Raw genomic sequence first — 288358 nt, forward strand, 5'->3', positions numbered from 1 at the left:
TCAACATCTCTGGGGTTGCGATAATGCACCTCCCCATCTGCCATATCCTCTCTATCATGTTGCCTTTTCCTATGCTTAGTAATGAGAGGTCTGGCACACTTTTCCTTTCCCATTGGATGATCATCATCAGAAACATCAAATTCTATCTCCTCATCCTCATTATCATTGGAGGAGACATCCTCACAATCCCAGTTTTGGGATGTGACAATGGCATGCACCCTGGCTTTACTAACATGTTTACGTCCCTTTCTTTTCCTTAAGGCATTCATTGATTTGGTCATGAGGGCTGCACACCGCTCTTGCAAATCATCAGCCCTACTAGCAGTTGAACGCACACACTCTGAAGCAACTGCTAGCTGATCTTTCAATACCTTAACTTCTGCCTCTGCCTTCTCCCTTCTCTGTTATTCTGTATAGAGAGCATGTAGAAAATACCAACCCACTGTGGACACTGTCCTCTTCTCTGCTTTACTTAAATCCAACCCCTTAAGGCTAAAATCTACAAAATGATCTGAGACTGTATCACCCCAAGTCTTATTCAAGGGAGAAGCATACTTTGCAAATTCTTTAGCAAGAGACTCCCACTCATTGTCTCTGGCCCAGATAGGTAAGCTGCACACTCCCTTCTGGACACAGGAAACCTCTGCAGCCTTGCTTTTCCTAAACAGCTTACGCAGCATTTTTTTTTTACCTAGCACAAGCTACACAACACACCACAGAAAACAGGTCTGTTTCAGTTGAATTTATAGCGCAATACCGGCATGAGCTCCCAACTGTTTTGGACGTGCACACAATTGGTATGGATGAGCCCCCAATTATCTCGGACGAGCCCCCAACTGTTTTGCTTGCGTCTAGCAAGGTTACTTTGCGGTATAAACAAGGAAACTTAGACCTTTGTGGTGTATATAAATGTGCTTTTACTATGCAAAAGCAATCTGTACATACAAAACTATTACAATAATACAAGACTGGCAGATACAGATAAAGATAGATATATATCAAGAATACTTAACTAAAAGAAGTTTGCAGCCATGGAGTCCCATTTGCTATCACGCAACATGGCTCAAGGAAAATCAGCATCCAGTTCTTGCTTCATGGATGTTTCTTGTGAGACTGCTTCATGAAGCTTTTCGCAGAAGTATTTAGACTTGTGTATAAGGAATATACCATCCCCCAAACCAACACCCATTGTCAGGAGGAGAAAAGGGCTTGCTTATCCATTGTTTGGACAGTGACTTTAAAGGGGGGGGGGGGGGAGGTTAGGCTTGGCCAAACTGCATTCATAAAGACAAGCCTTAAGGAAAAGAAAGGTATGACCTTATATGGCTTCTCGTGAGCCACTGTATTAAATGAGAGAAATATGTAATATGCAATTTCCATAACAATAGGTTCCGAGACTACCTATACTACTGTCCATCCTTTGCAGTATATACTGACAATAACCCCCTAACCTATGTCCTCACTACAGCTAAACTAAACGCAACAGGTCATCGATGGGTTGCAGAATTAGCTGACTTCAATTTCACCATCAAGTATCGTCCAGGAAAAAGGAATGTGGACGCAGATGTACTTTTCCATATGCCATTAAGACCTGAACAATACATGCAACAGTGTTCGTAAGAAGTGGACCCCAAAATCGTCGGATGCATAACCCAAGCACTATAAGTACGTCAGAGGGAAGAAATGCCTTGTCTGTGTCCAGTAACCATCGCCCATATGACATCAGCAATAGATGGTACCCAAAAGAAGGTAGCTCAAATACCCAAAGGGGCCATTAGGACAGCCCAAAAAGAAGACTCCGTGATTGGCCCAGTGTGGAAGTACAAGAGCCAAAACTGGTTCCCATCAAAACAGAAATGACCAGGTGGACCACTTGATCTCTTCATACTAATGAAACAGTGGACCAAGCTATACCTCTATGAAGATGGAATTTTGAGACGGAAAACATCATCAGGTTCTCAATTAGTGTTGCCCAAGTTGTATCATCAATTGGTGTTGAAAGAATTACATGAAGATATGGGACACTTAGGAGTCGAAAGGACTGTAAACCTGATAAGAGAAAGATTATTTTAGCCACATATGCAGAGAGACGTTGAGCAATACATCAGCCACCAGTGCACTTGTCTGAAAGACAAACGCCCACATAAGCCTACTAGAGCTCCATTGAACAATATTGCCACCACTTATCCTTTTGAGCTGGTCTCCATTGACTTTCTCCATCTCGACACTTGTAAAGGAGGTTATGAGTACATATTAGGGGTAATCAACCATTTCACCAGGTTTTCTCAAGTCTACGCAACCAAAAACAAGTCAGCAAAGACTGTTGCCGTCAAGATATTCAGTGACTTTGTCTTGAAGTTTGGATTTCCTACCAGAATTCACCATGACATGGGTAAAGAATTTGAAAATCAATTGTTCTTGGCATTAGGGAAACACTGCCATATTCAGAACTCTCACACAACTCCATATCATCCAGAAGGCAATGGACAATGTGAAAGATTTAATCGTACCCTGTTGTCTATGCTTCGGACCCTGTCACCAGATTCCAAGAAAGACTGGAAAAGTTCCCTTGCATAGGTCGTACATGCATACAATTGCACCAAGAGTGAAGCTAAAAGGTATTCTGCATTCTTTCTACTGTTCAGAAGGTGTCCAAGATTACCCATAGATAGCATGTTTGACACTCCAGTAACAGAAAAATACAAGACTCACTGTGAGTATGTGAAAACGTGGACAGATAGGATGACTGAGGCCTACCAAGTTGCTTCAAAGGTAGCTACTCAAGCTGCACAAAGAGGAAAAGAACACTACGACAAGAAGACTCATGGAGTTGAGCTTGCACCTGGCAGCAGAGTTTTTGTAAGAAATCTTACTGAAAGAGGAGGACCAGGAAAATTGAGATTGTTCTGGGAAGATGCCGTACATGTTGTCCTTAGAAAAAAAGGGTGAAGATAGTCCAGTGTACGAGGTCAAGCCAGAAATTGGAAAAGGCAGAACAAGGATTCTACACCGCAATTTGTTATTGCCATGCGATTACCTACCCGTCAACAGAGGTCAGAAGATACCTGACAGACCCAGTGCCAGGAAACAAGGCAAAGTTCCAAAGACTACTGAACTGCCTACACAGATATCTGAGGAAGTATCAGAAGATGAATTTGACCGTGAACAAGAACAATGGAGATGTTTCATTCCTGTAACTCAGAGAGACCACACAAGGGAAGACACAGAGTTGAATCCAGAAGCAGCAGAGTTCTACCCTTGTCAGTTTGAAATGAGTGAGGAAGTTCTAGAGAAAAGTACAGAGGGAAGTACAGCGGAAGTTACAGAGGAAAGTACAGAGGAAGCTACAGCAGAAGTTACAGAGGAAACTACAGAGGACAAGCCTGTGGGTCAACCTGAACAAACTGCATGTTCACCAGGGGATATGGAAGAAGAAAATCTTTCACCAGGAAAGCCAACAAAGACAGTTGACTGTGAAAAAGGCGAGTATGAGGATACTTCGGGTGCCCTTCCTCTACATAGGATTCAGCCCAGCAGGAACAGGAGACAACCAAAAGTTCTGATTTATGACACTTTGGGTCAACCCAGTAGTACTGCCAGAAATGCAGCTGTACAGGCCATAGACTGTATTCATACACTACCCGTTTGCCCTAGCTGGTATTTAAGTCCAGAATGTTTTGCTGAGGACTCTAAAAACTGGTAAAAACAGTTATATATATTATGATACAGTCTATTAATTATCACTATGTTACAGTTGTTTACTTATGTCGCAGATGTTAGGTGGTATTTTCTGTAGTTAACAAAAGGACTTTTCTTGCACTCTCACTGCAGATTTTACAGGTCAAGCAAAAATAGCTTCACGTGATGGGACTAGGTAGTTAAGGTAAAGTTGGCCGACAACAAAAAGGTAGAGAGTATTAGGTGGTTATGCTGTATTGTATTGATAACGTACCATGGGTATTCCACCTTAAATAATGGACTGAAGTAATAAGATGTTCCCTAGTTCTCCATCAAACCTCATCTTCTCAATAACCTACACAAACCTGTGTTGTAGAGGTTTAGTAATTGGCAGTGGCGGCTGGTGAAGTTTTAAGATGGGGGGGGCGCAAGATCCCGCCCTTCTATTTTGACCCCTCCCATTTCTAAGAAGCCCCACCCCTTATAGACTCCACCCATTTTGTCCCCTGTATTTTGCTTGCGTCAACAAATTCTCCCAATATATCACATATTAAGGGGTCCATCAGTACTAGTATATCCCATAATAGGGAGCAGGGGCCCCATTATGGGATATACTGTGAGAGACACCCTATTATGGGATACACTGACTGAGAGTGGCACAAACCCCACATTACAGACCCCCTAGCACAAACCCCACAGTACAGACCCCCTAGCACAAACCCCACAGTACAGGCCCCCTAGTACAACCCCCAAAGTACAGGCCCCCTAGCACAAACCCCACAGTACAGGCCCCCTAGCACAAACCCCACAGTACAGGCCCCCTAGCACAAACTCCACAGTACAAACCCCCTAGCACAAACCCCACAGTACAGCCCCCCTAGCACTAATCCCACAGTACAGCCCCCCTAGCACAAACCCCACAGTACAGACCCCCTAGCACAAACCCCACAGTACAGGCCCCCTAGCACAAACCCCACAGTACAGGCCCCCTAGCACTAATCCCACAATACAGACCCCTTAGCACTAATCCCACAATACAGACCCCCTAGCACAAACCCCACAGTACAGACCCCCTAGCACAAACCCCACAGTACAGACCCCGCCTAGCACTAATCCCACAGTACAGACCCCCTAGCACAAACCCCACAGTACAGACCCCCTAGCACAAACCCCACAGTACAGACCCCCTAGCACTAATCCCACAGTACAGACCCCCTAGCACAAACCCCACAGTACAGGCCCCTAGCACAAACCCTACAGTACAGGCCCCTAGCACAAACCCCACAGTACAGGCCCCGTTTTTTCGGCTTGTTAGTATGATGCTTCCGACAGCGCACTTTTGGCCAAACAGAATCGTGCAAGCATTACAATTTTTGTATGCCGACACCAGAACGGCCGATTGTTCGCCAGTCAGTACAGAATTCGGCCGACAGACAGCAGATTTGCAAGACTGGGCATGCTCAGAAAAGAAAAAACACAGGGAAAGTTAACCATCACATGACATCACTTCTGCAGTCGCATCCCGGACATCGAAAAAGTGGGGAGTGTCGGGGCGCATTGCTCTGCCCCCCGATGACTCCCAGAAGAGCACCAAAAACCCCACCCCCCATACCCAGCACTAAGTCCGGCGCCCCTAGTGGGTGAAGAATAGACACATTTTTTTTTTAATCTTCTTCTTCCTTCTTTTTTTTGGGGGGGCGGCGCCCCTGCGCCCCCTATCGGCCGGCCGCCACTGCTAATTGGTTGCCTATATGCAACAATATCTCACCAGGTACATGAGCGCTCTGGACCTGGTGGGAAACTGTGACATAACTGGGAGTAGATGTCGCAGGGAGGAGGGTTCCTCCAGTAATTGGATTACTACTTAACCTTGGCTCCCAACGGCTATTGTGAGATGGGGAATGGAATGGTTCTAATACTAATACTAAATCTGCATATGTCGGGGACGACATAACATTTTGTGGGGGAGAGTGTAAGGGATGTCAGGTACCCCATAAAAAAAAAAAAAACACTTTTCCGTTTCATGTCATTTCTATGAAATCACCATTAGATGGCAGCACAAAGTTCAACTGCAAGGAAATCATAGGAGGAACTAAAAGTTAGACCTTTTGTTCCTGGGGGAACAGAATAGCAGTTGCTGTATTGTGTCCACCAGACTAAAAGGTCATCATACCTCATGTCCTTGTCATTGCAGGTAAGAAGGAGTATATTTAGGGCTATAAACAGGGCGAAATTGATTTAATTTACATCCCTGTGATCAGTAAAGGCTGCTGTCATTACGGTGTGATTAAATAACACTGCACAAATGTTAGTGGGTCACACTGTCGCATCACATGACTACAGTGTACCAGGAATCTGGTTATTATAGTGTTATGTTGTTATGCCTTATATTATATTGTATTATGAGACCACTGTGGTGCAGAAGGAGTAACAACATTTCAGCACATGTTTAATTGGTTATTATTTTCTATGAGGATGTTAATCCTGTATATCAAAATGTTGATATTATTATATATATAGATGTGTAATAGTATGTATGAACAGAATAGCAGTTGCTGTATTGTGTCCACTAGACTAAAAGGTTATCATACCTCATGTCCTTGTCATTGCAGAAACTTCTCAATAAAAATAATTCTGGTTTCACCCGGTCCGATCCCTTCGCACATTGGAATTATTGACCATACTTTTAGCATATGTGCAACATCTGCTCTACCAGGGGCCGCAAGATAGTGCAGAGGAAGGCCTCCTTTACGTATCTATGGGGCTCATCAGTCAGGTACGTGAGAAGTTGATACCTACCCTTTTGAAGGCCAGGAAATCGACTTCCAGTAAGATCTATCATCGTACATGGAAATCGTACATTTCATGGTGTGAATCGCTGCAGCTGCACCCTCGCTTGTTTTCTATAGCTAGGGTTTTGGCCTTTTTACAAAAAGGGGTTGAGCAGCACCTGGTGTTTGGCACTATCAAGGATCAGGTGTCAGCCTTGGCTATTTACTTCCAACGTCCGTTGGCTACTAATAGCTTGATTCACATTTTTATTCAGGGGGTGCGTCATCTGGCTCCTCTGAGGAGATCTCCGTTACCCCTGTGGGATCTAAATCTGGTTTTGTCTGTTCTTCAAAAGCCTCCTTTTGAGAATTTTAGGGAAATTTCTCTGCTTTCTTTGTAGCAGAAGGTTGCCTTCCTGGTGGCTATTGCTTCGGCTCGAAGAGTATCTGAGTTGTCCTGTCATTCGCCTTATTAGGTGGTCCACAGGGATAAAGTGGTTCTCCGACCTAATCCGTCCTTCCTCCCTTAGGTGGTGTCGGACTTTCATCTCAATGAAGACAATGTGTTGCCTTTCTTATGTCCTAACCATCCCAAGGAATTTGCCTCGCACTCTTTGGATGTGGTTCGGGCGATAAAGGTTTATCTGACAGTTACTGAGTCTTTTAGGAGATCGGACTCTTGCTTTGTCCTTACGGACGGACCTTAAAAAAGTTTGGCTGCGTCTGCTGTGACCATATCAAGATGGATCAGGCAGACGGTTGTTCAGGCTTATTCACTCAAGGGTCTGGTTCTTCCTTTCCCTGTGAAGGCCCATTCCACTAGAGCGCTGAGTGCCTCTTGGGCTTTTCGCCATCAGGCCTCTGTTGTGCAAGCTGGTAAGGCTGTCATCAGCCTGATACTTGGTCATCTGGCCACACCTTCACAAAATTCTACAAGGTGGATTTGTTGGCATCATCGGATGCCTCTTTTTGCCTCAAGGTTTTGCAGCCCGCTGTTTCATAAGATAATGTTTTTTGTTTCTCTTAGGGGTCTTTAACCTGGGTGAGCTCCTGTTTGGTTGAGCTCCATGTTACCCAGTGGGCTAAGTTTAGCCTTGGAGTTTACGTTACTTTCTGGTTTCTTTCTTCCCACCCCTCATGCCTACATTGCTTTAGGACTTCCCAGTCAGCTAATGAAGATGGAGACTGCGTCTGTCAATGGACGATAGAGAAAACAAGATTTTTGTAAGATCTTACCGTAAAATCTTTTTCTCTGAAGCCCGTTGACAGACGCAGCACCCGCCCCACTGATATGGTATCTTCATTGCTTACAACTAAACTGGTTTGCTGAGCAGAGGGTGTGTGGGTTATGCATGTGGGGATGGCCCTGTGGGCATGTACATTTAAAATTTTTCTGCCTAGACTACTCCTGCAGGGGGAAGCATAACCATTCAGCTAATGAAGATGGAGGCTGCATCTGTCAATAGACTTCAGAGAAAAAGATTTTATGGTAAGATCTTACAAAAATCTTGTTTTAATCCCAGACCCTATATCATTTATAAAGGTAATAAAAAGTATGGGTCCCAACACTGAACCTTGGGTTATACCACTGATAACCTTAGACCATTCAGAGTAAGAATCATTAACCACTACTCTCTGAATTCTATCTTTTAGACAATTTTCTATCCATTTACAAACTGATCTTTCCAAGCCTGTAGACTTTTCCTTACACATTAGCCGTGTGTGGGTAACTGTGTCAAATGCTTTTGCAAAATCCAAGTATACTATGTCCACAGCTACCCCTCTGTCCAAGGTTTTCTCCAACAAGAACTCATCTATGTGGTCTTTTATTAAACTCTCCAGTATCTTACAGACTATAGAAGTTAAACAGGTCTATAGTTACTTGGCAAAGACTTTAATCCCCTTTTAAATATAGGCACTACATTGGCCCTACGTCAATCCAGTGGTACTATTCCAGTCCTTAACGAGTCCCTAAAAATTAGAAACAAAGGCTTTGACATGACAGCGCTCAATTCTTTTAGGATGCGTGGGTGGAAGATGTCTGGTCCAGGCACTTTATCCACCCTTATTCTGTCAAAATATTTCTGGATCACATCACTTTTGAGCCATTCTGGATCATTTGGAGCTGTGTCAATACCATCCTCATTATGGTCATGAGCTCCCCCATGCTTCTTTGTATACACAGAGCTGAATAAAGTATTTAATAAATTTGACTTCTCTTTGTCCCCAGTCACCCACTCCTGATTATTTTGTAAAGGGCCTACATGCTCAGACCTAACCTTTTTACTATTAATATATTTGAATCATTTTTTGGGGTTTGTCCTACTATATTTTGCAATCTGTCGTTCATTTTGAATTTTGAATTTTTGTTATGCAAACTCAGTGAGTTTGCATAAAGTTCTGTGCTCATCGAAACCAATATTCCCTTCAGTCTAAATTCTGGAGGGAAGCCCTCTTCCTTGGACAATTTGCTCTCTTAAAGTTAAGTGTTTTTGTTTTTCCTGTATGCTTTTTTGCTTACAGCTAACATTAAATGAAATCATATTATGGTCACTACTACCCAGATATTATTTTATCTGAACATTAATAAGCTCTGCATGGTTTGAGATTACCAGGTCCAACAGAGCATCATTTCTAGTGGGGGCCTCAATAAGCTGTACCATAAAATTATCTTGTAATAGGTTTATAACTTTTTGCCCTTTAACTGTTCCAGCAGTGCCATTACTCCAGTCAATGTCTGGGTAGTTAAAATCCCCCATTATTATCACTGTCCCAGCCCTTGCTATCTGTACCAGGAGCTGAGTCTCCACCTCCTCATTAATACTGGGAGGTCTATAACAAACTCCAATAATAATCTTTGTATTATGCACACCCATGTACATTTCCACCCATACTGCTTCAGACTTTTTACACTCTTCATCAACTAGGTCCTCTTTCACACTCACTTTGAGATCACTTCTTACATAGAGACTGACACCACCACCCCTCCGTTTTTACCCTGTCTTTTCGAAAGAGATCATAGCCAGGAATATTAATAGCCTAGTCATGTGAAGAATGAAGCCATACCAATGAAGTCATAGTTCTCCTCGTGCACCAGAGCTTCCAACTCACCTATTTTGCTTGGCAGACTTTTGGCATTGGTGAACAAACACTTTAATTAATTGTTACATTTTGCACACTGATTTTACATATTTTTAATTTTGGTACAAATAGTACCATTTCCAATGGTTGTTTGTAACATGGGAACCTTCTTATACTCTGCCATAACTATCCCCCCATCTTTCTCCATTCCACCCACCAATAGGGGCTGACCCCTGTCTGACCTGTCTGCCCCATTATAATCCAATTCACCCTCCCCCCTCAATCCTAGTTTAAAATCTCCTCCAGCCTTCCCATAAACCTCTCCCCTAGCACAAAAGACCCCCTTCCATTTAGGTGAAAACCATCTTTAGCACATAGGTTGCACCCCAATGAAAAGTGAGCCCAGTGCTCTAAAAACCCAAATCCCTCCTTCTTACACCAGGTCCTTAGCCATGCATACAGCTGCCCCTGTCTGTCCTGAGTTGCGCATGGCACAGGCAATATTTCAGAGAATATCACCTTGGAGGTCCTTCCCTTCAACTTGCAGCCTAGTTCATTAAATTGTTGCAATGTGGACCAAGACAGCTGGGTCATGCCCAGCCCTTCCCAGTAATTTATCAACCCGGTCCACCACATGCCGAACCCTAGCACCAGGGGGACCGCAAACCATTCAGTTGAGGTGATCCTGGCGACAAGTTATTCTATCAGTCCTTCTGATTAGGGATGATCGAACGGTTCGGGTCCACCATCGGTTCGGCCCGAACATTGGGTGTTCGAGGTTCGGCCGAATTTAGAACTTTTTGCCCAAAAAGTTCGGAATTCGGCAACCAGAACCGCCCAAAATGCAATGCTTCAGGAAATGGGCTTTAAAAGCCCGTGATTGGACCAGAACCATTAGCAAAAGCCAATTGAGGGGGCAGAAGAATGCTAGGAATGTGATTGGAGTGACTAGGGGGTCCCTAGACCAATCATTAGTGAATACGCCCCCCAGTATATAAGATCGCCCCCGCCATATTCCCAGCATTGTTATACTGGACATGGAAGAGAGTGGAAGCAGTTCTGTTAATTTTACTTTAAAAGTGTCATTTAGCTATTTTTAGTGTGAGGAAAGGGATATCTAGTGTAGTTAGAGTGCTCCTTTACACTTAAGTTAGCTTCAAAAATTTAGTTTCTGTAGGGAAAGTGTTAAGTGTCAGGGGACCGTAGTGTAGTGTAGGGTTAACTGGCAGTGACTGCTATGGCAGGGTGACAAAACCCTTCCATAGCAGGGTGACCGCTATAGAGAAATGATCATTTCTCTGCTTCGGGACAGGAATGTGGCTTCTCACCAGCAAGCATTTTTTAATGCTGCAGGGGCTGCCACTGCCAGTGCTTTTTTGAGGACATGTTTGATGTCAGACATGACATCTGAATATGTGTATAGGGGGTATATATAGACATATATGTCTGAATATATACCCCTAGACATATATAGGTGTGATAGTAGCAGAAATAAATGCTTGCGCTAATGAAATCATTTACAGTAATATATTTCTGCTACTATCACACCTATATATGTCTAGGGGTATATATTCAGACATATATGCCTATATATACCCCCTATACACATGTTCAGATGTTTTGCCTGCCTCAAAAGAACCCCAAAAAATGCCAAAAAAACGCTAGTGTCAAAAAAAAAAATGCCCAGGTGTGTTTTTGCTGGCATTTTTTGGGGGGTTTTGGAGGCAGGCAAAACATCAGAACTTGTGCACAGTACCACTATACACAAGTTCAGATGTTTTGCCTGCCTCAAAAGAACCCCAAAAAATGCCAAAAAAAACGCTAGCGTCAAAAAAAAAAATGCCCAGGTGTGTTTTTGCTGGCATTTTTTGGGGGGTTTTGGAGGCAGGCAAAACATCAGAACTTGTGCACAGTACCACTATACACAAGTTCAGATGTTTTTCCTGACTGCAAAGAACCCAAAAAAATGCCTGCTATTAAACCGGCAAGGTGTTACAGCAGAGAAGCCATATTCCTGTGCTTAAAGTTTTCTAATACAAACGATCTTTTTTTTATGGTTCTGGACATGCTACAGAGCTGAAACTTCACAGGTACACCTTTTAGACCCCCCAGACACAAAATCACACAAAAAAAGTTCTTAAAAATTGTCATTTTTGATAAAAAAGCCAATTATTGAAAAATTTAAAAAAAAAAAAAAAAAAAAAAAAAAGAGATTTTTTGATTTTTACTTTGGATTTAGTATCTGGGGGGTCTAAAAAGTGTACATGTGAAGTTTCAGCTCTGTAGCATGTCCAGAACCCCCCAAAAATTAGCATTTTCTTATAATTTTTATTAGAACAGGAATACGGCTTCTCTACGGCGCTTTTTCTTGCATTTATCGGGCATTTTTGGAGGCAGGCATGACTTTTTTTGGATTTAGTGTCTGGGGGGTCTAAAAAGTGTACCTGTGAAGTTTCAGCTCTGTAGCATGTCCAGAACCAGAAAAAAAGATAATTTTTCAGTAGAGCAGGGATGGTGGGACCCCTCTTTTACACTTATATGATCTTTTTTTGGGGTTCTGGACATGCTACAGAGCTGAAACTTCACAGGTACACCTTTTAGACCCCCCAGACACAAAATCACACAAAAAAGTTCTTAAAAATTGTCATTTTTGATAAAAAAGCCAATTATTGAAAAATTTAAAAAAAAAAAAAAAAAGAGATTTTTTGATTTTTACTTTGGATTTAGTATCTGGGGGGTCTAAAAAGTGTACATGTGAAGTTTCAGCTCTGTAGCATGTCCAGAACCCCCCAAAAATTAGCATTTTCTTATAATTTTTATTAGAACAGGAATACGGCTTCTCTACGGCGCTTTTTCTTGCATTTATCGGGCATTTTTGGAGGCAGGCATGACTTTTTTTGGATTTAGTGTCTGGGGGGTCTAAAAAGTGTACCTGTGAAGTTTCAGCTCTGTAGCATGTCCAGAACCAGAAAAAAAGATAATTTTTCAGTAGAGCAGGGATGGTGGGACCCCTCTTTTACACTTATATGATCTTTTTTTGGGGTTCTGGACATGCTACAGAGCTGAAACTTCACAGGTACACCTTTTAGACCCCCCAGACACAAAATCACACAAAAAAAGTTCTTAAAAATTGTCATTTTTGATAAAAAAGCCAATTATTGAAAAATTAAAAAAAAAAAAAAAAAAAAAAAAAAAGAGATTTTTTGATTTTTACTTTGGATTTAGTATCTGGGGGGTCTAAAAAGTGTACATGTGAAGTTTCAGCTCTGTAGCATGTCCAGAACCCCCCAAAAATTAGCATTTTCTTATAATTTTTATTAGAACAGGAATACGGCTTCTCTACGGCGCTTTTTCTTGCATTTATCGGGCATTTTTGGAGGCAGGCATGACTTTTTTTGGATTTAGTGTCTGGGGGGTCTAAAAAGTGTACCTGTGAAGTTTCAGCTCTGTAGCATGTCCAGAACCAGAAAAAAAGATAATTTTTCAGTAGAGCAGGGATGGTGGGACCCCTCTTTTACACTTATATGATCTTTTTTTGGGGTTCTGGACATGCTACAGAGCTGAAACTTCACAGGTACACCTTTTAGACCCCCCAGACACAAAATCACACAAAAAAAGTTCTTAAAAATTGTCATTTTTGATAAAAAAGCCAATTATTGAAAAATTAAAAAAAAAAAAAAAAAAAAAAAAAAGAGATTTTCTGATTTTTACTTTGGATTTAGTATCTGGGGGGTCTAAAAGGTGTGCATGTGAAGTTTCAGGTCTGTAGCATGTCCAGAACCAGAAAAAAAAAGATCGTTTGTATTAGAAAACTTTAAGCACAGGAATATGGCTTCTCTGCTGTAACACCTTGCCGGTTTAATAGCAGGCATTTTTTTGGGTTCTTTGCAGTCAGGAAAAACATCTGAACTTGTGTATAGTGGTACTGTGCACAAGTTCTGATGTTTTGCCTGCCTCCAAAATCCCCAAAAAATGCCAGCAAAAACACACCTGGGCATTTTTTTTTTTGACGCTAGCGTTTTTTTTGGCATTTTTTGGGGTTCTTTTGAGGCAGGCAAAACATCTGAACATGTGTATAGGGTGTATATATAGGCATATATGTCTGAATATATACCCCTAGACATATATAGGTGTGATAGTAGCAGAAATATATTACTGTAAATGATTTCATTAGCGCAAGCATTTATTTCTGCTACTATCACACCTATATATGTCTAGGGGTATATATTCAGACATATATGTCTATATATCCCCCCTATACACATGTTCAGATGTTTTGCCTGCCTCAAAAGAACCCCAAAAAATGCCAAAAAAAAACGCTAGCGTCAAAAAAAAAAATGCCCAGGTGTGTTTTTGCTGGCATTTTTTGGGGAATTTTGGAGGCAGGCAAAACATCAGAACTTGTGCACAGTACTACTATACACAAGTTCAGATGTTTTTCCTGACTGCAAAGAACCCAAAAAAATGCCTGCTATTAAACCGGCAAGGTGTTACAGCAGAGAAGCCATATTCCTGTGCTTAAAGTTTTCTAATACAAACGATCTTTTTTTTTCTGGTTCTGGACATGCTACAGAGCTGAAACTTCACATGCACACTTTTTAGACCCCCCAGATACTAAATCCAAAGTAAAAATCAAAAAATCTCTTTTTTTTTTTTTTTTTTTTTTTAATTTTTCAATAATTGGCTTTTTTATCAAAAATGACAATTTTTAAGAACTTTTTTTGTGTGATTTTGTGTCTGGGGGGTCTAAAAGGTGTACCTGTGAAGTTTCAGCTCTGTAGCATGTCCAGAACCAGAAAAAAAGATCATATAGGTGTTAAAGTTAAAGGAGGCTCCCGAACCACATCCCTGTTCTACTGAAAAATTATCTTTTTTTTTTTCATGGTTCTGGACATGCTACAGAGCTGAAACTTCACATGCACACCTTTTAGACCCCCCAGATACTAAATCCAAAGTAAAAATAAAAAAAATCTCTTTTTTATTTTTTTTTTATTTTTCAATAATTGGCTTTTTTATCAAAAATGACAATTTTTAAGAATTTTTTTTGTGTGATTTTGTGTCTGGGGGGTCTAAAAGGTGTACCTGTGAAGTTTCAGCTCTGTAGCATGTCCAGAACCAGAAAAAAAGATCATATAGGTGTTAAAGTTAAAGGAGGCTCCCGAACCACATCCCTGTTCTACTGAAAAATTATCTTTTTTTTTTTCATGGTTCTGGACATGCTACAGAGCTGAAACTTCACATGCACACCTTTTAGACCCCCCAGATACTAAATCCAAAGTAAAAATCAAAAAAAATCTCTTTTTTTTTTTTAATTTTTCAATAATTGGCTTTTTTATCAAAAATGACAATTTTTAAGAACTTTTTTTGTGTGATTTTGTGTCTGGGGGGTCTAAAAGGTGTACCTGTGAAGTTTCAGCTCTGTAGCATGTCCAGAACCAGAAAAAAAGATCATATAGGTGTTAAAGTTAAAGGAGGCTCCCGAACCACATCCCTGTTCTACTGAAAAATTATCTTTTTTTTTTTCATGGTTCTGGACATGCTACAGAGCTGAAACTTCACATGCACACCTTTTAGACCCCCCAGATACTAAATCCAAAGTAAAAATCAAAAAAATCTCTTTTTTTAATTTTTCAATAATTGGCTTTTTTATCAAAAATGACAATTTTTAAGAACTTTTTTTTGTGTGATTAATAGTTAATGGGGCATGACCCAGAACCCTAGGCACTTTTTAGGGGCATTTATTGGGTTTTAGGGCTTAAAAATGGTGTTTTTTGATTACAGAAGTTCGGGTCCCATTGATTTCAATGGGGTTCTGAAATCCGGGCCGAACTTTCGTGAAGTTCGGGTGTTCTGGTCGAACCGAACTTTTCAAAAGTTCGATCATCCCTACTTCTGATTATAGAATCCCCAATTACCACCAACTGTCTAGGCGTACCTACAGTCCCTTCACCACCTCTACTGGACGGACTGCTCTCCCAGCCGTTAGGGATAGCAGTGACATCTAGGGCTGCCACTTCTGAGCTTGCCACCCCCACATCTTCACCCAACATGGAAAATCTGTTAGGGTGCTCAAACTCAGGGCTTGCCTTCCTTTTCTGTGAGCCCCTACCACTCCCTCTGACTGTATTAACCCATATTCCTACCTGATAAACCTGACTTATCCCTCCACCCTCCCCATTAACCTTACTAGCCACCTGCTCAGTGAGCAGAGGACCCTTTTCAAGGTTGTCAGTTCTGCACAGTGTTGCAATTTGCTTCTAAAGATCTCTTATGTGAGCTTCCAGAAGGGCAACCCACTCACATCTGTTGCAGTGGTATCAATCCTGGAGCAGTTGTTCCGTTATTGTATACATGCGGCACACTGTGTACTACACAAAACCTTCAATCTTGCTAGCACACATTTTTCTGGTTAGAACAATAATACAACTAATAGAAAATGAAAGATGGTACTTACTGGTCAGAAGACTCCAGTTATAAACTCTGGTTTTTGACTCACCACTTAGTCAAGGTCCACTTGGACAGAGATCCAGCAAGCAAAAAGGTGGCAAGCTCAAGAAAGAGCAAGCTCAGAAAGGAGTCCTGCAGAAATGTAAATAGCACCTGAAGCACCTGTGACCAATTAACCACTCCCCTTAATTAGTAGTCTGAAGAAAGGAAATGAAAAAAAAAGCTATTTAAAAGTGACAGGAAAAAAAAGAGTAAAAAAAAACTCCCCAAAAAAACTGCAAGGAAAGAGCCCCTAAAAATGCAAACAAAAAGTCACCAGCAGTCAAAAGCAAAACTGTTTATCACTCTCCACTTAAATTTCCCACTCTTCAGCCTCCAAACAGCAAATCTGGCAGGCAAACACGCTCTTAAACCTTGTGGACAGCCTTCCCAGAAGAGTTGAAGCTGTAATAGCTGCAAAGGGTTGACCAACTCAATACTGAACCCTACGAACTAAAACTGGGATGCCATTAAAGTTCATGGGCGTGTAAGGGCAGGCGTCCCAATACTTTTGGTAATATTGTGTGTGTATTTATTTATATAATATATATCTTTTTTAATTTCTAAATAATAAAGTATATGTGTAACATATAGTGTATTCCTATTTAAATATATTTCAAAGTGTTAGTTAACCACTTGCTTACTGGGCACTTATACCCCCTTCCTGACAAGGCCAATTTTCAGCTTTCAGTGCTGTCACAGTTTGAATGACAATTGCGCAGTTATGCAAAAACTGTACCCATAAGAAATTTTCATCTTTTTTTTTACACAAATTGAGCTTTCTTTTGCTGGTATTTATTCACCACTGTTTTTTTTTTTTTTTTTTTTATAAACAAACAAAAAAAGATCGAACATTTAAAAAAAAAGAAATAAAAAAACTTTTTTTAGTTTGTTATAAAATTTTGCAAATGGGTAATTTTTCTCCTTCACTGATGTGCGCTGATGAGGCTGCACTGCTGGGCACTGATAAGTTGCGCTGATGAGGCGGCACTGATAGGTGGCACTGATGGGCACTAATGAGGCTGCAATGATAGGTGGCACTGACGTGCAATGATGGGAACTGATAGGTGGCACTGATATATTTAAAGAATACTATAAGTCCATGAGAAAAATCATCAAAGAGGAATCAGCCAGTATTACAGAATAGTAAAGAGCTTTACTGAAAAATCTAAAAACTACACCTCCACCATTGCAGGGATTAAAAAATGACAACGTTGTCACCACAGACAGGCAGCTGCAACAAACAAGCATCCATCCCAATTTACACAGCTATATCTCAATATAAGATAAACCGCAAGGCAGTTCCACCATTAGGGTAGGAAGTATTCCCAGACCCTGGTATAAAGTTGTGGTATAGAAATATGAGTCAAAACATTTTTGGGAAAAACCCAGTCCTAAATATGTAAACAATGAAGAAAACGAGGGGAAGAAAAAAAAAAAAGAAAGGGAAAGATGTATTCCCATTCCCCCCATCTCCCCTCGTAAAATGGGCCTTTAAACGGTAACTCCCAAATGGTATATATAGAACCAATACACATATATTGATTAAAAAGTACAAACAGGGGGGGCGTGGCCTGCGGCGCTGTAAGATGGACGCTTAGACCAGCAGCTCCGCTCGGCCATCCGGGACTTCAGCCCACTACAGCCCACACAGCGGGTGAACTTACCTCTCCGACGCTTCTTTAGCCCCCGGGAAGGATGAAGGGGAAGAAGGGCTCATCGCAGGCAAATCGGCTGGACGGTTTTCTCATCTCCTCCGCCGTGGGTCTCCGCCAGCATGGCGCGGGTAGGCCGCAACACCAAGCATCCCACCACTCCAGCGTGAGGGAGCATCACGGCCAGCCTGTGCGGCAGGTAGCGAACCCGGACAGTGGAAACTCGTCCGGATCCTCCACTCCTCCCTCACCCTCGGCTAGGAGCCCGGCAAAACAAAAGCCCAGATGGAATTCTCCGCCGCCGGACCCTGATCAGGCATGTGGGATGGATCTCACGGCGGCTTCTCCACGGCCTGGGGAAGCCCCTGTACAGACGCCAAAGGATCCCTTTGCTGCTTTTCCCTCCGGAGACCAGCCAGTGTATGCCTCTCTTTTAAAAGACATGATGCATTCCCTGTGGTCCTCCCTACACTCAGATCTTTACCAAGACCTCACTCAGACCAAGAAGGAGGTGAGGCATCTGGAGTCCAGGGTAGAGAGTGTTGAATCATCTATGAAAAAGTGCTCCCTCTCTCTCAACACCATGGTGGCTGCTCACAATGGCCATGCAGAGGACATTGCGTGGCTGAGAGATAAAGTGGCGGACCTCGAAGACCGATCCCGTCGGAACAATCTGAAGCTGAGAGGGATCCCGGAGACGGTTCAGCCCCAACACCTCAGGCAAGTGGCCACTGATCTTTTCTCTGCCTTGATCCCTTCACTTTCAGCCTCTGACTTAGAGATAGATCGAATCCACAGGATCCCTAAGCCGGGATTCATAGCCCCTGAACTGCCCAGGGATGTCCTCCTTCGGGTGCACTTCTTTCAGGTGAAAGACAGGATCCTCCAAGCCGCCCGCCAACTTCAAGTTATGCCTGGCGATCACCCCAACGTTCTTGTCCTACCGGACCTATCCAGGCACACGCTGCAAAAGCGTAGAAACCTGGCCACTGTCACCAAGGCCCTGCGCAACCATCGCATTCCCCACAAGTGGAAGCATCCTGCCCTGCTCACCATCACTTATCAGAATTCCACGGTGACCATCTCCTCCTTGGAAGAGGGTATGTCTCTACTGACCAAATGGGGAATTCTTGTAGACCGCAGTGCTCCTCCTGAGACTCCCCTGTCCGCCTCAGGACCTTCTGGAGACTGGCAAGTTTTCTCACGCAAGAGAGCCAATTCTAGGAGCTTTCCCCCTGGGGCTGGGAAAGACGCCCCGCTACTTCCACCTGTGTCCCTGGCCTAGTTAGAGTCCTTGACCTACATGGCCCCTGTGTTACTGTTGCAGGCATCGCCTGCCCTTGGACTATTTCTTATGTTTTGCCCTGCGCTTGGCGCACCCTGTACCTTGACTCCCTCCCTGCTCCGCTGTTCCAGGACTCACCCTTTGTTCCGGCTTGTGTTTGCTACTGATCTCCTGCTCGATACACCATTGTCTACTGACATCAGACTCCTGCAGCCTCTGGACTTCTTTAGATATCCACCATGACCATCAAGTTCCTATCCTTGAATGTAAACGGCCTCAACCACCCGGCCAAGAGGTTCTCCCTGTGGACTGAACTGTGTAATAGCAAAGCGGATGTGGTCTCCATCCAAGAGACCCACTTTAAATCTGGTAACCATCCGAACTTCTCCCACAGGAACTTTCCTGCTTTATTTTTCGCTAATGCTCCTGAAAAGAAGAAGGGGGTGATGATCGCCATAAGAGACACTGTGGCGTTCCGGCTCCACTCGCATTTCCCAGACCCTGAAGGGCGGTTTCTTATTCTTCAAGGGGACTTTAACTCAACTCCCCTGACTCTTGTGGCGGTGTACGCTCCTAATAGCCATCAAAAGCGCTTTCTCCACAGGCTTCTGAGAAGGGTCGCCTCTGATTTGTATGGTAATTTGGTTGTGTGTGGGGATTTGAACATGGTTGTCGACCCTGGGCTTGACGCTTCGGCGCCCGCCCGCGGCCGTCAACTCTCCCTCAACTCCCTTCTGTTGGGGGAACAGTTATATGATGTTTGGCGGTGCCTCCATGGCTCCGAAAGGGATTATTCCTTCTACTCTCATAGACATGGTTCGTACTCGCGAATTGACATGTTCTTGACGGATCTCCCTTTGCTGGGTAAGGTCTCCTCCTCTACCATTCGGAACATCACCTGGTCTGATCACGCGGCGGTTGAAATGGTGTTGGGGGAGTCTGGACCCAGGGAACGGACATCGATATGGAGATGTGATGTTAGGGTTTTGCAGGATCCCTCCTCGGGTAAATTCATCAGGGATCAATTATCCTCCTACTTTGACATTAATACCCCTTCTGTTTCGGATCCTTGGATTCTGTGGGGTGCACACAAAGCGTTTATTCGCGGTGTCTGCATCCAGCAGTCTGCACGGATGAGGAAAGCTTATAACAAAACGCTGACTACCCTTCTCGCTGACATCAAGGTCCTGGAGGCCAAGCACAAGACCTCTCCCACCCAGACTGTATTCCTGCAACTGATGCAGAAGCGGGAATCCCTGAAGTCCCATCTAATGTCCCAGTATGACCGTCACCTCAAAACTCTTAAGCTCAAGTTCTATGCTCACGCAAATAGAGCTGGTAAGGTCCTGGCCCTTCGCATTAAGCAACGTAGAGTTAACTCCCGCATCTCTTACCTCACCCACAAGTCTACTGGCGCCAGACTATCACGCCCTAGAGATATTGCTAACGAGTTTGCAGATTTCTACGGCTCCCTTTACAACCTAGCCCAAGACCCCAGCACACTGCACCCCACACCGGAGCTTGTTCGAGCATTCTTGGACAAGCTGCGTTTGCCGGTTCTGTTCCGAGTCCCAAGTGTCTTCCCTAGCCTCCCCCTTTACGTCAGAGGACATCTCCAAGGCCATTAGAACGCTCCCCTCCGGGAAGTCCCCTGGGCCTGATGGTCTATGTAACGATTATTATAAACTTTTTGCCTCCCTTCTTAGCCCTACCCTTGCGGACGTTTTTAGTAAGGCAGCGTCGACGGCACGGTTCCCCCCTGACATGTTATCAGCGTACATAACCACCATCCCTAAACCGGGTAAGGACCCTAGTTTGCCCGCCAACTATCGGCCCATATCCCTCCTTAATAGTGATGTTAAAATTTATGCTAGGATTTTAGCGGCCCGCCTTCAACCTATTCTCCCCCACCTTATTAACCAGGACCAGATGGGCTTCATGCCTGGTCGCCAGACAGCTGACGCCACCAGGAGAATTATTAACCTTGTCCACCTGGCCGAGACCTCGCGAACGCCTTCTCTGCTCCTCACCCTGGATGCGGAGAAGGCGTTCGATAGAGTTAATTGGTTATTCATGAGGCTGACGCTAGAGAGGTTTGGCTTCTCTGGCCAGTCTCTTTCATCGATCCTCGCATTGTACTCCTGTCCCTCTGCTCAGGTTCTCACTTCGGGCACGACCTCCGTTCCATTCACTATCTCGAATGGTACCCGCCAGGGGTGTCCCCTCTCCCCCTCAATCTTCAATTTGATGATTGAACCCCTGGCGGAGGCCATTAGGTCGCATAGTGGGGTGTCGGGCTACCAAGTTGGTGACGTGACCCACACGGTGAGTCTCTTTGCAGACGACATTGTAGTTATCCTCACCAACCCTTTACAATCCCTCCCAGCAGTACACCACATCTTAGTTGACTATGGGGCGGTCTCCTACCACAAAGTAAACACGACCAAGTCCCTGGCGCTTAACCTAGGTATAGACGTCCGTACGCTCGCCCACCTCCGGTCCTCTTTCCCATATCCCTGGACGGACGCATACGTTCCATATTTGGGCATCAACATTACCCCCCGCATAGCGTCACTCCTTTCGGCAAATGTTGATGCTCTCCTTAAGAAGACTGCCAAAGAGATGGCCTCCATTGCCAAGGTTGAACTGTCTTGGAGTGGCAGAATGGCAGCGTACAAAATGTCAATACTCCCCCAAATCCTGTACATCTTCAGAGCGGTCCCCCTGATTTTTCCCAAAACGTGCTTAGATGCTTTAACTAGAGCTATGCGCCAATTTATCTGGTGCGGCAAGAGTGCTCGGGTAGCCGCTTCTGTCCTGACGCAACCTAAGTGTCTGGGTGGAGCGAAACTGCCCGACATCTCTCTCTATTACTGGTCGACTAGACTTGACCAGCTCAGGCCCTGGTTTCATGGTGCCACTGACTTCCCATGGACGCAGATTGAGAGACATTTGTCCCCGACTCGGGACCTCCGCCTCCTTCTTCTGGGCGACCTCTGGATTCCCTGGAGCTTGCCTGGACTCTCCCCTCCTATGCGGGCCTCCCTTCTGGCTTGGCGTAGGCTGGGAGCGTCTCAGGAGGACGGGGCGGAACTGGTTCCCTGTGCATCGACTTCCCTGCCGTTGGACATCTTGAGGGCCCATCTACCCTCCCTCGACTTGACTCAATTGAGATTGAAGGGAATGACAACTTTATCTCATTTTTTCCACTCGGATTCCCTCCACTCCCCGACTTTCTTGATGAGGACCCGCCAGCTTCCCGACACCTGCTCATTCACTATTCTCAGGATACATAGTTTCCTGTCCAAGCACCCTATGACGACGAAACTACTTCCCCAAAGGGCATGGGACTACCTGCTCAATGTAGTCAAGCGGGGAAAGGGTATCTCACTGTTCTACGAATGCCTTTTGGGGGGGCTCCGTCCCCCCAAGACGTCTTCTATGCTTCGCTGGGAGAAAGACCTGGCCTGCACGTTCACCCACGAGCAGTGGTCACGGGCCCTCCTGGCACCATACAGATACTCTCGCTGTACTTCGCACTGGGAACAGACACTTAAGATTGCTAATAGGTGGTACTACACCCCTGTTAGACTCTCAAAGATCTTTCCAGGGGTCTCTGACCAGTGCTGGCGAGAGTGCGGTAGTGGGGGCACGTTGGCTCACGTACTTTGGGAGTGCCCCTCACTTAAGAGCTACTGGTCTAGAATATTTGGCTGCATAGCGGAGTGTACGGGCATCCTTAACCCTCCCAGGAAAGCTATGGCCCTGCTAAATATTGGTATCGAGGACTATCCTAAGTGTTTTCGTGGCATGGTAACGCAAATCTTGCTGGCTTCCAGGACACTTCTACTCAGAAATTGGAGATCCCTGGTTATCCCGGGCTTCACTGACCTAATTAAACTTGTTAACGAGAACTACCTATGTGAACGAGCGTTGGCAGTCAACGCTCTTACCCTCTCTAAGTTTGACGATGCCTGGAAACACTGGAAATATACTCCTAGTCAGGTTTAAGAAGGTCCTTTTCTCTTTTTCTTCTTTACTGAATACACGGGTGTTCGGATGTGGGATGGTGCTCCTCCCTGTGGCGATTATGTTCCCATTGGGTGTCACGTTAGGGAGTGGTACCGTCCCCTTCCGCCTCCCGTCTCTCTCTCTTCTGCATAATGCCAAATGTACCTCTGGCTCTCGGTGGTATTTACCCACTTCACTGTTTATTTTTGTATTCACTGATGAGTAAGGTGGTCAGTAGTCTAGTTTGTTGATCTTGATTTACTGTTGATTCAGTTGCTGTATGATGAGTGTACATTATCCTTGTTGTGGAACAGCTCCCTCCCCCTCCCCACCCTTCCCTCCCTCCCCTCTCCTTCTACTTATCTTGTTTAGGCATTATTGTATGCTAACTTTTTGCAACTCGCTTTGTTGTTCTCCAATGTTGTGCATTATTACCCGTGTACTTTGTTGAATTTTCAATAAAAAATATTATTAAAAAAAAAAAGTACAAACATATATTTTTAATGAACATATAAAAACATATACACCTGACCTAATCCAAAGCAGGATCAGTGGTAAGTGGATCCCTGTAGCATTGATACATATAATGACATCAAAAAGAGATAATTCAACAGATAAACAAAGCCAACATGTTTCGCAGTAGGGCCATTCCGCTTCCTCAGGGCTCTACTGCCGCATGCATTTCACCAATGTCTTAATGTATACATACAAAACAAAAATTTACAACAAAAAAAAAGGAGAAATATAAACAAAACATAGAAAGAATACACATATATATGAACAAACATGGAGAAAATACAATGTGCCTATAAATCCAAAGAAAAAAAAAACACCTAAAATAAGCAGGACAAGAGATAGGCAGGTACCTACCATAAGCATGGGGGAAAACTAAGAACAAACATCGAAAAACAAATTAACAGACAGCTAAGGGCAGACCATAAAAAGTGTGCATCCGGTGCCTTAGGTTCCCAAAACGTGCTGCCAAGCCGGGAGAATCTAAAACAAACTCCCAGTTACAAGGCAGAAAGTCTGTTAGCTCAAACTGTTGATATACAAGAAATAGGCAAAAATAGAGAGTCTAAAGGAATAGAAAGAAAGAGAAGGGGGTGGGATAAGAGCAGAGGCAAAAAGAAAAAAGAAAAAAACAGAAGAAAGAACAATGCCATGATAAAAAATATGTTTTCAAAACTATAAATAAAACTAGTCCACCTAGTAGGGGTATACAACAGACAAACTTAAACATAAGTCATTTTCCCATATCACCTCTCTCACCCTTCTGCTTCTTATAATCTCTGGAGATATTTCCCCAAATCCTGGACCCCCATCATTTACCTTTGGTCAACATCATCAGCACCCCCTATCCTCTGACACCAGCCGAAATCCAAACAATCTGGTTTCTATTCCTCTTCTGCCTAGAGCCAGCCTCCCCTTCTCCTACACCCTCTGAAATGCCCACTCTGTTTGTAACAAACTCACCTCTGTCCGTAACTAGAGTTGAGCGGACACCTGGATGTCCGTGTTCATCGGGTTCGGCCGAACTTGAAAAAAATTCCGGGTCCGTGTTTCGGACTTTTTCCGAACTTTACCCGGACACCGAACCCCATTGAAGTCAATGGGGACCTGAATTTTCAGGCACTAAAATGGCTATAAAACACCAATGGAAAGGTCTAGAGTGCTGCAAATGGCAGCAAAACATAGTTAAGAGCATGACACGTGCTCTGCAAACAAATGTGGATAGGGAAATAACTTAAAACAACAAAAAAAACAGAAAAATAAAAAAAATGTCTTCATCTGTGAAGGACGAGGCCCATATGGAGTAGGAGAGAGGTTGAGGTGGTTGTGGATGTGGTGGTATAGGTGGAAGCGGCGGTGGAGGAGGACGAGGTAGCCAACACTGCTTTTTTTCAGTCATTTTAAATGAGGGTACACCCCAAAAGAGTGAGAAAGATCAAAAATAGAACAATGGCTGGGTAAGGTCGGTATCCATCTCTATTCTGCACAAGGTACGGAAAAGTCCTGTGGTATCCATGTCTGGTTCATTTTAATGAACGTGAGCTTGTCCACATTGTCTCTGGACAGGTGGCTGCGCTTGTCTGTGATAACCCCCCCAGCCGTGTTAAATACACGTTCAGATAATACACTGGCTGCAGGGCACGCCAGCACCTCCAAGGCGTAAAGGGCAAGCTCAGGCCATGTGCCCAATTTGGAGACCCAGAAGTTGAAGGGGGCAGACCCGTCATTCACTACATGTAGGCATGTGCACACATACTGCTCCACCATGTTGGTGAAATGCTGCCTCCTGCTAAGATGTCCCATATGAGCTGCTGGTGCTGCTGTTTGTTGTGGCGTGCTGACAATGCTTTTCCACATTTCGGCCATGCTAACCCTGCCTTCTGAGGTGCTGGCGGTGCCCTGGTTGCATTGGCGACCTCTTCCTCCTCCTCCTCTGCCTTTGCCTTGTGCTTCCACTGTGGCCCCGCTGTCAGGTGGGAATGCCAGCAGCATCGCGTCTACCAGCGTGCGCTTGTACTCGCGCATCTTGCGATCGCGCTCCAGTGAGTGAATTAAGGATGGTACGTTGTCCTTGTAACGGGGATCCAGCAGCGTGGCCACCCAGTAATCAGCACAAGTTAGAATGTGGGCAACTCGGCAGTCGTTGTGGAGACACTGCAGCATGTAATCGCTCATGTGTGCCAGGCTGCCCAGAGGCAACAAAAGGCTGTCCTCGTTGGGAGGTGTATCGTCTGTGTCCTCTGTATCCCCCCAGCCACGCACCAGTGATGGCCATGAGCTGGCCTGGGTGCCACCCTGCTGTGAACATGGTTCCATCTCCTCCTCCATCTCCTCCTCCTCATCCTCCAGAACTGTGCCCCTGCTGGACAATTGTGTCCCTGGCGTTTGTGGGTGCAGGAACCCACCCTCAGAGCCACTTGCGAATGACTGCCCTGAAAGCCTTGGAAATGTTACCTTTTCATCCTCCTCCTCCTCATCCTGTGCCACATCCTCTTCCATCATATCCCGAATCGTTTTTTGAAGGAGGCATAGAAGTGGGATAGTTAAGTTGACAACATAGTTACATAGTTACATAGTTAGTGAGGTTGAAAAAAGACATGAGTCCATCCAGTTCAACCTATGATGTGTGTGTGTGTTTGCTTTTAACCGTACATTGTATACCCCTGTATGTTGTGGTCTTTAAGGTGTCCATCCAATAGTTTTTTGAAACTATCAATGCTCCCCGCTGATACGACTGCTTGTGGAAGAGAATTCCACATCCTTACCGCTCTTACAGTGAAGAACCCCTTACGCACTTTAAGGTTAAACCGCCTTTCCTCAAGTTTTAGTGAGTGGCCACATGTCTTATTGTATCTCCTTTCTCTGAATAGTTTGTTCCTTATGCTAGGGTCGCCAGTACAGTATTTGTACATTGATATCATATCCCCCCTCAATCGTCTCTTCTCCAGAGAGAATAGGTTCAGTGCTTGTAGTCTTTCCTCATAGCTGATGTCCTCCATTCCCCTAATTATTTTTGTTGCCCTTCTCTGGACTTTCTCCAGTTCCAGCACATCCTTCCTGAGGACCGGTGCCCAGAACTGGACAGCATACTCCAGATGTGGCCGGACCAGAGTCTTGTAGAGCGGGAGAATAATCTCTTTATTTCTGGAGTGAATCCCCTTTTTTATACATCCCAGTAATCTGTTGGCGTCATCGGCACTGGTCATGTTGGTGGAGTACTCAAAACAGCGCAACAAGGCACACAGGTCTCGCATGGAGGCCTAGTTATTGGTGGTGTAGTGGTGCTGTTCCGCAGAGCGACTCACGTGCGTGCTGCAGCTGAAACTCCACTATGGCCTGCTGCTGCTCGCACAGTCTTTCCAGCATGTGCAAGGTGGAGTTCCACCTTGTGGGCACGTCACATATGAGGTGGTGAGCGGGAAGGCCGAAGTTACGCTGCAGCGCTGACAGGCGAGCAGCAGCAGGGTGAGAATGCCGAAAGTGCGCACAGACAGCCCGCACTTTTTGCAGCAGCTCTGACATATCGGGGTAATTTTTAAGGAACCTCTGCACCATCAAATTTAGCACATGCGCCAGGCAAGGGCTAGGCCCAGAGCTGCTATGAGATTTCGCCCGTTATCGCACACCACCAGGCCGGGCTTGAGGCTCGCTGGCAGCAACCACTCATTTGTCTGCTGTTCCATGCTCCTCCACAACTCCTGCGCGGTGTGTGGTTTTTCCCCCAAACAGGCAAGTTTTAAAACTGCCTGCTGTCATTTACCCCTGGCCGTGCTGAAGTTAGTGGTGAAGGTGTTACGCTGACCAGATGAGGAGGCGGTAGATGATGAGGAAGCGGAGTAGGAGGAGTTAGGAACAGGAGGCAAACTGAAGCGCCCTGCAATCCTCGGTGGTGGAAGGACATGCGCCAAATTGCTATCCGCCTCAGGCCCATCCGCCACTGCATTTACCCAGTGTGCAGTTAGGGAGATATAACACCCCTGACCGTGCCTACTGGTCCACGTATCGGTAGTTAGGTGGACCTTGGCACAGATGGCGTTGCGCAGTGCACACCTGATTTTTTCCCCCACTTGGTTGTGCAGGGAAGGGATGGCTTGCCTGGAAAAGTAGTGGCGGCTGGGCACGACGTACTGTGGGACAGCCACCGACATAAGGCTTTTAAAACTGTGCGTCTCCGCCAGACGGAATGACAGCATTTCAAAGGCCAAGAATTTTGAAATGCTGGCATTCAGGGCCAGGGATCGCGGGTGGGTAGGGGGGTACTTCCTCTTCCTCTGAAGTGTTTGGGAGATGGAAAGCTGAATGCTTCCACGGGACATTGTGGAGATGGTTGGTGACCCAGGTGGTGGTTTGCTGACAGATCGTCTGTTTGCGGGGTGGCAGGTGCCAGTATCACTACAGAGGTGGATGGAGAGGCCGAGACTGCAGCAGAAGAGGAAGCAGGAGGAGCCAGAGACCTTTCTTAGATGCCTGATCATGCAGGTTGTGCTCAGGTTGAGAAGGTTTATGCCTCGCTTCAGGCTCTGATTGCACAGGGTGCAAACCACTCGTGTCCTGTCATCAGCACATTTTCTGAAGAACTTCCACGCTAGAGAACTCCTTTGAGCTGCCTTTGGTGCGTTCGGTCCCTTGCTGCGTTGGGCAGTAGCAGGCGTAGTGTCTAGGGCACGGCCGCTCCGCTTCTGCACCCTGCTCCCTCTTCTGCTGTGCTGGTGGCTCTGTGCGACCACCGCCTCTTCCTCCAAACTACTCAGGTCACCTGCATGACCTTCATTCCATGTGGGGTCGAGGACCTCATCGTCCTCCACATCATCTTCCACCCAGTCTTCACCCCTGCCCTCCTTGTCGGTCTCCACAATTCTGAGTGCCGCAGCAGTTGGCACCTGCGTTTCGTCATCATCGGAGACGTGCTGCGATGGTCCTTCCATGTACTCATCTTGAGAAATAAGTGGTTGGGCATCGCTGCACTCAATCTCTTCCACTTCTGGGGCAGGGCTAGGTGGATGGCCCTGGGAAACCCTGCTGACAGAGTCATCAAAAAGAAGAAGAGACTGCTGCATGACTTGGGGCTCAGACTGCTTGCCTGATTTGCAAGGGGGTGAGGTGAAAGACGGTTGGACATTGGCTACAGGTGCCAACTCTGACCTTTCTGCAGTAGACTGGGTGGGAGACAATGTGAAGGAACTGGAGGCACTGTCAGCAGCAAACCAATCTACTATCGCCTGTACTTCTTCTGGCCTCATCACTTCTAGAGGCGCATGATGCCCTACCAAAATACTGCTGCAGGTTCTATCGCCTACTCACACTTGAGGAAGGTGTTTCACTTGTGCGTGTAGCTGGCACAGATCGACCACGTCCTCTCCTTGCAACAGGAGCTCTACCAGCAGCACCACGACCCAGGCCACGGCCCCTATTTGATGGTCTCCTCATATTTCTGTAATTTATGATCTTGCCCTAGAAAGGTGTTTATTGAATAGCGGAACAAAACAACAACAGTATCGCACGGGTGTATCTCACAGTCAAATATGCAAACTATGCCGCAATTTAATTTTTTTTACCCCAAAAGGGTGTTTATTAAATAGCGGAATAGAAAAACAGTATACAAATGCAACGGGTGTATCTCACAGTCAAATATGCAAAGTATGACGCAAATTTAATTTTTTTCACCCCAAAAGTGTGTATATTGAATAGCGGAATAGAAAAAAGGATATAAAACGGTGTATCTCACACGTACAAACACAGACTAGGCCCCGATTACAATTTTTTGTACCCTAAAGGGAGGATGAGGAAGAGGAGTAGGAGGAGTTCAGAACAGGAGGCAAACTGAAGCGCCCTGCAATCCTTGGCGGTGGAAGGAGATGCGCCAAACAAATTTAAAAGGTGTATCTCACACGTACCGATACAGACTATGCCGTAATTTAATTTTTTACACTCCAAAAGGGTGTATATTGAATAGCGGAATAGGAATTTTTTTTAAAACGGTGTATCTCACACGTACAAACACAGACTAGGCCCCGATTACAATTTTTTGTACCCTAAAGGCAGGATGAGGATGAGAAGTAGGAGGAGTTCGGAACAGGAGGCAAACTGAAGCACCCTGCAATCCTCGGCGGTGGAAGATGCGCCCCAAAAGATTGGAAGGTGTATCTCACACGTACCGATACAGACTATGCCGCAATTTAATTATTTTTACCCCAAAGGGTGTAGATTGAATAGCGGAATAGAAAAAAATTTTATAAAACGGTGTATCTCACACGTACAAACACAGACTAGGCCCCGATTACAATTTTTTGTACCCTAAAGGCAGGATGAGGATGAGGAGTAGGAGGAGTTCGGAACAGGAGGCAAACTGAAGCACCCTGCAATCCTCGGCGGTGTAAGATGCTCCCCAAAAATTGGAAAGGTGTATCTCACACGTACCGATACAGACTATGCCGCAATTTAATTATTTTTACCCCAAAGGGTGTAGATTGAATAGCGGAATAGAAAAAATTTTATAAAACGGTGTATGTCACACGTACAAACACAGACTAGGCCCCGATTACAATTTTTTGTACCCTAAAGGCAGGATGAGAATGAGGAGTAGGAGGAGTTCGGAACAGGAGGCAAACTGAAGCACCCTGCAATCCTCGGCGGTGGAAGATGCGCCCCAAAAGATTGGAAGGTGTATCTCACACGTACCGATACAGACTATGCCGCAATTTAATTCTTTTTACCCCAAAGGGTGTAGATTGAATAGCGGAATAGAAAATTTTTTATAAAACGGTGTATCTCACACGTACAAACACAGACTAGGCCCCGATTACAATTTTTTGTACCCTAAAGGCAGGATGAGGATGAGAAGTAGGAGGAGTTCGGAACAGGAGGCAAACTGAAGCACCCTGCAATCCTCGGCGGTGGAAGATGCGCCCCAAAAGATTGGAAGGTGTATCTCACACGTACCGATACAGACTATGCCGCAATTTAATTATTTTTACCCCAAAGGGTGTAGATTGAATAGCGGAATAGAAAAATTTTTTATAAAACGGTGTATCTCACACGTACAAACACAGACTAGGCCCCGATTACAATTTTTTGTACCCTAAAGGCAGGATGAGGATGAGGAGTAGGAGGAGTTCGGAACAGGAGGCAAACTGAAGCACCCTGCAATCCTCGGCGGTGTAAGATGCTCCCCAAAAATTGGAAAGGTGTATCTCACACGTACCGATACAGACTATGCCGCAATTTAATTATTTTTACCCCAAAGGGTGTAGATTGAATAGCGGAATAGAAAAAATTTTATAAAACGGTGTATGTCACACGTACAAACACAGACTAGGCCCCGATTACAATTTTTTGTACCCTAAAGGCAGGATGAGAATGAGGAGTAGGAGGAGTTCGGAACAGGAGGCAAACTGAAGCACCCTGCAATCCTCGGCGGTGGAAGATGCGCCCCAAAAGATTGGAAGGTGTATCTCACACGTACCGATACAGACTATGCCGCAATTTAATTCTTTTTACCCCAAAGGGTGTAGATTGAATAGCGGAATAGAAAATTTTTTATAAAACGGTGTATCTCACACGTACAAACACAGACTAGGCCCCCATTACAATTTTTTGTACCCTAAAGGCAGGATGAGGATGAGGAGTAGGAGGAGTTCGGAACCGGAGGCTAACTGAAGCACCCTGCAATCCTCGGCGGTGGAAGATGCGCCCCAAAAGATTGGAAGGTGTATCTCACACGTACCGATACAGACTATGCCGCAATTTAATTCTTTTTACCCCAAAGGGTGTAGATTGAATAGCGGAATAGAAAAAATTTTATAAAACGGTGTATCTCACACGTACAAACACAGACTAGGCCCCGATTACAATTTTTTGTACCCTAAAGGCAGGATGAGGATGAGGAGTAGGAGGAGTTTGGAACAGGAGGCAAACTGAAGCACCCTGCAATCCTCGGCGGTGGAAGATGCACCCCAAAAGATTGGAAGGTGTATCTCACACGTACCGATACAGACTATGCCGCAATTTAATTCTTTTTACCCCAAAGGGTGTAGATTAAATAGCGGAATAGAAAATATGATATCAAAAGGTGTATCTATCTCACACGTACAGACACAGACTAGGCCCCGATTACTATTTTTTGTACCCCAAAGGCAGGATGAGGAGTAGGAGGAGTTCGGAACAGGCAGGAGGCAAACTGAAGCACCCTGCAATCCTCGGAGGTGTAAGATGCGCCCCAAAAATTGGGAAGGTGTATCTCACACGTACCGATACAGATTATGCCGCAATTTAATTATTTTTACCCCAAGGGTGTAGATTGAATAGCGGAATAGAACATATGATATCAAAAGGTGTATCTATCTCACACGTACAGACCCAGACTAGGCCCCGATTACTATTTTTTGTACCCCAAAGGCAGGATGAGGAGTAGGAGGAGTTCGGAACAGGCAGGAGGCAAACTGAAGCACCCTGCAATCCTCGGCGGTGTAAGATGCTCCCCAAAAATTGGAAAGGTGTATCTCACACGTACCGATACAGACTATGCCGTAATTTAATTTTTTACACTCCAAAAGGGTGTATATTGAATAGCGGAATAGGAATTTTTTTTAAAACGGTGTATCTCACACGTACAAACACAGACTAGGCCCCGATTACAATTTTTTGTACCCTAAAGGCAGGATGAGGATGAGAAGTAGGAGGAGTTCGGAACAGGAGGCAAACTGAAGCACCCTGCAATCCTCGGCGGTGGAAGATGCGCCCCAAAAGATTGGAAGGTGTATCTCACACGTACCGATACAGACTATGCCGCAATTTAATTATTTTTACCCCAAAGGGTGTAGATTGAATAGCGGAATAGAAAAAAATTTTATAAAACGGTGTATCTCACACGTACAAACACAGACTAGGCCCCGATTACAATTTTTTGTACCCTAAAGGCAGGATGAGGATGAGGAGTAGGAGGAGTTCGGAACAGGAGGCAAACTGAAGCACCCTGCAATCCTCGGCGGTGTAAGATGCTCCCCAAAAATTGGAAAGGTGTATCTCACACGTACCGATACAGACTATGCCGCAATTTAATTATTTTTACCCCAAAGGGTGTAGATTGAATAGCGGAATAGAAAAAATTTTATAAAACGGTGTATGTCACACGTACAAACACAGACTAGGCCCCGATTACAATTTTTTGTACCCTAAAGGCAGGATGAGAATGAGGAGTAGGAGGAGTTCGGAACAGGAGGCAAACTGAAGCACCCTGCAATCCTCGGCGGTGGAAGATGCACCCCAAAAGATTGGAAGGTGTATCTCACACGTACCGATACAGACTATGCCGCAATTTAATTATTTTTACCCCAAAGGGTGTAGATTGAATAGCGGAATAGAAAAAATTTTATAAAACGGTGTATCTCACACGTACAAACACAGACTAGGCCCCGATTACAATTTTTTGTACCCTAAAGGCAGGATGAGGATGAGGAGTAGGAGGAGTTCGGAACCGGAGGCTAACTGAAGCACCCTGCAATCCTCGGCGGTGGAAGATGCGCCCCAAAAGATTGGAAGGTGTATCTCACACGTACCGATACAGACTATGCCGCAATTTAATTCTTTTTACCCCAAAGGGTGTAGATTGAATAGCGGAATAGAAAAATTTTTATAAAACGGTGTATCTCACACGTACAAACACAGACTAGGCCCCGATTACAATTTTTTGTACCCTAAAGGCAGGATGAGGATGAGGAGTAGGAGGAGTTCGGAACAGGAGGCAAACTGAAGCACCCTGCAATCCTCGGCGGTGGAAGATGCACCCCAAAAGATTGGAAGGTGTATCTCACACGTACCGATACAGACTATGCCGCAATTTAATTCTTTTTACCCCAAAGGGTGTAGATTAAATAGCGGAATAGAAAATATGATATCAAAAGGTGTATCTATCTCACACGTACAGACACAGACTAGGCCCCGATTACTATTTTTTGTACCCCAAAGGCAGGATGAGGAGTAGGAGGAGTTCGGAACAGGCAGGAGGCAAACTGAAGCACCCTGCAATCCTCGGAGGTGTAAGATGCGCCCCAAAAATTGGGAAGGTGTATCTCACACGTACCGATACAGATTATGCCGCAATTTAATTATTTTTACCCCAAGGGTGTAGATTGAATAGCGGAATAGAACATATGATATCAAAAGGTGTATCTATCTCACACGTACAGACCCAGACTAGGCCCCGATTACTATTTTTTGTACCCCAAAGGCAGGATGAGGAGTAGGAGGAGTTCGGAACAGGCAGGAGGCAAACTGAAGCACCCTGCAATCCTCGGCGGTGTAAGATGCTCCCCAAAAATTGGAAAGGTGTATCTCACACGTACCGATACAGACTATGCCGCAATTTAATTCTTTTTACCCCAAGGGTGTAGATTGAATAGTGGAATAGAAAATATGATATCAAAAGGTGTATCTATCTCACACGTACAGTCCCAGACTAGGCCCTGATTACTATTTTTTGTACCCCAAAGGCAGGATGAGGAGTAGGAGGAGTTCGGAACAGGCAGGAGGCAAACTGAAACACCCTGCAATCCTCGGCGGTTTAAGATGCGCCCCAAAAATTGGAAAGGTGTATCTCACACGTACCGATACAGACTATCCCGCAATTTAATTCTCTTTACCCCAAGGGTGTTGATTGAATAGCGGAATAGAAAATATGATATAAAATTGGTGATTTTTCAATAGCACATGTGAACACAGCAGTGTCTTATGTCAGTCAGCTCTGCTGCAGGCTATGAAGGGAAAAAAAAAGAAAATTCCCCTTTAAGTATTGTAATTTTTAAATAGATTAGTACAGACTATGCCACAATTTAATTTTTTTAACCCAAAAGGGTGTATATTGAATAGTGGAATAGAAAAAAGTGTATAAAATTGAAAATCACTCAATAGCACTAGTGAACACAGCAGTGTCTTATGTCAGTCAGCTCTGCTGCAGGATATGAAGGGAAAAAAAAAGTAAATGCCCCTTTAAGTTTGTAATTTTTAAATAGATTAGTACAGACTATGCCACAATTTAATTTTTTTTAACCCAAAAGGGTGTATATTGAATAGTGGAATAGAAAAAAGTGTATAAAATCGAAAATCACCCAATCGCACTAGTGAACACAGCAGTGTCTTATGTCAGTCAGCTCTGCCGCATGCTATGAAGGGAAAAAAAAGAAAATTCCCCTTTAAGTATTGTAATTTTTAAATAGATTAGTACAGACTATGCCACAATTTATTTTTTTTAATCCAAAAGGGTGTATATTGAATAGTGGAATAGAAAAAAGTGTATAAAATTGAAAATCACTCAATAGCACATGTGAACACAGCAGTGTCTTATGTCAGTCAGCTCTGCTGCAGGCTATGAAGGGAAAAAAAAAAAGAAAATTCCCCTTTAAGTATGTAATTTTTAAATAGATTAGTACAGACTATGCCACAATTTAATTTTTTTAACCCAAAAGGGTGTATATTGAATAGTGGAATAGAAAAAAAGTGTATAAAATTGAAAATCACTCAATAGCACATGTGAACACAGCAGTGTCTTATCACAGTCAGCACTGAAGCAAAAACGCTGCACACAACTGACTGATAAAAATAGATTTTATTCTCCCTCCTCCTCAGCAGGCTTAACTGAGGGAAAAAGATTGTGTTCACTGCACCACCCCACACACAGCAAAATCGATGTAGAACACTGACCCTGCCTATTCTCCAGCCTGTCCCTAATATACTCGATAAGATTGTTCACTGGCAATGCACAACCCCCCACACAGCAAAATCGATGTAGAACACTGACCCTGCCTATTCTCCAGCCTCACCCTAAAATGCTCTAATAACTCTCCCTGCCTGCACTCCGACCTGACCCTGCATTCTTTTCGGCCAAAATTTTTCACAGAATCACTGTCTTTCCCTAATGAGCAGCAAGCACGTATGATGTGTGCTCTGTCCCTAAACTACAGCAGAATGACGCAGCGCGCTGGGGCTCTCGAACTTATAAAAACATGGTCACATGCTTCAGATGGCCAATCACAGCTACTAATACATTAGTAGGCATGGCTGGGATGGCTTAAGGCACACCAGTTAAACGCTTGTTGATTGGCTGTTGAAAGCCCGCCATTAACCACTTAAGCCCCGGAAGATTTTACCCCCATTCCGACCAGGGGGTATTTTGCGATTCGGCACTGCGTGAATTTAACGCACAATTGCGCGGTCGTGCGACGCTGTACCTAAACGAATTTGACGTCCTTTTTTTCCCACAAACAGAGCTTTCTTTTGGTGGTATTTGATCACCTGTGCGATTTTTTGATCACGCGCTATAAACAAAAAAAGAGCGTCAATTTTGCAAAAATAGCAATATTTTTCACATTTTTTTATATGAAATTCCCCCAAAAAAAAATGTAAAAATCAAAATTTTTAAAAATTTTCGGCCAATTTATTTTATGCTACCTATGTTTGGTAAAAAAAATCGCAAAAAGCGTATTTTGATTGGTTTGCGCAAAAGTTATCGCGTTTACTAACAAAGGGAAAGATTTTTGTCATTTTTGTTGTTTTTTTTTTTAACGCGTAATGGCGGCGATCTGCGATTTTTTTTGCGGTACTGCGACATTGCGGCGGACAGATCGGACCCTTGACTGACATTTTTGACACTTTTGGGGTTACCAGTGACATTTCTACAGTAATCAGTGCTATACATATGCACTGTTACTGTAAAAATACACTGGTAGTGAAGGGGTTAACTTTATTTGGAAGGGAGGGGCTGTGTGTGTCCCTAGGGGCGTGGTTTCTACTGTGATTGGCTGTGGCTCTAGCTGTAAGGACACTGATCAACGGATCTACATACCAGATCCGTTTTATCAGTGTCTTTGCAGCGAGGAGAATGACAGGCAGTTTGTTTACACAAGCTGCCTGACATTCTCCCTCTCCCCCGCCGATCGCCGAGTGACCGGCGGACATCGGGTCCGCTGGTCACACGCGCGGGGGGGTCCGTGACCACGCGGGAGCGGGAGCGCGCCCCGGGGGGCGCGCGCTCGCTCCCTAGACCCTCACAAGCAAACAACGTAGCCCTACGTTAGTTTGCCTGTGAGGGGCTGACCGCCGACGTAGATAGTCGTGCGGCGGTCGGCAAGTGGTTAAAAGCGTGCCATTACATACAAAACAGGAAATAAAATGACCGAACACGGATTTTAAACCCGAACATACAGTAAAGTTTTCGGGTCCGTGTTCGGGTAACAAAAATCCAATTATTCGGTACGAACACGAATAATACAGTCCGTGTTCGCTCAACACTATCCGTGACCCATTTATCACAAACTCCTTCAACCTACTTGCAATTACTGAGACCTGGCTTTAAGAATCTGACTCTCCTTCTCCTGCTGCCTTCTCCCATGGTGGCCTCCTGTGGACTCACTCCCCCAGGCCTAGTGGATGAAAAGGAGACGGGGTTGGAATTCTCCTTTCCCCTCAAAGCACTTTTCAGGTTCTTCATCCACCCCCCTCTCTGTCCCTCTCCTCATTTGAAGCTCACTGTATTCGTCTATTTTCTCCAGTTTCATTGAGAATTGCTGTGATCTATCGGCCTCTTGGACTGATATCAGGCTTTCTTGATGACTTCTCTGCCTGGTTACCCTACTTTCTCTCTTCTGAAATTCCAACAATCATTCTTGGTGACTTCAACATCCCTGTTAATCTTAACACTCCTTGTACTTCTAAACTTCTGAGCCTAACCTCCTCTTTTGACCAAAAACAATGGACACACGTTTCTACTCACTCTAATGGCAACTGCCTTGACCTCATGTTCTCCTACCTATGCACTCCTCACAACCTCTCCAACATTCCATTCCCTCCATCTCCCCTCTGATCACCACCTCCTTCATTTCACTCTCTCCTGGTCCTTCTCCTTATCGTCTCATCCCTGTCCTGCCCCAACCTGGCCACTTCTGTCTACAACAGTTAACTGTCATCTACCCTACTTTCTCTCCTCTGAAATACCCACTATCATTCTTGGTGACTTCAACATCCCTGTCAATGTTAACAGCCCAGCTACAACTCAACTCCTCAACTTAACCTCCTCTTTTGACCTAACCCAATGGACACACACTTCCACTCACTCCAATGGTAATACCCTAAACCTTATATTCTCCCATCTCTGCTCTGCCGGCAACCTCACCAACACCCCATTTCCTCTCTCTGATCACAATCTCATTAGTTTTATTGTATCCTTGCCTCAAATCACCCATCCCTCCAAGCAGCAAACAATTACATGTAGGAACCTTCGTTACTTTAACCCTTCTCTCCTCTATTCTGCTACTGACCACCTACATGACTTAATCTCTCCCCTGTCCTGTGCTGACCTGGCCACCTCTCTTTACAACAGTTCACTCTCATCATCACTGTAAGATCCTGGCACTCTCAGTGCCTTTCTATCTCCTCACTTCCGGGTTGCGTTCCACCACTCAGGTAGGTGGAACGCATATTGGTGTGTATTCCTTTAACAGTGCTGACGTCATCATCAGGCGCCGCACTGAGCGGCTATTTCAACTGACAGTCTGCACTCACACAGTGTTCGTGCAACCGCTCCTGATACCTGCCTAACCTGACGCTGCCGAATCTTCCATCTACATACCCTATACCTGGATTGACCGGAGCCTCGCTACCTTGTCCTGCACTCCCTCACTACTGGCTATTGATAAGTACCCCACAGGGGACCCCCTCTTATCAACAACACTTGCTAACTAATACCTGCATTACAGAACTGTTGCTAGCTCTAGGATACATGCTCTCTAGTATCTATCACCTGCATTACTAAACTAGATTGCTAGCTCTTGTGCCTACTGCTTACTAAACCCTGCATTCCTGAACTAGATTGCTAGCTCTTGTGTCTACTGCTATCTGTTACCCTGCAACTCTGTTTGTGCATGCCTCTGAACACCACATCGGTTACCAGCCTATCCGATTCTCACATCGGTTACCAGCCTATCCGATTCTCACATCGGTTACCAGCCTATCCGATTCTCACATCGGTTACCAGCCTATCCGATTCTCACATCGGTTACCAGCCTATCCGATTCCCACATCGGTTACCAGCCTATCCGATTCTCACATCGGTTACCAGCCCTATCCGATTCTCACATCGGTTACCAGCCCTATCCGATTCTCACATCGGTTACCAGCCTAGCTGATTCTCACATCAGTTACCAGCCCTATCCGTTTCTCACATCGGTTACCAGCTATATCTGATTCTCGCATCAGTTACCAACCTACCTCCACACACCTACAAAGAGACTAACATACCTGTGTTATCCATTGTAACTATTACTTCTACCTATCATCATCTACTATCACTCCTGCAACATCACTATCTGAGTGCTTATCATCATCTACTGTCACTCTTCAAAGCCTATACCTTCAGTGTATCATTTCACTGCTACTTGCATAATTACCTATCACTCCTGCAACATCATTAACTGAGTGTTTGTGTATGTGCATACTGAATCAGGCTGAACCACTGTGATGAGTCAAGAGTGTTGGATCAGGTGATTTAACATATCTCTACAAGACTACTGAGTGGAATTCTGCAGCTGTAGATCCAGCCCCATTGAACTAAGAACCCAGAGCGTTACAGATTGCACGAACCCGAAAAAAATGGATCCAGCAGATATGGCCACTCAAGTCAAGCATTTAACCCAAAAAGTGGAGGCACTTGTACACACAGTCTCTAAAGTACAAAAAGAGAACCACACCCTAACACAGCAATTAGCTTGTGTATCACAGCTTACTGCTGCCCAACCCCCAGAACCCTATGTCCTGTTACCTGATAGATTTGATGGTTCCCGTTCCGCATTTTCAACTTTCCGGATGGATTGTGAGCTCCTGTTTGTTCTTAAGCCCAGGACCTACTACAATGATTTCATCAAGGATCATTCTGCTATTAATTTGCTTTCCGGAAAGATGAAAACATGGGCATACAAAAACCTGCAGGAGAAAAGTCCTATCTTGGACAATTGGGAGTCATTTTTAGCTGCTATGGACTCTCAATGTTTTTCCTCCCAGAAAGTTACTGCCAAGCCTGCTCCAGGTTCCCGCAGACCCCGGGTACCTAGAGAAAAAAGAAAACCATATGAATATAATGGCTCTGCCTAGTCACGGTACAAGCCTGCCTTTAACAGTCAGCCTTGTCACCCTGACACACCTCCAGTAAGTCCTGATCCTTCAGAGAAGGAAGAAGAGCCTATGGAGATCGGTGCTGTGCATACCAGGCTGTCTTTAGAAAAAAAAGACCATAGGAGAAACTGCGGCCTTTGTTTCTATTGTGGAGAGGGGGGACATTTTATTACATTTTGCCCAACTCGTCCATCTAGGCCTAAGGCTCTCCCAGTGGGGACCATGCGTATCCGTCCTGTTTTCCTAGTAAAACAGCCTGGAACCTGCCAAGGTTGTTGTCAGCCCTGTCCTCATTCTGTGTCTAAAAAGGGCACCCAGACTTTGGCAATTGTTGAACCCAATAACCTTGGGGAAGCCCCTCCTCCAGCTCCAGTAAAGTCTGTACCTCTTACTAAAGAAATTCCTGTTATAGCAAGCACCCTTATTGCTTCTAACCAAGATAATGAAGTTCTTCCACCTGATTGCACACAGGCTTCTAATGGCACAGTGGTGCGTAAGGAGGATCTGAAAATGTTCGAAGAAGCATTGAAAGCTGTGTGTGCCTCTAATGTTCATGCGTCCGGACTTACTCGGGGGTTTCAAAACAGACACCCTGAGAGACCAAGTTTGTAGGCCTTCTGGAGCCGGCCTTACGGGGGGGGGGGTACTGTAAGATCCTGGCACTCTCAGTGCCTTTCTATCTCCTCACTTCCGGGTTGTGTTCCACCACTCAGGTAGGTGGAACGCATATAGGTGTGTATTCCTTTAACAGTGCTGACGTCATCATCAGGCGCCGCACTGAGCGGCTATTTCAACTGACAGTCTGAACTCACACAGTGTTCGTGCAACCGCTCCTGATACCTGCCTAACCTGACGCTGCCGAATCTTCCAGCTACATACCCTATACCTGGATTGACCGGAGCCTCGCTACCTTGTCCTGCACTCCCTCACTACTGGCTATTGATAAGTACCCCACAGGGGACCCCCTCTTATCAACAACACTTGCTAACTAATACCTGCATTACAGAACTGTTGCTAGCTCTAGGATACATGCTCTCTAGTATCTATCACCTGCATTACTAAACTAGATTGCTAGCTCTTGTGCCTACTGCTTACTAAACCCTGCATTCCTGAACTAGATTGCTAGCTCTTGTGTCTACTGCTATCTGTTACCCTGCAACTCTGTTTGTGCATACCTCTGAACACCACATCGGTTACCAGCCTATCCGATTCTCACATCGGTTACCAGCCTATCCGATTCTCACATCGGTTACCAGCCTATCCGATCCTCACATCGGTTACCAGCCTATCCGATTCTCACATCGGTTACCAGCCTATCCGATTCCCACATCGGTTACCAGCCTATCCGATTCTCACATCGGTTACCAGCCCTATCCGATTCTCACATCGGTTACCAGCCCTATCCGATTCTCACATCGGTTACCAGCGTAGCTGATTCTCACATCAGTTACCATCCCTATCCGATTCTCACATCGGTTACCAGCTATATCCGATTCTCGCATCAGTTACCAACCTACCTCCACACACCTACAAAGAGACTAACATACCTGTGTTATCCATTGTAACTATTACTTCTACCTATCATCATCTACTATCACTCCTGCAACATCACTATCTGAGTGCTTATTATCATCTACTGTCACTCTTCAAAGCCTATACCTTCAGTGTATCATTTCACTGCTACTTGCATAATTACCTATCACTCCTGCAACATCATTAACTGAGTGTTTGTGTATGTGCATACTGAATCAGGCTGAACCACTGTGATGAGTCAAGAGTGTTGGATCAGGTGATTTAACATATCTCTACAAGACTACTGAGTGGAATTCTGCAGCTGTAGATCCAGCCCCATTGAACTAAGAACCCAGAGCGTTACAATTACTTGATGCACTTGCTCCTCTAACTACACGCAGAATCAGGCCCCGACCATTGCAACCCTGGCAAACTGACAACAGTAGAAGTCTCAAGAGACATTGCCGTGCTCTTGAACGACGGTGGCGTAAAACCAAATGCCTGCAGGACTTCACCCTATATAAATCTGTTCTCTAAACATACAATTCATGCCTCCATGCTGCCAAACAAGCCTACTTTGTCTCTCTTATTACTACCCTGTCATCCAGTCCCCGTCGGCTCTTCTCAACTTTTAACTCTCTGCTTCATCCCCCACCCCCTCTACTCACTAAGTCACTCACTGCCAAAGAGATTGCCAATCACCTCAAAGACAAGGTTGATGCAATACGTGAGGACACCTCCACTGCGTGCACATCTTCCCCACTCAACATACCCTGCCCAACAGCACAGTCAACACTCTCCTCCTTTGAACTGGCTACTACTGAAGAGGTTAAAAAAAAAATCTCAGATGCCCGCCTAACTACCTGTTCCCTGGATCCTGTTCCCTCACAACTACTACGGACACCCTCTTATTCTATCCTATGCTCCATTTCTCACATCTTTAATCTCTCCCTTTCTAGTGGCACCTTCCCCTCCTCTCTAAAACATGCGCAGATCACTCCCATACTAAAAAGCCCTCACTGGACCCCACCAACCTCAACAACCTAAGACCCATTTCACTGCTCCCATTCACTTCCAAACTTCTAGAACGCTTAGTCTACAACCGTCTCAGCTCCTACCTCAGTGAAAATAACCTTCTTGATCCCTTACAGTCTGTCTTTCGCTCACAGCACTCCACAGAAACTGCCTTACTAAAACTCACCAACGATTTACTAACTGCTAAAACCAATGGCCATACTCCCACTACTTGACCTCTCTGCGGCCTTTGATAATGTTGACCACCCGCTCCTTCTTAATAAACTCAGTTCCCTTGGCCTCCAAGATTCTGCTCTCTCTTGGTTCTCCTCCTACCTATCACAGCTTTCCTTCAGTGTTACCCACAACTCTACCTCCTCCTCCTCATTGCCCCTTTCTGTAGGGGTTCTCCAAGGCTCTGTTCTTGGACCCCTCCTCTTCTCTATCTACACTTCCTCCTTTGGTCACTTGATAGCCACCCACGGCTTCCAATACCATCTATACGCTGAAGACACTCAAATCTATCTATCTACTCCTCACCTCACTCCTTCAGTCTCCTCTCACATTGCTAACTTACTTACTGACATATCAACATGAATGTCGCACCACTTCCTCAAACAAAATCTCTCTAAAACTGAGCTGATAATATTCCCCCCTACCCATGCCCCCCTCCATGACTTTTCCATCAAAATTAGTTATGCAACCATCAATCCCTCCTCTCAAGCCAGGGTACTAGGTGTAATCCTAGCCTCCGACCTGTCCTTTCAGCCCCAAATCCAATCATTGTCAAAAACTTGTAGACTTCACCTCCGTAACATCTGTAAAATTCGCCCCTTTTTAACAACTGAAACCACTAAGCTACTAATTCACTCCCTTGTTATTTCTCGCCTCAACTATTGCAACTCCCTTCTCATAGGCCTAACACTCCATAGGCTATCCCCTCTTCAGTCTGTCATGAATGCTGCTGCCAGGCTTGTTCACCTTACCAACCACTCAGTGTCTGCCTCCACTCTCTGCCAATTCCTACACTGGCTCCCAATTGCCCAGCGATTGAAATTCAAAATACTAACCACAACATACAAAGCCATTCACAACTCTGCCCCGAGGTACATTACCAATCTTGTCTCCAAATATCACCAAAACCGTCCTCTCCGGTCCTCTCAAGACCTCCTACTCTCAAGCTTCCTTGTCTCCTCCTCCCATGCTCGTCTCCAGGATTTCTCCAGGGCCTCTCCCATCCTCTGGAATGCTCTACCTCAACCTGTACGGCTATCTCCTACTCTAGCTGCTTTCAGGTGATCCCTGAAAACTCATCTCTTCAGGGAAGCCTATCACTAATCTTCCATCAGCTCATTCCCCACTGTTACAACCTCTTGTAACACCTGCCCCACCCCATTAGATTGTAAGCTCTTCTGAGCAGGGCCCTCTTAATCCTCTTGTTTTTTTATTGTATTGTAACTGTACTGTCTCTCTTTTATATTGTAAAGCACTGTGTAAACTGCTGGCGCTATAAAAATCCGGAATAATATTAATAATAATAATCTACCTTGGTTACCTTGCCCCCCCCCCCCCCCCCCCTCACTACACACAGAATCAGGCCCAGACCGCTAAAATCCTGGTGGACAGACAATACCAGAAGCCTCAAAAAACATAACCACGCTCTTGAGCGTCTGTGGCGTAAGATTAAGACACAGCAAGATTTCAGCCAATATAAATCTGCCCTCATAAAATACAATTCCTGCCTTCACACTGCCAAACAGACCTATTTTATCACTCTCATTAACACCCTCTCACACAGTCCCTGTCAACTCTTTTCTACCTTCAACGCTCTACTTTGTCCACCATTACCTCCACCCACTAACTTACTCAAAGAGATTGCCTATCACTTCAAAATAAGATTGATACAATTAGTGAAGAGATCTTTCCTTTATAGATATCTTGAAGCTTAATAACTTCATGGAGTCCCCCACATATAAAAAGGAAAATGGCAAACTAAAATAAAATTTGGAAAGATATAATCAACAAATCATAGTTAGTAAGGACAATAAATTTATGAAGGATTTAATACCATTTCAAACGGGGCATGCATATACAGTAAATGGCACAACACACGTAGAAATAGGATGTTCATACAGAGGGGGGAAGATCAGTCTGATAGCGAATTTTCTGACCACTGGTCTGCCTCCTGGGCTCTCTCTGCTCGGGGGACACCTCACCCTAGAGGTGGGATACCTAGGTAGGGGACATGGTGGCAAGTCACATTACGATCACAACCGGACACTAGAGATGTACCGAACTGTTCGCCGGCGGACAGTTCCCGGAAAACTTTGCATGTTCGCGTTCGCCTCGGCAGGCGAACATATGCGATGTTCGGTCCGCCTCCTATACATCATCATTGAGGCAAACTTTGACCCTGAACCTCACAGTCAGCAGACACATTCCAGGCCAATCAGCATACCTCCCTCCCAGACCCTCCCACCTCCTATAAATAAGCAAGGGCAGCATCCACCTTAGATAACTTCTGAAGCAGTGTGTTAGTGAGAGCAGGGAGAGTGCTGCTGCTGTTAATAGCTAGGGACAGTTGTTAGTCAGTGTTCCCGGTCTTGTTAGTCAGTGTTCTTGGTACACTCCTGCTGTAAGGACAGCACCCCAAAAAGCCCTTCCTAGGGCTGGTATTTGAGTATTTTATATATATATATATATATATATATATATATATATATATATATATATATATATATAATATCTATTGTGCACTGCAGTTGCCTGCCCGCTGTGTGTGAGAGGCCACAGACCCACCACAGACTGTATTGTGTGCACACCACACTCATTTCGGGTGGCACAGGCACAGTACCTTGCATTTTAAAAAATATTTTTTTTTCCTCTGTCATAATTGCAGTGAGTGCTGTGTCAGGTCCACAGAGTGTACTGTACCCACTGCAGTGCCCACCACTGATATATATACGGTGGCACAGCAGCTTGCAAATTAAAAATATATATATTTTTTTATAATTGCAGTTGCCTGGGTGCCAGTGACTGTCAGGTCCACAGAGTGTACTGTGCCCACTGCAGTGCCACTGCTCACCCACCACTGATATATATGGTGGCAGGCATGACTTTTTTTGGATTAGTGTCGGGGGGGGGGGGGGGGGTTCTAAAAAGCGTACCTGTGAAGTTTCAGCTCTGTAGCATGTCCAGAACCAGAAAAAAAAGCTCATATAGGTGTAAAAGGGGTTCCCACCATCCCTGCTCTACTGAAAAATTATCTTTTTTTCTGGTTCTGGACATGCTACAGAGCTGAAACTTCACAGGTACACTTTTTAGACCCCCTAGACACTAAATCACACAAAAAAAGTTCTTAAAAATTGTCATTTTTGATAGAGAGACAATTATTGGAAAAATTAAAAAAAAAAAAAATCTTTGGATTTAGTGTCTGGGGGGTCTAAAAAGTGTACCTGTGAAGTTTCAGCTCTGTAGCATGCCCAGAACCAGAAAAAAAGATCATATAGTTATAAAAAGGAGGGTTCCCACCATCCCTGCTCTACTGAAAAATGATCTTTTTTTTCTGGTTCTGGACATGCTACAGAGCTGAAACTTCACAGGTACACTTTTTAGACCCCCCAGACACTAAATCACACACAAAAAAAAAAAGTTCTTAAAAATTGTCATTTTTGATAGAGAGCCAATTATTGAAAAAAAAAAAAAAATTATTGTCTGGGGGGTCTAAAAAGTGTACCTGTGAAGTTTCAGCTCTGTAACATGTCCAGAACCAGAAAAAAATGTAGAATTAGGGTTAGGGCTAGGGTTAGGGTTAGGGTCAGGGCTAAGGTTAGGGTTATTTTTAGTGCTTAGGGTTAGAGGGTTAGGGTTAGAGGGGTAGGGTTACTAACTCTAACCCTAAGTATCTCACCATAACCCTAACCCTATCCCCTAACACTAAACCTAACCCTCTAACCCTAACCCTCTAACCTTAACCCTAACCCTCTAAGCCTAGCCATAAAAATAACCCTAACCCTAGCCCTAACCCTAACCCTAGCCCTAACCCTAATTCGTATTTTTTTCTGGTTCCGGACATGCTAGAGAGCTGAAACTTCACAGGTACACTTTTTAGACCCCCCCAGACGCTAAATCCAAAGACATTTTTTATTTTTATTTTTTTTTTAATTTTTCCAATAATTGGCTCTCTATCAAAAAGGACAATTTTTAAGAACTTTTTTTGTGCGATTTAGTGTCTGGGGGGTCTAAGGTGTACCTGTGAAGTTTCAGCTCTGTAGCATGTCCAGAACCAGAAAAAAAAATTAGAATTAGGGCTAGGGTTAGGGTTAGGGTTAGGGTTAGGGCTAGGGTTAGGGTCAGGGTCAGGGCTAAGGTTAGGGTTATTTTTAGTGCTTAGGGTTAGAGGGTTAGGGTTAGAGGGGTAGGGGTAGGGCTACTAACTCTAACCCTAAGTATCTCACCGTAACCCTCACCCTATCCCCTAACACTAAACCTAACCCTAACCCTCTAACCATAACCCTAACCCTCTAACCTTAACCCTAACCCTCTAAGCCTAGCCATAAAAATAACCCTAACCCTAGCCCTAACCCTAACCCTAGCCCTAACCCTAACCTTAGCCCTAACCCTAGCCCTAACCCTAATTCGTAATTTTTTTCTGGTTTCGGACATGCTACAGAGCTGAAATTCACAGGTACACTTTTTAGACCCCCCAGACGCTAAATCCAAAGAAATGTTTTATTTTTTTTTATTTTTATTTTTTTTTAATTTTTCCAATAATTGGCTCTCTATCAAAAAATTACAATTTTTAAGAACTTTTTTTGTGTGATTCAGTGTCTGGGGGTCTAAAAAGTGTACATGTGAAGTTTCAGCTCTGTAGCATGTCCAGAACCAGAAAAAAAATTAGAATTTAATAAATAGGGTTAGGGCTAGGGTTAGGGCTAGGGTTAGGGTTATTTTTAGTGCTTAGGGTTAGACTGTTAGGGTTAGAGGCGTAGGGGTAGGGTTACTAACTCTAACCCTAAGTATCTCACCGTAACCCTAACCCCTAACACTAAACCTAACCCTAACCCTTAAAGCCCAGTTCCTGTCCCATTTTGGTCGGTTCTGGTCTGTTTGCGGTTGTTTGCGGTGCGTTAAACGGGGAGTTTGGTCTGTCACTGTGAAGCGGGCGTAACCCTTACACTACCTGATCGATACAACATCATACCCGATCGTATACACACACTGGATGTTTTAAAGCACGTTATTCCAAACAATTTAGGAATGTTAGGTGATTTATTCCCTTTATGGATTAAAACCCAACTTTGCGTCAACTACGTAATTTTCCATGGGAGTTTTGCCATGGATCCCCCTCCGGCATGCCACAGTCGGGTGTTAGTCCCCTTGAAACAACTTTTCCATCACTATTGTGGCCAGAAAGAGTCCCTGTAGGTTTTAAAATTCGCCTGCCTATTGAAGTCTATGGCGGTTCGCGAACATTTGCCGATGTTCACGTTCGCCGTTCGCAAACATTACATTTTATGTTCGCGACATCACTACCGGACACCAGTTTTGACGAAACTAGGGATCCCCCGTCAGGTGATGGGACCATAGATAGATCCCATAAACATATGGGCAGAGGGAATGGCGATGGCTCTGTGAGAAGAAAGGAGACACTAGGGGCTCCTCTCTTCTCCAATCTACCCATACAATTGGTGATGGTTTTTTAGAACAACCCCCACCGAGAGGATCTCTCGGATCAGTCTAATCCAAGAGAAGATGGACACTTTTGTGATCCCTCCAGATCATTGAAAGACACAAATTTTGAGGTCATTAATCTCTCTCAATGTGTCTTTACTAAGGAGAAATTGGACATACTGATGTTGGGACAGACATGGATCTTTTTGAAGTTGTGAAGGATCTTAACCTCTTTGGATGGAAGTTGAATTTCAAACATCAATTAATTAATTGATCAATTAATTAATGAAAACATCAATTTACTAATGAGAGGGAAGGGGGTGCAAGACATTAGGGGCAACAAGAATTAACTCGCTCTAAATGCCACGCACTAAAGTCACCAAGAGAGCTAGCAGAGGAGAGTGGCGATGTGAATTTTGAAGCCCTAATGAGGGATGAGGACCCAGATGAAATAACTGTGCTGGATAGTGCATCCCCAGCCTGGCCAATCAATTACAAAAATAAGTCTAAGAAATTCCCAACTCAAACCAATCTAAGGGTGAATCTTCTTCTCCAGTTGGTAAAGGAAGATCTGGGCAAACTCAATTCTGAGAGGACATTTCGATCGAGGGCAGAAAGAGAGGAAAGAAAGAGAGGCTTTAAACAAACTTCAAGAACATCATAACATTAGTATTAAACCCTCCGAAAAGGGCGGGGAACATTGGTATTCTCACTGTAGACTCATACATTTGGATGTGTAGGGACATCCTCTCAAAACCTGGCTTGGTACAAAAGGATCTCCCCTTTGACTCTTGCCCAGTTCCAGGCTGAATTTGGTAGATTGGTGGGTAGATCCTTCGCACAGGGCATTATCACCAAAAATATTAGGGATTTTATTATTATTGAACATCCTGCTGTCCCTAATTTCTATGCATTACCCAAGATGCACAAAAACTTTAAAAAAAAAAACCCAGGTCACCCCATCGTTTCTGGGATTAGCAGTGTGACCTCCAAAGCGAGCATTATTGTGGATGACTACCTCTGCCCGCATGTGGAAAGCCTAACTACCAGAGATGTATAGTAACGAAGTAGAACTACTTAAGTACTGTACTTAAGTACCGAAATGCGGTATCTGTACTTTCCTAGAGTAGAATTTTTTTCTCCTACTTCTACTTTTACTTCACTACATTTTTCGATGATTTCGATACTTCTACTCCGATATTTTTTTTTTTTGTGCTGCATCGTTACTCGTTACTTTTAAAAAAATTACCACTGCCAGAACAGTAGATGGCAGGTTGCATAAAGCTCAAAAAATGTGTATAATGTCATTTGTAAATCAGCGCATACGAAAATAAAGGCTGTGTATAATAAAAGCTGCTATACCAAATCTTTCCAATAAAAAGAAAATATGAAACAAACAAATAAATGGTGCTACAGCGCTTAAAGTGCATCAAGAAACTACTAACAAACACAGGTTAATCATTTGAATAAATCATTTGAAATAATAAAAAATAATATGATGTTCAAACTTTTGACTTCTTTCTTTAATAACTACATAACACAGTACTTGTACTTCTACTTTCAGTACTTGAGTAGAATTTTTTTTTCAAAACTACTGGTACTTTTTACTTTTAGTACTTAAGTAGCAAATTTTTTGAAAAAACTACTTGCAATACTTAAGTAAAAAAAATGTTGAATACTTTAGTACTTCTACTTAAGTAACTTTTTATGCGAGCACTTCCACTTCTACTCAAGTCACTTTTTGATCGAGCACTTGTACTTTTACTCAAGTAGAAATTTCGAGTACTTTATACAAGTCTGCTAACTACCTATCTAAAAGATGCTATCCACCTACTAAACATCCTTGACGGCCTACATTTGGATACTAATACGTTATTGGTGTGCATCAATCTGGAGGCTCTCTACTCTAGTATTCCCCACTCCTTGGGCATAGCAATGCTAAAACAATTCCTTGATGAGAGGAGCAACATCCATCAAGAATACAATGGATTATTGGGGGGGGGGGGGAGATGATGGTAACCGCTCAGCTTGTCCCTCATGTATGAAAAGCTGCAGGAACCCCCACCGCAGCCAGGACACAGGAAGCCCCCCCCCCCCCCCCCCATCCTGACACTGGTATAGAACAATGGATGAGAAGTCGGGCAGGACTGATAACAGACGGTGACCCCCGCACGCTACTTCCGGGAAGACTTGTTTAGTATTTTAGCAGAAGCTGCTGATAGGATTTCCTCAGGCCGGCGGGCAAGAGTTAAATGACTTGGCATAAAATTGAGGATGTTATAAATAGGCATGGGCTCAGGCATGTTTGGGATCATAGTCCCAACCCACCTGAGCAATCCTGCCAGGAAGCCATCAAATCGCCAGTGAGGCATTTCCCGACCCGCAGCTACACATACACACGCTACCTATGATCGGCGGTGTGCAGTGAGGGCTTCTTGGTGGGATCGCTCAGGTGGGTTGGGACTAGGATCTGAACATGTCTGAGCCCATTTCTAGTTATAAATGCTCTATGTGCCCTCCACCTGCTGCACAGATAACATCAAGACGATAGCTGAATTCATCCCCAATGCATCTGAGCGTGTCTTCTTCCACAGAGGTTACTGCAGCCGTGACAAAACATTGTGAACATTGTGACAAAAAACTGTACAACTTAGTTTCTTCATCACTAAAAATCAACCGCGGTATGAATCTGTCGTCCTCCATGTCACCCAAGATAGAAATATAAAGGTTTTCTTCTGTCACTTACAAGAAGAGCTTGCACCAGTTTCAATCAGCATGGAATCAGAAGCAAGCATCTCCTTAACACACGCCAAACTGTCGTATGAGGGATCACAAGTTCTCGGCTAGCACAACGAGCAGACTTTGCTCAAAAGCCTCTTGAATTTGTTGTACATTTTCCTCTGAAGTGAGTGGTCGCTCTGGACTCTTCCCCTTACATAAACACCCTGATTCTTCAAATTGGTCATTCCAACAATGTATGTTCTTTGCCACTGGTGGATCAATCCCAAAATGCACCCTGCAACATTATTGTGGACTCGGTCTTGCTAAATTTGACAACATAAAATGCGTTTTGTTGCATAGACGCTATCTTGTTAAAGACTGGGGTTAGTGTCGATTTGGGCGATAGTACTGGTATATAGTGTCATTTGAAATTCTAGGTCAAGGCCGTTCAAGTAGTACAGGTTTCATTCATTGGCGGTGTTTGGTTGCACAGATATAAGGCTTTAAAGTTGGGTCATTCTTTTTAAAAAGAATAGGGGGTAGATTTACTAAAACTGGAGCACACAGAATCTGGTGCAGCTGTGCATAGTAACCAATCAGCTTCTGGGTTGCATTGTCAAAGCTTAAGGCTCCTTCCACACTATCCGTCCGTTGGACGGATTCCGTTTTTCTCAGCGGGGGATCGAGCCGCCGATCCCCTGCTGAGTAGGAGGATGACAGCTGTGTCTCCGCGCTGTGTGAGGAGACACAGCTGTCAGTTCCCCATGCATCTCTATGGGGGAAATCGTGTGGGAACGGACCGTCGGTCCGTTCTCATCTGATCCCATCCGATCCGATCTGCTGGACGGATGGAAAATAGGGTTTCCATCCATCCAGATTTGACAGATCGGATGTCAGCGGACATGTCTCCGCTGACATCCGATCCCCCATAGAGATGCATGGGGGGACCGTTCAGATCCGCCAAAAAAACGGACAGGCGGATCTGAGCGGTCCGCCTGTGTGAAAGGGGCCTAACTGACCAAGCTAAAATTAGAAGCTGATAGGTTACTATGCACAGTAGGGCTGCAAATAACGATTATTTTTTCGGTCGAGTAATCTAGCGATTATTTTTCCTATTAGTCGACTAATCTAACGATTATTTTTATTTAATTTTTTTTGCTTAATCGAATGTACTTTTTTTGATTAGCTAATTAATCCTTTGAATAGCTTTACAAAAAATAATATGTACAACTTCTAATATAATATTTCAACTTTTTTTAATTTTTTCCAAAAAATACTTCAATGTGGTGGAAGTTTTTACAGTATACAAAAATGAAGTGGCAAAAATAAAATGTAAAAAGGGAACAATTTCTGGCCCCCCATTATACAGGATTTATTATTCATATCCCACCAGACTAGTCTGCATTTTACAGTGTGGGAGAGGGGGTAACCTTCCATTCCTCAGGGGGTGTTAGATGTTGGTAACCGCTCGACTTTTTCTTTATGGGGGGGGGGGGGGGAGATGGTAGCTGCTGGACTTTTCCATTATTCCATTAGGGGGGTGATGATGGAAACTGCTGGACTTTTTATTTATGGGGTGGGGGGGTGATGGTAGTAACTTCTGGACTTTTCCGTTATGGGGGTGATGGTAACTGCTGGACTATTCCGTTATGGGGGGTGATGGTAGCTGCTGGACTTTTCCGTTATGGGGGGTGATGGTAACTGCTGGACTTTTCTGTTATAGGGGGGGGGGGGATGATGGTAACCGCTCAGCTTGTCCCTCATGTATAGAAAGCTGCAGGAACATGCAAGCCCCACCGCAGCTAGGGCACAGGAAGCCCCCCCCCCCCCATCCTGACACTGGTATAGAACAATGGATGAGGAGCCGGTGTTCCGTGCAAAAAACATACCCATAAAAATTCCACACCATCGTCACTTTCGGTGCACCTATGTCAGCACCTACGTCCGCGAACAGCTGAGGAGCTTACTAGTGCGCATGCTCGCAGGGTATCTAATGTATGGAATGTGTGTTGTAACGTTACACCACGTCTGCTGTTGGGGCGGTTACATTAAAACATCTCCGCTGCAACATGATTCATCTCCGCTCCTACCCCTGTCACTTCCCTGATCTTGGCTACAAAATGTAAAAGCGGATCACGGAGCCGAGATCTCCGTGATTTACATTTCATACACCCGCCGCCGCTTTTACATTTACTAGCCGAGATCAGGGAAGTGACAGGGGTAGGAGCGGGGATGAATCATGTTGCAGCAGAGCTGTTTTAATGTAAGAGCTGAGGCGGTGTAACATTACACACACACACACACTACAGTGCAAATTCCATACCCTCCGAGCATGTGCACTGCTAAGCTATATGCTTATTGTGATTTTTACCAAAAATATGTAGCAGAAAACAAATTGGCCTAAAATGTTAAAAAATTTAGATTTTTAAATTTATTTTGGGAATGTTATATAGCAGAAAGTGAAACATATATATATTTTTTTTTTTTTTCAGAATTGTTGCTCTTTTTTTGTTTGTATTGAAAAAAAAATCGCAGAGGTGATCAAATACCACCAAAAGAAACCTCTATTTGTGGGAAAAAAGGACATCAATTTTATGAGAGCACAGCATCACACGACCACGCAATTGTCCATTAAAGTAATGCAGTGCAGAATCGCAAAATATGGCCTGGTCATTAAGGGGGGAAATCTTCCGATCCAGAAGTGGTTAATATAAAAGAGGGACTGACAGGAATACCAGGGATTTCACACAAAGGAAGCATACTAAAAGAACAGGATCCTCATCATTCAAGTACAGTACATGCTACAGCAGGCGCATATCAGGAACGTGAAATTTTAGGATAACAAAAGCTTTAAGTACTTACAAATGCAAGAATTATTTTTAAGAGGGGGGGGGGGGGGAGTAGGCAGGTCAACACAACATGCCCATTTGCTTTAAAAAATGTTTTCTATGTGCCTAAGGGGTGACCTGCATTTATCCACTGTTAAAAGAACACAGGTCACCACAAATAGCACAAACAAGCTCGTAGTATAAGGTTGTTTGACATTGTTCATAAGCATGGGGCATACCGTATTTAAAAAAGCACTGAATATGATAATCAATCATTCATTGTAGGCAAATCTCCTTGTTGCATATGTTTTAAATTACAGATTTAATCACGTATAGTGGATGTGTGGTGAAGGTCACATTCACCGCTTTATAAATAGGGCTGTGTGTACTAGTATTTACTTGGAAAAGTAAAAGTGATGGTGACATAATGCAGAACTGTTTTTAGTTGTCTAAGGACAGAGAATGGAAGTGACAGCTGGCAGGATACATCATCATAAGGAGCATGGATAATTCCAGCTAATCCTGAATAAAAATAGGCACCTATAAGGAAAGGAGAAAAGCACTGAAGAAGACAGATACTTTTCAGAGCAGTTTTATCTGAGGCTCAGGGTTCAGTGGATAGGCAAACAGACTCCTCAGAATTTCGTATTTGGTAAATTATAGGGAAATACAGCCATTGGAATGGAAGCTGATCTAAATCACATCAAAACAATAAAACAAGATGCTGTAGATCAAAATATGGATGAGGAATTGGTTGTGACAGAAGTGACAGCAGCAACAGAGGAAAATAAACAGGAAGGAACATATGATTTGTATTCAATGGAAAAGGTAAATAAGTATGAGAATGAAGTAGCAAGATCAGGTGCACAAAAGACTGACCAGGAAGGAAATATTCATTCTGAAGAAAATCTGATTTCACCAGCAAATAAAATCAAAGTCACAGAGGAGATTTCTATCCCAAACATTGAAAAACATGAAGAGACTGCATGCACTGAGCCAGCAGTAGCTGCTATAGAGGGTGATGCTAAAAAGGAGCAAGAAAGTAGAAAAGGCACAACTGATTTTGGACTTCCAGATCCTGGAGCTCAAGCAGATGGGTAAAACGAGTTCTTGTTTAATAATTTGTTTCCTTTCCTTACATATATTCCTTAAAGAACCAGTAGTTTTCTTTAAAATGAAGTGTTTATCTAAACCCAAATATTATTAAGTAACATAATCTCGGAGGTAGGAGTCCAGGACAACCTGGGCTCTAGCGATCACAGGATGATCACATTTAGTGTAAATAACAACATAACAAGACAAGTGGGGAACATAAGAACCCTAAACTTCAGAAGGGCAAACTTTCCAAAATTGTACTCAATGATGGAAAAGGTAAACTGGGACCAAACCCTGGGATCCCTGACCACAGAAGAAAAATGGGAATGCTTTAGGAACATATTAGGCAAAGGCATCTTGCAGTGCATTCCTATGGGAAATAAATTTAGAAGAGACAAAGCCAAACCTGGCTGGCTAAACTGTAGCGTCATTAAACTTATTAGGGGGAAAAAATTGGCCTTCAAGAAGTATAAATCAGAGGGCACAGTATCGGCTTTCGAGCAATACAAGGAGGCAAATAAGAAAAGTAAACAAGAAATCAAGATGGCTAAAATCAACTTTGAGAGACAAATAGCGGAGGATAGTAAAAAAAACCCAAAGAAATTCTTTAAATATATCAACAGCAAAAAAACTAAGGCAGAGCATATTGCACACATAATTAACGATGATGGGAGAATGGTTACAGAGGACACTGAAAAAGCAACCGTGCTAGATGCTTTTTTCTCGTCAGTCTTTACACAGGAAAAGGAGGGGTACACTGACCATGACTGTATGGTTAGTAGTAATAAACAGGACTTGCCACCATGGCTAACAGAGGGGGAAATCAGGGAAAGGCTGGATAAACTTAACACAAACAAATCACCAGGACCGGATGGCATACATCCGAGAGTACTCAAGGAACTCAGTAAAGTTATATCGAGACCACTGTTCCTGATCTTTGCTGACAGTATTAGGACAGGAGATGTACCAGGGGATTGGAAGAAAGCTAACGTGATTCCAATATTCAAAAAGGGCCAGAGGCATATCCCGGGAAATTATAGGCCTGTCAGTTTGACATCAGTAGTATGTAAACTTCTGGAGGGGATGATAAGGGACTATATTGTAGAGTTTGCTAAGGACAACAACATCATCAGCAGTAATCAGCACGGGTTTACAAATGGGCGTTCTTGTCAAACCAATCTCCTTACATTCTACGAGGAGGTGAGCTGTGAGCTAGATAGGGGGAGACCAGTGGATGTGGTGTACTTGGATTTCGCTAAGGCGTTTGATACAGTTCCCCACAAGCGCTTAATTTATAAAATAAGGTCTGCAGGTATCGATAGCAGGGTTTGCTCTTGGATACGGAACTGGCTAAAAAGGCGGGTCCAAAGGGTAGTAATAAACAGCGCATACTCAGACTGGTCTGAGGTGGTAAGCGGGGTCCCCCAAGGCTCAGTCCTGGGACCAACCTTGTTCAATTTATTCATAAACAACATTGAGGTCGGGATCAGTAGTTCGATATCAGTTTTTGCAGATGACACAAAATTGGGCAGGGCAATAACTTCACAACATGAAGCAGATATCCTGCAGAATGACCTGGACAAAATAACAGAGTGGGCAACGACATGGCAAATGAGGTTTAATGTGGAGAAGTGTAAGGTTTTGCACTTGGGGACTAAAAACATAAAATCACAATACACGTTAGGAGGGGAGCCCTTGGGGGAATCAAAAATGGAGAAGGATCTGGGAGTATTGGTTGATGATAGATTAGGAAACAGCATGCAATGTCAAGCGGCAGCTTCCAAAGCCAACAGAATATTAGCATGCATAAAGAAAGGGATGCATTCCAGAGATAAGACTATAATCCTTCCACTTTATAAAACTCTGGTCCGACCGCATCTGGAGTATTCCGTCCAGTTCTGGTCGCCAGTCCTCAGGAGGGATGTGTTGGAGCTGGAGAGAGTCCAGAGAAGGGCAACTAAACTAATTAGGGGATTGGAGGACCTTGACTATGAAGAGCGTCTACAATCGCTCGATTTATTCTCCCTGGAGAAGAGACGTCTGAGGGGGGACATGATAGCAATTTATAAATATCTTAATGGGGATCCCAGCTTAGAAAAAAAGCTGTTCATTCGAAGGGATTGCATGAGGACTCGAGGGCATACAATGCGATTAGAGGAGAAGCGTTTTAACCTCAGGCAACGCGGGGGGTTCTTTACTGTTAGGGCAACAAGATTGTGGAATTCTCTACCACAAGAGGTGGTTTCTGCGGGTAGTATGGTGGCTTTCAAAAGACTCTTAGACTTACATCTCAAGGATCAGAACATTCAGGGGTATGGGAGATGATTACAGCCACACATGCCTACACAGGTTGAACTGGATGGACTATTGTCTTTATTCAACCTCACCTACTATGTAACTATGTAACTATGTAATATTATTGCTATTAATATATTGCAGTTTACCAGTCCTTAGATGTAGTGTGTGCATACAATTTCTTTTTTTCTTACTTTGACAAGTCTTACTCACTGCACTATATCTATTAAGCTGTTCTGATTTTGACTACAACCTTCTCTCAAATGTACCAACTGTCTCTCAAATTTTGTCTCAAAGTCCTGTGATTGCTTGTGTCACTTGCAGTGTCTTGGGATCACAGCATAAGGCTTGCAGAGAAGTTTAGGTCAAACATTCACCCGCCATGCTGCTCACTTCACTCTGCAGTAACTGTGAGACAGCTACACAGGGACTGCTTGTGGGTAATGAGGAGGCTCATTTATTGTAGCAAAATGTCTGCAGAAATTATCCTGTTTCACTAAATGGACCTTCCTGGATTCCACGTGACAGTCCCGAAATTGAAACATATTCCTGTCATCCCATGGATCACACATGGGCACCCAGCCACTGCAGGCCCAGTATAGTGACGGTGTACTAGAGCCACTCTATGGAACAGAAGTCGGAATTCCTCCCATTGCAAACACAATAAGTAGGAATCATGTTATTTCCCTTTTATTTAAATATAAATGGTCTTATAGAAGACCAAATACAGCGCTTGCTATAACCAGTGGATACCATTATATATAAAATACAAAGAGGGTGCAGCGCTACAATAAATAAGAATATGAATATATACACTCAAGGATATGGATATAAAGGAGTCCTTAAAACAATCCAATCACAGTCAATAAATAGACATAAATGCAAGGTAGAGTCCTTAAATGTCACAGAGCCAAGCTTGAGAAATAAAGGAGACCCGTGCTGTAAAGGATGAAATATTGCACCTCTTCATTTGTGATTCCATCACCATATGTGCTAGCCTCTCACTTCAATTACCCGACCTCTAGGGTCATTGCGCAGTGTATTGCCAAATACCGGATGGGCTCCCAATCTCCAAAGCAATGCCTCCAATCTCAGAGCGTTTAACAGTATTGCATTCCACCAAAAAGAAGGAACAAAAGACATCTAGTGCTCTCCGTTTGGTCAATATTTAATGCATATTAAAATCAGTGTACTTACAAACACAGCACTTTCCAAGTGCATAACGATCAGCTAATACAGAGATACACAACAGGCTGTGTGCTCGATGTGAGATCCCTTCGGAGCGTCGCAGGTGACGTCACAGCTCCTTCCCCGTACACGTTGCGTCAGTGGGTGTGACTTCTTCAGCGGGGTACGTAGAGGGCGGCACCCGCACGCTATTTATCGATGCTGCTTGGAAACCAGATGCTAAATCCCGGGGCGGAACAGGAAACACTCAGGTTTCCATTTTGAAATTGGGAAACCCGCCCTATTTCCGGGAGGCTCTGGAGCCAGCAAAGCCAATATATTATAAACCGGAAACTGGGAATAAAAACACGGATCAGAAACACCCAGACCCGATCAGTATAATATTGGGCAGACATGCATGATATTGCACTTATTCCATAATGGATGCATAAACCTACTGTAATAGGAAAAAAACACAACCATACAAAGTGCATGCAATGTTTTTAAATATAATGTTTTTTAAAAAATAATTTAAAATTTTCTTAAAGGTAATGACTACCTAAAATTGGGGATAGTGAATAAAATTCTAAAATCACCTCATAAAAAGCTATAAAAGACGTGTACCGCGAGGCTCCGTATGGATCTTAATCATCTACATAGCACCATAATTTACAAGCATATAAATAAATTACAAGCATATAAATAAACACATAAGAACACATAAGGACACATAAACCACATAAAAAACCAGCACATCCTATCTATTGGAGATAAAGCAATTCAAGTCGAATTCCACATTTAAACCCCCCGGAACTAAAACTTTGGTCTGGTAAATCCAGAATGATTCCCTTTGACTTAATTGCCTGCCAAAATTTCCTCCCCTCCAATGTCGAGTGGTTTTCTCAATACCCCAAAACTTTAATCCGGTGGGGTCACAATGGTGGTACCTTTTAAAGTGTTTGGGGACATTATGCTTATCCTTACCCTGTCTAATTTTGTTCATGTGCTCTCCAACTCGTACATGCAACGCCCTCGTGGTTCTACCCACATATTGGTATCCGCATTTGCATTCGAGCATGTATACTACACCCTTGGTTTCACATGTAATAAAATCTTTCAAAACATGTACTTCTTGTGTAGCTGTAGCCAGGAACTCCTTTCTTCTTTTAATATTGCCTTTGGAGGTTTTGCATGCAGCACACCTTCCACAGGCATAAAAGCCTTTCAGGGATGGAAAAAGCCTATTGTCAGATTTGTTAGGAGGATCTATAACCCCTGGTGCCAACCGATCTCTAAGAGTTGGTGCCCTTCTGTAAACAAACTTGGGTTTTTCCGGAAGGGCGGGGCCTAATATCCTGTCATGTTGTAAAATAGGCCAATACTTGGTCACAATATTTTCAAACTTCCTGTACTGGACATTATAGTCCAACACAAAGGTAAATTCGTTACTAGGGGCTGTTTTTGTAGAAGGCATGAGAGTGGTTTCTCGTTCGATGGTACTAACTTTAGACAATTCCTTCTCAATATGCCCAGGGTCGTAACCTTTTTCTAAAAACCTGGAGGCCAATATTTTAGACTGAGAATGAAAGTCCTCTTCCAAGGAACAATTCCGTTTCATCCTCAGAAACTGCCCCCTAGGAATGTTGCACAACCATAGATTATGATGGCAACTTCCTGTTGGTATATACGAGTTACGATCCGTGGGTTTGAAGTAGGTTCGAGTTTTCAAACACCCTTCATTCTTAAAAATCTCCGAATACAGGAATATAATGCTCTCTGTGTTCACATTCCATGTCAATTCAATGTTCCTGTTGTTAGAATCGAGATGGTTCATGAATTGCTGCAAACTGGTCATATCTCCTCTCCAAACCAGGAGGAGGTCGTCGATAAAACGACGGTAACAACTCAGTTGGGGAGGACGGTTTGAGAAGATCACCTCTTCCTCCCAGTGTGACATAAATACATTTGCCACACTGGGAGCAAACCGTCCTCCCATCGCAACTCCCTTCACTTGTAAAAAATATTCCTGGTTATACCAAAAAAAGTTTTTTAGTAAGCAAAAATCCAGACATTCCACAAGAAATTTCTGATGTTTGGATGGTAAGTCTGACTTACTCAAAGCCCACTTAACAGATTTCAGAGCATCTTCGTGGTTAATTATGGTGTTTACAAATATTGCGACCCTACGTCAGCAGTCCCTACGTCAGCAGTCCCTACGTCAGCAGTCACCAGTATGCTATCTGAAATCTCTGTTAAGTCACCAAGTGATTGTATGACATGTTTCGTGTCCTTAAAGCGGAGTTCCACCCTGGTTATACATTTTTTTACAAAAATACCCCCGGGACAGTCAGGGCTAGCACATTCCACAATGGCTAGCCTCTGATCTGTCCCGGGTTGCACTTACCTTTCAGGAGATATACTTACCTTGAAATTGTCTTCTCCAGCGCTGCCATCTCAGGTGTGGGCAGCTTGAAGCCAGCACGATCCTCTTCCGCGTCCTCTTCGGTCCTCTTCCTCCTTCTTCGGTCCCACGATGCACTGCACCGGCCCCGACGTCACTTCCGGGTCGCGCGCGTCATCCCTCCACAGCTTCTGGGCATGCCCAGAAGCTGTTTAGAAGGGGATGACGCGCGCGCCCCGGAACTGACGTCGGGGCCGGTGCAGGCGCAATGATTCCTGGGAGCTATGACGTTCAGCTCCCAGGAATCATTGCAAAAGCCAGGAAGTGACGAATCGCCGTGGCCGCCGAGGGGAGGAAGAAGGAAGTAAGGTGAGTATATTTTCTCTAAAAGGTAAGTGAAAAAAAAAAAAAAAATTGCGATTATCCATTTGTTTTTCAGGTGACCGGGAGCGAGAAGATGGAGGTAAGTATAAATTTCGGGTGGAACTCCGCTTTAAGGTATGCGGAAGTACCACATACCAAAGGTTGTAAATAATGGTCAATATATTGACCTAACCTGGCCGTTACGGAGTCTATACCGTTTACAATCGGACGGCCTGGTGGACACGTCTGATGCTTGTGAATTTTTGGGAGAAAATAAATGATAGGGGTTCTACAAAATAGGGGATTCAGGTACTGAGCTTCCTTGGAGCTCAACATTCCTGATTGCTCTCCCTTATTTATCAAAACTCCCAGTTCTTTTTTGAACCTGATCATAGGGTTACCTGAGAGGAGGGAGTAAGTGTCCCTGTCACTTAGGAGCCTTTGCATCTCTTGGCGGTAATAAGTCCCACTCATTACTACCAAGGCTTCTCCCTTATCAGCAGGGCGAATTACGAGGTCTTTTCTGCCTTCAAGCAATCTAATACCCTTTCTGATTCGTTGTGGATCACTCGCTTTCCTGATCCTGAGTGAGTCGAGATCCCGGCTTACCATGTTTTTAAACACTTCAATATTTTTTGTGTCTACATTAGGGGGATTGAACACCGATTTATTTTGTAATTTAGAATGGTGTGAGACAGTTGCCTCTCCTTTGCCCTGTTGCTGGTTCGATAAGAAATGTTTTTTAATACTTAGTAATCTAGTGAACTTCTGGAGATTAATATAGGTATCGAACTTATTCATGTTCTTAGTCGGCACGAATTTTAATCCTTTGTCTAAAACTCTAATCTCGTCATCTGTGAGAGTAACGCCGCTAAGATTGAATATTCCAGTTCCTATCAGGATTTTGGCTTTTTGTACCCTTTTACCTCCTCTGCATCCTCTTTTTTTCTTTTCTTTTGATTTTCCTTCCCTTTTGTAAACGGATACGGGGGCTGCTGAGGAGGATAATAGGGTCTGGTTCCCAATGGGGTTGATGGGCCCGGTTGAGGGTCCCTCCAAGGGGTCCTCTGTGCCCCTAAAAAATGGGGATCCTCTCCTTGATTCTGTAATGGTTGAAACCTATTCTCTGTTGGGATGGGACGATTCCCTGATGGGAAAGTGCCTCTCTGTCCTCTACGGCCTCTCGGTCCTCCTCGATAACCCCTATTTTGATAGTTTTTGATAGTTTTTGACAGTTTGGCACTCGGAGTTAGATTGGTAATAATCATTACCACTCCAATTCTCCCTGGATGAGGATTGGTAATAAGACTTCTGGCCTCTCCCTCTTCCTCTGCCTCTCCCTCTTTTATTTCCAAGACCTCTTCCTCTTGGTGGAGGGCCCCCTAACGGGGGGAACCTCGATTGAGGAGTCCCACAATCTAAAGTAGGTACTTCCTCACTCACTGAGGAACTGGGAATTACTTCAGGGATGGTTGAGGGTGAAAGGGAGACTTGCCACCTATACACCATTTTGCTGCCAAAATCTCCTATATCTCTTAAAAAAATTTTCTTTTTCTTTTCCTGAGCTTCCTTGTCCCATTTAATGAGTTTATTTTTGAGCTCTTCTGATAATTTTATAAACTCTGGCTTATCCTTCTCTTTCTCTATAGAAGTTTTTATAGCCTCTATTTGGGTCTCGAGAGCCTTCATCCTTCTCTGTTTCCTTGTTAACAGAAAGGCAAGGAGCTCAAGACCCTTTTTGGTGAAGAAATCACTCCATTCTGTATATGATTCCTCATCTAATAGCCCATCATTAGGTGGGATATCCCAGCACAAGCGACGCGGGATAATTTTAGAGGAGATATACTGTTGGAATGATACAACATCCCACCATGCTTTAATTTTCTTTTCAAACAAGTGGCCTAACTTTTTGAAATGATGGGAAAGGTCACTCGGTTCTTTAGACATGGCAGTGCGTGCAAACACATCATCTAAAATGATTTCACGCACCTCAATATATTGAAAAACATTCATTCTTAAAGATTAGCAGCCAAATGTATATAGACTTGCTGACAATAAATGATATAGGACTCATTCAGCGCTATAATCAATAAAATGGAATAAAAGCTGCTGGACACCAGTAAAGGTCAAATCTATCAAGTCCCAGTAGGCATAAAATACAAAGAGGATGCAGCGCTACAATAAATAAGAATATGAATATATACACTCAAGGATATGGATATAAAGGAGTCCTTAAAACAATCCAATCACAGTCAATAAATAGACATAAATGCAAGGTAGAGTCCTTAAATGTCACAGAGCCAAGCTTGAGAAATAAAGGAGACCCGTGCTGTAAAGGATGAAATATTGCACCTCTTCATTTGTGATTCCATCACCATATGTGCTAGCCTCTCACCTCAATTACCCGACCTCTAGGGTCATTGCGCAGTGTATTGCCAAATACCGGATGGGCTCCCAATCTCCAAAGCAATGCCTCCAATCTCAGAGCGTTTAACAGTATTGCATTCCACCAAAAAGAAGAAACAAAAGACATCTAGTGCTCTCCATTTGGTCAATATTTAATGCATATTAAAATCAGTGTACTTACAAACACAGCACTTTCCAAGTGCATAACAATCAGCTAATACAGAGATACACAACATCGCTCCGAAGGGATCTCACATCGAGAACACAGCCTGTTGTGTATCTCTGTATTAGCTGATCGTTATGCACTTGGAAAGTGCTGTGTTTGTAAGTATACTGATTTTAATATGCATTAAATATTGACCAAACGGAGAGCACTAGATGTCTTTTGTTCCTTCTTTTTGGTGGAATGCAATACTGTTAAACGCTCTGAGATTGGAGGCATTGCTTTGGAGATTGGGAGCCCATGCGGTATTTGGCAATACACTGCGCAATGACCCTAGAGGTCGGGTAATTGAGGTGAGAGGCTAGCACATATGGTGATGGAATCACAAATGAAGAGGTGCAATATTTCATCCTTTACAGCACGGGTCTCCTTTATTTCTCAAGCTTGGCTCTGTGACATTTAAGGACTCTACCTTGCATTTATGTCTATTTATTGACTGTGATTGGATTGTTTTAAGGACTCCTTTATATCCATATCCTTGAGTGTATATATTCATATTCTTATTTATTGTAGCGCTGCACCCTCTTTGTATTTTATGCCTACTGGGACTTGATAGATTTGACCTTTACTGGTGTCCAGTAGCTTTTATTCCATTTTATTGATTATAGCGCTGAATGAGTCCTATATCATTGATACCAGTATATATAGTATGTGCAATTCCAGTGTAAACTTAACATCTACTAAAAAGATTCAACATATATTCATTTATAACAAAAACTCCCTCTAGTGGATACTTGTGCAAATTAGTGCATGGTGAATAAATAAATATATAAATATATAAAAAAATCAAATTATGAATGAAACAATAATTAAAATGTTTTTAAAATATTAAGAATAAAGTCCAAAGTAGATCAAGTGACTTCAGTGCTCAAAAGTGGTGGTGAATGTCCTTAATAACAAATAAATCTTCAAATCCAAAAGTGCAAGTGCTCTGGCGTGGTTTGCCGTGACATCAATTCCTTGGTAAATAGGTAAAATGGGTCACTTACCAGATTGAGTGGGCTCTATATGCCATATGGCACTAGAACCTTTCTCGCTTGAAAAAGCCCCTTGGGCTTAGTGGGTTTCCCCTTTAATTGGTCCTGTGAGCTGCTGGTGGCTCCTCTAGGCTCCACGGAACTCGGTCAGTAGTAATATGTAGGAGAAGAAAAGAGGGCTCCAAATGGTGTAATATAGTTTAGGAAAATCCTTTATTCCCATACAGCGGGCAAAAACAGTTTAAAAAGTTGATCACTGGTGGTCTAGCGGTGCGGGCTGCTCCTCCTTCTCACAAAGCGACGGGCTTCCTTCCGGCTTGCGCTCCACCTCAACGTGACGTAATGATGCTATGTGGTTCAAACTGACGCGTTTCGTCACTTCCGGTGACGTCCTCAGAGTTTATGCATGTTTACCTTACTGCAGGGGTTGGCAACCCATCAATCGTGGTCTACCTCTCGACAGTGAGCAGGTGACAGGTAGTCCACAAACAGGTCTGCTCTGCTGACCCCCGCCTTTTACTGCTAGCTTCTCTCTCTGCACCCAGCCTCCTCCGCCACGCCTTTGGTCCTTCTCCCTCCACCCCCCTGCCCCCCCCCCCCCAGGTAGTACTGCCTCTCACTCTCCGCTGTGTGCACAAGTAGGATGCAATGGAGCACTGCCATGAGAGGGAAGGGAAAAAACATGCATGTAAGTGCTGAAGTCCATCCACATAATATAATAAATAATATGGAATGTCCATAAACAGTCCCAAAATGAGAAAATCCAATGGGTGTGAGGTATCCAGCTGCACCAAGCAGCTTTTCTCAGAAGTGAGGAATAAAACTCTGGAACAGATACAAAAAGAGCAGAAAAGTGCTCTAAGTACAGACTGCTTTATTAAGGATGTATAAAACAAAATGCAGCAACTCACAGGAAGCCAGAATGTAGAAAGGCTGTTGTGACATGAATAATACAAGACTTCTCCAGGTGGTACCGTCTCTCCACATGTAAAACAGAACCAAAGAAAGCCGTCAGTCACAGAAGGAGAGGTGCCGGCTATCTCCTATGGCTGACCGGGTCCACAAAGGAGCTGTGATGCGGGAGTAGGGTGGAATAACTTCGGCAGTGTCAACCTTTTATATGAGAGGGAAGGGGTCCAGAGGTCACTGCTATAGGGGGAAAAGAGGACACAACTGTGTGTGGGGCAGGGATGGGGATGTGAAGGGGCAGTGGACACTCCCATAGCAATGTCTTCTATCACCCTTCACATGATCCCCCCCCCCACGAACCCTGCATGCTGAGCGTAATGCACTCCTTAACCCTCCATCCTGAGCGTAACACACTCCTTAACCCTGCATTCTGAGCATAACACATTTCTGATCAATGCATTCTAAGTGTAACGCACACCTGATCCCTGCACTCTGAGCATAAGGCACTCCTTAACCCTGCATTCTGAGCGTAACGCACTCCTTAACCCTGCATTCTGAGCATAATGCACTCCTGATCCTTGCATTCTGAGCGCAATGCACTCCTGATCTCTGCATGCTGAGTGCAATGCACTCTCGATCCTTGCATTCTGAGAGCAACGCACTCCCGATCCCTGCATTCTGAGCGCAATGCACTTTTGAACCCTGCACTCTCTTGCAATACTTATTTTATTATTGTGTCCACACACCCACTGTGTTTGCAATCTATATTTGGGGTTAACAATGTATCATCACCTGCAGTAGATCACAAAGGCAGTGCATTTCGAACATGGTGCAATAAACACACATGGAACATGTCTGTCTGGCACTGCATTATGGTGTGGACTGGCCCTAACAACAGGACACTAGTGATGAGCCGAAAACCCACTTGTTCAGTTCGCACCAGAACATCTCAAACAGGGGAAATGTTCTAGCGAACATGCGAACTCTATTAAAGTCTATGGGACACGAAACATGAAAAATCAAAAGTCCTAATTTTAAAAGCTTAAATTCAAGTTATTGGCCCAAAAAAGTGTATGGGGACCTGGGTACTGCCCTGGGGGACATGAATCAATGCAAAACATTTTTTTTAAAACAATAGTTTTTACAGGTGCAGTGATTTTAATAATGCTTAAAGTGAAACAATAAAAATGAAAAATTCCTTTAAATATCGTGCCTGGGGGCCCCCTTAATGTGCATGTAAAGTAGCGCATTTCTGCAATGTTTGTAGCCTGCTGCAGCAATACTGACATTTCTAAAGAAAAAATGTCATTTAAACTTGCTTGTGGCTGTAATGTATTGTCGGCTCCCGCCAATACAGGTAAAAGAATGAAAACAAAACGGCGTGGGGTCCCCCCCCCGGTCCGTACCAGACCCTTATCCGAGCACACAGCCTGACTGGCCAGGATGGGGGTGGGGGAGAGCGAGCGCCTTCCCCCTCCTGAACCATACCAGGCCACATGCCCTCAACATGGCCCCATGTTGATGGGGACAGGGGTCTCTTCTCGTCAACCGTGGGCTGTAGTTGTGGGGGTCTGCGAGGAGGAGGCTTATCTGATCCCACCTCCCCATGTGAATGGATATCCGGTACATCGTACCCCTACCCATTCACCAAAAAAGTGTACAAAAAAAATGAAGACAAAAGCCAGTTTCGGAAAAGTCCTTTATTAAAAAATAAAAAAATTCAGTCGCCCGTCCGCCCAAAAAATAGAAAAAAAAAAAAAGAAGAAGCTCCTGCTTCTCCAGACGCTTCCAGCGCTCTGAGCTACTTTGATTTTGACAGCTCTTTTATAGTGACCGGACGTCACAAGCCGTCCCACAATGCACTGCTCAGGTGCAGTAAATAAATTACTGACGTCAGTAGATGGTAGAATACCAGGTTTGCAGTGAGAATGCTGTGGGGTTCAATTCCCCCGGCCAGCAGGTGATTTATTGAAATCATAGGTCAGAGTCCATAATAATGCAGGAAACTCGAAATTCCCACGAAGAAGCCCATTTATTCGTCATTCGACGAATGAGCAAACAGCCAATGTACTCGAAGCTCATCCCTACGGGACACTGTGCCCGGTAAACTTTGACTTCATCAGTGTTGTTCAAGTAGATCTCCATCTCTCTAAGGTTGCCTACCCTTGCCTTATTGTATTTATTGCAACGTGTTTCCATTTCATATGTAGTCTATTTTTTATATTATCGAAAAATGTTCATGCAAAAATAAACGGCTGATTATCCAAGGGTCAAAGATTACCGCTCTGCTCTCATCCAAATAAAATGAATGAATCCAAAATAATATGTATTTATTCATTATGTTTATTAAGCTTCTTTATTGGGGAGGAGACGCCTGAGAGGGGACATGATAGCGATTTACAAATACCTCAATGGCGATCCCAGCATAGGTAAAAAACGATTAAGTCTCAAGGAGTGCAAGAGGACACGTGGCCACACAATGAGATTAAAAGAGAGGCAGTTTAACCTTAAGCTGCGTAAGGGCGGTGAGAATGTGGAATTCTCTTCCACAATTGGTGGTAGCTGCGGGGAGTATGGCTATTTTAAAAGACTCTTGAGTACGCATCTCACAGATCACAACATTCAGTGTTATGGGAAATGATCAGGCCACTGACACATACACACACCTGTACAGGTTGAACTGGATGGACTGATGTCTTTATTCAACCTCAACTACTTTGTAACTGGGGGGTGTGGCCAAGAGCGGCATGTGAGTGGACGTGCCTCACAGAGCTCCCGACGGTATCCTTGCATTGATCCTGTTTCCAGTCCCGCAGCCATGTCATTCTGCCACCACTGACGCCCGACCACCTCGTGACCACCCGGAGCCCCTGCCTGTCCATCTCCCGGGTGATGCAGCGCCGCAAACCGCGGGAAGAAGCCGGGATGCCGGGAATCCAAGATTCACCACAGTGAGTCTGCCTCAGAGGCCTACCAAAGGTGCTGAAAAGCCTATGAGCTCCAGCAAAGCCAGCAAGCCGCCCAAATCCACCCCTAAGGAGGCGCAGCGCACCAGGCGCTTCTATACACAGAAATCCCCCACTCCAGCAGGGAAGGAGGTGAGTGCGGGGGAGGCGCACGGCCCGGGCCTACCGGAGTCCTCAGTGCAGGGAGGGAGTGAGCCCATGGACACAACCACAGACCCTGAAGCATTGGGTGCGCAGGATGGGGACCCTGGGGACACAGAGCAGCCCACCCTAGCTGATATATTCTGGGTAGAGTTGAGCGAACACCTGGATGTCTGGGTTCGGCGGGTCCGGCCGAACTTGAAAAGAAAGTCTGGGTTCTTGACCCGGACTTAACCCGAACTTTACCCCAATCCCGAACCCCATTGAAGTCAATGGAGACCCAAACTTTTTAGCACTAAAATGGCTCTAAAACAAACATGGAAATGGCTAGAGGGCTGCAAATGGCAGCAAAACCATCTTAAGAGCATGGCAAGTTCTCTGCAAACCAATGTGGATAGGGAAATAACTTAAAATAACATAAAAAACAGAAAAATAAAAAATAATCATCTTGAATGATGTAGGAGGACGAGGCCCACATGGAGTAGGAGGTTGAGGTGGCGGTGGATATGGCAGTGTAGGTGGAAGCAGCGGCGGCGGCAGTGGAGGAGGACGAGGTAGCCAACACTGGTTTTTGTTTTTAATTACATTTTTTTTTAAATTAGGGTACACCCCCAAAAGAGTAAGAAAGATCAAATCCAACAATGGCTGGGTAAGGCCGGTATGTATGTCTATTCTGCACAAGGTACGGACAAGTCCTGTGGGATCCATGCCTGGTTCATTTTAATGAACGTGAGCTTGTCCACATTGGCTCTGGACAGGTGGCTGCACTTGTCTGTGATAACGCCCCCAGCCGCGCTAAATACCTGTTCTGATAATACACTGGCTGCAGGGCAGGCCAGCACCTCCAAGGCGTTAAGGGCATGCTCAGGCCATGTGCCAAACTTGGAGACCCAGAAGTTGAAGGGGGCAGACCTGTCATTCATTTTGTCTAGGCGTGTGCACATATATTGCTCCATCATGTTAGTGAAATGCTGCCTCCTGCTAAGACGTTCCATATCAGCTGGTGGGGCTGCTGCTTGTTATGGCGTGCTGACAAAGCTTTTCCACATTTCAACCATGCTAACCCTGCCCTCTGAGGTGCTGGCGGTGCCCTGGCTGCGTTGGTGACCTCTTCCTCCTCCTTCCCTGCTTTGGCCTTGTGCTTCCACTGTGCCCCCACTGTCAGGTGGGAATGCCACCAGCAGCACGTCTACCAGCGTGCGCTTGTACTCGCGCATCTTCCGATCACGCTCAAGTGAGGGAATTATGGACGGTACGTTGTCCTTGTAAAGGGGATTCAGCATGGTTGCCACCTAGTAATCAGCACAAGTTACTATGTGGGAAACTCGGTGGTCATTGCGGAGACACTGCAGCATGTAATCGCTCATGTATGCCAGGGGCAACGAAAAACTGTCCTTTGTGGGAGGTGTATCCACTGTGTCCTCCGTATCCCCCCAGCCACGCACCAGTGATGGCCATGAGCTGGCCTGGGTGCCACCCTGCTGTGAACATGGTTCCATATCCTCCTCCTCCTCATCCTCGTCATCCTCCAGAACTGTGCCCCTGCTGGACAATAGGGATGATCGAACTTTTGAAAAGTTTGGTTCGACCAGAACACCCGAACCTCCCAAAAGTTCGGCCCGGATTTCAGAACCCCATTGAAATCAATGAGATCCGAACTTTGGTAATCAAAAAACACAATTTTGAAGCCCTAAAACCCAATAAATGCCCCTAAAAAGTGCCTAGGGTTCTGGGTCATACCCCAGGGACTATTAATCACACAAAAAAAAGTGTTCGACCCGAACATTGGCTGTTCGAGGTTCGGCCGAATTTAGAACTTTTTGCCCAAAAAGTTTGGAATTCGGCAACCAGAACCGACCAAAATGCAATGGGACAGGAAATGGGCTTTAAAAGCCCATGATTGGACCAGAACCATTAGCAAAAGCCAACTGAGGGGGCAGGAGAATGCTAGGAATGTGATTGGAGTGACTAGGGGGTCCATAGGCCAATCATTAGTGAATACGCCCCCCAGTATATAAGATAGCCCCAGCCAAATTCCTAGCATTGTTATACAGGGACATGGAAGAGAGTGGAAGCAGTTCGTGGACTTCTGCTACAAAGTGTCATTTAGCATTTATTAGTGTGAGGAAAGGGATATCTAGTGTAGTTAGGGTGCTCTTTTACACTTTAGTTAGCTTTAATTATTCCATTTCTGTAGGGAAAGTGTTAAGTGCCAGGGTGACCGTAGTGTAGTGTAGTGTAGGGTTAACTGACAGTGACTGCTATGGCAGGGTGACCAAACCCTTCCATATCAGGGTGACCGCTATAGAGAAAAGCTAGTTTCTCTGAAGTCACTTTCGCTGCAGTAATATGGCTTCGCCCCTGTCAGCTTGCTTTTTAGCTGCAGGCGTCTATAGGGATTTTTTGAGCACATGTTTGGAGTCACGCATGACATCTGAACATGTGTATTTGGGGTATATATACACACCCATGTATGTATATATACACCTGCACATATATAGGTGTGAAAGGAGCAGAAAACACTACTTGCGCTAATGAAATAATTAACACCAATATAGTTACGCTCCTATCACACCTATATATGTCTAAGTGTAAAATACATATAAGTATGTGTGTATATATACCACTGTACACAAGTTCAGATGTTTTGCCTGCCTCCAAAGAACCCAAAGAAATGCCCAAAAAAACGCTAGCGCCAAAAAAAAAAAAAAGCGCCCAGGTGTGTTGTTGCAGGCATTTTTTTGGGGGTTTTGGAGGCAGGCAAAACATCTGAACTTGTGTATAGTGGTATATATACACACATACTTATATGTATATATACACCTAGACATATATAGGTGTGATAGGAGCGTAACTATATGCAGTTGGCACCTTTGTTTCGTCATCATCCGAGACGTGCTGCGATGGTCCTCCCATGTACTCATCTGGAGACATAAGTGGTTGGGCATCGGTGCACTCAATCTCTTCCACTTCTGGGGCAGGGCTAGGTGGATGGCCCTGGGAAACCATGCTAACAGAGTCATCAAAAAGAAGAAGAGACTGCTGCATGACTTGGGACTCAAACTGCTTAGCTGATTTGCAAGGGGGTGAGGTGAAAGATTGATGGACATCGGCTGCAGGTGCCAACTCTGACCTTTCAGCAGAAGACTGGGTGGGAGACAATGTGAAGGAACTGGAGGCACTGTCAGCAACCCAATCTACCATCGCCTGTACTTGTCCTGGCCTCAACATTTGTAAAGGCGCATTAGGCCCTGCCAAATACTGCTGCAGGTTCTGTCGCCTACTCGCAGCTGAAAAAGGTGTTTCACCTGTGCGTGTAGCTGGCACAGACAGAGCCGGTGCTAGACTATTTTACGCCCTAGGCAAGACCAGCTACACGCCCCCCCCCCAAAAAAAAAAAACAATAAAATATAATAAAAAGGGATGGGTTTAAAAACTCCTCTATGTCATATTCAGTGACCCTGATCTGATGGTTCCTCCATGTAATGCTTTCATACCCAGTGACCCCCATATTCCTCCTGGGGACCCTGATGTCCCCTTATGTCACACCCAGGGACCCTAATGTTTTCCCATGTCACATCCTGAGACCCCAATATTCCTCCATGTCCTGCTGTCATACCCAGTGACCCCAATGTTCCTCTATGTCACACCAGGTGCCCCTGATGCTCCTCCATGTCATACTCGGAGACCCTGATGTTTTTCCATGTCACACATGGGGACCCTGATGTTGCTCCGTGTCACACCTGGGGACCATGATGTTCCTCCATGTCACACCTGGGGACCTAAATCCCCCATGACATACCAAGGGATCACAATTCCTAATTGCACACCTGGTGACCCCAAACTCCTGTTACACTCGTGACCCCTATCCCCCATGTCATACCTTTATGACTCTGATTCCCCATGGCACACCTGGTGACCCCAATTCTCTTTCACACCAGGGATCCTCCATGTCACACCCAGGGACCCTGATCCCCTGTTCTGGGGACACTCACTGGGCAGTATGAAGAAAGTGGCCCACACTCTGCCCTCTTTCACTGTGATTCTGCTAAATTCCTTCTCCCAGGACGCTCCTCTCCTGGACCACAGTGCTCACCACAGCTCCAACTGGCTCCTGGTGGAGGGAGAAGCAGCAGTCAGAGAGCTCTGCACATCCTTCATCACCAACCTCCTCCGACCATTCCGGTACCTCATCGCTTCCGCTCCAGTAAAGGTGCCGCCCTCCAGTGCCGAGCTCCGGCGCAGGTTCAGCTCTCCTCTGCTCCCTGCTTAACACTGACCCAGGGAAATGAACAGCTGCCCACCAGCTCAGTGTAGAGAGTCACGTCCTGCCCAAGGTTTAGGCCGCTCAGTTCCAGATGAAGAGGATCATTATGAAGGCAGCACTCCGGTGGGCTCTCTGCCTCTTGGGCCCCCCCCAACAATGGTGGAAATCCAGGGCCTGGTAGTTCCGCCATTGCCCCAGACATCTGGCATCTTCCTCTGTCCCTTTTTCCTCCCCCACTGCTGCACCTCCCCTCAGCTCACAAGGATCATTCATGATGGAGAGAGAATGCTGACTCGTGGCTGCGCCCCTAGGTGGCAATGCGCCCTAGGCGGCTGCCTAGTTTGCCTAGTGGAAGCACCGGCCCTGGGCACAGATCAACCATGTCCTCTCCTTGCAACAGGAGCTCCACAAGCAACACCACGACCCAGGCCACGTCCCTTATTTAACCTTCTCCTCATATTTATCGAATTTTGGATCTTCCCCTAAATGGGTTTTTATTGATAAGCGGAATACAACAGTATGCAAAGGGTGTATCTCACTGTAACAAATGCAGACTAGGCCGCAATTAATTTTTTTCCCCTAAATGGGTTTTTATTGCAATTGCCAATACAACAGTATGCAAAGGGTGTATCTTACTGTAACATATGCAGACTAGGCCGCAATTAACTTTTTTAACCCTAAATGGGTTTTTATTGCAATGCGCAATACAACAGTATGCAATGGGTGTATCTCACTGTAACATATGCAGACTAGGCCGCAATTAACTTTTTTTTCCCCTAAATGGGTTTTTATTGCAATCCGCAATATAACAGTATGCAATGGTTGTATTTCACTGTACCATATGCAGACTAGGCCGCAATTAACTTTTTTTCCCCTAAATGGGTTTTTATTGCAAACCGGAATACAACAACAGTATGCAATGGATATATCTCACTGTAACGTATGAATGAAAATCTGAAAAATAATTATCCCCTTAATTGGTGCTTGTTGAATAGCAGATTTGAAATGCAGTGTCTAAACGCTGTAAGTCACAGTAAAATATGAAGGAAAAAAGTTTTTTTCTTTTTTAAATGCAGATTAAGCAGACACATTGTCATGGTCTTACCTTCTTGCTGTTCTCCTTCGTTTGACATGTGCTGGCGGCCATCTTGGTTTCTGGGTTTCTTGTAGCCTCCCACCCTGCGGCTCCTCCTTCCCACTGGGAGGAGCTGGATGCCTAGCTCATATATATAGGAGGTCTGTGGCTTCAGTTCCTTGCTTGGTCCTCCTGTGTTCACATGCTTCTAAGACTGCTGCTGCTTCTGGTTCCTGATCCTGGCTTTGTCTGACTACCCTGCTGGTTCCTGATCCTGGCTTCGTCTGACTACCCTGCTGGTTCCTGATCCTGGCTTCGTCTGACTACCCTGCTGGTTCCTGATCCTGGCTTCGTCTGACTACCCTGCTGGTTCCTGATCCCGGCTTCGTCTGACTACCCTCCTGGTTCCTGACCTCTGGCTTCGCAAGGACTCTGCCTCGGTTTCGCCATCCGTTTGGACTTTTGCTTTACAGCTTGATTTTCAATAAAGCCTTCTTATTTTCACTTATCTGTTGTTGTACGTCTGGTTCATGGTTCCGTGACATTAGGACCAAGCCATGAATTCTGACGGTACAGGGCCATCCTCGCTACCCACGCTGGTTGCCAGATTTGATCAGCAGGATCACCTGTTGGGTCGGTTCGCCGTGGCGTTGCAAACCCTGCTTGAACGCACGGCTCATTTCGCTCCCGTTGCCGATGGGTCGGTTGTCGCTCCTGGGCCCGCTCCTACTGCCGCTCCGGTTGTTGCGCCAGAGTCTACCCCGACACCTGTTATTGCGCCTGCGGTGTTTCGGGGTATGACCGGTTCTGCCCCCCTTCCACAGCGCTTTGGGGGAGAGCCAACTCAGTGCAGAGGTTTCCTTAACCAGGTGGGCATTTATTTCGAGTTGCTGCCACATGCCTTTCCCACTGAGAGATCAAAGGTGGGCTTCTTAATTTCGCTGCTCTCGGACAAGGCCTTGGCCTGGGCCAGCCCTTTATGGGAGAACAACAATCCGGTGGTTGCCGAGTTTTCCGGTTTTGTTGCTTCTCTTCGGAGGGTATTCGATGTGCCGGCTCGTGCTGCCTCTGCTGCGAAGCTCCTTATGTCCATCAGACAGGGTTCACGATCCGTAGCTGAATACGCCATTGAGTTTCGTACCCTGGCAGCAGAGGTGGGCTGGAATAATGAGGCTCTGGTCGCTACTTTCTCTCATGGTCTCTCGGATGCCTTGAAGGATGAGGTTGCAGCTAAGGACCTACCAGTGGAGCTCGAGTCTCTTATTTCTTTCTTGATTTTGATTGACACCAGACTCAGGGAGAGACCTTCCTTTAAGGAGAGGCCTCCTAACAGATTGGCGCCTACCTTTGCTGTCCCACCCGTGCCTCCCTCTCCTCCCACGCCTCCTGGGGATGACTTGGCTGGGGGTGAACCCATGCAGCTGGGTTTTGCTCGCCTGTCCGAGGGGGAGAGGGTACTCCGAAGACGCGAGGGCCGATGCATGTACTGTGGTCTCGGTGGGCATTTTCGGTTGGCATGTCCGAACCGTCCGGGAAACGCTCGCACCTGAGATCCTGTCGGGGGCAGATCTTGGGTGGAGTCTCCTCGTCCCCGGTTTCCCGTGTTGACAAACCACTGATCACTGTTGTCCTCTCCTGGGTCGGGGGCTCAGTGACGACCCAGGCGTTGGTGGACTCTGGTGCTGGTGGTTTGTTCATTGATAGTGTGTTCGCTGCCGCCAATTCCATTCCTCTGCAGGCCCGAGGTTCTCCACTGGCTCTTGAGGCGATAGACGGCAGACCCCTTCTGCCGCCACACGTGACTCATGAGACCCTTCCAGTGGGGATAGCCATTGGTGCCGTTCACAGAGAGTCGGTCTGCTTCCAGGTTATTTCGTCTCCACACTACTCGGTGGTCTTGGGGTACCCCTGGCTCCAGAAGCATAATCCGACTTTCGATTGGAGATCGGCCGAGATCCTCTCGTGGTCACCGCAGTGTGGGGCTAGTTGCATCCATGGGCCTGTCAAGTTGCTGTGTACTTCCTCGGACTCTCTGTTGCCTCCTGAATACGAGGAGTACCGGGATGTATTCGATAAGGTGCGCGCGGTTGCCCTACCTCCGCACCGCCCATACGATTGTGCCATCGAGTTACAACCTGGTGCCGTTCCTCCTCGTGGCAAGGTCTATCCACTGTCTGTAGCGGAGAATGAGGCCATGGAGGAGTACGTGAAGGAGGCGCTTTCACGCGGACACATTCGCAAATCCTCGTCCCCGGCAGGGGCTGGATTTTTCTTTGTGAAAAAGAAGGGCGGTGAGTTGAGGCCTTGCATCGATTACAGGGGTCTCAATCGCATCACGATCAAGAACGCTTACCCGATACCCTTGATTTCCGAGCTGTTCGATCGCCTTAAAGGGGCCACGGTCTTTACCAAACTCGACCTGAGGGCGGCATATAACCTCGTAAGGATCAAGGCGGGCGATGAGTGGAAGACCGCTCATTATGAATCCTTGGTTATGCCCTTTGGGTTGTGCAATGCGCCCGCAGTCTTTCAGGAATTCATTAACGATGTTTTCCGTGACCTGTTGCAGCAGTGTGTGGTGGTCTATTTGGATGACATCTTGGTATATTCTGAATCCATGGAGACCCACATTCTGGATGTCAGACGAGTGTTGCAACGGTTACGAGAGAACAAGCTGTTCGGTAAGCTTGAGAAATGCGAATTTCACCGATCCCAGGTAACCTTCTTAGGTTACATCATTTCCGCTGAGGGGTTCTCCATGGATCCTGAGAAGGTTTCGGCTGTCTTACAGTGGCCCCAGCCCAGTGGTCTTCGCTCCCTGCAGCGCTTTTTGGGCTTCGCCAATTATTATCGGAGGTTCATCAGGGACTTTTCCATGCTAGCCAAGCCTCTCACGGATCTGACCAGGAGGGGCAGTAATTCCCAGGTCTGGCCGCTCGAGGCCATCCGAGCTTTTGAGGCTCTAAAGTCCGCCTTTGTGTCGGCTCCGATTCTGTCGCATCCCAACCCTGGGTTGCCCTTTGTCCTCGAGGTGGACGCGTCTGAGACGGGAGTAGGCGCCCTTCTGTCTCAGCGTAGAACACCAGAGGGTCCTCTGCTTCCTTGTGGGTTTTACTCCCGGAAACTGTCTTCCGCGGAGTGCAACTATCAGATTGGTGACAGGGAGTTATTGGCCATCGTGCAGGCCCTTAAAGAATGGAGGCACTTGCTCGAGGGTTCGGTGGTTCCGGTCCTCATCCTGACGGACCACAAGAATCTGACCTACCTTTCTGAGGCCAAGAGATTGACACCACGTCAGGCCAGATGGGCTCTGTTCTTGTCACGTTTTAATTACGTGGTCTCCTACCTACCCGGTTCCAAGAACATCAGGGCGGATGCCTTATCATGGCAGTACTCCTACCTGTCCAGGGATCCAGGGAGGAGTCGATTCCGACTTCGGTCATACCTCCGAATCAGATCCTGGCCGCCATTCGCACCAGCCTGACCTCTCCCCTGGGTGAGCAGATTTTGGCGGCTCAATCTGGTGCTCCCTCTGGGAGACCCAACGGCAGATGTTTTGTGCCTGAGGAGTTGCGCACTCGGTTGTTGCGAACCTACCATAACTCCAAGACTGCGGGGCATCCTGGAAAGAATCAGCTGTCCTGGGCTGTTTCACGTCTGTTCTGGTGGCCTTCCCTACGTTCCGACATCGCCGCATATGTAGCGGCATGCTCCGTTTGTGCCCAGAGTAAGTCCCCTCGGCACCTTCCGTTGGGCCTTCTGCAACCCATAGCCACCGGGGAGCGCCCATGGTCACACCTGGGGATGGATTTCATTGTGGACCTCCCTGCATCCCGAGGCCATACGGTCATTCTCATGATTGTGGATCGATTTTCCAAAATGTGCCACTGTGTTCCTCTCAAGAAGTTACCCTCTGCACAGGAGTTGGCCACGATTTTTGCCAGGGAGGTCTTCCGGTTGCACGGTTTGCCCAAGGAGATTGTGTCGGATCAGGGGAGTCAGTTTGTGTCCAGGTTCTGGCGCGCCTTTTGCTCCCAGTTGGGGATTCATCTCTCCTTCTCCTCGGCCTACCACCCTCAGTCCAATGGGTCCGCAGAACGATCCAATCAGGCCTTGGAGCAATTCCTTCGTTGCTATGTCTCCGATCACCAAGACAATTGGGTTGACCTCCTGCCTTGGGCTGAGTTTGCCAGGAACACGGCGGTGAACTCTTCCTCTGGGACGTCTCCCTTCATGGCCAATTATGGGTTCCAACCTGCCGTGTTACCGGAGGTATTCTCTCCCCAGGATATTCCGGCTGTGGAGGATCACCTTTCCGTCCTACGTGCTTCTTGGATACAGATCCAGAAGTCCCTTGAGGTCTCTGCGCAGCGCCAGAGACTCCAGGCTGATCGCAGACGAGCGCCTGCTCCTTCCTACCAGGCCGGAGACCGTGTATGGTTGTCCACCCGCAACCTCAATCTTCGAGTGCCCACTCCCAAGCTGGCGCCTCGCTTTGTTGGTCCCTTCCGAGTGCTTCGCAGGGTAAACCCGGTAGCCTATGCCCTTGCGCTTCCTCCTGGCATGCGGATCTCCAACGTGTTTCATGTCTCCCTGTTGAAGCCACTGGTGTGTAATCGTTTCACTTCCTCGGTTCCTTGGCCTCGTCCGGTCCAAGTGGGCAATCGTGAGGAGTATGAGGTGAGCAATATCCTGGACTCACGCCTGGTCCGCGGTCGGGTGCAGTTTTTGGTTCATTGGCGTGGTTATGGTCCAGAGGAGCGTTCCTGGGTTCCCTCCGCAGATGTCCATGCTCCTGCCTTGCTCCGAGCCTTCCACGCACGCTTCCCTCAGAAACCGTTCTTTACTCCGCGGAGGAGGGGCCTTTGAGGGGGAGGTACTGTCATGGTCTTACCTTCTTGCTGTTCTCCTTCGTTTGACATGTGCTGGCGGCCATCTTGGTTTCTGGGTTTCTTGTAGCCTCCCACCCTGTGGCTCCTCCTTCCCACTGGGAGGAGCTGGATGCCTAGCTCATATATATAGGAGGTCTGTGGCTTCAGTTCCTTGCTTGGTCCTCCTGTGTTCACATGCTTCTAAGACTGCTGCTGCTTCTGGTTCCTGATCCTGGCTTCGTCTGACTACCCTGCTGGTTCCTGATCCTGGCTTCGTCTGACTACCCTGCTGGTTCCTGATCCTGGCTTCGTCTGACTACCCTGCTGGTTCCTGATCCTGGCTTCGTCTGACTACCCTGCTGGTTCCTGATCCCGGCTTCGTCTGACTACCCTCCTGGTTCCTGACCTCTGGCTTCGCAAGGACTCTGCCTCGGTTTCGCCATCCGTTTGGACTTTTGCTTTACAGCTTGATTTTTAATAAAGCCTTCTTATTTTCACTTATCTGTTGTTGTACGTCTGGTTCATGGTTCCGTGACACACATATGCACTCAGCTTGCATGAAATGGCCGCTACACACCGCAAGCCTAACAGGTTGGATACTGTTGTTGTTCTATTCCGCTATTGAATAAAAAAAAAAAACACATTTGAATGAAAAACTGAAAAATTATTTTTTTTCCCTAAATACTGAAAAATAATTATTTTCCCCTTACATTGGTGCTTTTTGAAGAGCAGGTTAGAAAAGCAGTGTCTGTCTGTTTTAGATAAAGTCTTAAGACGCTATACCAAGGTAATCTTATCTGTGTGGTAATCATAAACCTTAGTCGATATTTTCTGTGTTTAGACCCATTTAAAAATAAGATTTACAGATACGTTATAATCTTATATGTAACAGAATATTAACAATGAAGTATATATATATATTGTGACAGGAAGTCAGGTAAATCTGTGGATGTAGTCACAGACAGGAGATACATTTCCACCTGGTTTAGAAAATTCACCAATTACTATAGGGTGTCGGCTGCAAAGGCAGCAGAAAAGGTAGCCAGGACGGCTTAAGGAAGTTGAAAGGCCTTCAGCTGTTCGGAATGAGGAAGTTAAGGCCTCTATAATTTGTCCAAAGGAAGTCTATTGATTGCTGCCTCCTGACGCTGTGTGAGCTGGGGAGAGGAGGACAGTCAGATGTGTGCCTCCCGACGCTGTGTGAGCATGGGAGAAGGTTTGCTGCCTCCTGACGCTGTGTGAGCTGGGGAGAGGAGGACAGTCAGATGTGTGCCTCCCGACGCTGTGTGAGCATGGGAGAAGGATTGCTGCCTCCTGACGCTGTGTGAGTAGAGGAGGGCAGTCAGAAGGAATGCCCCCTGAAGCTGTGTGAGCATGGGGAAGACCTCCTGGAGCGATGTGCGCTGAGGAGGGTAAAAAGTGTGAAGACTTCTCAAGGTGAGAAAATGAACTATTTCTATGTGAAGAGTGTGAAGAGAAAAACCAATGGATGTTTTCTATGTGAAAGGAAAGTCCAATGAACATGTGCTGTGTGAAGAGACAAGGGACATTCTCTATGTGAAGAGATAATAAATGGACTATTGATAGTAGGTTGGGGACAGACTTCTTTAGATAGGTTCCTGTGTGTGAGAAGGTAGCCGCCCACAGTGGCAAGGATTTATTTTGTGTTTTATTTTATTTTGGATGTTTTTGACGCTTGCAGTCTGGTGAAAAAAATTGCATGAATAAACCAAACTGTTGTTTGCAACCACTTCTCGGCTATCTCCTTGTGTAACGAACCCCCCCAAGGGGTCATCCACACCCGCCACCGAGCTAATCCCTTACAATATATATGAATAACATACATAGATATGTATGTAAACGTTCTATATTAAAGTTGTTTCATATTCTTGCTAAGGTAAAGTTTTACTAATAGTGATGACTCATCATTACATGCCAAGAAAGAAAGACTTCATGTTAATCCCTTGTAAGTGAGAAAGTATCATAAAACATTTCTAACCTTGCCAGACTCTAGAAAGTCTGAGATGGTAAGCTCTTTGTCAATTTAACGGCAAAGTTTATTTGTGGGTAAATAATGCTGTAATATTGCTATATGCTGAAGCTCAGAGCAACACAATACTGCCATCTCTGGTGACTGACTGCTACTAGTTGAAGTCTTAGGTTGAAAAGTAATTTCCAATATCTATATATATATATTAATAATATATTATGGTGTTACCAGATTCATTCCTTATTTAGATACATAATGGATATTAAATGGACATGTAATAGATGAGATTATGAATACATTTTATGTTGTTTTATGATGATTACTCTTAAATATGGAGAAATCATCATTTAATTTGAATATACTGGTCAACCAAGAGGTGTCACCCAATTACCTCACCAGTTAATGAATAAGATGTCCCAACCAATGGGGATAATGTCACTCCTTCTGGGTTTAACTTATGGTAATTTTAATAGTCCTTTGTTCTATACCATATAAAAAGGAAAACCCAGATGAGAGAGAGACACAGGACATTTGCACAACATACCTTACACATACAACACACACGCTACTACAGCCATGCATAGACTCATCTATACAGACTCCATTTTGCTCCATCATGTATCTGAAACTTTGAGGGACGCCAAATGAAACTCCTCCCTAATTGGTCACCATCTTGGGAAGGCAGCCATCTTAAGGACTCTGGTAACGACCATTCTAAGCTAGCAGCCATTTTAAATATGGTAAATATTCCTTGCTAATTATTTGATTATTATTCAATATTGTTTATGTACTTCCTTAAATGTTTTACATTGCATATTCAAGGGTAATGAGATTACAGTCCCAGCCGTGTTAACCATATGTAGATTTTTCTCTAAGAGCTGATTTTTGCTTTTTATACATTTTTATTAATATCAGATTTAGCGCATATTGGCGTATTAGTCTCACATTTTGCATGGCCTAATCTCTCTTCATCTGCAGTGAAGTGACTATCGGCTGTGCATTGCGCAGAAAATTGTGGTCTGATTATATAGAACATTTAAATATGGTTTCTACTACATCTGGGGAAAACTTAATCTTGCTTTATTTTTACTTTCATTATTGAGCTACACATCACATTGCATTCATTGTTTGAAGTTTGTATTTTATGTAAAGTTATCTTTTTGTGTCATCTCAAGTTTGATCATTTATTGACCGGGAGGTGCGACTGAGCGTTGTGCGTCTGACCGGGCGGTGCGACTCAGTGTTGTGCGTCTGACCGGGCTGTGCGACTCAGTGTTGTGCGTCTGACCGGGCTGTGCGACTTAGCGTTGTGCGTCTGACCGGGCTGTGCGACTGAGCGTTGTGCGTCTGACCGGGCTGTGCGACTGAGCGTTTTGCGTCTGACCGGGCTGTGCGACTCAGTGTTGTGCGTCTGACTGGGCTGTGCGACTCAGTGTTGTGCGCCTGACCGGGCTGTGCGACTCAGTGTTGTGCGCCTGACCGGGCTGTGCGACTCAGTGTTGTGCGTCTGACTGGGCTGTGCGACTCAGTGTTGTGCGCCTGACCGGGCTGTGCGACTCAGTGTTGTGCGTCTGACCGGGCTGTGCGACTCAGTGTTGTGCGTCTGACCGGGCTGTGCGACTCAGTGTTGTGCGTCTGACCGGGCTGTGCGACTCAGTGTTGTGCGTCTGACCGGGCTGTGCGACTCAGTGTTGTGCGTCTGACCGGGCTGTGCGACTCAGTGTTGTGAGTCTGACCGGGCTGTGCGACTCGGTGTTGTGCGTCTGACCGGGCTGTGCGACTCGGTGTTGTGAGTCTGACCGGGCTGTGCGACTCAGTGTTGTGCGTCTGACCGGGCTGTGCGACTCAGTGTTGTGAGTCTGACCGGGCTGTGCGACTCGGTGTTGTGCGTCTGACCGGGCTGTGCGACTCGGTGTTGTGCGTCTGACCGGGCTGTGCGACTCGGTGTTGTGCGTCTGACCGGGCTGTGCGACTCGGTGTTGTGCTTCTGACCGGGCTGTGCGACTGAGTGTTGTGCGTCTGACCGGGCTGTGCGACTGAGTGTTGTGCGTCTGACCGGGCTGTGCGACTCGGTGTTGTGCGTCTGACCGGGCTGTGCGACTCGGTGTTGTGCGTCTGACCGGGCTGTGCGACTCGGTGTTGTGCGTCTGACCGGGCTGTGCGACTCTGTATTGTGTGTCTGACCGGGCTGTGCGACTCTGTGTTGTGTGTCTGACCGGGCTGTGCGACTCAGTGTGGTGCGTCTGACCGGGCTGTGCGACTCAGTGTTGTGCGTCTGACCGGGCTGTGCGACTGAATGTTGTGCGTCTGACCGCGCTGTGCGACTTAGTGTTGTGCGTCTGACCGCGCTGTGCGACTTAGTGTTGTGCGTCTGACCGGGCTGTGCGACTTAGTGTTGTGCGTCTGACCGGGCTGTGCGACTGAATGTTGTGCGTCTGACCGCGCTGTGCGACTTAGTGTTGTGCGTCTGACCGGGCTGTGCGACTTAGTGTTGCGCGTCTGACCGGGCTGTGCGACTTAGTGTTGTGCGTCTGACCGGGCTGTGCGACTTAGTGTTGTGCGTCTGACCGGGCTGTGCGACTCAGCGTTGTGCGTCTGACCGGGCTGTGAGATTGTGAGTGTTGGGTGACTGACCGGTGTCAAGTGAGTGGAGCGGAATACCAGAGGGTGAGAAGGTAGCGTTAGGAAGCCAGGAAATAGCCACATAGGATAGACTTAAATCGCTGAATCCCCATTAGATTAGATAGTAGGTACAATGCCCGGCGGGTGTGGGGATGCGACTCGGTGTACATCTTGTGATATGTATGCGTTCCTCGGTCATGCGATAGAGGGCGAATACAAATGCGCAAAATGTGAGCACGTTGCTTCCCTGGAAGCTCAGGTCCTGAATCTAGGGAGGCAGCTGGCAACACTGAGACGAATGTCCATACCGGAGGAGAGCCAGGATTGTACCAATCAGGTGCAGACAGGGGCCTGCACAGAGGTGGGCGGAGTATCGGAGGTGCAGGCATCAGAGCAGAGCAGAGGGGTGACAGTTAGGAGGGGTAGAAGGGGACAAGGCAAGGAGGCTGATCCTGGGCTGGAGCACCCCAACAGATACGCCCCGTTGTGTGATGTTGGGGAAACCAGTCAGGGACCAGCATTGCTGGAGCAGAGCGACGCCCCTAGCTGCCAGGGGACGAACTCCTCCAGTGAGGCCGGGAGAAAGGGAAAGGAAAGACAGGTGCTGGTGGTAGGGGACTCAATTATTAGAAGGGCAGATAGTGTAATCTGTGACATAGACCGTGTGCGCCGAACAGTCTGTTGTTTGCCGGGCGCTCGGGTTCGGCACATCGCGGATCGGGTGAACAGATTATTGGGTGGGGCTGGGGAAGACCCAGCTGTCATGGTACACGTGGGTACCAATGACATAGGCAGAGGAAGACGGAGAGTCCTAAACGATTTCAGGGACTTAGGCGCTAAGTTGAGGACTAGGACCTCCAAGGTAGTATTTTCCGAAATACTACCGGTACCTCGAGCCACACCAGAGAGGCAGCGGGAGATTAGGGAAGTTAACGAGTGGCTGAGGAGCTGGTGTAGTAAGGAGGGTTTCGGGTTCCTGGAGAACTGGGCCGACTTCTCAGTCGGTCACCGGCTCTTTGGTAGGGACGGATTGCACCTAAATGGGGTGGGTGCAGCCGTACTGGGTGAGAGGATGGCCAAAAAGTTAGAGGGGCTTTTAAACTAGGGAATGGGGGGGAGGGTACAGATGTAGAATTAGCCAGTGGAAAGCAAGTTTCAGAAGGCAGAAATGGGGGCATTAGCGGTAGGGTGTTCGGAGCCCCTATACCCAGGGTGGGTACGGGGAAAAATCAAGAGAGCAGCCTAAAAACATCAAAATTACGAGGCTTATATACCAATGCCAGAAGCCTGGCCAACAAGATGGGAGAGCTGGAGCTGCTGATGTTTGAGGAGGACTTAGATTTTGTGGGGATAACTGAGACTTGGTTTGACAGCTCTCATGACTGGATGGCGACCATTCAGGGGTATTCCCTTTATCGCAGAGATAGAGAGGGTAAAAAAGGGGGAGGGGTATGTTTGTATATTAAGAACAATATACAGGTAAATATGAGGGATGATATTAATAATGGAGCTATGGACGAGGCAGAATCCCTATGGGTAGAGCTTCAAAGGAAAGGCACGGTGGGGAAGGTAATATTGGGCGTATGCTATAGGCCCCCAAACCAGAGGGAGGAGGGTGAGGTGGACCTCATGTTACAGATAGGATTGGCAGCAAGGATGGGAAATGTCATTATAATGGGGGACTTTAATTATCCTGATATAGACTGGGCAGAAGGAACCGCGCATTCAGCCAAGGCTCGGCAGTTCCTAAATGTTTTGCAGGACAATTTCATGGGTCAGATGGTGAATGCACCGACAAGAAACAATGCGGTACTTGACCTACTGATTACCAACAATACAGACATGCTCACGGATATAGAAATACGGGACAACTTAGGGAACAGTGACCATAGGTCAATTGGTTTCAGTATTAATTACAGTAATAGGAAACACAAGGGTAATATAAGGACACTGAATTTCAAAAGAGCCAATTTCCCTAAACTGCGCTCGCTGCTAGAAAATATCAATTGGGATAGAACCCTGGGAACAAAGAACACGGAGGAAAAATGGGAGTGCTTCAAGAGCATACTTAACAAGGGGGTGGACCAGTGCATTCCACAGGGAAATAAATTTAAAAGAGCAAAACTAAACCCTGGGTGGCTAAACTCCAACATAAAAATGTATATTAGAGCTAAAGAAAAGGCCTTCAAAAAATACAAGACTGAGGGGTCATTGGCAGCATTTAAGCATTACAAAGAGTGTAATAAGAAATGTAAAGATGAAATCAGGGCGGCTAAAATAGAACATGAGAGACATATAGCGGAGGAGAGTAAAAAGAACCCCAAGAAATTCTTTAAGTATATAAACAGTAAGAAAGCGAGGCCAGAACACATTGGCCCCATAAAAGATGATAAAGGAAAAATGGCCACTGAGGACAGAGAAAAGGCGGGAGTGTTAAATAATTTCTTTTCTTCGGTCTTCACAAAGGAATCGGGGGGCTACACGAACCCCGCTTGTAAGGCCGAACTAAATAATACACCTCAGGAAGTGCCGCCATGGCTAACAGAGGATAGACTTAGAGCTAAACTAGAGAAACTTAACATAAATAAATCCCCGGGACCGGATGGCTTGCACCCAAGGGTTCTAAATGAGCTCAGTCAGGTGATTGCCAGACCATTATTCTTGATCTTTAAGGATAGTTTACAGACAGGTATGGTGCCAGCTGATTGGAAAAAAGCCAACGTGGTACCAATATTTAAAAAGGGGCCGAGATATATCCCGGGTAACTATAGGCCGGTCAGCCTAACATCTGTAGTCTGCAAAATTTTGGAGGGGATGATAAGGGACCACATACAAGACTTTAGTAATGAAAACGGTATTATAAGTAGTAATCAGCATGGATTCATGAAAAATCGTTCATGCCAAACCAATCTATTAACCTTCTACGATGAAGTGAGCTGCCACTTAGATAAAGGTAAGCCTGTGGATGTGGTGTATCTGGACTTTGCAAAGGCCTTTGACACCGTTCCCCACAAACGCTTACTGTACAAACTAAGGAAGGTAGGTATGGACCATAAGGTGAGTACCTGGATAGAGAACTGGCTCCAGGGGAGAGTACAGAGGGTGGTGATTAATGGGGAGTACTCGGATTGGGCGGGTGTGGAAAGTGGGGTCCCCCAGGGTTCTGTCCTGGGACCAATCCTGTTTAATTTATTCATAAATGATCTAGAGGAGGGGATATCTAGTACAATCTCAGTATTTGCAGATGATACTAAATTAGGCATGCCAATATCTTCTATGCAGGATGTGGAAATCTTGCAAGCAGACCTGAACAAAATAACGGGGTGGGCAACTACATGGCAGATGAGATTTAATGTAGAAAAATGTAAAGTAATGCACTTGGGGGCCAGAAACCAGAAAGCAAGCTACTCACTAGGGGGGGAACCTCTGGGTGAGTCTAGGATGGAAAGGGACCTGGGGGTACTGGTAGACAACAGGCTTGGAAGTGGCATGCAATGCCAAGCCGCTGCAAGCAAAGCCAACAGAATACTGGGTTGTATAAAAAAGGGGATTCACTCCAGAAATAAAGAGATTATTCTTCCACTCTACAAGACTCTGGTCCGGCCACATCTGGAGTATGCTGTCCAGTTCTGGGCACCGGTCCTCAGGAAGGATGTGCTGGAACTGGAGAAAGTCCAGAGAAGGGCAACAAAAATAATTAGGGGAATGGAGGACATCGGCTATGAGGAAAGACTACAAGCACTGAACTTGTTCTCTCTGGAGAAGAGACGCTTGAGGGGGGATATGATATCAATGTACAAATACTGTACTGGCGACCCTAGCATAAGGAACAAACTATTTAGAGTAAGGGAATACAATAAGACACGTGGCCACTCACTAAAACTAGAGGAAAGGCGGTTTAACCTTAAAGTGCGTAAGGGGTTCTTCACTGTAAGAGCGGTAAGGATGTGGAATTCTCTTCCGCAAGCAGTCGTATCAGCGGGGAGCATTGATAGTTTCAAAAAACTATTGGATGGACACCTTAAAGACCACAACATACAGGGGTATACAATGTACGGTTAAAAGCAAACACACACACATAGGTTGAACTGGATGGACTTGTGTCTTTTTTCAGCCTCACTAACTATGTAACTATGTAACTATTGTGAATACATGTCTGGTGAATAAATATTCTTATATATTCCATACTGTAGACTGTTTTCACTAAGATTGATATATGCTTTTAAAAAGAAATTAATCAATAAAAAGAATTTGCTACATATTGATTTGTGGAAATAAGTGGAGATTCTCCTACCGCACAGATCTTTGCTTATTGACATAAATAGACACTGTTATATTCAGAGCAGTATAAATATTCTGACACATATAACTGGATATACTGGAAGTATTACATACAAAGGCCTCTGGTAAAATAAAATGCATGATATGCACTCAATTAAGTGAGTATAACATGTCCAATATATGATTAATCAATAGTCAAACTATATTTAATACATGATAAAATGATTAAAATATGGTGGTACCCCAGGAACCCATCCATATTACCCCACATAGGAAATTAAGAGTAACCAGTAAGGTAATGGGCAACCTCCACTGTTAAAAGCCATCACAAACAAATGGATGGGAAATGAAGCTTACTACAATAAAATCAAATATAAAACAGATCAAGTATATAAAATTGAAATTAAAATACGGAGATGAAGGCGAGTGTTGGATTTTAATTAGGAACTCAGAAAATTAGGAATAGAAATTAAATGGAGTTACCGAAGAAACATGAAAAGCTGGATAGAGGTGGAATATATCTCATATTCATACATCAACTGTTGTTAATACTGTAAATGAGTTTATATCCCATTCTACATTGTGTCCTAAAGGGCGGGAGCATCTGAGTTCGTAAATCCAGAAGGTCTCCCTCCTGGATATCGATCTCTTCATATTGCTGCCACGCCAATGGGGAGTGTATTTTTCTATCACTATCACTTCCAAATTGGTGTGATTTTTGTGGTGATAGGATGAAAAATGCTGAGATAGACTATGTCCTGTGAAGCCCTTGCAAATTTTTGCTAGGTGTTCACCTATTCTAATATTCACCGTCCTGGTAGTTCTACAGACATATTGTTGCTTACAACTACAGGTCAGAAGGTAAATCACACCTTTGGTGTGGCAGGTGATAAAGTCCTTAATTGGATATTCCACACCCATAACAGTGGATTTGAAAGTCTTGGTTTTCACTGTTTTGGAATTACGACAAAGATTGCAATTCCTACATAGGACATAGCCCTTTAGATTGGGGAATAACACTGGCATGGGTGGTTTGTCTATGGGAGTACGGGCTATAATCTCCTTGAGACTTCTAGCCTTCCTATAGATCATTTTCAGCCTATCGGGAAGAAATGGCCCCAACACCCTATCCTGTTGCAGTATTCCCCAATGTTTCCGGAAAACATAATTCATCCACCTGTAATGGCTGGAGAATTGGGTAAGGAAAGCGAAATCAACATTTTTCTTCACTTTCTGTTGCAAGTCATTGTTACGGGGGATGATAAGATCTTCTTGTTTATGTTGCTCTATTTCTTGTATGTCACTCTCCAATGAGGTGGGGTCATATCCTTTTTCAACAAAAAGTTTTTTTAAAACTTGCACTTTTGTTTGATACTCTACAACTTCAGAGCAATTTCTTCTGATCCTCCTGAACTGACCTTTAGGTATGGACCGTAACCATGAAGGATGATGGCAACTATCGATAGAGATGAAACCATTCCTATCTGTTGGTTTCTGGTATGAACTATGGACAAATCGCCTTCAGAGGTGCCCAGTAAGGATTCAATCGGACAATGCTACTGCCATGGCGTATGTTAATCCCCAAGGGGGCACAAGAAGTGTCCTGACGGCTCGGAAGGAAGCCTGCATTCTAAGGTTCTGCTGGCCTCTCATCTCAACAGCAAGGTACAGAGATTTGTGGCAAGGTCTCGGGATCCTCTGGCTGATGCCACAGACACACTGGTTGCTTTTTGGGGCCAGTATCATCTGATATACGCCTTTCTCCTGCTAAAACTTCTGCCGAGTCTCCAGCCGCGGATAGAGGCAGAAGGGATCTGGTCATCCTAGTGGCTCTAGACTGGCCTCGCCGGTCTAGATACGCTGATCTGGTACGGCTGGTCGCCGATGCCCCTTGGAGACTTCTTCTCAGAGAAGATCTATTGGCCCAAGGGGCAATCTTCCATCCTGCTTTACAGTCGCTGGCTTTAATGGCTTGACTGTTGAAAGCCAGGTGCTGAAGGCTAGTGGGTTGTCTGAATCAGTGATTCCCATGCTGTAAAGGCTAGAAAATCTATCTCTAGGAAGATTTACTATTGAGCTTTGAAGACGTACATTGTGTTGTGTGAGTCTCTTGGGGTTCATCCCCGTTCCCTTTCGGTGGCTCGGATTTTGGCATACCTCCAACGAGGTGTTGAGCAATGCCTGGCTTTGGGTACTGTCAAGGGCCAAGTTTCGGCCTTGGCGATCTTCTTTTATTATCCTTTGGCTATGCATTCTTTGGTTCGCACCTGCATTCAAGAGGCTCGCCACTTGGCTCCCCCAGTACAGTGTCCGTTGCCTCCGTGGAATCTCAATTTGGTGCCGTCAGTTCTCCAGTCACCACCTTTGGAAAAAATTTGCAAGCTTCCTCTGCTTACATTGTCCCAGGGGGTAGCCTTCTTGGTGGCTATTACTTCTACACGCAGGGTATCGAAGCTGGCGGCGTTGTCTTCTCGTTTATCTTGCCTGGTGGCTCACAGAGATAAAGCGTTGCTTCACCCTTGTCAGTCGTTCCTTCCTAAGGTTGTGTTTGGTCTCCACCTGAATGAAGACATTGTGTTGCCTTCCATGTGTCCTAAGCCTAACCATACTAAGGAGATTGCCTTGCACTCTCTGGATGTGGGTCGGGCAATCAGGGTGTACCTTGTGGCAACCGAGTAGTTTAGGAAATAAACCTTACTATTTGTCCTTAAGGATGGACTTCGCAAAGGGTTTGTCGCATCTGTCGTGACCATTTCCAGATGGACAAGACAGACGGTGGTGCAGGCCTATTCCATCAAGGGTCAGGTTCCTCCGTTCCCTGTTTTGGCACTTTCTACATGGGTGCTTAGTGCCTCTTGGGCCTTCCACCATCAGGCGTCAGTGATACAGGTTTGCAAAGCGGCCACTTGGTCGTCTGTGCACACTTTCACAAAATGTTATAAAGTGGATGTACTAGCATCTGCAGATGCTGCCTTTGGCCGCAAGGTTTTGCAGGCCGCCATTTGGGAGGTCCTGGTCCTCTTTGAGGGTATATTGTTGATATCTAGTTGTTCCTGGTTGAGCTCCATGTTACCTGGTTGGCTAGGTTTAGCCTTTTGGGAATTTTTTCTGCTGTGTTTTTCCCACCCCTCATGTTTAACACTGCTTTTGGACGTCCCAATGGTTAAGAAGATTCTGGAGCTGTGTTCGTCAATGAACAAAAGAGAAAATTGGATTTTTGTCTTACCGTAAAATCCTTTTCTCTGATATTCATTGACGGACACAGCACCATGCCTCTATTGAGTTGGGTTACTTTTCTTCTGACACTGCTTGCAACAAAACTGAATGCCTATAGAAGAGTGTAAGAGTATATCCCCTGGGACTGCAGAGTAAAGCTTATTCCTGCCTAGTGTCCTACACCTGTAGGGGGCAGCATAACCCAATGGTTAAGAAGATTCTGAAGCTGTGTCCGTCAATAAACATCAGAGAAAAAGATTTTGCTGTAAGACAAAAATCCAATTTTTTAGTTTATATTATAAAATTGTGCAAATAAGTAATTTTTGTTCAAAAATTTGGGCCAAAGTTTATACTGCAACATATCTTTGGTAAAATAACCCAAATTAGTGGTTATTATTTTGTTTGTGTAAAAGTTGTAGAGTCTACAAGCTATGGTGCCAATCATTAAACATTGATCACACCTGATCACACCTGAAGTACTGATGGGATGTCATAGCAACCAGTGCTGGGCCTTAGTTTCCATCCTCCACCATCATCTGCCGGAGTTGTTCCGTCCCCATAGTTATCGGCTTCTGCCTGGACCCTTGTGTGTTGTGCAGGATTCACGGTGGGGACAGCGAAGTCGGGCGCAGGCGCACTAGGTAGAGACGCCGGAGGTGCAGCGGATCGCTCATCTTGAGGGGAGCTTCACTTTCCAGGGAACACTGAGTGGGACAGTGCAGGATCTGCCAGAGGTGCAGCGGATCGCTCGTCCTGAGGGGAGCTTCACTTCCAGGGGACACTGAGTGGGTACAGTGCGGGATCTGAAGAGGCCATACAGCAGGAGAGGAACCTACATATGCCCAGTACTTGCTGTACCATATGAGTGCATTTCATATTGATTAATTTTCCTTTAATAAAAACTATAATACACTAGGTTGGATGTGCGCCTGGTTTTGTTTATCTTTTGCACTGATGGCCTGTCTCATTTCAATGTCAGGACTGTACAAATACCCTCCAAATGACCCCTTTTTGGAAAGTAGACAGTCCAAGGTATTTAGTAGGAGGCATGGTAAGTTTTTTGAAGTTGTAATATTTTTTTTTTACACAAAATTGTCATGTTAACAAGTAATTTTGCACACATAGCATATGGATACTTGCACCCCAAAATACATTCTGCAACTCCTCCTGAGTTTGGCGATACCACATGTGTGAGACCTTTTAACAGCCTGGCCATATAGAGGCCCAACATGCAGGGAGCACGTCAGGCATTCTAGGGACATAAATTACATATCTAATTTCCTGGCTATCTTTTGAAGGCCCTGGAGCACCAGGACAATGGAAACACCCACAAAATGACGCAATTTTAGAAAGAAAACACCCAAATATAAATTCTATGAAGTATTTTGAGTCGTTTGAACATGTCATTTTTTCAACAAATTTTTGGACAATTTAGAAAGAAAATAAAAACGTTTTTATTTTTTACACAAAGTTGAAAATTTATAATATATTTTTAACACATAGCACGTACATAGCAAAAATTACACCCCAAACTGCATACTGCTACTCCTCCAGAGTATGGCGATACCACATGTGTGAGACTTTCACACAGCCTGGCGACATACAGAGGCCCAACATCCAAGTAGCACCTCCAAGCGTTCTAGGAGCATAAATTACACATCTAAATTCCTGACTACCTATCACGCTTTTGAAGGCCCTGGAGCACCGGGACAATCGAAATTCCGACAAAATGACCCCATTTTCTAAAGCAAACACCCCAGTATATATTCTTTGATGCATAGGCTGCAGGTAGGTACTCTGATGAGCTGGAGACAGGTACTCGGGTACTCTGATGGGCTGCAGATAGGTACTGGGGTACTCTCATTGGCTGGGGACAGGTACTAAGGTACTCTGATGGGCTGGAGACAGGTACTCAGGTATTCTCATAGCTGGAGACAGGTACTTGGGTATTCTGATGGGCTACAGATAGATACTCAGGTAATCTGATGGTTCTGGAGACAGGTACTCTGATGGGCTGCGGATAGGTACTCAGTTACTCTGATGGGCTGGAGATAGGTACTCGGGTACTCTGATGGGCTGGAGACAGGTACTCTGATAGGCTGGAGAGAGGTACTCTGATGGACTGCATATAAGTACTCAGGTACTCTGATGAGTCTACAGACAGGTACTCTGATGGGCTCACAGACAGGTACTCTTTATTACTGGGGCAATCTGGGGACTGTGCTTGATACTGTAATCAATAACTCATTGTTACCGTAATCTCCTTCTCACACTGGACCAGTGTGTGAGGAGGAGAATCCAGTAACAGCAAGTTCCTGCGATTTGTTGACATTTGTGACTGGCTTTGATTGGACAAAGCTGGTCACGTGGTAAAGAGCCAATTTCATTGGCTCTTTACCCTGATTGTGGATGGGCTGTGTCCGAGGAACAGCCTCATCCCTGATCGCCGTGCTGCTCTCCCCAGCGGGCGCATATGAGCAGCATTCATGAGGAGATTACACGTGACTACCTGTGATTGGACACAGTCTGTCACATGGTAAAGAGCCATTTTCATTGGCTCTTTACCCTGATCTGGGATGGGGTGTGTCCAAGGGACATGCATCATCCCCGACTGCTGCGCTGCGCGCCCCCGGGAGCAAGCAGTAAGACCGGGAGGATGTCATATGACGCCCACCCCAAGGGATGAGAGGTTAATTTGGTTAGCTGGATAAAACTGTCTCTTTCTAGATTAAGAACCTGGAACCTGTTTATTTCCTCTAATGAATTTTCTGTGTTTATACTTTGTAAAACTTTATTAAACTTGTTGCTGGTAAGCTGATAAAGCTCATATGAGGTAGAAAGTTGTTTAATGGCGCCCTAGTTGCAGTAGCTCATGTTCAACAGACAGTGTGTTAGATTAACAAATTTTTCCCATAATAACTTCAGGCTAGTTGTCAGTTCAGCTCTTAAAGCTTCATAATTCCCCAACATTTTCCAAGTTGGTTTGACTGAGCATTTGGGTCAGGGTCTTGTACATCTGTGTGTGAGACGGAGCCTTTGTAACTCATGTTGACACAGGCAGACAATGACTGAGTGATAAGCAAGCAGGATCTGTGTCTGAACGGCCTGGACTCTTGTCTTACACATGTTGCACTCTTGTACTTCCTTGAACTGAGGGCAGTAAACCTTGTCTGTATCAGTACTGTCACCCAGAAATCTTGCAATTAGGCTGTAAAACTCAGTTTTTCTACAGTTCTGACTCAACTACAAGACCATAAACTTTAACTCCAGCGATATACTGTATAGGACTTAGGCTCCGTTCACATGTTAGCGTATGGATCGCGGGCAGAACCGCCGCGGTTCCGCCCGCGATCCGGAGATTATTGCAAATCGCGGGACGCCTGTGCGTTGCCCGTTGATTTGCAATAGCCCCCCAAACGCTGAGCGATGTGGTCGCGATTTCCGCCTGCCGAATCGCGGTAACATTGCGCAAAAAAAATTGCGGGACGCAATACACTCCAAAGAAGCTCTTGTACTTTTTTGGGTGTAATGCGTCCCACGATTTTTTTTGTGCGATGTTACCGCGATTCGGCAGGCGGAAATCGCGGCAACATCGCTCAGCGTTTGGGGGGCTATTGCAAATCAACGGGCAACGCACAGGCGTCCCGCGATTTCCAATAATCTCCGGATCGCGGGCGGAACCGCGGCGGTTCTGCCCGCGATCCATACGCTAACATGTGAACGGAGCCTTATACGACCTGGTGTTTTATTTATCCCTTGCATAGATTCAGATAGTTTAACTTGATGAATAATCTTACATATTGAGGAAGCCAGACGAGGAAAGCCTTTTGAATGTTCCGTTTAATGGAGGATAATCTTAGGTAAAAAAACATTACTGTTGTAAGCCACATGGAAAGATGTCTGCACCATGACAGAAAACTGGAGAATTATTCCGGAGGTAAGGAAGGGGAGGGGATATACACAAGTACAGTGAGAGAAAGAGCTCAGCTTAGACAGGAGAAAGCACCTTAAAGACACAGAGCAATGAAAATTCAAGCTATGGACACATTGAAATAATAATAAATCAAATATTGTAACACAACAGGAATACCCTCAAGACGTTTCTAAGTGAGGCCTAGTCTTTACTGCTCCTTTCCACTATCACAGGAGTGAGCTTTTTCTCTGATATAACCCCCTCAGACTCCCTGGATGCATTAGCTCTGAGTTCAGCTTCTGAGAGCTCCCTCCTGTCATGGTGGAGGTGGGCAGTAATGATTAGGCCTCACTTAGCAATAAGCTTCAGGAGGTAAGTAAATGGTCTACACCTGAAATGCAAGGGCATTATTCAACTTTAGTCAGAGCGGCACAGTTTGTTTTCATCTACAGACACCCTTTATCTGCATAGGCAGCTTTTCGGTAAAAGTGAACTAACCCTTTAAGAATGAACGGAACACACCTGGGTCATATAGCCTATGGCCATATTTGGTTAGTGATGTCACCACCACTCTGCCCCTTTACTTTCATGCCAGGGATTCTCTACCATGTAAGTGAAAGGGGCTTTTGATATCACTGGCTGTTAAGTACTCAGCGGTGCCTGCACCTGCCGATGTCCTTAAAGCGGAGTTCCACACTGGAATTTTTATTTTTTTTTAATTACCCCCGGGACAGTCAGGGCTAGTGCATTCCACAATGGCTAGCCTCTGATCTGTCCCGGGTTGCACTTACCTGTTAGGACAAATACTTACCTTGAAAAAGTCTTGTCCAGCACTGCCATCTCAGATGTGGGCAGCTTGAAGCCAGCGCGATCCTCTTCTGCGTCCTCTTCCGCCTTCTTCGGTCCCACAATGCCCTGCACCGGCCCCGCCGTCACTTCCGGGCGCGCGCGTCATCCCTCCACAGCTTCTGGGCATGCCCAGAAGCTGTTTAGAAGGGGATGACGCGTGCGCCCCGGAACTGACGTCGGGGCCGGTGCAGGCGCAATGATTCCTGGGAGAGATGACGTTCAGCTCCCAGGAATCATTGCAGAGCCAGGAAGTGACGACGGGCCGCGGCCGAGGAAGGAGGAAGAAGGAAGTAAGGTAAGTATATTTTCTTCGCTACGAGGTAAGTAAAAAAAAAAAAAAATGCGATTAGCCATTTGTTTTTCAGGTGACCCGGAGCGAGAAGATGGAGGTAAGTATAAAATGAGGGTGGAACTCCACTTTAATAACCTTTGTCAGCAGGAAGCTGTCAAAAAGCAGCATTAATACCTAATATACTGTACGTGATGTTCAAAAGAGTAAATGTCTAGGTGTTTGTCTGGTATGCCCAAACACCCAGTTTGCAGGTTTGCAGTTTAGTTTATTTAATTATTTAAATTTCCTAGAAGAAGAGTATCAGTGTTTGATATTATCTTTCTTTCACCTAAAAGACAAGATGTACTGTAATATGGAGCATATAATTTGCTGATGAAGTGAACATAATGTAGCCCTATTACTGATCTCAGTGAACATTTACCTTGTAAACGTTTTGCTAAGAGAATGATCTCTGGTCCTCTAGTAAATTAGCTCCACTGAAAGTGCAATTTGTGTTATGCTGTATGACCTGCTGAGTTAAAAAGCTTTTTGGTTAATTGCTTTCTTTTTTTTTTTATTATCAGCACCATAACAACTGATACTACGAGGGCTTCTGATAAAGAGGGTGATCGTGGAAAAGAATGTCTTAAAAGGAGTGCTGATCTGTCTCGGTCTACAACTGTGCCAAAAATATATGGAGGAGCTAGAAAAAAAGACATTGCAGAAAAATTTGGAGGGTCAGTGCATGAGATATTTGTAAAAGAAATGGAATGTTCTTTGGAAGGCAGGTCTTGTCAGGTCTTGCTCAAAATAGGGAGAAGAGATGAGTAAACACGTATTGATAGCAATAAGCCGTTTTGCAAGTGATCATGCACAAATACCATTTTACAAGTTCCTTAATAGCGATTCGCTTTCAGTTTTCCTGCTGAGCTGTTCTGTTTCTACAACAAAGTTTTGAAGCTGAACTCCAGGTAAATGTTAACCTTTGTATTGCAAGGGTTCATTTTTTTTTTGCCTAGGGTACAATTTTTAAAGCAGTTTTACCTTTCTTATCTTTGAATGCGGCAGGCTTCCTCTTTTTTGTGCAACATGTCTTCTGAAGTCACTTCTCTTTGGCACTCTGTCAGTTGCACTCTAATGTCATCCCATACAATGCACAACCGCTGATTGTGCATTGTAAGTGAGGACACCAAAGGCCTACCCACATCCCAGAGCATCTAAAGGAAAAACGCTCCAGCTGCTTGGGTAACAAAAGATAAAGTAAGAAAAACTGCATTTTAGGGGTACTCTGAATAAAGTTAGCATTTAACCTTTGCATTCTAGAGGGAGCCCCTCCCCCCCTTAAAGTGTATTTTTTAAATTTACCCCAGAGTTCCGCTTTAAAGGAACTCTATCATATCCTTTAAATTGGTGCAAGAATTAATAACACTTCCTAATATTTACTATTCAGAAAATATTGTGGTCTTTTGGGAATTTTGATTCTATATGCAGACCATAAAGACGAATTCAAGCAATATTAAACCAAGCAAACATTTATTATATTACCACTTCAGATGTAGTGGCTGCATTAGTTTTCTTTTTGCAGATTTTCCTTCTTTAAATTTCACCTAGTGATCCTTCCAGTAAGTCTGTTGTTTTTTCAACAGAGCCAGCTATCCTGAAGATGTGGAGATTGGATTGATTAAAACAAACCATTTAACATTGACAGGGCCACTTACAATGATCAGCATGTGTTTATTGGTTGCAAAAACTTTATTCCAAAAGGGGAAAAACTGTTGTTGTACCCATTTAGAAAGTATTAGCAGGAGTTCAGCTTCAGTTTGTTAGTGTACTTAAATCCGCTAGTACTAACACTACCCTCCCCCTAGACCAGCCTTTCTCAGCCTTTTCAACACAGAGAAACCCTTGAAATAATTTTTTTGGTCTCAGGGAACCCCTGCTAAAAATTAAAAATCTACAACTTATGACACATTATGTCACAGCCAGTGGGAAGAATGCTGCTTACCCTTGTCATCATTGGGAAGAATTACCCCCTTACAGATAGCTTAAAGGAACAATGGTTTTATTGGAAACTTATCTGAGAGGCAGAAATTGCCCATTGCTCAAGGAACCCCTAGCAACCTCAGGAGGAACCCTGGCTGAGAACCCCTGCCATAGACTAACCCCTGCCATAGACACAAATGTGTCTCTGTGTTCCATCATCCAGAGTATAGGCACTTTAATACAGGCCATATTAGCTGTGAGGGAAAAAAGCCTAAAGAAAGAAAATGAATGCAGCCACCATATCTAATGAATGGTAAACTGCAACATATATATATATATTTTTGGTGTTGGGTTTAATATTGCTTTATTTTTACCTCTAAAAGAGACTCGTGTACTACAGGTGGACCTCCCCCTATACAGTTCAGACATACTGTATGCACAGTGCACCACTGTGATAGGGGTGTTTTCATAGGATTAAAGTAGTTTTAGGCCGGCCATACATGGGTCGATTGTTGAAAGAATTTTCGTTTGAAAATCTTATCGAAGAATTTTTGTTCGAATTTTGCACCATCAGGGTCCATGTACACTGCAACTTATAAACGGCCGTTTAGGAGCTGTTGGGTGTTTTTTTCAGAAGCCCCTGAACCCACCTCTATGTTATCTTATCTGTCCATGTACACAGGGTCGTTTACAGTCATTTGCAGGCAGTTGAGTTCAGGGACGTTTTTTGGAAAGCAATTATTTGTGTTCGAACGTGTGTTTCCCGCGCTTGCTTCAAACGCAAAAACACGACGAACGCGACCGAACGCGATGACCCGCGTCTAGCACTCGCATTTTTCCATTTTAAAGGGGAATGATTTTTTTGACCTCTAGGAATGGTTTTAAACGCAAACGCCCGCAAACGCCCCGATAAACGCCCGCTAAACGCGGGTGCAAACGCGGGTGCAAACGCGACACAACAGACGTTTTAAACGTCCTAAAAATTTTAGCATTTTTTTTAGCGTCCCATGTACATGCAGCCTTAGTGGGCTGCAACAATGCCCAATTTTCATGCAGTCATCAAATTTGAGTGATCAGGCAAGTTGGAATTTTTTAGAAAAACTAATGATTTCCTAATCAATGATGGGAGAATCGTGCCAGAAATATAATTGAAAAAGAAATGTACATGAGTGCAAGGAAAGAAAAAAAAATTCTGGAAAGATAAGAAGATTCCTGGCCAAAAAAAAAATTTCTGTAGCAACATGAGGTGAAATTTAAGGCTCGGTTGGTTGAATTTCAAAATCAATGGTGGCATCATCAGATCACAGAACGCATAGAATTTCTGATTTTCTAAAGAATTTTTGTTCAGAATTCAACCCATGTTTGGCCTGCATCACTTGTGCACCACTTGATTTACATAATCATTTTCAAATTTTGTTAAAACTGTGTTAGGGTGGCTTTACACACTGCAGTCTGATTGTCTAATCTCTGTACAATCACATTTAAATTTTACAAACCTGTGTAATATGAGGACAAACCTATAACTATGTGAGCCTGAATGCAGCCAAAACCAGTGTTTGTTTTTGGTTTTAGTAGAAGAAATGTTTATCGATTCTCACTTTTTATATGGGAATATAATATAACGTGTTATTTAAATTGTCTTTCAGGGTTGCATCCTCAGGCATTCGAGTTAAAAGGTCAACAAGCTGTGGTGCCAGTGCTGTTAAAAATATGCTTCTGGAGTGGTGTCGAGCAAAGACTCGAGGTCGCGAGGTTTGAATTGGAGAACATATTTTTATTTTTATAGCATTGCGATCCACCTAAATATAAAATGTTTTATAAAAGTAGTTGCATTGAACATTTTTTGAGTACTTTATATACTGCCATAAGCCCAACTGCTATTTCTCTCAGAGTACAGAGTACTACATGCTGGTAAAATGTGATATTACAGCTTTTTTAGAAAGGCTTTATGTCACTATTTAAAAGGATACTAATCTCATGCATATAAATGTATACAATTAATACAGTTTTATATAATCTCATACTTTCTTCAAACCGTTTATCCTTCATATCTTCCACATAAATAAAATGTAAATGGGCCAGACTTATAGCAAGGTCACTACTGCAATTATTTTCATTTTTAGATTAAATAGATTAGTTTAAATACCTGACGTCTCACTTTATACTTAGTGCCCCAATACAATGTATGCCTGAACTTAAACATGATCTGTAGGTTCATGGGTGTTGCCAAGGAAGTATTTACTTGGGTGAACAGGAGGAACAGAGATGTAGTTCACCTATATAGCACTGCCCCCTTGAGGACTGCTGGATAAACACAATTTCGGGTCCCCCTTTGTTACAGTTAGCAACTCTGGTATTCACAATTTAACACACTTTACTTATTGGCTCAGTCAATGATCAGTCCAGGGATTTGTAGTTGTTTTTGGTGTTTTATATTAAATAGGGATGGGAGAAGGGAATAGTGAGATACTCCAGATTAACTATTCACAAAATATGAGGACTCTTGTCTGATGATGCAGCCAGGCTGCTGATTTCACCCTGGCAGTAGGTAAATTCGGTTTAAGTCTCTATTCAGAAATTTTGATGAACTAATTCTCTTCAGGCTTCTCTTCTAGTATCCCCTTTCACTTGACACACTGACACCCATCCTCGGACTATCCTACTCCGGGGTGGCCCCCCTCAGGTCAGGCCCCTTGACACAATCCCCTGTACTCACGATACTGTTTTCCGAGGGTCTCCAGTGTCTCTCCCCCTCTAGTCAGTTCTCCTGGACCTCTGGGTTTAGTTCCATTCCTTTGATCCCTATGCCGACCGCCTGCCACCACGTGCCACCACTACAGAGGAGGAGGCAGCCGCCACCCTCCCTCCGGGACTCTGCTCACCAGCCAAAGACCCTGCAGCACATGGGCTCCTGGCTTTTATACAGTATTCTACAATGCACCAAGACTGCCGGTCTCTGCCAATTGCCGGGACTGTATTAAAGCCTGTGCACCCATTGGTCAGGTTTCTTCCCACTGTCCAACATGCCTTCCTATTGGACCAGTTTGAATCTAGACCCAATGAATCACACACTGAGCTCACTGAGCAGACCTAACTCACATATCCTGCTCTCTGGTAGGCAGAAAGCAATATAGATTTGCATGCTGCTCCTCTGATAGGTAGACAGAGCCAAAAACTAGAAAAATGGAAAAGGGGGGTTTGGTTCCTCAGGCCAAAAGAAAGAGAAGTGGGATTTTGTAGGCAATAGTAAAATATATCAATTTCATTAAAAGGATTTACACGTAGATAAAGCAAAGCCAAAAAAAGGGAAAATAAATTGTACTGGTAATTCATATACAGGTTTTTACAATCAACTATGAACCATTTTACTTATTGAATTGAAGTGGTGATTCCCGGTTGTAGAACTGGGGTTCCGATGCGTTTCGGCATTTATAGCCTTTATCAAGGAAAAATCACCACCATACTCTACAAAGTGAAAAGTAAAGAAATGCAAAAATTAGTGACTTATCGTGCAAGGTTATATCAAAAACAAAAACAAAGTAACATCGTTTTTTCTGGTTGTGTACCTAGATTCCAGAAATGGTTATCCCCATGAAGAGGTGGGAGGGTTCTCAGGTCCAGTGCCCCCCAGGCTTGTTACTGGATCCTGGGTTTGTTGGGTCTGGAAAAATAATGGAGTGTTTAGGGCAGGCAGGTATTGCCTGATACCCTGTAGGGGGTAAGTTAAAAAGTCTAATTACCTCAGGTTTGTGAGTAACACCTCTTTGGGATGGATGAGAACCTGGGATATGTAGAAACACCGAACTCCTATGTATGGCCACAAACACCCGGTTTCCCTGGAGAATGGACAAAATTTTACATGGAGAGGGGGAGTGTGGTAGATATTATGTGAAGGTTCAATTGGTGTGAGATAACACTCACGTTTGTAAAGAAGGGAGGTCAGACACTTATGATCCTCCAATGGTCCCGATGGTGTTAGCCGGTAACCCTATATGAAGAAAATGGGTTTGGTGTGTATATGGGGTCATATTATTCCCAATATAATGATAAAGTGAGATTCATTATAGAGTTGCTTACTTCAATTTTGGAGTCCCCAAAAAAGGTGGATTCCTAGGTCGGAGATAGGGCAAACCCTCATCCAGGGATGCAATGTTGTTAAATCCCTGTCTGACAAGTAAAAAAATGCATAGATTTACAATAAAGTAAGTTGTATCAAGGTTTGGCCAGCAGGTGGCGCTTGGTGGAGCCAAAAACTATACTCTCTCACTAGCACCTACCTATGAGGGTGCTACACTCACCCCCCACCAAACCGAGCCATGTCCTCACTGGCTCTGGGCAGCTGCCCCTACAAAAATATTTTACAAAAATGTATACGGAGTATCCCACAAACCTGGAACAGTGGAAAAAGGAAAGTAACAAATGTACAAGGCCATGGGGCATACCCCATATGTGGCCAGTAGATATAATAAACTATGTATAAAATATAAATATATCTGCTGTACATATATTCACACAGTTATATACACATGGCAGGTGCATTTAAATCAATGCACCCCCTGCCAAACAGAGATCTTTTTGGACAGGTGACAGACATTACCCCGTCTAACTTACTAAATACATTATCTACATGGCATAGAAATTTACATTAAGTAATGGAGGGCCTAGCCAGACCCGGAAATTCCAAGCAAGCCTGCAAAGGAAATTTGATTAAGCATAAATTGATGCATGCTACTTACACCAGTGAGACTGCCCTCTCCTCAGAGGCAACCTTCTTACCACATCATCTCTAACTGTACATTTTTGCAGAGATTCTCTTCAATTCCTGCCCCCTCAGGGCACACTTGACTCGACGTTCCATTGTTACTCCAGAAACAGATAACAATTAGACCTTGCCAAGCTAACTATCTATCTCATCTCTGCGAACCATCCTTGGTGACTAGATAATAGGCACAGTCCCTTCTCAGCCCTAGGGCACTGACTCTCTTCCTATTATAGTTAGACCCACAAGTTCAGAATAAAGACATGTGGAGTCCACCTTGAACAATATAATAGCGCACACATACACAGAAAAAAATTTGTTTTCAAATCTTGCAAGGCTATTTAAAAACACCTGCTCTTATAAAGTAAATATGGGGATTTGTTTACACCATATGGCCATACTGTTCTTAAGCCCACCACTACGTCAAAGTACCCCATTTTCAGTGGGCCCTACACTATTCATAGAGAAGATAATCCCACTTCTCAAAACCATAGGGCAATACTCACTCCTGTCATGGGAAAAGTTTGCAGGCTGAAAATGCAATGAAGGGACACCTCCTGGAACTACTCAAAGGTGCACCATGCTAATGAGGTTTTGGTGTGGGAGAGTGGGGTGCTCCTCCCATAAGTCTGCTCAGGACTATATATGAAACAAAAAAGATATTGGGGGGCACACCCTAAAACGCACAATTCTCAGGTTGGTGCTGCTAAAAGACCAATATACAAATTGAACAATATACCGTATTTATAGGCGTATAACACACACTTTTTCCTCCTAAAAATGGAGGAAAAAGCAGCAGTGCGTGTTATACGCCGATATTAAAAAAACGGCCAGGAAGCATTGCCGAGAGCAGAAGGGATGGGCTGGGCCGAGGAGAAGGAAGAACGAGCGAGCGAGCGCAGTCATCGGAAGTCCCGCCTATGACAGACGTCACACGTCTCGGCACAGGAGGCGGGACTTCCGATGACTGCGCTCGCTAGTTCTTCCTTCTCCTCGGCCCAGCCCGCCCCCTTCTGCTCTTATGACAGCTAGTCCTTCCTTCTCCTCGGCCCGGCCCGCCCCTTCTGCTCTTGGCGCTGCTTCCTGCCCTTTTTTTAAAACAAATTTGGTCAGTTCCAATTGCGCTTGCGAGGCTACATATTTGGACATTGCGCTTGCGAGGCTGCATATATGGACACTGCTGGTGGGCTGCATTTATGGACACTGCTGGTGGGCTGCATACATGGACACTGCTGGTGGGCTGCATATATGGACACTGCTGGTGGGCTGCATTTATGGACACTGCTGGTGGGCTGCATATATGGACACTGCTGGTGGGCTGCATTTATGGACACTGCCGGTGGGCTGCATTTATGGACACTGCTGGTGGGCTGCATTTATGGACACTGCCGGTGGGCTGCATATATGGACACTGCTGGTGAGGCTGCATTTATGGACACTGCTGGTGGGCTGCATACAGGGACACTGCTGGTGGGCTGCATACATGGACACTGCTGGTGGGCTGCATTTACGGACACTGCTGGTGGGCTGCATATATGGACACTGCTGGTGGGCTGCATTTATGGACACTGCTGGTGAGCTGCATATATGGACACTGCTGGTGGGCTGCATTTACAGACACTGCCGGTGGGCTGCATTTATGGATACTGCTGGTGGGCTGCATTTATGGACACTGCTGGTGGGCTGCATTTATGGACACTGCTGGTGGGCTGCATTTATGGACACTGCTGATGAGGATGCATTGTTGGACACTGCTGATGAGGCTGCATTCATGGGCACTGGTGAGATATCATTTGATTAAAAAAAAAAAAATGTTCTGAGTTCAAAGCTGTTTATTTTAAATTTAAGCTTTTTTCCTGAAATTTCTCTCCAAATATTGGGGTGCGTGTTATACGCCGGCGCGTGTTATACGCCGATAAATACGGTAATCGCGCACACATACACAGAAAAAAAATGTGTTTTCAAATCTTACAAGGCTATTTAAAAACCTGACTTCTGTTCACAGTGTCCTTTCCTTCTGTAAAGCCCCGTACACACGTAGCGATTGTCGGCCGAACGATCGGCCGTCTTTTTTCCAGTGCTGTCCTGTCGGTTGAAAAGTGCTAAAGACTGCACACGAATTTTGTCGGCCAACAACAGCCGACTGCAGAAGTGATGTCATGTGATGGTTAACTTTCCATGTGTTTTTTCTTCTCTGAGCATGCCCAGTCTTGCTCATCTGCTGTTTGTCGGCCGAATTCTGTACTGACTGAGGAACAATCGGCCGTTCTGGTGTTGGCCAACAAAAATTTTAAAGCCTGCACACCAGATTCTGTTCGGCCGAAAAGTCGCAGTCGGTTGTCGGAAGCATCATACTAACAAGCCGACAATCGGCCGATCGGACGTTGGCCGAATATTTACGGCCGACAATCGCTACGTGTGTATGGGCCTTAACACAGAGGCAACACATCTTCTTCTGTGACAAGCTATATTGCTGGAGCTTGTCCAACTTGTGAGTTTTAAACATCTCTTCAAGGGGCCTCTCGTTCTGACATCACCTCCTCTGAGGAGACAATGAGCTTCTACCTCCTTGTCCGAGGTAGCAATTCACACAGAGTTCTCTCAACTGGCCCACTGGCCTAACATGATCTTCACAAAGTGTCCTTTGAGCAAAGTATCTTTGTAAAGGAATCCTGCTCTTCTGTACTCTCTCTCCTGGCCCATTGGCCCAAAGGATCTTGGTAAGGAAGACTTCCGATAGCAACTGAAACATGACACCAAGTCTACTGAAGTCCTCTGAACAGAAAGTCTGTTGTGTGTTAGAGGGTCGGCCCTCTTTTGATGGTACTACACAGTGGTAGCAGTTTGGCTGATTTCCCGTTCCCTTTTGCAAAGATAGAAGGGAAAGGGGAATATGGGAATAGGGCTTTGGCCCTAGCAACAACAACTTGAACATTGACATCTTGAGAACCAGGGAAGGGTCTGTCGATTTCCTCTTCCAGGCGGGGAATATAGGGTCTCTGTTCTCCTGATGAGCTTAGAGTAGACCTCGTTCTGATCCCGAGCCCAGGTGTAGGTATGAGGTGGGGACAAATCTGGGACCCTTGTAGCATAGGTCTCACAGAATCCCAGATTCCTGGCACACTGCATGCGTACCACAGAATCCCTTGTCTCCTTATCAGGTAAACTGGGACTTGCAGAGCTGCTCCTTTCATCCGCTCCCCAGTCCCACTCTGTCTCTTCCTCTGACTTCCAAACATCTATTCCTTCTTCCAAGGACCCGAACTGATGCTGGAAGCTGGGTGACCCTACGTCAATGGCTCTGACCTCCTCTCCACTGGACACACTGGAGGCTTCTCTCCTGGGAGCCCATTGATTCCCCTCTGCCTTGATTGAAGCAGTGGATTCTGCCTGTGCAGGTATAGCTGGCCCTTTTCCAGGCTGCGACTCGGCCTGTATCAGCTGGGTACATTTCACCTCCGAAGTGTGAGTCTCAGTATAATATACTTTGTAGAAAGCATATTATAGTGGATTAGTACTATTATTGTGCACTGTGCAGCATTGTGACAGGTGTGGTGGTGAGACTGAGCGTTTCTGCAGCAACACTACACACAGTGACAAAAGCACTTATAATGTATTATAACTGGTGTGATAGACCAATTGCCCCCCCAATATCACATATTGAAGTGGGGTGTTATCTGAGTATACCTTTACATGTTTTAATTGTGTCATGCAACAATATTGCCTCGTTTGCTGAGTGGAGTCTGGTACACACAGCGCCAAACTCACTGGCCAATTTTTTTAACTGGTGTGCTACACCAATGCCCCCCCCCCCAATGCCACATATTGAAGTGGGGTATTATTTAACAGTATAATTTTCTGAGAGTGTATTTTAGTCCTGCAAAAATGTGGCCTCTCGCTGTGTAAACAGTGCTACACACAATGAAAACAGTTACTGGCCAATTATTTGTAGAACTGGTGTAATAAACCTGTGCCCCCCCCCCCCTAATGCCACATATTGAAGTGGGGTGTTATCTAAGTAAACTTTTTCAAGTGTATTTGTGTCATGCAACAATATTGCCTCATTTGCTGAGGGAACTCTGGTACACACAGCGCCAAACTCACTGGCCAATTTTTTGAACTGGTATGCTACACCAATGCCCCCCCCCCCCCCGATGCCACATATTGAAGTGGGGTGTTATTTAACAGAACTGGTAGAATAAACCTGTGCCCCCCCAATGCCACATATTGAAGTGGGGTGTTATCTGAGTAAACTTTTTCAAGTGTATTTGTGTCATGCAACAATATTGCCTCGTTTGCTGAGTGAACTCTGGTACACACAGCGCCAAACTCACGGGCCAATTTTTTGAACTGGTGTGCTACACCAATGCCCCCCCCCCATGCCACATATTGAAGTTGGGTGTTATTTAACAGTATAATTTTCTAGGAGTGTATTTTAGTCCTGCAAAAATGTGGCCTCTCGCTGTGTAAACAGTGCTACACACAGTGACAACAGTCACTGGCCAATTTTTTTAACTGGTGTGCTACACCAATGCCCCCCCCTCCCCCCAATGCCACATATTGAAGTGGGGTGTTATCTGAGTAAACTTTTTCAAGTGTATTTGTGTCATGAAACAATATTGCCTCATTTGCTGAGTGAAGTCTGGTACACACAGCGCCAAACTCACTGGCCAATTTTTTGAACTGGTGTGCTACACAATGCCCCCCCAATGCCACATATTGAAGTGGGGTGTTATCTGAGTAAACTTTTTCAAGTGTATTTGTGTCATGCAACACTATTGCCTCGTTTGCTGAGTGAAGTCTGGTACACACAGAGCCAAACTCACTGGCCATTTTTTTTAACCACTTAAGCCCCGGAAGATTTTACCCCCATTCCGACCAGGGGGTATTTTGCGATTCGGCACTGCGTGACTTTAACGGAGAATTGCGCGGTCGTGCGACGCTGTACCTAAACGAATTTGGCGTCCTTTTTTTCCCACAAACAGAGCTTTCTTTTGGCGGTATTTGATCACCTGTGCGATTTTTTGATCACGCGCTATAAACAAAAAAAGAGCGTCCATTTTGCAAAAATAGCAATATTTTTCCCTTTTTTTTATATGAAATTCCCCCCAAAAAAAATGTAAAAATCAAAATTTTTTTAAATTTTCGGCCAATTTGTTTTATGCTACCTATGTTTGGTAAAAAAAATCGCAAAAAGCGTATTTTGATTGGTTTGCGCAAAAGTTATTGCGTTTACTAACTAAGGGAAAGATTTTTGTCATTTTTGTTGTTTTTTTTTTTAACGCGTAATGGCGGCGATCTGCGATTTTTTTTGCGGTACTGCGACATTGCGGCGGACAGATTGGACCCTTGACTGACATTTTTGACACTTTTGGGGTTACCAGTGACATTTCTACAGTAATCAGTGCTATACATATGCACTGTTACTGTAAAAATACACTGGTAGTGAAGGGGTTAACTTTATTTGAGAGGGAGGGGCTGTGTGTGTCCCTAGGGGCGTGATTCTAACTGTGATTGGCTGGGGCTTCAGCTGTATGCAGAGTGATCAACGGATCTACATAGTAGATCCAGATGATCAGCTCTCATACAGCGAGGAGAATGACAGGCAGCTTGTTTACACAAGCTGCCTGACTTTCTCCCTCTCCCCCGCCGATCGCAGAGTGGCCGGCGGACATCGGGTCCGCCGGTCACACGCGCGGGGGGGTCCGTGACCACTCGGGAGTGGGAGCGCGCCTCCGGGGGCGCGCGCTCGCTCCCTAGACCCTCACAAGCTAGTGACGTAGCCCTACGTCACTTTGCCTGTGAGGGGCTGACCGCCGACGTAGATAGTCGTGCGGCGGTCGGCAAGTGGTTAACTGATGTGCTACACCAATGCCCCCCCCCCCCATGCCACATATTGAAGTGGGGTGTTATTCAACAGTATAATTTTCTAAGAGTGTATTTTAGTCCTGCAAAAATCTGGCCTCTCACTGTGTAAACAGTGCCACACACATTGACAACAGTTACTGGCCAATTATTTGTAGAACTGGTGTAATAAACCTGTGCCCCCCCCCCCCCCCAATGCCACATATTGAAGTGGGGTGTTATTCAACAGTATAATTTTCTAACATTGTATTTTAGTCCTGCAAAAATTTGGCCTCTTTTGCTGTGTTAACTGTGCTACACACAGTGACAACAGTTACTGGCCAATTATTTGTAGAACTGGTGAACTGACGGACCGGCAGATAGGGAGGAGAGGCAGGCAGAACTTGCATTGCACAAGAGGTACAAAGCAGACTGCAAATGTATCAGGAGCGAGCCATCAACCATGTACAGTCACATCTGGCGCCCCCAGGACGCCGGCACATGGCTCCGCAGTGTGGGCTTTTTTTAATGTGTCTGTTGCTGACACCAGTGTTGCCATCTGCAGCCTTTGCAGTCAACGCATAAGTCACAGTAAGCCCAACACTCACCTAGGGACAACCGCCTTAAGAAGGCACCTGAAATCTCATCACCAAGCCCAGTGGGAGCAACACCGTCGGAACCCACAAAGCCACACACCATGCTCTCACCGTCCAGCCTCTTCTCCTGTCTCCTCACAGTTGTCCAACACTCCACCTTCCATGGTGCCGTCGTCATGTTGTTCTGGAAAAAGGCAGGCTTCTGTGGCTCAAATGTTGGAGCGTAAAAAAAGGTGTCCGACAGGTGTCCGACTACATCGGGTTAACGGCTGATGTGGACGCTCTGAGGAGTGATGAACCCCTGGACTACTGAGTGGGCAGGCTTGACCTCTGGCCAGAGCTTGCACAATTTGCAATGGAACTGGTGGCTTGCCCCCAGTCCAGTGTCCTGTCCGAAAGGATGTTCAGCATTGCAGGGGGGATCGTGACCGATAAGCGCACTCGCCTAGCTCATGACAGTGTAGACTACCTCACATTTATAAAATGAATGAGGCATGGATCTCTGAGGAATTCAACTCATGTGACCAGTAGACCTAGTTTCATCGAAATTCCTCATGCCAGGCCACAAATATCCGAAAGACCGCCATCCACCCACAACAATTTCTGGTCCTTGGCTTCGCTAAATACAGCGGCATAAAAGGCATTTCATGTAATTTAAATGGCTAATTTTTGCAGCCTATACAGGCCGACACTTACTGTTCTGTGTACTGTGAATGCCTACTTTACCTCTAGCCATCAAAAACAAAGTTCTTTGCTGTCAGTTCATCCCATGTGAGCTAATTTTTGCAGCCTATACAGGCCGCCACTTCTGTATACTGTGAACTGCTACTGTACCTCTAGCCATCATATACCACATTCTTTGCTGTTAGTTCAACCCATGTGAGCTAATTTTTGCAGCCTATACAGGCCGACACTTACCGTTCTGTGTACTGTGAATGCCTACTGTACCTCCAGCCATCATATACTACATTCTTTGCTGTCAGTTCAACCCATGTGAGCTAATTTTTGCAGCCTATACAGGCCGACACTTACTGTTCTGTGTACTGTGAATGCCTACTTTACCTCTAGCCATCAAAAACAAAGTTCTTTGCTGTCAGTTCATCCCATGTGAGCTAATTTTTGCAGCCTATACAGGCCGCCACTTCTGTATACTGTGAACGCCTACTGTACCTCTAGCCATCAAAAACAAAGTTCTTTGCTGTCAGTTCAACCCATGTGAGTTAATTTTTTCAGCCTATACAGGCCGACACTTACTGTTCTGTGTACTATGAATGCCTACTGTACCTCTAGCCATCATATACTATGTTCTTTGCTGTCAGTTCAACCCATGTGAGCTCATTTTTGCAGCCTATACAGGCCGACACTTACTTCTGTATCCTGTGAACGCCTACCGTACCTCTAGCCTTCAAAAATGAAGTTCTTTGCTGTCAGTTAAACCCATGTGAGCTAATTTTTGGAGCCTATACAGGCCGCCACTTCTGTATACTGTGAACGCCTACTGTACCTCTAGCCATCATATACTACGTTCTTTGCTGTCAGTTCAACCCATGTGAGCTAATTTTTTCATCCTATACAGGCCGACACTTACCGTTCTGTGTACTGTGAATGCTTACTGTACCTCTAGCCATCACAAACTAAGTACTTTGCAGTCACTTCAACCCATGTGAGCTAATTTTTTCAGCCTATACAGGCCAACACTTACCGTTCTGTGTACTTTGAATGCCTACTGTACCTCTAGCCATCATATACTACGTTCTTTGCTGTCAGTTCAACCCATGTGAGCTAATTTTTGCAGCCTATACAGGCCGACACTTACTTCTGTATCCTGTGAACGCCTACCGTACCTCTAGCCATCAAAAATGAAGTTCTTTGCTGTCAGTTCAACCCATGTGAGCTAATTTTTGCAGCCTATACAGGCCGACACTTACCGTTCTGTGTACTGTGAATGCCTACTGTACCTTTAGCCATCAAAAACGAAGTTCCTTGCTATCAGTGAGCTAATTTTTGGAGCCTATACAGGTCACCACTTCTGTATACTGTGAACGCCTACTGTACCTCTAGCCATCAAAAACTAAGTTCCTTGCTATCAGTGAGCTAATTTTTGCAGCCTATGCAGGTCAACACTTACTTCTGTATCCTGTGAACGTCTACCGTACCTCTAGCCATCAAAAACGAAGTTCTTTGCTGTCAGTTCAAACCATGTGAGCTAATTTTTGGAGCCTATACAGGCCGACACTTATTTATGTATCCTGTGAACACCTACTGTACCTCTAGCCATCAAAAATGACGTTCTTTGCTGTCAGTTCAACCCATGTGAGATAATTTTTGCAGCCTATACAGGCCGACACTTACCGTTCTGTGTACTGTGAATGCCTACTGTACCTCTAGCCATCATATACTACGTTCTTTGCTGTCAGTTCAACCCATGTGAGCTAATTTTTGCAGCCTATACAGGCCGACACTTACTTCTGTATCCTGTGAACGCCTACCGTACCTCTAGCCATCAAAAATGAAGTTCTTTGCTCTCAGTTCAACCCATGTGAGCTAATTTTTGGAGCTTATACAGGTCGCCACTTCTGTATACTGTGAACGCCTACTGTACCTCTAGCCATCATATACTACGTTCTTTGCTGTCAGTTCAACCCATGTGAGCTAATTTTTGCAGCCTATACAGGCCGACACTTACCGTTCTGTGTACTGTGAATGCCTACTGTACCTCTAGCCATCATATACTACGTTCTTTGCTGTCAGTTCAACCCATGTGAGCTAATTTTTGAAGCCTATAAAGGCCGACACTTACCGTTCTGTGTACTGTGAATGCCTACTGTACCTCTAGCCATCAAAAACGAAGTTCTTTGCTGTCAGTTTAACCCATTTGAGCTCATTTTTGCAGCCTATATAGGCCGACACTTACCGTTCTGTGTACTGTGAATGCCTACTGTACCTCTAGCCATCATATACTACGTTCTTTGCTGTCAGTTCAACCCATGTGAGCTAATTTTTGCAGCCTATACAGGCCGCCACTTACTTCTGTATACTGTGAATGCCTACTGTACCTCTAGCCATCAAAAACGAAGTTCTTTGCTGTCAGTTCAAACCATGTGAGCTAATTTTTGCCGCCTATACAGGCCACCACTTACTTTTGTATACTGTGAAAGCCTACTGTACTTCTAGCCATCATATACTACCTTCTTTGCTGTCAGTTGAACCCATGTGAGCTAATATTTGGAGCCTATACAGGCCGCCACTTCTGTATACTGTGATCGCCTACTGTACCTCTAGCCATCATATACTGCGTTCTATGCTGTCAGTTCAACCCATGTGAGCTAATTTTTGGAGCCTATACAGGCCGCCACTTCTGTATACTGTGAATGCCTACTGTACCTCTAGCCATCAGAAACAAAGTTCTTTCCTGTCAGTTCAACCCATTTGAGCTAATTTTTGCCGCCTATAAAGGCCGCCACTTACTTCTGTATACTGTGAATGAATACTCTACCTCTAGCCATCATATACTACATTCTTTGCTGTCAGTTTAACCCATGTGAGCAAATTTTTGGAGCCTATACAGGCCGACACTTACTTCTGTATCCTGTGAATGCCTACTGTACCTCTAGCCATCAAAAACAAAGTTCTTTGCTGTCAGTTTAACCCATGTGAGCAAATTTTTGGAGCCTATACAGGCCGACACTTACTTCTGTATCCTGTGAATGCCTACTGTACCTCTAGCCATCAAAAACAAAGTTCTTTGCTGTCAGTTCAAACCATGTGAGCTACTTTTGGAGCCTATACAGGCCGACACTTACTTATGTATTCTATGAATGCCTACTGTACCTCTACCCATCAAAAACAAAGTTCTTTGCTGTCAGTTCAACCCATGTGAGCTAATTTTTGCCGCCTATACAGGCCGCCACTTACTTCTGTGTACTGTGAATGCCTACTGTACCTCTAGCCATCATATACTACGTTCTTTGCTGTCAGTTCAACCAATGTGAGCTAATTTTTGGAGCCTATACAGGCCGCCACTTTCTTAATACTGTGAATGCCTACTGTACCTCTAGCCATCATATACTACGTTCTTTGCTGTCAGTTCAACCCATGTGAGCTAATTTTTGTGCCCTCTACAAGCCGCCACTTACTTCTGTATACTGTGAACACCTACTGTACCTCTAGCCATCAAAAACGAAGTTCTTGGCTGTCAGTTCAAACCATGTGAGCTAATTTTTGCAGCCTATACACGCCGACACTTACTTCTGTATCCTGTGAACGCCTACCGTACCTCTAGTCATCAAAAACGAAGTTCTTTGCTGTCAGTTCAAACCATGTGAGCTACTTTTGGAGCCTATACAGGCCGACACTTACTTATGTATTCTATGAATGCCTACTGTACCTCTAGCCATCAAAAACAAAGTTCTTTGCTGTCAGTTCAACCCATGTGAGCTAATTTTTGCCGCCTATACAGGCCGCCACTTACTTCTGTGTACTGTGAATGCCTACTGTACCTCTAGCCATCATATACTACGTTCTTTGCTGTCAGTTCAACCAATGTGAGCTAATTTTTGGAGCCTATACAGGCCGCCACTTTCTTAATACTGTGAACGCCTACTGTACCTCTAGCCATCATATACTACGTTCTTTGCTGTCAGTTCAACCTATGTGAGCTAATTTTTGTGCCCTCTACAAGCCGCCACTTACTTCTGTATACTGTGAACACCTACTGTACCTCTAGCCATCAAAAACGAAGTTCTTGGCTGTCAGTTCAAACCATGTGAGCTAATTTTTGCAGCCTATACACGCCGACACTTACTTCTGTATCCTGTGAACGCCTACCGTACCTCTAGCCATCAAAAACGAAGTTATTTGCTGTCAGTTCAACCCATGTGAGCTAATTTTTGGAGCCTATACAGGCAGACACTTACCGTTGTTTTTACTGTGAACGCCTACCGTACCCCCAGCCATCAAAAACAAAGTTCTTTGCTGTCAGTTCAAACCATGTGAGATAATTTTTGGAGCCTATACAGGCCGACACTTACTTCTGTATCCTGTGAAACCCTAAAGTACCTTTAGCCATCAAAAATGAAGTTCATTGCTGTCAGTTCAACCCATGTGGGCTAATTTTTGGGGCCTTTTATGGCCGACACTTACTTCTCTATCATGTGAATGCCTAATGTACCTTCAGCCACAGAAAACTACATTCTTAGCTGTCAGGTAAACGCACGTGGGCTAATTTTTGGGGCCTGGAATGGCCGACACTTACTTCTTTATCCTGTGAATGCCTAATTTTTCAGACTGGAAATGAAAAACAATGGGTTTGAAAGGTTCCGCCAAATTGTGGAATGGATGCGGACCCATTTTACAGATGTGTGAATGGACCCTATATGTATTAGACAATGTATTTACCGGCTGCTGTCAGTTCTGGCTGATTTATGAAAAATATATATATTTTTTGCTGTAAAAAAAAAAAATAATTAGGGCAATTTTTTCAATTGCAATACTTCTGTTATGAAATTGTCCATGTGTTGGGACTATTTGTGCACAGCTAGTACGTCTTTTGTGGCTGCAAATATGACCTAAAGGTTTTTAAAGTTTGCCTCCCATTAAAGTCAATGGGGCCCGCCGTGAGCTCGCGGTTCGCAGACTTTTGAGAAAATTTGCGGCTGGCGTTCGCGAACAGCCCCGACCGATGTTCGTCCATCACTTTTGCTCACCTCCAGACTGACTCAAACAGGCGTTATTCAAAAGGACTTGTCTCTGGTTCTCTCTCCACAAAATTATTAATCTGAGTTGTTCTTAGTAAACTTCAATCAATATCTCCAATGGTAATGATAAAACGGCTGGTGGGATATAATATATTGCTATCCCATAGATGAAATTGGGTAGTCTTCTTATATCTCCCCCTCAACAACTTTTATTAAAATAAATAATAAAACTTACAATCTGGTAAGCATAAGCGAGTTGTGGCAATAGCAGTGTAGTAAATCTGATACTTCCGGTCACAGCCGTAGATCGGAAGTGACGTCACCCGGCTTTGTCATCATTACAAAGAAGATAGACATAGGGATGACTACAACAGGGATCATCGTTTTTTAGGGGATCGCCAACCAAGAGACCCAAGAAGATCAGATGGAGAAAAAGAAGGCAGGAGATCACCACCACTAGAGAAGATACCAAGAATAAGTCCTGAAAGAAGAGAGGATATCGAGCAGGGTGTAAAAAACAAAATAAAAAGAGAATATTAGGAGAGGGCAGCTTCAATTTAAATGGTGTGGACCTTACGAATCAAGAATTGAGTGTCTTAGATAAAGGTTTGAAATTTGCCCCATAAAATAATCTTAATAAATGTAATACATACAGTATGTGGATATTTTAAAATTTACAAGAAAACATAAAGAAATATATGTTGTCAAAACCAGGTGAACCCCCAGTATGTAGACGAACAGTGGATACTATTATGCACACTACCTTGAAAAATAAGTCATTATTTAACCCACCAGCGGTTAATGAAACCCATAGTGAAGTGTTTAAAAAACTGGTGACACAAGATCTACAGAAGCCTAAATTAAAGAAAGTAAGGGATCCAAAAGAAATCAGGGAAGGAATTAAACAGCTAGAATAGAGAAAGAACCTGGTCATCAGATCAGCGGATAAGGGAGGATCAATAGTAATACAATCTATGAATGCTTATAATAATGAAATAAGGAAACAGTGATCTGACTCATGTACCTATATGAAATTACTGTTGAATCCTACAACATCATCAGTAGTAATCAGCACGGGTTTACAAAAAGGCCTTCTTGTCAAACCAATCTGTTAACATTCTACGAGGAGGTGAGCTGTAAGCTAGATAGGGGGAGACCAGTGGATGTGGTGTACCTGGATTTTGCTAAGGCGTTTGATACAGTTCCCCACAAATGCTTGATTTATAAAATAAGGTCTGCAGGCATCAACCACAAGGTTTGCTCTTGGATACAAAACTGGTTAAAGGGGCGTGTCCAAAGGGTTGTAATAAATAACGCGTACTCAGACTGGTCTGGGGTGGTAAATGGGGTCCCCCAAGGCTCAGTCCTGGGACCAATTTTGTTTGATTTATTCATAAATAGCATTGAGGACGGGATCATTAGCTTAATCTCAGTTTTTGCAGATGACACAAAATTAAGTAGGGCAATAACTTTGTGAGGCAGAAATCTTACAGAATGACCTGAACAAAATAACAGAGTGGGCAACTACATGGCAAATGAGGTTTAATGTGGAGAAGTGTAAGGTATTGCACTTGGGGACTATAAAAACATAAATGCTCAATACACTTTGGGGGGAGAACCCCTGGGGGAATCAAAAATGGAGAAAGATCTGGGAGTCTTAGTGGAAGATTGACTTGGAAATAGCATGCAATGTCCAAATGCAGCTGCCAAAGCCAGTAGAATATTAGCATGCATAAGGAAGGGGATGTATTCCAGAGATAAAACTATAATCCTACCACTCTGGTCTGACCACATCTGGAGTATTCTGTCCAGTTCTGGTCGCCAATCCTCAGAAGGGATGTGAAGGAGCTTGAGTCCAGAGAAGAGCAACTAAACTGATTAGGGGATTGGAGGACCTTAATTATGAAGAGCGCTTACAAGCGCTTGATCTATTCTCCCTGGAAAGGAGACGCATGAGAGGGGACATGATAGCAATTTACAAATACATCAATGGTGATCTCAGCATAGAAAAAAAAACCTGTTCAGTCGCAATGAATGCATGAGGACACGAGGCCATACAATGCTATTAGAGGAGAAGAGATTTAACCTTAGGCTACGCAGGTTTTTTTTTTACAGTAAGTGCTACAAGATTGTGGAATTCTCTACCACAAGTGGTAGTAACTGCGGGGAGTATGGCTACTTTTAAAAGACTCTTGGACGTACATCTCAAGGATCAAAACATTCAGGAGTATGTGAAATGATTATTAGGGATGATCGAACTTTTGAAAAGTTCGGTTCGACCAGAACACCCGAACTTCACGAAAGTTCGGTTCGGATTTCAGAACCCCATTGAAATCAATGGGACCCGAACTTCTGTAATCAAAAAACACCATTTTTAAGCCCTAAAACCCAATAAATGCCCCTAAAAAGTGCCTAGGGTTCTGGGTCATGCCCCAGGGACTATTAATCACACAAAAAAAAGTTCTTAAAAATTGTCGTTTTTGATAGATAGCCAATTATTGAAAAAATTAAAAAAAAAAAAAAAAAAAAGAGATTTCTTTGGATTTAGTGTCTGGGGGGTCTAAAAGTTGTACCTGTGAAGTTTCAGCTCTGTAGCATGTCCAGAACCAGAATTACAGCATACCAAACCTTCAAAAATGACTTTTTTGCTTAACCGCACCTTTCTTTTGCTCCTAATCAACGGCTCAGCCAATGTGTATGATGGGGACATAATGCAGTGCACTGGGAACAAGATTAGAGGTTTTTTTGGAAAAAGGTGCTGTCTCTTTAAATGTGCATATAATTAACGGGTGTATTTCCACAATGGGGCTTTTATTACCAAATGTTTCAAGAAGTCCAAAGATGTATGTAATTGCACTTTATTTCATGTAAAATGGTGTTTGGTGCACTTTAACTTGAAATCTCACAAGAAACAGACATATATGCACGGATACATTGAGGGTTAGGGGTAGGGGCCACAATGTAGTGCAGAGTGAACAAGATTAGAGATGTTTTGGATGAATAGTGTTGTCTCTTGACTTTGAATAGAAGTAAAGGATGCTTAAAAATTGGGCATTTGGTGGTGCGGACGATGCCTTGACACCATATCCCTATGAAAGTGCTGGTAATGAAAGCAATAATTGCCTTTGTAAGGAAAAAAATTACAATGATATGCATCTGTGTGACAGGTGCGCAAAAATTGTTGTTTGGGTGTTGGCGGAGCCATACCACTGTAAGCCCAAAGAGCTGGTGTTGAAGAAGGCGTAAAAATTATGAAGGTGTGCACCTGTGGAACAGGTGCGCAAACATGGTAGTTTTGGTGTTGGCGGAGCCTCCCCACCATAACCCCAAAGAGCTGGCTTTGAAGGAGGCCCAAAAATTGTAAAGGTGTGCACCTGTGGAACAGGTTCGCAAACATGGTAGTTTTTGTTTAGCATAGCCTCCCCACCTTAACCCCAAAGAGCTGGTGTTGAAGGAGGCCCAAAAATTGTAAAGGTGTGCACCTGTGGAACAGGTTCGCAAACATGGTAGTTTTTGTTTAGCATAGCCTCCCCACCTTAACCCCAAAGAGCTGGTGTTGAAGGAGGCCCAAAAATTGTAAAGGTGTGCACCTGTGGAACAGGTGCGCAAACATTGTCGTTTTTGTTTTAGCATAGCCTCCCCACCTTAACCCCAAAGAGCTGGTGTTGAAGGAGGCCCAAAAATTGTAAAGGTGTGCACCTGTGGAACAGGTTCGCAAACATGGTAGTTTTTGTTTAGCATAGCCTCCCCACCTTAACCCCAAAGAGCTGGTGTTGAAGGAGGCCCAAAAATTGTAAAGGTGTGCACCTGTGGAACAGGTGCGCAAACATTGTCGTTTTTGTGTTAGCATAGCCTCCCCACCTTAACCCCAAAGAGCTGGTGTTGAAGGAGGCCCAAAAATTGTAAAGGTGTGCACCTGTGGAACAGGTTCGCAAACATGGTAGTTTTTGTTTAGCATAGCCTCCCCACCTTAACCCCAAAGAGCTGGTGTTGAAGGAGGCCCAAAAATTGTAAAGGTGTGCACCTGTGGAACAGGTTCGCAAACATGGTAGTTTTTGTTTAGCATAGCCTCCCCACCTTAACCCCAAAGAGCTGGTGTTGAAGGAGGCCCAAAAATTGTAAAGGTGTGCACCTGTGGAACAGGTTCGCAAACATGGTAGTTTTTGTTTAGCATAGCCTCCCCACCTTAACCCCAAAGAGCTGGTGTTGAAGGAGGCCCAAAAATTGTAAAGGTGTGCACCTGTGGAACAGGTTCGCAAACATGGTAGTTTTTGTTTAGCATAGCCTCCCCACCTTAACCCCAAAGAGCTGGTGTTGAAGGAGGCCCAAAAATTGTAAAGGTGTGCACCTGTGGAACAGGTGCGCAAACATTGTCGTTTTTGTGTTAGCATAGCCTCCCCACCTTAACCCCAAAGAGCTGGTGTTGAAGGAGGCCCAAAAATTGTAAAGGTGTGCACCTGTGGAACAGGTTCGCAAACATGGTAGTTTTTGTTTAGCATAGCCTCCCCACCTTAACCCCAAAGAGCTGGTGTTGAAGGAGGCCCAAAAATTGTAAAGGTGTGCACCTGTGGAACAGGTTCGCAAACATGGTAGTTTTTGTTTAGCATAGCCTCCCCACCTTAACCCCAAAGAGCTGGTGTTGAAGGAGGCCCAAAAATTGTAAAGGTGTGCACCTGTGGAACAGGTGCGCAAACATTGTCGTTTTTGTTTAGCATAGCCTCCCCACCTTAACCCCAAAGAGCTGGTGTTGAAGGAGGCCCAAAAATTGTAAAGGTGTGCACCTGTGGAACAGGTGCGCAAACATTGTCGTTTTTGTTTTAGCATAGCCTCCCCACCTTAACCCCAAAGAGCTGGTGTTGAAGGAGGCCCAAAAATTGTAAAGGTGTGCACCTGTGGAACAGGTGCGCAAACATTGTCGTTTTTGTCATAACCAAAATGAGGTTCTGTGAACGTAAAGAGAATGAGAGGAGGGTTTGAGGGTGGCACCATGGTCCAGGCTTAAACTGAGGCTCAACTGCCACATCACAACGATAGCCTAGTCTACAAGGTCTGCATCAGGTGCATCAAAGCTTGATATCCACGACTGATTCATCTTAATGAATGTCAAACGGTCGACTGAGTCGGTGGAGAGTCTAGTTCGATGGTCTGTGACGAATCCTCCTGCTGCGCTGAATGCCCGTTCCGATAGGACACTGGAAGCAGGGCAGGCCAACAACTCCATGGCATACTGGGCCAGTTCTGGCCAGTGGTCTAATCTTAAGACCCAGTATGCCAGTGGATCGGATTCGTCACATGAAAAGCCCTCTGTGTCACTTTGTGCCCTCACGTAATCGTCCACCATGTGATGCAGACGCTGTCGATGCGATGTGGCAGCTGAGAGGCCTGGGCGGTGAGGACTAAAAAAAGACCGAAAGGCATCCGTCAACCGCACGCCTTCTCCAACGCTCCTCTCGTGACCACCAGTAGAATCCATGGTAGGTTGTCCCCGCCCCTGCACCCTACGGGAGTCGGGGAACATGTTCACCAGATTCCTCTTGAGACTGTCCTCAAGGGATTTGATCCTGTGGACTCTATGGGTGGATGGGAAAAGCTCCGAGACTTTACACTTGTACCGGGGGTCAAGTAGGGTGGCCAACCAATAGTGGTTAGTCTCTTTAATGGCCTTGATTCTGGGGTCCTTTCGCAGGCTCTGGAGCATGATGTTTCCCATGCGTCGCAAATTAGCGAAGGCCTGAGAAGCTGACTCCTCGGGGTCACTCATAACGACATTATCTTCAACGGGCTCCTCCTCCTCCCAGCCACGTACTACTCCAAAGTGTCCCGAGGGAGTCAAACTAGGCCTTGCAGATTGCCGCATGTCTTCCTCCTCCTCCTCCTCAAACCCTGCAAAAGTTCCCGCAGAATCGTCCTCCTCCTCCTCTTCCACCCCTGGATCCTGCTCGGGCCTCTGGGAGCTAGGCATAATGGGGTCAGGATTCTCAGGATAAAGGGGGCCTTGAGAGGCAAGGAAGTCCTCCTCTTCCTCCTGCTGCTCTGCCTCCAGTGCCCTGTCCATAATGCCACGCAGAGTGTGCTCCAACAAAAACAGTACCGGTAGGGTGTCACTGATGCATGCGCTGTCCCGGCTGACCATCCTTGTGGCCTCCTCAAATGGCGAGAGGACAGCGCATGCATCCTTAATCAAAAGCCACTGCCGTGGTGAAAAGAAGCCCAGGCGCGCAGAGCCAGTGCTGGTGCCGTACTCGCATAGGTATTCATTGAGGGCCCTCTGCTGCGTGTACAGGCGCTGCAGCATAGCCAAGGTGGAGTTCCAGCGGGTGGGCATGTCACAGATGAGGCGGTGTACCGGCAGGTGAAACTCGCGCTGCACTTCGGCCAAACGTGCAGTGGCACTGTACGACCTCCTGAAGTGACTGCACACCCTTCTTGCCATCCTTAGCACATCCTGCATTCCCGGGTACGAGTTCAAAAACCGCTGTACCACGAGATTCAGGACATGCGCCAGGCATGGCACCTGGGTTAACTTTCCCTGACGAAGGGCGGCCAGGAGGTTTGACCCATTATCAGTAACCACCATCCCTGGCTGCAGCTGGCGTGGTGTCAACCACCTCTGGGCCTGTGCCTGCAGAGCCCCAAGAATCTGAGGGGCAGTGTGCTGCCTGTCCCCTAGACACACAAGCTGCAGCACTGCGTGACACCTTTTGGCCTGAGACATAGAATAGCCCTTTGAACGTTTACGTGGTATCTCATCATATTCAAAGGACCATTCTGCAGAGGAGGGCATGGAGGAGGTAGAGGAGGAGGAGCAGGAGGGGGTAGAAGTGATCGATCTACCCGGATCAGCGACACCACCAGCTGTTTGCAGACGTGGGGGCAACACTGGCTGCAGCACCGAGCCCTGGCTACAATCCCTTCCACTGGCAAGCAGTGTCACCCAGTGAGCAGTGACAGAAATGTACCGTCCCTGCCCATGTTTGCTTGACCAAGTGTCAGCCGTCAAGTGTATCTTACGGCTGACTGACTTGGCCAGGGATGACACTACATTGCCTTCCACATGTTGGTATAGGGATGGCAGGGCCTTACGGGAAAAGTAATGCCGACTTGGCACCTGCCACTGTGGAACTGCACATTTTGCGAAGTCACGGAAGGGAGCAGACTCTACCAGGTTAAATGGTAATAGTTGCAGAGCCAGTAGTTTAGCCAAACTACTGTTTAGACGCTGGGCATGTGGGTGGCGGGGAGTATACATTTTTTTTCGTTCCAGCATGTGTGGAATCGAAATTTGGCGTCTAGATGATACAGCTGGTGGTGTGCTGGAGGTACATGCGACACTGCCTGCTATATCATCATCCCTGCCAGTGGAGGCTGCCAACAGGTGACGAGTGACTATAGCAGGGCCAGGAACAGACTGATGTGCAGGTGGAGCAGGTGGAGCAGATGGAGCATGAGGAGGAGCGCGAGGAGAACTAGGAGGCCGACTGACCAATCTTTGGCCCTTTTGTGGGTTCTTTAAATGCTCCTGCCAACGGGCCGAGTGGTGGGTTGTCAAATGCCTGTTTAGGCAGCTTGTACCCAGGTGGTTGACATTTTTGCCACGTTTTATACCCTTCTTACAAATCTTGCAGATCGCAACTGTTTTATCTGCATGGGATGTCTCAAAAAAGGCCCAGCAAGATGAGGTGTGTATAGTGGCCCGGGAGACAACAGGTGCGGCCTTAGATGGAGTAGGCCGTCTGCTCTCCCCTCTTGCTTGCTCTGCCTCCTCCTCAACCTCAGACCCAACATCTGACTCCATCAAAGACTGAGCATCAGGCCTGGCCTGGGAGACAACAGGTGCGGCCTTAGATGGAGCGGGCCGTCTGCTCTCCCCTCTTGTTTGCTCTGCCTCCTCCTCAACCTCAGACCCAACATCTGATTCTATCAAAGACTGAGCATCAGGCCTGGCCTGGGAGACAACAGGTGCGGCCTTAGATGGAGCGGGCCGTCTGCTCTCCCCTCTTGTTTGCTCTGCCTCCTCCTCAAACTCAGACCCAACATCAGACTCCATAAAGGACTGAGCATCAGGCTGGAGTAGATGGCCGACACTGTGGTCAAACAGTTCAGCTGACTCCTCTGCCATGTCTGAAATTGGGTCTAAGGGAGGACATGAGGTGGACATGGACTCATCTGTATTTGTTCTGACAACTGCAGAAGACTGACCACTTTTCTCTGCCTGGGTCACTGTAGTTGCAGATGATGCCGATGATGAGGGTTTGTTCATATAGTCCACCACCTCCTGTACATACTGTGGACGTATAGCTTGGCCACTGCCGGAGAACAATCCAAATGGTGGCCTGGCTGAGGACTGACCACCACGTCCACCCCTGCCTCTAGACACCCTAGAAGCTGTGCCCCTTTCCGCAGCAGGGCCACGTATGCCTTTTCTTGGTCTACCAGGCATATTTGTCACTGATGCGTTGGCAACTGTGTGCGGTGAAAAACGCACACTGCTATGCGACCCACAGTTGTCGCTGGATACAGCACAGCAGTTGCGGTTCACGCACAGTAGCAAAGCCTTTTGCACAGTGGACCTAACGCTTTGAACAACAGGCGTTAGGTTGTCACTGATGCGTTGGCAACTGTGTGCGGTGAAAAACGCACACTGCTATGCGACCCACAGTTGTCGCTGGATACAGCACAGCAGTTGCGTGTCACGCACAGTTGCAAAGGCTTTTGTACAGTGCACCTAACGCTTTGAACAACAGGCGTTAGGTTGTCACTGATGCGTTGGCAACTGTGTGCGGTGAAAAACGCACACTGCTATGCGACCCACAGTTGTCGCTGGATACAGCACAGCAGTTGCGGTTCACGCACAGTAGCAAAGCCTTTTGCACAGTGGACCTAACGCTTTGAACAACAGGCGTTAGGTTGTCACTGATGCGTTGGCAACTGTGTGCGGTGAAAAACGCACACTGCTATGCGACCCACAGTTGTTGCTGGATACAGCACAGCAGTTCCGTGTCACGCACAGTTGCAAAGGCTTTTGTACAGTGCACCTAACGCTTTGAACAACAGGCGTTAAGTTGTCACTGTATTTTGCTGCCTAGCAAGCACGTATACCTGCTGTGATACAGCAGCACTGTGCCACGTGCTCACTAAACAGAACCCTCACACTTTCCCTACAGAAACTAAATTTTCAAATCTAACTAATGTAGTACAAAGTTCCCTAACTACACTAGATATCCCTTTCCACTAAATAGAAAGCTCCATACAGCAGAAGACTGACACTGTCCCTTAAGTTTTTTTTTTTTTTTTTTTTTTTTTTTAACTCTAAGAACCAGCACAATCGCTGTATCTAACTACACTGGCTGTAAGCTAAATACAATTCTGCTATATGGAGCTTTAGAACCACTCGATATGTAGGAAATGTAGTGTAGCAAGCAGGAGTCAGACAGAACTGCTTCAACTCTCTTCAACAGGCTCTGGATAACTGTGCTAGGGGTTAGGCGGGGCCATCTTATATAGTGTGGGGCGTATTCACTCCTGATTGGCCTCTGGTCCCCGTAGTCACTCCAATCACGTTCCTAGGAGACTCCTGCCCCCTCATTGGCTTTTGCAGACGTTTCTGGGCCAATCACGGGCTTTTAAAGCCCAGTTCCTGTCCCAGTGCATTTTGGGCGGTTCTGGTGGCCGAATACCGAACTTTTGCCGCAAAAAGTTCGGTATTCGGCCGAATATCGAACATCCAATGTTCGGGTCGAACCGATGGTCGACCCGAACCGTTCGATTATCCCTAATGATTATGGCCACACACACCTACACAGGTAGAGCTGGATGGACTGTTGTCTTTATTCAACCTCAGCTACTACCGGTATGTAACTATGTAAGAATTTAATTCCATAGAATAGAATAAAATAGAAAGAATATAACCATCTTACGAAATTCCAACTTGAATTTGAATAAAATAGATTAGAATAATAAAATATAGAAAATAAAAGAAATAGAATAGAACATAAAAAACAATAGACTAGAATAAAATTGAATAAAATAGAAAGAATATAACCATCTTATAAAATTCTAATTTGAATTCAAATAGAATAGACATATAAAAAAGAATTAGAGAAATTAGTCCTGGGAGGAAAAGCTAAATAACTTCTCAATGAGAAAGAGACGAAGTATTTAGTGCCCAATACATGTCGTATCCCAATTTTGCACACACTATCAAAAATACATAAGGACAATTTAAACCCACCAGGTAGACCCATCGTGAATGGTATCAATTCGGTAGGGTCAAGATTGGGAGAATATATTGATTGTTTTTTACAGCCAGTAGTGCAAAAACCAAATCATATTTAACACTAAACATTTAATACACTATTTAAATAATATAGAATTTAACTCTGAGGTCATCCAATTGGCCATAGCCAATGTGGCCAGCCTATATACTATTATCAATCATCGAGAAGCCGTATCTGCAACAAAATGGGCTCTTAGAGAGATGAGTGACCTTCAATGTCAACAAAGGAAATTCCTATTGAAATGTCTCAAATATAGTTTGGAACATAACAATTTTTGGTATAATTCCGATTATTATAAGCAACTACAAGGCATAGCGATGGGAGCCAAGTATGCCCGAGCGTGGCTAATCTTTTTATGGCACAATGGGAGGAGACAGCGATTTATGAAAACCAACCTAATCAATTAGTCTTTTACAAGAGATTTATAGATAACATCATCATTATATGGGCCGGTGACAAGGAAAGTTTGGTACAATTTGGAGACACACTTGCTCTTAATGATAATAACATTACCCTATCCTGGGAAATCAGTGAAGAAAAAATGACTTTCCTTGATCTAGAAATATGACGAGAAAAGAGTTTATTAAAAACTAAAACTTTTTAAACCTGTAGATAGGAACAGCTATCTTCCCATTAACAGCTGCCATCATATGCCTTGGTTGGTAAACATACCCAAAGGCTAACTTATGAGATTAAGGCAAAATTGCACGAACAAGAGAGATTATGAGAAACAAGCTGAAATGCGGGGAACAAGATTTATAGAAAAGGGATATAAAAGTACTTTTATCGGACAATGGATTAATGAAGTTGGCAACATGGAAGGAGATAACCTTATAAATCAAGCTGTGATTTTCAATCTGCACAGTTCCTATGGTAACCGTTCTGCTATATATCCCAGCGAGCGACACCCTGCGGCCTTACCCTTGAGAAAGTCACGTGTGGTTAGTGGCGCAACGAGTCGGGAGGAGCTGGGTGACGTCACCTCCGTTCTACGGTCGTGACTGGATGTATCGGATTTACTACACCGCTATTGCAGCAACTCGCTTATGCTTACCAGATTGTAAGTTTTATTATTTATTTTAATAAAAGTTGTTGATTATACTACACCATGAAGCCCTTTTCCATTATGTCCCTGCATGAGGGGGAGATATAAGAAGACTACCCAGTTTGATCTATGGGATAGCGATATATTACATCCCACCAGCCGTTTTATCATTACTATTGGAGATATTGATTGAAGTTTACTCAGAACAACTCCGATTATTTATTTTGTGGAGAGAGACCCAGAGACAAGTCCTTTTGAATAACGCCTGTTTGAGTCAGTCTGGCGGTGAGCAGCCATTGCACTCAGTGTTGGATAGTGTGTTTTGGGAATTGCTCACATCGGTGACACGTTTTTGGAGTGAAAATTTACATCACGTGTTCAGAACACAAATATTTATTATTTCTTGCACTTTGCACATGGACACTTTTTTCTTATGAACTTTATTTATATCATTAGTTTATTATATTTGGCATTTGCACTTCATTCGCTTTTTCATGCACATGCACATGGTCACTTTTTTTCATATGAACTATTATCTGGCATTTACACCTTGTTTGAATATTCAGGTATTTTTATCATGATTTATATATTTATATATTTCTGCACAGTGTGTTGATTTTATGCTCATTTACATTCACTGGAGTTTTTTCATTGATACCAGTGAGTCATTTACTCACTGAAATCAGCGCAGATTTACTTTATATTTTGTCTTATATGGTATGTGATGACACTATAAAATTGGCAGCTTTTTTCTTTTTTTGTTATATTTACATTTTCACATTCACTTACTTCGTTGGCAGCGCATTGGCCTTTCTTTCCTGATTTTTATGGTCCTGTACCATGTGATCACTGTGACCAATTACAGAGGTCACAGTAGGTCTGAATGGCTGTATGAATGGCAGCCATCTTTACTGCTGGGCATGTGATTAATCACAGCGATCAGATGGTAGCAGGGTGGAGCACCGCCACTCGGTTCTTTGATCAGTGATCTGCTGTGTTCAGTTGGTACGACCAGGTACATCCCTCCAGATCGATGCTTGTCCTACCCGGGCAGTTTTTATGCAGTGGAAACAGTTAAAGCAAGTGAAATCTTTTCTTCCAATTAAAGATACAATGACTCCAGAGAGAAGTGTAATTTTGGCCCTGTAAAAAGCATTGATGGGACCTCATCTACCATAAGCAGTTCGGTTTTGGGCACCAGTTCACAAAAAGGATAATGTGGCGCTGGAGAAAGTGCAAAGATGGGCAGCCAAACTGTTAAGATGACACAGAGAATCTCAGCTATGAGGAAAGATTAGCAGAATTTAATTTATTCTCTCTTGAGAATATGCTGATCATGCCTAAGTACATAGAGAAAGTGTTCCATATAGTGAACTTAGTGTAGTTTTTTACTTTAAGGTCTGGAGGAAAAAAGATATAACCTTCATATTTAGAAAGGCTTCTTGAAGCTGTGAAAATGTTGAATAGGCTCCCTCAAGAATTAGTTCTGACCAGCTCAGTAGATTGATTTAAAAAACAGCTGGATGAATTCCTAAATGAGCAACATATAACTGGATATTAACATTTATAGGAAATAACACCAGGAATTATCTGATTGCCTACTGGGATATCAGGAAGGAATTTATTTTTCCCCTGCCAGAGCAAGTTGAACCATGCTTTATAGATAATAATTCCCTATCAACTTATTTCAGACAATTAAAAAAATATTAACTGTGCTTTAACGGTGTTTACAAAGACATATTTTCAGACATTTAAATACTGACCCTTGAAAAACTATAATCTTTTTATTGTCAGTTTTTTGGTTCCTCATAATCCTGTTTTTCCTTCTCATTTCTCAGGGAGTAGATATTCAGAATTTTTCCAGCAGTTGGAGCAATGGCCTTGCATTCTGTGCTCTTATATTGGCCTTCTTCCCCGACGCATTTGACTATGACTCTCTTGAATCCAAGAATAGAAGACAGAACTTTCAACTGGCATTCAGCACAGCAGAGTGAGTAAGATAATGTGAAATATGTATTAACAGTGACCTGTATGTGGAAGCTGCCATCTTGGTAGAGGCAGGGCTTTGCTTCCTCATGTCATAGCCTCCACGCAACCTTGCTTGCCAATGTCAGGGCCTCCAGCAGTCTCCAGTGACCTGGAAAGGTAGACTAGGACTTTTTTTTATACTCACTGTAAAATCCTTTTCTTTGTGGTCATTGGAGGAAAACAGTTCTGCTTTTGATACTAGAACTGGGTTTATGCCACCTGCAGGAGTTGGATACTAAATTTACAGACAACCAAGTGACGACCTTACAAATCTGTGATATTGATGCCTGATGGTGGAAGATACACTTACCACCCTGATAGAGTATGCTGTTGCCAAAAACAACCAGACACTGGTGTTTATTGGCATAGACTCCCTCAAGAATTATTGTACAATGGTTTGCCACATCCAGGGGGGGGTCAGAGCAGATGATGTGGCAATGCTCTTACATGGCCCTTCTACATACAGAAAAAGGGAGTCAGTCATACAAAACCTGGCTGTGGCATTTGGGCAGACCCTAATCACTCTGATTACATCCAAGGAGTGGACAGGAAGTAGTGTCCTCGTGCAGGTTAAAGGCTGACACCACATTCTATGATTTAAAAAATCAGATACTTGGTGGTTTGAATTGCTTCAAATGGGGTCTGTCCCTGGATTGTAAACCCCTTCGTGTCATTTTCCTATGAGTTTGGGACATTGCCTTTTATTTCATTTTACTGTATGTTCACTTTATTCATCTTCTGAACAACTGAAGATGGCATGACTCATGGCAAACTGCTAATGTCATCGGCTCAGCCAATTGTCGTCCATACATTGTTAAATATGCTGATACTGTCTGTGTTTTGAGATGGAATGTGTATTGTGCTGAGTATTCCTGTTCTGTTGTTACATGTTAATGAACTTGCATTGTTCTGGCCAGGTGGCTAGATAATTAGTTTAGGGTTATTTTGTGCCTGTTTACAAATCTATCTGCATATGCTAATGTAACAGACTCATCTGACCTCATACAGTATAAAATGTGTGTGTGTGTGTGTGTCTGTGGGTTCAATACACAGTTCTTTGCCTACTCTCAGCATAGAGTTTCATGTCATGTTTGTGGGAGAAGGCTATACCAGCTCTATCTCTCTTCTGCTTGGATCGCTAAATCCCTAGCTATGGTAAGAGCGGTTCCTGCTCTACTCTACAGCATCCCTCCCACTAGGGGGAAGAGAACATCTCTTGCGGCGAAACCCCTCTTTCCATCGGGGCGGCCGCTACAACTGGTGGCAATCGGTGGAATGGTTCTTTTCCCCTAGAGGAGATGCTACAACTGGTTCAGAGAATGGAATGAGCAGATGGAGAATTGCTACGGAAACTTGAAGCAGTCAACCTTAAAAGATTTGTTGGAGAACCATTGCCGACCAGCAAATAACCGTACCAAAAAGGAACTACTTGCCAAGCTGAAGGAAATGGACCGAAACGACGGTGTGACTGAAGCAGTAGCCCCGAACCTGGAGGATGAGTTGATGCGGACTTTGCGTATGCGGTTGGCGTTGTATGGACCCAATCCTCCTGCAGACATTTTTTCCCAGGTGATGAACGCCGCTATCGCTGAGAACCGGGAGAAACGACAATACCAGTTGCGCATGGCGGAGATCCAGAGACCAGTGAGCCCAACTGTGGAGAATGCTCCAGCCCCAACAGAACAGAAAGATACCCTTCGCAGCCTTTAAGAGCTTCCAGGAATCGGAGGGGGAAATAGATGAGAGGAAAAGCAGGCGCCACTATATTAAGCCAAAAAGTTTTATTGCACACAAAAACAAGTAGTAACTTACATCAAGGTTCAAGTCAGTCCATATAGGAGCACCTCTAGTCGCACTGTCCGGCCGTCCACCAGCCTGGAAGTGGCGTCATAGGAAGTAGGTCCGAGGAGCTGGTTTCGCCGGAAGCCGCAATGGAACGCAGGCTACCGGAAATGACGCAACGCGTTTCGGAGCATGCGTACTCGGCTCCTTCATCAAGCGTGAGTGGCCGCCACCTGGAGTCGGATTTATGTAGGGCAGCCTACGATCGGTTGTCATGGAAATGTACACAAAGCGGAGTGATACACAGCGGAGATGGCTACGGGACCAGTCAAACCGGTGTGCACTTTTCTGAAAGTTGTTTTAAACCATTATATGTTAGATATACACACATATTGGGAGGAGGTTATTATGTAAATATAACCATAAATGTCACATACAGATGTGCAAACTGCATGTGTGGATATTCATATATAATGGAAGGCTTTAAGAGTTTTAAAAAACTTTAAAACAACTTAGAAGCGCCCAACACCCTCTTTCTTTGGAGGGGGAAATAGATGGCTACTTAGCCGACTTTGAAAGACAATGGGCCTTACACAAAGTACCCACAGATGAATGGGTCACCATCCTGGCCGGGAAATTAACAGGTAGAGCTGCCGAAGCCTTTAGAGCTATACCTGATGAGGAGATTCACCTGTACCCAGCAGTCAAGGAGGCTTTGCTTGCCCGGTACTCAGTCACCCCCGAGGCGTATAGGAGACGGTTCCGGGAGTCCAAATAGCACAGCGGGGATTCCTACACCGAGTGGGCCTGCCGTATTTATAGAACAGCCTCCCTCTGGATTATCGGTTGTCAAGCCATATCAGGAGAGAATGTGTTACAGCTGTTTCTATTGGAACATTTTTTCAACACCCTGCAGCTGCAGATACAGGTATGGATTCGGGATCGGCGACCACTCACCTTACCCGAAGCAGCTCGTCTGGCTGATGAGTATACTGACTCCAGAAAAACGTAGCAACCCTCCGTAAGACCTGCTCCAGGACCAGTGGCACCAACCCGAAGCCCAGATACCTGCAATCGCCCACCACCAGGCTTCCAACAGCAAAGCCAGGTACAGTGCCATCGGTGCAAACAGTTCGGACACTACCAGAGAAACTGTGACCAGAGAAGGAACCACAATTCATGGCTTCGAGCAGGACCACCTTCCCCAGCACGGGCAGCCGTCCACTACTACCATGGCCACAGGCAGCAACAACCTAGCCTCAGACCAATGATCAAGCCCCGGATTACCAATCTTGGACCACCCCTACCACAGAGAGGGGGGGACTCCTCCAACTCGCAGGCACCCAGATACCAATCCCGCAGTGGGGTACAGTGCTACAGGTGCAAGCAGGTTGGGCACTATCAACGAGACTGTACCCAGAGCAGGGACCAAGCTGCATGGATCCGACCAGGGTCACCCCCTCCAGTAAAGACAACGGTCCCCTACTATCACGCAGAGGCTCCCCCAGTCATACCAATATTCATACCCACCACAGTGAAAGCAGCTACAGAGAACCGACTGCACCATTGCCAATCTGTCCAGTTAAACGGAAAGCCTGCGCATGGTCTCCGAGACACGGGAGCCACTCTCACTTTGGTCAAGCGACATTTGGTCCCAGATGCCGTCCGAACTGGAGGTTCGGTAGTGGTACGGGTAGCAGGGGGAGGGGTGCACCGGATACCCACTGCGAGGGTCCACTTGAATTGGGGAGCTGGGTCAGGTCTGATTAATGTGGTGTTGATACGGGAGCTCCCCACCGACATCTTACTGGGGAACGACCTAGGCCACTTGACCTCAGCGTTCCTGCCGGTCCAGATCCCAGGCCCACATCACGGAGACCTACTTGCATTCTGAGGTCCAGACGCTTGAATGTTGGATGGAGTGCGGTCATATGGGATAGGTTTTAGTTTGGGAGAGGGGGGGCCATGGCAGATTTACTTGGAACTCCCTGGATTGACTCTTTGGGACTTGTTACCCGACTAACTCAGGCACAGACCAGTTGGAGGTCTGGTACCTGGATTAGTCTACTTTTTGGGGAAGAGATGTGACGGTACTAACCGTCACTATGATTTAAAAAATCAGATACTTAGTGGTTTGGATTGCTTCAAATGGGGTCTGTGTGACGGATCACCCTGTCCCTGGATTGTAAACCCCTTCGTGTCATTTTCCTATGAGTTTGGGACATTGCCTTTTATTTAATTTTATGTTCACTTTATTCATCTTCTGAAAAACTGAAGATGGCATGACTCATGGCAAACTGCTAATGTCATCGGCTCAGCAACTTGTCGTTCATACATTGTTAAATATGCTGATACTGTCTGTGTTTTGAGATGAAATGTGTATTATGCTGAGTATTCCTGTTCTGTTGTTACATGTTAATGACCTTGCATTGTTCTGGCCAGGTGGCTAGATAATTAGTTTAGGGTTATTTTGGCCTTTTTACAAATCGATCTGCATATGCTAATGTAATCAGACTCATCTGACCTGATACGGTATAAATGGGTGTGTGTGTGGGTTCAATAAACAGTTCTTGCTTACTCTCAGGATAGAGTTTCATGTCATGTTTGTGGGAGAAGGCTATACCAGCTCTATCTCTCTTCTGCTTGGATCGCTAAATCCCTAGCTATGTTAGAGCGGTTCCTGCTCTACTCTACAGCATCCCTCCCACTAGGGGAAAAAGAACATCTCTGGCGGCGAAACCCCTCTTTCCATCGGGAGCGGCCACTACAGCCTGCCTGCCAAAGTTATGGCCTTTGGCAAAGCCACTTTCTGGAACAATGTCTGCAGCAGGATGTTGATGTTCTTAAAGAGTGTTTTTTGTAAATTTATATATATATATATTTATTTATATTTATATATACTAGATCCAGGTCGCACAGTCACAACAGTGGTCTTGCATGGTGGTCTTCCCTGAATGAAGGAAAGTGGCTTTGATGCCAGTAGATGTTGGAACAAGCCTTTAAATGCTGAAACCTAATTCTTGAATGTGCTTAAGGCTAGTTGTTGCTCCACAGTTCAGAATTGTTCATTGGCAAGGCATACAATATGTCACTATATCTAGTATTTCCAATTACTGTATCTAACAATCTAGCTCCAAATAAGGAAAGCTTTAATGGGACTCTGTTGTTCATATGTAATTTTTTCAAATGTAATACGTTTATTAAAATCAGAAAACCTGCTAATGTGGGGCTGCAGTGGAAACCCACAACAGAACTACCATTCTACGAGCTGAAAACAAAGATTGTGCTACTGCCAAGGTGGTGTGTAGGTCTCGTTTGGTGGATTTAAAGCAATTCATTAAATATACAGTATGTGTAATAAATATATGTACATAGAGGATATCAATCTCTTACAGACATGTGTGGTTTATTTCATTCCGAATTGAGATTCAAACACATTTTTCATTATGTATCCAAATGTCCAAATTACAATAGTAATGCATTTAAACGAATCTGAAATAACTAAACGATATTCTTTCAAAATTTGAATTGGATTATGATCAAAAACAAATTTAAAATCTAATTCAAAAACAAGAATAGAATAAAATAGAATAGAAAGAAATAGAACAGAATAAAAAAGAATAGAATAGAAAAGAATTTGTAGAATAGAATAGGACATAAAGGAATATAATCAAATATAAGAGAAAATAAAATAAATAGAATAAAATAACATAAAATATAAAATAATATAGAATAGACTAGAAAGTAATTGAAAAATATAGAAAATAAAACAGAATAGAATATAAAAGAATAGAATAGAAAATAAACAAATAGAATAGAGTAAAACAGAATATAATAGAAATAAAGGAGTAGAACAGATTATAAAATAAAAGAATAGAATAGAAAAGAATAGAGTAAAACAGAACATAATAGAATAAAAATTAAAAAAAATGAATAAAATAGAATAGAAATTAAAGGATTAGAATATTATAAAAAATAGAACAGAATAAAATTAAAAAAATATAACCGCCTTCGGAAATTGAAATTTTCAATAGAATAAATTTGAATTTGAATATAGTAAAACAGAATAGAATAGAAAACAAAATAATAGAACAGATTAGAAAATAAAAGAAAAGAATAAAATAGAAAATAAAAGAATATAATAGAATAAAAAAACATTGAATTGAAAATAAATAAATAAATACAATAAAATAGAAAATAACTGTCTTCCAAAATTCAAATTTCGGATAGAATAAATTTGAGTTTGAATAGAATAGATCAAAATAGAATAGAAAAGAATATAATATTCCTGGGAAATTATAGGCCGGTCAGCATGACGTCAATAAAATTTAAACTTCTGGAGGGGATGATAAGGGACTATATCCAAGAGTTTGCTATAGAGAACAACATCATCAGTAGTAATCAGCACGGGTTTACAAAAGGGAGTTCTTGTCAAACCAATCTGTTAACATTCTACGAGGAGGTGAGCTGTAAGCTAGATAGGGGGAGACCAGTGGATGTGGTGTACCTGGATTTTGCTAAGGCGTTTGATACAGTTCCCCACAAATGCTTGATTTAAAAAATAAGGTCTGCAGGCATTGACCACAAGGTTTGCTCTTGGATACAAAACTGGTTAAAGGGGTGTGTCCAAAGGGTTGTAATAAATAACGCGTACTCAGACAGGTCTGGGGTGGTAAATGGGGTCCCCCAAGGCTCAGTCCTGGGACCAATTTTGTTTGATTTATTCATAAATAGCATTGAGGACGGGATCATTAGCTCAATCTCAGTTTTTGCAGATGACACAAAATTAAGTAGGGCAATAACTTCACATCGTGAAGCAGAAATCTTACAGAATGACCTGAACAAAATAACAGAGTGGACAACTACATGGCAAATGAGGTGTAATGTGGAGAAGTGTAAGGTATTGCACTTGGGGACTATAAAAACATAAATGCTCAATACACTTTGGGGGGAGAACCCCTGGAGGAATCAAAAATGGAGAAAGATCTGGGAGTCTTAGTGGAAGATAGACTTGGCAATAGCATGCAATGTCAAGCTGCAGCTGCCAAAGCCGGCAGAATATTAGCATGCATAAGGAAGGGGATATACTCCAGAGATAAAACTATAATCCTACCACTTTATAAAACTCTGGTCTGACCACATCTGGAGTATTCTGTCCAGTTCTGGTCGCCAATCCTCAGAAGGGATGTGAAGGAGCTTGAGTCCAGAGAAGAGCAACTAAACTGATTAGGGTTTGGAGGACCTTAATTATGAAGAGCGCTTACAAGCACTTGATTTATTCTCCCTGGAAAGGAGCTGCATGAGAGGGGACATGATAGCAATTTACAAATACCTCAACGGTGATCTCAGCATAGAAAAAAAACTGTTCAGTCGCAATGAATGCATGAGGACAGGAGGCCATACAATGCTATTAGAGGAGAAGAGATTTAACCTTAGGCTATGCAGGGTTTTTTTTACAGTAAGGGCTACAAGATTGTGGAATTCTCTACCACAAGTGGTAGTAACTGCAGGGAGTATGGCTACTTTTAAAAGACTCTTGGACGTACATCTCAAGGATCAAAACATTCAGGAGTATGTGAAATGATTATGGCCAGACACACCTACACAGGTTGAACTGGATGGGCTATTGTCTTTATGCAACCTCAACTACTACCGGTATGTAACTATGTAAGAATATAATTCCATAGAATAGAATAAAATAGAAAGAATATAACCATCTTACGAAATTCCAACTTGAAGTTGAATAAAATAGATTAGAATAAAAAATTATAGAAAATAAAAGATAGAATAGAAAATAAAAAACAATAGACTAGAATAAAATTGAATAAAATAGAAAGAAAATAACCATCTTATGAAATTCTAATTTGAATTCAAATAGAATAGATTACAATATAATAGAAAATAATAATAAAAAAAAAGAGAATATAAAAGGATAGATAAAACAATAGACTAGAATAGAATAGATTAGAATTGAATATAAAAGAATAGAAAATAATTGAATAGAAAAAACAATAGAATAGAATAAAATGTAAAGAATATAATCAAATACATTTGAATTTAAATGCCTGAATTTAAATCGAATTCCAAACTAATTTGAAAATGAAACAAAAACAAATTAACAAAATTATTTAAAAAATGAATAAAAAAAAAACACATTTTTTTTTGTTCTACGCATGTCTAATCCCTTAGTTGTCTTGAATCTGATTAGTCCAAATCTAAGTATATTTATTAGTATTTACATATTATTAATTAGTATAAATATATTTTTTTTTTATTGCTAGTGAGGAGGGGGGTTGCAGATGTGTTAAAATGTCAAAGTTGTAAATATTGGTAAAAGTTTTTTTTTGGCTAACATGAATTCCAACTGCAAGAGTTGGAATGTTTTAAATTGTATAGCTGCATGAAGTGTGGAAACCACCACATTGTACTTTTTTGTATGCTCTTATACACCAAATTAAAAGATTTATGAAAAAAAAAAAGTGCGTAAACCACCACAGATGAAAACCCTGAAGTTTAGCTAGCTCTAGTAGTAAGCAACTTTCTCTTATGGGGCTTTCAAAATGAAGTGTGTTCGATATCTACCAAACCTTCCTTATAAATTTGACGGTGGGGTATTGGAATGGGTTTTGGTACAATGGAATATACTTGCGCTGTGCAGTGGTTTTGCATAGAGCTGCCCCAATCCCCCCCCCAGGTGCCCCCATAGCAAGTCAATTGCTATGTAAACACCTCTGCATGCTTGCTCTCAAGCCCGCCTCTGTTTGCTTAGCCCAACAACCCCCCCATGGCTCCCTCCTCACTGGCTGAGATTGAAAGCAGAGGGAGCCAATGGCTGCTGCTGCTGTATAGGAGCCAATGAGGGGAGAGAGAGACACTGATCTCATGTACATTGAAAGGTAAAAAACATTTTCAGCCTTTACAACCATTTAAGGCCTCCAAACAGGTGTTTAGGAATGCCTTCCAGCAAGGAAATATAAGCAGGGGGTCTGGAACTGACAGACCACCTAAGTCTTTGGAATATTGTAGGATTTCCAGGTGATATCCTGTGATGTATATTCTTTCATATTAGGTCACAGAACAGGCCATCTTAGGACACAGGTGTAAACTTGATTGGTTCATCTTTTTTTTCCCATCATGGCTGTCAGGAATGATTAATGATATGGCACCAGAGAGAGGTGTCAGAAGGTAAAGCAAAGCTGAGTGAGCAAAGGAGCCATCAGGGTAGCCCCCCAATCAAGCATATTTCATAAATACAGGGCGGCTTGGGTTTTATTTAAACTATGCCCATTGAGGTCCCTCTCAATGTTAACATAGTTTGGCCATTGTGCATTGCCACACCCACACAACTCACCACATTTTTCCTCTCCTTGAGGTTCCCAAATTAGCCCCAGGTCTTTTACAGACCTAGCAATGCCCTGGCCCCTCGTCTTGTGTCATGTGACCTGTCGATCCTGAGGAAGAGCCTAAAGGCAGCTTCACTTGGCTCTAAAATCTATTCCTGTGATAAGCAGCCAGCACGGAGAGATACTAGCTGCTGTAGTGAAAAATCTCTGATGGTGAAATCCCAAGAGGTTTGGTCAAAACAGACGGACGCAAAGGAGAACCCAAATAGGACCTCAATAGGGGTGACCTCTGGGGAACAAATCCCAATAGAACAGGCCCAAGAGGCAAATGTTGGTACTGATCAAAGTATACGAAAGACTGCAAGTGATCACCCACTTTTAAAGGGGCATTTGACTTGGACTTGGTCTGGCGGCCCAGAGAGGCTTTTTCACCTATATATAGGAGAAGGGGACTCTCTCATGAGTGGGTTGGTTGAGCATCACCCCGAGGAAAGTAGTGAGCGGGAGGAGCCTTTGGGTGGTTCTTCACAAATTTCTTACTACAAGATCATTATTTAATCAGAATAACATCTGAATGGACTTGGGAGAGATAGAGGGGGTAGGGTGATGGAAAGGGGGGGAGGGGTGGTAAGGGTGGGGGAGAGGGAGTGGGGTTGGGGGAGGAGGGGAGGGAGAAAAGGGGAAATAAAGGGTAAACAATGTTGTGCTAATTATGTGATGGCAGTTGTTGATGTCGCCTCTCTCTCTGAGTTTAGGATAAAGTCCTGGATAGAGGCTTCTGTTCTCCCACCAGGCATTGCCCAGATGGGAAAAGGAGAGACTATAATGTCTCAGGGGGAGAGAAGGGAGGGAGAGACGACATGGACATGGACTCTTTAAAATTATTGACATCCCATGTCAGAGGAATGAATACCCCAGTTAAAAGACACAAGGTATTAGAGGAGCTTAAACGGAAATTTGCTAACAGTATTTCTACAGGAGACATATATTGCACAAGATTCAAATGTAAAAATATATTCAAGACACTATCCGGTTTGGTACTTTGGAGATACACCAACTAAGGGCTCTTTCACACGGCCGCTCCGTGTGAAAGCTCCGCTGCGGGACTTTTTTTTTTTTTTTCACGGAGCGGATGACATTTGTGTCATCCGCTCCGTTTGCGGATGATATGCGGACATAATGTAAGTTTATGGGCATTGCGGATGTCAGCGGGTGACATCCGATTCTCCTTCCTTTCCGTTTTTTGAACGGATGAAAAAATAGGGTTCTGTTCCGTTCCAAAAAACGTAACAGAACTGAAAGGAAGAAAATCGGATGTCAGCGGATGGTATTCCGCTGACATCCGCAATGCCATTGACTTACATTATGTCCGCAAATCATCCGCCAAAAAATAGGATGATTTGCGGACACACGGAGCGGCCGTGTGAAAGAGCCCTAAAAGAGCAAAGGGAGTGGCAATCAGTTTTTCAAAGGAAATTCGATTTTCCGTGGCTGAAAGATTGGCAGACGCAGAAGGCCAATTTATCTTTCTGAAGGATCAGCTGTTGGGAGAGCATTGGACCTTGGCAAATGTGTACTGCCCAAATAAAAATCCAAGAGACTATTTAAAAAAACTATTGGATAAACTGATGCACTTTAAAAAGGGCAATCTACTCTTAGCGGTTGGTTTTAACTTCTGCATGGACCCGTCTCTGGATAGTACGTTGAGTGTACAGGAAGTGGAGGGATGTCAATCAAAGCGGAGTTCCAGCCACGAAAATGTTTTTTCAATAAAAATACCCCCGGGACAGTCAGGGCTAGTACATTCCACAATGGATATAGGGATGATCGAACTTTTCAAAAGTTCGGTTCGGCCAGAACATCCGAACTTCCCAAAAGTTCGGCCCGGATTTCAGAACCCCATTGAAATCAATGGGACCCAAACTTCGGTAATCAAAAACACAATTTTGAAGCCCTAAAACCCAATAAATGCCCCTAAAAAGTGCCTAGGGTTCTGGGTCATACCCCAGGGACTATTAATCACACAAAAAAAAGTTCTTAAAAATTGTCATTTTTTATAGAGAGACAATTATTGAAAAAAAAAAAAATTCTTTGGATTTAGTATCTGGGGGGTCTAAAAAGTGTACCTGTGAAGTTTCAGCTCTGTAGCATGTCCAGAACCATAAAAAAAAAGATTGTTTGTATTAGAACACTTATAGAACAGGTTAGTGGCTTCTCGCTTTTCACACCTTGCCGGTTTAGTAGCAAGCGTTTTTTTGGGCATTTTTTGGGTTCTTTGGAGTCAGGAAAAACATCTGAACTTGTGTATAGCGGTATATATACCACTATACACAAGTTCAGATGTTTTGCCTGCCTCCAAAGAACCCCAAAAAAATGCCCAAAAAAACGCTAGCGCCAAAAAAAAAAAGCCCAGGTGTGTTGTTGCAGGCATTTTTTGGGGGTTTTTGGAGGCAGGCAAAACATCTGAACTTGTGTATACGGGTATATATACACACATACTTATATGTATATACACACCTAGACATATATAGGTGTGATAGTAGCAGAAATATATGCTTGCGCTAATGAAATCATCTACACTAATATGGTTACGCTCCTATAACACCTATATATGTCTAAGTGTAAAATACATATAAGTATGTGTGTGTACACAAGTTCAGATGTTTTGCCTGCCTCCAGAAACCCCCAAAAAATGCCTGCAACAACACACCTGGGCGTTTGACGCTAGCGTTTTTTTGGGCATTTCTTGGGTTCTTTGGAGGCAGGCAAAACATCTGAACTTGTGTATAGTGGTATATATACCACTATACACAAGTTCAGATGTTTTTCCTGACTCCAAAGAACCACCCAAAAAATGCCCAAAAAAACACTTGCTACTAAACCGGCAAGGTGTGAAAAGCGAGAAGCCACTAACCTGTTCTATAAGTGTTCTAATACAAATGATCTTTTTTTTTTATGGTTCTGGACATGCTACAGAGCTGAAACTTCACAGGTACACTTTTTAGACACCCCAGATACTAAATCCAAAGAAATTTTTTTTAAATTTTTTCAATAATTGGCTCTCTATCAAAAATGACAATTTTTAAGAACTTTTTTTGTGTGATTTTGTGTCTGGGGGGTCTAAAAGGTGTACCTATGAAGTTTCAGCTCTGTAGCATGTCCAGAACCATAAAAAAAGATCATTTGTATTAGTGTAATTATTGAACAGGTTAGTGGCTTCTCGCTTTTCACACCTTGCCGGTTTAGTAGCAGGTGTTTTTTTGGGCATTTTTTTGGGTTCTTTAGAGGCAGGCAAAACATCTGAACTTGTGTATAGTGGTATATATACCCGTATACACAAGTTCAGATGTTTTGCCTGCCTCCAAAAACCCCCAAAAAATGCCTGCAACAACACACCTGGGCGTTTTTTTGGGCATTTTCTGGGGTTCTTTGGAGGCAGGCAAAACATCTGAATTTGGGTATGCGGGTGTATATACACACATACTTATATGTATATATACACCTAGACATATATAGGTGTGATAGGAGCGTAACTATATTGGTGTTAATTATTTCATTAGCGCAAGTAGTTTTTTCTGCTCCTTTCACACCTATATATATGCAGGTGTATATATACATACATGGGTGTGTATATATACCCCAAATACACATGTTCAGATGTCCTGCCTGACTCCAAACATGTGCTCAAAAAATCACTATAGACGCCTGCAGCCAAAAAGCAAGCTGACAGGGGCGAAGCCATATTACTGCAGCGAAAGTGACTTGAGAGAAACTAGCTTTTCTCTATAGCGGTCACCCTGATATGGAAGGGTTTGGTCACCCTGCCATAGCAGTCACTGTCAGTTAACCCTACACTACATTACGGTCACCCTGACACTTCACACTTTCCCTACAGAAACTAAATTTTTGAAGCTAACTAAAGTGTAAAAGAGCACTCTAACTACACTAGATATCCCTTTCCTCACACTAATAAATGCTAAATGACACTTAAAGTAAAATTAACAGAACTGCTTCCACTCTCTTCCATGTCCTGTATAACAATGCTAGGAATTAGGCGGGGGCTATCTTATATACTGGGGGGCGTATTCACTAATGATTGGACTATGGACCCCCTAGTCACTCCAATCACATTCCTAGCATTCTCCTGCCCCCTAAATTGGCTTTTGCTAATAGTTCTGGTCCAATCACGGGCTTTTAAAGCCCATTTCCTGAACCATTGCATTTTGGTCGGTTCTGGTTGCCGAATCCAGAACTTTTTGGGCAAAAAGTTCTAAATTCGGACGAACCTCAAACACCCAATGTTCGGGCCGAACCGATGGTCGACCCGAACCGTTCGATCATCTCTAATTATGGATAGCCTCTGTACTGTCCTGGGTCGCGCTTACCTTTTAGAAGGAATACTTACCTTGAAAATGTCTTCTCCAGCGCTGCCATCTCGGATGTGGGCAGCTGAAGCCAGCGCATCCTCTTCTGCATCCTCTTCCATGTCCTCTTCTCCCAGAATGCGCCTGCACCGGCCCCGCTCGTCACTTTCGGTGCGGGCGCGTCATCCCTCCACAGCTTCTGGGCATGCCCAGAAGCTGTTTCGCAGGGAATGAGCGCCCGCACCGGAAGTGACAAGCGGGGCCGGTGCAGGCGCATTGATTCCTGGGAGGGATGACGTTCAGCTCCCAGGAATCAATGCAAAGAGGAAGTGACGGTGTGGGCCGCAGCCGCAGAGGGAGGAAGTGGAAGAAAGGTGAGTATATTTTTCTTCAATAACAAGGTAAGTAAACAAAAAAAAAATTGTAACTATCCATTTCTTTTTCAGGTGACCAAAAGCAAGCGGATGGCCCAAAATCGATTATGTCGATTAAAAGTGGAGCTTTAAAGCTTTAAAGTGGAGTTCCGGCCACAAAAAAAAAATTTCAATGAAAATACCCCCGGGAGAGTCAGGGCTAGTACATTCCACAATGGATAGCCTCTGATCTGTCCCGGTTCGCACTTACCTTTTAGAAGAAATACTTACCTTGAAAATTTCTTCTCCAGCGCTGCCATCTCAGGTGTGGGCAGCTTGAAGCCAGCGTGATCCTCTTCTGCGTCCTCTTCCGTCCTCTTCAGTCCCACGCTGCACTGCGCCAGCCCCGCCGTCACTTCCGGGGCTTCAGCGTCATCCCTGCACAGCTTCTGGGCATGCCCAGAAGCTGTTTAGCAAGGTATGACGCGCCTGAACCGGAACTGACGTCGGGGGCCGGTGCAGGCGCATTGATTCCTGGGAGCGATGACGTTCAGCTCCCAGAAATCAATGCAAAGAGGAAGTGACGGCGCGGGCCAAGCGGCCGAGGGAGGAAGTGGAAGAAAGGTAAGTATATTTTTCTTCAATAACAAGGTAAGAAAAAAAAAATAAATCGTAACTATCCATTTATTTTTCAGGTGACAAATAGGAAGCAGATGGCCCAAAATCGACTATGTCGACTTTGTGGCCGGAACTCCGCTTTAAGGAGGATAAGGAAGATGTTTTTTCAATGCCAGTTATTAGACGTTTGGAGAATACAATATCCTGGAGAGAGAGACTATTCCTTCCATTCCCCAGTGCACTCCATGTACTCAAGATTAGACTACATTATGATAGAACACAGGTTATTTAGACATAGCCGTTAGTACATCAATAGGAACAATAACTATATCTGACCATGCCCCATTTATGATGGAAATAAGAATTTTTAGGATCACAGAGGAAAATAAATATGTGGAGGATTAACAAAGATCTAATTCAAGACATTGAAATAGAAAAAAATATAGAGAAAAAATTGAAACAGTATTTTACAGATAATGAAACCCCAGATGTATCAGTAGCCACTGTATGGGAGGCCCATAAAGCCTACATTAGAGGAGTACTTATTTCAATAAGTTCTGGGGAAAAAAACGGAAATAAACTAATGTAAGAAGACTTATAGCAGAGATCCATGAGTTAGAACAGAAACATAAGAAGAGCTTAGAGGTGGGGCAGCAACAAAATTTGATATTGAAAAGAGATAAACTAAAAAAGAGTTATTAGAAGAAGAGATGAGATGCAACTTTAACAGAGTGGCAAGGAAAAGATACAAATGGGGCAACAAACCAGGGAAACATCTAGCAAAAATGTTGAAAAATAAAAAGTCAAAAAATTATATATATATATATATATAAAAAAAAAAAAAAAAGATTATAAGGGTAATATGGTACATCTGACATCAGATATAGCAAAAGCTTTCATAGTTACTACAATGTTTTATATAATGTGCGGCCAAAAGAACCTAGAGAAGTAGAACAAAATAGAAAAACAAAGGATACAAAAATATTAAAAAGAGTCAAAATTACCAGCATATAAATTATTGGCGCTAGAGACACCAATTACACTGGCGGAGATAATGGAGGCAATAAAATACACCTTTTTAGAAAAGCCCAGGTCCAGATGGATACACTATCTGATATTATAGAAGATTTAAGGAAATATTAGTACCAAAATGATGCACTTATATTATTAGGGTAGGAGAAGGAGAGGAAATTAGATTAGAATCAATACAGGCCTATATAACAGCAATACCTAAAGAGGGAAAAGATCCTTTGTTCTAATTATAGACCAATAGCATTGCTAAATGTCGATACTAAATTATATGCAAAAAATATTAGCTACTCGATTGAAAGATCTAATGGTAGAATGGATACACCCAGACCAGACAGGATTTGTACCAGGTAGAGAGGGGAAAGACAATGGGATAAGAACATCATTGCTAATACACAACGCTAGAAGGTGCTGCTGTCAATTGACGCTGAGAAAGCAGGGTAGACTGGGATTGCAAGCTGGAAACAATAGGAGATTTGGGTGTTGGCTCGAGAATGATACAGTGGATTGGGGCATTATATAGGAACCCAACAGCATTGGTAAAGGTGAATGGCAGTTTATCTCCCCAGTTTGGGATGAGCAATGGGACAAGACAAGGATGTCCTCTCTCGCCACTGCTGTTTGTCATGTCTTTGGAGCCATTGTTGGCAACAATAAGGAATAATGCAGATATAGGAGGTGTAAAACTTGGACAGGAGGAACATAAAGTAGCAGCATATGTGGATGACCTGTTGTTTTATATTAATAATCCCAGAATAACCCTCCCTAATGTGATGAAAGAGCTTAAGAAATATGGGGAATTATCTAATTTGAAGATCAACCCAATAAAATCTGAAATTCTGAGTGTCGGGTTAAGTAAGAAAGAAGGACTAGCAATACAGAGGGAATTTCCATTTACCTGGGTAAAGCCCAAATTAAAATACCTTGGGATAAATATAACTCCATCACTAGAAGATATTTGTTCTGCTAAGTATATACCCATGCTAAATTAAATTAAATAAAAGAGGATATAAAAAAAATCTAATCGCCCACTCTCTTGGCTGGGGAGAATAAATGCAATTAAGATGATTATACTGCCTAAAATCTTATACAGATTCCAAATGTTACCAATTTCTATTCCATTGACATACTTTAAAACTATAAAATCAATGTTCTTAAAAGGTATTTGGCAAGGTAAAAAAACGTAGAATACGGTACACTGTTCTCAGTAGGAATAAATCACAGGGGGGACTGGCAGTACCAGACATTAAGAGATATTATTCTGCAGTTATAATTACACCTATGTTAGAGTGGACAAAAATAAACACAGACAAAAGATGGTTTAAGATTGAAAACACACTAAATAGAGCACAATCGAGTAGGAATATATGGAATTCCCCCTAAAGTATAGTGACATACACGTAGAAACACACAAATTAACGACAGAGGCATTTAAAATATGGGACACGATTTACAGACAGGCTAAATGGGAATATAATTCTCCCTTAATATCACTAGAGGGCACAAAATATTTTGCACTGGGAGATATGGCACAATTTTGTACCTGGATAAAAAACATGCAATTAAAAGATATAATACATGGTGGGAGAATTAGGGCATATCACAAACTTAATACTAGGGGAGGAAACCTGAGGTTAAATGAATGGAGATATCTACAGTTAAAACACTTTGTGGGATCGCTGCCACAACCTATTAGATCTGTGGAAGATCTGCATTTAGTTGAGAAATGATGTAATCCACTAATAAGAATAAAGCATGGAATATCTCAGATATATAAGATGATAACAGAGATGGCAGAACTGGGGAGACCTCCATTCATAGAAACTTGGGAAAGAGAGATTAGATCACCTTTTCTTTTTTTTTTTTTTTTACTGCTTCAAGTATTTTATTGAATAATGCAAGTGAGTAACAACGTTTGACATGCAGAATAATGCAAGGTAATGTAAACAGAGCTTGGTAACAGAGCATGACCAATAACAGTAACTACAACAATTTGTGAGGGCTAATAGACAAGGGGCGGTAAAATGGGTGGTCACGAGAGAGTAGTGATTGGTATCACCAACCCACCGCCACCCCATATAGGGAGCACACTGTGCCGAGGTGGGGAGGCAAAAGCAACCAATTGTTAAACTAAAAGGGAACAGTGCCCGAGTCTACCGTATCGCGTGGGAAGAGGCAGGGTTTTTTTTTAAAATCCAAAGTTTATTGATTAACAACCAAAAGAAAACAAACAATATAAACATGCAGAAAGTAGTGCATGAATCTTACAGTATCAATGATCTCACATTTAAGCAAATAGAATAAAAAAACATCAGTAGAGCTACAGTGCAGTAAAACCCACTCAGCAAATCCCAAATTGACACATCAGCTAATATTGGCATACGTTGTTAGGGTCTAATATCCAGACCACCAGTGGTCTGCAACTTTACGGCATAGAGTTAACCAACTGTACACATCTAGTGGTGGGGCACAGCATAACTTCTAAAAGTGGAAAAGGAAAAGTGGCATAAAAAGAGAATAGAAAGGAAAGGGAGGAAAATAAAAAAGAAAGAAAATAAGAAAAAGGAAAAATAAAATAGGTGAAGGCCTAAAGAACCAGGCTAAAGACCACTACTAAGGCTAAACCTGCATAATCCTGCTCATCATCAGTTGTGACGGAGCCAGTCCCGGGTGGCCATCCCTGCCAGACCGTATAGAATTTCCGAACAGCATTGCGGTGGTGGTAGGCCAGTTGTTCTCTCAGCAAAACTGAATTAACCTGAATTATCCATTGTGCGACTGTAGGAACCGAGGGGCACATCCAAAATCTAGCAACTAAGTACGTCAGTCGTTGAATCATGGTGTAGGTTCCTGTTTGGAATGGTTCAGGATCCAAAATGCCCAAAAGACACACTAGTGGGTAAGCAGCCAGTGGGACTTGAGAGACCTGTGATATGCATTGCATCACCTGTGTCAAATATCTCACCAATTTCTGACATCGCCACAACATATGGATAAAGTCACCCCTATGTGGGCTACATTTCGGTCATAGGGGAGAGTCACGTCAACCCCATTTAAACAAGTGTACTGGGGTACGGTACGTCCTATGAAGTATAAAAAGTTGGAAAAGTGTCAGGTCATCTGTGGCCAAGTGACAACTGCACCCTGTAGGTGGCAGGGGTGCAGCGCAAGGTAGTGAACCCGATAGCAGACTGCTGCGGATGGACCGGAAAGTGAGCCCAAGATTCCCCAGGGCGCGGAGTCTAAGACCCAGCAGGTGTTCACCAGAGCCTCTAGTGGTGAGGATGGACTTGGCTGCAGCTGGGCCCAGGTCGTGGCCCCTGGGGTCCCCCGGGTCATGCTCCATAGGGAGAAAAGGGAAGCAGCCACTCCGGACACACGGAATGGTGATGGGTAAGCCGAGGTCGGGGTAACAGGCAGACGAGGGTAACCAAGGGACAGGCCAAAGGTCAGGGTAACAGGCAAACAGGAATAGTCAGAGACAAGCCAAAGTCGGTAGATCAAGCACACGGCAGACAGGAAACAAGAAACAAACACTGTTGAACAGCCAAGCAGACCTGCAGTGCACTGGTTAATATAGACTTCCTGTGATAACCTGGGGTGAGGCTGAACAGGAAGGAGAGATGATAAAAAAGGAACCAGAGGTGAAGTCTGGCCTCTAATACAGACATAAAGGAACAGGAAAGCTGCCAAACACTATTGCAAGTCCATGACAGTACCCCCCCTCTTACGAGGCCTCCCCCTACCCCGCCTGGGCCCGCGTTTAGAGGGAAACTTCAGATGAAACCTTTTTCAACAGACGAGGTGCAAAGACCTCCAATGCAGGAATCCAAGACCTCTCCTCAGGACCAAAGCCTTTCCAATGAACAAGGGACTGAAGAACGCCTCTACAGGGTCGGGAATCCAGAACTTGACTGACCTCGTATTCCTTAGGAATGGCCAAAGGCATGAGGAGACCAGCAGGAACTTGTGTGGAGGATTTAGACTGAGCACAGACATGACAAACCTTGACATAGTCTTTGACCTCCGAGCGGAGATTAGGCCACCAGTAGTGACGGCTGATGAGCAAGAAGGAGCGGAGAAACCCTGCGTGGCCCGCCACCCTGGAATCATGCCCCCAACGAAGAATCTTAGTTCTTAGCTCGGTGGGGACAAAGGTCTTACCAGGAGGAATTTTTGAGTCCAGGGTGGTAGAATGGGCAACAATGCATGAAGTTGGGACGATCGGCTCAGGTTCAGGAGTGTACTCCTTGTCGAAAGTGTCAAAGGACCTGTGGGGAAGAATCACCTCAGCTGATTTCTTACAAAACACATCCCGGTAATCGCTGTATGCAGCGGGAAGGTCAGAAGATACCGATGTGGTAGCAACCGGAAGTCTCTCCTTTGGAGTCATCTTGTAAAGGCATGACGAGAGACATGAGGGGCCCCAAGCCAGGATCTGCCCAGAGACCCAGTTCACATGGGGAGAGTAGAGCTTTAGCCAAGGAAGGCCCAATACAATGGGAGTAGAGGCTTTGGGTAGGATGAGAAAGGATATCCACTCCTGGTGGAGAATCCCTACCGACATCCTAATAGGTAGTGTCTGGAAGTGAATAGGGCCCCCTGGAAGAACAGTGCCATCAACTGCCGAGACTACTAACGGCGTAGAAAGGGGTGAAAAGGCGAGCTTCATAGAAGAAGCAGTTCTCCAATCTATCAAGTGGCCGGCAGCCCCGGAATCCAGATATGCAAGGTTAGATTGGGGAGAAGTGCTTACATGAAGGGACGAAGAAGAAGACGGGAAGGCGATGTTTCTGGGTTCAATATTCCACCTTCTAAATGAATTAGCTGAGCGTTTCCCGGGCGAAATCGTCCAGTCGACGGGAATGGTTCTTCCCGCTAATTCGTCCTTCACTCGGTCAGAGAGACCCAGCAAAAAGGTAGCGACCAGGGCCTCATTGTTCCAGCTCAATTCAGCTGAGAAGATATGGAACTGGAGAGCATATTGTCCCACTGAACCTGATTCTTGGCGGAGACCTAAAAGAGCACCTGCCGCTGAAGAAACCTGAGCCGGCTCCTCGAAGATGTTACGAAAGAGGTTCAAGCAGTCGGACAGGTTTGAAACTACCGGATCATTATTCTCCCATAGGGTGGCAGCCCAGGCTAGAGCTTCACCGAAAAGGAAGGAAATAATATAGGCTACCTTTGCCCGATCTGACCAGAAGTTTTGCGGCTGAAGCTCAAAATGGATGGTGCATTGGCTAAGAAACCCCCTGCAGACCTTGGAGTCTCCAGAAAAACAGATTGGAGGAGGCAGTGTCAGCGAATGCGAATTTGTGACTGGCGCGACAGGCCCAGCCACTGCTTGCTCTTGGAGTTGCGGATTCGGGGTTCACAACGAGGTCTGAAGCTGTTCAAAGCTGGAAGACAGCTCCTGCAGGAATCGCATCACATGAGTCTGGTTAGCTTCTTGTGTCTCGAGTCTGCGAACTAAGCACTGTAATGGATCGTCTGGAGGGTGTGGCACGTCGGCCATGTTAATGGCTGTTCAAATTGTCAGGTCACCTGTGGCCAGGTGACAACTGCACCCTGTAGGAGGCAGGGGTGCAGCGCAAGGTAGTGAACCCGATAGCAGACTGCTGCGGATGGACCGGAAAGTGAGCCCAAGATTCGACATACGAGTTCCTTCTTTCTTTTGTTGTATTATGTATTGTGTAAAAGTCTTTTGTATTTTATAGCTAGACGGTTCTGTTTCCTGGCTCCTGCGGGGGGCGGTATCATCTTCAGGGATCATGGTTCCCTAACTATGGACATATGTGCGGCCAGATAGGCCACTTGAGGTCACTTCCGCCCTGGGTGTTGACTTCCTGTGGCACTCACGCCCGTAATGTACGAGACTTCCTGGTCTCTGTCCGTTCGGGCGTCCTCCCATTGGCTAGAGCGCGGTCAGCGGCGCGTTTGCGCATGCGCACGCCCCGCTCCGACGCACGCCTCGGGGAGGTGGCCGGGGAGATGACGTCTGACGCTGACTCATCTCCCGGGAGCCTTCCTATAAGAGAGCTGCTGTATGCAGCTCTCACTATGGTGGCGGTTCCCCATCCGAGCTAGGTGATCACACGCACTTGGATTCTTAGGCTGGTAAGCGAACTCTTTGTACATTCTGGATCTGTCCTCTTCACGTTCTTCCCTGCATTTTGGACAATCTTGGTTTATATTGAGACAGTATATATATTTTTTTGTCCCCCTCTCTTTTTAGTATAACCCGTTTGTACTTTGCGCAAAACAGCGCCTTTTTGGGGCTTTCCCTATAGCTACATATTGCAGATGCTATAAACTCAGGCGTTGTATGGCCCAGGCCGTAGGTACATGTCTTATATTTAAACGCATGTTTTATTTTTATTTTTCATCCTTACTATTGGGCGTCTCTTCGGGACTGTCCCTATATATGCATGACCTCATATTTTCCATGACTATCGGGTCGTTTTCTTATTCATTTTCAATAAGTACCTTCAATCTTGGCTATGTAACTTTGCACTTTCTAATCTATGCTGCACACCTGGGTGAGCTGTCCATATTTGTCGCCATTGAATAAGTAGCCTAATATTCCTCCTTTTTTGTCCAATGCAGGCTTAGCTGGGTTCATACACCAGCGAGTTTTGTAACTAGTCTCTTTTTGCTCTACAATCCTCTGACTTTTGGAATCCAACTGCACAATTGATCACCTTCCTCATTAAACTCAATGTGGTGGGCCCTCTAATCCGGCCCATGTTACTACAAATTCTATGCAGGTACGCATGCCCTTTGAATTGGATATAATAGTAATTTTTATGTTGATTACTTGTATACACCTTTCCCCTTACAGGGGGGTCTCCCCACATGTGACTCCATTTCTGGTGTTCCTATCCCTGGATCCATGCTTGCCCCCGACAGTCCAGGTTAATTAGAAGTGTCTATTGAATGTTTAACTATGCAATTGTTTGATGCATATGTTTATTCAATAATGCGGTTTCTAGATTCACAACTTTCCCCTCTCTTGTTGGAAAACTTGGAAATATGAAACTGTATTTGAATGTAATTTCCTGTCTTTCTTCTGTACAGAGTCATGATTAGCTCCTGATGAAGCTTTATACATAAAGCGCAACATGTCGAGCATCGCAAACACCCACCAGTGTATATCCTAATATGTAGTAGGATTTTTTATTATATTATTTTTGTTTTTGTGTCTATCATGATTTGTACATGTCAAATTCCGCATTGAAATATATGCATTCTTCATTGTAGATTTTAATCAAAATATTTTCCAATAAAATGTATTTTATGAAAATCGTGCTTGTAAAGTCCCTGCCTGGTTCACACACAATTTCTCCAGGCTAGAGCTTCACCGGAAAGGAGGGAAATAATATAGGCTACCTTTGCCCGATCTGACCAGAAGTTTTGCGGCTGAAGCTCAAAATGGATGGTGCATTGGCTAAGAAACCCCCTGCAGACCTTGGAGTCTCCAGAAAAACGGATTGGAGGAGGCAGTTTCAGCGAATGCGAATTTGTGACTGGCGCGACAGGCCCAGCCACTGCTTGCTCTTGGAGTTGCGGATTCGGGGTTCACAACGAGGTCTGAAGCTGTTCAAAGCTGGAAGACAGCTCCTGTAGGAATCGCATCAGATGAGTCTAGTTAGCTTCTTGTGTCTCGAGTCTGCAAACTAAGCACTGTAATGGATCGTCTGGAGGGTGTGGCACGTCGGCCATGTTAATGGCTGTTCAAATTGTCAGGTCACCTGTGGCCAGGTAACAACTGCACCCTGTAGGAGGCAGGGGTGCAGCGCAAGGTAGTGAACCCGATAGCAGACTGCTGCGGATGGACCGGAAAGTGAGCCCAAGATTCCCCAGGGCGTGGAGTCTACGACCCAGCAGGTGTTTACCAGAGCCTCTAGTGGTGAGGATGGACTTGGCTGCAGCTGGGCCCAGGTCGCGGTCCCTGGGGTCCCCCGGGTCACACTCCGTAGGGAGAGAAGGGAAGCAGCCACTCAGGACACACGGAATGGTAATGGGTAAGCCGAGGTCGGGGTAACAGGCAGACGAGGGTAACCAAGGGACAGGCCAAAGGTCAGGGTAACAGGCAAACAGGAATAGTCAGAGACAAGCCAAAGTCGGCCTAAGCGCTGTTGTGCCTGTGTTGCGTGTCACAACTGCAAATACCGGTAGAAATGTTGGTGGGGGAGCTGAAAGTCCGATCGTAGTTGCTCATAGGATTTAAACGTGTTGCTTGTAAACAATTGTGCTAGGTAGATTAGACCTTTACTTTTCCAACCCAGGGAATGCTGTAATTTGGCCAACTCTGGGTACGCTGGATTGTTCCAAAGGGGTGTATAATCAAGAAACCCTAACGTTTTTGAAAATGTCTTTTAATTCCCGCCACACCCGCCGTAGCAGAACAGCAGTGGGCACCGTATGTGCTAGTACTGGGAGGTCCATTTCCAAATGGGAGGCCGCCGATAACGTTGGGTCATAGTGTGTTAACAGGATAGCTGACGGGTCCCCAGGACTAGTGGATCCCCTGCCCCACCAGCTGTTGAAACTGTGCCACAAGGAAATACATCTTGGGCTGGGGCACCGCCAGACCCCCCCTATCCTTAGGGAAATGGAGAGTGGACAATTTGACTCTAGGCTGCTGCCTCTTCCAGACAAGATCTCTAAATTGGGACTCCACTCGCCGAAACAAGCATTGTGGGATCCACACAGGCAAATTGTGGAATACATACAAAAGTTGGGGTGCCCAAATCATTTTTTATTAAATTTACCCTAGTCACAGCATACAGGGGAAGTTTGTACCAGCAACAACATTTTGCACATTGCTTATCTAGGAGAGGCACCAGATTCAATTTCAGATACTGGACGGCGTCCAGAGAAACCATCACCCCCAGGTACCGAATTGTGACATCCACATGGATGCGATTCAATGTGGATGGGAGCGTGGAGACCATGGAGTCGAGTGGCATAAGAATAGATTTGTCCCAGTTAATTGTAAAGCCTCATAACTAGTGTTGAGCGAACACGGACTGTATTGTTCGGGTCCGTACCGGATAATAGGATTTTTGTTACCCGGACACGGACCCGAAAACTTTACTGTATGTTCGGGTTTAAAATACGTGTTCGGTAATTTTATTTCCTGTATGTAATGGCGCGGTTTTAATGGCGGGCTTTCAACAGCCAATCAACAAGCGTTTAACTGGTGTGCCTTAAGCCATCCCAGCCATGCCTACTAATGTATTAGTAGCTGTGATTGGCCAGCTGAAGCATGTGACCCAGGTCTTTATAAGCTTGAGAGACACAGCGCGGTGCGTCAGTCTGCTGTAGTGTAGGGAGAGAGCACACATCATAACAGTGCTGGCTGCTGCTGATTAGGGACAGACAGGGTATTAACAACATTGTGCCCAAAAATAATGCAGGGACAGGTCGGAGTGTAGGCAGGGAAAGATATTTGAGCATTTTAGGGACAGGCTGGAGAGATTAGGCAGGGAGAGATTAGGAGACACAGGACAGAACAATTGTCCGTTAGCGATCTACATTGATTTTAATGTGTGGGGGTGGTGCAGTGAACAATCTTTTTGCCCTCACTTGAGACCACTGAGGAGGAGGAGGAGGGAGAAAAAAAATATTTTTATCAGTCTGTTGTGTGTAGCGTTCAGCTATATTTTACTACAGAGTGCAGTTCTAATCTGCTTTTTAAAAATTACAAATTTAAAGGGGAACTTTTTTTAAGAGCACTTGCCATGCTCTTAACTACATTTTGCTGCCATTTGCAGCACTCTAGCCCTTTCCATTGGTTTTTTAGAGCCATTTTACTGCCTAAAAGTTCAGGTCCCCTTTGACTTCCATGGGGTTCGGTGTCCAGGTAAAGTTCGGAAAAAGTCCGGGTCATAGACCCGGACTTTTTTTCAAGTTCGGCCGAACCCGCCAAACACGGACATCCAGGTGTCCGCTCAACTCTACTGATAATATCCCAAATTCCTCTATTGTCTGCATTAGAGTACACATGGATCCATCGGTATCCCCCAGGAATAACAACGCATCATCCACGTACAGGGAGATCTTTTCCTCAAGCCCTCCCCTACGGAATCCTATCCCATACGGACAGCCTATTTGCAAGTATGCGAGCTAGGAGTTTCACATCAGTCATCAGTAAAGAGATAGGCCTATATAGGAGTCTGATAAAAGTGTATCTTTCCCAGGTTTAGGCAACACTACAACAATCGCTTCCCGCATAGAGTCTGGTAGAACTCTCGTGCGCATAATGTCCTGCATAGTGGCTAGGAGACTGGACATAATAACCTTACTATATTTTACAGAAACCTCAGCTGGGAGGCCATCTGCGCCCAGTGCTTTATTAGTGGGAGCCTGAGCTAGAACGTCTGTTAGTTCCTCCATAGTGAGGGGGGCGTTAGGGATGCCATTTCCGATTGGTCTAGTTGTGGGAAGGGGCAGCAGTCCAGCAGGGAAGATAGGCCAGACACCCCACTTCAGAATTTAGATTGATGTAGCTCAGCATAGTATTGGTGGAAAACCTCAACCACATCCTCAGAAGAGGTAACAACCTCCCCCATGCCGGTTCCTGCTGTGCTCTAGCCACTATAGCCAGCATATGACCTGTATTTTCACCCTCCTCAAAATAAGTTTGCTGCAGGAAGTATCGCTTTTTTCAGCCACGGAGTGTAACGCTCCTGCGTTTCATGTATGGTGTGGATTTTCAGCTGCAGAAATATTCCACTTCAGTAGTCATGTAAGAGAGATGCTGAGATACCATTCCCAACCTCAATGACTCATCATGTGTGGAAGGTCTTAATTCAGCTAGTAAATACACACACTCAACAAGCTGGTTCCTAGAGTGACTTTATGTATGTAGTAACACAGTGATGAAGATTTAAGAGACAGGTTGAGTGGAGGTGGTAGGTGACAGACACTTGAAGGTAAGACAGTAGCAGATGGATGCAGGTAGGTTTAGCAATCATGTATGGTAGCAGATGACAGAGTAGCAGGTGGACATACAAGAGTGATCAACCCAGTTCAGGAATAAGTAGCAGTAGTCTTAAGAGCTAGCAATCTAGATATGCAGATGTGATAAATAGTCTTTACTATGCAGAGCTAGATAGTGTAAGCTTAGTATAAGTTTATAGAGGGTTCCCCTGCGGGGTACTTAGCACTAATAGCAATACAGCCGAAGGTTGGTTCAGGAGGAGCGGATGATCCGGAAGCGGGATGCAGGGATCAGCGCAGCGAGGTTCCGTCAGCGAGGTATGCTTGCAAGCACGAAAGCTTCAAGCCAAGTTAGCATCCAGGTAAGGGTGTTTGAACGAACACATGTGAGTGAGAACCGGCGATTTAAATAGCCATCTAGTCCGGCGCTGAATGATGACAGCTTCAGTCTTAAAGGTGTATGCGCACCTTTCCAAAAGAGAATGGTGGGGCGCATACACTTGTGAAAAAGAGTAATTTAGGGTACCAAAGGTACCGGAACATTACAATACCCCCCCCTTAAGATCGGCTCCTGAAGGCCTCTGGAGCTGGTTTGTCTGGGTATCTCGCATGAAAATTGCGGATTAATCTAGGGGCATGTATTTCAGAGGTGTTTAGCCAGGTGTCGTCTTGGGGCCCATAGTTCTTCCATCTAACCAAGTACTGAAGTCTTCTTCTGTAGATACGAGAATCCAGAATCTCTTTTATCTCGTATTCTTCTCCACCTTCAACTTGTACAGGAGGCGGAGGTGGAATATTAGGCCTTATTCCTTGGTCCGGAACATGGGGCTTCAGTAGCGACACATGGAAAATGGGATGGATTTTTAGGTCTATTGGCAATGTAAGCTGTACTGCAGCTTTTCCAATAAGTTTTTTGATTGGGAAAGGTCCCAAGAACAAAGGTCCAAGCTTTTTGCTAGGGATCTTCAGTCTTAAATGTTTTGTTGAGAGCCAAACGAGGTCCCCGATAGTGTACTGTGGAGAAGGTCTTCTGCAAAGATCATAGTACTTCTTTTGTTGACTGTGAGCGTGTGCAATGGTAGTATTTAATAAACCCAGAGAATCCTTTATTTGGGTAAGATAGTCTGAGGCTACTGGGTTGTTTGAAGGAAGGATGCGTGGTGGAAGAATAGAGGGATGAAACCCATAGTTCAAGTAGAACGGACTCTGCTTGGTTGTACTGTGGGTTGCGTTGTTGTAGGCAAATTCTGCCAGAGGGAGAAGATCCACCCAATCATCCTGTTGGTAAGAAGTGTAACAACGTAAATACTGCTCGATGCATTGGTTGACTCTTTCAGTCTGTCCGTTGGTCTGCGGATGGTAAGGAGAAGTGAGCTTCCGCTCGATCCGTAGTATGTGACATAGTTCTTGCCAGAACTTAGAAATAAATTGGGATCCACGGTCAGACAGGAGAGTTTTTGGGATACCATGTAATCTAAAGACATGTTTCATCAGGAGTTCTGCCGTTTGTTTGGACGAAGGTAGTCTGCGAATAGCAATGAAATGTGCCATCTTTGTCAGATGGTCCACTGACACCAAGATGGTATTAAATCCTTTGGAAAGAGGCAATTCTACGATGAAGTCCAAGGACAAAACTTCCCATGGAGTTTGGGGTATTGGTAGACTGCATAGTAGACCGGATGGTCTCGTAGTGTCAATTTTGGACCTGGCACAGACATTGCATGAAGAGACGAATTTTTGTATAGATGTTTTCATGTCAGGCCACCAGAATTGCCGGGAAATCAAATTAAGAGTCTTTGTCATACCCATATGTCCTGCCATAGGCACATCATGAGATAATTCCAAGATCTTGGTGCGTAGGGTAGGTGGTATGTAAAGTTTGTCGTTGTAGTAGAGGAAGCCTTCTGCATCAGTATTTAGTTGTGGTGGGGGTGAATCCAAACTTATACCATGCAAAACCTCTTCCTTCAAGGAACGGACAACTCCAATAATGCGTTTGTGAGGTATTATAGGAACGGAAGGGATTTCAAAGTAGTTTTCTTCAGTTAGTCGTGATAGTGCATCCGCCTTTTTGTTCTTATCTGCAGGTGTGTAAGTCACTAGGAAGTTAAACCTTAGAAAGAATAGTGACCATCGTACCTGTCGGTGCGAGAGAGTTTTGCTAGTCTAAAGATATTGGAGGTTTTTATGGTCCGTGTATATAATTATTGGTAATTGGGTGCCTTCGAGTAAATGTCGCCAATTCTCCAGAGCCAATTTTATAGCAAGCAGTTCCTTTTCACCCACGGGGTAATTTATCTCGGGACTGCTTAGGGATTTAAAAAAAAAGGCGACTGGATGAAGTGGTGAAGTGTGGGTTGGTCGTTGGGAGAGTATTGCTCCTACTGCCATGTTTGACGCATCTACCTCCAGAATGTATTGGAGGGATGGGTCTGGATGGCGTAATATGGGAGCGGAAGTAAACCTTGTCTTTAACAAGTGAAAAGCTTTATTGGCTTCTTCTGACCATTTGAATGGTTTTTTTATGCTAGTGAGCTGTGTGAGGGGTCTCACAATAGCAGAAAAGTTTTTAATGAACTTCCTGTAGAAATTTGAAAATCCCAAGAATCGCTGTAGCGCCTTGCGTGTGGTTGGTGTAGGCCAATCCTGAATGCAGGATATTTTACTCATGTCCATCTCGATTCCTGTTTTGGATATGATGTAGCCTAGAAAGAGTACCTCATCTTTATGAAACAAGCATTTCTTCAGTTTCACATAAAGGTTATGTGCAAGCAATCTCGATAGTACAAGTCTTACATGTCTTATGTGTTCAGACAGGGATCGTGAATATATAAGTATATCGTCCAGATATACCACAACACAGACATCTAGTAAGTCTTTAAAAATATTGTTTATAAATCGTTGGAAAACTGCAGGGGCGTTGCATAGCCCGAATGGCATCACAAGATATTCGAACAATCCGTATCTGGTTCTGAATGCAGTCTTCCACTCGTCTCCATCACGGATTCGAATGAGATTGTATGCTCCTTTCAGGTCCAATTTTGAAAAATAGGTAGCTCCACGCACCTGCTCAATGAGCTCAGGGATAAGCGGTAGAGGATAGCGATCTTTTATTGTGATAGCATTCAATTTCCTGTAGTCGATGATAGGTCTGAGACTTGAGTCCTTATTGCGAACAAAAAAGAGTCCTGCTGCTGTGGAAGAAGTGGAAGGTCTAATAAAACCTTTTTCCAAGTTCTCATCCAAATAGGTTTTGAGGTGGGAAAGTTCATCCTGTGAAAGAGGATAAACATAAACGAACGGCAATTTGCTATTTGGGAGTAGATCAATGCTACAATCATAGTCTCGATGAGGAGGTAATGCTTGAGCATTTTTCTCAAGAAAAACCTCAGAAAGATCCTGATAACATAGTGGTGCAATCTCATCTGTCACCATAGACAGAATCTTCCCGGAAGACGGGAGGTTACACGTATCCTCGCAATAGCAAGAGAGGAAGGCCAAGGACCGTTCCTTCCAATCTATGGTTGGTTGGTGTGTGTGTAACCAGGGAAGTCCCAACACAATGGGAAAGTGGGGTGAAGATATTAAATCGAAGGTAGTAGTCTCCCTATGAGACTCGTTAATAGTGACTAGAAGTGCTTGTGTCTGATCGGTGATCGGACCAGAGGATAACGGAACACCGGTAATAAGACTTACTGAGACAGGTTTAAGTTTAGAAATAATAGGAATTTTATTTGAAGCAGCAAAACATATATCCATATAATTTCCACAAGATCCTGTGTCAATCATGGCCTTAGTAGTAATCCTGTTCTGGTCCCACTGTAATGTCAAACAAACAAAAATGTAAGGGTTAGTGAATGAAGTTGTCAATCCCCCTAGGAGGACATGTGAACACTCACCCTTCTTTTTGTTGACTAGGGGACAGACATTTATCTTGTGATCCGGGGATGCACAGTACAAGCAGAGATTTTCATATCGTCTTTTTGGCTTTTTCCATAGTTGATAGCGGTGGGCGTATGGTTCCTACCTCCATAGGAACGGGGTTAACGGCCGGAATCCGAGAGGAAACGGATAATGGCATTCCCATTTTCTCAGCCTTTCTTTCTCGTAGTCTTCTATCTATGGTAATACTGAGTTGTATTAATGCATCCAGGGTTTTTGGTAGATCCGCTCGGGCGAGTTCGTCCTTAACGGCTTCTGATAGGCCAAGCCTAAATTGGGTTTTCAGAGATGCATCATTCCATTCTGAATCAAGGGTCCATCTCTTGAATTCCGCGAAAAAGTCTTCTACAGGCCTCCTTCCTTGTTTCAAGGATCTTAATTGAAGATCGGCAGTACTCTGCCTATTGGGGTCATCATATAGGCTAGTGAGTTCTGCTAGGAACAAGGCATAGGAGTTGAGAAGCTGGTCGTTTTTCTCAAAAAGAGAGTCTGCCCAGGCTCGAGGATCGCCTGTTAGGTAAGAAATAATAGTACAAACCTTAATGTGATCAGTAAGGTAGGTACGAGGTTTTAGCAAAAAAAGTAACTCACATGCGTTTTTAAATTCGCGAAATTTTTTGCGATCGCCTGTAAATACCAAAGGGGGATTTATCTTGGGTTCAGGGGACTGAGCAGAGGTAAGTTGTGTCAGTCTAATTACCTGCTGCGACAGAGCCTGATTGTCTTCTTTTGATTCAGCAAGTGCGTGTATTAACGCAGTTACTTGCTGTTTTAATTGTGTCACCTGAGTGGTTATTTCTGCTGAATCCATTTGTAGTTTCGTTCAATCTGTAACGCTCCTGCGTTTCATGTATGGTGTGGATTTTCAGCTGCAGAAATATTCCACTTCAGTAGTCATGTAAGAGAGATGCTGAGATACCATTCCCAACCTCAATGACTCATCATGTGTGGAAGGTCTTAATTCAGCTAGTAAATACACACACTCAAAAGCTGGTTCCTAGAGTGACTTTATGTATGTAGTAACACAGTGATGAAGATTTAAGAGACAGGTTGAGTGGAGGTGGTAGGTGACAGACACTTGAAGGTAAGACAGTAGCAGATGGATGCAGGTAGGTTTAGCAATCATGTATGGTAGCAGATGACAGAGTAGCAGGTGGACATACAAGAGTGATCAACCCAGTGCAGGAATAAGTAGCAGTAGTCTTAAGAGCTAGCAATCTAGATATGCAGATGTGATAAATAGTCTTTACTATGCAGAGCTAGATAGTGTAAGCTTAGTATAAGTTTATAGAGGGTTCCCCTGCGGGGTACTTAGCACTAATAGCAATACAGCCGAAGGTTGGTTCAGGAGGAGCGGATGATCCGGAAGCGGGATGCAGGGATCAGTGCAGCGAGGTTCCGTCAGCGAGGTATGCTTGCAAGCACGAAAGCTTCAAGCCAAGTTAGCATCCAGGTAAGGGTGTTTGAACGAACACATGTGAGTGAGAACCGGTGATTTAAATAGCCATCTAGTCCGGCGCTGAATGATGACAGCTTCAGTCTTAAAGGTGTATGTGCACCTTTCCAAAAGAGAATGGTGGGGCGCATACACTTGTGAAAAAGAGTAATTTAGGGTACCAAAGGTACCGAAACATTACACAGAGAGAACCACAGAGTTGTACAGAGCCTGTGTTTCTAACCAAGACTCATGAGTGGATGGGTTTGGATCAGCCATGGCTGCCTGCCTGCGCTGCATTTCCTCCCACACAGTGTCTTCCCAGGCTCCAAATCTAAGTTTAACCCCATTTATTTTGCTGATTTTAAGTCCCCTTAAAAAGGCCTTCAGGGCTGTCGATTGTTTGGTTCTTACAACTGTCAATGCCATTGTTACGCGGTACATTTTTTCATGCTCGCATTCTCTGTGGAATTGCGCTTACTCTTTTTCAGATTGTTCTTTTGTATTGCCCTGGTGATATGTGGAGCAATGTATCTGTCAACATTGTATGTCTTATATAGTGCCATTTTGCTTATTGCACTATTTTCAATGTTATGTATCACAGCCTTTTACTAAATAAAGAAAAAAAAAAAAAAAAAAAGGCCTTCAGGGTCTCACAATGGGCGAGTAGCAGACCTAGTTACAGATAGCATGATCAGACACCAGCATTTAAGTCCCTCATGCCTATCCCTCCAAACATCTCTAAGGCCCAGCTCCATTAATAGTTTAGCAAAAGCCGAAGGGCGTGACGCGAGAGGAGGCCCTCTCAGTGTAGGACTGAATTTATCTAGAGCCTCGTCTAGGTAATTATTATTATCCAAGGCCAATACAGGTGTATCTGGGAATGGAGCCATAAATTGCGCCAACAGCCGCAGACCCTCATGGGAGAAGGGTGGAGGGATATACATTGATGCTAGTATACACATTAAGCCATTGATTTTTCACAGTAGAAAGACATAACGTCCATGTTCATCTAACTGCTGCTGTATACAGACAAATGTCACCTCTTTGGACACCAAGACACTCACTCCCCTAGAATAGGAGGAGAAAGTGGAGTGGTATTGCAGAGGATAACCTCTAGACTACAGCAGTGGGATAGTAGATCTAACCAGGTGGGTTTTATTGTATGCATACTAATGAAGGGCATAACTAAATATTTCCTCCCTCTTGACACCATCTCCCAAGCCCAGGACATTCATGTTAGTATCTTTAGGGTAGAGTCTCGGGGCGCCATTCACATATACAGTGTAAATATACCGGTATCTCCCTGGATGGTGCCGCACAAGACCTCCCCCCAGGGAGGTACAAATACCACAACATTACCCTCAGGCAGGGTGCATAGTGATACTTCGAGCACCACCAATAAGAAAGTGTTTCCTCTGTCAGCTGTACTGGTGCAGGTTCGGGTTGGGAGAGTCCATGTAGCTCAGACAAGGGAGCAGTTGACCAGTCAATAAAGTGTCTCATCTGTAAGAAATTAGAGAGAAAGCCAAACAAAAAAAGTATGGTTAGGTGGACCAACAGGGCCCAAAAAAGTGTAGCATTCTGCCATGCAGAACAGTAGTGTCCACGCAGGACTATAGGATAAGGAAATGGTAAGTGCAACTTCATCAGGAACATAACAGTCAAAGAAAACAATCACACTCAACTGAGCAACTAAACGTATGACCAATACCCTAGGAGGGTAGTCTCTTGAAAGAACACATTGAATGAAGGATCCTAGGCCTGGGTAATTACAGTTCCGCCACCCCATCCACCAAAAATTCAAAGTCAGCAGCTACACATACTGTAACAGCTGACTGCAAAATATTAGGACACTTACCTGTCCTGGAATCCAGCGATGTCAGCACCGCAGCCGATGTTTCCTTTGCAGCTTCGCGGGCTGGTCCCTACTACGCATGCGCGAAGCACGATGCGCAATTCTACTGGCTAGGCGGCGGAGGAGGGGGCCGAGATTCTGAGGGACGGCGCCGCGGCGCCGTATCCTGAAAGTGGGGAAAGGTACCTGTCAAAAACAGGTACCCGTTCCCCCCCTTCCCCCTGAAAAGGTGCCAAATGTGGCACCGGAGAAGAGTGGAAATTCCACTTTTGAGTGGAACTCCGCTTTAAGTGGGTGCATTGAGTGCCAGGTTACGTTCCTCTGTCCAACCAGTGCATAACCGTGGAAGGGTTGTCAAAAAAGTGGAGCAATTTGCTATGATCTTCAGCTTGGCCAGGTATAGCATAAAGTATTGAACATTAGTGATGAGCCGAACACCCCCCTGTTCGGTTCACACAGAACATCTCAAACAGGGTAAAATGTTCTAGTGAACATGCGAACTCCATTAAAGTCTATGGGAGGCGAACACGAAAAATCAAAAGTCCTCATTTTAAAGGCTTAAATGCAAATTATAGGCCCAAAAAAAAGTGTATGGGGACCCGGTTACTGCCCTAGGAGACATGAATCAATCCAAAAAATGTTTTCTAAAACAATCGTTTTTATAGGAGCAGTGATTTTAATAATGCTTAAAGTGAAACAATAAAAATGAAAAATTCCTTTAAATATCGTGCCTGGGGGTCCCCTTTAATTTGCCTGTAAAGTAGCGCATTTGTGCGATGTTTGTAGCCTGCTGCAGCATTACTGACATTTCTAAAGGAAAAAAATGTAATTTAAACTTGCTCGTGGCTGTAATGTAATGTCGGCTCCCAGTAATACAGGTAAAAAAAAATAAAAAAAAAAAAACGCCAAAACTTAACTAAAACAGTGTGGGGTTCACCCTAAAATCCATACCAGACCCTTATCCGAGCACACAGCCTGACTGGCCAGGATGGGGGTGGGGGCGAGCGAGCAACCCCCCTGAACCATACCAAGCCACATGCCCTCAACATGGTGGAGGTGGGTGCTTTGGGGCAGTGGGGGGCTCTGCCCCCCCACCCCAAAACACCTTGCCCCCATGTTGATGGGGACAGGGGTCTCTTCCCGAAAACTGTGGGCTGTGGTTGTGGGGGTCTGCGGGGGGGGGAGGCTTATCAGAATCTGGATGCCCCCTTTAACAAGGGGGCCCCCAGATCCCAGCCCCCACCCTATGTGAATTGATATCGGGTACATCGCACCCCTACCCATTCACCAAAAAAGTGTAAAAAAAAAATGAAGACAAAAGACAGTTTTGGAAAAGTCCTTCATTAAAAAATAAAAAAATAGAGTCCCCCGATGATCAGCCCGAAAAATAGAAAAAAAAAAAAAAGCGGCTGCTTCTCCGGACGCTTCCCACATTCTGAACTGCTTTGATTTGGACAGCTCTTTTATAGGGACCTGACGTCACAAGCCGCCCCACAATGCACTGCTCAGGTGCAGTAAATAAATTGCTGACGTCAGTAATTTTGACACATAAGGCTGAACTCAACTCACATTAATAATTGGAGGGGAGAATTTAGGGTTCTGCTTTAAGTCCAAAGCCGAGGATGCGGAGAACCACAATAGGCGAAACAACCTTCAGATTCTGGGCCTGCCTGAAGGAGTGGAGGTCTCTGATCCCACAGTCTTCACAGAGCGGCTCCTGCATACCCATTACTCCAGGCGACTTTCTCTTCCTTCTTTGTGGTGGAGCGAGCCCACAGGATGCCAGTAAATCGTGGGCCCCTTGGCACACCTACCCGTACCTTCATCTTCAGGCTGCTGAATTTAAGGGATTGTGACCTGGTACTCAGGGAGGCCCGGAAGATGGAAGTCATCCACCATGAAGCGCAGGGTGGGAGGGGGTTGGGGAATGTTTCTTATGTGGGTTTTTTTATCAGTTTTTTTTTCTTTATTTTTGTGATTTTCAACCACTTGTTGACCGCTCACGTTGAGGGTACTGCGGCAAAGTGGCTCGTTATCGTCCAGCGACATAGACCTACGTCGCTGGATCCTGTCCCATCAGACACAGTGGGAGTCGGGCCAGGTGAGGAGAGGCGGTGATCACCGCCGCTCTTCCCCGATCGTCGGGGGTCGAGTGAAGAAATCCGCCCACTTGTGTAAACAAAGCGGGCGGACCTCCTATGTGACAGGCAGGGACAGATTACAGGATTCAGCATAGCTGAACCTGCGATCTGTGTCTGTGTCACACAATCCCCTCCCCCCACACGTCAGTAAGCATGAGGCATACATTTAACCCCTTGATCACCAATAAAGTTAACCCCTTCCCTGCCAGTGTCATTATTACAGTAACAGTGCATATTTATAGCACGGATTACTGTAGTAATGTCACTGGTCCCCCCAAAAGTGTCAAAAATGTCAGTTAGGGGTTCGATCTGTCCGCCACAATGTCGCAAAAAAAAAAAAAACGCAGATAGCCGCCATTACTAGTAAAGAAAAATAAACAATAAAAATGACAAATCTTTCCCGATAACTTTTGCGCAAACCAATCAAAATACGCCTATTGCGATTTTTTTTACCAAAAATATGTAGCAGAAAAAAATTGGCCTAAGATGTTAAAAAATTTAGATTTTTACATTTTTTTGGGGGAATGTTATACTGTATATCAGAATGTAAAGAATATTGATTTTTTTTTTTCAAAATTGTCGCTCTTTTTTTCAAAAATTAAAAATCGCACAGATGATCAAATTCCACCAAAAGAAAGCTCTATTTGTGGGGAAAAAAAGAACATACATTTAATTTGGGTACAGCGCTGCACGACCGCGCAATTGTCAGTTAAAGTAGAGCAGTGCCGAATCGCAAAATATAGCCTGGTCAGGAATGGGGTAAAATCTTCCTGTCTTAAAATGGTTACAAAATACGCTCATTGAGGATTTTTTTGTCAAAGACATGTAGCTAAATACATTTTGTCCTAAATATATGAAAAAATTGAATATATTGAAATTTTTTAACTGTCAAAGTAGAAAATGTAAATTTTTTTGCAAAATTTTCACTCTTTTTATTAATATCGCAAAAAATGAAAAGCACAGAGGTGATCAAATACCACCAAAAGAAAGCTCTGTTTGTGGGAAAACAAGGACATAAATTTCATTTGGGTACGGCATTGCATGACCGCGCAATTGTCAGTTAAAATCTCGCAGTGCCAAGTTGCAAAAAGTGGCCTGGACGTAAAGCAGGAAAATCCTCCGGTGGTAAAGTGGTTAAAGGAATGTACACTATATGCCAATGGGAGTTGCCTCAGTTGCTATTAGTGTTGAGGTTTAGCCATGATGGAAGTCAATTCCCTGTTACTGTCACCCTTCTGGGTCAATGTGCCACACTCCAACAGTGCTTTTTATTTTTCCCTTGTCCACATTGGTTCCATTGACATTGGACTCTTGGAACATCCAGGGCTTAAATCCTACAATTTTTTTTTATTCTCTATATTTTTATTATTTTCCATCCATAGACAAAAATATCATATACAAAAATATTATAAATATCAGCATAATCAGGTACTAGGCCGGGTGTTTTTAACCATACTTTCAATGTTCTTTCAAACTTTTTAATATTTCCTCTAATTATGGTATTTTTGACTTTCCTCAACCAATCTACTATACATGATGGTTTTGATTTTATCCATTTCTCTGTTATAGCTTTCCTAGCCTGATTTACTGTAAGCATCTTAAAACTGCTATTCGCTTTGCCCTGTACCTCTCTCTCTGCTCCATGTACCCTAATATGTATAGTACCTGATCTAGTTGAAGATTTATTTCAAATACTGAATTTATTTTATCCACCACCTCCCTCCAGTATCTATGCAACTTGGGGCATCTCCACAACATGTGGATCAAATCTCCAACTGCTGTTTTACATCTAGGGCAAAAAGCATCTGATCTTCCTCCAAACAAGAATAATCCTTTAGACGTATAAAATGCTTTATGGAGTATATCAAATTGGGTGAGTTTCAGGGTTGCTGAAAGAGATATTGTGTCTATTGAAGCCACTATACCATCTCACTGTACATCTGTTAATCGCCCCACATCCTCTTCCCATTTTATTCTGCTAGGTAACTGAAATTCCTTATCTAATACCCTTACCTGTAGCTTCCTGTGTAGTTCGGAAATCAACCCCTTTAAAGATATAGCCTGTATCAAATTTTTTAACAGAGGAATTTTTCTCCATTCTAGTCCTCCCTCTCTAAATTGTGTTGCTAGTGCATGCCGTAGTTGCAGATACATATAAAAATCTCTATTCAGAAACCCAAATTCCTCTTTTAATTCCTGAAATGTCTTCAGTACCACTATTTTATATATTTGTGATAGTCCTATCACTCCCTTCTGTTTCCATTTACTAATATTCTCCAGCCCCCTAGGTTCCATTAAATTCTCATTATTCCATATAGGTGTATATTCTGTAAGACCCGAGTACCCAAATATTGATTTTATTATTTTGGCCTACAACCCCCAAGAGTTTCCCTCTAACGCCTCCATGAGCAATGTATGTGGGGTATAGGCCAATAATGTTCAAGAGCTATAGCAGGTGGTATCGTTACCCACTTCCCAAATCCCAATTTGTTGTAACTGGGCTGCCAGGAAGTAGCTCTAAGGATGGGGAATGGCCAAGCCCCCCATCTCTCGGCAGCTGTAATATTCACAAGTGAACTTTAGCCTGCTTCTTCTTCCAGATCAATTTCCTAAACAGGCCCTCTAGCCTCTTAAACCACACCCAGGCATCCATACTGGAGACTTATGCGAAATATATAACAGTTGAGGCAACCATATAATTTTAATTAGACTACAGCGACCCACCACTGTTTAGGGAAGGTGATTTCACGTCCCACATTTTATTTTATATAATTTTATTAAGGGCTCTAACTTCTTCAAAATATACAGCCCAGTAATATACAGCCCAGTGTCAGCTGTTCTGACTATTCCCAGATATTTAAAACTATTGACCTCCTGTAGGTGACTAGCGCACTCCGGTAGCTCTTGCTCCAATCCATCAACCGGGAGAGATATAGATTTCTCCCCGTTGATGGAGATTTCTGAGGACAGACCAAATCTCTTCACAGTATCCATAACCTCAATCAGTAAATGATTCACATTTCCAAGAAAAGAAGTACGTCATCTGCATATAGCGAGACCTTTTCCTCTTTCCACCTTCTAAAGCCTCTTATACCCTCCACTGTTCTAATTGTTATGGCCAAGGGCTCCATTGCAATGGAAAAAAGCAGGGGTCACAATGGGCACCCCTGCCTCATCCACCGGGACAACGGAAAATATTCAGACAATCTTTCACCAATTTTCACTTTTGCCCTTGGACCAGCATAGAACAATTTAACCCATTTTATAAAAATACGGCCAACATTGAACAGCGCTAGGGCTTGCCACAAGTAATTCCACTCGACGCTGTCAAACGCTTTGATAGCATCGAGGGACAGTATAGCTTGTGAGCCCGACTTTTCTGGTGGAATTTGTAAGTTTAACCACTTCCCGCCCGCTCGCCCTATAGGCGATTGACGTCAGGAAAGTGGTTGCATTATCCTGACCGGACGTCATATGACGGCGGCAGGATAATGCGTTTTGCGTGCCCCCCCGGGGGCGCGCAGAGCGGCGATCGGTGATGCAGCGTGTCACACTGACACACCGCATCTCCGATCTCGTTAAAGACGTGTCCAATCACGGCTGGTCACATAGTACACAGGATGATCGACTTTCCTCAGTACGTGCCTGACAGGCAGGGCCGGTGCAAGAATCTTTGACACCCTAGGCGAAACCTTATTTTACCGCCCCATTGGCTTCACCCCTGACTCCACCCCCTTCACCCTGCCCATGAATATGGTAGAGGTGGCGGGGATGGAGATTTTTTCAGCACAATTCCACCTATTTCTTCAGCTTTGGGCGGCAGAGGGAGGGCAGAGGAGGAGGAGGAGGGGGAGAAGAGGAGGAGGAGAGGAGGAGGAGGGGAGGAGGAGGAGGAGGGGAAGAGGAGGAGGGGGGGAGAGGAGGAAGAGGAGGAGGAGAGGAGGAGAAAGAGGTGGAGGGGGGAGAGGAGAAAGAGGAGGAGGGGGGAGAGGAGAAAGAGGAGGAGGGGGGAGAGGAGCAAGAGGAGGAGGAGGGAGAGGAGGAGGAGAAGGGAGAGGAGGAAGAGGTGGAGAGAGGAGGAGGAGGGGGGAAAGGAGGAGGGGGGGAAGGGGGAGGGGGGAGAGGAGGAAGAGGAGGGGGGAGAGGAGAAAAAGGAGGAGGGGGGAGAGGAGAAAGAGGAGGAGGGGGGAGAGGAGAAAGAGGAGGAGGGGGGAGAGGAGGAGGGGGGAGAGGAGGAAGAGGAGGAGGGGGGAGAGGAGGAGGGGGGAGAGGAGGAAGAGGAGGAGGGGGGAGAGGAGGAGGGGGAGGAGGAGGAGGAGGGGGAGAGGAGGGATAGGAGGAGAGGAGGAGGAGGGGAGGAGGAGGGAAGATTTTTGCAGCGCCATTCCACCTATTGCTTCAGCCTTGGGGGGGGGGAGAAGGAGTAGGGGGGAGGGGGGGATTTTCACAGCACCATTCCACCTATTGCTTCAGCCTTGGGGGGGAGAGGAGGAGGAGGAGAGGGGAGGAGGGAGAGGGAGGAGGAGAGGATTTTTGCAGCGCAATTCCACCTATTGCTTCAGCCTTGGGCTGCAGAGGGGGGAGAGGAGGAGGAGGAGAGGGGGGGGAGAGGGGGGAGGAGGAGGGCTGAGAGAGAGAGAAAGGGGAGTGAAGTGGGTGATGAGAGAGACCCCTAGCCCTGTCCCTATTTGCAGTCCCTCCTGTGTTACATCGTCCCAGTCTCTGTCTGAAGATGTGCAGGCCATGTCTGTGTATGATGATGGACGGTACCTTCACCTTCAGTACCATGATGTCAGTCTGGCTGTTTGATCCTCTTTGATCCATCTAGTTCCACTGGCTCCCGCAGCAGCCTGCGCCTCCCGCCTGTGACTGTCTTCTGTTACAGCTCTGGTTAGAGCGAAGAGGAAGTTGGAGCCGACCCGTCCATGCTCTGGATTGGAAGCACGGGGTACGCTGCGCCCGCTGCTTCTCACCTCTTTAGGGGGCGGAGTCAGGGGGCGAGGTCAAGGAGGAGGCGCCACCGTGGAGCTCTTCTCCCAAGTCCCGGGCTCAAATCTATCTGCCCTTGGCTGGCCCCTCGCTGATCACCGATGTGTAGCGATGAATGCCCAGCCACCTACACACTGCTGATTGCTGCCGCGCTGCCACAGACAGGGCCGATCGTAGACAGCAAAGTAGAGGAAAAGACACTGAGCAGCTCCAGGCGCCCTCTCCTCCCAGTGGATAGTAGGTAAGCCAGAGGCCATGGTTGCGCCCTAGGCGGCTGCCTAGTCTGCCTAGCGGTAGCGCCGGCCCTGCTGACAGGCACGAGTAAAGGGGGGGTCTGCACTGGTAATCAGATCATTGATTACCAGTGTAGACCCTCGGGGGGGGGGGTGCCACTAGAACCACCAGGGATGCCCACCCATGACCCCAGGGATGCCCACCCATGACCCCAGGGATGCACACTATGGCCACCAGGGATGGCAATCAGGGCTCAGGGAGCCCACCAGTGCCCTCCCCATCAGTGCTCCCGGCCAGTGCCCTCCCCATCAGTGCTGCCCACCAGTGCCCATCATTTCCATCTATCAGTGCCGCTCACCAGTGCCCATTATTGCCCACCAGTGCCGCCTATCAGTGCCCATTAGTGCCCATCAGTGCCGCCTATCAGTGCCCATCAATGTCGCCTATCAGTGCCCAGCAGTGCCACCTATCAGTGCTCACCAATGCTGCATATCAGTGCTACTTATCAGTGCCACATATCAGTGCTGCCTATCAGTGCCATCCCATCAGTGCCACCCCATCAATGCCTTCTCATCAGTGCCTGTCAGTGCAGCCTCATCAGTGCTCATCAGTGCAGGAAAAAACGTATTTACAAAATTGTATAACATAAACAAAAAAACTTTTTTTTTTCAAACTTTTCGGTCTTTTTTTTATTTGTTTAGCAATAAAGAAAAAACCTAGCGGTGATCAAATACCACCAAAAGAAAGCTCTATTTGTGGGGGGGGAAATGACAAATTTGGTTTAGGTACAGTGTTGCATGACCGCGCAATTGTCATTCAAAATGCAACAGTGCTAAAAGCTGAAAATTGGCCTGGGCAGGAAGGGGTGTCCTGTATTGAAGTGGTTAAGAATTGTCTCCTAATGTTTAACGATATTGATCTGCCTGGAATGAATTCACATTGATCAGGATGAATTATATTATTAATTATTTTACCTAGTCTAATCGCTAATACCTTCGCTAGTATTTTAACATCGGTACAAAGTAAAGAGATTGGTCTGTATGATGCGGGTTGAGTTAGATCTTTCCCTTCCTTTGGTATTACTATTATTGTAGCCTCTGTAACTGATACTGGCAGTCTCCCTTTCTCCAATGCCTCATTTAGCACATGCAGCAACTCCCGTAACAGTATTTCTCCACGTTCCCTATATATCTCGCTTGGCAATGTCTGAATCATTGGACAGTTCGTCTCTAGGGATGTCCGGTACGGATTCAATTAGACAATGCCATGGCCGTGGCCTATGTCAATCACCAAGGGGGCACTAGAGGTGTTCTGGTGGCTCAGGAAGTAGCCGTCATTCTAAGGTGGGCAGAATGGTTAGTTCCAGCCCTCTCTGCTGTACACATTCCAGGGGTGAAAAATTGGCAGGCGGACTATCTCAATCAACAGGCGTTGGACCAGGCAGAATGGTCACTTCATCCGGAGGTGTTCAGTCAGTTGTGTCTCCGGTGGGGGATTTCCGAGGTGGACCTGTTGGCCTCTTGCGTCAACAAGAAAGTTCAGAGGTTTGTGGCATGGTCTCGGGACCCTCTAGCTGACCCCACAGACGCCCTAGTGGCTCCCTGGAGTCATTAAAATAATATTTGATCGTGGAAATATACAAATATTAGTAGCGCAAACAATGATGACAATCTTAACCACTTGCCTACTGGGCACTTATACCCCCTTCCTGCCAAGGCCAATTTTCAGCTTTCAGCGCTCTCATACTTTGAATGACAATTGCGCGGTCATGCTACACTGTACCCATATGACATTTTTTTCACACAAATAGAGCTTTCTTTTGGTAGTATTTAATAACCTCTGGGTTTTTTATTTCTTGCTAAAAAAAAGAAAAAAGACAGAAAATGTCTTATTTTCTGTAAGTAAATTTTGAAAATAAATACATTTTTCTCCTTCACTGATGTGCACTGATGAGGCGGCACTGATGGGTACTGATAGGCTGCACTGATGGGCACTGATGAGGTGGCACATATGGGCACTGATGAGGTGGCACTTATGGGCACTGATGAGGTGGCACTGATGAGGAGGTACTAATATGCCGCACTGATGAGCACTGATAGGTGGCACTGATAGGCGGCACTGATGAGCACTGATAGGCGGCACTGATGAGCACTAATAGGTGGCACTGCTGGGCACTGATAGGTGGCACTGCTGGGCACTGAGAGGTGGCACTGACGGGCGGCACTGATGGGCACTGAGAGGCGGCACTGATGGACACTGATGGGTGGCACTGATGGGTGGCACTGATGGATACTGACGGGTGGCACTGATGGCACCATAGTGCTGCTAGTCAGTGCCCATCAGTGCCTAGATGAGAAGGCACTGATGGGCACTGACTGGAAGCACTATGGGCACTGAGTGTGGGCACTGATGGGGGGCACTGATGGAGGGCACTGTGGACAGTAATGGCATTTTTTTTTCTCTTGTGTAATCAGGGCACTGGTGATCAGTGCCCTAATAACATTGCTCTGTGTTCCCCTTACTGCTGACGGCTCTCCTCTTCCTCACACTGCAGCCTCTGTGTGAGGAAGAGAGCTGGCGATGAGAGATGATCTCATATGTTTACATATGAGATCATCTCTCATTGCACGGTCCGATCACGTGGTAAATGGCCGCTGTGATTGGCCATTTACCACGATCTGTGATTGGCTGTGTCCAAGGGACACGGCCGACACAGATTTTCCCCGATGCGCGTTCGCGGGAGCCTGTCACTGGGAGGCTTATGAATTTTATTTTATGCACTCGACTTATGTAGTTCATGGGTGATTGTGCATTCTATCATGATTAGTGTATACCATTATGCTATTTGGATCCCTCTGAGGCTATTCCGGTATCCAGCAACAATGCAATTCCTCCCTTTTTTCTTTTTATGTTTTTTTTTGCTGTCCCCCCCCCTCCCCCGTCTCTTTTTTGAGGCGGGGGGGGGGGAATTCTCCCCCTATTCTTCCCTTCCTCCCCTCTTAGAGGTGAGCCCGCTCTCACTCACGGCTCCATGCTTAGAGTGTTTGAGTGCTTAAAAAGAAAAGAAAAAATTAGTTTTTTTTTTTCTTTTCCCTTTTTTTTTGCCTCTTTTTTCTAGTTTATAGAGTCTTCGGACTCTAGTACTCACGGAGTCTTCCAACTATTTCTACCCCAAAGTAGGCCGCGCCTGGTTGCGCAAAGTTAAGATAACTTTTTTTTATTAGTTGGATTGTATATAGGGGGAGGGGGGTTCTCTTTTTTTTTTTTCTTTCTTTCTCCTCCTTTTTCCTTTCGTGTCTATGGCCTTGGTTGGGTCTATGGGGGGATGGGAGGGGGAGAGGTGAAGGAGACTTCCATGACATTGAGTGCCGACAGACGAGCGGATGTTGGCTGTAAGATCTCCACACTGAATGTTAGAGGGTTGTCCACCCCGCAGAAGCGTACACGCCTGTTGCAGGATTTAAAACGTTGCCACACTCAAATAGCATTCTTACAAGAAACATATTTTAGGAAGGATTTCCTACCTAAATTGTATAATAGAGATTTACCCTGGGCTTATCATGCCCCTTCTCCCATTGCCAAATCAAAGGGAGTAAGTATCCTTATCTCCAAGACAATCCAGTGGTCACTCAAGGAGACACTGGCAGATCCTATGGGAAGATATTTGCTAGTGAAGGGGAGTGTTCTGTTCTCACTACACGTATGCCCCAGGCGTGTGCAGCTCAACATACAGCTAAACCTTTAATCCTGTAATAACCAGTCCTTTTGTAACTTAAGGCTTTATTCCAGAGATAGAATAGTGGTCACATGAACAGGTTACAAGTCAGAATGGATATGCGAATAGGATTGTGAATATGAAAGGTGAAACTGCAAATAAACAGATAAAGGCATACAATCAGTGTACAAACATTAACAAACATATGCATTGAGTATATAACTGACAGTTCTGAGCATACCAGCGATGCTTCAAAGGGGGGTTCAGGAATCTTCCCACAGCAACCTCAGATGCTGTCTGCTCCTTCCTGAGGTAAATCTTAAAATGGAGATTCTCTCAGAGAGGGGTGGAACTAATGTCCAGCAATAGAAAACAGGAAATACCATAAAGTACTGTACAACAGTCTATGTCACAGTGGCATCTTGTGGACAAGATTGGTATTACAAGTTCCAATGGAATTAATTACTTCCAAGCTGAAGGCATGACACTCCCCGTCTGGTATCATCAGTAGGGTTGAGCGAACACGGACTGTATTATTCGTGTTCGTACCGAATAATTGTTTTTTTGTTACCCGAACACGGACCCGAAAACTTTACTGTATGTTCGGGTAAAAATCTGTGTTCGGTAGTTTTATTTCCGGGTTTTGCATGCATTGGCGTGCTTTTCATGGCGGGCTTTCAACAGCCAATCAACAAGCGTTTAACTGGTGTGCCTTAAGCCATCCCAGCCATGCCTACAAATGTATTAGTAGCTGTGATTGGCCATCTGAAGCATGTGACAAGTCTTTATAAGGTCCGAGGCAGCGCCGCTGCGTCATTCTGCTGTGTTAGTTCAGGGACAGAGCACACATCATACGTGCTGGCTGCTGATTAGGGACAGACAGGCAAAAAAAAACATTTGTGTCCGGATAGAATTGAGGGACAGGTCAGAGTGTGTTAGGCAGGGCGAGTTGTAGGACATTTTAGGGAGAGGCTGCTGATTTTTAGGGTCAGTTTTCTACAATCGATTTTGCAGTGACCGATCTTATCAATCCTTTTAGGGAGAGGCTGCTGATTTTTAGGGTCAGACAGTGTGTTCTACAATCGATATTGCTGGGTGGGGTTTGCAGTGACCGATCTTATCAATCCTTTTAGGGAGAGAGGCTGCTGATTTTTAGGGTCAGTTTTCTACGATCGATTTTGCTGTGTGGGAGGGGTTTTCAGTGACCGATCTACGATCTTATCAATCCATTTAGGGAGAGGCTGGAGATAGGCAGGTGTCAGTGGTCCACATCGATTTTGCTGTGTGTGGGGTGCAGTGAACACAATTATTTTTGCCCACTGAGGAGGAGGGAGAAAAGTATTTTTCTATCAGTCACTGTGTGCAGCGTTTTTCCTTCAGCTGTGCTGTGCTGACTGATCATACACTGCTGTGTTCAGTTCACATGTGCTATTATTGAGTGGTTTCAAAAATCATACACTTTTTCTATTCCACTATTCAATATACAGCCTTAGGTTAAAAAAAATTAAATTGTGGCCTGCAGCAGAGCTGAATGATATTTGGGGTTTTTGGGGTTCATCTCATACTTCTGAAGATTTAAAGGGGGCTGCCTGTTCCAAACTCCTCCTCCTCCTCATCCAGCCTTTTAGGGGTACAAACAATAGTAATTGGGGCCTAGTGTGGTTTTGTACGTGTGAGATACATACACTTTTTTTGATCATATTTTCTATTCCGCTATTCAATAAAAACCTTTGGGATCAATTAAATTGCGGGATAGTCTGTGTTGGTACGTGTGAGATCCACCTTTCCAAGTTTTTGGGGTTCATCTCATACTTCTGAAGATTTCAGGGTGCTGCCTGTTCCAAACTCCTCCTACTCCTCATTCAGCCTTTTAGGGGTACAAACAATAGTAATTGGGGCCTAGTGTGGTTTTGTACGTGTGAGATACAAACACTTTTTTTGATCATATTTTCTATTCCGCTCTTCAATAAAAACCTTTGGGGATCAATTAAATTGCGGGATAGTCTGTGTTGGTACGTGTGAGATCCACCTTTCCAAGTTTTTGGGGTTCATCTCATACTTCTGAAGATTTGAGGGTGCTGCCTGTTCTAAACTCCTGCTACTCCTCATCCAGCCTTTTAGGGGTACAAACAATAGTAATTGGGGCCTAGTGTGGTTTTGTACGTGTGAGATACATACACTTTTTTTGATCATATTTTCTATTCCGCTATTCAATAAAAACCTTTGGGGATCAATTAAATTGCGGGATAGTCTGTGTTGGTACGTGTGAGATCCACCTTTCCAAGGTTTTGGGGTTCATCTCATACTTCTGAAGATTTGAGGGTGCTGCCTGTTCCAAACTCCTCCTACTCCTCATCCAGCCTTTTAGGGGTACAAACAATAGTAATTGGGGCCTAGTCTGGTTCTGTACGTGTGAGATACATACACTTTTTTTAATCATATTTTCCATTCCGCTATTCAATAAAAACCTTTGGGGATCAATTAAATTGCGGGATAGTCTGTGTTGGTACGTGTGAGATCCACCTTTCCAAGTTTTTGGGGTTCATCTCATACTTCTGAAGATTTGAGGGTGCTGCCTGTTCCAAACTCCTCCTACTCCTCATCCAGCCTTTTAGGGGTACAAACAATAGTAATTGGGGCCTAGTGTGGTTCTGTACGTGTGAGATACATATACTTTTTTTGATCATATTTTCTATTCCGCTATTCAATAAAAACCTTTGGGATCAATTAAATTGCGGTATAGTCTGTGTTGGTACGTGTGAGATCCACCTTTCCAAGTTTTTGGGGTTCATCTCATACTTCTGAAGATTTGAGGGTGCTTCCTGTTCCAAACTCCTCCTACTCCTCATCCAGCCTTTTAGGGGTACAAACAATAGTAATTGGGGCCTAGTGTAGTTCTGTACGTGTGAGATACATACACTTTTTTTGATCATATTTTCTATTCCGCTATTCAATAAAAACCTTTGGGGATCAATTAAATTGCGGGATAGTCTGTGTTGGTACGTGTGAGATCCACCTTTCCAAGTTTTTGGGGTTCATCTCATACTTCTGAAGATTTGAGGGTGCTGCCTGTTCCAAACTCCTCCTACTCCTCATCCAGCCTTTTAGGGGTACAAACAATAGTAATTGGGGCCTAGTGTGGTTTTGTACGTGTGAGATACATACACTTTTTTTGATCATATTTTCTATTTCGCTATTCAATAAAAACCTTTGGGGATCAATTAAATTGCGGGATAGTCTGTGTTGGTACGTGTGAGATCCACCTTTCCAAGTGTTTGGGGTTCATCTCATACTTCTGAAGATTTGAGGGTGCTGCCTGTTCCAAACTCCTCCTACTCCTCATCCAGCCTTTTAGGGGTACAAACAATAGTAATTGGGGCCTAGTGTGGTTTTGTACGTGTGAGATACATACACTTTTTTTGATCATATTTTCTATTCCGCTATTCAATAAAAACCTTTGGGATCAATTAAATTGCGGGATAGTCTGTGTTGGTACGTGTGAGATCCACCTTTCCAAGTTTTTGGGGTTCATCTCATACTTCTGAAGATTTGAGGGTGCTTCCTGTTCCAAACTCCTCCTACTCCTCATCCAGCCTTTTAGGGGTACAAACAATAGTAATTGGGGCCTAGTGTGGTTCTGTATGTGTGAGATACATACACTTTTTTTGATCATATTTTCTATTCCGCTATTCAATAAAAACCTTTGGGGATCAATTAAATTGCGGGATAGTCTGTGTTGGTACGTGTGAGATCCACCTTTCCACGTTTTTGGGGTTCATCTCATACTTCTGAAGATTTGAGGGTGCTGCCTGTTCCAAACTCCTCCTACTCCTCATCCAGCCTTTTAGGGGTACAAACAATAGTAATTGGGACCTAGTGTGGTTTTGTACGTGTGAGATACATACACTTTTTTTGATCATATTTTCTATTCCGCTATTCAATAAAAACCTTTGGGGATCAATTAAATTGCGGGATAGTCTGTGTTGGTACGTGTGAGATCCACCTTTCCAAGTTTTTGGGGTTCATCTCATACTTCTGAAGATTTGAGGGTGCTGCCTGTTCCAAACTCCTCCTACTCCTCATTCAGCCTTTTAGGGGTACAAACAATAGTAATTGGGGCCTAGTGTGGTTTTGTACGTGTGAGATACATACACTTTTTTTGATCATATTTTCTATTCCGCTATTCAATAAAAACCTTTGGGGATCAATTAAATTGCGGGATAGTCTGTGTTGGTACGTGTGAGATCCACCTTTCCAAGTTTTTGGGGTTCATCTCATACTTCTGAAGATTTGAGGGTGCTGCCTGTTCCAAACTCCTCCTACTCCTCATCCAGCCTTTTAGGGGTACAAACAATAGTAATTTGGGCCTAGTGTGGTTTTGTACGTGTGAGATACATACACTTTTTTGTTCATATTTTCTATTCCGCTATTCAATAAAAACCTTTGGGATCAATTAAATTGCGGGATAGTCTGTGTTGGTACGTGTGAGATCCACCTTTCCAAGTTTTTGGGGTTCATCTCATACTTCTGAAGATTTGAGGGTGCTGCCTGTTCCAAACTCCTCCTACTCCTCATCCAGCCTTTTAGGGGTACAAACAATAGTAATTGGGGCCTAGTGTGGTTCTGTACGTGTGAGATACATATACTTTTTTTGATCATATTTTCTATTCCGCTATTCAATAAAAACCTTTGGGATCAATTAAATTGCGGGATAGTCTGTGTTGGTACGTGTGAGATCCACCTTTCCAAGTTTTTGGGGTTCATCTCATACTTCTGAAGATTTGAGGGTGCTTCCTGTTCCAAACTCCTCCTACTCCTCATTCAGCCTTTTAGGGGTACAAACAATAGTAATTGGGGCCTAGTGTGGTTTTGTACGTGTGAGATACATACACTTTTTTTGATCATATTTTCTATTCCGCTATTCAATAAAAACCTTTGGGGATCAATTAAATTGCGGGATAGTCTGTGTTGGTACGTGTGAGATCCACCTTTCCAAGTTTTTGGGGTTCATCTCATACTTCTGAAGATTTGAGGGTGCTGCCTGTTCCAAACTCCTCCTACTCCTCATCCAGCCTTTTAGGGGTACAAACAATAGTAATTGGGGCCTAGTGTGGTTTTGTACGTGTGAGATACATACACTTTTTTTGATCATATTTTCTATTTCGCTATTCAATAAAAACCTTTGGGGATCAATTAAATTGCGGGATAGTCTGTGTTGGTACGTGTGAGATCCACCTTTCCAAGTGTTTGGGGTTCATCTCATACTTCTGAAGATTTGAGGGTGCTGCCTGTTCCAAACTCCTCCTACTCCTCATCCAGCCTTTTAGGGGTACAAACAATAGTAATTGGGGCCTAGTGTGGTTTTGTACGTGTGAGATACATACACTTTTTTTGATCATATTTTCTATTCCGCTATTCAATAAAAACCTTTGGGATCAATTAAATTGCGGGATAGTCTGTGTTGGTACGTGTGAGATCCACCTTTCCAAGTTTTTGGGGTTCATCTCATACTTCTGAAGATTTGAGGGTGCTGCCTGTTCCAAACTCCTCCTACTCCTCATCCAGCCTTTTAGGGGTACAAACAATAGTAATTGGGACCTAGTGTGGTTTTGTACGTGTGAGATACATACACTTTTTTTGATCATATTTTCTATTCCGCTATTCAATAAAAACCTTTGGGGATCAATTAAATTGCGGGATAGTCTGTGTTGGTACGTGTGAGATCCACCTTTCCAAGTTTTTGGGGTTCATCTCATACTTCTGAAGATTTGAGGGTGCTGCCTGTTCCAAACTCCTCCTACTCCTCATTCAGCCTTTTAGGGGTACAAACAATAGTAATTGGGGCCTAGTGTGGTTTTGTACGTGTGAGATACATACACTTTTTTTGATCATATTTTCTATTCCGCTATTCAATAAAAACCTTTGGGGATCAATTAAATTGCGGGATAGTCTGTGTTGGTACGTGTGAGATCCACCTTTCCAAGTTTTTGGGGTTCATCTCATACTTCTGAAGATTTGAGGGTGCTGCCTGTTCCAAATTCCTCCTACTCCTCATCCAGCCTTTTAGGGGTACAAACAATAGTAATTGGGGCCTAGTGTGGTTTTGTACGTGTGAGATACATACACTTTTTTTGTTCATATTTTCTATTCCGCTATTCAATAAAAACCTTTGGGGATCAATTAAATTGCGGGATAGTCTGTGTTGGTACGTGTGAGATCCACCTTTCCAAGTTTTTGGGGTTCATCTCATACTTCTGAAGATTTGAGGGTGCTGCCTGTTCCGAACTCCTCCTACTCCTCATCCTGCCTTTAGGGTACAAAAAATTGTAATCGGGGCCTAGTTTGTGTTTGTACGTGTGAGATACACCGTTTTGTAAAATTTGTCCTATTCCGCTATTCAATATACACCCTGTTTGAGTGTAAAAAATTAAATTGCGGGATAGTCTGTATCGCTACATGTGAGATACACCTTTTTAAATTTGTTTGGCGCATCTCCTTCTACCGCCGAGGATTGCAGGGCGCTTCAGTTTGCCTCCTGTTCCCAACTTCTCCTACTCCTCTTCCTCATCCTGCCTTTAGGGTACAAAAAATTGAAATCGGGGCCTAGTTTGTGTTTGTACGTGTGAGATACACCGTTTTGTAAAATTTGTCCTATTCCGCTATTCAATATACACCCTTTTGGAGTGTAAGAAAATTAAATTACGGCATAGTCTGTATCGGTACGTGTGAGATACACCATTTAAATTTGTTTGGCGCATCTCCTTCCACCGCCAAGGATTGCAGGGCGCTTCAGTTTGCCTCCTGTTCCCAACTCCTCCTACTCCTCTTCCTCATCCTCCCTTTAGGGTACAAAAAATTTTAATCGGGGCCTAGTCTGTGTTTGTACGTGTGCGATACACCGTTTTTTTTATCCTTTTTCCTATTCCGCTATTCAATATACACCCTTTTGGGGTAAAAAACATTAAATTGCGGCATAGTTTGCATATTTGACTGTCAGATACACCCGTGCGATACTGTTGTTGTTTTGTTCCGCTATTCAATAAACACCTTTCTAGGGCAAGATCATAAATTACAGAAATATGAGGAGACCGTCAAATAGGGGCCGTGGCCTGGGTCGTGGTGCTGCTGGTAGAGCTCCTGTTGCAAGGAGAGGACGTGGTCGATCTGTGCCAGCTACACGCACAAGTGAAACACCTTCCTCAAGTGTGAGTAGGCGACAGAACCTGCAGCAGTATTTGGTAGGGCATAATGCGGCTCTAGACGTGATGAGGCCTGAAGAAGTACAGGCGATAGTAGATTGGGTTGCTGACTGTGCCTCCTGTTCCTTCACATTGTCTCCCACCCAGTCTACTGCAGAAAGGTCAGAGTTGGCACCTGCAGCCAATGTCCAACCGTCTTTCACCTCACCCCCTTGGAAATCAGGCAAGCAGTCTGAGCCCCAAGCCATACAGCAGTCTCTTCTTCTTTTTGAGGACTCTGTTAGCAGGGTTTCCCAGGGCCATCCACCTAGCCCTGCCCCAGAAGTGGAAGAGATTGAGTGCAGCGATGCCCAACCACTTATTTCTCAAGATGAGTACATGCAAGGACCATCGCAGCACGTCTCCGATGATGACGAAACACAGGTGCCAACTGCTGCGACGTTCAGAATTGTGGAGACCGACAAGGAGGGCAGGGGTGAAGACTGGGTGGAAGATGATGTGGAGGACGATAAGGTCCTCGACCCCACATGGAATGAACGTCATGCAGGTGACCTGAGTGGTTTGGAGGAAGAGGCGGTGGTCGCACAGAGCCACCAGCACAGCAGAAGAGGGAGCAGGGTGCAGAAGCGGAGCGGCCGTGCCCTAGACACTACTCCTGCTACTGCCCAACGCAGCAAGGGAACGAGCGCACCAAAGTCAGCTCAAAGGAGTTCTCTAGCGTGGAAGTTCTTTAGAAAATGTGCTGATGACAGGACACGAGTGGTTTGCACCCTGTGCAATCAGAGCCTGAAGCGAGGCATAAACCTTCTCAACCTGAGCACAACCTGCATGATCAGGCATCTAAGTGCAAAGCACGAGCTGCAGTGGAGTAGACACCTTCAAAACCAAGAAACGTCTCTGGCTCATCCTGCTTCCTCTTCTGCTGCAGTCTCGGCCGCTCCAGCCACATCTGTAGTGATACCGGCACCTGCCACCCCGCAAACAGAGGATCTGTCAGCAACACCACCACCTGGGTCACCAACCATCTCCACAATGTCCCGTGGAAGCGTTCAGCTTTCCATCTCCCAAACACTTGAGAGGAAGAGGAAGTACCCCCCTACCCACCCGCGATCCCTGGCCCTGAATGCCAGCATTTCAAAATTCTTGGCCTTTGAAATGCTGTCATTCCGTCTGGTGGAGACGCACAGTTTTAAAAACCTTATGTCGATGGCTGTCCCACAGTACGTCGTGCCCAGCCGCCACTGCTTTTCCAGGCAAGCCATCCCTTCCCTGCACAACCAAGTGGGGGAAAAAATCAGGTGTGCACTGCGCAACGCCATCTGTGGCAAGGTCCACCTAACTACCGATACGTGGACCAGTAAGCACGGTCAGGGGCGTTATATCTCCCTAACGGCACACTGGGTAAATGCAGTGGCGGATGGGCCTGAGGCGGATAGCAATTTGGCGCATGTCCTTCCACCACCGAGGATTGCAGGGCGCTTCAGTTCAGCCTTGGAAATGTTACCTCTTCATCCTCCTCCTCCTACTCCGCTTCCTCATCCTCTACCGCCTCCTCATCCGGACAGCGTAACACCTTCACCACCAACTTCAGCACGGCCAGGGGTAAACGACAGCAGTCAGTTTTAAAACTTGCCTGTTTGGGGGAAAAACCACACACCGCGCAGGAGTTGTGGAGGAGCATGGAACAGCAGACAAATGAGTGGTTGCTGCCAGCGAGCCTCAAGCCCGGCCTGGTGGTGTGCGAAATCTCATAGCAGCTCTGGGCCTAGCCGGTTTGACGCACATCCCTTGCCTGGTGCATGTGCTGAATTTGGTGGTGCAGAGGTTCCTTAAAAACTACCCCGATATGTCAGAGCTGTTGCAGAAAGTGCGGGCCATCTGTGCGCACTTTCGGTGTTCTCACCCTGCTGCTGCTCGCCTGGCAGGGCTGCAGCGTAACTTCGGCCTTCCCGCTCACCGCCTCATATGTGACGTGCCCACAAGGTGGAACTCCACCTTGCACATGCTGGAAAGACTGTGCGAGCAGCAGCAGGCCATGGTGGAGTTTCAGCTGCAGCACGCACGCGTGAGTCGCTCTGCGGAACAGCACCACTTCACCACCAATAACTGGGCCTCCATGCGAGACCTGTGTGCCTTGTTGCGCTGTTTTGAGTACTCCACCAACATGGCCAGTGCCGATGACGCCGTTGTCAGCTTAACTATCCCACTTCTTGAAAAAACAATTCGGGCGATGATGGAAGAGGATGTGGCACAGGATGAGGAGGATGAAGAGGTAACATTTCCAAGGCTTTCAGGGCAGTCATTCACAAGGGGCTCCGAGGGTGGGTTCCTGCACACACAAACGCCAGGGACACAATTGTCCAGCAGGGGCACAGTTCTGGAGGATGAGGAGGATGAGGAGGAGGAGCTGGAGGATTAGATGGAACCATGTTCACAGCAGGGTGGCACCCAGGCCAGCTCATGGCTATCACTGGTGCGTGGCTGGGGGGATACAGAGGACACAGACGATACACCTCCCACAGAGGACAGCCTTTCGTTGCCTCTGGGCAGCCTGGCACACATGAGCGATTACATGCTGCAGTGTCTCCACAACGACCGCCGAGTTGCCCACATTCTAACTTGTGCTGATTACTGGGTGGCCACGCTGCTGGATCCCCGTTACAAGGATAACGTACCGTCCTTAATTCACTCACTGGAACGCAATCGCAAGATGCGCGAGTACAAGCGCACGCTGGTAGACGCGATGCTGCTGGCATTCCCACCTGACAGCGGGGCCACAGTGGAAGCACAAGGCAGAGGAGGAGGAGGAGGAAGAGGTCGCCAATGCAACCAGGGCACCGCCAGCACCTCAGAAGGCAGGGTTAGCATGGCCGAAATGTGGAAAAGCTTTGTCAGCACGCCACAACAAACAGCAGCACCAGCAGCTCATATGGAACGTCTTAGCAGGAGGCAGCATTTCACCAACATGGTGGAGCAGTATGTGTGCACACGCCTAGACGTACTGAATGATGGGTCTGCCCCCTTCAACTTCTGGGTCTCCAAGTTAGGCACATGGCCTGAGCTTGCCCTTTATGCCTTGGAGGTGCTGGCGTGCCCTGCAGCCAGTGTATTATCTAAACGGGTATTTAGCACGGCTGGGGGCGTTATCACAGACAAGCGCAGCCGCCTGTCCAGAGACAATGTGGACAAGCTCACGTTCATTAAAATGAACCAGGCATGGATCCCACAGGACTTTTTCCATACCTTGTGCAGAATAGCGATGGATACCGACCTTACCCAGCCATTGTTCTATTTTTGCTCTTTCTCACTCTTTTGGGGTGTACCCTCATTTAAAATTTCTGAAAAAAAGCAGTGTTGGCTACCTCGTCCTCCTCAGGGCCAGATTAACATAGGGGCTATTGGAGCTGCAGCTCCAGGCCCCTACCTTAATATAGGCCCCGGGTTGGCCATATTCACTGTTACCGCTCTTCTGTCACTTGTAAACACAGAAGTCTGGCTTCTATGCTCGCTTCCCCAGGCAGCTCCCTCAGAACCTCCCCACACAGCACGAAGGCCGAACAAGGAGGGACAGTTGCCGATGCATGGATGTGTTTATGGGCTTCAGAGACAGCATCCCATGTTGAATTAGGCATGCATGGCTGCACCCTTCCTCCTCTGGGTGCATGCCAAGGCACGGCCCTTAAGGCCCTTCAAAATCCTCAGCACCAAGCCCATGATGCTCTTAATCCGGCCCTGGTCCTCCTCCACCGCCGCTTCCACCTACACCGCCCATAGGTGTGCGCAGCCTATTGCATTAGGGTGTGCACCCCAAAGTTTAAATACACATGCATGTGTTTGCCTACATGTACATGGCCCAGATACATTACTCTCCCTGCTGGCAAAGTGAAATAGAGCAGAGCAGGTCCGAGGGAGATCTTTCCCATCTCCTCACTGGCAAACAGAGCGATAATGCTATGTGCCCTAGGTGATTAGGGTGTGCCCAGGCACATCCGGCACACCCTGTGCGCACGCCTATGAGACCGCAACATCCACCACCACCTCAACCTCCCTCCTACTCCATATGGGCCTCGTCCTTCAGAGATGAAGAACATTGTTTTATTTTTCTGTTTTTTTTTTGCTGTTTTAAGTTATTTCCCTATCAACATTTGTTTGCAGAGCACTTGCCATACTCTTAACTACGTTTTGCTGCCATTTGTAGCACTCTAGCCCTTTCCATTGGTGTTTTAGAGCCATTTTAGTGCCTGAAAGTTCGGGTCCCCATTGACTTCAATGGGGTTCGGTGTCCGGGAAAAGTTCGGCAAAAGTCCGGGACACGGACCCGGACTTTTTTTTTTAGTTTGGCCGAAACCGCCGAACACGGACATCCAGGTGTCCGCTCAACTCTAATCATCAGATACCACTATTTATTCCTCAGATGATAACAACAGAACTAGTTCAGAAACTGGTCTGAGGAACAACTTGGTCTCCTTGTTTTTATAGATTTTAACTTCCACTTTCCTGACCTTCCTATCCTCACTTGGAAAGGTGTTAGTGATGAGTCCCAAAGGCCATTCATTCCTTTGAGACTGACAGTCTTTGACAAGAACAAGATCTCCTTTTTTCAAGTTGGGTTTATTATCTTGCCATTTAGTACGTGGCTGTAAGGTAGATAGATATTGCTTCCTCCACCTGTCCCAGAAGGTATTTGCCAGACTTTGCACTTGTCTCCACTGGCTCAAGTACAAGTCCTTAGTGGTGAAGTTTCCGTAGGGAGCACTGATCACTCCAGTTTTCTGTGTAAGGAGTGCTGCTGGTGTGAGCAAAACAGGCTCATCTGGGTCGTTTGAGACTGGAGTCAGAGGTCTGGCATTGATGATGGCTGAGACTTCTGCCATGAAGGTTACCAGGCTCTCATGGGTAAGTCTCGAGGTCTGCATTTGCAGAAAGATAGAGTCCAGAATTCTACGGGCTAGGCCTATCATTCTTTCCCATGCTCCACCCATGTGAGAGGAGTGAGGTGGGTTTAAAGTCCATGAACAGCCCTGGTCTCTGAGGTATCTCTCTACCCCTTTGATGTCCATGTTTGAAGGAATATGTAGTTCCCTGGCTGCTCCAACAAAGTTAGTGCCTCTGTCTGAGCGGATGTGTTTTACAGGGCCTCGAATAGCGATGAAGCGCTTGAGGGCATTTATGAAGCTTGAAGTGTCCATAGATTCAATAACTTCAATATGCACTGCTCTGATGACCATACAGGTAAATATTACTGCCCAGCGTTTGCTGTTTGCGTGTCCTCCCCTGGTGTGACGTGCTACGACAGACCAAGGGCCAAAAACATCAAGACCAACATTGGTGAAAGGAGGGTCTGGAGCAAGTCTGTCAGCTGGCAGGTTGGCCATTTTGTCACGGAACCATGAACCAGACGTACAACAACAGATAAGTGAAAATAAGAAGGCTTTATTGAAAATCAAGCTGTAAAGCAAAAGTCCAAATGGAAGGCGAAACCGAGGCAGAGTCCTTGCGAAGCCAGAGGTCAGGAACCAGCAGGGTAGTCAGACGAAGCCAGGATCAGGAACCAGCAGGGTAGTCAGACGAAGCCAGGATCAGGAACCAGCAGGGTAGTCAGACGAAGCCAGGATCAGGAACCAGCAGGGTGGTCAGACGAAGCCAGGATCAGGGACCAGAAGCAGCAGCAGTCTTAGAAGCATGTGAACACAGGAGGACCAAGCAAGGAACTGAAGCCACAGACCTCCTATATATATGAGCTAGGCATCCAGCTCCTCCCAGTGGGAAGGAGGAGCCGCAGGGTGGGAGGCTACAAGAAACCCAGAAACCAAGATGGCCGCCAGCACATGTCAAACGAAGGAGAACAGCAAGAAGGTAAGACCATGACAGTACCTCCCCCTCAAGGCCCCCTCCTCCGCGGAGTAAAGAACGGTTTCTGAGGGAGGCGTGCGTGGAAGGCTCGGAGCAAGGCAGGAGCATGGACATCTGCGGAGGGAACCCAGGAACGCTCCTCTGGACCATAACCACGCCAATGAACCAAAAACTGCACCCGACCGCGGACCAGGCGTGAGTCCAGGATATTGCTCACCTCATACTCCTCACGATTGCCCACTTGGACCGGACGGGGCCGAGGAACCGAGGAAGTGAAACGATTACACACCAGTGGCTTCAACAGGGAGACATGAAACACGTTGGAGATCCGCATGCCAGGAGGAAGCGCAAGGGCATAGGCTACCGGGTTTACCCTGCGAAGCACTCGGAAGGAACCAACAAAGTGAGGCGCCAGCTTGGGAGTGGGCACTCGAAGGTTGAGGTTGCGGGTGGACAACCATACACGGTCTCCGGCCTGGTAGGAAGGAGCAGGCGCTCGTCTGCGATCAGCCTGGAGTCTCTGGTGCTGCGCAGAAACCTCAAGGGACTTCTGGATCTGTACCCAAGAAGCACGTAGGACGGAAAGGTGATCCTCCACAGCCGGAATATCCTGGGGAGAGAATACCTCCGGTAACACGGCAGGTTGGAACCCATAATTGGCCATGAAGGGAGACGTCCCAGAGGAAGAGTTCACCGCCGTGTTCCTGGCAAACTCAGCCCAAGGCAGGAGGTCAACCCAATTGTCTTGGTGATCGGAGACATAGCAATGAAGGAATTGTTCCAAGGCCTGATTGGATCGTTCTGCGGCCCCATTGGACTGAGGGTGGTAGGCCGAGGAGAAGGAGAGATGAATCCCCAACTGGGAGCAAAAGGCGCGCCAGAACCTGGACACAAACTGACTCCCCCGATCCGACACAATCTCCTTGGGCAAACCGTGCAACCGGAAGACCTCCCTGGCAAAAATCGTGGCCAACTCCTGTGCAGAGGGTAACTTCTTGAGAGGAACACAGTGGCACATTTTGGAAAATCGATCCACAATCATGAGAATGACCGTATGGCCTCGGGATGCAGGGAGGTCCACAATGAAATCCATCCCCAGGTGTGACCATGGGCGCTCCCCGGTGGCTATGGGTTGCAGAAGGCCCAACGGAAGGTGCCGAGGGGACTTACTCTGGGCACAAACGGAGCATGCCGCTACATATGCGGCGATGTCGGAACGTAGGGAAGGCCACCAGAACAGACGTGAAACAGCCCAGGACAGCTGATTCTTTCCAGGATGCCCCGCGGTCTTGGAGTTATGGTAGGTTTGCAACAACCGAGTGCGCAACTCCTCAGGCACAAAACATCTGCCGTTGGGTCTCTCAGAGGGAGCACCAGATTGAGCCGCCAAAATCTGCTCACCCAGGGGAGAGGTCAGGCTGGTGCGAATGGCGGCCAGGATCTGATTCGGAGGTATGACCGAAGTCGGAATCGACTCCTCCCTGGACAGGTCGGAGTACTGCCGTGATAAGGCATCCGCCCTGATGTTCTTGGAACCGGGTAGGTAGGAGACCACGTAATTAAAGCGTGACAAGAACAGAGCCCATCTGGCCTGACGTGGTGTCAATCTCTTGGCCTCAGAAAGGTAGGTCAGATTCTTGTGGTCCGTCAGAATGAGGACCGGAACCACCGAACCCTCGAGCAAGTGCCTCCATTCTTTAAGGGCCTGCACGATGGCCAATAACTCCCTGTCACCAATCTGATAGTTGCACTCCGCGGAAGACAGTTTCCGGGAGTAAAACCCACAAGGAAGCAGAGGACCCTCTGGTGTTCTACGCTGAGACAGAAGGGCGCCTACTCCCGTCTCAGACACGTCCACCTCGAGGACAAAGGGCAACCCAGGGTTGGGATGCGACAGAATCGGAGCCGACACAAAGGCGGACTTTAGAGCCTCAAAAGCTCGGATGGCCTCGAGCGGCCAGACCTGGGAATTACTGCCCTTCCTGGTCAGATCCGTGAGAGGCTTGGCTAGCATGGAAAAGTCCCTGATGAACTTCCGATAATAATTGGCGAAGCCCAAAAAGCGCTGCAGGGAGCGAAGACCACTGGGCTGGGGCCACTGTAAGACAGCCGAAACCTTCTCAGGATCCATGGAGAACCCCTCAGCGGAAATGATGTAACCTAAGAAGGTTACCTGGGATCGGTGAAATTCGCATTTCTCAAGCTTACCGAACAGCTTGTTCTCTCGTAACCGTTGCAACACTCGTCTGACATCCAGAATGTGGGTCTCCATGGATTCAGAATATACCAAGATGTCATCCAAATAGACCACCACACACTGCTGCAACAGGTCACGGAAAACATCGTTAATGAATTCCTGAAAGACTGCGGGCGCATTGCACAACCCAAAGGGCATAACCAAGGATTCATAATGACCGGTCCTGGTGTTAAACGCGGTCTTCCACTCATCGCCCGCCTTGATCCTTACGAGGTTATATGCCGCCCTCAGGTCGAGTTTGGTAAAGACCGTGGCCCCTTTAAGGCGATCGAACAGCTCGGAAATCAAGGGTATCGGGTAAGCGTTCTTGATCGTGATGCGATTGAGACCCCTGTAATCGATGCAAGGCCTCAACTCACCGCCCTTCTTTTTCACAAAGGGGACGAGGATTTGCGAATGTGTCCGCGTGAAAGCGCCTCCTTCACGTACTCCTCCATGGCCTCATTCTCCGCTACCGACAGTGGATAGACCTTGCCACGAGGAGGAACGGCACCAGGTTGTAACTCGATGGCACAATCGTATGGGCGGTGCGGAGGTAGGGCAACCGCGCGCACCTTATCGAATACATCCCGGTACTCCTCGTATTCAGGAGGCAACAGAGAGTCCGAGGAAGTACACAGCAACTTGACAGGCCCATGGATGCAACTAGCCCCACACTGCGGTGACCACGAGAGGATCTCGGCCGATCTCCAATCGAAAGCTGGATTATGCTTCTGGAGCCAGGGGTACCCCAAGACCACAGAGTAGTGTGGAGACGAAATAACCTGGAAGCAGACCGACTCTCTGTGAACGGCACCAATGGCTATCCCCACTGGAAGGGTCTCATGAGTCACGTGTGGCGGCAGAAGGGGTCTGCCGTCTATCGCCTCAAGAGCCAGTGGAGAACCTCGGGCCTGCAGAGGAATGGAATTGGCGGCAGCGAACACACTATCAATGAACAAACCACCAGCACCAGAGTCCACCAACGCCTGGGTCGTCACTGAGCCCCTGACCCAGGAGAGGACAACAGTGATCAGTGGTTTATCAACACGGGAAACCGGGGACGAGGAGACTCCACCCAAGATCTGCCCCCGACAGGATCTCAGGTGCGAGCATTTCCCGGACGGTTCGGACATGCCAACCGAAAATGCCCACCGAGACCACAGTACATGCATCGACCCTCGCGTCTTCGGAGTACCCTCTCCCCCTCGGACAGGCGAGCAAAGCCCAGCTGCATGGGTTCACCCCCAGCCAAGTCATCCCCAGGAGGCGTGGGAGGAGAGGGAGGCACGGGTGGGACAGCAAAGGTAGGCGCCAATCTGTTAGGAGGTCTCTGCAAACTCTCCTTAGAGGAAGGTCTCTCCCTGTGTCTGGTGTCAATCAAAATCAAGAAAGAAATAAGAGACTCGAGCTCCACTGGTAGGTCCTTAGCCGCAACCTCATCCTTCAAGGCATCCGAGAGACCATGAGAGAAAGCAGCGACCAGAGCCTCATTATTCCAGCCCACCTCTGCTGCCAGGGTACGAAACTCAATGGCGTATTCAGCTACGGATCGTGAACCCTGTCTGATGGACATAAGGAGCTTCGCAGCAGAGGCAGCACGAGCCGGCACATCGAATACCCTATGAAGAGAAGCAACAAAACCGGAAAACTCGGCAACCACCGGATTGTTGTTCTCCCATAAAGGGCTGGCCCAGGCCAAGGCCTTGTCCGAGAGCAGCGAAATTAAGAAGCCCACCTTTGATCTCTCAGTAGGAAAGGCATGTGGCAGCAACTCGAAATAAATGCCCACCTGGTTAAGGAAACCTCGGCACTGAGTTGGCTCTCCCCCAAAGCGCTGTTGAAGGGGGGCAGAACCGGTCATACCCCGAAACACCGCAGGCACAACAACAGGTGTCGGGGTAGACTCTGGCGCAACAACCGGAGTGGCAGTAGGAGCGGGCCCAGGAGCGACAACCGACCCATCGGCAACGGGAGAGAAATGAGCCGTGCGTTCAAGCAGGGTTTGCAACGCCACGGCGAACCGACCCAACAGGTGATCCTGCTGATCAAGTCTGGCAACCAGCGTGGGTAGCGAGGATGGCCCTGTACCGTCAGAATTCATGGCTTGGTCCTAATGTCACGGAACCATGAACCAGACGTACAACAACAGATAAGTGAAAATAAGAAGGCTTTATTGAAAATCAAGCTGTAAAGCAAAAGTCCAAATGGAAGGCGAAACCGAGGCAGAGTCCTTGCGAAGCCAGAGGTCAGGAACCAGCAGGGTAGTCAGACGAAGCCAGGATCAGGAACCAGCAGGGTAGTCAGACGAAGCCAGGATCAGGAACCAGCAGGGTAGTCAGACGAAGCCAGGATCAGGAACCAGCAGGGTGGTCAGACGAAGCCAGGATCAGGGACCAGAAGCAGCAGCAGTCTTAGAAGCATGTGAACACAGGAGGACCAAGCAAGGAACTGAAGCCACAGACCTCCTATATATATGAGCTAGGCATCCAGCTCCTCCCAGTGGGAAGGAGGAGCCGCAGGGTGGGAGGCTACAAGAAACCCAGAAACCAAGATGGCCGCCAGCACATGTCAAACGAAGGAGAACAACAAGAAGGTAAGACCATGACACATTTTTTGTGTTTGTAACATCCCACGAAGTTTACGACAAATAACACATTTAAAGATCATGTTACTCACGCATCTCTTGGCTCCGACGATCCATAAGCCAGCAGCTCGTAAAGCTCCCTCCGTGAACAGTCTTCCTTGATGTTTGACATGAGAGTGATGATGTGATACAATCAAGTAAGCGATGTGGTGGTGACCAGGAACTATTAGAGGGTTTCTCTCGTCTGACTCTAGGTTGGCTTGCCTTAGACGACCACCTACCCTAAGTAGTCCATTTTGATCAAGGAATGGGTCGAGTTTTCTCAGGACACTGTCTCTAGGGATAGGTTTTCTATTCAAAATACAGTCAATCTCCTTAGCATAGGCTTCATGCTGTACAGTGCGGATGATAAGATCCTGAGACTGCTGTAGCTCTAATACTGAACTGATCCTTTGACAGTGGTGCCATCCCTTGCGGTCACAGCTGTTTGAGTCACCTTTAAAGGAGCGAGCTATGTGAATAAGAAAGAAATAGCTCGAACAAGTGTCTTCCATTTTGAGAATCTGGTAAATCTGTCAGATTTAAGCTGGCAGTCTGAAGTTGTAGTATGAAATGTTGAGATCTCAGGACGGATGTCAGTATCTGAGTCTGGATCTATTAGTTCAATAGTGTCACTTTTAGGAAAAGTCTGTTCTGCATTGGACAAGAATGCAGGTCCAGTAAACCATGTTCTGACTTTCAGGTTACATGCAGCAACAGCTCTTGTAGCATGGTCTGCAGGGTTGTAGTCAGTAGGTACATAGTGCGGTTGTGTTGGAATGGTGGCTCTCCTAATCCTCAACACTCTGTTGTTGACATAAACATAAAAACGTCTGGTTTCATTGTAGATGTAGCCTAGAACTACCTTGCTGTCTGTGTAGAGCTGAACATCTTTAAGGTCAATGTCCATCTCTGAGGCTATTAGCTCTGCTAGTTCAACAGCTAGTACTGCAGCACAAAGTTCTAGCCTAGGTATAGTATGCTCGGGGTGTGGAGCAAGCTTTGCTTTGCCCATGATGAATCCTACGTGGCATTGTGCTGTAGTGTCAACAGTTCTTAAGTAGGCCACGGCAGCGATTGCCTTGACAGAAGCATCACAGAATATGCAAAGGTTTTGACTCTGTATCTCTGTAGAAGGTACAGGAGCATATGGGCGTGAAACATGGAGATCAGATAAGACTGATAAAGAGTCCCTCCACTCTACCCAAGAGTTCCTCTTATCAAGGGGTAGTGGGGCATCCCAATCGGATGTTTCACGAATCAAGTCTCTAAGTAAGGCTTTGCCTTGAATTGTAACAGGTGCCGCAAATCCTAATGGATCGCACAGGCTATTGATTGTAGACAAGACACCTCTGCGAGTGAAGGGTCTTTCTTCTCTATTTACTTGGAAGGTAAAGGAATCGGATTTCAAGTCCCAAAGTAGACCGAGACTGCGCAGTACAGGTAAAGAGTCTGTACCCAGATCTAAGTCCTTTAGATCACTGGAATAGTCTGGAGCGGGGAAAGCTTCCATTACCTCTTTGCTGTTTGAAGCAATCTTGTGAAGCCTGAGATTGGAACAAGCAAGCATTTCCTGTGCTCTTTTAAGAAGACAGATTGCAGACTCACTAGAAGGTAAGGATTTTAAACAGTCATCCACATAAAAGTCTTTCTCCACGAATTGTCTTGAATCTGAGCCAAACTCAAGTTCACCTTCTTGGGCAGAATGTCTGAGTCCGTAGATAGCGACTGCAGGTGAAGGGCTATTGCCAAAGATGTGTACCCTCATGCGATACTCTGAGATATCTTTTGAAGGGTCATTGACTTGGAACCAAAGGAACCTTAGGAAGTTCCTGTCTTCCTCTCTGACCAAGAAACAATGGAACATCTGCTGGATGTCAGCTATGAAGGCAATAGAATCTTTGCGGAAGCGTAAGAGCACTCCCAGGAGTTTGTTGTTGAGGTCTGGGCCTGTCAAGAGGACATTGTTTAAGGAGATACCCTTGTATTTGGCACTAGAGTAAAAAAAAACTACTCTTATTTGACCTGGCTTTTTGGGATGGTACACTCCGAATAAAGGGAGATACCAACACTCTTCAGAGTCTTTAGGGTTGGGAGCTACCTCGGCATGACCGTTCTCAAAGATCTTACCCATGAAAGAAAAGAAATGTTCCCTCATCTCTGGCTTTCTTTGTAAATTACGTTTAGGGGAAGCAAAACGTTGTAACGCTTGTTCTTTGTTATTGGGTAAGCGTTGTCTCTGTGGTCTGAAGGGAAGAGGTGCAACCCAGCTGTTTGTGCTGTCTTTGACTAGACCTTGCTCCATTAATTCTAAGAAGAGTTTGTCTTCGATAGACATTGCCACACGATTGTCATCTTTAGTTCTCTGAAACTGTGCACCCTAAATGTTCTTGGTCACTGTCACAGGCAAAGTTGTCACTAGTGGGGCTTGTGAAGGGACAAGATGAGTGGGTGGCATAGACTGATTCCTTAACAAGGAAATAGTTGTGGCATGGCTGGAATAGAGAGGGACGTCCGTTCTCTAGGGTATTTGTGAACATGCTGCTAACGGAGTTAGGTTTGTGCACGCTTCCTAGACAGACATCTCCTATGATGACCCATCCGAGATCTAACTTCTGAGCATAAGGAGCGTTATTGGGACCATTAATCTGAGCTCTTGATTTGTGGGCTTGTAAGATATCTCTCCCGATATAATCTTAATCTGAGCCTGAGGATCAAGTTCTGGTATCAGATGCGCTATGCGTTTCAAGTGTGGGTGATGAGCAGCTACATCTGGTGTAGGAATTTCAGATCTGTGATCAGGGATCTGACTGCATTCGATAAGAGTTGGCAAAGACAAGCGAGATCGCCCGTCGATGGACTCGATTTGGTAGCCGAATGCTCTCCTACCAGCCGTCTCCACTATTCCTGCACAAGTTTTCAAGGAGTAGGGAATGCTGGGGCCTTTAATGCCGAACATATCAAAGAAAGTTGAGCTGGCTAATGACTTGTTACTTTGGTCATCCAGGATTACATAAAGCTTATTAGTTTTGTCTTTTTGGCCTGTTGGGTAGACTCTGACTAGGCAGATTTTGGAGCAGGACCTACCACCTATGGCTCCTTTGCAGATCTCTGTACATTGTGAAGTGACCTCTGGTGTAGTTGTGGTGGTGTGCTCCTCCTCCCCGCCGTGCTCACTAGTGCTGAGGGTGTGTTGTAAAGTCCATGGAGCTGGCCCAGGATGTAACCCTGTGTTGTGATCTGAGCTGTCACATTCTGTGCATTTCAAACTGACCTTACAGTTCTTGGCGAGATGAGATGTTGAAGAGCAGCACCTGTAGCAGATGTGGTTCTCCTTGAGGAAAGCTTTGCGGTCCTGCAGGGTTTTCTCTCTGAAGGCTCTGCATTTTAGTATAGGATGTGGCTTCCGATGCAAGGGACACTGCTTACCAGGATCATTGACCTTTGTCTCTGAGTTAGAGAAGTTGGCAGACCTGTGAAAGGAACCTGGAGGAGACACGTTAGTTTTGTGTACTGCTACTGGAGGTTTGCGAGGGAAGTCCCACAGGAGCAGCACACAACAGCGTAAAATCAAAACTTGGATCATTTCTTGTTTTAGCTTGCTGGCACACAAAGTCCACAAAAACAGAAAAAGGAGGGAATGGAACATCATGCTGTCTTTTATATCGGGATCCGTGTGTAATCCACTGCTCTTGCAAGTTATAGGGTAACTTTTGCACAATGGGATACTGATCTGGATTTCTTTAGTATTTATCAATTGAGACGTTTTCTTAAAACATACCAGCAAAGGGGTTACGTTCCACGTAACTTAACTCCATTTGAAATGCTATGTAATTCAGAAGCCCCGCCTAAACATTTGATATCCTTATTTTATACATGGTTATCAGAGGACCAAGAAGGTCAGCAGTTACCGTTTATTCGACAATGGGAACGTGAGCTTGGAGTTGTTTTGACCCCAAGACATAAATCTTCTATGGACAGTAAAATTCAGGAAATGGGGTACAAAATACTCACTAGGTGGTATAGAGTCCCTGAGGTGCTGCACAAAATGGACGAGAATTGTTCAGATAGATGTTGGCGTTGTGGATCGGAGGTAGGGACGATGTTCCACATTTTTTGGACATGCCCCCTTATAAAGACGTTCTGGACAAAAATTGCGCCAGTTATCAAACGGCTAACTGCTGTTGAGGTTCAAGATGATCTTCATCATGCCTACTTCATCTTACGAAAAGCTCATTAAAAAGGTATAGAAAATGGGGGCGTGGCCTGGACGGCAATGGAGTAGGTCGCAAGCGTGCCTAGCTCCGCTCTCAGTCTATGCTGATTCTCCTATCCTGTGTATCCCACGAGTCCCCTTGCTTACCGGACCTGTGTGCCGAGATCCCGGGTGTCCTGTGACATGTCTCCGCCGAAGAAATCCTCCTCTGCAGCCGCAGCTTCCCTGGACAAGTTCCGCCGCCAAGCTCTGGGCCCTGCTATCCAAAATGGTGCCGAATCTCCTGCGCCGGCGGCTGCTCCGGATCTTGCTCAGGTACTGGACGCTATCTCTAATTGCCAAGCCACACTCACAGCTAAGATAGAGGAGGTGAAGGTGGATGTGTCCCTGATTAGACAAGACCTTTCTAAGCTTCGGGAGCGGGTCACAGAGGCTGAGACTAGGATCACCCAGACAGAGGACGCTGTCCTTCCCTTGCAGCACACTACTGAGGCACTTCAGCGCCAAATTCAGCAGCTTGCCCAGAAGCAGGACAACCTAGAAAACAGGGCTAGGCGCTGTAACCTCCGCTTTGTGGGTCTCCCTGAGGGGGCTGAAGGTGCTGACCCCCCTACATTTTTGGAAAATCTGCTCACTTCTACTTATGGCAGGGACGCGTTCTCCACCACGTTTGCGGTCGAGAGGGCCCACCGCATGCCCGCCCGCCGACCCCCTGAGGGTGCACCGTCACGCACATTCATAGCCAAACTGCTCAATTACCGGGACCGTGACAAGGTACTGCGCCTTACTAGGGAACGTGGAAATATCCCATTTCAAAATGTGAAGTCCAAAAACAAAGATCCCGCTTTACTGACGTTAAGAGAGGACTCCGCTAGCACAATCTGAAATATGCAATGTTGTTTCCAGCACATCTTAGGGTGATCTGTGATGGCAAGGCTCAATTTTACGAGGATCCTGAGATGGTGTCTGCATGGATTGATCAATATTCTGCACAGGGCCGCAGCCGGGATTGATGGATTTCCATGCCTCCCTGATCTGGTACTTTCCTGATGCGGGCTTCTTATGCTTTGGCGGCCTTCCCTCTGCACGACCCTCCGTGCGGGATCTTTCCCTGCCCTCACTCCCCTCTGCCTGGATGTTTTCAATTACCATTGACGCTCTCCTGTTGGAGTAAGGGGGTGCCTGGATGACACCGCCATGTCCCCTGCTGGATTCCCGCATCGCTCCCCGTGTTCCTTTGTGGGCACCACCTTTCTACACCTGTACTGGCACTGAGTTTTTTTATTCTTTACCATTTTTTATTTTTATTTTTGCTTTTCCTGCATAACCCCCCCCCCCCTCTTTTTCTTATTTTTCTTTTTCTGGTTTTTCCCCTTTTTATTATTTTTTGTCACCCCCCTTTTTTTACAACTCCCCCATCCCCCTTTCTTTTTTTACAGTGGACTGATTTATGTTGCTGCCGCCAGAAGACTTTGGTTAGGTTGGTGTATTTTGGGGGGTTCAGGGGTAGTCCGTGCTGGTGCCTGCTGTTTCTCCTTGTATGCTCCGGTTCGGACTGCCCCCCTATGTGTTATGCTCTTAGATGGGGGTTTTAATTTTTTTCTAGGTGCTTGTGTTTTTCATATGACCGTTTGCGTGAGCTAGTGCATATCGTACTTGATATGTACGGAGCTCACACCTTTGTATGTTTGTACTTTTTTCTTTTTGCCCCTGCTCCTGGCTTCCTAACCAGCGTTAGGTCACCTCCTGTGTTCACAGAACACATTGCAGAGCTGTCGGTTGAGTGACTTGTTTTGCTACTGTGGCCTCGATTCACCCCTTGGCTGTTCTGGGTGTGTCGATGCCGTGACGATATTCTCTGCTCAGGTTATTGGAGAGAGGGGTGGGGGGAGGGGGGGGGTTGTTAGTTTTGTTCTATGACTTTCTTATGCTGTCTTTCACACTGTTGCACTGTGCTTGTGTTGCATATCTGTATGAATGGGGGCATGTGGTTCTTGTTTTATATCCTGCGCGCCCGTGTGGCTGTTCAGTGGCATGTATCCCCGTACCTTTTTAGCTACCCATTCGCGCCGATTCTTACTTGTCACCGCCATGGGACCCTTAACATTTCTTACCTGGAATGTTCGTGGCTTGCGGGACAAAATTAAAAGGTCTGCTATTTTTCAGTGTCTTAAATCCTACAGGGCGGATGTGGTGATATTGACTCATGCCACGGGGCAGCTTATGCTGGCACTGAGCCGTCCATGGGTGGGATGGGCCTATCATGCAGTGTTTATTTAACACTCCCGGGGTGTCTCCATCCTAATAGCCAAGACGCTCCACTTTTCCCTCCTTGACCTACACACTGACCCCCAGGGTAGATTTATCTTTCTCCATGTTCTTATCTACTCTAAACCATACCTTATACTAGCCTGCTATGTCCCCCCCCCCCCCCGTACAGAGCGAAGGTCATTACTGATGGTCTGGCCTTCATGGCGAGACACCCCACCGTTCCCGCTGTGTGGCTGGGGGATTTTAACATGGTCCTATGCCCGACCCTTGACCGTTCGTCTCAACCTCCGGCATCCACTACCCCTACTGTCACTCGACTGCATAGGTTGTTTAAGGAGTTTGCACTGACAGACACCTGGCATCACCTTCATCCCTCTACTAGGGCGTATTCATGTTTCTCCACCACTCACTCGTCCTTCTCTCGCATTGATCTGGTTGTGATCTCTGCGCAGCTGCTTCCGTTCTTGGTATCTGCCGAGTTTCACCCTCGCTCATTATCAGACCATGCTCCCTACTGGGTATCTCTGGACCTTGCACCCCGTCTGTGCCAAGGCCGTGGTGCCTCCATCCTTTCTGGCTCCGTGCCTTGGAGGACCAGCCCGATCTCCCCGGGAGTAGCTTTCTTCCTTGACACGAATGGTGGATTGGCCTCGGCTGCACATGTTTGGGAATCTTTCAAACTGCATGCCAAGGCCACTCTCAGCCGGCGTATTAATCGTCTGAAATCCTCCTCTAAAAATCTTCTCCAACAGGCCCTCACGTGTCTTACTGCACTCATTGATGCCTGTGCTGCGGACCCTTCCCTGGCTAATGTCAATAACCTGAAATCCCAGTCCCGGGTGGTAGAGCAATTGCAATATGAGATGGCTAAGCGGAAACTATTTTTCTGCAGGCAGAGGGTCTTTGAGCAGGGTGAGCGGGCGGGCAAGCTTTTGGCCTACTTGGCTCACCAAGAGTTCGCTCCCCCGGTGGTGGTGTCTCTGGTGGGAGCGGACGGCATGGAGGTTACGGACCCAGCCCACGTGGCTCAGCTGTTTAGCTCATACTACGAATCCCTGTATGCCTCCCAAACCTCTGTGACTGAGCCCGGGACTTTCTCGGCTCTGTGGAGTTTCCCCAGCTGTCTGCCTCCCAGCAGGCTGCCTTGGAGGCCCCGTTGTCTGTGGGCGAGATCTCGGAGGCCATAGCCTCGCTGGCTCTGGCGAAGGAGCCGGGTTCGGACAGGCTCCCCTTGGACTTTTACGCCACTTATGCTGAAGTGTTGGCCCCAGCCCTGTTATCAACTTATACTCATGCTTTTGAGACGGAGTCCCTGCCTACCTCTATGCGTGAGGCTACCATTATCGTTCTTCCTAAACCGGGGAAGGACGCCCACTTTCCGGAATCCTATCGCCCAATTTCCCTTTTGCAAGCCGACATCAAGATTCTGGCCAAGGTGCTGGCCCGTCGACTTGCTAATGTTGTCCTTTCCCTTGTGCACTCTGACCAAATGGGATTTATGCCTGGGAAGAACACGGCCATGAGCGACTTTTTCTTAATATGCAGGCACACCATGAGCGGGTGGGGACCAGGGCGGTGGTTGCTTTAGACGCCGCCAAGGCCTTTGTGGAGTGGTGCTATCTCTGGGAGTGCCTGGGCTGCTTTGGCTTTGGTCCGTCCTTCGTTCAATGGGTGGGTCTGCTGTATCACTGTCCGGTTGCCAGAGTCGCTGTTAACGGGTGGATATCTGATCCATTTCCCCTGAGCCGTGGGACCCAACAGGGGTGCCCACTGTCCCCACTGCTTTATGCCTTGGCGGTGGAGCCATTGGCAATTGCCCTCCGCGCTCATCCGGGCATTGTCGGACTGCATGCGGGTTCCCTGACAGAGACAGTGGGCCTCTATGCGGATGACATGTTGTTGTACCTATCTGACACTGGCCCCTCTTTGCGCACAGCTCTTGAGACAATTAATGACTTTGGACGGCATTCGGGCCTGCGTATTAACTGGGACAAATCTCAGATACTACCCCTGGACTCATCTGCCCCTACGGCTGAATCTGTGGCTTTGCCGCTCGCGAGAGTTTCCAGGATCCACTATTTCTTGGGGTCCTTGTTACTAGGGCAATGTCGGATTATGTTCCTGACAATGTGGAGCCTTTAATCCCGATGTTGAAACAACGTGTACAAACCTGGGCTAGACTTCCCCTGGGCGTGACGGGCAGGGTGAACCTGATCAAGATGGTCTTGCTCCCTAAATTCTTACATGTCTTTTGGCACTCTCCTGTCTTGATCCCCCTGAAATTATTTAAGGTGATAGATGCTATTCTCAATTCTTTTGTTTGGGGCCAGAGCCGTCACAAGCTTTCCTGGTCGTCGCTTAAGAACCCAACCACGCGCGGGGGTATAGCGGTCCCTGATTTCCGAGCATATTACCTAGCGGCACAGCTTTCCCATTTTCATTTCTACCACGGCTCGGAAGCCTTGCGGTTTCGCGCTTTGCTATGTGTTGACCCGGATCAGGCTACTCACTCCCCGATGCAGGTCGTTCTGCGGGGAGTTCTCCGGGGTCGCCGTTGGTGGCGGTTGCGTCCGCTCCCCCTGTGGTCATGTACAGACGCATCTGGGAACTGTCGCGCAGGAGTTTGGGTTTGGAGCGGTTCCACGCTTTTACTCCTTTGTGGCGTAACTCCTGTCTGCCAGAGCTGGGCTCCCTACCTGGGGCTGAGTTGTGGGCGGTGAAGGGAGTTGTGTTCCTGCACCAGGTGGTGCAGGGTTCTGGGGTTTACTCCTTTCAGTCCCTGGCAGCTAGGTTTGCGATCCCGCCCCACATGTATTTCGGATATCTTCAGCTCAGGCATGCCTTGTTAGCCCAGTTTCCCGATGGGGTTCCAGACCTGGTTGAGGCCCCGGCCCTTACTATTCTTATGGGTGATGACCCTTCTAAGATGATCTCGGCTATGTATATGGAGCAGCGTTCGAGTGCCGTCAAAGGGGTGGTGGAGAATCTACAACGCAAATGGAGCTCTGACGTCCCTCAATTGGACAACTCTGACTAGGATGCTATTCTGGACAGCCCTAAATTGTCCTCCCCTAAACTATCAGACCGGTTGACGCAACTGTACATCCTCCATAAAACATATCTCACCCCCATTCGCATGGCTAAATATCAGGAGGGGGTGGATGGTGACTGTCCCCACTGTCGTGCCCACCCTGGCACGTTTTTGCATATCCTTTGGTCCTGCCCCATGGTGCAAACCTTTTGGCTGCAGGTCATCACGTTTCTCAATGACCACATGGGCTCCCCTCTCCAAGTCGACCTCTCACAATGTGTTTTGGGCCTTTTTCCAGATGATATAGCCGATAAGTTTCTTACCACTTTTTTACATTAGACACTTTTCCACGCCTGTAAGCTTGTAGCAAAAATGTGGATGCGCACACAGCCTCCTACTCTCCGCCTCTGGATGGCCGAGGTTAATTCCACTCTTCCCTACAAACGTTTGATTTATTTACACAGGGGTTGCCCCAAAAATTTGATAAGGTATGGGGCCGTTGGGTGGAGGACTCCCTTACGTGCACTGGGCAGGTGTGAAATACCCCCCCATTGCTTGCCTCACCCTATGGTTGGGATAGTGGGTTTCCCCCTGTGGGGTTGGCTGTGAGATCTTGTCTTAAGTAATGCTCTTTGATTTTTCGGGTTGACTCCCTTGGGGTTGATGTTCCCTACTGTTTCTATTATTTGCTCGTACATTCTCCTGTATTGACATGCTGTTTTTCCTTGTATCTCACGTGCTCATTTGCTCAGTTTGTTACTAATTTGTTTTATGCTGTTGGATTATTTGTACTCCCATTTGTTTTGTTTTTTCCAATCAACTGCATTTTGAAAGTCAAAAAAAGGTATAGAAAATCACTGACACTCAGACTTTTGATGGCTGCAAAGGCGTGTATACCTGCCTTATGGAGACAGACACAGCCGCCTACTCTGACGTTATGGTACTCTAAAGTAAAAGAGATCCACAAGATGGAGGAACTTACAGCCTCGTTGAAAAACACAGAGGAGGAGACTAAAGCCCGATGGCTGGTTTGGGTACATTTGAGCAATACGGAAACTCCTCCAATATAATATGACCAATCTCCATCTGGATCCCTTCCTCTCCTCCCTCCCCCCTCATCCCTCCTCTTTTTTTTTTCATCTTCTCTTTCCTCTTTCTTTTGTCTCTGTTTTCCCTTTCCCCTTTTGATGCGTGGGGGATATATTTATTCATAAGTCTTCATATATTCGTAATGTGGATTATAATGGGGGTCGTACCCCTTCTTATGCACATTTTTTTTTCTTCACGTTTCCAGTGGTATAGAAGTGGCTTGGATTCACGTATCATCAACCCGTTGTGAAGGGAGATGAAATTTGGTTTGGAGATATGTACTCACATTAGAGATTTGATCATATGATATACACCAGAGTAACACGGACACCTTATCCTTACACTGTGTTTTTTTTTTTTTGTTTGGTTGTTGGGAACAGATACTACAATGAATCAACATATGTGTGTATTTCTGTATCCTATACATACCATGTTTATTTTCTCTTCTTGTATATATGTTGTTATTAGATGTATATAAAAATAATAAAAATTGTCAAATTTAAAAAAAAATAAAAAAATGACGGCAGGGCAGGGTAGCTATTGTTCTGGGACACCCTCATATGATGGCGCACCAGAACAGCCTTTCTCGCGCGCCCGCGGGGGGGGGGGGGGTCGCAGGGAGCGGCAATCGTGACCTCGCTGTGTCCGTTATTTGGCTCTCCTCGCCTCACACTGTGTGAGGCGAGGAGAGCCAATCAGCGGCTCCTCCTCATAGGGGAGACAAGTACAAGTAATCAGGGCACTGATCAGTGCCCCGACTACACAAAATGTAAATAAACTGCCAATTACTGCCCACCATCAGTGCCCACAATTAGTGCCCATAGTGCTGTCAGTCAGTGCCCATCAGTTCCTGCTCATCTAGGCACTGACTGGCAGCACCATGGGCACTAATTGTGGGCACTGATGGTGCTGCCCATCAGTGTCCATCAGTGCCACCCATCAGTGCCCATCAGTGCCGCCTCTCAGTGCTCATCAGTGCTGCCTATCAGTGCCCATCAGTGCAGCATATTAGTACCTCCTCATCAGTGCCACCTCATCAATGCCCATAAGTGCCACCTCATCAGTGCAGCCTTATCAGCGCACATCAGTGAAGGAGAAAAAATTATTTATTTTTTTTAAAAATTTACTCACAGAAAGTAAGAAAACCTTTTTTTTCAAATTTTTTTAGTCTTTTTTTCTGTACGAAATAAAAAACCCAACGGTGAAAAAAATGATAAAAATTCCATATGGGTACAGTGTAGCATGACCATGCAATTGTCATTTAAAGTGTGAGCGCTGAAAGCTGAAAATTGGTCTGGAAGGAAGGGGATGAAAGTGCCTATGAGTGGTGAAATAAATTATATTCTTTTACACTATACTTGTGTCTGATATTCTCTGTGGCAGTTCACACATTTCTGGTCACACCTGTTACTGACATAACATTTCTGGTCACACCTGTTGCTGACATAACACCAAGCCCAGTCCTGACCAGAAGTGGCTGCACAGGGAAGCTATTTAGGCTCTGATGTTATTTGTTGCAAGATGCATCCTGAGGAGGTTAATCACTTTTCTTTGCTAGTGACAGAGGGAAAAGAATACTGCTGCCAGATATTAAAGGAGTGGGCCAGTGAGCAGCTGTTAAAATGCATTTGTCTTGCTCATTCATTAGTTGATCAGGGCAGGATGCTGTTTGGTGATGTTTAGCCATTGATTCAAGTTTGTGTGGAGTTGGCTTTGTCCAGTACTACTAAAGGCAGTGATGACCTTTCTCCCCCCTTCAGTATGGCTCAGGTAGAATCACTGGTATGGATATTGGAGGATGACTTTATTTCTTTGAGCACTATTCAGCATGTTCCCAACAGGTAGAGTTGCCACCTAATCCCTTTAAAACAGAACACAAATTAATTACACAGGTTCTGAGGCTAATTTAATGCAGAGAAGGCTTCAAGTGAGTTTAATTACCACCTTAATCAGCCACAGAACCTGTGTAATTAATATGTGTTCTGTTTTAAAGGGATGAGGTGGCAACCCTACCAACAGGTGCTAGTAGAGTGTATTAATGCAGTGCAGTTTTGTGTCAGACAGGCAGAGTGTAAACTGAATCTTGTTCAACTGTTACTACAAGCATGGTCCGATATATTGCATTCCCCCTCAGTCAGCTTGCACCAACCTCTTCCTACTGCTAGACACCTGTCTGCTCAAAGATATCTCTCTCCATCAACCACAGCAACCACAGCTGCAGCCCAGTTTACCTTATTACCAACCATATTTCAGTACCCTGTTCCCACTCGCTGCACCTACTTTGCCTTTAAACCCTTGAAGATTAACTCTTCTCTGCTGCCTGTGCCAATCCCTCAGAAATCCTCCTTAGCAACTGCTCCCTGTCACGAGGCTTACCTTTGTTGGAGTCTGTAATGCAGAGATGTACGCTCACCCTTGCAGATATCCACAGTCCAAGGTGACCAGGTAAGAAAGCCACCTGGGCTGTGAATCTGTGCACGGGGGCTAGGCAGGGAAGGTGCTCCAATAAGCAGGACAAGCAGGAATACAATGGGAAGGGGAGTCCAGAAATAACTGTAGTCACTGGATGACACGAGTCTGGATAAGGATCAGGAGATGAGAGGAAGATAAGGTCACAGGAACTACATGGAGCGAAGGTAAGGATGGAAGCCGGAGTCAGTCTGGAACATCCGCTCAGGAAATAGGAACACAGGAACAAAGTCTGTCAAACAGGAATAAAGATCAGCAATGAACTGACACTGCTCTAAGCGAGAGGCAGTGTTTAATAGCTTGCTTAATTGAGCAGTTAGCTTCAGGTGGAAAATGAGAGACAGGAGTATACTCAGGTGAAGTCCAGCCCCCTAGTGCTGCAGGCAATACCAGATTAACAAGACTGGATCCATATGAGCTGAAGTGTAGTTCAGAGGCAGGATAACAGGACAGAATGTCAAAGTACACAGGTTCAAATCCCATGTAAGGTACTTAACGGCGCAATGATTAAGCACTATCGTGTGAAACACGTTTGCTGAATGGTGTGTTGTCCTATGTCGGATTATTTTATGTGCAATAAACTCCACATTTTTCCTGCATTTGGATGTACGGCATCTTCTCTTCTTTCACATTTGTACTTTCCGGGCCACGGACCTCAGCGAGAACCCTGCATGGGTTTTCTCCAGCCTTTCGGGGATCTCAGCTCTGCGGACTGTTTTGGAGCGGTGGGTTTATCCCTTTTCCCTTCCCCCTTTCATCTATAGGTACTTAATGGCGGCCACACGTGGCCGTCTGTAATACACGGCGAGAACCGTGACAGTACCCCCCCTTTAAGGACGTCCTCCGGACAGGAACAGGTTCATTGCAGAGGTCTTTTTCAGGATAGGCATTTGCAGCTTTTAATACTTCCTCGGACAACTTCAGATCCTCCTTACGTACCACAGTGCCATTAGAAGCATATGTGCAGTCAGGTGAAAGAACTTCGTTGTCAGGGCAGGAAGTAATGAAGGTGCTTTCTGAACAGGAATTTCTTTGGAAAGAGGTACAGATGTTACTGGAGCTGGAGGAGGGACTGCCACAGGGGTATTGGTTTCAATGATTGCCATAGTCTGGGTGCCCTTTTCAGACACAGAACAGGGAAAGGGCTGGCAGCAAGCTTGGCAGTTTCCAGGCTGTGTTTCTGGGAAGACAGGATGGATCTGCATGGTATCCACTGGGAGAGCCTTAGGCCTGGATGGACGAGTTGGGCAAAATGTGATGAAATGTCCTCTCTCTCCACAATAGAAACAAAGGCCACTGTTTCTCCTACAGTCTCTTTCTTTGGAAGACAGCCTGGTGCGCACAGCGCCAATCTCCATGGGCTCCTCTTTAACCTCTGGAGGATCAAGGCATATTGGGGTAGTGTCAGGATGACAAGGCCGGCTGTTGAAGGCAGGCTTGTACCGTAACCAAGCAGAGTCATTGTATTCGTATGGGTTTCCTTTTTCCCTAGGTACCCGAGGTCTGCGGGGACCTGGAGCAGGCTTGGGAGTAGCTTTCTGGGAGGTAAAACACTGCGAGTCCATTGCAGTTATAAATGATACCCAATTGTCCAAGATAGGACTTTTCTCCTGCAGCATCTGGTATGCCCATGTCTTCATCCTTCCGGAAAGCAGATTAATAGCGGGGTTTTTCCCAACTCGCAAAATCCTGCCACTATCCAATTCTGGCTCCACGCCAGCCAATCTGCTCCAGCTTGCCTCCACGCCATCCAATCTGCTCCAGCTTGCCTCCATGCCATCCAAACTGCTCCGGCCTGCCTCCACGCCAGCCAATCTGCTCCAGCCTGTCTCCACGCCAGCCGATCTGCTCCAGCCTGCCTCCACGCCAGCCGATCTGCTCCAGCCTGCCTCCACGCCAGCTGATCTCCTCCAGCCTGCCTCCATGCTAGCCGATCTTCTCCAGCCTGCCTCCACGCCAGCCGATCTGCTCCAGCCTGCCTCCACGCCAGCCGATCTGCTCCAGCCTGCCTCCACGCCAGCCGATCTGCTCCAGCCTGCCTCCACGCCAGCCAATCTGCTCCAGCCTGCTTCCACGCCAGCCGATCTGCTCCAGCCTGCTTCCATGCCAGCCGATCTGCTCCAGCCTTCCTCCATGCCGGCTGCTGCCCAGCCTGATGTTCTGCTGGCTGCTGTCCAGTCTGATGTTCCCCTGGCTGCTGCCCAGCCTGATGTTCCAGTGCCTGCTTCCCAGCTTGATGTTTTGGTGCCTGCTTCCCAGCTTGATGCTCTGGTGGCTGCTGCCCAGCTTGATGCTACGGTGGCTGCTGCCCAGCTTGATGCTACGGTGGCTGCTGCCCAGCTTGATGCTCCGGTGGCTGCTGCCCAGTTTGATGTTCAGGTGCCTTCTGCCCAGCCTGATGTTCCAGTGCCTGCTGCCTAGCCTGATGTTCCAGTGCCTGCTGCCCAGCCTGATGCTCCGGTGCCTGCTGCCCAGCCTGATGTTCCGGTGCCTGCTGCCCAGCCTGATGACCCGGTGCCTTCTGCCTAGCCTGATGACCCGGTGCCTTCTGCCCAGCCAAAAGGGCCGATGCCCAATGCCAAGCCTGTTTCTGGACGTCATGTCCCCAATAACCTGCCTGCCTCTGATGGTCTGCTGCTCGATGACAAGTCTACCCATAATGATCTGCTGTCGGATGACCTGCCTTAATCTGCCAGATGTCCAGCCTGATGATCCCATGCTCCATGTCCAGCCTGCCTCTGATGATCCTTTTATTATTGACCAGCCTGATCTTAGTTCTCTTCTACCTACCACCCATCCAGGTTCTACTGACTCAATACAAGCTGCTCAGTTGGAATATCATGAAAAAACTAAGTGTTCACCTGCTAATGGGTCTGAAAGCTCTGAGTCCTCACGTGCCTTATATTGGTTACCTGCTTGGCCTGAGATTCGTTTGTCGGCTGCCTCGGTTGAGTCCCTCTGGCAGAGTGTTGTTCCTATGGCTCAAAAGCCTGGTGGTGCGGACATACTCATAGTAACTAGTAGCTGCTTTTGCCTTCATGGCTTTGGTCATGGTAAGCTCCCGGGGAATGGCAGAATAGTATCTGTGCCTCGCCATGATCCAGATGCGCTTGCCACAGCTCCAGGTGCACTAGGGGACCCGGGTCAGGTAACCAGTGCCTCAGAAATACCTAGGTGGCTTTTGAAGTGCAGAGTAAGTCCTGGAAACCAGGCAAGCTACTTGGTTATGGTGAGACACTTCTGTGTCAGAGTTCCGGTATTGTCACATGACCCCAGGGCTAAGTCTGCAGATAACTCGTGGAACCCCAGAATTGGGGTACCTGCTGTTTTGACGGACTTGGAGTATTTAATTCTGTACATCTCAGAGGATCTGGCCAGCAGGACACCCAACCAGTTGCTTGACCTCAGCGGTGGAAAACCCAGTCAGTTACCTGACCCAGGCGGTGGGACACTTTGCTTATTGTTGGGTCTTGACAATGGGGCATCTCGCTTGGAACCCGGCACTTTTACAGCAAATGACTGTCTTTTATGGACTGGTTTAGCTAGGGTTGTTTGGAGCATCCTGAGGCTGCTGCTTAGAGGGGGGGGGGGGTACTGTCAGGAAAGGGCTCATCTGCAGATCTATAGGCTGCAGTTTCAGTGTCCACCAGCGGGCGTTGTCTCCATGTGCTCCTGATCTGCGTGAATGTGCCTGTGTGTAATGTTCCGGTACCTTTGGTACCCTAAATTACTCTTTTCACAAGTGTATGCGCCCCACCATTCTCTTTTGGAAAGGTGCGCATACACCTTTAAGACTGAAGCTGTCATCGCTCAGCGCCGGACTAGATGGCTATTTAAAGCGCCGGTTCTCACTCACATGTGTTCGTTCAAACACCCTTACCTGGATGCTAACTTGGCTTGAAGCTTTCGTGCTTGCAAGCATACCTCGCTGACGGAACCTCGCTGCGCTGATCCCTGCATCCCGCTTCCGGATCATCCGCTCCTCCTGAACCAACCTTCGGCTGTATTGCTATTAGTGCTAAGTACCCCGCAGGGGAACCCTCTATAAACTTATACTAAGCTTACACTATCTAGCTCTGCATAGTAAAGACTATTTATCACATCTGCATATCTAGATTTCTAGCTCTTAAGACTACTGCTACTTATTCCTGCACTGGGTTGATCACTCTTGTATGTCCACCTGCTACTCTGTCATCTGCTACCATACATGATTGCTAAACCTACCTGCATCCATCTGCTACTGTCTTACCTTCAAGTGTCTGTCACCTACCACCCCCACTCAACCTGTCTCTTAAATCTTCATCACTGTGTTACTACATACATAAAGTCACTCTAGGAACCAGCTTGTTGAGTGTGTGTATTTACTAGCTGAATTAAGACCTTCCACACATGATGAGTCATTGAGGTTGGGAATGGTATCTCAGCATCTCTCTTACATGACTACTGAAGTGGAATATTTCTGCAGCTGAAAATCCACACCATACATGAAACGCAGGAGCGTTACAGATTGAACGAACCCACAAATGGATTCAGCAGAAATAACCACTCAGGTGACACAATTAAAACAGCAAGTAACTGCATTAATACACGCACTTGCTGAATTAAAAGAAGACAATCAGGCTCTGTCGCAGCAGGTAATTAGACTGACACAACTTACCTCTGCTCAGTCCCCTGAACCCAAGATAAATCCCCCTTTGGTATTTACAGGCGATCGCAAAAAATTTCGCGAATTTAAAAACGCATGTGAGTTACTTTTTTTGCTAAAACCTCGTACCTACCTTACTGATCACATTAAGGTTTGTACTATTATTTCTTACCTAACAGGCGATCCTTGAGCCTGGGCAGACTCTCTTTTTGAGAAAAACGATCAGCTTCTCAACTCCTATGCCTTGTTCCTAGCAGAACTCACTAGCCTATATGATGACCCCAATAGGCAGAGTACTGCCGATCTTCAATTAAGATCCTTGAAACAAGGAAGGAGGCCTGTAGAAGACTTTGTCACGGAATTCAAGAGATGGACCCTTGATTCAGAATGGAATGATACATCTCTGAAAACTCAATTTAGGCTTGGCCTATCAGAAGCCGTTAAGGACGAACTCGCCCGAGCGGATCTACCAAAAACCCTGGATGCATTAATACAACTCAGTATTACCATAGATAGAAGACTACGAGAAAGAAAGGCTGAGAAAATGGGAATGCCATTATCCGTTTCCTCTCAGATTCCGGCCGTTAACCCCGTTCCTATGGAGGTAGGAACCATACGCCCACCGCTATCAACTATGGAAAAAGCCAAAAGACGATATGAAAATCTCTGCTTGTACTGTGCATCCCCGGATCACAAGATAAATGTCTGTCCCCTAGTCAACAAAAAGAAGGGTGAGTGTTCACATGTCCTCCTAGGGGGATTGACAACTTCATTCACTAACCCTTACATTTTTGTTTGTTTGACATTACAGTGGGACCAGAACAGGATTACTACTAAGGCCATGATTGACACAGGATCTTGTGGAAATTATATTGATATATGTTTTGCTGCTTCAAATAAAATTCCTATTATTTCTAAACTTAAACCTGTCTCAGTAAGTCTTTTTACCGGTGTTCCGTTATCCTCTGGTCCAATCACCGATCAGACACAAGCACTTCTAGTCACTATTAACGAGTCTCATAGGGAGACTACTACCTTCGATTTAATATCTTCACCCCACTTTCCCATTGTGTTGGGACTTCCCTGGTTACACACACACCAACCAACCATAGATTGGAAGGAACGGTCCTTGGCCTTCCTCTCTTGCTATTGCGAGGATACCTGTAACCTCCCGTCTTCCGGGAAGATTCTGTCTATGGTGACAGATGAGATTGCACCACTATGTTATCAGGATCTTTCTGAGGTTTTTCTTGAGAAAAATGCTCAAGCATTACCTCCTCATCGAGACTATGATTGTAGCATTGATCTACTCCCAAATAGCAAATTGCCGTTCGGTCATGTTTATCCTCTTTCACAGGATGAACTTTCCCATCTCAAAACCTATTTGGATGAGAATTTGGAAAAAAGGTTTTATTAGACCTTCCACTTCTTCCACAGCAGCAGGACTCTTTTTTGTTCGCAATAAGGACTCAAGTCTCAGACCTATCATCGACTACAGGAAATTGAATGCTATCACAATAAAAGATCGCTATCCTCTACCGCTTATCCCTGAGCTCATTGAGCAGGTGCGTGGAGCTACCTATTTTTCAAAATTGGACCTGAAAGGAGCATACAATCTCATTTGAATCCGTGATGGAGACAAGTGGAAGACTGCATTCAGAACCAGATACGGATTGTTCGAATATCTTGTGATGCCATTCGGGCTATGCAACGCCCCTGCAGTTTTCCAACGATTTATAAACGATATTTTTAAAGACTTACTAGATGTCTGTGTTGTCGTATATCTGGACGATATACTTATATATTCACGATCCCTGTCTGAACACATAAGACATGTAAGACTTGTACTATCGAGATTGCTTGCACATAACCTTTATGTGAAACTGAAGAAATGCTTGTTTCATAAAGACGAGGTACTCTTTCTAGGCTACATCATATCCAAAACAGGAATCGAGATGGACATGAGTAAAATATCCTGCATTCAGGATTGGCCTACACCAACCACACGCAAGGCGCTACAGCGATTCCTGGGATTTTCAAATTTCTACAGGAAGTTCATTAAAAACTTTTCTGCTATTGTGAGACCCCTCACACAGCTCACTAGCATAAAAAAAAACATTCAAATGGTCAGAAGAAGCCAATAAAGCTTTTCACTTGTTAAAGACAAGGTTTACTTCCGCTCCCATATCACGCCATCCAGACCCATCCCTCCAATACATTCTGGAGGTAGATGCGTCAAACATGGCAGTAGGAGCAATACTCTCCCAATGACCAACCCACACTTCACCACTTCATCCAGTCGCCTTTTTTTCTAAATCCCTAAGCAGTCCCGAGATAAATTACCCCGTGGGTGAAAAGGAACTGCTTGCTATAAAATTGGCTCTGGAGAATTGGCGACATTTACTCGAAGGCACCCAATTACCAATAATAATATACACGGACCATAAAAACCTCCAATATCTTCAGACTAGCAAAACTCTCTCGCACCGACAGGTACGATGGTCACTATTCTTTCTAAGGTTTAACTTCCTAGTGACTTACACACCTGCAGATAAGAACAAAAAGGCGGAAGCACTATCACGACTAACTGAAGAAAACTACTTTGAAATCCCTTCCGTTCCTATAATACCTCACAAACGCATTATTGGAGTTGTCCGTTCCTTGAAGGAAGAGGTTTTGCATGGTATAAGTTTGGATTCACCCCCACCACAACTAAATACTGATGCAGAAGGCTTCCTCTACTACAACGACAAACTTTACATACCACCTACCCTACGCACCAAGATCTTGGAATTATCTCATGATGTGCCTATGGCAGGACATATGGGTATGACAAAGACTCTTAATTTGATTTCCCGGCAATTCTGGTGGCCTGACATGAAAACATCTATACAAAAATTCGTCTCTTCATGCAATGTCTGTGCCAGGTCCAAAATTGACACTACGAGACCATCCGGTCTACTATGCAGTCTACCAATACCCCAAACTCCATGGGAAGTTTTGTCCTTGGACTTCATCGTAGAATTTCCTCTTTCCAAAGGATTTAATACCATCTTGGTGTCAGTGGACCATCTGACAAAGATGGTACATTTCATTGCTATTCGCAGACTACCTTCGTCCAAACAAACGGCAGAACTCCTGATGAAACATGTCTTTAGATTACATGGTATCCCAAAAACTCTCCTGTCTGACCGTGGATCCCAATTTATTTCTAAGTTCTGGCAAGAACTATGTCACATACTACGGATCGAGCGGAAGCTCACTTCTCCTTACCATCCGCAGACCAACGGACAGACTGAAAGAGTCAACCAATGCATCGAGCAGTATTTACGTTGTTACACTTCTTACCAACAGGATGATTGGGTGGATCTTCTCCCTCTGGCAGAATTTGCCTACAACAACGCAACCCACAGTACAACCAAGCAGAGTCCGTTCTACTTGAACTATGGGTTTCATCCCTCTATTCTTCCACCACGCATCCTTTCTTCAAACAACCCAGTAGCCTCAGACTATCTTACCCAAATAAAGGATTCTCTGGGTTTATTAAATACTACCATTGCACACGCTCACAGTCAACAAAAGAAGTACTATGATCTTCGCAGAAGACCTTCTCCACAGTACACTATCGGGGACCTTGTTTGGCTCTCAACAAAAAATTTAAGACTGAAGATCCCTAGCAAAAAGCTTGGACCTCTGTTCTTGGGACCTTTCCCAATCAAAAAACTTATTGGAAAAGCTGCAGTACAGCTTACATTGCCAATAGACCTAAAAATCCATCCCATTTTCCATGTGTCGCTACTGAAGCCCCATGTTCCGGACCAAGGAATAAGGCCTAATATTCCACCTCCGCCTCCTGTACAAGTTGAAGGTGGAGAAGAATACGAGATAAAAGAGATTCTGGATTCTCGTATCTACAGAAGAAGACTTCAGTACTTGGTTAGATGGAAGAACTATGGGCCCCAAGACGACACCTGGCTAAACACCTCTGAAATACATGCCCCTAGATTAATCCGCAATTTTCATGCGAGATACCCAGACAAACCAGCTCCAGAGGCCTTCAGGAGCCGGCCTTAAGGGGGGGGTATTGTAATGTTCCGGTACCTTTGGTACCCTAAATTACTCTTTTCACAAGTGTATGCGCCCCACCATTCTCTTTTGGAAAGGTGCGCATACACCTTTAAGACTGAAGCTGTCATCACTCAGCGCCGGACTAGATGGCTATTTAAAGCGCCGGTTCTCACTCACATGTGTTCGTTCAAACACCCTTACCTGGATGCTAACTTGGCTTGAAGCTTTCGTGCTTGCAAGCATACCTCGCTGACGGAACCTCGCTGCGCTGATCCCTGCATCCCGCTTCCGGATCATCCGCTCCTCCTGAACCAACCTTCGGCTGTATTGCTATTAGTGCTAAGTACCCCGCAGGGGAACCCTCTATAAACTTATACTAAGCTTACACTATCTAGCTCTGCATAGTAAAGACTATTTATCACATCTGCATATCTAGATTGCTAGCTCTTAAGACTACTGCTACTTATTCCTGCACTGGGTTGATCACTCTTGTATGTCCACCTGCTACTCTGTCATCTGCTACCATACATGATTGCTAAACCTACCTGCATCCATCTGCTACTGTCTTACCTTCAAGTGTCTGTCACCTACCACCCCCACTCAACCTGTCTCTTAAATCTTCATCACTGTGTTACTACATACATAAAGTCACTCTAGGAACCAGCTTGTTGAGTTTGTGTATTTACTAGCTGAATTAAGACCTTCCACACATGATGAGTCATTGAGGTTGGGAATGGTATCTCAGCATCTCTCTTACATGACTACTGAAGTGGAATATTTCTGCAGCTGAAAATCCACACCATACATGAAACGCAGGAGCGTTACACTGTGTCCCTGCATCCTGATCTTGGAATCTGATCCTGACCCTGCAGCCTGATTCCTTCCTACCTGCTTACTCCGTCTCCTGTTACCCTCTCCCTGTTCTGTCTTGTTCCCAGCTCCCTCTGCTTGATTTCCCGTGTATGACCCCGGCTCTGTTGCAATTACGATTCGTTTATCCTGTTTTCTGTATATACTTGGTTTGAGCAGTTGTTCACTGTGTGTCACTATTATTTGGTTATCTGGTTTGATTTACACAGCTGTAGTTTTCTGGAGGTGCATTTACATTTGTATTATTCACCTATTTTTAAATAAATTATATTATTTTACACTGTACTTGTGCCTGATATTCTCTGTGGCAGTTCACACATATCTGGTCACACCTGTTGCTGACAGTGACACATCCACCGAGAGCATGGCTGCTTGTAGTGGAGCATAAATGGCCTCTACTCCAGGTTCAGCCCCTGAGACACAGTGGCCTGACACTAGATACAGGTCTGCTAGAATGGTATGGTTGGGAAGCGGTTGGGAAGCGAAATCAGAGTTGTCCCCAGGCTAATGAGCTGCACCAGGACCCTTCCTTTATTTAACTTTAGACAAGGTGCGTGCAACTAGCCACTCCCCTTGCACCACCGTATCCTTGCAGGGTTAACCATTACTGTGGCCCCTTGAAGTTTCTTGTGAGCCCTCAATGGGAAGAGGCCAGACTATCTCTTGGAGGGTTGTCAGGAGTAGTTTTTGCTTGAGCGGTGTGCGGATGACTCCCACTTGTTTGGGCTGTTTCCTCGCTGCTTTCTTGTGAGCTTTGTATCACGTTAAGTCACACAACTCACAGACCGCAGCCTCATGCACACCGGCCAGAATGTAACAATTTGGCCGGTAAGCAGGGCAACTCCAGGTCCTTTAACACTCTCATACCCAGAACAATAGGCACTGCTGAGCTTACTGGGCCGCAAGTCACCTCTACTGCTACTCCACCACTTGATCATCAATCTGGAACACATCCAGATGACACCTTATACCAGGATGGGCAAATTGTTGGCCGCTTTGAGGAATAGCTAAGAGGGATCCAGTTGGTTTCAGGTCCCAAACTGCTGGGCGTAGAAGTTGTACTCCGTGACAACCTGTATCAATTAGGCATAACACCTCTTGTTTACCACTGGATATAGTGCAACCATAGACTCTGGCTTGCTGGGACTTCATGTTGACTGCCCCTGGAGTCCATTTCTCTACCCCAGAAGCCACTAGCTTTTAGGCTGGCTGCATTTCTTACTGACATGTCCAAAACGGCCGCACCACTAGCACTTCCTCTGAGTAATTGGTACTCATTAGAGTTGAGCGGACACCTGGATGTCCGTGTTCGGCGGGTTCGGCCGAACTTGAAAAAAAAGTCCGGGTCCGTGTCCCGGATGTTTTCCGAACTTTACCCGGACACCGAACCCCATTGAAGTCAATGGGGACCCGAACTTTCAGGCACTAAAATGGCTCTAAAACACCAATGGAAAGGGCTAGAGTGCTACAAATGGCAGCAAAACGTAGTTAAGAGCATGGCAAGTGCTCTGCAAACAAATGTGGATAGGGAAATAACTTAAAATAACAAAAAAAAAACTGAAAAATAAAACAATGTTCTTCATCTGTGAAGGACGAGGCCCATATGGAGTAGGAGGGAGGTTGAGGTGGTGGTGGATGTGGCGGTGTCATAGGGGTGCGCACAGGGTGTGCCTGGGCACACCCTAATCACCTAGGGCACATTAGCATTATCGCTCTGTTTGCCAGTGAGTAGATGGGAAAGATCTCCCTCGGACCTGCTCTGCCATAAGAGAAGTGCCACACACTTCTATTTCCCTTTGCCAGCAGGGAGAGTAATGTACCGGGGCCATATACATGTAGGCAAACACATGCATGTGTATTTAAACTTTGGGGTGCACACCCTAATGCAATAGGCTGCGCACACCTATGGGCGGTGTAGGTGGAAGCGGCGGTGGAGGAGGACAAGGTAGCCAACACTGCTTTTTTTCAGTCATTTTAAATGAGGGTACATCCCAAAAGAGTGAGAAAGATCAAACGTAGAACAATGGCTGGGTAAGGTCGGTATCCATCTATATTCTGCACAAGGTACTTAAAAGTCAAGTGGGATCCATGCCTGGTTCATTTTAATGAACGTGAGCTTGTCCACATTGTCTCTGGACAGGCGGCTGCGCTTGTCTGTAATAACGCCCCCAGCCGTGCTAAATACACGTTCAGATAATACACTGGCTGCAGGGCACGCCAGCACCTCCAAGGCGTAAAGGGCAAGCTCAGGCCATGTGCCCAATTTGGAGACCCAGAAGTTGAATGGGGCAGACCCGTCATTCACTACATGTAGGCGTGTGCACACATACTGCTCCACCATGTTGGTGAAATGCTGCCTTCTGCTAAGACGTTCCATATGAGCTGCTGGTGCTGCTGTTTGTTGTGGCATGCTGATAAAGCTTTTCCACATTTCGGCCATGCTAACCCTGCCTTCTGAGGTGCTGGCGGTGTCCTGGTTGCGTTGGCGACCTCTTCCTCCTCCTCCTCTGCCTTGGCCTTGTGCTTCCACTGTGGCCCCGCTGTCAGGTGGGAATGCCAGCAGCATTGCGTCTACCAGCGTGCGCTTGTACTCGCGCATCTTGCGATCGCGCTCCAGTGAGTGAATTAAGGACGGTACGTTGTCCTTGTAACGGGGATCCAGCAGCGTGGCCACCCAGTAATCAGCACAAGTTAGAATGAGGGCAACTCGTCGGTCATTGTGGAGACACTGCAGAATGTAATCGCTCATGTGTGCCAGGCTGCCCATAGGCAACGAAAGGCTGTCCTCTGTGGGAGGTGTATCGTCTGTGTCCTCTGTATCCCCCCAGCCACACACCAGTGATGGCCATGAGCTGGCCTGGGTGCCACCCTGCTGTGAACATGGTTCCATCTCTTCCTCCATCTCCTCCTCCTCATCCTCCAGAACTGTGCCCCTGCTGGACAATTGTGTCCCTGGCGTTTGTGGGTGCAGGAACTCACCCTCGGAGCCACTTGCGAATGACTGCCCTGAAAGCCTTGGAAATGTTACCTCTTCATCCTCCTCCTCCTCATCCTGTGCCACATCCTCTTCCATCATTGCCCGAATCATTTTTTGAAGGAGGCATAGAAGTGGGATAGTTAAGCTGACAACGGCGTCATCGGCACTGGCCATGTTGGTGAAGTACTCAAAACAGCGCAACAAGGCACACAGGTCTCGCATGGAGGCCCAGTTATTGGTGGTGAAGTGGTGCTGTTCTGCAGAGCGACTCACGCATGCGTGCTGCAGTTGAAATTCCACTATGGCCTGCTTCTGCTCGCACAGTCTTTCCAGCATGTGCAAGGTGGAGTTCCACCTTGTGGGCACGTCACATATGAGGCGGTGAGCGGGAAGGCCGAAGTTACGCTGCAGCGCTGACAGGCGAGCAGCAGCAGGGTGAGAATGCCGAAAGTGCGCACAGACGGCCCGCACTTTCTGCAGCAGCTCTGACATATCGGGGTAATTTTTAAGGAACCTCTGCACCACCAAATTCAGCACATGTGCCAGGCAAGGGATGTGCGTCAAACCGGCTAGGCCCAGAGCTGCTATGAGATTTCGCCCGTTATCGCACACCACCAGGTCGGGCTTGAAGCTCGCTGGCAGCAACCACTCATTTGTCTGCTGTTCCATGCTCCTCCACAACTCCTGCATGGTGTGTGGTTTTTCCCCCAAACAGGCAAGTTTTAAAACTGCCTGCTGTCGTTTACCCCTGGCTGTGCTGAAGTTGGTGGTGAAGGTGTTACGCTGACCGGATGAGGAGGCGGTAGAGGATGAGGAAGCGGAGTAGGAGGGGTTAGGAACAGGAGGCAAACTGAAGCGCCCTGCAATCCTCGGTGGTGGAAGGACATGCGCCAAATTGCTATCCGCCTCAGGCCCATCCGCCACTGCATTTACCCAGTGTGCCGTTAGGGAGATATAACGCCCCTGACCGTGCTTAATGGTCCACGTATCGGTAGTTAGGTGGACCTTGGCACAGATGGCGTTGCGCAGTGCACATCTGATTTTTTCCCCCACTTGGTTGTGCAGGGAAGGGATGGCTTGCCTGGAAAAGTAGTGGCGGCTGGGCACGACGTACTGTGGGACAGCCACCGACATAAGGCTTTTAAAACTGTGCTTCTCCACCAGACGGAATGACAGCATTTCAAAGGCCAAGAATTTTGAAATGCTGGCATTCAGGGCCAGGGATTGCGAGTGGGTAGGGGGGTACTTCCTCTTCCTCTGAAGTGTTTGGGAGATGGAAAGCTGAACACTTCCACAGGAAATTGTGGAGATGGTTGGTGACCCAGGTGGTGGTGTTGCTGACAGATCATCTGTTTGCGGGGTGGCAGGTGACGGTATCACTACAGAGGTGGATGGAGAGGCCGAGACTGCAGCAGAAGAGTAAGCAGGAGGAGCCAGAGACCTTTCTTGGTTTTGAAGGTGTCTACTCCACTGCAGCTCGTGCTTTGCACTTAGATGCCTGATCATGCAGGTTGTGCTCAGGTTGAGAAGGTTTATGCCTCGCTTCAGGCTCTGATTGCACAGGGTGCAAACCACTCGTGTCCTGTCATCAGCACATTTTCTGAAGAACTTCCACGCTAGAGAACTCCTTTGAGCTGGCTTTGGTGCGCTCGGTCCCTTGCTGCGTTGGGCAGTAGCAGGCATAGTGTTTAGGGCACGGCCGCTCCGCTTCTGCACCCTGCTCCCTCTTCTGCTGTGCTGGTGGCTCTGTGCGACCACCGCCTCTTCCTCCAAACTACTCAGGTCACCTGCATGACCTTCATTCCATGTGGGGTCGAGGACCTCATCGTCCTCCACATCATCTTCCACCCAGTCTTCACCCCTGCCCTCCTTGTCGGTCTCCACAATTCTGGCAGTTGGCACCTGCGTTTCGTCATCATCGGAGACGTGCTGCGATGGTCCTTCCATGTACTCATCTTGAGAAATAAGTGGTTGGGCATCGCTGCACTCAATCTCTTCCACTTCTGGGGCAGGGCTAGGTGGATGGCCCTGGGAAACCCTGCTGACAGAGTCATCAAAAAGAAGAAGAGACTGCTGCATGACTTGGGGCTCAGACTGCTTGCCTGATTTGCAAGGGGGTGAGGTGAAAGACTGTTGGACATTGGCTGCAGGTGCCAACTCTGACCTTTCTGCAGTAGACTGGGTGGGAGACAATGTGAAGAACTGGAGGCACTGTCAGCAACCCAATCTACTATCGCCTGTACTTCTTCTGGCCTCATCACTTCTAGAGGCGCATGATGCCCTACCAAATACTGTTGCAGGTTCTGTCGGCTACTCACACTTGAGGAAGGTGTTTCACTTGTGCATGTAGCTGGCACAGATCGACCACGTCCTCTCCTTGCAACAGGAGCTCTACCAGCAGCACCACGACCCAGACCACGGCCCCTATTTAACGGTCTCCTCATATTTCTGTAATTTATGATCTTGCCCTAGAAAGGTGTTTATTGAATAGCGGAACAAAACAACAACAGTATCGCACAGGTGTATCTCACAGTCAAATATGCAAACTATGCCGCAATTTAATTTTTTTTACCCCAAAAGGGTGTTTATTAAATAGCGAAATGGAAAAACAGTATACAAATACAACGGGTGTATCTCACAGTCAAATATGCAAAGTATGATGCAAATTTAATTTTTTTCACCCCAAAGGGGTGTATATTGAATAGCAGAATAGAAAAAAGGATATAAAACGGTGTATCTCACACGTACAAACACAGACTAGGCCCTGATTACAATTTTTTGTATCCTAAAGGCAGGATGAGGATGAGGAGGAGTTCGGAACAGGAGGCAAACTGAAGCACCCTGCAATCCTTGGCGGTGGAAGGAGATGCGCCAAACAAATTTAAAAAGGTGTATCTCACATGTACCGATACAGACCATGCCGTAATTTAATTTTTTACACTCAAACAGGGTGCATATTGAATAGCGGAATAGAAAAAAATTTATAAAACGGTGTACCTCACACGTACAAACACAGAATAGGCCCCGATTACAATTTTTTTGTACCCTAAAGGCAGGATGAGGATGAGGAGTAGGAGGAGGTCGGAACAGGAGGCAAACTGAAGCACCCTGCAATCCTCGGCGGTGGAAGATGCGCCCCAAAAGATTGGAAGGTGTATCTCACACGTACCGATACAGACTATGCCGCAATTTAATTCTTTTTACCCCAAAGGATGTAGATTGAATAGCGGAATAGAAATTTTTTTATAAAACGTTGTATCTCACACGTACAAACACAGACTAGGCCCTGATTACAATTTTTTGTACCCTAAAGGCAGGATGAGGAGTAGGAGGAGTTCGGAACAGGCAGGAGGCAAACTGAAACACCCTGCAATCCTCGGCGGTGTAAGATGAGCCCCAAAAATTGGACAGGTGTATCTCACACGTAGCGATACAGACTATCCCGCAATTTAATTCTTTTTACCCCAAGGGTGTAGATTGAATAGCGGAATAGAAAATATGATATCAAAAGGTGTATCTATCTCACACGTACAGACCCAGACTAGGCCCTGATTACTATTTTTTGTACCCTAAAGGCAGGATGAGGAGTAGGAGGAGTTCGGAACAGGCAGGAGGCAAACTGAAGCACCCTGCAATCCTCGGCGGTATAAGATGCGCCCCAAAAATTGGAAAGGTGTATCTCACACGTACCGATACAGACTATCCCGCAATTTAATTATTTTTACCCCAAGGGTGTAGATTGAATAGCGGAATAGAAAATATGATATCAAAAGGTGTATCTATCTCACACGTACAGACCCAGCCTAGGCCCTGATTACTATTTTTTGTACCCTAAAGGCAGGATGAGGAGTAGGAGGAGTTCGGAACAGGCAGGAGGCAAACTGAAGCACCCTGCAATCCTCGGCGGTATAAGATGCGCCCCAAAATTTGGAAAGGTGTATCTCACACGTACCGATACAGACTATCCCGCAATTTAATTCTTTTTACCCCAAAGGGTGTAGATTGAATAGCAGAATAGAAAATATGATATCAAAAGGTGTATCTATCTCACACGTACAGACCCAGACTAGGCCCTGATTACTATTTTTTGTACCCTAAAGGCAGGATGAGGAGTAGGAGGAGTTCGGAACAGGCAGGAGGCAAACTGAAGCACCCTGCAATCCTCGGCGGTATAAGATGCGCCCCCAAAAGTTGGAAAGGTGTATCTCACATGTATCGATACAGACTATCCCGCAATTTAATTCTTTTTACCCCAAGGGTGTAGATTGAATAGCGGAATAGAAAATATGATATCAAAAGGTGTATCTATCTCACACGTACAGACCCAGACTAGGCCCTGATTACTATTTTTTGTACCCTAAAGGCAGGATGAGGAGTAGGAGGAGTTCGGAACAGGCAGGAGGCAAACTGAAGCACCCTGCAATCCTTGGCGGTATAAGATGCGCCCCAAAAATTGGAAAGGTGTATCTCACACGTACCGATACAGACTATCCCGCAATTTAATTATTTTTACCCCAAAGGGTGTAGATTGAATAGCGGAATAGAAAATATGATATAAAATTGGTGATTTTTCAATAGCACATGTGAACACAGCAGTGTCTTATGTCAGTCAGCTCTGCTGCAGGCTATGAAGGGGGAAAAAAAAGAAAATTCCCTGTTAAGTATTGTAATTTTTAAATAGCTTAGTACAGACTATGCCACAATTTAATTTTTTTTAACCCAAAAGGTTGTATATTGAATAGTGGAATAGAAAAAAAAGTGTATAAAATTGAAAATCACTAGCACATGTGAACACAGCAGTATCTTATCACAGTCAGCACTGAAGCAAAAACGCTGCACACAACTGACTGATAAAAATAGATTTTTTTCTCCCTCCTCCTCAGCGGGCAAAAAGATTGTGTTCACTGCACCACCCCACACACAGCAAAATCGATGTAGAACACTGACCCTGCCTATTCTACAGCCTCGCCCTAAAATGATCGATAAGATCGTTCACTGGCACTGCACAACCAACCCCCCACACAGCAAAATCGATGTAGAACACTGACCCTGCCTATTCTCCAGCCTCGCCCTAAAATGCCCTAATAACTCGCCCTGCCTGCACTCCGACCTGTCCCTGCATTATTTTCCGACAAAATACAATTTTTCACTGTCTGTCCCTAATCAGCAGCCAGCACGTATGATGTGTGCTCTGTCCCTAAACTACAGCAGAATGACGCGGCGCGCTGGGGCTCTCGAACTTATAAAAACATGGTCACATGCTTCAGATGGCCAATCACAGCTACTAATACATTAGTAGGCATGGCTGGGATGGCTTAAGGCACACCAGTTAAACGCTTGTTGATTGGCTGTTGAAAGCCCGCCATTAAAAGCACACCATTACATACAAACCCGGAAATAAAATGACCGAACACTGATTTTAAACCCGAACATACAGTAAAGTTTTCGGGTCCGTGTTCGGGTAACAAAAATCCAATTATTCGGTACGAACACGAATAATACAGTCTGTGTTCGCTCAACACTAGTACTCATCCTTGGGGGAAGGAGCGGAATCTTGTTTTAGTTAGGAACTTAGGACAGTTCTTGTTTCAGGGAAGCCATATCCAAGGTGCATTCCCTTAATGCTGGCTGGCTGGCTTATGGCTGACAAGGGTGAGGGGGCTAGGGCATTCATGTGCAATGGATCCTACCTATTTGTCACTGCCACGGTTCCTTCAGCATCTACCTGCCCCTGTGCAACTGCATCCACCATGATATTGTGAAAAGAAATAGCAGGTTGCATCCTGATCCGCTCGTGCAGTGCCCTCCTGACTGGGCCAGTCTTCAACCCTTTCATGAACTGATCCCTTAACAGGCGATCCAAGTTGGTGATATCGGCATAGCCACGTGCTCTTCTCCAGAAGTCTTAAAAGATTCTGGAGAGCCAACGCGAAATGAGTGAGGCTCTCTTCCTCCTGCGGTCTCTGAAAAAAGAATCTCTGCCTCTGTTCTGGGTGAAGTGTGGCCTGGCCGGTCTGTGCCCAAATGGGCAGGGGTCCAGAAAGGATGGCATTTCCCTATCCTTTTCCTACTCATCTGGAACCTCTCACTGTCGCTAATCACTGTCCCTGTCAAATGGGTGACCTGTCCCTACACTACCCATGAGTGCCATTTACAGTGGAGAAAGTAGACTACACCTGCGTACAGTCTGAATATGCCCAAGGTGGGTGCACCCTCCCCAGTGACCCACCTAAAGTGAATGGGGTAATTCAAGCCTAACATTGGCCTAAGTCCACAGCCTTCGTCGCTATTATATCTTCCACACTTAACATACATGCCTACAACAAGGTGCATCCCATGCTCACACTCACCATACACCTGGTCACCCTTGACACGTTATTCATCTGGCTGGGGACACTCACTGCATCAGGCCTGGTGACTTGCATGTGGTTCCAGTACAGGCTTTCTCTTCCCCATCCACCACCATCCCCTAGCACAGCCAGGTTTGCAGCTAGTTAGGGTCACTGGGACTTTTCTTCTTCAAGTGTGTCCCTTATAAGTTGCATTATCTGGCATGGGCTTAACAGTATGTTATCTCACTTCACCACAGCAAGGATACTTACAATCCACTCAGACACATGAAACAGCCAGAAGCTCAGTCCAACTCCATTTTATTATAAAAGTTCTTGGCACAAGTCCATGAGAATAATAATTCTTCATTTAACAAATATCAGTTCTTTAGTTAAGTATCAGTATACCTTAGTGTACCCAAAAGCCAGGGTAGATTAAAAACAAACAGGAAGGGAAATCCATAGTGCAGTTACACCTTTTATTTAATTGAATGAAAAAATAAAAACAATTGCACTCACATGTTGTAAATTAATTAAAATTGCCTCACAAACGACAGCAGGGGTAGCTCCTTAAGGCAAGATGGATGGGTAACGCAGACAAGTGTGCATACATAATATAACACAGGAGATAATCCGCATGTTAGGTCTGCCAGAGACTCCAACTGCTCCTCCGGTTTCCTGACCAGTAGTCTTGTTATCCGGGTATCAGGTGGAGGAGCGGATAGGTTCCTGCAGCCAAAATATTGGGACCACAAATGAAAGTGCATCCAGCAAACCCAGGGAACAACCAATAAGAAAAAGACTCACGGTTTGGAGTAGGTCGAGAGCCAGACCCCAAGGGAGCGAAGTCCAGGAGAGTAGTCAGGAGCAAGCCAAGTTCGTTAGCCAGTGCCGGTACAGTCCAAAGGGGGTAATCCGAAGAGAGGTCAAGAGCGAGCCGAGATCAATAGCCAGAGCCAGTACAGTCCAAGGGGGTGATCCAAAGAGAGGTCAAGGTAAGCCAAGTTCAGCAATGAGAGCAGAACATACACAGCAGACAAACAGGAAGCAAAACCTATACTCAGGCACTAGCAGGAAGTAGAAGAGGGTATATATATGTCAGGGGACGAGGTAACTGACTACAGTTGGCCATTGGGTGGAGCAAGAGTCTTATACCAAAAGGTAGGAGATAGTAGAATCAAGCCCAGAATAGGAATCACCCAGTGGCTCAGCCAGCAGGGAAACGATCCAGAACACACCAGCTCACAACATTAATTCCCAGCTAAAGACATGACACTGCAGGTGCCCAGTGTTATGTTTTCCTGATCCCCGAGATGGGAAAACCCCACTGGGATGACACTAGCCGTGGCAGATTTTTTTAAAAAGGAGCCAGGGTACTCTAACACTAAACAAAAGCTGTACAGTGTCCGAGCAAAACTCTCAGTTAAGGAAATTCCCACTGGCATACTACACCACACAGTAAGACACTGGCTACCTCTTGAAGAAGTTGTTTACATGCTTGCCATGACAACTCTTTCTGGAGGTGTGTTTTCCCCTTTGTCAAGTTAATCTAAAGTGACCATATTATGCCTGAAGATCACTTTGGGTTACCATCTATCTTGACTTCAGGACCTACTCCTGCTTTGGTTTGTGAGGTGCTGCTAATTCATTTATGATATACAGTATGAGTGAACTGGTTTTACATTTTTTTTTAATTAAATAAACATGAACCTGTGCTATGGACTGTGGTTCCATATTTATTACCCTTTTCCAGTATCTCTCTCTTCCAAGAGTTTTGAAAGCAACAACAGCAATAATATTTATGCACCGATTGTACAGACTCCATACATTACCAGTTTGGATTCTTTGTGGGACCCTTATTAGTTTTTTTTTTCTCCAAAGCATTGCTTTATACTAAGTTTTTTCCAAAAGCTGGGGTGCCCTTCCCAGGGGTCATCTTTCTCCTGGCTCCTGTCTTCCCACCAGCCAGTAAAAGACCAAAGACCTCTAACTAGGCTCCACCTAGACATTTATATGATCCTGCCAGAAGGAAATGAAGTCATTCTCCTTCCCTTTTGCCTGTGTAGAGCTACCCCTGCATGTGCCGCTGGTTGATTTGGGTCCTCTGTTCTTACCTTGACCTCTACAAAGACCTCTGTGCCTCTGACACCTTGGGTATACCCGTCAATAGACACAAATTGACAAGGTTTGGTTAATGCCTCAGGGTCACCCTGAAATGAGACTCGAGACCTTGGAGTATGATAACAAGTTATATTAGGAATATGAGTAGTCAAAAATAACAGAAAATTACTATGCGGTAGACGTTTTAGCATATACAGTTTCAAATATCAATCAATGCAATAGGAGTGCCTTCTAAGGTTTTGATAAAGCTGCATAAACTGTAGCTCTGCCCACTGGAAATGAACAACATAAGGCAACGGTGAATTTGATATCAATAGAACAATGACTAAAGCCTCGTACACACGTAACGATTGTTGGCCGTGAATTTTCGGCCAACGTCCGATCGGCCGATTGTCGGCTTGTTAGTATGATGATTCCGACAACCGACTGCAACTTTTCGGCCGAACAAAATCTGGTGTGCATGCTATAAAATTTTTGTTGGCCGTCACCATAACGGCCGATTTTTTGTCAGTCAGTACAGATTTCGGCAGACAAACATCAGATGAGCAAGACTGGGCATGCTCAGAGAAGAAAAAAACACACGGAAAGTTAACCAGCACATGACATCACTTCTGAAGTTGGTTGTTGTTGGCCGAGAAAATTTGTGTGCAGTCTAGAGCACATTTCAACCAACACAACAACACTGGACAAAAGACGGCCGATGGGTCGGCCAACAATCGGTGCGTGTGTACGAGGCTTAAGTTGCCTAGAGTCACTTACAACGAGGAGGCTAGGGCCTAGGCTACAATGCAATGACAGTAAAATAACTATAAACTCTTGACTAAACAGGGTAACAAGCGCTCTAATGCAGTCTTCTAAGTAAATCTTCAGCCAACCACGTTGGAGCTCTTGAAGAAGTTTAAGAAATAAAGAAAATGTTTTCTGTAATAAAGAAATGGTTGTAGAACACTGAGTTCCCAAGGGCACTGGGTGGCAAAGTGTCCAGCAAGGGGTTTATTATCAGGAGTATATTATGAGATGTATCTCGGATGTTCAGGGTTAAAATTCTAAAAAGCAGGATTGTTGCAGAACATCAAAGGATAGTTGGTGGTGCCTTTAAGAGGGATAGTGTGGTTTGCCTTACAATTAATTTCACTACAGAGTCAGTCAGTGTGACGCAAAGGATTATTATTCCACTCACCAACAGCACAGTATTTGTAGCAGCAGGTTTCCTTTGGTGATGAACTGGGGCCCCCTTTAAGATGAAACAATCCCAGGTGTACCTCTGCAGTATTCAGGCTGCAGTACCTCTGCAATACAGCAACAGCTTTTAGATAGACTCAGCAGCGTCACAGCAGAAATCAGCAAGTCTGGGTTTCCAGCACTAGGCCACAGGATTATCGCTGGCTCCCGCACACAGTGAGATGGACGCAGACTTGTCTTGGCAAATGGTAGCAGCTTCGCGAGTTCTGCAGAACTGACAGGCATTGTCTCTACTGTAAAGCACAGTCTTCTCCTTGATCTTTTTCCCTGTCTCTTTCCCAGAGAGGGCCTGCATTTCCTCCCACACCAATCTCCTTTACCAGACTCCCCCCTGGCTTCCCGGTTTTTTCAAATTTATATAACCCCTCCCATACAACAGCAGGCTTGTCTTTGAAGCATAGGCGGCTCTCTAATTAGGCAAATTAGGCGGCCGCCTAAGGCCTCGCACCTACAGGGGCCTCGCGGCCAGTGGCGGAGCGACAACATTTAGAAGGGCGCAGTCAGGGAAATCTCCCAAGTAAAAGATTTCTTTAAATCCTCGGATATAAAAGTTGCATCAGTGTGCTGAAGTCCCTTCACTGCAGCTGCCAGATGTCTGTTGTCCGCTGACACTTACCCCGTCTTCTCTGCCTGGGGATTGGCTGTCTGATCATGTAATCCTAAGATGTGGAGGAATCGTTGGGCGTGTACCTGCATCAGTAGGAAGTGACTGCCCGGTCAGCTCACTTTGCTATCATCGGTTGTTGCTCTGGGAGGAGAGCTCTGCCCTGGCCCGGGAACATAAAGGTAACCAGGCCCCGACTTGTCACTCTGCAGGCTGGTCATAGATTTGCAGTGTCTACTACGCAAAGGGGATGAGGAACCCCAGGGAAGTTGGAAGAGTCTTAGAATGGTTAGTTGAGGAGGAGGAGAAGAAGAAGGCCCTGGGTGGCTGGGGGAGGAGAGGGTGGCTGGAAGAGAAGGAGAGGGTCCCTGGGTGGCTAGGGGAAAAGGAGAGGATCCCTGGGTGGCTAGGGGAAAAGGAGATGGCCCCTGGGTGGCTGGGGTAGAAGGAGATGGCCCCTGGGTGGCCATCTCCTTTTCCCCTAGCCACCCAGGGATCCTCTCCTTTTCCCCTAGCTTCTCCTCCAGCCACCCAGGGTCCCTCTACTTCTCCTTCTCCAGCCACCCAGGGTGCCTCTCCTTCTCTTCCTTCAGCCACCCAGGATCCTTCTCCTTCTCCTCCAGCCACCCAGGGACCCTCTCCTTCTGCCTCAGCCACCCAGGGGCCCCTGGGTGGCTGAGGGAGAAGGAATGGGCCCCTGGGTGGCTGAGGCAGAAGGAGAGGGTCCCTGGGTGGCTGGAGGAGAAGGAGAGGGACCCTGGGTGGCTGGAGGAAGAGAAGGAGAGGAACCCTGGGTGGCTGGAGGAGGAGAAGGAGAGGGACCCTGGGTGGCTGGAGGAGAAGAAGGAGAGGGCCCCTGGGTGTCTGGAGGAGAAGGAGAGGCCCCCTGGGTGGCTGGAGGGGAAGGAGAGGGACCCTGGGTGGCTGGAGGAGAAGTAGAGGGCCCCTGGGTGGCTGGAGGAAGAAGGAGAGGGTCCCTGGGTGGCTGGGGGAGAAGGAAAGGGCCCCCGGTTGGCTGGAGGAGAGGGCCCCCGTGACACCAGAGTCAGTTGCCAGGGAAGAAAGTGGAGCTGAGCCAGTCCTCCATATCTGACATCAAAGCAAACATGGTGGAGCGTGAGCCCTTTGCCCTACACAATGACAGCACCCGAGGTGGAAGGTGAGGGGTAGCAGGGCTGTGATATTATATAGCATATGGACTCTGTACATTATTGGTAGTTTTGGTTGGAGTTGTTCTTTAGATGTTTAACTCTGTGTTGTTTTTCCCCCCCAGCTGTAAGGGACTGAGGAATGACAGCCCACTATGCTGGGACTTATAGTGCCCTAGAATGTGGAGGACTGAGAAATCCTCAGTTCCTCACAGAGGCCATTACAAGTTCCAGAATAGCAGGCTGCCATGCCTTAGTCCCCACAGAGGCACTACAAGTCTTGGCATAGCAGGCAGTAGTTCCTCAGTCCCCTACAGAGAGCAGTACAAGTCCAAGCATAGCAGGCTTCCATTCCTCAGGGAGGAATGGCAGTGCACTATACTGGAATTTACAGTGCCCTCTGTGGGGACTCAGGTATGGCAGCCTTCTGCAGTGGGACTTGTCGTGCCCTAGACTGTGGCGGACTGAGGAAGGGAAGTGTAAGGGGGACTCTGGAAACTCTGATGCAAGGGGGAGCTTTGGTGACCATAGAGTTCCATTTTACACCAGAGTCCCCAGCTTTCCCCCTCAAATCAGGGTTCCCAGAACTCTCCTTACATCAGAGTCTCCAGCATTCCCCCTTAAATCAGGGTTCCCAGAACTCCCCTTACTTCAGAGTCCCCAAAATTCCCCCTAAATCAGGGTTCCCAGAACTCCTCTTACATCAGAGTCTTCAGAGTTCCCTCTTACAGTGTAAGGGGGAAACTCTGGAGACTCTGATGTAAAGGGGGCTCTGTGAAATTTGATTTAAGAGGGGACTCTAATGTTAATAGGAATTCCTGATGTAAGGAGGAGATGCTGGGGGGAATCTGATTTAAAGGAGAACTCTTATGCAAGGGGGGACACTGATGTAAGCAGGGACTTAGGGAATCATGACCTATAGGGAAATACTGGGGACTGTGATGTAAGAGCAGACATATATACATACATACATACCCGATGTTTAATGATCTTTGATTAAAGAAGAATTGGTTAGAGACAATTCTAGAAACTGTGAATTCATAGTACAAAGGTTAAGGATCTTAATATATGCAATTTATACAGTTAATTTTTATCGCTTTAATTATTTTTCCCATTATGGGCGTGAGTGGGGCCTCATGTCCAAGTTTTGCCTTAGGCCTCACAAAGCCTAGAGCCGCCTCTGCTTTGAAGTCCTTTTGGGTTGGTTTAACATTGGAGTTTTTTCTGTCTGGAACCACAACTCCCAAAATGCAATCCTCTTAACTGATGATTAATCCAACCTCATAAAGCTCCATCTTGTGGCAGAAAAAAATAACTTCTTACAATAAAGATGACCTATGATAATGCGTTAGTGTGACGGGAGTCACTTTGGTTAGGGGGCCCGTGGACCCAGTTTACCTTAGAGAGGTTGAGAAATCCCTTTCTCAGCTCCCTAGGCCCCTCTTATGTGTAAGTCACCAGGTGTCTATTAGGGGCACAGGGTGACCAAGGAAATGATGGACAGGTGCTTAATGGGCACTGAGAATATGGTTTGGAATACTTCAAACGGGACAGTAATATTTACCAACCATACATCTCAAGAAATATATGAAGACTATTCCTGGCCTCTTTGATTCTGAACATGTTCGTTGAAAGAGTTGGTCACATTGGCCTCTGTTCCATGTTCTTCAATGTAAGAGATGGACAGTCTGCTACTGGTGGTCTCCTACTTGTCTGTTTAAAAAGGTGTGATGTGTTTATACATAGGATAATGTGGAATGCATTTTGTTTTGCCTTGTTACAGTGCTGAGTTAATTAACATGTTAATTATAACATTGTCTAGATGGGGATTCCCATTCACCTATTGTTTTCTGTCCAGATGGCTAGGTAATTAGTTCAGGCTAATTATATTTCTGTACACAATTTCATATGCATAGCATAATGTAATCAGGCACCTGACGTGGTGGGGTAATCTGATCAGGAGGGGGATGTCCTCCTGTGTGGTATATATTGTGTGTCAGTCTGTTTAGTAAAGGTTCCAGATCTATACAAGCTATTCTCAGCTAGTCTTGTATGGGGACGTCTATAATATCTGATATCTATGTTCAAGACTGAAGGAAGTGGTATTCTGACGGAAGCCCACAAGCTCATTGTGGGTCCCAGTTCGGTTACAATTAGTAACCCTGCACAATTCAGTTACAGTAAGCATTGTTACACCTGTCAGGTTTGTACGTCATATGGACCTGACAGCAGGGTTTTTTACACCCACTTCTGGTGGCTGCAGCCCTTGGGAGTCTGTGTATACCTGACAAGCTGACTTCTGGCTGCGCCTCTGTAAGATGATTAAACAATTAACTTCTGTAGCGTAAAGACGACCGTACACTGATTGAAATTCAGGCAGTTCCTACTGTACTGTAAATGGTCTATGGCCAGCTTTAGGGTAAGTTCACACTTGCTAAAAATACCATCACTGACGTTATCTTGAACCAACTCATTTTATGCGCATTTTTTTGGCGTATTTAATGGGCATTTAGGGCGCACCTCAGACTCCCTCCAAGTGATTTATTTTCAACTTCACTGATACCTTTCTCCTCACTGGTAACGCATGTGAACGCCGCACTAAACGCACCATAAATGCACTGTAAATGCTACAGGTCTGTTTACAGCACATTACAATAGATTTGAATGCAAGGAATCGATAAGCTTTAACCTCTCCCAGGCTCGACATGTAGCTTCATTTTTTCCTCAGTGGCTCAAAGCGACACAAACACTACATGTTTTTCAAATGTGAACAGCTCTGTCTAATGTCCATATTGTCACTGCAGGCTGCTTTACTCGGCATATGAGAAGTGGCAAAAAATGCACTTTAATCACTTGCCGACTGCCTAACGCAGATCTACGTCGGCAGTCAGCCCCTCACAGGCAAATCGACGTAGGTCTACGTCGCTAGCCTGTGAGGGTCTAGGGAGCGAGCGCGCGTCCCCGGAGGCGCGCTCCCGCTCCCGCGCAGTCACGCACCCCCCCGCGCGTGTGACCGGCGGACCCGATGTCCGCCGGTCACTCTGCGATCGTCGGGGGAGAGGGAGAAAGTCAGGCGGCTTGTGTAAACAAGCTGCCTGTCATTCTCCCCGGTGTATGAAGGATGATCATACGGTTCTACTATGTAGAACCGTTGATCACTCTTCATACATCTGAAGCCACAGCCAATCACAGTAGAAAGCACGCCCCTAGGGACACACATAGCCCCTCCCTTTCAAAAAAAGTTAACCCCTTCACTACCAGTGTATTTTTACAGTAACAGTGCATATGTATAGCACTGATTACTGTAGTAATGTCACTGGTAACCCCAAAAGTGTCAAAAATGTCAGTCAAGGGTCCGATCTGTCCGCCGCAATGTCGCAGTACCGCAAAACAAAATCGCAGATCGCCGCCATTACGTGTTAAAAAAAAAACAACAAAAATGACAAAAATCTTTCCCTTTGTTAGTAAACGCGATAACTTTTGCGCAAACCAATCAAAATACGCTTTTTGCGATTTTTTTTTACCAAACATAGGTAGCATAAAACAAATTGGCCGAAAATGTTAAAAAATTTTGATTTTTACATTTTTTTGGGGGGGAATTTCAAATAAAAAAATGTGAAAAATATTGCTATTTTTGCAAAATTTACGCTCTTTTTTTGTTTATAGCGCGTGATCAAAAAATCGCACAGGTGATCAAATACCACCAAAAGAAAGCTCTGTTTGTGGGAAAAAAAGGACGCCAAATTTGTTTAGATACAGCATCGCACGACCGCGCAATTGTCCGTTAAAGTCACGCAGTGCCGAATCGCAAAATACCCCCTGGTCGGAATGGGGGTAAAATCTTCTGGGGCTTAAGTGGTTAAATACCTGCTTTTAATGCAAAGTGCCTTACTGTACATTTTCAGTTTTTGGAGCAATATATAGTAAAAGCATTCAGCATTTTACATTTGTAGTCAAATTTTATTACAGTCTTTTTTGCATATTCTTTGTTTTCTAGAAAACTGGCAGACTGTCCTCCTCTTTTAGATATAGAAGACATGATGAAAATGAAGGTCCCTGATTCCAAATGTGTTTACACTTATGTACAAGAACTGTATCGCAGCTTGGTTGCTAAGGGGCTGGTGAAAACCAAAAAGGCTTGAGATTGTCAACAGCATAGAAATGAGGTAAGCAAAGATTATTCCTTGTGTATTAAAAAAAATAAGAACCTAAAAAATAAACCTAAAGGCAGAGGTGTAACTAGAATCTTTAAGGCCCCGGTGTAAGAAACCATGAAGGGCCCCCCCTGACCCCCCCCCCCCATTCCATCCGAGCCCTGGCTTCCAATTTTGGGAGGGTATCTGTGGAAATCCCAGAACCCTGCCTCCCACGTGTCCCCTGGGGGGCGCATTCAGTGCTCTCCTTCACTTTAGCTGATCATATGTAAACAGACTTGCCAGTTACCGGTGGTCCTTTTCTGCTACGCTGTGTCTGTGTGAGGAAAGGAGAGCCCCTAACCTGCAAGACTGTCAGTACATTCTTTATACTGAAATCAGAGCACTGATCATCACTGCCCTGATGTTCAGTGCAGGCCAATCAGTTTTGCCTATCAGTGCCACTTATCAGTGCTCATAAATGCTGCCTATCAGTGATGTCTACCAGTGCTCATCCATGCCGCCCATCAGTGCAGCCTATCAGTACTCATCAATGTCCGCCACTGCTGCCTATCAGTGCCGGCTATCAATGCCATCTGTGCCACCTATCAGTGCTCATCAATGCTGCCTATCAGTGCCCATCAGTACAGCCTAACAGTGCCCCCTCAGCAGGACTCTGAGCTGAGTGCGTCTCTCTCATACAGCTCAGAGCCTGCACTGACAGTTCCCCCTCCCCCACTCCCTTGCATGGATGGGAGAGGAAAGAGTCAGTCTGCTCCCTTTCCTTCCCCCTCCCTCCTCATGTGTGCACCATGGGAAGTGCAAGCTTTCACACTACCCATGGTGCACACAGAAGGAGAGGGGTGGGAGGAGAAGAAGCAGACTGGCTCTCTCATCTTCCATCCGTGCAAGGGAAGGAGAACTGTCAGTGCAAGCTCTGAGCTGTATGAGAGAGATGCTCTCAGCTCAGAGTCCTGTGGCAAGCAACCCTGTTGGGGCCCCCTGACAGTGGCCGAATGTCAGGGCCCCATCGCAAGTGTCACCTTTGCAACCCCAGTAGTTCTGCCACTGACTAAAGGGACTATATTTGGTTGTGCCCTGGGCCGCCTCCGCATAGTGGTGGAATATTTGTACATGCCACAAGTCTCAAAGTACAGTAGGTCAGGCGAAGAAGTATATACATACCCTTCAAAATTAAATAGATATTCACGAATGATGGCACATGTGTTTACCCTAACACATCATCCCAATATTGTTTTAATGCAGCAGCAGCACCTTATGGTTAGTGTATGAGATGTTGCCAACCAATGCAAAGCTAATGTGACAAACCAAAACATACATTATCTTCCATTCCTTACTCATCAACATCATCTACTTTACACATACGGTATTTGGGGTTTTAGAAGTAGCAGGTGTTGTAGACCAATAGAAGGTGGAGATGTGTCGTGGGGTTGCCTGGTGTTCCAAGCTCGACATCAGAACACATTTGCAGGCAACAAGTATCTGTCACGTTTAGGTTACAATGGCACCAAGTGCCATCTTTTTACCTACTTTTATGAGTGTTTTTAATTTTTTTAACCTAACTATCCTTCAAACTGTAAAACCTATATAGGTTCAACTGCATTTGATTTACCAAAGTTAATTTATTGTAAAATTATTTTCAAAGTAATACATGTTGGCTATAAAACCAAATCTTTATGCTACAAAATTGAAGCGGAACTTCACCCAAAAGGGGAGGTTCTGTTTTAGGATCTCCTCTTTCCCTCCTCTACCACATTTGGCATAAACTTTTTGTGGAGAGGAGTGGGTATGGCCCTTCTCTCTTCACCTGCAGCTTTTTGGGACATGTCACAGGTCCCAGCAGGCTATAAGACCATTCACAAAGTGCAGCGTGGCTCGCAGTAGGAGGCCAGCTGTGAAGCCACAAGTTGTCGCTGACAGTTTCCTACAATAAAGATGCTGGCACCTGGGACCTGAAGACTAGTGAAGAACTAGCTTGGGTGAGAACGGCGCTGGGTCCGTGGACAGGAAAGTGTTGTTTTAGCAAATGTCAGCAGCTACAGTATTTGTAGCTGCTAACTTTTCTTTTTTTTTCTAGAGTGAAGAACCACGTTAGGAACTTTTAAAAAAGCAATACCCATGTTGCTACACAGCACAACATAGAAATTGTTTACCAATCAAAAATTATATTACTACAGAAAAACTGGATTACATACCTCCCAACTTTTTGAGATGGGAATGAGGGACACTTTTTAGCAAAAGATGTAGCCATAGGACACACCCCTGCCACGCCCCCTTTAAGGAGAATTATACACAAAAAAAAATTATTAGTTAAGCCCACTTAAGTGCTTTTTTTTTTACCACTACTATTCCTTCATAATGGCTTGTTAAATTAACAAATGCAGCAATTTAGAAATTGGATGGAAGGTTAAGCACTGGGGAACACTTTTTAAAAGCTAAAAAGTGCATTTTATATACAACTATATAGATCAGATCAAAATGAGGGACAAATGAGGAAGAACGAGGAACAGAGGGACTTTGTTCCAAATCAGGGACAGTTGGGAGCTATGAGATTATATAAGTACCCTGCTATAGCTATTCAGTGCACTAAAAAGAATATTTCTCCAAGCATGTGTATGTTTGTATTGCACTTAAATCCTGTGGCCTGATCTATACATTTAGGCTACGTTCACATGTTAGCATAGCGGATCGCGGGCAGAACACCACGATTCTGCCTGCGATCTGGAAAACATTGTAACATTGTAACAACATGTGCGATGTTGCCGCGATTTTCGCCTGCTGAATCGCAGTAACATTGCGCAAAAAAAATTGCCAGACGGTACAAGAGGTACAAGAGCTTCTTTGGGGCGTCATGTGTCCCGCATTTTTTTTGCACGATGTTACCGCGATTCGGCAGGCGGAAATCGCAGCAACATCACACATCGTTTGGGGTGCTATTGCAAATCACGGGCAACGCACAGGCGTCCCGCGATTTACAATGATTTCCGGATCGCGGGCAGAATCGCGGTGATTCTGTCCACGATCACTACATCGACATGTGAACGTAGCCTCAGTATTGTGGGTGGCACAGTGGTGTAGTGGTTAGCACTTTCACCTAGCAGCAAGAGGGTCGCTGGTTCAAATCCCAACCACAACACTACCTGCCTGGAGTTTGCATTTTGTCCCTGTGCCTGCGTGGGTTTCCTCCAGGTACTCCGGTTTCCTCCCACACTCCAAAGACATGGTGGTAGGTTAATTGGATCCTGTATAAAAAAAAAAAAAAAAAAATTGGCCCTACTGTGTATGTATGTGAGTTAGGGACCTTAGATTGTAAGCTCCTTGAGGGCAGGGACTGATGTGAATGTACAATTATTTATGTAAAGCGCTGCGTAAATTGACAGCGCTATATAAGTACCTGAAATAAATAAATAAATATTGTGAGAGCAACAGGGTTTCTTTCTTCATACATCCACAAGATGTCACTATGAACTAGGTGTTCATATTAAGAGAATAAACAAGTAGCTTGAATGCTGACATTTACAGTTAGGTCCATGAATACTTGAACATTTACACGATTTCTGTAATTCTGTCTCCCTACACCACCATGATAGATTTGAAGTGATGTAATCAAGGTGTGACTAAAAAGGCAGGCCCGGAGCAAGGAATGAAATGGATAAGCGTAGGGCATACATGACAGGGTGGAAGGGGAACCTTACAGCATGGGGTTAATTGTGTAATAAGTGGCAAAGATATAGTGCTCATTGGATTGGCTGTAGAGACAGGGTGAAGGGGAGGAGTGTAGGAGCACAGTTTGCAGGAAGGGGTGTGACAGAATCAGTTGGAGAATTGAAGCCATCAGATGAACGAGATGAACATCTGTCTGTCCTTCTTGTGGCCGAGCTGTAGAAATCAGCCTGGGTTCGTAGCCTTGTTTGACATGCTATTTGTGGTGGAGCGAGTTCAGCCACAGCCTGTACCTGCCCCCTCAGTACGGGCTTGGAGGTCCGTGCCTCTGCAGCTCCTCAGTAGACTGCCCCTTACTGCCCTCTGGAGGGCCCCCGTGGGGATCCCATGGGCCTTCCGGCTTGGCCTCCACCTCCTGCTGCAGGTGGGGGACCTGGGGGGTATCCTGGTCCTGTGTCCGAGCTGGCGGGTGGGTGACCCTTGAACAGCCCAGGTCCCCTCAGCCACCGGCAGGCTTCCAGAGCAGGTGGCTGCCTCTCGAGGCGAGACCTCTGGCGGAGTGCCAGCCCAGCGTGGGAGTGTTTTCATCAGCGGACGCCGGCCTGTCTCCTGTTTCGGCTGGCGGCCCTTCACCGTTACAGTGGGAGCGGAGTAGAGTGTCTGCATTTGGCATTGGCGGCCCGGGATCAGCATGGATGGATTAGGGCCTAGGAGTGTGGCCTGTGGTGGCAGCGGAGCGGAGCCAGTTCGTGAGGCGCTGGCTGATGACGTCACCAAGGGGACATAGAGGAGCCGCGACTGCTCTGCACACACAGGAGTCGGGAATGACAGCCGAGCAGGGCTCAACGGCCACCTTTGGGGGGAGGCTTCCGCCAGGAGATTTTGCCGCTGTGCTGGCCACATGGGCTGGTCTGTGGGGGGACTGGTATTTCCGAGGGGATGAGGTTCATGGAGGATACGAGGGCATCCGGAAACATGGCTGGGGGGGCTTCTGGCCCGCAGCAGCCTGGTGAGAGACGTCCTTCTGTGTTTTTTATGTTTCTTCTTCTGTCTCTATGGGGTCTGTGGGCATATGCCGGGGAGCGTTGGGGGGCTGTGCATGTCAGTCATTTGGCCAGTAAGACAGGCTTATTTCTGGACAGCTGATAGCTGGGTGCGAAACAAAAAACAAAAAAAAAAACGGAAAAAAGAAACTATTGAGTATGTATGTGTATATATGAGTGTGTATATGTATATATATGTAGATATATCTCTGTGTAGGGATGTGTGTGTGTGTATGTGTATATATGTATATGGCTGTATGTATATGACAAGACTTCACAATACAGTCCTGCAGGGGAGCGACATTACGACGGACGGGCAGTCTACTGTATGTTTGCATCGTGGGGCGTTTCTGGGACCTTATTACTGCAGAGCTGAGGGAGACAATCTGGACAGGGGTAGTAGGTGGGAACCTTTTCCTTAATCCGGTGGGAGGAGTTTACTCTGGCTGGAGTCAGGTAGTTTGAGAGTGGAATAGGGGGAGGGGGGGGGGATCTTGCCTTCTTCCCACTCATCTTTACCAATTGTTTGCGGAATTTTCATTACTGGGCCGGTGCGATTCTGGGACAGCGCGGTTTACTGGTTTGCCTGGGTTGTCTATTGCTTGTCCACTCTTAGGGGGGCTCACAGGATGCCTGGCAGGGTCGCATGGCTGCCATACACTTTGCTAGACCCACATGGTCTTCAGCCTCTGGATATAGTTGATGTCATAGGCTAGAGCCTGGAATTCGTTTTCCAGGGGGAGCCAGTGGGGCACTGGCCTCCATGCCTCCAGCCTTACATCGCAGGGGCGTGGTTGAAAATTTAACAAAGGCCTCTGTAGTAGGCCGTAGTTTCTGACGCTTTTCAAGCACAGTCGTTTTATGCATGGGTGCTAAAGCTGCGTCGGCAGTAATATTTTAGCTGTATTTCTTTATTTATTTATTTTCTTCACATTTTATTCTTACTATCGAGGTTACCTGGAGCTAGGTTGCAAGCCTTTGCTTCCAACCGGATATCTGGTTTGGGTGGCACTTGCATTCTGGAATCAGGTTTTGGGGTTGTTTTTTCGGATGCTGGATAACTTGTGGGGACATACCCATCAATTTGGGTTTAGCTTTCCTTCAGCCAGGGTGGTGGTGGTTTTTGGCAACATTTTTTGCAGTAGGTTCGGTTGTGGTGGTTGTATGGACTTTTTCAGCCTCCATATCTGGCACAGATTGTTGTGTCCCGATCGGGTTGTCCCGACACTCTACCAGGTAGGTTTTGCCTTCATTACCACCTTGCATGCCTTAGGGGCGGCTTGGTGGCGGGTGTTTTTTCTACGTCTGAAGCAGCAGTTTTCCTGGGGTCAAGGTATTGTCAGGCTTCGGCGTTAGCCAACTCCGACAGGTATGTTGTACAATTACTACTATGTGGCATGCTCATTTCTTTTTAGATCTTTGCCTTCCCTTGGGATTTTGAGATGTTCAGGTCTTGCTCTAGTGGGCTGGTCTGGTAAGGGGCGGGTATACACTCTGTCATCCACTACTTGGCTGGGTTCTTGTGTACCGGGCCTCTGGTTTTTCATGCTGTGCAAACTTTGAATGGGAGGACGTTGCAGTACGTGATGTTCCTTTGTGGTTTTCCGCAGGCACATACGTTTGGGAATCTGTCATTGGTACACCTTTTTCTGGGGCATTCTGATTGACTTTTAGGCTCGAAAAGGTAGGCCCCCGATTCGACCACTGGCGGTGCGGAAAATTGAGGTTGTGATCGCGTGTGGTATGCATGAACTTTGGCTTCGTGAACTGTACTTGGGCAGGGCACCATGGCTTTTTGCCGGTAGCATCATTCTGCTGTGGCAGGGTTTATTCTGTCTGCGTTTTCTTGGGTAAAACCGTTGGGTTTTCTGGTTTCTTAAGCATAGTGTTCAGTTAAGCTCATGCATGGGAGCTATTTGTGATCCTTTGCTGGGTGTTTTTCTGGATGGACGGGCCCGTTAGAAAGGCAAGCCTAGATCTGTGGCTGATGCTGTGAATTGCTGGTTATGGAACTTACTGCAGTTTGGGCCATGGTACATGGAGTGGTACTCGACCAATCTTTCAACATTTGGTCTGTTGGTTATATTTCCTATTGCGCTTGCTGTTGAACTTTCGGGTCGGGCTATGGTAGAAGTGGGGTGGGACCCCGCTGCATTAATTTGGGCTTTTTGGTATCGATTAACGTTATGTGGGCGTCTTTCCACCTGTCTTTCAAATGTTGCCCTGTTTAGTGTTACTTAGTTGCGCAATCATACATTCGTTTATGCTGTCCAAGTTCTTTATGCAGCTACCATTCTAGTTGTTGTCTGATCGCATTTCCCGTGGGATGGGTTTTCCCGTCGGCTTGGTGGGTGGTGTATTTTGTCCTCTGCGTCTGTGGAGGTTTGCATTTGAGCCACCGATGTTTTGCTTTGGGTTCCCTATGTGGGAACAATGGTAAGCCTATTTTAGGTGGGTTGGGGTGGTTTTTTCTCTTATGACCTAGGTGGGTTTGAAAAAATGGACATTGATCCTTTCTGGTCTTCTTTCTTCGTCCTTGGCATTTCAGCTTCTGCTGTGGGTCACAAATGGGGCTGGACTTTCTTTTATTCAAATTTTCTGGGGTGCTTTTGTGGTTTCTATGGGCACGGATTGTCTACTGCAGGGGGCGAGGGTGGCATGACTTTTGGCTCCCGCTATCATGTTTTGGGTAGAGTCGCTTTCTGACACACATGCGACAGTCTGCTGCTCGCCTTCTGGGAGGCTATAGTTCCATGCGGTCTTTGTTAACCTTTTGAAAGTTCTACGGATCGGGAACCTGGTTAGTCCCTTCAGGTAGGTGGGAGGGGTTAAGTGCCAGCACGACATCGTGGGCCTTCCAATCCCCCCCCCCTTTTCTTTTTTTAGCCAGTAGGTGGACAGGGTAGGCAGGATTTTGTTATGGGGTGATTGTTCGCTTGCAGTTCGTGACTGTTTTCTCAAAGTGTCTCCTTGCGTTGCACTGGGACGCTGGGGAGTGTTTTTTCACCCTTTTTCACATAGCTGTAGTTGCTTATGCTGCCTAGCTGCAGTTCTATGCTGGGGATGTGGAACACATGAGGAGGTGGGAGTCCTCTGGGAGTTGGGTGGTATTTCCAACTATTTGCTGCAGTTTGTAACTGGTAGACAGGTCTTTCTGCCCTTTTGTTTTTTCTGGTGAGTCACCGCTGTTTTGGTCAATTTGGTCCGTTGTTGTTTTATTTTCTTTCTTACAGGTGTCCTATGGTGCCTCATATGTACATTGGGGCCTTACAATGTTTTGGGGAACTGGTAAACCAACTTCTGCTTGGTAGGGACCCATCTGAGGTACGGCTCCCAGATGGTGCGAACTTATACTTGGTAGGGACCCGTCCGAGGTATGGCTCCCTGATGGTGAAAACCTTATACTTGGTAGGGACCCGTCTGCAGTACGGCTCCCTGATGGTGCAAAACTTATACTTGGTAGGGACCCGTCTGAGGTACGGCTCCCTGATGGTGAAAAACGTATACTTGGTAGGGACCCGTCTGAGGTACGGCTCCCTGGTTGGTGCAAACGTATACTTGGTAGGGACCCGTCTGAGTAGTTGGTGTTGGTACCTGAGACTGGATGTCTCTGAGTCGGTGCTGTGGCGGCTGGAGGCCTAATTAAACCGTACGCAGGTACCTCCCTCTTTGATGCCTACCGAGACCTTGGGGCTCCAGTAAAAAACGGGTTTTAGGTGTTATTTACTTGTTATGTATATAGTTTGTTTTTATAAGGCTGCTATGGCCATTTCACTCCTGGGGGGGGGGTTAGTTGTGCATTTGGCATCCAATCAATGAAGAAACTTCTCCACCATTTTGAAGTTACTGATCAATTGGAGTTGGGGACGTACCACTGAGTGTACCTGTGGGGGTTCCAAAATGGGATCTAAGGTGTCTTTCTGGTTGGAGGGGCGCACAAGTGCAAGGTTTCACACTTGTGTCACTGTAGCGGTTTGGGGTCCTTGAAAGGGTGGTATATCTGGTGTTTTGGGAAAAAGGTGGGTAACCATCATTGGTATGGTGCCCTCTAGTTGGTGGTCCAATAAGAGTGACCAGGTCATGGTAGACCTGTAATGTGTCTGAGGTCAGCGGGGATTGCCCCCGAGGCCGTGTCTTGTGGCTGGGGGCATATCTTAGCTAGTGGGTGCCACAGACACAATGTTTCAGTAATATAGTACCTTCAAGGACTTCCAACCCAAGATGACCTGTAATGTTATGTTTTGGTTATTTTATTGTATGTTGTTTATAATAAAAGGCTTTACAGCCATTTAATCCCACTTGGAGTAACGTGTTTTATTGGGTAGTGGGATTCAAAGCTTTGGAGTTAGGCCAGGGGTCATTGGTAATTGGTGACCTCTGATCTACCCTAGTCAAGGCAGGCCCAGAGCAAGGAATGAAATGGATAAGCTTAGGGCATACATGACAGGGTGGGAGGGGAACCTTACAGCGTGGGGTTAATTGTGTAAAGAGTAGCAAAGGTATAGTGCTCACTGGATTGGCTGTAGAGACAGGGTGAAGGGGAGGAGTGTAGGAGCACAGTTTGCAAGAAGAAGTGTGACAGAATCAGTTGAAGAATTGAAGACATCAGATGAACGCCCTCCCTCCCTTTTTTGTTTGGTTACTTTAGGTTGGTAGTAGTTTTGTAGCGGAAATATGGTGGTTTGGAGTCCTTGAAAGGGTGGAATATCTGGTGTTTTGGGAAAAAGGTGGGGAACCATCGTTGGTATGGTGCCCTCTAGTTGGTGGTCCAATAAGAGTGACCAGGTCATGGTAGACCTGTAATGTGTCTGAGGTCAGCTGGGATTGCCCCCGAGGCGGTGTCTTGCGGCTGGGGGCATATCTTAGCTAGTGGGTGCCACAGACACAATGTTTCAGTAATATGGTACCTTCAAGGACTTCCAACCCAAGATGACCTGTAATGTTATGTTTTGGTTATTTTATTGTATGTTGTTTATAATAAAAGGCGTTACAGCCATTTAATCCCACTTGGAGTAACGTGTTTTATTGGGTAGTGGGAGTCAAAGCTTTGGAGTTATGCCTGGGATCATTGATAATTGGTGACCTCTGATCTACCCTAGTCATGTAGACTTTCAGCTTTAAAGTGGTTGTAAAGTCTCCACAATAAACTCCCATTATAGGTTCTCTTAGGTCCCTTTCACATGAACCTTCTGATTGGGTCCTCCCATTAGTATTTCGGGCAGGCACAATTGGACCATCCATAGCTCTCTATGGAGTAGTGGATGTCAGCGGACATCCGCCAAAAAAAGACAGATGGGGATCTGTTTCCCATCCGTCCAGCGGAGTGGTAAGCCTAATTTGAGCCACCCTCTTTTTCCAAATGAGATTGCGAAAACAAGGATTCCACTCGGAGGAACCACCAAACAGCAGGGGTGAAAGTGGGCACCCCTGCCTAGTGCCCCGGAACAGGTTAAAGGGTTGAAGGGTTCCGACAGTTCTCCATTGATCGTTAATCTCGCTCGTGGATTAGCATATAGTAATTTAACCCAGTTGATAAAGGTCTCACCCACTCCAAAACGCCTCAACACTGCCCAAAGATAAGGCCATTCAACACTGTCGAAGGCCTTAGCTGCATCCAGAGAGAATATCGCTCTATTACCGGGATTATCTACAGGGAGCTGAAGGTTAAGGAATAAACGCCGCAAGTTCAAGGCCGTGGCCCGTGTGGGAATAAAGCCCGACTGATCCCTATGAATAAGGGTCTGTATGACTATGGACAGTCTGGAGGTCAACATCTTGGTCAATAGTTTAATGTCTGCCGTAAGTAGGGAGATGGGCCTATACAAATCAGCAAACAGTGGGTCCTTACCAGGCTTAGGAATCAGGACGATAATAGCCTCACTCATAGAGTCAGGTAGCGACCCTCTTTGTAGTGTGTCATTAAATACTTGCAATAGGGTAGGCACCAATTGTTCAGAGCAGGGCTTCCCAAACTTTTTTGGGCCGAGACCCACTTCTAAATACAGTTATTTTTCGGGACCCACTAGCTTGTAATTGAATATTGTAAAGCGCTACAGAATTTGTAGGCGCTATATAAAAGCAAATAATAATAATAATGCATATATTAAAGGGAGGGGGATGTTAAATTAAAAATATCAATTTACCACTTTTCAATTTATTAATGAATACACTTGCCAGATGTTCTAAGTGAGGGGTCAGAAACCTGTGGCATATAAGCAGAGTTGTAAGTAATCAGCACCCTCATAGACAGTATAAGGCAGGTAGAGGACAGAAATCAACCACCCCAGGACAGTGATCAGCAAGCTATATGGCACTCACCCTCCTTCCTCTCCCAGTGGTCCACAGTGAAGGTGAAGCCCCTGTTTGCTATCTCCAGGGCCCAGCACACCTCACCCAGAGTCTCCATGATGAGGAGCTCTATGCTGGTCTTGATGTTCTGGCTCTACTCCCTCAGATCCTCTACTGGGGTAACAGAAGCTGCCATGAACTCCTGACACCGCCAGGCCACCTAGTCCTCCTATGACACAGAGGCTGCCGTCTCTGCCTGCTATAGCTAAGAGAATCCTGCCACCAGTCTAGCCACCACCGCTGCCACCAGCAGGAACAAGGAGCTGGTTCTGCACCCCATGAACATATCCTTCATAACAGCCCACATATGTACTCACTGATGCAAGTATCCTCCTAGCGGGAAATGTAGACCAGCCTCTGTAAACTGCGTGGGCAGGGTCCTGAATCCATCGCAGTTTGAATGCTCTAGCTCTCTGTAATTTGCAGGGGTTCACACAGCACAATTTAAACAGGCCCGCTCTCTGAAACGCAGCTCGCGACCCACCAGTGGGTCCCGACCCACAGTTTGGGAACTGCTGGTTCAGAGTATCGCCCATAAACCTTTAGATGGAAAGCCATCCACTCCCGGTGATTTACCTTTCGGGGCAGCTTTTAGGGCCATAAGAAGTTCATCCTCGGTAAAGGGGGCATTAAGCCCCACAGCATCCGAGGCAGACAATACGGGTAGCTCACAAGCATCCAAAAAATCCTCCACCACCTGTGGCGCAGCTGATACCTTGGATGAGTACAGATCCGAGTAGAACTCCCGGAAAGCCCTAGAGATCTCAGGGGTAGTACTCCACTGAACGCCCGCGGGGCCCCTAAGTTCCGCAATAAATGCGGCCGGTTGTTGGGCATGTACCAACATAGCCAGCATGTGAATGGTACTCTCCCTCTCCTCAAAATGTTTTTGTTGAAGACAGAACCTTTGTTTTCAGCTAGTTGTAGTGCCACCGTTTTAGAGAGGGATTGGGCTGCCAACCAAGAGCGCTGGGTGTCATCATTAGGGTTATTCACATATGCCTCCTCTGTCCTCGTCACCTCCGCCATAACTGTATTTTCCCACAATTTAGTAGAGGACTTAATATTGTTAATCAAATAGCTAAATTGTCCCCGCAAAAAGGCCTTTGCCGCGTCCCAGTAGGAGGACAGTAAAGCAGACACGGGGTCTGGCCGAGGGAAAAGCGTTAACCAGAAGGGGTTTAGTCTGATCCGGAGCGGGGCATGGCCGAGACAAGTCTCGGGCCATACCCGGCCTCCACCATAAGTGGTAAAAGGGCCCCGTTACCAAACCCCATATCAATACGTGAAGGACCCGCCTGTGCAGCTGAAAAGCAGGAGTACACGCGATCACCCTGGTGGCCCATCCTCCACACATCCGTCAGTCCAAGCTCCCCCATCAACCGAGCAAAGGGGGTCCCGATGCCAGCCGGTGACGGGGTCCTGGAGCGAGGGGAGAACCTGTCCCAGTGGGGATCCAGCACTGCATTATAGTCACCGACCACTAACAGGGGAACTGCCGGAAGTCCAGCAATTCGCTCCACCAGTAGTCTAACCACCCCAGTAGAAAAAGGAGGTGGGACGTAAACCGCAATAAGTGCACAAGTCAACCCCCCAATAGTACATAGCAAAATCACAAATCTACCCTCCAGATCCAAGAAACTAGAGGAGCAGGCAAATCTAACCCCCTTCCTCACCAAGACACTGACCCCTCTGGAGAAATTAGAAAAAGTAGAGTGATATTGATAACTAAATATAGTAGGGGCCAGGCTAGGCGACAGATCAGGGGACAGATGAGTCTCTTGCAGGCACACCACATCAGCTTGTAATCTTTTTAAGTTTCTAAGTACCGCAGTTCTTTTCAACGGGTTGTTCAGTCCACGAACATTCCAAGAAACAATGCTTAAGGTATCAGCCATAGCAGGTCTTGCGACAATGGACGTAGGCAAATAGTTTCAATACTCATCAGGGCTAAGTACCTCGACACACCAAGGGGGAAGAGGAAACACAGGAGGAGAAGGAGACGGCCTAGAAAAATCCACAAAGACAGGGTTGTCCAAGTCCCCGACACGTACAAAGGTAGCACCATCAGCCATGAGAGATGAAGTCCCGGGTGAAGACAGGAATATGGTCAAGAGATCCAGAGGAAAAAAGGGGGTAAAAATAAAAGGGAGAAAAAAATGGTAAAAACTTCTATGTATAACCAAGCACGGGAAGCTGGGGATCCCTCGGCAAGCCCACCGCCAACATGGTCAGGTGGGAGTTGGCTGTCTTTGGAGTTCGTCCAACCAGGACCCATCGGGGGTAAACGGTGGGAGACGCAGCTGACTCAGCAATCTCCACAGGAACAGCGTGCAATAAAACAGATAACTTGTTGTGAGGGTAAAACAAAGGATCCACCAGCAACACCCCCACCTGGGTCACCAACAACCATCTCCACAATGTCCCGTGGAAGCGTTCAGCTTTCTATCTCCCAAACACTGGAGCGGAAAAGGAAGTACCCCCCTACCCACCCGCGATCCCTGGCCCTGAATGTCAGCATTTCAAAATTCCTGGCCTTTGAAATGCTGTCATTCCGGCTGGTGGAGACGCAGAGTTTTAAGAGCCTTATGGCGGTGGCTGTCCCACAGTACGTCGTGCCCAGCCACCACTACTTTTCCAGGCAAGCCATCCCTTCCCTGCACAACCAAGTGGGTGACAAAATCAGATGTGCACTGCGCAACGCCATCTGTGCCAAGGTTCACCTAACTACGGATATGTGGACCAGTAAGCACGGTCAGGGACGTTATATCTCCCTAACAGCACACTGGGTAAATGCAGTGGCGGCTGGGCCTGAGGCGGATAGCAGTTTGGCGCATGTCCTTCAACCACCAAGGATTGCAGGGCGCTTCAGTTTGCCTCCTGTTCCTAACTCCTCCTACTCCGCTTCCTCATCCTCTACGGCCTCCTCTTCCGGTCAGCGTAACACCTTCACCACCAACTTCAGCACAGCCAGGGGTAAACAACAGAAGGCATTTTTAAAACTTGCCTGTTTGGGTGAAAAACCACACAACGCGCAGGAGTTGTGGAGGGGCATTGAACTGTAGACCGATGAGTGGTTGCTGCCAGTGAGCCTTAAGCCCGGCCTGGTGGTGTGCGATAACGGGCGAAATCTCATAACAGCTCTGGGCCTATCCGGTTTGACACACATCCTTTGCTTGGCGCATGTGCTGAATTTGGTGGTGCAGAGGTTCCTTAGAAATTACCCCGATATGTCAGAGCTGCTGCACAAAGTGCGGGCTGTCTGTGCGCACTTTCGGCATTCTCACCCTGCTGCTGCTCGCCTGTCAGCGCTGCAGTGTAACTTCGGCCTTCCCGCTCACCGCCTCATATGTGACGTGCGAGTAGCAGCAGGCCATAGTGGAGTTTCAGCTGCAGCACGCACGCGTGAGTCGCTCTGCGGAACAGCACCACTTCACCACCAATAACTGGGTCACATGCGAGACCTGTGTGCCTTGTTGCGCTGTTTTGAGTACTCCACCAACATGGCCAGTGCCGATGACGCCGCTCTCAGCTTAACTATCCCACTTCTATGCCTTCTTGAAAAATCACTTCGGGCGATGATTGAAGAGGATGTGGCACAGGATGAGGAGGAGGATGAAGAGGTAACATTTCCAAGGCTTTCAGGGCAGTCATTCGCAAGTGGCTTCAAGGGTGGGTTCCTGCACACACAAACGCCAGGGACACAATTGTCCAGCAGGGACACAGTTCTGGAGGATGACGAGGATGAGGAGGAGGATATGGAACCATGTTCACAGCAGGGTGGCACCCAGGTGTAACGCTCCTGCGTTTCTTATATGGTGTGGATTTTCAGCTGCAGAAATAGTTCCACGTCAGTAGTCATGTAAGAGATATGCTGAGATACCATTCCCAACCTCAATGACTCATCATGTGTGGAAGGTCTTATTTCAGCCAGTAAATACACACAATTAGCAAACTGGTTCCTAGAGTGACTTTATGTATGTGGTAACACAATGATGAAGGTTGAGGGATAGGTTGAGTGGAGGTGGTAGGTGATAGACACTTGAAGGTGAGACAGTAGCAGATGGATGCAGGAAGGTTTAGCAATGTTGTATGATAGCAGATGATAGAATAGCAGGTGGACATACAAAAGAGATCAACCCAGTGCAGAAAAGTAGCAGTAGTCTCAAGAGCTAGCAATCTAGTTATGCAGATGTGATAAACAGTCTTTACTATGCAGAGCTAGATAGTGTAAGCTTAGTATAAGTTTATAGAGAATTCCCCTGCGGGGTACTTAGCACTATTAGCGATACAGCCGAAGGATGGTTCAGGAGAGGCGGATGATCCAGTAGCGGGATACAGGGATCTGCGCAGCGAGGTTCCGTCAGCGAAGTAAGCTTGCAAGCATGGAAGCTTCAAGCAAGGTTAGCATCCAGGTAAGGGTGTTTGAACGAACACATGTGAGTGAGAACCGGCGCTTTAAATAGCCATCTAGTCCGGCGCTGGGTGATGACAGCTCCAGTCTTAAAGGTGTATGCGCACCTTTCCAAAAGTAAATGGTGGGGCGCATACACTTGTGGAAAGTGTAATTTAGGGTACCAAAGGTACCGGAACATTACACCAGGCCAGCTCATGGCCATCACTGGTGTGTGGCTGGGGGATACACAGAGGATACACCTCCCACAGAGGACAGCTTTTCGTTGCCTCTGGGCAGCCTGGCACACATGAGCGATTACATGCTGCAGTGTCTCCGCAACGACCGCCGAGTTTCCCACGTAGTAACTTGTGCTGATTACTGGGTGGCCACCCTGCTGGATCCCCGTTACAAGGACAACGTACCGTCCTTAATTCCCTCACTGGAGCGTGATCACAAGATGCGCGAGTACAAGCACACGCTGGTAGACACGCTGTTGGTGGCATTCCCACCTGACAGGGGCACAGTGGAAGCACAAGGCCAAGGCAGGGGAGGAGGAGGAAGAGGTCGTCAATGCTGCCAGGGCACCGCCAACACCTCAGAAGGCAGGGTGGAACATGTGGCAGACATGTGGAAAAGCTTTGTCAGCACGCCACAACAAGCAGCAGCACCAGCAGCTGATATGGAACGTCTTAGCAGGAGGCAGCATTTCACTAACATGGTGGAGCAGTATGTGTGCACACGCCTAGACGTACTGAATGATGGGTCTGCCCCCTTTAACTTCTGGGTCTCCAAGTTGGGCACATGGCCTGAGCTTTCCCTTTACGCCTTGGAGGTGCTGGCCTGCCCTGCAGCCAGTGTATTATCTGAACGTGTATTTAGCACGGCTGGGAGCGTTATCACAGACAAGCGCACCAGCCTGTCCAGAGCCAATGTGGACAAGCTCACTATCAGAATAGAGGTACTCACCGAGGCCGAGATGCCGAGAGCGGTTCGCTGTTGCGACTAAGCGCACTCCGCCCCTCTGGAGGTGATACAGAGGGTGGATGGCACAAAGAGGCATAAGCTAACAGCAGGCAGGGTAGAGCTTGCATGGAGGTCCTGTAGACTGATCAAGATCCAGCAGAAGAAGTAAGTAGAAAGTCCAGAACAGGCTGAGGGTCAAACACAGGTAAGCAGACAATCCAAGACACAGGCTGAGGGTCAAGGCACTGGAGATATGAGGCAAGACTGGGTCACAAGCAGAAGGTCAAGGCACAGGAGACTGAAGATAAATCCGGGTCGCAGGCAGAGGGTCAAACACAGGAGACAAGAGCAAAGTCCGTAAAACAAGCCAAGGTTGGGTCCAGGAGAAGAGCAGAGTAGGTCAGGGTCGATCCGAGTCACAGCAGGTAAACGATCAAGCAGGAAACAGGAACTCAGGTACAGGAAGCTGAAAGACAAACCAGCAATTCCTCTGAGCACTTGCTCAGCTTTTATAGGCAGCCAGGAAGTCATGTGGAAGTCATGTGGTGCGTGTCATGTGATGACCAGTCTGCAGCTGAAGGTTTCTCTGACAGTGCCCCCCACCGATGGGCGGCCTCTGGACGCCCAAACTGGACATTAACTCCGGGTGATCCACATGAAAAGCTTGGATCAAGCGAGGGGCATGTATGTTTCTTGAGGGTTCCCAAGAGTTGTTTTCAGGTGGGTACCCCTTCCACTTGATTAGGTATTGGAGAAGTCTACCTCTCTTCCTGCAGTTCAGTATGGCTTCAACCTCAAATTCATTTTCTCCATCCACCTGGACCGGTGGAGGAGGCGGCTCCTCTCTTCCCGGGAAGGGGCTAGGAATCACTGGTTTTAGTAAGGATGCATGAAAAACAGAATGAATTCTGTAAGAGCTGGGTAAGGCCAATTCAAAGGCCACAGGGTTAACCATCCTCTTGATCTTGAACGGCCCTATGAACTTTGGGCCCAACTTCCGTGAGGGAAAAGGTAATCTGAGGTTAGCTGAAGATAACCAAACTTCCTCACCGACCTTGAAAACCGGTTTCTCCTTCCTTCCCCTGTTGTAGTATTTCTTATAGTCATCCTGGGCCTTCTGCATTGTTTCCTGAATCCTTTGAAAGTTCCGTTGGATGGAGGCTATTCGATCTTGGACAGCAGGAACAGATAATTCAGGGGTAGCGTTCGGAAGGAAAGAAGGGTGAAACCCAAAGTTAGACCAGAAGGGCGTTTGGTTGGTGGCTGAATGAACTGAATTATTATACGCAAACTCTGCGTAGGGTAGCAGAGAGGACCAGTCATCCTGGGAGCCGGAAGAGAAACAGCGGAGATACTGCTCCAGAGTTTGGTTCGTTCTCTCTGTCTGGCCATTGCTTTGAGGGTGATACGCAGAGGAGAGACAGACCTTTATTTGTAGTGCTTTACAAAGTTCTTTCCAAAATTTGGAGGTGAATTGAACCCCTCTGTCAGAAACAACACTGTCAGGTACTCCATGTAGCCTTATTATTTCTTTGATAAAAATGTTAGCTGTCTCCAAAGCAGAGGGGGTGCCCACCATGGGCAAGAAGTGTGCCATTTTGGAAAGGCGGTCGACAACGACCAGAATGGAGGTGAAACCTTCCGAGGGAGGAAGATCAACAATGAAGTCCATAGAAACTTCAGCCCATGGGCGTTCTGGAATGGGTAAAGGTCTAAGTAATCCCCAAGATTTGGTGTTAGCCTCTTTACTGCGCTGGCAAGATATACAAGAGAGAACATCGTTTTTACAGTCCTGCCTCCACCCAGGCCACCAAAAAGAACGGGCAACCAATTCTGAAGTCTTTTGAATCCCAAAGTGACCAGCCAGTTTATGGTCATGAAGCAACTTTAACGTCAGGGGTCTAGCCTCTGGGGGACAAAAATTCTTCCTTGGGACCAGAGCAAGTCATCTCGTTTCTCCAAGGAGGACACTTCTGGGTCAGTACAATGGCTGGATGCCAATTTGATGGTGGTCATAAGATGAGTGTGTGTGAGCAGAAGGAAGTTTTGTGGAGATAAGATGGTGCTAGGTTCCGTTGACTGGGGAGATTCAGGGAACATCCGGGAGAGTGCGTCTGCTTTCCCATTCTTGAGGCCAGGTCTATAAGAAATATGAAAATTGAACCTAGAAAAGAAGAGGGCCCACCGAGCTTGCCTGGGCCTTAAGCGTTTGGCTGTCCTGAGGTATTCTAGGTTTTTATGATCGGTGAAGATCATGATGGAATGGGACGCACCCTCAAACAGATATCTCCACTCCTCCAGAGCGAACTTGATGGCCAGCAGCTCCCGGTCTCCCACATCATAATTCCTTTCCGGGGAACTTAGTTTCCGAGATGCGAAAGCTACAGGATGGAGGAGAGCCTTGGGGCCCTGTCTCTGGGAGAGGATGGCTCCAGTGGCAGTTTCCGAGGCGTCTACCTCCAACACAAATGGCAGGGCTGGATCCGGATGCCGTAGAATTGGTGCAGAGGTGAACAGGGCTTTGAGTTTGCTAAAAGCTTCCTGGGCCTCTTGGGACCACTGAAAACGACTGTGTTGGCAGGTCAGTTGGGTGATGGGTGCAACAATGGATGAGAAGCCAACGATAAACCTCCGGTAAAAATTAGCGAATCCGATAAACCGCTGTACCCCCTTCTTGTCTACTGGAGCCGGCCACTCCTGACTTGCCTTGACCTTCTGGGGATCCATTGCGACACCGTTGGTAGAAATGATAAACCCTAGGAATTGCACAACAGATTTTTCTAATTCGCATTTCTCTGCTTTAAGGTATAATTTGTGTCTCCTGAGAATTGCAAGGACTGTCTTTACTTGAACCCGGTGTAGCTCAATGGTGGCAGAAAAAATGAGAATGTCGTCCAGGTAAACAACTAGGAAATTGTCCAGATATTCTCTAAAAATGTCATTTACCAGGTGCTGAAATGTGGCCGGGGCGTTACACAGCCCAAAAAGCATTACCAAATATTCATAATGTCCAAACCTGGACCTGAAGGCAGTCTTCCATTCATCTCCAGGCCTGATTCGGATGAGGTTATAGGCACCTCGCAGATCCAACTTAGAGAAAATTCGGGCGGACCGGAAACGCTGAAACAACTCTGGGATGAGTGGAAGAGGATAACGATTTTTTATCATTATTTTGTTCAGTTCTCTAAAGTCTATGCATGGTCTTAGGGAACCATCTTTCTTTTCCACAAAGAAGATGCCGGCTCCGGCCGGTGAAGAGGATGGACGAATGAAACCCTTATCCAAGTTCTCATCAATATAAGTCTTAAGAGCCGCTAGTTCAGTCTCTGATAGAGGAAAGATGCGGCCAAAGGGTATTTTGGAACCAGGTAGCAAATCAATGGGGCAGTCGTAAGACCGATGAAGTGGTAGGCAATCAGCTTTTTGTTTATCAAAGACATCTCTAAATTCAAGATATACCGGAGGGATGTGCTGGAGATTGTCAGGTGTAGGTGCTACGGTTAAACAGGCGGCCGGAGATGGAGAAAGGCAATGCTGGGAACAGTAGGGAGAGGAGAAGGAGACTTTCTTCTTGTTCCAATCAATTTCAGGTTCATGTGCCTGTAGCCAGGGGAGCCCCAAAATGATGGGTAACATGGGGGAGAAGATTATGTCGAAGCTTAGAAGCTCCTGGTGGCCGGAGTCCGTGGTGACAAGAATGGGCTTTGTTTGTTGTGTGACAAATCCAGAGCGAGGAAGAGACCCATCAGTCAGGTAGACTTGGAGACCTTGTTCTTTGGTCTGCAGTGGAATGTGGAGTTTTTGAGCCAGTGAAGTGTCTAGAAAACAACTATAGGCTCCGGAATCAATAATTGCTGGTAGATGAACTTCCTTTTCCATTAGCTGTAAGGAGACAGAGAGGGTGACGTAAGTCTGGGATAAACCAGGGTTTTGAAAGTTCATGAAAAACTGGGAGCGTGACTTACTGGGTCTCACAGGGCAGGTACGCAGGAAATGTCCAGTTCCCCCACAATACAGACAGAGATTGGCCTGTCACCGTCTTTGTTTCTCTTCAGGGGTGAGAGGAGCACGGACCAAACCAAGCTGAATGGGCTCAGCCTCCGGAGCAGAGGTGACAGGAGTCACCGGAAAGGATGGGTGAACGGGAGAAGGATTAGGGAGCATCCAGCTAGGTCGGGGACCCTGGAAGCGCTCAGTGCGCCGCTCGCGCATGCGCCTGTCTAACTTGGTAGCGGATTGGATTAAATCCTCCAAAGTGGCAGGGGTTTCAATCCTGGCCAACTCATCCTTCAAAGCTTCTGACAGACCCTGGCGGTACTGGTATTTAAGAGCGGGTTCGTTCCACCCTGTGTCAGCTGACCATTTGCGAAATTCAGCAGTGTAGTCCTCCACCGGTCTCTTTCCTTGAGACAGGGAGTGTAGCACGGCTTCTGTGGTAGCGTTGCGTTGAGGGTCGTCATATAGTTGAGACATACTCTCAAAGAAAAGGTCCAAAGAATTCAGAAAAGAGCTCCTCTGTTCCATCAGGCCGTGGGCCCACGCCTGCGGCTCTTCGGTCAACAGGGAGATGACAAATCCCACCTTAACTACTTTGGACGAAAAAGTCCTGGGCTGAAGGGCTAAGTACAAGGAGCAGGCATTTTTGAAGGCCCGGAACTTTTTGCGATCGCCTGAAAAACGCTCCAGCATGGGAACCCTGGGCTCAGGGGTAGCCATGATCACTGTGGGGCTTGATGCAGCTTGAGAATAGGAGGCTCTGCTGGTGGACGCAGGGGCTGCGACTGTTGATGCGGGTGACCCTGAAAGTTGCTGCAGATGACCGTCAATCTGGGCATAGCCTTCCTGCAGTTTCTGGACCGCATCAGCGAGAGTTGTGACCTGCTGGCACAGGATCTCAAGAGGAGAACGCGCTCTGTCTGCCTCTGACATGGCTGGTTTGTACTATCAGAATAGAGGTACTCACCGAGGCCGAGATGCCGAGAGCGGTTCACTGTTGCGACTAAGCGCACTCCGCCCCTCTGGAGGTGATACAGAGGGTGGATGGCACAAAGAGGCACAAGCTACCAGCAGGCAGGGTAGAGCTTGCGTGGAGGTCCTGTAGACTGATCAAGATCCAGCAGAAGAAGTAAGTAGAAAGTCCAGAACAGACTGAGGGTCAAACACAGGTAAGCAGACAATCCAGGACACAGGCTGAGGGTCAAGGCACTGGAGATATGAGGCAAGACTGGGTCACAAGCAGAAGGTCAAGGCACAGGAGACTGAAGATAAATCCGGGTCGCAGGCAGAGGGTCAAACACAGGAGACAAGAGCAAAGTCCGTAAAACAAGCCAAGGTTGGGTCCAAGAGAAGAGCAGAGTAGGTCAGGGTCAATCCAAGTCACAGCAGGTAAACGATCAAACAGGAACTCAGGTACAGGAAGCTGAAAGACAAACCAGCAATTCCTCTGAGCACTTGCTCAGCTTTTATAGGCAGTCAGGAAGTCATGTGGAAGTCATGTGGTGCGTGTCATGTGATGACCAGTCTGCAGCTGAAGGTTTCTCTGACACTCACGTTCATTAAAATGAACCAGGCATGGATCCCAAAGGACTTGTCCGTACCTTGTGCAGAATAGTCATGTATACCGGCCTTACCCAGCCATTGCTGGATTTGATCTTTCTTACTCTTTTGGGGTGTACCCGAATTTAAATTTTTTTTTTTATTAAAAACCAAAACTAGCGTTGGCTACCTCTTCCTCCTCCTCCACTGCCGCCGCCGCTTCCACCTACACCGCCATATGCACCGCCATATACTCCGCCACCTCAACCTCCTACTCCATAAGTGCCTCGTCCTCCTCCTACATCATTCAAGATGATTATTTTTTCTTTTTATGTTTTTTATGTTCTTTTAAGTTATTTCCCTATCCACATTTGTTTGCAGAGCACTTGCCATGCTCTTAAGATGATTTTGCTGCCATTTACAGCCCTCTAGCACCTTTCCATGTGTGTTTTAGAGGCATTTTAGTGCTCAAAAGTTCTGGTCTCCATTGACTTCAATGGGGTTCGGGATCAGGACAAAGTTCGGGTTAAGTCCGGGTCACGAACCTGGACTTTTTTTTCAAGTTCGGCCGAACCCACCGAACCCGAACCTTCAGGTGTTCGCTCAACTCTATTTATGATCAAATGCACTTTATGTACTTTACATTTATTTATTAGGGAATGAGTCTGTACATAAATTAAGCATTTTATGAATTCAAATTGGCAATTATTTAGAGAGTAATTTTGCACATATATAAAAGTGATACTAAAGCTAAAAACATTTTTTGCCTTAATGCATTCCTTATATTAAGGTAAAAAAAGTTTTATATTATTCTATCCTCCCCCTTCTCTGTATAAAGGGGAAGAAAGGGAAGAAGAGATCCAGCACTGTGCATTGTTTTATCTCTTCTCCCCTCTCTTCCTCTGCTAGGGACTTGAACAGCCATTGGCTTTTGCTGATTCCAATTAAATACAGTGAGGAGGAAGTGGGGGGTGGGTCTAAACCCCACTTTATGTCTCTATGGAGCGCAGCTCAGAAGAGAGCAGGCATCGTGTGCCCCCATAGCGACTGGCTTGCAATGGGGACACACAAAGAAGAGGGGGAGCCAAGATCGCCGGCGGAGGACCCAAGAAGAGGAGGATCAGGGCTGTTTTGTGCAATACCATTGGACAGAGCAGGTGAGTATAACGTGAGTATTACATGTTTGATGAAAATGTAAATACATTTTTTTTTTAAATTAACCTTTAGTAACACTTTAAGTTAGGTTTATCCATAGCGCAACATCCTTTTCTAAAATATTGGCTATTTACGGCCCACTGGATGACTCTGTTGGCAGCTGGGAAGGAAGCAGGACAGGGAAATCCACTGGAACTTGTTCAGCCACCATCCTTCCAGCTGCTGGTGACAGTGCAATAGCTGTCCTCTGGTAGAAAGAGTCAGTGCAAAAAGGGCTCTAAGGTTGTTTGATTGGCAGAGGTGCCTGATGTGGTTGTTTAAAGGATAGGCATGAGTCGTCTGCTTTAGTAAAACATCCAAATACTTTATTTCACTCGCTCAGTTTAGGGTGATAAAATTGGGGTCTAGTATCAGCTGGTAGTGGGATCCACAGGGGAAATATTCTTTAACCACTTGCAGACCACCGCCCGACTATATACGGCGGCGGTCAGCCCCTCCCAGGCAAAGTGACGTACCGGTACGTCACTAGCCTGGGAGCCAATAGGGGGCGAGCGCGCTGCCGGAGGTGCGCTCCCGCCCCCCCTCGTTCACTAGGGACACACTTAACCCCTCCCTCTCCAATAAAGTTAACCCCTTCCCTCCCAGTGTCATTTTTACAGTAACAGTGCATATGTATAGCACTAATTACTGTAGCAATGTCACTGGTACCCCCAAAAGTGTCAAAAATGTCAGTCAATGGTCCGATCTGTCCGCCGCAATGTCGCAGTCCCGCAAAAAAAATCGCAGATCGCCGCCATTACTCAAAAAAACCAACAAAAATGACAAAAATCTTTCCCTTAGTTAGTAAACGCAATAACCTTTACGCAAATCAATCAAAATACGCTTATTGTGATTTTTTTTTTTACCAAACATAGGTAGCAGAAAACAAATTGGCCAAAAATTTTAAAAAAATTTGATTTTTACATTTTTTTGGGGAATTTCATATAAAAAAATGTGAAAAATACCACCAAAAGAAAGCTCTATTTGTGGGAAAAAAAGGACGTCAAATTTGTTTAGGTACATCGTCGCACGACCGTGCAATTGTCTGTTAAAGTCACGCAGTGTTAAATCGCAAAATACCCCCTGGTCAGGAAGGGGGGGTAAAATCTTCCGGGGCTTAAGTGGTTAATGGCCTCTAGGTGGAATGTAGAGTTTGTGGCAGTGATGTCATCTAGTTGAATCCCATGTAGCCAGCTTGAACTGAGAAAGTGGCAATTTAAAGCCACGAAACCCATTTTTATTTGGTGAAAAAAAGTAATTGGATGTTTTACTAAAGCAGACGACTCGTGCCTATCCTTTGAACAAGCATGTCGAGTGCTCCTGCCATTCGAACCACCTAAGGGCCCTTTTTGAGAATCCCCAAAGAGTACGCAGGATGGGAATGCCCAAGGCATAGAGGGCGACCACACTGACCCTGCATGGAGACAGGTTTTCTCCACCCACGCACTAGTAAGGCCCTGTGTTTTCCCCTTAGCTGGGTAAATGCAGCCTCAACAGTTGTAGGTCCAATTTGATATTTTTTCCTTTCATTGTGGAAGCACTGAATTCTTGTTTTTGCACAGGAATTTATAATTAACCTCTTGTATTTTAGTACATACCGAAGATATATATGCCAATCTTAGCATATTCCATTTCTGTAGATCTGTAAAATGGCGGTCCAGCTCTGTTTCCCACTCCCCAAAAAATCTAAGGCCTGTGGACACATTTATACGTTTCAACAGTTTATAAGAGATAGATAGCAAGCACCTGTCCGTAAGCTGTTTATATCATAGAGATTCAAGGTTGGTGAGAGATTTTGCCGTTCTAATACCACGTAGGTGGGTAGTACGGAAGTGTTGTAGTTTTTTATACTGTATATTCATAATATTTGGATTACAGTCTTCGGGTCTATGTTGAATAATTTTTTTTTATTGAAAATAGGAAAATAAAGGACGTCCATTATGGCCAATAAAATGCTATCTTAATACTGCTGTTACATATATTGCCTAAACTATGTCAGTTACAAAAATGGTGATAGGTAAAAAGTTTAGACACTCATACCTGCCAATGCTGGGCATATCCTGGTAGCACTGAAAATTGCCTGCCCACTCCTGTATGCCTCACATTCCTTATCACCCATGAGACATACTCTAAAATGAGGTAATGTTTTTAGTGGTGTACCATGTACCACAAGGTTTAGTGTTGGGTGCCTTTTTACCATGTTATAAATTGTATATAGTTTGTGAATAAAAGTATAATTTCAGTGTTTGCAGATGACACCAAGCTGTGTAGTGGAATAACATCCCCACAGGATGCCTCCGACCTGCAAGCAGACCTAATGCACACTTTATTTGGGCAACCAACTATGTTGCAAATGTGGTTTATTGTTGATAAATGTTGAGTTATAAATGTAAAGGGGGGGGGGGGGCTAAAACATGCAGGCATCATACATTCTAAGATTACAACTGGGGGAATCATGTTAAGAAGGATTTAAGTGTTGTGGTAGATCACAGACTTAAAGCAGTATTAAAACCAAAAGCTTACTAATTCTTAGATGTGCTGGCTGTATTAGTTTCCTTTTTTTAGTCTTAATTTCTTCTATTGTCATCTGGTGATCCAACCATTAAAGTGGTTCTAAAGGCTCAAAAATGTTCACCTTAAAGCGGAGTTCCACCCTACAATTATACTTACCTCCATCTTCTTGCTCCGGGTCAACTGAAAAACAAATGAATAATCGCAATTTTTTTTTTTTTTACTTACCTTCTTTAGAAGAAAATATACTTACCTTATTTCCTCCTCCTCCCCTTGGCGGCCACGGCGATTCGTCACTTCCTGGCCTGCAATGACTCCTGGGAGCTGAACGTCATCGCTTCCAGGAATCAATGTGCTTTCACCGGCCCCGACGTCAGTTCCGGTGCAGGCGCCGTCATACCTTGCTAAACAGCTTCTGGGCATGTGTAATGTTCTGGTACCTTTGGGTACCCTAATTACTCTTTCATAAGTGTATGCGCCCCACCATTCTCTTTTGGTAAGGTGCGCATACACCTTTAAGACTGATGCTGTCATCACTGAGCGCCGGACTGGATGGCTATTTAGATCGCCGGCTCTCACTCACATGTGTTCGTTCAAACTGCTTTGTGCCTTGATGCTAACCTGTCTTGAAGCTCTCATGCTTGCAAGCATACCTCGCTGTTGGAACCACGCTGTGCTGATCCCTGTATCCCGCTACCGGATCATCCGCTCTTGCCGAACCTCTCCTCTGCTACATTGCTATTAGTGATAAGTACCCCACAGGGGAAACCTCTATAACCTTTATACTAAAGCTTACACTATCTAGCTCTGCATACTAAGGACTATTACTACATCTGCATTATCTAAGATTGCTAGCTCTTGAGCCTACTACCACCTGTTCTTGCACTGGGTTGATCTCTCTTGTATGTCCACCTGCTACTCTGTCATCTGCTACCATACATGATTGCTAAACCTATCTGCATCCCATCTGCTACTATCTTACTTTCAAGAACATTTCCTTTCAAGTGTCTGTCATCTACCATCTCTACCCAACCTGTCTCTTCAGCCTATCATCACTGTGTTACTATATACATAAGTCACTCTAGGAAACATCTTATTGAGTGTGTGTATTTACTTGCTGAATTGAGATCATCCACACATGATGAGTCATTGAGAGTTGGGATTGTTGTCTCAGCGTTTCTCTACATGACTACCGAAGTGGAATATTTCTGCAGCTGAAAATCCACATCATACATAAAACGCAGGAGCGTTACAGATTGAACGAACCACAAATGGATTCAGCAGAAATAACCACTCAGATGACACAATTAAAACAGCAAGTAACTGCGTTAATACACGCACTTGCTGAATTAAAAGAAGACAATCAGGCTCTGTCACAGCAGGTAATTAGACTGACACAACTTACCACTGCTCAGTCCCCTGAACCCAAAATAAATCCTCCTTTGGTATTTACAGGCGATCGCAAAAAATTTCGGGAATTTAAAAACGCATGTGAGTTACTTTTCTTGCTAAAACCCCGTACCTACCTTACTGATCACATTAAGGTTTGTACTATTATTTCTTACCTAACAGGCGATCCTCGGGCCTGGGCAGACTCTCTTTTTGAGAAAAGCGATCAGCTTCTCAACTCCTATTCCTTGTTCCTAGCAGAACTCACTAGCCTATATGATGATCCCAATTGGCAGAGTACTGCCAATCTTCAATTAAGATCCTTGAAACAAGGTGGGAGACCTGTAGAAGACTTTGTCGCAGAATTCAAGAGATGAACCCTTGATTCAGAATGGAATGATGCATCTCTGAAAACCCAATTTAGGCTTGGCCTATCAGAGGCCGTTAAAGACGAGCTCGCCCGAGCGGATCTGCCAAAAACCCTGGATGCATTGATACAACTCAGTATCACCATAGATAGAAGACTACGAGAAAGAAAGGCTGAGAAAATGGGAATGCCATTATCCAGTTCTTCTCGGATTTCGGCCGTTGACCCCGTTCCTATGGAGGTAGGAACCATACGCCCACCTCTATCAATTATGGAAAGAGCCAGAAGACGATCTGGTAATCTCTGCTTGTACTGTGCATCCCCGGATCACAAGATAAACGTCTGTCCCCTAGTCTACAAAAAGAAGGGTGAGTGTTCACATGTCCTCCTAGGGGGATTGACAACTTTAATCACTAACCCTTATCTTTCTGTTTGCTTAACATTACAGTAGGACCAGAACCGGATTACTACTAAGGCCATGATTGACACAGGATCTTGTGGAAATTATATTGACATACGTTTTGCTGCTTTAAATAAAGTTCCTATTATTTCTAAACTTAAACCTGTCTCAGTGAGTCTTATTAACGGTGTTCCTTTATCCTCTGGTCCGATCACTGATCAGACACAGGCACTCCTAGTCACTACTAACGGGTCTCATATGGAGACCACTACCTTCGATCTAATACCTTCACCCCACTTTCCCATTGTTTTGGGACTTCCCTGGTTGCACACACATCAACCAACCATAGATTGGAAGGAACGGACCCTGACCTTCCTCTCTTGCTATTGCGAGGGTACGTGTAACCTCCCGTTTTTCGGGAAGATCCTGTCTGTGGTGACAGATGAGATTGCACCACTATGTTATCAGGATCTCTCTGAGGTTTTTCTTGAGAAAAATGCTCAAGCACTACCTCCCCATCGAGACTATGATTGTAGCATTGATCTACTCCCAAATAGCAAATTGCCGTTCGGTCATGTTTATCCTCTTTCACAGGATGAACTTTCCCATCTCAAAGACTATTTGGATGAGAATTTGGAAAAAGGTTTTATTAGACCTTCCACTTCTTCCACAGCAGCAGGACTCTTTTTTGTCCGCAATAAGGACTCAAGTCTCAGGCCTATCATCGACTATAGGCAATTGAATGCTATTACAATAAAAGATCGCTATCCTCTACCGCATATCCCTGAGCTCATTGAGCAGGTGCGTGGAGCTACCTATTTTTCAAAATTGGACCTGAAAGGAGCATACAATCTCATTCGAATCCGTGATGGACACGAGTGGAAGACTGCATTCAGAACCAGATACGGATTGTTCGAATATCTTGTAATGCCATTCGGGCTATGCAACGCCCCTGCAGTTTTTCAACGATTTATAAACGATATTTTCAGAGACTTACTAGATGTCTGTGTTGTGGTATATCTGGACGATATACTTATATATTCACGATCCCTGTCTGAACACATAAGACATGTAAGACTAGTATTATCGAGATTGCTTGCACACAACCTTTATGTGAAACTGAAAAAATGCTTGTTTCATAAAGAAGAGGTACTGTTTCTAGGCTACATCATATCCAAAACAGGAATCGAGATGGACATGAGTAAGATATCCTGCATTCAGGATTGGCCTACACCAACCACACGCAAGGCGCTACAGCGATTCCTTGGATTTTCGAATTTCTACAGGAAGTTCATTAGAAACTTCTCTGCCATTGTGAGACCCCTCACACAGCTCACTAGCATTAAAAAACCATTCAAATGGTCAGATGAAGCAAATAAAGCTTTTCACCTGTTAAAGACAAGGTTTACTTCTGCTCCCATACTACGCCATACAGACCCATCCCTCCAATACATTCTGGAAGTAGATGCGTCAAACATGGCAGTAGGAGCAATACTCTCCCAACGACCAACTCACACTTCACCACTTCATCCAGTCGCCTTTTTTTCTAAATCCCTAAGCAGTCCAGAGATAAATTACCCCGTGGGTGAAAAGGAACTGCTTGCTATAAAATTGGCTCTGGAGAATTGGCGATATCTACTCGAAGGCACCCAATTACCAATACTTATATACACGGACCATAAAAATCTCCAATATCTTCAGACTAACAAAACTCTCTCTCACCGACAGGTACGATGGTCACTATTCTTTCTAAGGTTTAACTTCCTAGTGACCTACACACCCGCAGATAAGAACAAAAAGGCGGATGCACTATCACGACTAACTGAAGAAAACTACTTCGAAATCCCTTCCGTTCCTATAATACCTCACAAACGCATTATTGGAGTTGTCCGTTCCTTGAAGGAAGAGGTTTTGCATGGTATAAGTTTGGATTCACCCCCACCACAACTAAATACTGATGCAGAAGGCTTCCTCTACTACAAAGACAAACTTTACATACCACCTACCATACGCACCAAGATCTTGGAATTATCGCATGATGTGCCTATGGCAGGACATATGGGTATGACAAAGACTCTTAATCTGATTACCAGGCAATTCTGGTGGCCTGACATGAAAACATCTATACAAAAATTCGTCTCTTCATGCAATGTCTGTGCCAGGTCCAAAATTGACACTACGAGACCATCCGGTCTACTATGCAGTCTACCAATACCCCAAACTCCATGGGAAGTTGTGTCCTTGGACTTTATAGTGGAATTGCCTCCTTCCAAAGGATTTAATACCATCTTAGTGTCAGTGGACCATCTGACAAAAATGGCACATTTCATTGCTATTCGCAGACTACCTTCGTCCAAACAAACGGCAGAACTCCTGATGAAACATGTCTTTAAGTTACATGGTATCCCAAAAACTCTTCTGTCTGACCGTGGATCACAATTTATTTCCAAGTTCTGGCAAGAACTATGTCACATACTACGGATCAGCGGAAGCTCACTTCTCCTTACCATCCGCAGACCAACGGACAGACTGAAAGAGTCAACCAATGCATCGAGCAATATTTACGTTGTTACACTTCTTACCAACAGGATGATTGGGTGGATCTTCTCCCTCTGGCAGAATTTGCCTACAACAACGCAACCCACAGTACGACCAAGCAGAGTCCGTTCTACTTGAACTATGGGTTTCATCCCTCTATTCTTCCACCACGCATCCTTCCTTCAAATAACCCAGTAGCTTCAGACTATCTTACCCAAATAAAGGACTCTCTGGGTTTGCTTAATACTACCATTGCACACGCTCATAGTCAACAAAAGAAGTACTATGATCTTCGCAGAAGACCTTCTCCTCAGTACGCTATCGGGGACCTCGTTTGGCTCTCAACAAAAAATTTAAGACTGAAAATCCCTAGCAAAAAGCTTGGACCTCTGTTCTTGGGACCTTTCCCAATCAAGAAACCTATTGGAAAAGCTGCAGTACAGCTTACATTGCCAATAGACCTCAAAATACATCCCATTTTCCATGTGTCACTACTGAAGCCCCATGTTCCTGACCAAAGAATAAGGCCTACTATCCCACCTCCTCCTCCTGTACAAGTTGAAGGTGGAGAAGAATATGAGATAAAAGAGATTCTGGATTCTCGTATCCACAGAGGAAGACTTCAGTACTTGGTTCGATGGAAGAACTATGGGCCCCAAGACGACACCTGGCTAAACACCTCTGACATACATGCCTCTAGATTAATTCGCAATTTTCATGCGAAGTACCCAGACAAACCAGCTCCGGAGGCCTTCAGGAGCCGGCCTTAAGGGGGGGGGTACTGTAATGTTCTGGTACCTTTGGGTACCCTAATTACTCTTTCATAAGTGTATGCGCCCCACCATTCTCTTTTGGTAAGGTGCGCATACACCTTTAAGACTGATGCTGTCATCACTGAGCGCCGGACTGGATGGCTATTTAGATCGCCGGCTCTCACTCACATGTGTTCGTTCAAACTGCTTTGTGCCTTGATGCTAACCTGTCTTGAAGCTCTCATGCTTGCAAGCATACCTCGCTGTTGGAACCACGCTGCGCTGATCCCTGTATCCCGCTACCGGATCATCCGCTCTTGCCGAACCTCTCCTCTGCTACATTGCTATTAGTGATAAGTACCCCACAGGGGAAACCTCTATAACCTTTATACTAAAGCTTACACTATCTAGCTCTGCATACTAAGGACTATTACTACATCTGCATTATCTAAGATTGCTAGCTCTTGAGCCTACTACCACCTGTTCTTGCACTGGGTTGATCTCTCTTGTATGTCCACCTGCTACTCTGTCATCTGCTACCATACATGATTGCTAAACCTATCTGCATCCCATCTGCTACTATCTTACTTTCAAGAACATTTCCTTTCAAGTGTCTGTCATCTACCATCTCTACCCAACCTGTCTCTTCAGCCTATCATCATTGTGTTACTATATACATAAGTCACTCTAGGAAACATCTTATTGAGTGTGTGTATTTACTTGCTGAATTGAGATCATCCACACATGATGAGTCATTGAGAGTTGGGATTGGTGTCTCAGCGTTTCTCTACATGACTACTGAAGTGGAATATTTCTGCAGCTGAAAATCCACATCATACATAAAACGCAGGAGCGTTACAGCATGCCCAGAGGCTGTGCAGGGATGGCGCTGCGGCACCGGGGCCGGTGCAGTGCATCGTGGGACCGAAGAAGACGGAAGAGGACACAGAAGAGGATCGCGCTGGCTTCAAGCTGCCCACACCTGAGATGGCAGCGCTGGACATTACATTTTCAAGGTAAGTATTTCTTCTTGCAGGTAAGTGCAACCCAGGACAGATCAGAGGCTATCCATTGTGGAATGCACTAGCCCTGACTGTTCCGGGGGTATTTTTATTAAAAAAAACTTTCCCAGGGTGGAACTCCGCTTTAATGCATTCTATGTGCAGGGAGGATTGAGTGGGGTTGGGTGTAAATGGCCACATAGGGCACGGCTCAGGAGCTTTACTATTAGAGGCACTCGGCAGGGGGAAGGAGCCAGGAAAGCTGAAGGGGGATCAAAAAAGAGGATTGGGGCTGCTTTAAGCAAAACCATTGCAGGCAGGAGAGATTCCCGCAAACTCTGTCTGTGTTGATGGGAGAATCAAGTGAATTTATTTCCGGCTACCCGTGATTGCAGAAAAAAAAATTGCTCCTTGTATGGTCAGCCTTAACCTCCATAGACCTAAGGCTTCTTTACATTAATCATATTAGCCCCGGAGGATTTAGCTGCTCAATGACCAGGCCCCTATTTTGCGATTTGGCAATGCGTGATTTTAACAGGCAATTGAGCGGTTGTGCGATGCTGTACCCAAATAAAATTGACGTCCTTTTTTTCCCACAAACCGAGCTTTCTTTTGGTGGTATTTGATCACCTGTGCAATTTTTATTTTTTGCTCTATAAACAAAAAAAGAGCGACAATTTGGAAAAAAATAACAATATTTTTCACATTTTTTATATGAAATTCTCAAACAAAAAATGTAAAAATCTAAATGTTTTAACATTTTAGGCCAATTTGTTTTCTGCTACATATTTTTGGTAAAAAAAAAATCGCAATAAGTGTATTTTGATTGGTTTGCACAAAAGTTATTGCGTTTACTAACTACGGGAAAGATTTATGTCATTTTCATTTTTTTTTTAACTAGTAATGGCAGCGATATGCGATTTTTTTTTGCGGGACTGCGACATTGCGGCGGACAGATCAGACCCCTGACTGACATTTTAGACACTTTTGGGGGTACCAGTGAAATTAATACAGTAATCAGTGCTATAAATATGCACTGTTACTGTAAAAATGACACTGGCAGGGAAGGGGTTAACTTTACTGGTGATCAAGGGGTTAAGTGTGTCCCTAGGGGTGTAATTCTAACTGTCAGGGGGCGTGGCTAGTGAAGTAACCACAGAGACATGCGATCCTATATAGCAGGATCGCATAGCCTCTGTGCTTACTTCAGGGTGAATGACAGACGCCTGTGTTTACATCAGCCGTCTGTCTTTCTCCCTCTTCTGCGGGAGATCGCGAGTGGCCGGCGTCCATCGGAGCCGCCGGTCACACATGCTGGCTCCCCAGGGAATGAGCGGGGGCGGGAGCGCGCTGCCGGCGGCGCGCGCTTGCCCCCTATAGTCTCAAGGGTGAGCGTTGTAGGGCTACGTCGCTTTGCCTGTTAGCGGCAGAGTGCCGCAGTAAATGTACGGTGGGCGGGGCAGAAGTGGTTAAGAGCTGTGAATATGTGGAATAGACTCCCTCCATAGAGTGTCTTTAAAAAGAGCTGGGTCTATGTCTAAATGCAAAAAAAAAACTGGATAATACAATCTACAGAAAATACCACCAGGGACTGTTGTCATTACTAAATTCCTTATGAAAATGTCTGTGTATGCATAGTAGTCACATTGAACATGACCTGATTAGTAGTGTTAAAGATCCCACTTAAGTACCGGGCACTTATACCCCCGTTTTCCCAGGCCAGTTTTCAGTGCTGTCACACTTTGAATGACAATTGCACGGTCATGCTACACTGTACCCATATGACATTTTTATCTTTTTTTTTTTTAACCACTTACCCACTGGGCACTTAAACCCCCTTCCTAACCAGACCAATTCTCAACTTTCAGTGCTCTCATATTTTGAATGACAATTACTCAGTCATGCAACACTGTACCCATGAGAAATTTTCGTCCTTTTTTTCACACAAACAGAGCTTTGTTTTGGTGGTATTTAATCATCATTGGGTTTTTTATGTAGCTCTATAAATGAAAAAAGGCTGAAAATTTTGTAAAAAAATGCATTTTCTTTGTTTCGGTTTTACAATTTAGCAAATTTAGATATTTTTCTTCATAAATTTTTGCCAAAAGTTATACTGCTACATATCTTTGGTAAAAATAACTCAAATAAGTATATATTTTTTGGTCTTTGTGAAGGTTAAAGAGTCTTCAAGCTATGGTGCCAATCATGGAAAATAGATCACACCTGATGTACTGACGGCCTATCTCATTTCTTGAGACCCTAACAAGCCAGGAAAGTACAAATACACCCCCAAATGACCCATTTTTTGGAAAGCCGACATTCCAAGGTATTTAGTAAGAAGCATGGTGAGTTTTTTGAAGTTGTAATTTTTTCCACAATTCTTTGCAAAATAAAGATTTTTCTTTTTTCACAAAATGGTCATATTACCAAGCTTTTTCTCACACACCGTATAGGCATACTTGCAACTACTCCTCAAAATACATTCTGCTATGCCTCCTGAGTATGGCGATACCACATGTGTGGGACTTTTCCAGAGCCTGACCACATACAGAGGCCCAACATTCAAGTAGCACTCCCGGGTGTTCTAGGAGCAAAAATTACACATATAATTTCCTGACAACCTATCAAACTTTTGAAGACCCTGGAGCACCAGGACAATGGAAATGCCCACAAAATGCCCCATTTTGGAAAGCAAACACTCCAACACATAATCGAGGAGGCATAATGCGTCTTTTGAACATGTCATTTTTTTCCACAAGTTTTTGGAAAATGTGGAAAGAAAATGAAAATGCATTTTATTTTTTACACATAGTTGTCCATTTATAAGATATTTCTAACACATAGCATGTACATAGCAAAAATGACACCCTAAAATACATTCTGCTACTCCTCCTGAGTATGGCTATACCACATGTGTGAGACTTTTACACAGCCTAGCCACATACAGAGGCCCAAAATGCAGGGAGCACCATCAATTCCTGACTTCCCATTACAATTTTGTGAGGCATCACCATGGGGCACTGATAAGCACTGTAGTGGCACTGATGTGGCACGGATGAGCACTGATGTGGCATAGATGTGGCACAGATGAGCACTGATGTGGCATGGATGAGCACTGACATGGCATGGATGTGGCATGGATGAGCACTGATGTGGCACGGATGAGTACTGATGTGGCATGGATGAGCACTGATGTGGCATGGATGTGGCACAGATGAGCACTGATGTGGCATGGAGGAGCACTGACGTGGCATGGATGAGGCATGGATGAGCACTGACATGGCATGGATGTGGCACGGATAAGCACTGACGTGGCATGGAAGTGGCACAGATAAGCACTGACGTGGCACAGATGAGCACTGATATGGCATGGATATGGCACAGATGAGCACTGAAGTGGCACGGATGTGGCATAGATATGCCATAGATGAGCACTGACGTAGCATAGATGTGGCACAGGTGAGCACTGACATGGCATGGATGTGGCACGGCTGAGCACTGATGGGGCATGGATGAGCACTGACATGGCATGGATGAGGCACGGATGAGCACTGACGTTGCATGGATGTGGCACGGATGAGCACTGAAGTGGCATTGATGAGCACTGATGTGGCATGGGTGTGGCACAGATGAGTGCTGACATGGCATGGATGAGGCACGGATGACCACTGGCGTGGCATGGATGTAGCACAAGTGAGCACTGATGTGGCATGTATGAGCACTGATGTAGCATTGATGAGCACGGATGAGCCACGTATGAGCACTGAGGTGGCATGGGTCGGCACAGATGAGGCATGGATGTGGCACGGATGGACATGGATGTGGCACAGATGGGCATGGGCGAGGGATGGATGTGGCGTAGATGGGCATGGATGAGGCACGGATTGGCATAATTGGGGCATGGAGGAGGCAGAGGATGAGTGCAGCTGCAGTCTCTCTCCTCTCCTCACACGCTGTACCAATCGCTGTGTACAGCATTCAAGGAGAGGAGAGAGCTGAACCAGACATGTGTCGATTTGTTGACAAGTGATCGCTCTGTCATTTGACAGAGCAATCACGTGGTAAAGGGCCATTGTCATTGGCCCTTTACCAAGATTCATGATGCCCTGGGTCCCTCAGACCCAGTGAGCATGGACACTCCCATGTGGGCACCCCAGGGGGCGCCTGGGAAGCGCGATTCTGGGAAGACATCATAGTACGCCCTCCCAGAATAAGCTGACCGCGCTGTAGCCATCACTCAGCTGTGGCTCGGTCTACAAGTGGTTAAACAAATAGCGATTTCTTTAGCTGGTATTTAATTGCCACTGGGTTTTTTAGTTTTTGCTAAACAAAGAAAAATAGACAGACAATTTTTGGAAAACCTTTTTTTTCTTAGTTTCTGTTATAAAATTTAGCAAAGTAATTTTTCTTCTTCACTGATTTGCGCTGATTAGGCTGCACTGATGGACACTGATAAGCTGCACTGATGGGCACGGATTAGCACTGATGAGGCTGCACTGATACGGGCACTGATGATCAGTGCAAAGAATGAGCTGAGACCCTTGCTGGTTATCGGCTCTCCTTTTCTCACACAGAGCCAGCGTATATTCTCTTGCATATATGTTGCAGACCAGTTGTCCTCTTTGTCCAAAATGTGCTCTCACTGCCCCCTCCCCCCAAAAAAAATCCTTCTACTTAAAGTGGTACTAAAGTCAAAATCAGAAATGAGATATATGATGCAGTCTGTCACTAGCATTAACAAAGTCATTTTTGTTTTTCTGAGTCCCCCCCTTACTTGGGTGACCATAGAGTATCCATGCAGTAGTAGATTTCCAAGCAGGTGTTTGTACAAATGTGTGTAAAAAAATTCTGATCAGTACATTTGTTGATATGGCAAGTTTCTTTTAAAAATGCTTTAAAATTTTGTTTGCTTTCCACATTTGATTTTGGAACTTTCGATTTTTGGACTTTCCCAAGCAAAACCCACATTCCCTGTTTGAAATTTGTAGTTTGAAAAAACAAAATAAATTCTGATCCTTCTTCAAACTTTGTCATCACTGTGGAGGGGATTTTTATCTCACTAATGATTAGAAAATCAATCAAACATTCTGAAAATGAAAACATTTGAAGAAAGTTCTACTAGTCTATTGCCACCCTTAGTTTTTCATAACATGGGACTGATCTTTGCTCAGTCTGTAGTGAGGGGAGTGGAGACACAGGGGAATTTGAGAGCAGCCAAGAGACTTCCTGTGTTTGGAGCTGTCGATGGCAGCCATGTTCTTGACACTCCATCTTCAAGGTAACAGATGATCTCTGTCTCTTTTCCTCTGCTCCAAATATATCCCCCCGTTAGAATGGTGCCCTTTCTTTATAAAAAGCAAAAAAACTGAAATCATGTGGCAATGGGACTAAGAGGACAGACTCAAAGATATAAAATAAAGTGGATCATTAAGGGGAGAGACTAATGTATATGATTAAAAGATAATATCTCTTTAATCACTTTACCTCTGGCCACTGTGCCTCTAGTGCGGCACAGTGGCTCGTTATCGTTATGCGACGTAGACCTACGTCGCTGGACTCCTCCCCCTGTAGGCGGCGCGCTCCCGCTGTTTTCATTCACAGTGGGAGTCAGGCCAGGGGAGGAGCGGCCCCGATCGTTGGGGAATCTAATTTGGAGATCCTGTGTAAACAGAGCGGGCGTATCTCCTAAGTGACAGCGACAGATCGGAGTGTTCAGCATAGCTGAACATCCGATCTGTCCCTGACTCACTCAGTCACCTCCCCCCCCCCATACGTTAGTAAGCACCAAGCATACATTAACCCCTCCCTCTCCAATAAAATTAACCCCTTCCCTGCCAGTGTCATTTTTACAGTAACAGTGCATATGTATAGCACTGATTACTGCAGTAATGTCACTGGTACCCCCAAAAGTGTCAAAAATGTCAGTCAAGGGTCCGATCTGTCCGACGCAATGTTGCAGTCCCGCAAAAAAAAACGCAGATCGCCGCCATTACTCGTTAAAAAAAAAACCCACCAAAAATGACAGAAATCTTTCCCTTAGTTAGTAAACGCAACAACTTTTGCGTAAACCAATCAAAATATGCTTATTGTGATTTTTTTTACCAAACATAGGTAGCAGAAAACAAATTGGCCAAAAATGTAAAAAAAATTAGATTTTTACATATTTTTTGGGAGGAATTTCATATAAAAAATGTTAACAATATTGTTATTTTTTCAAAATAAACGCTCTTTTTTTGTTTATAGCGCAAAAAGTAAAAATCGCACAGGTGATCAAATACCACCAAAAGAAAGCTCTATTTGTGGTAAAAAAGGACGTAAATTTCGATTGGGTACGGCGTCGCACAACCGCGCAATTATCAGTTAAAGTCGCACAGCGCCGAATTGCAAAAAGTGGCCTGGACGTAAGACAGCAAAATCCTCCGGTGGTAAAGTGGTTAAGTACTATGTGAAACATAAATCCAATGTGTTTGGGAAATCATGTTTAATTCATGTTTAATACATTATATAAGTTGAGTGATCATGCAGATATCATTTTTTTTTATAGATGAGCTTGGAAAATGCTGAGATATTTAGCAATGCAAGAATGGACTGATATAAAGGTATTACGTTTTGAATAAGTGGCTGAATGCTATGAAATGCATTGACGTGACCTACTCCAGAAAAAGATGTCTTAATATATTGTCATATGGCTGTTATGTAAAATGTATACATGTATGCTGTTTGTTTTTATTTGATCTGAGGGATAATAACCTTTGTAACCTTCCTTGTATGTATTATTAAAAAAAATAAAACTATGTTTTTTTTTTCCTGTATGTATAAATCGTTTGTGTTTTTGTGGTTTATGGGTGTCCCAATAACACAGTCCCAGTCCCTGACACAATATTTCTTTAAAATCTACTAGTCCACCTAAGTTCACACTAGTGAAGATGCAACTTGATCTGCTTTTTATAGTCATTTTCTGTGATTTTCTAGTGTGACCTGTGTGTTTTGACATGCTTTTGAAGCGATGTTTATGTTGCTGCGTGTTTTATAGGTGTTGGTTGTTGGTTGGTAAGGAGCATAGGCGTGCGCAGCCTATTGCATTAGGGTGTGCACCCCAAAGCTCAAACACGCATGCGTGTATATATATATATATATATATATATATATACACACACTTGTCAAAAGTATTGGGACACCTGCCTTTACACACACATGAACTTTAATGGCATCCCAGTCTTAGTCCGTAGGGTTCAATATTGAGTTGACCCACCCTTTGCAATTATGCCAGCATCAATTCTTCTGGGAAGGCTGTCCACAAGGTTTAGGAGTGTGTTTATGGGAACGTTTGACCATTCTTCCAGAAGCAAATTAGTGACGTCATGCACAGATGTTGGACGAGAAGGCCTGGCTCGCAGTCTTTGCTCTAATTCATCCCAAAGGTTTTCTATCGGGTTGAGGTCAGGACTCTGTGCAGGCTAGTCAAGTTCCTCCACCTCAAACTCGCTCATCCATGTCTTTATGGACCTTGCTTTGTGCACTGGTCCACATCATTTGGTTGCGGGGGGATTATAGTGTGGGGTGTTTTTCAGGGGTTGGGCTTGGCCCCTTAGACTCTTAGGGAGTCAGCATACCAAGACATTTTGGACAATTTCCTGCTCCCAAATTTGTGGGATGGCCCCTCCCTGTTCTAACGTGACTGCGCACCAGTGCACAAAGCAAGGTCCATAAAGACATGGACTTAGCATGGGTGGTGGAAAATTAACTTCAAGTGCAATCATTTACATTATAATAGTAACTAAAACATATAAAATGAAGTGTAACAATCTAAAAAAATAGAAATTCCAAAGTTTTCTACTGGTGTGAACCTTCCAAACTAAAAAGTTTTTGCACTTAAGTTAAATTGTATGGCAAATATCTGTAGAGGGGTTCCACCATCCCTGCTAAGTTTTGAAAAAGATGCATGCCTTATTTTCCTTTTGATGTGTATTACAGGTGAAATTACATGTGAGGCACTGATATGGACTGATAGGCAGCACTAATAGGCACTTGTTCTCAGCACTGACTGGCACTGATGAGGCTGCACTGATGGGCACTGATTGGCAGCACTGAGAGGTGGCACTTATTGGCAGCACTGATGAGTACTGATAGGTGGCACTGATAGGCAGCACTTCTGGGCACTAATAGGCATCACTGATGGCTACTGATAGGCGGCTTTGGTGGGCACTGATTGGTGGCACTGATAGGAAGCACTGATAGGCACTGTTAGATGTCACTGATAGGCACTGATGAGGCGGCACTGGTGGGCACTGATAGGTGGCACTGATGAGGCGGCACTGCTGGGCACTGATAGGTGGCACTGATAGGCACCGATGAGGCAGCACTGCTGGGCACTGATAGGCAGTATTAGGTGACACTGATGGGCACTGATGAGGCGGCACTGGTGGGCACTGATAGGTGGCACTGGTGGGCACTGATGAGGCGGCACTGGTGGTCACTGATAGGTGGCACTGATGAGGCGGCACTGCTGGGCACTGATAGGCACTGATGAGGCGGCACTGCTGGGCACTGATAGGCACTATTAGGTGACACTGATGGGCACTGATGAGGCGGCACTGGTGGGCACTGATAGGTGGCACTGATGAGGCGGCACTGCTGGGCACTGATAGGTGGCACTGATAGGCACTGATGAGGCAGCACTGCTGGGCACTGATAGGCAGTATTAGGTGACACTGGTGGGCACTGATGAGGCGGCACTGATGAGGCGGCACTGCTGGGCACTGATAGGCACTATTAGGTGACACTGATGGGCACTGATGAGGCGGCACTGGTGGGCACTGATAGGTGGCACTGATGAGGCGGCACTGCTGGGCACTGATAGGTGGCACTGATAGGCACTGATGAGGCGGCACTGCTGGGCACTGATAGGCACTATTAGGTGACACTGATGGGCACTGATAGGTGGCACTGGTGGGCACTGATGAGGTGGCACTACTGGGCACCACTTATGGACACTAACAGGGGAGAGAGGGAGTTTCACATTCAGCAGACAGTGAGACTTGCAAGAAGTGCTCAGTCTGCCTGCAGAAAGAATAGGGAAAGATGAATTCCTCTATATGCAGCTTCCCCATCCCCCTCCTATCCAGCACACACACTTGGGCAATGGGCACGCACTCACCATCTTCTCGCCGAGGCTCCGCCCCTTCTTCCCGCCGAGGCTCCGCCCCTTCTTCCCGCTGAGGCTCCGCCCCCTTCTTCCCATCGCGGCTCCGCCCCCCGCTAGCAGCACGGACTGAAGGAGCTGCCACTGCAGCTGCCTTCACCCTGCGATGCGGGATCTCAGAGCACGCTGGCTGACACCCCCCAGGGCTTGCCCCCCCCCCCCATTGGTACCCCACTGTGTGTGTGACACTTTCATGTATGTGCTGCTTTCAGGGAGAAAGACCAGCTGTCAAAACTCAGCAGGTGATGTTAGGGGTGGGCGGGATGAGCAGCTGTCAAACACCAGCCAATAATTGGGCTGCTTAAAAAAGGGGCGGAGCCACATTAACAAAGCGGCCGCCCAGACCCCATCCCATTGGCTGGTGTTTGATAGCTGTTCGGTCCCGCCCACCCCCGACATCACCCCTGAGTTTTGACAGCTTGTCTTTCCTCCTGCAAGCAGTAACATTACCTGACAGCGTCACACACACTGAGCGGCTCTGACAAGCCTCACTATCTGCTGGAGCCAACAGCACAGCCGCCTCTCCACCAAGTATTTCACTACCCTCAGTGCCAAAGATGGAGATCTGGCCCTACACTAACAGACACAGGGTGATTAGGGTGTACCCAGGCACACCCAGCACACCCCATGTGCATGCCTATGGTAAGGAGTCAGCACCTGTCAGTATTCTAGCCCAGTGGTTCTCAAATCCGGTCCTCGGGACCCACCAACAGGCCAGGTTTGCAAGATAACTAAATTACATCACAGGTGATCTCATTTGCTTCTCAGTGATTGCAGTATTCTAGTCTGCATCCCCCAAGGTAATACTTAAAATCTGGCCTGTTAGTGGGTCCCGAGGACCGGATTTGAGAACCACTGTTCTAGCCAATGACTCTTCCCTGCTGTTAGCTGAGGATCCCCTCCTGACAGCAGGGATGAGTCATTGGTTGTTAAGGAGCCAGCACCTGCCAACGTCCTAACGACCAATGACTCATTGCTGCTGTCAGCCGGGAATACACTGCTCAAAAAAACACATCAGATCTCAATGGAGAAAAATATCATGCTGGATATCTACTGTATACTGATATGGGCTGGATAATGTGTTAGGAACGAAAGATGCCACATATTTTAAAGGAAATGTAAATTACCAACCTACAGAGGGCTGAATTCAAAGACACCCGAAAATCAAAGTGAAAAAAATATGCAGCAAGCTAGTCAATTTTGCTAAAATTTCATTGCAGCAACTCAAAATGGTACTCAGTAGTTTGTATGGCCTCCACGTGCTTGTATGCATGCCTGACAACGTTGGGGCATGTTCCTAATGAGATGACAGATGGTGCCCTGGGCTATTTCCTCCCAGATCTGGACCAGGGCATCACTAAGCTGCTGAACAGGCTGCGGTGCAACCTGGCGGTGTAGGATGAACCGAAAAATAACATCCTAGAGGTGTTCTATTGGATTTAAGTCAGACGAGCGTGGGGATCATTCAGTGGTTTTCATTTTTTCCTCCTCCAGGAACTGGCTGCATACTCTCGCCACATGAGGTCCGGCATTGTCCTGCAGCAGGAGAAACCCAGGACCCACTGCACCAGCTTAGGGTTTGACAATGGGTCCAAGAATTTCATCCCAATCCCTAATAGCAGTCAGGGTACCATTGTCTAGCCTGTAGAGGTCTGTGCATCCCTCCATGAATATACCTCCCCAGACAATCACTGAGCCACCACCAAACCGTTCATGCTGAATGATGTTACAGGCAGCATAACATTCTCCACGGCTTCTCCAGACCCTTTCACGTCTGTCACATCTGCTCAGGGTAATCCTGCTCTCATTTGTAAAAAGCACAGGAGTGGTGGAGCTGCCAATTCTGTTGCTCAATGGCCAATCAAGCTCCACGGTGCCAAGCAATGAGCACCAGTGAGCCCAGTAGAGGACATTGGGCCCTCAGGCCTCCCTCATGAAGTCTGTTTCTGATTGTTTGGTCAGAGACATGCACACCAGTGGCCTGCTTGAGGTAATTTTGTAGGGCTCTGGCATTGCTCATCCTGTTCCTCCTTGCACAAAGTAACAGATTCCCATCCTGCTGATGGATTAAGGACCTTCTATGGCCCTGTCCAGCTCTCTTGGAGTAACTGCCTGTCTCCCAGAATCTCCTCCATGCTCTTGAGACTGTGCTGGGAGACATATCAAACCTTTTGGCATTGGCATGTGTTGATGTGTCATCCTGGAGGAGTTGGACTGACTGTGTAAACTCTATAGGGTCCAGGTATCGCTTCATGCTACCAGTAGTGAATTTGACCCTAGCCAAATGCCAAACTAGTGAAAAACAGTTAGAAAAGATGAATAGGGAAAAAAAGGCAGTGGCCTCCACCTGTAAACCCATTCCTGTTTTGGAGGTTGTCTCATTATTGCCCATCTAGTGCACCAGTTGTCAATTTAGTTAACACCAAAGCAGCTGCAACTGATTAACATCCCCCTCCGCTACTTAACTGACCAGAACAATATGCCAGGAGTTGATTGACTTGATGCTACACTCTGATTAAAAATGTTCCTTTCGTTTTTTTAAAGTAGTGTATAAACAAAGGACAAAAGCATTTGAAAAATGGTATAGGACTTCCCTCACAATCCAGAGCAGGCTCTTCAGGTCTGGTATGTACATGAGAGGGGGGGATTCCAAGTCAAAAAGACAAAAGAAGGCATGGAATCCCTCCACGATTCAGTTTCTGGTGTGGCTTTTGGAGGAGACTAGACATATGCAATTTGTTTTGGTCCAAATCTAAATCTAATATTTAGTTATTTGGAGATTTGGATATACCCCCACAGGGCCATGGTTGTGGGGAAGAGGCACTTGTCCCCATCAACATGGGGAAAGGTGCTTGGGGGGAGCCCCCCCTGCCCCAAAGCACCCCCCATGTTGAGGGCATGTGGCTTGGTGTTTGCTCATCCTCACCTTTCCTGGCCTGCCAGACTGCATGCTCTGATAAGGGTCTGTATGTATTTTGGGGGGCCCCACACAATTTAAAAAAAATATTGGCAAGGGGTTCCCCTTTAAATCGATACCAGACCCAAAGGCCTGGTATGGAATAGAGGGGGACCCCACACTGTCTTTTTTTAAAGAAAAAATTAAACCAGCATTTGTTTGTTTACATTCTGCTGTCAGAGAGATATCCCGCTGTCAGCACATGAGTCATGGTTCTTAAGGACGCCAGCTATTCTGATTTCTGAATATATAAAAGGAATGCCGAAGATTCTAAAACGAATTGGTCCAATATAGAGTCAATGGACCAATTCGTTTTCGAAATTTCCCTAATATGTTTTGTATTTGGCATTGTTTATTCAGACTAGAATACAGTAAAAAAAAACAGCATGGAGTCTTTCACCCAATCCATACCAGGCCCTTCAGATCTGGTACCGATTTTAAAAGAAACCACATGCCAAAATTTTTAAAAAAATAGTGTGGGGGTCCCCCGCAAAATCTATACCAGACTCTTATAATAGCATGCAGCACCCCCCTCTTGAAAAATACCAGGCCACATTTCCTCAACATGGGGTGGTGTTTTGGGACAGCGGGACTACCCCCCAAAGCGCTTTCTTCCCATGTTGATGGGACAAGGGTCTCTTCCCAAAACCCTGACCTGATGGTTGTGGGGGTCTGAGGGTGGGGGGCTTATCGGAATCTGGAGGCCCCCTTTAACAAGATCCCCAAAATCCAACCCCCCCCCTTCTCTGAATGAGTAGGGATACATAGTACCAAAAAGTGCTCCAAGAGTTAATAAAACACACCACCGGTTTTTAACAACTCCTTCATTAAATAAAAAATCAAAAACGAATCCCGCCAAACATGACTGTTCCCGCCCAGGGACACAGCCAAATGACAGGTAAACATATGGACGGGGTTACCTGGTCATGTAACTGGGTGAACCAACCCCCCATGTCTACCTCTCATTGGGCAAGTGTCATTCCCAAAATGACAGATAAACATGGGGGCTTGGTTACCCGGTGTTGTCACCAGGTGACCCCCTCCCCATAATGACACTTGCCCAATGAGATGTAGACATGGAGGCTGGGTAACCCGAAGGGCCTGGTATGGATACCCCAGACCCCCACGTTGTTTGTTTTCTGAATTTTCTGCTAAGAATTATTTTGTTTACATTCAGCTGTCAGTGGGGAAACCCGCTGATGAGTCATTAGTTTGGTGATATTGGGGCTGCTGTGGCATCCCAATCTCTAATTCATCCAATCAGAGAATGCCATGTACTTATTGGAAAAAATACAAGCCATGGGCCCGCAGGGTGCTCGTCTTAAACACCAGAATTTGGTTTTGATCAAACATTTACAATAATACCAAAACTGCTCAGTAACAGGACTCAAGCATAATTTAAACTGAATAAACAAAGTTTCCCCGTGAAGGGTGACAGGTCTATCAATCTCCTAAGTTGCTCAAAAAAGGTGCCAACAAAAAGGAGGGAGGGTGGGGGGTTCAAAGTCCAGTGTTCAGCCTATTGCAAAGCATCCAGCAGAACATCTGTCTTAATATACCAGTCCAAATGAGATGCAGAACTTTTCAGAATGTCACATACTGTCAATCTACCACTTAGATTGTACCTGTACAGGTAAGCTGAACAAATTTAAAGGGACAGTACATCAAAATCATGCATTATACACGAGGTACAACATTTCTCTCTTTTTTTTTTTTCATTTTTATTGGCAGCCGCAAGCCCATGCAAACAGTCCCAAATAAATTGCCCCCTTTTAGCCATGGGCCCATTTCTGCATGTCCTAACCCTTTATTAGTACCTAAATAAGACACAGCAAACATTGTTTTGGAAGAAATAATGGCCATGGCACCTTTATTGGTTTTATTTTAAACACAAGAACTAGGATTTAATCAAACATTTACAATATATTAAAACCAAAACTGCTCAGTCATAGGACTCAAGCAAAAATTGAACTGAATTAACAAAGCCCCCACAGGCCAAGTCTGTTGAAAGCGGGTGCAGGTTCAACAGCCATGGCCATTTCCATACAGGCTGTAAGCCTAAATTTAATAAATCAAGGCCAATGTTAGAAAGATGAATGGAGTCCTGCCTATATAGACCAGTAATACCACCTTCGAGATCAATATGTCGATAAAAGAAACCATTTTTTGGAAGGCATAAATTTCATGATTGATCTGTTATTTCATCATCAAAGAGCATAAAAACATAGCACAGTATACTCTGAAGGCGTATTAGCATAAACCCAAGTCCTAATTGAAAAAAAAAATTATTTGTGACTGAATATTTAGTCAAGGAGCCAGAGATTTCTCGATGGCCTGAACAAGCAGGGCTTTTTTTTCCCCAGAGAATAGGAACTCCCCCTTTCCTTTCTAAGTCAATGCTTGTCTCCACCACCTACCATTTTCAGAGAGTTCCTTAATTTCACCCACTTATCAGTACTGCCCCTTTTGGAGAATACAGAGCCAAGTATCATTTTTTTGGTGCTAAGTTTGTATGGAATTTGTAAATGAAAACAAGCAGTACAATAGATAGCCAGCATCATTAGTCCCCCTGCCTCAACAGCAAATCCATTCCAGCAACAACTGACCCCCCAGGAACATAACCCCCCCCCCCCAAGCAAATCAGCAAAAATAGACCTCCCCAGAAACAATAGACCACCATGCAAAAATAGATCCCATCCAGCAACAATAGATTCCACAGCAGCCAGCATCAATAGACCCACCAGCACACCCCAGCATCCCTTGTCATTACATATAGTACATTCAGTGCTAGAGGTGCTGGAACTGCATTCCCCCCGTGTTCCCGCAAAAAAAAAAAAAAAAAAAGCCCTGTGAAGAAAAATGCTCAAAACAGATTCCACAGATGATCTGGGCATGGAAAGCCTGTTGGATACCCTTGTGGAAGCAATTCCTGAAAACGAAAAATCTTAAAATGGGACAGTCAGCAATACTATTAAACATTCAGGAAACATGTTTAGCTTAAACCCAAATGCTAAATATTTAAACATAAATATACAAAATTATACAAAAGTTTAATAACCAATAAATATTTAGAAGAAAAACGATTGATAGCGAAAATTACACCTTTATTGTCAGAATGAATAATTAACCTCATTTTCGAGAAAAAGGCGGTGAGTGTGACATGGATTACGTAGCTTTTCCATCCTGCATCCATCCCACAAATGAGAACCAAAAAGGAGTATCTCCCATTGGATTTTGTTACAGCAGTTAAGATTCAAACCAATTATGTTTTTTTTATAAAAGTAGAAAAATGTTTATTTGTACAAAAGGATTAAAATTATTGTATTCTGGTCTATACTGTCCAATTTATAATCTGATGTTGTCAGGAACCATGAATAAGACATCAAATACAGTAAAAAATCACACCTTTAATGTATTGGTAAAAAATGGTACAGAACAGGAAACGTAGTCAAAACATAAACCAGGAGTCGGAAGCTAAAATGGGAAGTCATTCGAGCCAGTGATCAGGAAACCAGAAGTGTAGTGTAAGGCAGAGGAACAGGATCATGAACCAGAAAGGACATCAGCCGGGCAAAGTCTTTCACGGGAACATAGCAGAGAAACTCCAGATATGTTGACCAGGCGAAGGCAGGAAAGGGATGAATAAGGCAGCTTAAATAGCCAGAAGGGACTGGCTGTAGGTGGGACTGACGAGCAGATAATGATAACCAGGTGAGCCACTGAGGAGACAATAATTACTGACAATTATCCAACAGCCGAGCAGCCTGAGCACAAAGAACACAGCTGCTGCGAGCCTAGCCCTGACAGTACTCCATCCTCAAAGGCCCATTCCCTTCAGAGGGGCACCAGGTTTGAGGGGAAAACATCTATGGAAAGTGTGGAGGAGGACAGGAGCATGTACATCTGAGGATGAGACCCAAGAGCATTCCTCCGGACCGTACCCTTTCCAATGAACAAGGTACTGTATGCACCCACGGAACCTACAGTAGTCAAGGATTGATTGTATCTCATACTCCTCATGGTTCTCAACCCGAATCGGGTGAAGACATGGTGCTGAGGTGGTGAAGCGGTTGCACACCAAAGGTATTAATAAGGAAACATGAATAACATTTGAAATACGCATGTTAGAAGGAAGGTCCAATGTGTAATGCACAAGGTTGATCCTACGGAGAATATGGAAAGGCCCAATATAACGGGGTGCCAGTTTCAGCGAGGGAATACGTAGTCGGAGGTTAATAGATGACAGCCAGATCCTCTCCCCAACCTGGTAGACATCAGTGGTCAGCATGGAGTCTGTACCTATCACAAACACGTCGGAAGGACTCTAAGACCTGCACCCAAGAGCTCTAGCGTGGGAATTCTTTGAAGAACAAATGTGTCAGGCAACATGGATGGCTGGAAACCATAATTCATGTAATACAATAAAGTGCAGTGCAATGAGAATTAATGCAGCATTATAATAAAGGGACGCCTTATTAAATGATGCAGCATAAAAAGGAAAACACAATTAAATCAGTCCATATGCAGTCGGAGAATGTCAGGATGACAGCCACTGTGGAGTAGAAAGTGCTTCCATATAACATGCAGGTGATAAATGTGAATCTCAGCCCATCCACCACAGACAAACACTGCCTCTCACCTCCTGAATTTGACCTATAAGGTAACACAGCATTATCACAAGGCATGGGAGTTTAACTCCTGTATACAGATCTCGGCATGGATTGGAACATATGGGTGTGACACTGTGTAAAGATGGGAACGCAAAACACATAATTTAGTGCTCTCTGTATCTTCCGCAATTTATTGAATGAAATAAAAATCCACTTACCTATAACGCACTAACAAGTGCATGTAGTCAGTGTTTGTAATCAAACCACAAAGATGGCCGCGGGTGACGTCATACATGGCTCCTCCTCCCGTGTTTGGTACTTTGTGGATGATACTTTGTCAGTGGGATCAGAGCAATGCATTCAACCCGCTCTTATATGCACAATGCCATGACAACAGGACACTACACCATCCATCTCACTGAGGAGGAAGGGAACACCCCCCCTCCCCCCCCCCCCAACCTTACTGACAGAAACAACCTGCAATTTATATTAAGCACTGAGGAAATTCACAACTAAAAAGACACAAGAACATGTCTTATGCTTACACTAATCCTCAGTTACAATATAATATGAATACATAGTTGCAGGATAATAAAAGGCATAACCAACCTGCGAGTATTTTATATATTCACAACATAAAAAGGAACTCTTCCACTGATACATAAAGATAATAAATAAATAAATTTAAAGGAATGTAAAAAAATACATAGAAAATATATACATGAAAAATTTCAAACCCAATCCACATTAATAAAACATATATAAAGAATCTATATACAAAATCTATCTGTCGGAAATAAAACAGTTCAGGTCAAAGTCAACATTCAAGCCTGATAGATTTTGTATATGGATTCTTTATATGTCTTATTAATGTGGATTGGGTTTGTGATTTTTCATGTATATATTTCCTATGTATTTTTTTACATTCCTTTAAATTTATTTTATCTTTATGTAAATTCAACATAAATGGAGACAATAAAGCGGCATTGAGGGCACTATTGTGAGCAAACTCTGCCCAAGGTATGAGGTCTGAACAGTTGTTATGGTGGTAAGAAATATAGCAATGTAGGAGTTGCTCCTTGGGGCTTGGTTAACTCGTTCTGCGGCCCCATTTGATTGTGGGTGATGTGCCGAGGAGAAGTAAAGCTGAATTCCAAACTGTGCACAAATGGCTCGCCAAGACCTGGACATAAACTGGCTACCCCTGTCCGAGATTATTACCTTGGATGCCATTTCTTTGGATGCAGGCAACTTCTTAAGTGGAATACAATGAAAAATCTTCAAGAACCGGTCAACCCCCAAAGAATAACTGTGTTTCACTGGGAGTTGTGGTAGAAACTAATGGGGTTTGGAGCATAGAAAGTCGCTCGGTGTGCTGAAAATGCCACTGCGCTGAAAATCGCACTTATAGATATTATTACGCGCTAAGCGCCATGGATCTCTCGTAATAAAAAAGTTCAATGTACAGCTCTTTTGTATAAAGAAATCCTAGCACACTCACCATCCCCAGAGATACAGACATACAGACAGTTGACCTGTCATGAACAATGGGCTTTGATATTTATAGGACAACAATTGAACAGAGGCAGGAAGCGATGGCTACACCACATCAGCCAATGACTCACTTGTATATATTCAAATGTACAATAGAAATGGGAGTGCATGTAAATGAACCAACTGAGCTGTGTGCAGAAATCCTCAGCTGTTCTATGACAATGGAACTAGCATAGATTCTCATGAACGCGGCCATGGCAGTACATACGCAAACATTCCCATCATAACTTGTTAGAGTGAATCCTATAAAATTTAGTTCAAAAAGCTATATTTGATAGTGATTATGCTACTGTTCCAGTAAATGAGACTATACAGTATCTGCAAAAGAAAATAACAGCAGTATTTCTGATCATGCGGATCAAGCATAATAGAAAGCTACCAGCCATTATTCCAGCAAAAGGGCAGATATTTATCAAAACGATAATAATTCCACATCACAAACATATCTCTGCCAGTGAATACCGGGGCCCCAGCTGGCTGATAAACATTTGTGCGGCAGAGTCTGCATCGCACTGCCATAGATCTGGACTGGAGTTTGCTCCAGTGGTAGCCGCTCAGAGCACACGCCATTTGTGAGATCAGGCGAGTGGTATGCAGTCTCCATTTAATGGAAGATTTCCACAACTACAGGTCTTTCCTCAACGTCAGTTAACCACTTACCGCATACTAACGTACCGGTACGTCGGTACACTTTGCGGGGTTATACCGGGATGATGCCTCTAGTTAGAGGCATCATCCCGGTACCGTTATTTGAAGCCAACGGTCGGCTTTCCGTCGGTAACGACCGATGCGGCTCGGGAGCTGCTCGATCGTTACCCGGGGGGCGGGAGGGGACATCCCCCCCCCTCCCGCCGCCTTCCGTGGCTTTGCTCTGGGCTCCCGTCCCACCGGGAGCCCCGAGCACCCAGCCGGCACGTCCGCCGGCTGGATGGAGTCCCGATGAATGCCGGAAACAGCATCGATTGGGTCTCCGATGACGTAACCCGGAGGCGGTGTCCATGACGTCACTTCCGGGTTACTGTGCTGCAAAAGGCGGCAGATTTGAAAAACGGCTGTATGCAAAAATGCAGTTTTTGGCGTTTTGCATAAAGGGAAGTGTAGTGGAGGGGTCTAGGGTCTTTTAGACCCTCGATCCCTCCATAAAGTGTACCTGTCACTACATATTGGTGTCACAAGGGATGTTTACATTGCTTGTGACAGCAATAAAAGTGATCAGATTTTTTATTTTTTTTTAAAAACCTGTAATAAAGTTTAAAAAAAATAAAAAATAAATAGGAAAAAAAAAAAAATTAGCCACCCTCGTCACCGTTAGCTCGCGCACAAAAAAAAACGTATACGCAAGTCGAGCCGCGAATAAAATCGCGGTTCAAACCCCACATGTGAGGTATCGCCGCGATCGCCAGAGCGTGGGCAATAATTTAAAAAAAAGAGCTACACTCTAACTCTAAACTGGTAACCGTTAAATAAATTTAAAGCATCGCAGATTGAGATCTCTATTGACCGTAGTTTGTCGCCATCCCACGGGGGGGCGCAATTTTAAACCGTAACATGTTGGGTATCTATTTACTCGGCGTGACATCATCTTTAACAATATACAAAAAAAATGGGCTAACTTTACTGTTTGGTATTTTTTAAATGCAGTGAAATGTGATTTTTCAAATTTTTTCCAAACAAATGGCGTTTTAAAGACCGCTGCGCAAATACCGCGTGTCAAAAAATTTTGCAATGACCGACATTTTATTCTCCAGAGTCTTTGTTAAAAAAATATATATAATGTTTGGGGGTTCTAAGTAGTTTTCTAGGAAAAAATACTGGTTTTAACTTGTAAACAAAAAGTGTCCGAAATAGGGCTGGGGCTTAAGTGGTTAAAGCCATATTCGTTGTGCATAGCAATTACCGGTAAACTGAAACTGGGAGACATAATGGTAATTTAAATAAAACACTAAGAGCTCATATCCACAGCCCATAACTCTCCAAATAGATATATTAAAATCTGGAAAGACTGGATTATTTTCCGCTACTCACAAGAATATGACCAGCTCACTAACAAGCCTGCCAACTAGATGATCCACTATCTCTGCAATATCAATTACATAGTTACATAGTTACATAGTTAGTGAGGTTGAAAAAAGACATCAGTCCATCCAGTTCAACCTATGATGTGTGTGTGTGTTTGCTTTAACCGTACATTGTATACCCCTGTATGTTGTGGTCTTTAAGGTGTCCATCTAATAGTTTTTTGAAACTATCAATGCTCCCTGCTGATACGACTGCTTGTGGAAGAGAATTCCACATCCTTACCGTTCTTACAGTGAAGAACCCCTTACGCACTTTAAGGTTAAACCGCCTTTCCTCTAGTTTTAGTGAGTGGCCACGTGTCTTATTGTATCTCCTTTCTCTGAATAGTTTGTTCCTTATGCTCGGGTCACCAGTACAGTATTTGTACATTGATATCATATCCCCCCTCAATCGTCTTTTCTCCAGAGAGAAAAGGTTCAGTGCTTGTAGTCTTTCCTCATAGCTGATGTCCTCCATTCCCCTAATTATTTTTGTTGCCCTTCTCTGGACTTTCTCCAATTCCAGCACATCCTTCCTGAGGACCGGTGCCCAGAACTGGACAGCATACTCCAGATGTGGCCGGACCAGAGTCTTGTAGAGTGGGAGAATAATCTCTTTATTTCTGGAGTGAATCCCCCTTTTTATACATCCCAGTATTCTGTTGGCTTTGCTTGCGGCGGCTTGGCATTGCATGCCACTGCCAAGCTTGTTGTCTACCAGTACCCCCAAGTCCTTTTCCATCCTAGACTCACCCAGAGGTTCCCCCCCTAGTGAGTAGCTTGCTTTCTGGTTTCTGGCCCCCAAGTGCATTACTTTACATTTATCAACATTAAACCTCATCTGCCATGTAGTTGCCCACCCCGTTATTTTGTTCAGGTCTGCTTGCAAGGTTTCCACATCCTGCATAGAAGATATTGGCATGCCTAGTTTATTATCATCTGCAAATACTGAGATTGTACTAGATATCCCCTCCTCTAGATCATTTATGAACAAATTAAACAGGATTGGTCCTGCTATTACAATGCACTTTAGCGAGACCTCGACACACAAGATGTTTCACTCCCCCCCCCCTCCTCCCCTCCTCCCATTCTCCTAATCTTCCCTTTCCCTTATCCCTCTCTTCCCCTTTCCCCCTCTTCTACCTCTCCTCCCTTCCCCCCCACCCAAGAGTACCCTGTGCTGGTCATAGAGTCCGCTTCCCTTCTCCCTTTTTCTTTTCTGATATTCCCCTTCTATATTGCTAATTTAGCTTTATCAAGCTTAAACAGATGATAGCCCTGACTTGTTCTATAACATATTGCGTTTTGTTTGATATACAACAATATACCCCAAAAGGGCAAAACACTTTTGTCTTTTCCTTCCTTTTTAGCCCGTGATACATTGTTTGTTTAATTTGATGTTCGATCATTTCAGCTTTTACTATCTTTTTGTAATTCGAAAGGATCAAATATGCCTTATTACTTTCCATATGATTGTTAGTCTACCTATAATGTGTACCATGTAATTCTACGTTTGTTACTTTCATTATTCTTCAATAAACTTTTTTGAAAAAAAAAAAAAAACACTTCCTGAAAAATGTCCACACAAAAGCCAGAAAGCTCCAAAAAAATAGTGCTGCATCCATACCCAAACCGCCCAAGGAAAGCCCCCAGTGTCACGCAGGCTTGCGGAGAAAAGGGGCAGGCATGCGTGACGCTGGGGGCTTTCCTTGGACGGCTTGGGTATGGATGCAGCACTATTTTTTTGGAGCTTTCTGGCTTTTGTGTGGATATTTTTCAGGAAGTGTTTTTTGTTTTTTTTTTCAAAAAGTTTATCGAAGAATAATAAAAGTAACAAACGTAGAATTACATGGTTCACATTATAGGTAGAGGCTTGGGTTTGGGTACTTTTTTTTACCTGGTTCAAGTCCACTCATTTCTTTTGTTTGTTCACCTTCACTCACCTTGGGTTTTTAAGTCCTTTTTACCTTGATCCCCTTTTTTTTCTCTTTTGCTTCTATTTCCTTGGTTCTTTCCTTGTCTTGATCACATCTCTCTATCCTGTTTCACTTCACTTATACCTCTTCTAGGTTCTGTTTCATTTATATATATTTTTTCTTCACCACCTATCCCCTTGTTTTTTTAGCTTGGGGCACTTGTACACCCCGCTTTCACTTTTTTATTCAGCGTTTGCACTATTATTCCTATATATCACTATTACTTTGGTAGCACTATGCACCTCTAATAAGTATACATTTTTTCATAGGAATCCCTTATGCTGCTCTACTTATCACTGTCTACCATCTTACTACAAGCCTGCTGGCTCCTGTATATATGGTTGTGTGCATGCTTGACCCACTCGTTTTTAGCCCCCTCAGCTCCCGGGATGGACACCTTTGGCCACATTCAACTTTTCAAGCCATATTTTCGTAACTTGAGCTGCATTGTAAGTCGCATGGGGTTGTGGTTTCCCTCCTCTTCCCCTCGTCTCCCCTCTCCCCTTTTAATGAAATACATTGGCATATTTCTATATACATATATACATATCTTTTACAGATATGCATCATTTGCCTGCTCCTGAGGAAGTGGTTACATTACCCACGAAACGCATCGAGCAGTAATTATTGCTAAGTCAAGGGTTTGGGTACTATACTTCAGCTCATCTCTGTTACAATTAATACATTTTTATTTTGCTATTTGGAATATGCAATGTTTCTATCTGTAACCATATGTCCAATAAATGTGGTATTGCTTATTTTACCAGCTGTGTCATGCCTCTCGCTCAAAGTCCCAACCTCCTTCCTTTTCTTTATGTAATTGAAGCTTGACAGAGAAAAAGCCCTTCTGGGAGATAAGTGTTTAGCCTCCGACAAGAATGTTAAATTCTTATGGTCAGTCAAAATAAAGACCGGCACAGCGGTACCTTCGAAGAGATGCTTCAATTCTTTAAGAGCTAAAATGACAGCTAACAATCCTCTGTCCGCAATGTCATAATTGCATTCTGTAGGAGACAATTTCTTAGAAAAGTAGCCACAAGGATGCATAGGACTCTGAGGTAGAACGTTGAGACAGAAGGGCACCTACTCCAGTCACAGACACATCAATCTCAAGAATGAAGGATAACATCAAAAAACCGGCAGTAGAAATGACATAACCCAGAAATGTAACTTGTTCACGATGGAACTCGCACTTCTCCAACTTACAATACAGATATATATATCTCTCAACCCCTGTAGCACTAAAAACTGAGACATCTGTGTGGTGGCTCTATAGGGATTTTGAAAATATGAGAATATCATTGATGTAAACCACCACACATTGCATATCTCAGGGGACATGGTTGATAAATTCCTGAAAAATTGCAGGATCGTTGCAGAGACCAAACAGCATTACAAGGTATTCGTAATGTCCGGTCCTGGTATTTAATGCAGTTTTCTATTTGTTGTCCTCCTTGATCCTCATGAGATTGTGTGCCCCTTCCAAAATCGAGCTCAGTGACTCCCTTGAGGCGGTCTAATAATTTTGTAATCAATGGAATTGGATAAGCGTTCTTAATCATGATTCGATTGAGACTCCTATAATCTATACAATGTCCTAGTTAACCACTCGGTAATCTATGGCCTCCCATAAGGGAACCACCCCACTGAAATGTAGACCTATCGTCTCTGGCACAGGGGCGATTACTCAACCTTTGGCACAAGTCATAGACTCACATCTACAACCGCTTGTCAAAACTTTACCAGCCTATATCCGGGACACTAGTGACTTTCTTGATAAATTGCAAACCTTTTCCTCATCTCATGGGGATTGGAAGCTTGCCACTATGGATATTTCTTCTCTGTACACTTGCATACCTAATACCGCTGGATTACATGCTGTTAGACACTTTCTTTCCAGGCTTGACAATCCTGGACTACCAAGTGAATATGTTGTTGAGTGCCTTGAGTTTTCTTACCAATAACCACTTCAAATTTGAAGGACAAATGTACACACAGACTAGAGGGACTGCCATGGGCAGTTCAGTGGCCCCATAATTTGCGAATCTGTTTATGGGCTATCTGGAGGATCAGCATGTTTATCCGTCCATTCCCTT

The 288358-nt window shown here is 45.5% G+C and overlaps 1 protein-coding gene across 2 annotated transcripts; it reads left to right on the forward strand.

The window, feature by feature from the left end:
* The first annotated feature begins 54013 nt into the window (after nt 1-54013).
* On the forward strand, nt 54014-231813 carry SMTNL1 (smoothelin like 1). 2 transcript variants are annotated; one of them, XM_082269150.1, is made up of 5 exons: nt 54014-54480; nt 96266-96418; nt 99311-99416; nt 127720-127871; nt 231651-231813. In XM_082269150.1, exons 1-5 carry the CDS (start codon nt 54065-54067, stop codon nt 231793-231795), a joined length of 972 nt encoding a protein of 323 aa, XP_082125276.1. In that variant the 5' UTR covers nt 54014-54064; the 3' UTR covers nt 231796-231813. The 2 variants fall into 2 exon arrangements, with proteins under 2 accessions (XP_082125276.1, XP_082125277.1); XM_082269151.1 differs by lacking the exon at nt 231651-231813 and adding an exon at nt 128135-128252.
* The last annotated feature ends 56545 nt before the right edge of the window (nt 231814-288358 follow it).

The sequence above is a fragment of the Pelophylax lessonae genome (genome assembly GCF_965119305.1).
Source record: "Pelophylax lessonae genome assembly, chromosome: 9".
NCBI classification, from domain to species: Eukaryota; Metazoa; Chordata; class Amphibia; order Anura; family Ranidae; genus Pelophylax; species Pelophylax lessonae.

Coding starts and splice junctions, on each gene's coding strand:
- SMTNL1 (XM_082269150.1), top strand. CDS start 54,065: ATGGAAGCTGATCTAAATCACATCAAAACAATAAAACAAGATGCTGTA. Junction 96,419..99,310: donor ATTGCAGAAAAATTTGGAGG/GTCAGTGCATGA, acceptor ATTGTCTTTCAG/GGTTGCATCCTCAGGCATTC. Junction 99,417..127,719: donor CAAAGACTCGAGGTCGCGAG/GTTTGAATTGGA, acceptor CTCATTTCTCAG/GGAGTAGATATTCAGAATTT.